Source organism: Rhea pennata, chromosome 1 (assembly GCF_028389875.1).
Source record: "Rhea pennata isolate bPtePen1 chromosome 1, bPtePen1.pri, whole genome shotgun sequence".
Classification (NCBI taxonomy): Eukaryota; Metazoa; Chordata; class Aves; order Rheiformes; family Rheidae; genus Rhea; species Rhea pennata.
Genome location: NC_084663.1, coordinates 115731083 through 116011300, shown reverse-complemented (window position 1 = coordinate 116011300; position 280218 = coordinate 115731083). Strand labels below are relative to the sequence as shown.

Here is a 280218-nt window from a genome sequence, read left to right as displayed (position 1 = left end):
TGGGGCCAGTGTCCTTTTTCCATATGCTCTCAACCGAGAGACACGTACTTGTCATTTGTATCATTACAGAGAAACTATTCAGCCGTGATGCTGCTGGGTGTAGTAACCTTTAAAAAGGGGGGTGGGAAACTTGATTTTTTCTTCAAAAAAGCCATTTATTATTTCCAGCAGATAAATGGTATTTATTTGTTTGTTTATTTATTTATTTAGGTCTCTTAATAGAAACTAGTAAATTGTAAAAAGAGAAGTCTTCACTACTCCATAGCCATCTGTTCCCCCAGGACACCTTTAGGAGTCTCTCTCGCTCTGAGGGCTGTACGTCGCTCTCCTCCACAGCTGCCAGTCACCCACCAAACCTCCCTCCCTGCTCCCTCAATGCCTTGGGCTCCCCCAATTTCTCCAAGAGAGGAAGAGTGCAAAGATACCGCTACTTGACTTCAGGATGAGGAAGGATGGAGAGAGAACATGTGGATGAGGAAGAGGACTTACTAAAAGATTGGATGTGTCTTCTGGAGGATGCTATGAAAAAAAATGCTACCAGATTTTCTTTGAAGTGAACAAAGAGACATTTGCAGAAAAGGTTTTATAATCCTTCTTCATTAATTGAATTTTCCAGTTATTGAAAACAAAACTTTATAGGATGATTTTTACTATTCTGTAGCTTTAAAACATCTGGCAAATAGCAACCCGAGCCCCAGCTAGGGGCATTGGGTGCTAATGTAGTAGAGCCAAAAATGTCATCACCAAGGTTTTACATTCTCACACACATGATAAAAGCACAGCCAATAGACTACTTTAGGTCACAAAGGAAATTTTGTGTCCTTTGAACAAGACAAAAAGCAGAAAATGAGAAAACGGTGACCATTACCCCTTCATCACTGACTTCTCAAAAACTAGTAGTTTCCAGATGTAGTTTATCCCTTCTTTTCCCCTAACTGTCCTTTCACTTCTAAATGCACATTTGCAGGTCTTGTCCTGGCTACCCTTCTTGGGCAGTAGGAAACTACAGGTGTGGCTGCATTTCAGGAATGGGGTGATTTATAACCCATTTAGCCAATACAAACCTTACACACACACTAAAGACCTAATACTTCCAAGAGGAGAACTTATCTTTCATTTTGCCAAGTGCTGAGTGTCATATTTGACAAATATATCTTTTTTGAGGAAGCGATTAACCATTAGGAAAAATCATGTTTCTTCTCAGTGACAAGCTGTTACTTAAAGAAAGCAGAATATAAATCCATATGCAGATTACACAGTGGTTCCGGATCATGTTAGCTTCTGGATTTGCTGACCCAGGCACCCACTTATTTTAAGTACCATCTACTCATTTTGCAAATTTTCCACTTTCTTGTCACCAATTTAGTTTTTTTGTATTAGATGCATCTTTGAAAGCTATTACTAGACACAAGAATAACCACAGGTCAGGAAATAAAAGTGTTCCTGTTGCTTGATGAATTCTATTTTCTTCTTGCATATGCATAGATGTGCTACAGTTCTGCGATCTTGTTTACATGGAAAAGTAAATGTCTGTCTGTTAACAGAAAAATGTTGCTACAGTTAGACTGAAAGCTCCTCGTATTTCTAGATTATCAATATCAAAATAGTTGCCCCTGTTATAAAGAAATCATGAATATTGCCACGGAGAATGGGGCACTGTCATGAACCAAAGGCGTGGATGGTGAGCCACTGGAGCAGGTATTCACTAAGTAATCACAAATGCACACGTAGGTGCACATTCATATGGTGACAAAGTGTTTTGCCTCCCGGGTTGAGCTCTGTGACAAACTCCCTGGGCCTGATAACTAAAAGACCTTTAAGACCCAAGAGTTTTGCCGCTGCCTGCAGGTAAACTCTGCATGTGAATGGATTCGTGCAGCTCAACACTGACATCCCATGGCTGGTCCTATCAACCCCAAGTGCTCCCTCTTTCCCTGGAGAGCGACCTGCAGTGGCAATATTACTAAATAGCACGTAGACGACAAACGTGAGTACAGCTGATTTTTTCTGTATGCATTACAATAGGGTAATTTTTCTGTTTTGGCAGTAATTTGCATAGACCAGACAACACCAGAAGAGCAGTAGGGATTATGAATATGACACTTGAAACTTCAGCCCAGTTTGAACAGAGGAGATTTTTGCTATTGACAGAAAAAGACCAAATGACATCCTCCTTTCCATGTTTCCAGTGTGGACAGCAGGTTCTGCCATATACATGGTGCACAGAGCTTTACTAAACTTGTGACCATGCAAGAATATTATAGCCAGTTTCTTTAAGCATGATCAACGTCTCCCAAATTAGGGATGCCAGGCTTGTAGAATGGGTATATTTGTGAATATTTCGACAGTGATGTAGATTTTCATGAAGATGTTTATTTTAAATATCATCTTCAGCAATCAATACATATGAAATAATAAAGACCAAAATAAAACAATAATTAGCCTCCAGCAGCTTTAAGGAAGAGTAGTACCATACTCTTCTACACTACTAGCAGTACAGTAGTACATACTACTACATAAAGTAGTACTTTTTTTAAAAAAAACCCTCTGATTATACCATATCAAAGATTGAAGCTTATTTTAAATGGACATGCAGTGGTGTCCAACATTTCACTTCTTTTTTATGCAATTGATTGCTCTTTGCTTTGGCTATGGAATACTGTACTAACATATAAGCATAAAGTGATAATGAAAAGATTTTAGGAAGAACTTCACAGATGTGGTCATAAAAGAAAAACTCAAAGGCGAATTAAGAGTTTTGAAGAAAGACTGCATGCTTTTTTTACTGTATGTTAAAAGTATTTAAAACGATTAGGAAAACACAAGAATCTGACAATAGAGTGAGATCATCATCAGCTATGAAGTCAGATTGATTCAATTTTTCCAGTTGTTAATTAAATATCTACAATTTCATGGAATAGGACAAAACTTTGATCCAAGAAATTAGGAGTCAGTCTAAAAAGGAATGAAACAGAGATACAAATTTGAAAGAACCAATTCACATCTTAAAGTTAGGCAACAGCTTCAGAAGTGGTATCTTGGGCTAATTTTAGGAATCAAATTTAGAGAATTTAATCTATGAAAATTATATCTTGAATATACTTGTAGAAGAAGTACTGAGGACTGTTGGGTACTGCAGTGCTTGTGTTTTTGATTTTGATGGATATGGATAAATACATTAATGGTATTGTGGAATTTCAAGCAACAAGGTAGTGTATGCATTTTGGGGATTCAGGTGAGACTCTTCACTTATGTGATGTATAATACTACTCGAATCCACTAATGAAATAATAACAACGAATCTGGATCTGTATATTAACTGTGCTTTGGCAAATTTTCTTTTCTTATCCAAGTAAAACCATAGATGGCATTTGCTATTTAATATTCAGAGATGCAGTTACAAACATAATGTCTTACAAATCAGTGCTTCTCTGTGATTTTAGAAGAGAAGTTGTATGACTGCGAGTGAGTAGGCAGTCCTTTTTGCTGTAATGGAAATTGCTTTACTGATGCAGTGCATACTGAAAGCAATTAAGTACCATTGGCCCCACTGCCGGCAATCTTAGAGAAGAGGTGTTAAAGCTAGTGGGACAAAAACAGAAAACTTGGATTTCCCTGTTTTCTGTGTCTGCCTTTAAGACATGAAAAGGCAGGTTTTCTGAAGCATAGAGCTCTCAAAGTTCCAGTTAATTTTGTACAGGTCAGGGATTTTTTTTTTTTTTTGCCTTTCTGGAAATCACGTACTGTCAAGAGATTGTAAACACAGAACTATGGTACCTTCTTTGGAGGCCATGTTTGATGATATTGGTCTTAATAGACAACAAAAGTTGATTGCACTACCTGCTATATCACTTTTATCTTCAGGAAATTTAAGTATTAAAAACAAACTTCAAAATACATACTAGCAATATATGGTTAGCAAGAATCTGCAACCTCAGATGTTGCTTTTGGGAAGAGAACGCCATAATACAAGTAACATGCATTTATGAGTGCCTTTGTTTCTATTTCTTCTACCCTTCAATGCTGAGTTTGTTAAAAGGAGAGCAAATGACTGAGACAATAAGATATAGGTGCCCACCTCTTTTTATTCCTTTATGAATCTCCATATCTTTATTTTTATGTACTTTATGTATCTACTGTATAACACTGATATGGTAGAAAGGATTAGGAGAATATAAAAGACATATCAGCCAAGATACAGTCTCAGGGCTTTGCTATTTTTTTCTGATAACAGCTGAAAAAAGGAAGATTCTAAAATCCAGAATGCAGAGATTTTTATGCTTTTCCTATTGAAGGGAGAAAAAAAACCCTGGAACAATCCAGAGGAGTTTGGCCGTACTCAGTGTAAACAATATTGGAAAAAGAAATCTGAGATGCCTAAATGGCATTCAGGGCTGCCAAAAAGGAATCAATTGTGTTAACCCACTATGAACAAGTAAATTGATTCTTATGCGGTTTCACCTTGGACTGATCAGGAGCATGCAAGGTTGCCTCCTGCAGCAACCTCTTCCCATGGGACATGGTCATCAACAGGGAATGGTACCAAAATTGTGCATCTTATATTGTCCCACCCCTATTGCCACATTTGCAGTCTGTATATGCGACTTAGTTGTAGCACTCCTGCTCTTCTCTCTTCCCCACCTCTCAGCCTGCCGTAAATACAGAGAGCCCAATGGCAATAACGGCCCATCCTTCGCTGCCCTCAGCTGTTGTTCAGAGCCTCTGTGTTCAGTACACGTCTCCTGGGTATGAACAAATCACAGGGGAAATAGCCGTAGCTCCCTTTGGAGAAGGCTTGGGACCTTTCAGGATCAGGCCGTTCATGCCCTGGGTGCATTGAGAGTTTCAATGAGACCATTGAATCTTACTGCTGGGTATCAGACCAGTGATACAAATCTTCTGGAGTGCTCTCTCTCTCTCTCTCTCTCTCTTTTTTTAAGGTCATATGACTTTTTTAGATCGATTTAACACTGCATGCTTCATGCCAGGGAAGACTATCTATTCTACCTGAGTAAAAAGAAATTGAGATTATTTTTAAAAAAGCTTTAAATCAAAGTAAACATCAAGTCATTAAAATGCTACAATGAATTAAGAAATTGTTTACTTAAATATATTGAATTTTGTGGCTTAGTAAATCAAGAGTTCTTGTAGTCTCCATGGAAAGGCAAACTCCATTTGTCGACCTTTATATTTATGTGCAAAAATATTGGAAAGGGACCAAAACATTCTCTGGCTGTAATTTAAATTTTTCTCATTTTAAACTTTTATAAATGAAATACACTATTTTGACACCTTTTGTATTTATTGTGGTAACTAGTTCTGCAAAGTCTTTACACAGTCATAAATTCAGGATACAACAGCCTTCTGCTGGAAGGCAGATATATTTCAGACAGCTGGTGCTCAGGCACCTCACACCTGAGATAGGCAAATTCAGAAAAGGCCGTGCTTGTGCAGCTGTCAAGGATATTATCACTATCAACCTGCTTCAGGAATTTCTATTGAAGAAAGCCAGCTTTTGTCTTTGGTGGATCTTCGTAACAGACATACCTGACAGAAGACATAATATCACCCAGGAAGCTTAACCATGTTCTCCCTTGGGAATATATGAGTTTTGACAAGCTGCTCATACATGCGTGGAGGGAAAATACCGTTTTGCACTCTATAATCTCTTCACCAGCAAAACTATTGCCACTGGGACCGCAAAGGAATTTGGACTGATGTCTCATTTTAAATCATTCCATAGTATTGAACACTGACTAGGGCTTTTCTTCTTCCTGTGTTTTTTTCTTTTTAATTTATTTTTAGATCTCAGTCCATATATGACTAGATTTGTCACGTTAGCGCTAGTACAGAGGGGTTCTTAGGGCAGGACCTAAGGCTACTCTTTAAAGTTTGAGTCTGCAGCCTGAAATAATGTTGCCTACATGTACGTACCGGTCTGCTCACAGATACAGGCTGCTTGTGTATATCAGAGCTTTATCCTTCATACCCCTAGAATAAGCAGACAGCCCTCCAGAGAAACAGAAAGGCACTTAGTACTCCTTTTCTTCTAATGTACTACACAGGGAAATATCCATTAAACACAAAGAAAAAATGTGATCCAGGCATTATTTCTATTTTGGGTTGCAATGTTCCTTTCTTTTTGCACAGCACTGGTCTCTGATGACTGATTTTATTTTCTATTTGCTGTGGAGGCACATTGCATTCAGCACCAAGCATCGATGGAAGAGTAACTTAAAACTGTCTAATGTGTTTGCTGAGAGATTGAATGATTGCAAAGCCAGCCTATTCCTGCAATTGCCAAAGCGCATTTTCGTCTTACTGCTTTGCCTGTGGGGGCATTTTCCTCATTGAAAGGGGGAGATTTTTCTAATCAGGATCAGCGATTTGTTACACTGTAGGCTTGGTAGTCAAAATAGACTTACAAAGAAAAGGAGGAAAAGAGTGCTATTTCGTGCTTTTAAAAGTATTGGAAGATTTTTTTGCACAGCTGGTGACGGTTCTGTAATACTGAGTAAGTACAGATATTGCTAGCCAGTGGTAATTGGTGAAAATACAGAACTGAAAATGATTACAATGATACCTTCTTTGCCTGTACATGTGTACTCGGCAAGTAGCACGGAGAGCTCTCTCTTCATAAATAACAGCGTATAGTTGTGAATATTTCCTGAAGCAATGTGAGATAGAAAAGAGAAAATACTGAGTTCAAAATTCATTAGTCCAGCTAATTCTTTCAAGCTAACAAGCTAGGAAATCTAAAAGTTCACGTTTTAATTCTGGTTTAATGCAGGAGCCTTGCAGCTTCCTTCTTTGGGGTTCTTTTCAGCACCTGGTTTCTCCGAGTTCCTTCTCCTGATGAAAAAAACAAAGGCTCAGCAAAATTGCAAATCTGCAGACATCCACACACAGAATGTCTGAAAAAAACCACATTAGAAGACTGACGTGCAGGAGACTGAAAGAAATAAAATCAACCGATCGCATTAGACCTGGCTGTGAGGAAAACAAGCCACAGCAAAAGTAGAAGACTTTTTTTCACAAATGTTAGTAAGAAGTAACTAACAGTATTTCATCAATGATCAAAATAAACTTAAAATGTTGAACTTGCTAGGATCAAATTTGCCCACAAGTTCTATTATGAAAATTACTAACAGCGTTAGGCTGTTCAGATTCAGACAGAAAAAGCACAGAGGTGTGCTTGACTTAAACAAACCTGGTAATGGAACAACTTCAGGCAAGACAAGAGTGGCTTTAAAGGAGAGTGGTTTTAGAAGGAAAAATACAATTTTTACAATTTTTATAAATAAGAAATGAAAACAACAAGGTAGATGGCAAGTTGCAGGCAAGTTATGCCTGCATAAGTAGTGCTCTGGGGAAAAGATGTCACTCAGAACTCTGGGACAAAAATAGTAATATTGCTTGTAGCACTAATCGCAGAGAGCTGTAAATGGTAGAAATAGTCAAATCATTAATAAGAAAGCCAGAATCTGCTTTGGGACTTAGGCTTTGCCACCTGTTAACCTTTAGGAACTTGGACACTGTGCATAAGTCAATTCATTTTTACAAATTGTAGCTTTTATATGAGCACTTAGGCAACGCATTAAAATAATTACTTGCAGTGAAGCAGCAGTTAACATACTTTTCACTATTGTTTTTGTACTAGAAGAAGTTACATAGCTCACTGACAGCAGGTAATCAGATCTCTTCATAGCATCATTTCCTTAAAAACATGCAATAGAGGACGAAATTAAGAGAAGGTTGTTAGAAGAGGAAACACTGCCCATCTTTTGTGCATTGAGGTCCACTTCAGCAAACATTTAACTATGCTTAGCTTTAAGTGTATGGTTGTGAGCATTACTGAACAGGCACAGATTGCTTTTAGAGTGTGAAATGGAGTGGTCAGGGGTAAATCTGTGTGTTGCCACTGTCTGCAGTCAAACTGAGAACATGCAACAGGGTAGCTCGGAGCACAAAACTTCAGGAGTAAAACTCTGCCCTCAGTCATTTAACAATACAATTCCCACTGACTTCAAAAAGACAGGAGTTTTGTGTAATGTGTCTAACCTGCAGAAGTCCCTTTTAGTCTTAGGGAGATCTTCTGCTCAGAACAGTAAATAATTCTGCCCAAGTCAGGTCTCATGATAGTTTTTGGTGAGGTTTTCTTGCTAATAAGTGCAACATTAGACTATACACAAGATGCAGACCTAGCTGCACACATGTAAAAAGAATAATTATCTTTGTTGTGAGATGTTCAGCCAAGTCAAGAATGGTAAATTGCCATCCAAATGGAAAAAGTACAAAAAACATGCTCACACAAGGCTGCCAAGAAATTTATCAGCTGCTTCATCAACTGGGAATTTTACATCTTGATTTAAAACTCCAAACCATGCAGAAACAGGCTTTAGGGGGTTTTATTTAATGAAACTCCAAATAGGAAGCAATTCAGTTTATAAAAAATGTCAGCAGAAGCAAAGCTCTGTCTGTTGCCACCTGAGATCTTGCATACAGTTTGTTTCCTCTTCCCAGGATTATTGTTCTTGGGTTGTCTTTTTCCTTTGCTGCACTGAGAACTAACAGTAATTTAAGCTTCAGTGAGAGCAAGTGATTTGCAGCTGTAGTGGCTCCACTACTTTATCGCCAAGAAAGAAATTGTGCTGGCAGTGCAGACTTTGGTTTGCAAATGAACAACTGTGTGTGACGAACACATCAGACCACAGCCTGGCTGTTGAGGGGAGCTAGCACATGGGGCCCCCATGCACTGCCTCCCGACTCCAAGGTGCTGCCATCCTTGCAGACCTTCGCTGCTTGTGATTTATTTGGCTGATGTGCTTTCTTGCTAGGCAGTGGCTTCCCCAGTAGGTTAATGGCTTCCCCTCAAGTGAGCCCAGCCGTAAAGATGTGCTTGGAAATGCAATTGCTTGCTAGCAACTTAGTGTCAAGGACCCATGCGTGCTAGCAGAACACTGCTGAGGTTTTGCCAAACTGTTTGTGACTAGGTCCATTTAACAGTAGGTGATCACCATTTATTGCCCTCGCGCCCACCATCAATCTAGTTTTTATAACTATTTTAATAAGTTCTCCCAGTCCCTTTTTGCTTGTTCCTGACTCCCTAGAGGAGGCTTCTGCCTTTCCAGCTGGGTGAAAGCATTATTTCCTCTGCTTGTTTAGCCCTACCTCCATTGGAGGGATGGGAATCTCTGCTGGAGACCATGAATAGAATACATCTTTTACTGTTATTCATTTTGTTTTCCAGTTTGACTTCAGTTGCACCCTCCCAGACAAAATTAACAGCCTCCACTAGAGACACATTATGGTGGAAAATTAGTTTAAAGAATTTTTTATAGCCCTATTTTCTCATTTCTCATTTACCCGTGATACAGATAACAACTGAGAAAACAAAACTGTATATATATTTTTTAAACACAGTATAAGATTCAAGCTTCTTTATTTTATCCACTATAAAGAATCTAGCAGATGAGATTAATGCTAGCCAGAAGAGCAGCAATTCTGGCAACTCTGGTAACAGTGAATATAAAAAACTTGCAAGCCCTTCTCAGCTCAGAGGTGACTGAAAATACTTTATTAACCAGATTTACTGGAGGCTGTAGCTTTGTTCATCATCCTGGGGCTTGATTCAGGGCAATGTTTGTGTGGCAGGATAGCCACAACATCTCTGTGTTAGTAAAAGGCAGTTTTGTGTATCCATTGAAAACTAATATCTGTAACGTGGGTAAAATCAAGGAACTGCAGGGAATTCAAAGGAAATATCAACTTCTATCAAGGGTATTGCTCAGTATGTTCTTACTAACTTGAGTACAGCTGTTACTTCTCAAAGAATCTGAGTTCAGAGAAGAACAAAATAAAGCTATCTTTAACATTTTCCCTGTTCAGAAGCATTATAAATGCATCTTTTTTATGTTCTCACATTTCTCTAACTATGGCTGTAAAACTAGTTTTCATCTTAAAACTATCCAATTTTCTTGGTGAAGTATTTCCTTTGGATATATATGTTTGTTCCATCTTGTTAACTATTTAAGGTATATTTTTTAACAAGCTAGAGATTAAAAAAAATGATTTGAGTGGTGGCAGGATAGCTCTTCATCCTTGACATATTCAGGCATATTCTAAATGTTCATAAACCATAAAACTTAGAAATTGCCAGTGGGCTCTAAGGCATGCACAGCAGGTACAAAGGAGAGCGTATTGTTTGATGAAGTTTGCATTGCCAGGGAGACTTCGTAGCCTCTAGACTGCTCCAGTTCCAAATAGCTCATCCATACTGGTAATGACTGGAGCTTGTCACTGTCACATTATGGCCTACAGAAAAGCATTGGGAAAGCTGTGGCTGGGGACAATTGCTATACTTCTTCAAGGCTGATGGAGTTGTGCTAGTTTTTCTGCAAAGAATAGAAATTTTTCTGATAGGAACATAAGTTGTCTCCTTTAGCCTATGTCTAGTACTTTGACAGCGTTGATGATCACCTTGCATGCAAACCTAGCAGCCACAGCAGTCATGAGTAACCATTAGCAGAATTATTCCACGATCAAAGTCCCCAAAATAATGAGACGAGTAGCTGCTGTTGTGATTTGAGACTCCCTAAGCAGAGCAGGAAGGGAGATGGAAAGCAAATGTGGTTCCAGCTAGTGCCAGTTTCAGCAGCAACGCCAAAGAGTGAATGGGCACAGACACCAAAGTGCTCCCTTACGTCCTGTAGTAATTGTAGAGGGGAAATACGTATTGAAAGAAGACATGGCAACACCTGATTAAGGGTCTTTCTTATGCCCATTGCTTCCTGCTCAACAATTATTCACAATTGTATTTTTATTCATTGTGTTACATTACTTTCTGCCTTTGTTTCTTAGAGAATAACAACTTGCTTTTGTAATCTTTGCTCTGAAAACCTCAAGAGGTTCTGTTGTGTCCTCTTTTCTGGGAACCCAAGTCCGTCTATTCCAAGCACTTCAACCTTAAGGGTCCCATGAACTTTTCCTGAATTGCTGAACTTCAGTATCACCTTCCTCTTATAGTCATACTTACAGTCAAACATGTCTTAATTCCTCCTTATGAAATATAAGAAACTCTTCTTGCTCTGTTCTTGAAATATTTAGTGTTCTGTAACATATTTTAAGGGTTCAGGATAACTGGTGCATAGCATACAGTTTCTCATAATTCCCTCTGCATTTACATGTAGAGTAGAAACCCATCTATTCTTTGTGTAACTGAAGCAAGAGATTAATCATGAGTACGTCAAACTCAACATCGGGTCAATATCGAACCTTTCCAGGAAGACACTTTTGCTTTAGATATTTCAAACAAGTTCAAAAAAAAAAAAAAAAAAAAAAAAACTGACCAATCTTTTTGGTATTTATGGCTACTGGAGTGAGTAGAACACATCATATTCCTTTTTATCTCAACTACATGTCTGGCAAATACTTTTGGTAGCTAATTGCAAGTATAGTAAAATCTTAAATCACTTGGTCGAATCATATAAAATTATGTCTATAGTAATGACATCTACAAGGGAAAGATTTACATGCAGGATATTTCTTCTACCTAGAATATTAAATAAAACTCATTTCCAGATGGAAAATATTTTTGTCATAAAAGTTACAATCCATACAAACTGTTAGAAGATTGTTTACTGTGTGTGTGTTCATAGAATAATACTGTTGTGCATAGAAAATAATAAAAAGGAAAAGGATAAAACCCAGGTGGGTGCAGCACTTGGCCAGCAGTATAACAAAGAGTTGCCAAGAGCTGACTTCTTATTTTCAATATTCATTATTCTGGATTGTTTCAATTTTAAAGGACCTCAGAAGACTAACTGTACTGCATCAGACCAAAAATCTTCCTACTCCTTCTTCCTGTTTCTGATGTGATCAGCAGTGGATGATTAAGAAAAGAATATTCCAAGAAGTATAGAGTGATATTTCCTGCAGTTTGTTCTCCCCACTTTCAGTAACCTGCATTTTAGGGATTTCTTGAACCAAATGTAATTGGAGCCTCATGTTTAACTTTATTGCTGCTTCCTCTCTGAGATTGCCCGGTCACAACCTGTGAATGAGTTCCACACTTTGTGTGTTTTGTGAAGAAATGCTTCTTTTTGCTTGTCTTAACACGCTACCTGATAACTTTCTTTAGTAAGTGTTAGTTTTTGTGTTTACAGAAGTAGGGAATAATTATCCCCTATTCACCTTCTTTTTGCTGTTCGTGACTTCATACATCATTGTCTGATCCCTTCACTATTGTCTCTCTTCCAAACTAAAAAGTCTCAGCCCATTTAATCTATCCTTCTTCTGAGGCCATTCCCTACTGGGGAACCCATCTGGTTTCCCTTATCTGAGCTTCTCCAGCCCTGTTACACACCTTTCAGGTGGCAGGATGGTAGGAACAACATTCAAGACATTAGATGAACAGCTGATTTTCGCAGTGACACAATGACTTCACGTATTTTCTTCTGTCTGCCTTTTAAAATGGTTCCTGATGACCACTGCTGAGTAGCAAGCTGACTTTTTCAGTAACTTAGGCACAGCATCTCCAGGACAATTCCTTGCCTAGTCTGGGTAGCTCTTTGTATGTTTCTCTGTGTTCATTTGTAGAGTCGTATATGAAAACACATAGAAAGGAAGAGAACATGTCTGATAAAGCTGCTTTTTCCCATGCATTTCTTTGCATTTTTGTCATTTGAACTGTCATATATCTTTTTACCATTTGGTCTGTAGCACGAAGTGACAGACCTTCTGAAGCACATGGCTGGTCTCTGCAGAAAGGATGGGTTTAACTGTCAACTACACTGTGAGGAGCAGAAGATAAGTTACAGAGAGGAAATCTAAGCTGAGGCAGGAAGAAAAGTTCAGGCTCAACAGACATACACAAAGCATCAGGCAGAGAGGCAGAGACTCAATACCTCTGAGAAAATGTTGAAGGCAAAAACAGTTAACATTTACTATCTAGGGAGGACAAGGCCTGTGTAATTCAAAATTGAAAATGATAGCTGGCAATTAAAGCTAAGAAGGTAAGGGACAATTCTTAAGCAAAGACTGAGAGGAAGCTAGAATGTGTAGAAGAGCACATAGTTCAGGATGGTGCATTTCACAGGGATAGTGTACAAACATATTGTATGCTCAAACAAAGGAAAGGACAGAAATAGATAATACTCAAGCAAGCAATGGCAAAGTGCATAGCAAGTAAAATCTCTTTTCAGAAAAAAAAAAGATAGAGGAACTGGAATGTCTGGTGTAAACTTGGCATCTTGAACAACTGAATATCTCAGATATTTGGTAACAGGAACATAATCAGAACAGATTCCAGGGAATAAAACAATAATTTAAGTAGCAGCTGGAGCCAAGCAGGGCAAATATCCTAGCTATATGAACAACTATTACAGAATCCCATCCCTCTAAACTGCAATTATTTGCCAATATAGAAAGAGCACAGTCATAGATCTATAGTGCTGAGCATCCCGCTAAGGTTGGACAATGACCATAACATGCTAAGGGAGACCAAGAAGCTGCATGATCAGAAATCCCAATAATAATAGCAGATTTCATGTGCTCTAAACAGATTAGATATCTTTCATGACAGGGCATGTTGCAGATGATTGCTTTTTCCATTCATTGGTCAGAAAATCCACAAAGGAAAAACATTTCTCAATTTATTTTTGAGCCGAACACATGACTTGTTCCTGTTCAGGATGCAACCATTGAAGTTCCCCTTGGCAAAAAGGACCGTAAGGTGTTCAAATTTAACATTCCTGTAGGACTGAAAAGTCAAAATCAAAATCCACAAAAATAATATTAGCTTTAAGAAGTGGGTCTATAATTAAGTGAAGAATTGTATGGTGAGAAACACCTAAGAGGGTAAATGTTTGCAGGTAACCCATAGCTGCTTTGGGATTCCACCGTATTATAGGCTCAGAATAAATCTTTAAAGAGATTATCAGAAGGCCAAAAAATTCCTAAATCCAGAATGTTTCAGTACAGTGAAAGAGTTAAAAAAAACTATTTTTGAAAGTGAGAGTTGCACCTATATTAGAAATATAGGTAAATTAATCCTTGGCGTCAAAAATTATGCATTCTAGAGAAGCTTTCAGAGATTTCCACACAGTAGCCTTTTTTAGTGGGTCTAGGTATGAGAAGTCTCAAGCCCGCCAGTGGTTCAGCTATGAGAGAAAACTGCTAAAGGGTTTCAGATATGCAGCTGCTAACCTGCTAACTGTGACAGGTAGCCCACTCTCTAAAGTAGCCCTCATGCCAGTGGCCAAGAGAGCAATAAATGTAATGACAAATTTTGGAAACAAAATCCTGGGCAGGAGAAATTCAGGAACTACAAGCAAATAACTCCAATTTCCATATTGGTAAATTAGCCAGAACAACAATAAAATCCAAATTAGTATACTCATAAATACATAGATAACCTAATGGGGATGTATCGATATGACTTCTCCGGAGGAAAGAAATGCATTATGAATATATTACGTTCTTTTCAAAGTAGCAGTGAGATTAATACCTCATTAGTAAAAGATAAATTTCTATCTTTTTTTTTTAAATTGACTTACATAGAAGCTGAATATATATACATCTCATTGCTTTAATTTTGAGTTGTTTCTAAAACAGCTTAGCATTTTAGAACTGCCCCAGAGCACTTCAAGCTGGTAACAAAAACCTGACATATCTCAAGCCAACGTATGTCTTCTCTGAAAAACTGGGTTTGAGTATCTCAGTGCAGCCTACGTTTTCTAAAACGAAGCCCTGAAGTGATGTTAATGTCTATTGGGAAAGCAAATGATAAAAAATACATTTCAATAATTTCAAAATTTGAAGATTTTATAGTGATAAATTCTGAAATCATCACTAACTTTCACATCACAGTTTTTCTTACCAGCTACATTATATAATTGTTCCCTCATAGCATTCTATACTGTTGACGTTGATTATGTTTTCTTTGTATGCTTGGGGATATCATCTGGCTGTTGTTTCGACTAGAGCTTTGAAAACTTCCTATCCTTGGTGAGCATTCCTGAATTTGTTTTCATTTTCCCTAGAAGACTACAGACTGTTATTCATTGTTTTAATTTGCATTTGCTGTAATTCCAAATCAAATCTAACTAGACTGTTTCATCAAGGAAAAACAAGAACACTACTCAAAAAGTAAAAAGAATAATGATAAAAGCAACAAATCATTTCGTAAGGGGTTTTAAATGTTTATTCCAACGTATGCTGATTATGCCTAAGAGCAAGCAAAATGTAAATTAAATTAGTACTTAAGTTTATCATTAGGAAACAACCTTCTTCTTCTTCTTCTTCTTCTTTTTTTTTTTTAAAGGAGAAAACCCCTTCAATTAAGCCCAATATGGGTTAGGCCCACCTGTTACATAAACCACTAATCCACATCAAAAGCCTTTTTGGTAACATATGGGCCATAATAATTTCCGGTGCTCTTTGCTTCTTAAACGTAACAAGCTGTTAACTGATGGGGACTTATATTTGCATTTGTAGTTACTAAAGAGATCAAAACTGGAATTTCCCCATAAGGGTCATTAAAGCCTATTACAAAAAAGCCTGAGAGTCATGGTTGAGGATATTAGCAAAGAGTAGTGTTAATGTGTCTGGAATAAGAAATTCAAATCACAATCCCTGACCGAAATGCAAAGGCAAAGGTATAGGTTGTAAGCAGGATATTTTTAGGGGCTCTTGTAAGATACACATGAGACTACTAGCATTAACATCTGCCTAAGATGAAATGGTGGTTGCACTTTCTTCTTTCTATTTTTAAAATAAGAATGCATTACATGAAAATAATTTTGTAGTATCTAATAACAAGTTTAGATTTATTTTCTTTAAACTACAAACTTTGTATTACAAACAATACTTGACAATGGAGTATCCAATTATTTTCTTGCTTTTCATGCATACAGCATATAATGAATTTACATAAGTGTAGAAAAACAGAGCAATATTCATTCTTATTGCAATCCCACTAATTATGAATGTACGTTTTCATTTCTATCTGTTCTCTTATTCAGACCACCCAGTCTCCTATAATTCTTTTGTACCTCTCAAACCATCCTCTGTGGCCATGCTGTCCCTTAAAATCAGGTCTCATTAAGAAATAGTTAACCTTGGAGGCTAGGTGAATGAAGTAACCGCTATTCCTCACAAATGCCTAGGATTTGTTTTAAATTGCAAGATATTTGCAAGTACGGCTTGAGCAAGTCACTTTTCTCTCAAACTGTTGAGGGCATTGCATGGACGTCACTGAAACGTAAAATATGTCTCTGTAGGAAAGACAGTCCGCGATTGCCTCTTTGCTCTGCATGGTATAACACTGGCCTGAAAATACAGAGCTGGAGCTTTAAACTTAAATGTTAAGCTCTGCAGAGAAGGGGATGGTCTTTTTATTTGCCTACAAAGGGCCATGCACACCTACAGTGCGGCACGAACCAGAATAATAGCCAGGCTTTAAAAAAGTACATATAGGACAAAAACCGGCATTAACTAAACTCTAATAGCTAACACATTGATTACAGTCCAGACAAAAAAAAGATACAAATTATCCACCGAGGTGAAGATGGGGAGAGGAAGCGGATTTTTGCCCCTTCTTGATATTTACCTCATTTAAAGGTAAATCAAATGTTTAAAAGTCAATTTTTGTATTGAAAATATTCCTCATTTTTACAACAGATTCTAATTATGTTTACTTTTATTGAGACTAACTGCAAAACACAAGAAGGAACTCTGTGGCAGTGACTCTCTGCACACAGAGAGATATCGAATAGGATTGGTCTGCATGTGCTTGTGCTGTGGAGAGGTGCTGCATTCACTGCTCTGCCCCATGTGCAGGTGATGTTCACACCCCGCAATGAGCTACCAGCTTCCTCCAGCATCAGCATGAGCCAGGAGCTTCTGCTTCTACTTTCCAAAGTGCGAACAAACCCTGACCCCAGCTGATTTCTAATTCTGGCTTGGAGGTCTTCTTTATTTGCCAGACAGGACACCAAAAGCAAGGGGTTTTTGCTTTTCAGCTCACCTCTAATTTGAAGCACACAATATTCCCCTTGCCTCCTTTCGTCACCTTAAGACTCCCCTATGGTAACCGCAGTGTGGTCTTAATAAATGTTGGTAGCGTATGGTATGGAAGTTCAGAAAGAAAAAAGGTTGTGTGCAGTCAGGAAGCACATCCTCTTCAAAACTCTGCGTGATGCATCCAGGTGGTGTCTGTAACACTTGTGACCTAGGAATTTACCCACTGCTTCTATCCTGCCTTCCAGGGCAGCACTGGTTCCTGAAAAAAGAGAATCAGACATTAAAGGCTCTTCTCTGAGTCATTTCCTGGAGCAGGCAGCATCCTTCTCCCATCAGAAAGCACGAAGATGGATGCCCAGATTGAACTCCTTCCCGCAGAATTCATGGATAGGATTTCCATGGTCCATTCGCAGATTCTGTCATCTGTATGGGCCAAGGCACATTTTATGCAAAAGATTAGTGATTTGAGGGAGGGAGGAAAAGCTGCTTGGCCTGCAGAAACTAAAATCAATAGTGATGAAACCCACAGTTTTAGCATATAGGACTCAAAGTGCAGCAATTAAACTTTACAGTTCCACAAAATGGGCCCTATCCATTAAATGCATGACCTTGATTTCTAAGGGTAAGATTACCTTAATGCAACAGTCCACCAGAACTGAGTGGAACGAATGCACTGCTGATGCAAGAGGAAACAGTGGCTACTCATGAAAGGAAAGATAAAGGGTATGAGGCTCATGTGGAAATATAGAGGGAGAATTTTCTCTCCACATTTTACACAAAAAGAAGAAAAGTCAGCCTTATAGAGGGAAATCGAACAGAAATAATTACTTTATTCTGAAGAAAATTAATCAAAATCAAGTTCTTCAGGAGACTCATTCACTCAGGAGACGGCAATCCCAAACAGCCAGTTCCTACTATTTTAGAAGTATTCTCTATTCCCCACAGACCCGGGCAGGGCAGTTCCTAGGCTCGTGTTGCTCTTGGTCCAGGTCAGGATCTAGCTGTGTGTGAGGCTTTGGAGCACGGACTAATCATTGAAGGATATGGATGGGTTGAGAACCTTATTCTTAATTCATTTATGTAGTAACTACCGACCAGGGCTCATCCAAGCAGATGTGCTAGCACTGTTTAGGGAATATCGCTGCTCCCAAAGGTATGTGTCTTAACAAACTAACACTCGCCGGGGCTTTGAAGAGAGCTCTTCCACAAGTGTGGCATCATCGTTTCTTGGTGCTGGCACATGCCTAATCTCAAGAAAATCTCAAGAAAAGTGAGGAGCAATTTTGCCAGTATCTGCCACATTTTCATCGTGACTTCAGCTCCCAGCTCTGGAGGCTGTGGCTCTTTTTTGTTATATGAAGATGCTGCCAGACATAAAGTTAAATTGCACAGGTTCACCTTGTGAGGGAGCTCACAGAGGCGCTGCTCAAAATTCAACCAGAAACCGGGCTGGATTTTCTAGTGCTTCACCTCACTTCCAGCGGGAGCGATACCATGCTGGCCACAGTTACCCCTCTCTCTGCAATCTACCTTTCCAAATCTGCTTGCCCGCAGCTACTAATGCGTTATCTTGGCGTACATACCCCCTGCTCTAATTGCTTTGGACTGAATGAATAAAATAAGAGGTTGTAAGTGCCTCTGATAAACTAGGAGCTACCCATATGGATCAGGGCCTTTTCTCTCTTACGGGCTTAAACTATTGCATTGGTTTGTGATTCTGCCTTAAAAATATGTATCTATTAAACTGAACTGACTTCATTCGCTATAGATTCCTGCATAATTCAAAGCCTGACTGGCCTATTAAGCAGAAGAATTCTATTTCTTCCAGAAAGCTATTTAAAGATTATATATTGATACCATCTAGGTATATTGATGATATCTTTCCCATTTGAAAGACTGCATCAGCAGATAACTAACAAAACTTAATTACACATCCCCAAATTATTCAGTTCAACTTTATCCATTCATGAAGCCCAGCAGACATAACCGATTTTATGAGACACATAACACATCACCAGACAGACCTGGAAGAAGTCAACAAAACTAATTCTATTCCAAGTCTGTTTGGATTTTGGTCAAAGTCAAAATCCAGGGCACAACTGCCATTTTAATACATCAAAAGGATGTTACTGAAAAGAAAGGAAGTAATTATGACATGCAGATAAAATACATTTTAATGCATGCAAATCTACTGAAGTTCAATTTTAATGTATGACACTAACTGAAACAAATTGTAGTAATATCTAACTGTAACACTACTCTCTTCTGCCCTCTCCTCCTGTCTACTACTCTTTCCTCCTCTCATGCACTTAAAATTAAGATAATCATAATGAGTAAAATACACTAAATCATTACAATAACATGGCTCAGCAGGAATAAGATATTTCATTGATTTTCTGCATGCATTGTAAGAATCATTGTGTTCAAGAATTCAGAAGAGCAGAAAACTGAAGGACATATAATGAGGATTTTCTGTACTTCAGTCACTTACTGCATTTGCATCCTCAGAATAAAATTAAATGACTCCTCTCAACGTGATTTTTCCACTTTTATTTTTCAGCATAGCATTTAACATGTGCCAGTCTGCATAAAGATACCTGGTTTCTTTCTCATTGCTAAAATGTTGAAGTCGTAACAGTGAGCCTACTAACAATTCACACTTTTTTTCAAGAGAAATGTTGTTTGTCCCATTATACTTGAAAAGATTACGTTGTTTTTGAAACTTGTTTTAGGGGTAGGCTTTGAAAAGGCTCTTGTTATAAATCATGTATTTTGAGAATACAAACATATGGTATGACTGTGTGAGTGCTGAGGTCAGAGGTATTCACCTCCCCAAAGTAAAAAAGACCTTACAATATTAAAGAGATGTCACAGCCATGATGACCTCTAGTTTAGCATGAGAGAAGGGAGTTAAATTACTAACTCAAATTCTGGAAATTTAGTTTCAGATTTTGGCTTTGCTATTGGGTTCCTTCCAATTTAATGCTAAGTATATATACTTAAGCCCTATATGCTTTATTTTCTGCTATATAAAACTAAAATAATCATATTTCCTACCATGATATGTCTCTTGTGTTCTGCTATGAAAGCTCTTTTGAATAAGTACTGTCTCTTATTATATATATATTTGTGTTGTGCTTAAGCAAGGGGATCTGAACTTGCATGACGCAGGCTAGTAATAATAAAATAACACTTTCTATCAATGGTTCTCTGTGGAGGGTGCTCCTGGCAATAAGATCTGAGGACTTAGTCAATTCATCCTAATTCATGTCATCCTGCAAGGTTTTAGCATAACAACTTGCAGCGACTGACTTAAAAAAACATGTTCAGAGGTATTGCACTGCGTGTAGAGTATTTTGAACACTGACTCCCACAAGGACAGATGAACATCATGTACATAGACTGGGAAAAATATGTACCTTTAATTTGCAGCTCTGACCCTTTCATGTAAAACAGCCTAAGGCTGGTGAAGGTCTAGAGGACCTGGAGTGCATGGCTATGCACTGCGCAGCTGCTATTTCTTCTGAATGTCATTTTGATGATGGGTTGAAATAAAATCAATGACTTTTAGCTTAAATCAGCAGGCATACTTTGTGGCTGTTTGTGTTGATTAACTTTAGGTGTCTGATTATTAAACTGAACTACTCAGCTCCTTCTGCAGTGGGAAGGGGACATCTCCTAGCACCAAAAACAGGCTCCTGCTCTAACCATCTCTCAGAAAAATACACATTTGTTGACTAAATATAGAAGTCACCTACTTCTTAGCTTAAATGTTTTAAAGTCAATGCCACAAGTCACTCAGTGTGAATGCCACCCTCCTGCTCCAGCTCCATATTACTATCTTTCTTTCTTTTATATCAGTCCAAAAATTATTCTCAGCCAAAAATATTCCTCACAATGGGTAAGTTAACCTTAAATCAATCAATATGATTATTCTAGTAAATATTCACAATATTTACAGGAAGACTCAAATACTGAAAGGCTTAATTAGGACAGCGTTTCTTTTTGTAATGCAAGAGCAAAAACAAATTTTTGGATGCACCACAGCCTTTTTGTGCTGAACACACAGCATTAAATGTCAGGACTTCACTGCACAGCCGAAGTCTGGAAGTTCACCTCCACTATCACCCCAGAATCTAAGATATAGTTTCCTCACCATGTCTTTCTCAGTGGCAACAGTGTACAGAAACAGCAACTTGCCCTTACAGGGGCATCCTCAGCACTTTGGGAGTCCCTGGATGCTGCACTGGCAGTCGCCTAAATCATGAGGTGTCAGGGAAGGGGCTTCCAGAGGAGTACATGGCAATGTAACTCTTCTTCCATGCCTGCTCAGCTAAAGTCAAGATTCATGGATATCTGACTTATCAATTTGCATTGCTACTGCTACCGCAGCTGCTGCTCATCATGACTTGCTTTTTCAGTAGGAACATCCTGACACCGTTATTGCTGTTGAGTATTACCTGGCTGCAGAGATGCTCTTCTGGATTTCAGCAAGGCTGTTTTTGTGAGTAAAATACTTTGTAGTGTAGGCACAGCTGTTGACATTTGGCCCTCTAGTATTCCTACGTTTTACCTTTTTTTAAGATTATTATTAACTTCACTAAATGTCAAGATAGATTCAGTTCCCTTTTGGAAGTGTTTTTCAGAAGGGCCTGACATTATTTAGACATAATTCACTATTGTAAATGGCCATTCACCTTCCAATAAAGAGAAGAGCACAGAATGAATTGCAGAATATAATATTTTTCAGTTTTTATGACTAATGACAAAGTTTCTTCATTGTCTTGATTTCCTGTGATGCCTGATGCCACATCTGTTTGTTTACTTACTCCTAAATCGACATCTTGAACCTTTTCCCCCTGCAATAGGAATTTTACATGTATCACTTCCCATCTCTATTATTTCTATGGTACATAGATAGTGACCATTTTTTGAGGAATAAAATGTTTCTTTTGACATTCTAGATGAAAGTAACACATTCTGTTTTGTTCTACAGGTATTTTGGATAAGGGCAAAGTACTGTTATATTCACAAAGACAGAGTTCACTGGTGGTTTACAAGTACCTTTTATATCTGTGAAGACAGCTACTCTGTTGCAATAACATCCAGATTCAAAGGGGACAATCTTGCTGCCATAAGCAACACTTATTTTATTTTTATCTAGGCAGAAAGCTTCACTTTTTTATGTAGCTTGGGATTAACACAGGCGTATTTATTCAAAAAGTCACAATCTATTTTCATTGACAGATTATTCAGATAAAAAAATTAACTGTCCTGTAGTATTTCCACTGGAAAAGGGAAAGGGCTAGTTTGTGGGACAAGATACCACTTTAAACCACTTTAAACTTCCCTAGTGAATAAATGGATCACAAGAGAGAATAATGGGGTTTATAAGTGCATTGAAGTAGGAGCTTCTAAGTCTTGTGCCAAAAAAAGTAGCTCTCAGGACGCTATGTCTGGTGTGAATATAATGGCTTTACATGAACACTAAAACTCTGGGCATGCTTAGCTTTCTTGCATTAAAAAGTCATGCTGTAAATAATGTTTGACTAGTCATAAGGCCACGTCAAAAACAGTATCAGCCTGGGGGTAAATATGAAAACATTGTGTGGGTGGTGCTTGAAAAAAAATGATAGCAAAGAATACGAATTCTGGGTACACATGCTACTGCTCCGTTCTACATAATTCTTACCAAACTGTGAAACTGGGATTAAATTAGGACATCAGAACATTCAGAATTTAAGAAAGGAGATTAAACAGTAATATTTCTGTTAATAAAATGACATACTCTTAGTAGACCTATTCCGAGCAACCAACTCTAGAATCATAGAATGGTAAGGTTGGAAGGGTCCTCTGGAGGATCATCTAGTCCAGCCCTCAATGTAGACCATACGGGGATTGAACCCACGATTTTGGCATTAGCAGCACCACACCCTAACCAACCGAACTAAACCTTCTCCCTAAATAATTACACACACTGCAGCAGCATGACTAGGAATATGAATCGGGGTAGGTTCCCCATTATGAAGGACAGGGAATGACAAGGTCTATTAACATATTTACTTGAGCTTAGTATTCACCCAGGCTCCCACATAGGTAGGCACTGGTGTCTTTGCACAGCTACATAAGTTTACTACAGCCATTACCTAGCAGCATGATTTTGAATGGCTGCTGCCTGTGAGCGATGAACGGTAGAGAATAGGAATCTAGTGAACTCAGAAAACTGGCTTATTAGCTGAGTGATGGGCAGGTACTTAATGCAATGGCATCCCACGCGCTTCTCTGTCAGAGTCCATGTGCTGAGCAAATGGGATAGAAGAAGAGGGAGTTTCACACTTTCCTCAGGAAGGACTGTGGCTGTACAACACGGAGTGACCTGGGAAAGTGAGGATAAGATTTAAAATGGCATAACATCAAATTTAATTCACCTCTTGGATACACTGTGCTTTGTCTTATATATGATATAGGAAGAGGAAACAACTTCCTGAATAGACTGACAAGATCCCCAATCCTTACACAGTTACATGAGTCAGAGAAACGTGCAAATTGTTCCACTGAAATCTGTTGTCCTCACCACCTACAACAAATGAAGAGATTCTGAGATTTGCTGTAAGTATGCTGCATGTATTTCGGGAAAAAAAATCAAAAGACTGGAGACCCTTGAAACATAGAACTTCTTCTTTGTCACATCCTCAGTGAAGAGAAAGCCTGTTAATTTAGATGAACCTCTGATGTACTTGTAGGGGGAGGGGGATGAAAGAGGTATTTCCCATGTCTTTTTCCAAAACTAAAGTATTAAAAAGACATTTTAAAGTTATGTACAATATTCCAACAGTCTAGTCCTCCAAGGCTCTGAGATGGTCTTCACATCCCAATTTTTTCTAGAAAACATCACAACCCTGCAAACTCTCCTTGACCTGCTTGTGTAGCTGTACTGTGGTATGCAAAACATATATAGGAGTAGCACATATCTACAGAGTACAGCAAACACTAGGCTTCACGGTGGATTAAATCTCTACAACTCCACAGAACCTGGCACAACTACACTGAGAAGTCCCTGGGCCACAGATAGCAAGAGCCAGGATGACATCAGGGGACATGTTCCTCTCTTATGCCACTTTTTGCTTTCCTGCCCTGCAGATCTGCTGCTGGTCTCCGTGAGAGACCGGATCCTGGGCTGCAGTCCCAGCCCTGGCAGCTGTTTTCATAATTTCTTTAGTTTGCACTTCAGAAATACATAAAATTCATCTAAATTCACACTCAAAGTCTCTGAATTTGTGTTCAAACGCCTCTGTGACAGGTAACTGCTCTTCCTTGTATTTCTCAGCTTCAGTTCACAGCTAGAGGAAGATTCCTAAAAGAGATTTCTAGAAGTCAAATTTTATACAGGACACTCGGCCTGTAAAGACAGGAATAGGCATCACTCCAGTTTTGTTATTTTAATAGAAACACTTCCAATGATGGCTTTTTTTCCTGAAGAATCAAGAGTAATAACCAACCAATATCAATCAATGTTAATACCTAAGAAAAGAAAACAAATCATTTATGAGATGAACGCAAAAGTCACACTTTTTATGTTGAAGGAAGTACAAAACTGATCAATTTTATATTCTATTTTGCTGTTGCACAGAGAAAATTTTTAAAATGTCTAAAAGATTTTGGAGCACAAAGCTCTTGTCCCGTTACTAATCTGGCTTCCGACAGGGATGCTGCTCTGTTTTGAACATGAAACTAACATCACTGAATTTATTTCAAACTTTTACTAGTCATGCAATTAAAAATATATGTTTTTGAAGGTCAAGAGGAATATTAATGGAATTAAGGTGATATGTTCTTTATTTTCAGTTGATTATATTGACTAACATTTCTCTGAAGACCAGATCTTCTCTGCTTTACTTATGTCTTGGAAACACTGGAGAACTTGCAAATGCTTTCTTGGGGAGGAAATTACTCCAGGACTGAGAGATTGCCAATAGTCTCAGGCACCAGACATATCCTTTACTTTGGTTCTTAGGATGGCCACAAGCGAAGGGGTTGGCCTTGTTCCAGCAGTCTGACACAACCCACCCAAAGCAGCCTTTACTGGCTTTATTGGCCAAGAAATAAATTCCAAGTGATCTTCACAAATGTGCACCTGGAGACGTGTTAGCTAATATATCTTAACCATGTTATTCCCTTTTTTGGGTGGATGTTTTTAATCAATATTTTTTCATAAAATACGTAAACATGAAATAGTCCAGCAAGGTTATCAGAAAATTAATAAAGCTAATAAAAAGCCCTACTTTGGAGCTAATGCAATCTTAAGTAATATCAGGGGATATGTGAGTGCTAATCAACAAATCTGAAAACGAAATCAGCTCTACCGAAAAAAAATGAAATCAACTTCAGGAAACACCAGCTGAGGATCCTGATCGTAAAAATATCAATAAGGGAATAAGGAAAGATTTTTGGCCTCTGATTGCTTTTTGTATTATATATAATCTGAGGAAGAATGTGATTTTTAAAATCCAGTGTCACTAGCTTAATCCCAAATACAGGAAGGCAAATACTTCATTGATACTGGTGTAAGAGGTATTTATCTCTGGTTGTTTTATTGCTCCATGGATATGTCAGCTAAACTTTAGTGTTATATTATGGAGTCTGAAAATAATGTCTTCAATTTCTTGTTGCAATAATGTCTGCAACAAGGGAATAACAGTAGTTCAGTATTTTTAATGGCACTCCTCCAGCAAGACAGGTAGGATTTTCTGGTGCTGGGATTTTATTGCAGTTTAAGACAAGAAACTGGTTGATTTCAAGTCATTACATCTGGATTTCAGGTTGTTTGGGTTTGTAACACTAATGCCTTAAATCAAATGGGAAAGCTCCATAGGTTTGTAGGGTTTAATATTCACTCGCTGTCATTAACATAGCTCTAGGTACACTCCATTTTAAAAGGTAGTAGGGTTGTAGCTTGAAATGAGCTGTGCCTCATTGGCATGCAGTGGCCTAAGGTCCATGAAGGACGTACAAAATTACACTGCATTAACCTGACAAAAGTTCTATAGACAATTTTTAATACTGTATGGATATGGATAATCAGGGAGACTTGCAAATATATCCACTTACAAACATGGAACAATAAACATTTCTCCGATATTTTCTTCAATATTTTGTTTATAGTGGTGAAATACATTCCCATTCTTCTTTCCTCTGTATTCAAATAGCTAGATCCAGAATTAACTGAAAAAAAAAATCCATTAATCACGGTGAGAAAATCAGCATATTCACAACAGTGTTTAGGTTACATAAATAGGGAAAAATCAGGAATTAGTATGGTGGAGGAAGTCTTAAGTAATCCAAAGGAGTAAAAATAACTGTACTGATTAATTTCTCAGCTTGTGAAGGCATTTTATCCTTTCTTAAAAAACATTGCACTAAGTATCTTGGTATCACAGCTATAAAGGTTGCCCTATATCAATCTGATTATTTCAGTTACCTCTACTTCAAGCTAATTAAGAGCCACAACAAGTCAGAAGAGATCTAGAAATGCTGGCAGTAGATTTCTCAATGACAACAGTGTTGTCTCAGATACGATCATCTTCTCCTGACCTTGGTTTTGATTTACATAGCTAGCTCTCAGTGTCGTGGCTAGAGAGGAAAAAAAATATGCTAAGAGCCAATTTGAGTCTCGTTATACATAGCAGTTTTTCCAAAGAGGCATTTTAGCAACTGGTGATGCCAGCCCTAATTTTCTGACACAACACAGAGAAATGAAGGATTTTGGCTGAGATATCTTATCCTCTTCTGTTTCCTACCGAAGAGGCAGTAAAGTGTTTCTACTGGGTCAAATAATGGGGTAGTCATCAGCTAGTTGCAGAGAGCATTCATGCAGCAACACAATAGAGTGGACAGAATGTGAATTAGTCAGGATAAAATAAAAGTCCAGACGGGGATGGAGAATATGTGGACTGCTTTCAACACACATTATAAAGCCAATACCAAGGTCTTCAGTATCATTAGCCATATGAGAAGTAAAAAACAAAATATGCAAGAAATTGGTTTATAAATGTAATAGAGCTGTTTAATTTGAATATGGCAGAGAAGAGTCACTTAAAAAATGTATTCAAGTTACTTACAGAAATGCAATTTGTGTTACCTTAGGGTTATTAAAGCAACCATAAAAGAATATCATATTAACGCATAGGTTTGAGGATAATAAAATTTCCTTGTACACAGGAACTTCAGGCTAATTCTCAAAGAACATTCGTCCTTAACTTGGCTGCATTTAATGCGAGAATTGTTTTCATGTATAATTCCTTTAGTAATTATAGGAAATGTATTACATTAGAGGCTTGTTTCAAACGTCAGAATATTAAAAGACTTGATCCAGTCCCCAAAATCAATAGAAGGAGCTGGCGTCCCAGGAGCTGAACATGGCTGGATATGAACTGTTCAATCTCCATCCCAGCAAGACCAAAGTGGTGTTAGTTGCAAGGGGTGAAAAGCCAGCTGCAGGCACTGACTGTTCAGCTTATCACTAACATTAGGGTAAATATCTGCACTGTGAAATTTACTGACATTTAAAGACAGTTTATGTACCTCGTTTCCAGACACACGGATACTAGGTTTTAGACGCATTACTCTGCACTAGCTTTTGCATCCTATCAAGAAGTTGGTCAGAGCAGAGCACTGTTAGCGATGATGGACGTTAGACGGGCACAGTGGTGTCTTAGCGTAGCGTAGCCTCAGTGACAGATGCATTCCCATGCACCTTGCCTGGAGATGTGTCCTCCTTGTAGAGATCTGCACCTTCTGGGCATGCTGTGGGTCAAGAGGGGAAAGCTGTGAGCAATGCTGGCTTACATGCACTAATGGCAGTTTGCAATGCAATGGACCAGTCACTGCAGCCATGTGATCTTTGTGTTCCTCACACTTTGCTGGCTTCTGAACCCCTTCTGTTGCCTGTTGAAAGCCACAAGCAGGTCAAGACTTTGTCACAAATGATGCTGTATCTTCACTCACAACCTGCCATGGTAGCCGTGATCCCCGGGCCCTGCCAGCAAGAGTTGGCAAAAGGTAAGGTGCAGCATGGGCCTGGAAGGCATAACACATCCCTTTGGATGTGATACTTGAACAACCTTAGGTTAGGCTTGCTACTCACCTTGTTTCTAATTGTTACGCATATTTTAATCTTGTTGCTTGCTTCCTGATTTATTGCTCTTGCTGCTTTTGTCTCAGGTGGCTGGATGAAGCCAATATTGTACTTCCATGCACATATAAGTGTAAATGTACACAGGTACCTCCTATGCTGAACATGGAAGAGTCAAAAAAACAAAGTTCCTGCAAGCCTACCCACAACCCAGTGATGCTACAGCACTGCTGTCTATAGCCAGTACGTCAGAGTGGATATCTGGCCTTGCTGAAAACCCAGCAAGAGCGGGGGTTATTTGGCAATAACAATACAGCTGTCAGTAGTTATTGCATATGAAGAGCCTGGCTGGGTCCTCGTATTTCACCACAGACTAGTGGCTGTGGAAAGCACAAAGAGGAATCCCTAATGAAAGCCCCATTTTCACTGCCCAAGTAAAGAAACCTTCCTTTCCTTCCCTGCTGCACGCCACCTCTCTGCTCTCAATTCAGAGATTTTTTGGTCCTTGAGTTGCAATCAAAAGAGCATACTGTTTCTGAAATATGTGAATGCTAAATATTTTTGTTTGCTTACTGGTGCCTCCACACCAGCTCCACTTGCCTATTTTCCACATCTTTCCTTCTAGGACTCCCATTTTCCCCTTCCCTCCTTCCTTCTCAACAGACTTCCTTCTGCTTCTTTCCTTCTCTTGACACTTATATCCTAGCTTATTCCCCTAGTATTCTCTTTAGTTTTTATGCCGATAATAAAAATTAAACATAATCAACACGAAGAAAAAAAACCCAGAAAGTTGCTTCTCCATGTTTGTCTTGACCATGGCCTGCTTTGCCACTCCTCTGCCTGCTTTTTCAAAGACAAGATCTCCACAGAAGGAGAAGGATCTCCCTGTGGACAGTGATTGAAATGGGCAAGAAAAAGAAGCAATCCAGTATTCAACCCATTTTTTTCACACATACAGAGAGGAGATGAAAGTCTGCTAATGCCTCGATGTGGAGGTCTGAAAAGTAGGGCTATGGCACAGTGATATATTCCACTTCATTTTCAGCACTGTCTGCATCAGATCGTGCAACTTCTACCAGGGCTGGGAGTGCTGTACATTGCCACAAAAAGAAACAATAAATATAGATAAATAAAACCCAGTAGCTTAGATATTTGCCCAGTTAAAATCCCATACATTGTTTTGACAGATAGCATGTTATATTTTATTATTAGTGGATATATAAATTAGATAACATAGATGCCAAAGACAAAATATACCCAGAATAGACACAGTTTCTGTGATCCTTGGGATGCAGACCTCAAGAAGCAATAGCTACAGTTCTCATGAATTTAATTTTGTCAAGTTCAACATAAATGCTGGTGATAGTTATCAAAACATAAATCCTAAACATTTTAAATGAAACTTTCATTGCTAGAGGCAACTTACAGTATTTTTAAGTAGTGGCAGACCTTTTCCAAAGTCCTGATTCCTGTCTCTGGCCAAGTGGGAAAGTCCTGGCTATTGCACCAGCTGCTCTGTGAGTAGGAGGCATTTCATCCTGGGCCAGGACTGAGCTGAGGTTGCCCAAAGAGGGGATCATCTGTGGGAAGGAGTAGGGCAGTTCTGCACCCCACAAGTCTTCAATAACTCCCAGGAGCCACCAAAGCAGGAAGGTACTGAAAGCCCCACAGCTGCACTAGTGGATATGACCAGGTGAACAACTTGCAGGAGTCCTTCAGAGGGCGAGGAGAAGCTGTCCTTTCTGCCCTTGTGTTGCAATTGCATCAGAGCAGGAAAAAATATATTTCTGGAGAATCCAGGGAACGAATTCCCCTTCTCCTGTCAATCCATAAAGAAAAGGAGAGAAAATAGAGGGGTCATAATATCCTTTCTCCCTCAGGTCCTACTTGATTTCATCAATGCTGGGGTACTACAATAATATATTGAAATATTCTCTTTTGACATTTAAGCAACTCTTCTGAAATAAGTGTGGAAGGAGAAAAGTGAGTCAGGGCACCTTCTAACAGTATTGGGCAGAGATTTGGAATCATCATTAATTTGCCCCATCAGCTCACTCATAATTAATATTAACTCAATGGCAAAAAGGAGAAATATACACTGGGGAAATAGTGTATATGACACTTAATGCAATTTAATAAAAAACAGTATTAACTCTTCTCCCCTCTGCATTAGCTTCTAAAAGTTTTCTCTGTGAGAAGGAACTATGAAAAGATCACTTTCAAATTAGTTGCTATTGAATCACTGCTATTGGTCAAATGCTGGAAACTTGCATTGACTGTACTCACTCCAGTCGAACCTTCTAGATTTCTACTAATGTGACCAAGCAGAATTTGATAAAAGTCCCAACTTCAGTAGAAGATGTGCCAGTATGTTCTATGTATAAAGAGCAGAAGTTTTCTCTCATAGGAAATCTCCAGTGTATCATTTATTGAAGAAAAAAAATGTAATAGGTCTGTGGTGGAAAAAGGTTTTCAGTGGGTTGCATTTGAGATTGCAATTTATTTATGTCTTTTAGCTAAATAGTATAGTGGATGAAAGTATCTACTGCTCAGGAAAAAGCAGTTTTGCAGATTAATGTTAGACCTGTTCAACGGAGTGGATCAATGTTAGTTTGTTACGAGAGTCTGTAACATTTTTAGTGAAACGAGTTTGGAAAGGAGAGAATGGAATTTATGAGTTTGGAAATACAAATGAAGAGAGCACGTGAACTAAATAGAGCTTGCTTTTTAAAATGTGATGGTTAAACTTGCTGTAATCATAGTGCTATTTTCACTGGGGATATAATTTATACTTACTTTTCTCTGTATTATAATACCTTGGTAAAAATACTTGAGTCTTCATACTTTTAGATTCAAAAATTAATTTAACCTAATCGCTTGTGAAATGTGGGGGTAGTTTGGTGGCATGTTGTGAGAGGGAAAGAAAAAAAATGTGAAAATGATTTTTGCCGACTTCAGCAAAAGCAAAATTCAGGGCATGATAGGGTGCTATGGAATAATTCCACTTGAACACCTCCCTCCTCTCCCCTGCCAACAGCAGCACAGTATGCCATCACTTACGTCCACCAGCTGTGCTGTATAGACCAAATTTCTTGCCTCATCGTGTCTCCTTTTCACGTATCTCAGGAATAGCTGTCCGAGGGAAGCTGTTCTTCATTGGCAACAGCAGTCTTAGAGACATAAAGGTGTGAGGCACCAACAGATGGGCATCAGGGATTTTTTCGGATTCTGGGATTAGTTGTGCTGACTAATTCTTTGTCAAGTGTGAGAATTTATTAGAGATAAGAGATTGTAACAAAGTTGAAAGTATAGCAAATCTAGAAATATAACAAAACTGAAAATATATAAAATATATATGCATATCAGAGTTCTACAGTTAAATCAATGGGTGCACGGTACAAGGACCGCTCTCACCCTTTCCTTGAGAGCCACCTCTCTGGTATAGCTTTCCCCAGGTTCCCAAGAAACTGGTGCATGGTACAATGACCGCTCTTGACCTTTATGGGCCACCCTTCCGGTCTAATTTTCTCTGTTTTTTTCTTACCATGCTGTTGACATCAGAGGTGTCCTTGTTGACGCATGAATTCTTGAGTTTTCAGGCCAGCTGACCATGGGTCCAAATTCACAGCAAACATAGTATGTGGGTCTGCAGTGTCTACCCTCCCCTCCTCTCCCCTCCTCTCCTCTCCTCTCCTCTCCTCTCCTCTCCTCTCCTCTCCTCTCCTCTCCTCTCCTCTCCTCTCCTCTCCTCTCCTCTCCTCTCCTCTCCTCTCCTCTCCTCTCCTCTCCTCTCCTCTCCTCTCCTCTTTCTCTTCTCCAACAGGCAGGTCACTTGGAACTGGTGCTGGGAGGTCCCCAATGCTCCCAAAGCGAGGACCAACTGCAGCTGACCAGAACAATTGCAAAAATTGAAACTGAAACAGGGAAGTGCAAATCTCAGTTAAAGAAAGCCTCTTCTCATGCACAGTGGTAATGTGGTGTCAGGACCAGGCTGAGATACATGGGCAGGGAGACCCAGAACTGAATTCTGTGGAAGGGAAAAGGGGGCAGCTTAACAGCAAGAAAGTGAGGGAGTAATAGCAAAAAGTGTTGAAGACATCAGTGGACAGATTACAGAAGTGGTGGGTAGGAGATTCACAGGTGTTTGGTTGGTCTGGAATGGAAAGAGTGAGGAGACTTAGCTGAGCTCCTACACCTTTCTAAAAAGGTTCATCAGATGGATGGAGCAGTCTTTGGAGGTGGCGGAATTTTTCAGACATGAAGGACAATTTCATTGCAATTATAGCCCTGAAAGACCAATGGCTCAGTGCTCACTGAGGCAAGATTAACTGTGAAGTGGAAGCACTAATCCAGGCCTAATGATCAAACAGAAGAATGTGAGAAGAAGCAATATCCCCCCCCAAAAAATAAATCTACATAACTACCAGAGAGATATGCATTTTGCAAGTGATTTTGGAAGAAAAAAATTTGAGGAAATGGGAAGAAATTAGGATAAGAAAGAAGTATTTTTTCTCTCCGTTTTTTTAAAACTTTTTTCTAAGGTACACACATAGTGGAAGATTTTTTGAAGAGCAGGATGCTGATTTGGTATGGTTATTTTTAGATCATCCTATCAATTTCTGTGTTATTAGGTGCTGCATGTGGGTTATGGAAGAACTAGTAAAGTCTGATTTGTTAAATTTCCATTTGGAGATTTTACTGCTGCAATATTCTACAATGTATTGTTGAATTTTGTACTGCATGATATTAGAAGGCTGGTGGGAGAAAAATGTGGAAAATATAACCTTCCCAAATGAATGTTAAGAGAAGTCTGTGTTCTGAACTCACTAACAAGGTAGTTTAGACTGGCTAAGCTCTGGTTAAAGTCCTGAGAATGGATAGGATTTTAACTCTACACAGCTAAAATTTCACAGAACTTGACCAAGAAATTGAGAAAATTTCCACATCTGCCTTTCCTATGAGACTGTTAAAGTGCATACGGTTGTCTTCTTGGCATTTTGGCCAAATATGAACATAAAAACAGCATTCAAAGTTGGACGTGACATGTAGGGGAGGTGATTTAGATCCTCAGATTCCATCATGAGGCCCTGGTATCAGACAAGGTTTTGGCTTTCAACCTAACAGTATTACTTAAACAGCAAAGTACATAACACTCATGCATTATACCTAACTAGATACGAAACAAGTATAACAGCCTCCAAACTCCTGCAAAGAGAACTCTATGCTACTGTTTATAATATTAGTGTGCTGTATGATCAGCACAAATTTTGGTTATACGTAGCATCTTTCATTCTCATGGTATTCTAGCATATTTTACTAATAAATTCGGCTAAATACTGGCAATGCAGTAAATGAGTAAGCAAATGGGGCAGCCAATATGTGCTGAATAACAGCTCACACAGTAAGGCTCTAGACATTCAAAGCTGCTTAACTGGGAGAAGAAAGGTTGGCCAGAGACCTGAGTTTTTTTCCTCACTCCTTCTGAAAGATGTCCAAGAGGACATTAAAGATTTGAGGAGATCAATAACTAGAGGCTGACAAGTAGAACTATATTTGAGATACCTCAGTTTAAAATATCACCCAGAAGTACAGCAGTTCTCCTTGTCAAGCATACTTTGATTTTGTGGGATAGAACTTACTGGGTGATTTATTATGTTGCAAGCAACAAAAGAGCCATATGGATTGCAACTTACTGTAAAATTAGAGACCTGGGAGATGCTTCCAGGGAAATTTCAGTCAGTTTGAAACTTTTTCTGTCCTTTTGTGTTTTAAAATGACCCCTTTTTAATTCTAAAATATATTTTCAGATTTTTTTTGAGAAGAGGATATGTTTTAAAGCTCGCAATGGGAACTCTCCCTCAGTTTTCCTAGTAAGAATTCTGAAAATATAAGCTACTTTGCACAATATATAAGTGATATATATAAGTAAAAACAGAACACTAGAAGAAAAGGTCCTTCTAGTTAGAAAGTAAACTATTTTTCATTTTAAAGTTTGGCCGATCTTTGCAGCATTAGAGCCAACTTGAATTCTTTCATAGTTGTTGGTAGTATCTTAAAGGTAATCCCTCTTTATGCATGAGGCTGTGAAATACAGTCTATGTAACACTTAACTGCTCTTTGAAGGAGAAATTAGCGTCTGTCTGCTTCCAGTTTACCATGAGCGACTCCTGCCACAAGGGGTTAGCAGAGTTTGAGTTGTTCGGGTTTCTACTCCTGGTAGTAAATGTCAGCAGAACTCTGCCTTCCCCCCTTGCAAGTACAATTCTCATTCTGTTCAGTCCATATTTGTAAGAACCGTAAAGAACCAGAGAACCAAAACCAATGGTATTTTCAAAAGCATATAGTTTTGTTCAATTATTATTTCACTGAAATGAGCACTGAGCTTTCTCAGACTTCTGCAGGAGCCCATTTATGTTGAGAACAACTGGTCTGGAAAATAACACTTGGTGTGTTTGCCTTACAAAATCTTTTCTTTCTTCTTTCAAAACAATACCATTTCTCACTGAAGTGGAGTTAATATGACTTCTCTTTGGAACTGGTACTTGCTTTTATATCACTGTCATTTGCCATGTCAGCGTGATTCTGAAAATAAGACTCGCCAGTCCACTTAGTGCTTCTCCTGCTGGATGGTTTTGTGCTGGGAGAGTGGGCACCTAAAGAGTATTGTGGCTGTTGTTAGTAATTTCTCACCGACTGAGATTTTCCCGAGTTGGGCGATGTACTCTCTCTCTCTAGTGTATAGCAATTTGAAGAGGAATGGCAGATTATAACCTCTCGCCAAGGTCGACAAGCCATTCAGCAGAGTCCAGACCAGCTGGGGAGGTTCCTTTCCTGCCTCCCACATAGCAGTGCGCTCCGTAGTTCCTAACAGTCTGATTTAATATCACTGTCACCTTCAGATGACTGTTTGGTAATTCATGTGCCATGTGCCTGACACAGGCTGAAGCCTGTCTTTTGTCCGGTGTCAGGATGAGGGTGGGCAAGGGAACGGGGCGCTGAACACCTGGGGCTGCAGCGTGGCCGTGGCCAGAGAGGAGCCACGAGGCTGAGCCAGGCCAGCGCTGCTGCAGGGCAGTAGGAGATGAGGCATGAAAGCTAGCTGGAAAAGTAGCTACATCACCCTTGGGCCTGGCAGGGAGCTAGTGTATTTAGCTCTAGCAAATGTCCTCTTCAACAAAAACACAAACTAAACATCAGGGGCAAAAATCTCCTAGAGGCATGTAAAATGTGCCATTAAAAACACAAAGCAGGGCACTAACTAGTATTCTAGCTGGGAATCTCTGAGAACAACAACTGAACAGTCATGAAATTATTGGGTAAACATCAGAGGTAGTCTTCTCAAGAAATGTTTGAGACAGATTGGGAGAGATAATGTAAAAACATTGCACTTCAACATGTGCAGCGGCTACTCTGAAGTGTTAATTTCTGGAACACTAATTAGATTGGAGAGGAATCCAAAATAAACAAATTTAAATTATTTTAATTTTGGATCTCTGTTATACAGTTTTAGTTCTGTTGCTAGGTGGGAGTCATTCTCTATTATGTTTCTTTTTCTTTTTTCAAGTCAGCTGACGACCCATATGTTTCTTTATTTTATAGCGAAGTAATGCCAGTCCCACAGAATCTTTAAAACTAGGGATTTAAAAATAATTTGAGAGGACCAGGTCACAGCTGAAAAATGATCTGCTAGCCCAGTCAAGCACTGCGAGCTGATTTCCAACCTTGTCCCTGTGCCTAAATGTTCAAAATCGGCCTTCTGTTTTCAGGATCTGAACTTTGTGTGTTCCTCATTGCAGGTGAGCAGTATGCCAGGCTCCCTGCTGAGGCTCCTGCCATGCCTGAGGAGGTACACTGAGCAAATTGTCACCTCTGTCCTGTGCTTGGGTGCAGAGGTGCTTGAGTAGTAAAAAGGTTGCCAGTGGGGCAAATAGTTGAAGTTGCTCCCTTGTGCTCTAACGTATCCTCCCTGGTTCTCCTCAGGCCTCTAGGTATTTTGGCCATCTCCTTACGCCCCAGAGAAGAGCTATGCACATCCTGGGCCTCCTGCCCTGCCATCTTGTGTTGGGAAGGTCTTCAAACCCCCATAATCCAGAGGCAAAAAACCCAAGAACTGAGAGGCTGACAGGCTTGGGGAAAACCTTCCCTTGCGCCAAGGGGATGGCTCCAGCCACCAGGCAAAGACCAGCGGTGAGCTGGGAAGAGTGTAGAGCCCGCATACAGCAGAGTGGGGCAGTGAGGTCCCTTCCCTGACGGCAGGGCAGGAAGGGGACCGGGGCTGCAGCGCTGTCCCAGCCCCTGCCCCTGCCCTGTCCTCCCTCTACCCCTGTGCTGCCCTGCCCTGCACCTCCCCTGCCCCATCCCTGTCCCTGTCCCCGTCCCTGCACCTGCCCCAGGCGCTGCTCCTTCCCGATGGGCGCAGCCGGGGCCGGCCGTGCTGGGGCAGGGCGCGTCGGGTCGGGTGTACGTGTGCATGTGTGAGTGCATGTGTGCGTGTGCGTGTGCGTGCGTGTGTGTGTGGGGGTGGGTGGGTGTGCATGTGTGTGCATGCGTGTGCGCGGGCAGCGCCGCGCCGCGCCGCCCCGTCCCGGCTAATCCCCGCGGAGCCCGAGCCGGAGCCGGAGCCGCGGCGCTGCCGCCCCGCCCGGGGCCGCCCCGCGGGAGGAGCCGCCGCGCCCCGGCCCCGGCGGCGGCGGGGGGCGCGGGCAGCGGGGCCGGCGGCAGCCGCGGGCGGCGGCGGCGGCGGCAGCGCGGGCGCCGGGCGCGGAGCCCGCGCCATGGGCGGGCGGCGCGGAGCGGCGGCGGCGGAGCGCAGGCGGCCGCGCCGCGGGTAGCGGCCCGCGCCCGGCACCCGCGGAGCCCCGGCATGAACTGAGGATGGCGAGCGCCCTGCGCCCGCGGCGGCCCCGGCGCCCGGCCCCGGGCGGTGGCGGGGGGCTGCTCTTCCTGCTGCTCTGCGCCGCGGCCGGCGTCCCCCGGAGCGGCCAGCAAGTGCTGCGCATCGGTGAGTGCCGCCGCGGGCCCCGCGCAGCGCCGCGCTGCTCCGCGCACCGCGGGCAGGTGCGCGCGGGCGGGCTCCCGCCGCGCCAGCGGCAGCCCCGGGCCCCGCGGGGCCCCGCGCAGCCCCGCGCAGCCCCACGCCGGGCACCGAAGCGGCCCGGGAACAACTTGGGAGCCGCGGAGGGGAGCGCGGGTGCCGCCGCCGAGCGGCTCCGCGGCCGCGGGTTTAGGACGGGCGTGAAACGGCCAAGCAGCCGCAGGGCCGGGAAGGCGGCGAAAGGGGGCTCAGCGGCCTTAAAAAGCGTGCCGAAAAGTAACGGGGTGTCTTCGGGGAGGGGGGGTGAGCGGGAGACAGGGGCTGCGGCACCCGCGGTGAGCCTCCCCCCGGCCTCCTTGTAGCCCTCGGGAAATGTTTGCCCTCCTCCGCACCCCTCGTGCAGCCCCGCTCTGGGGGGACGCTCCACAAGTGCCGTGCATACGCGTAGCCCCCGAAAACAGGACTTATTATTATTATTATTAGAAAATTCCGCACCGTGGAAACCGGGCTGAGTTCACAGGAAGCCTCTCTCCCTACAGTGGGTTTCTTGTGTCAGTCAAGTGAGACAGTGAATGCAAAGTATCAAAAGAGTTAGGGGTTAAGAAAAAGTATGGAAAAGATGTAGGCAGAATCTGCCACACTGCTGCTTCTTCGCCTGTCCGTCTTTCGCTTGAGAAATGCTGAACGTGAAGCAAAAAAGAGAAAATAAGACGTTTGTATGACTTGGGAAAATGTATTTGTAGAGGTGTATTCCTGGGCAAAGTAAAAGATTGATGCCTTTTGACCTGGCAAACATTAACCTCCCCTTCAGCTTTTTCTCACAGGAGTGCTCCCTTAAAAATTGAGAGAAGACTGTTCTTGTGCTTAGAGAGCAAGGGAACTGATCATTGATACATTTTAATAAATTAAATCGATCCCTCGAAGTGCTGAGCAAAGGCAAAAAAAAGCTGAAGGCACACAGCACCTTGCAGCTGAAAGTCTGCATATGCCTGAAACTCCCTGTACTCCGTGTGCATTTTTTTTTCTGATGGGATGCAGGTGAAGTTTGCTGTTAGCTCTGCTCACCACTACAGTGTGACGGTGCCCTGATCCGTGCGGAGGGGAATGCCTGTGCATGCCTACAAAGCCAGGGAAACGGGAAGCTTTGTGCTTTCACAGATCGCTGTGTTCAGGGCCAATGAAACTTGTGGAAGATAGTAAAACATGCTCACATAAGTTAGTCACATACTACAGTAGGATGCTGGGGAAATACGTGAGGCATTACTAGACAGCCTTAATTTGCTCAGTTTTAATGGAAGTAGCCTGCAAATAAAATAGGGCTATTTCAAGGTTTAAAGGGAAACATATTTGATTGACTGTAATGTGAATGCTTAGCTCCTGGGCTTTGCAGCTGGCATCAGCATTGCAGGGACACAGGCAGAGGTTTTGGGAGCACATTCCTCCTTCTGCCAACCTCCCCACCGCGTAACTTGCTTTGCTACTTACTTACCTTTGGTCTAGAGGTGCTCCTAGGCGATTGTCCACATTGTTTTCCCCAAAATGCTTTGCCTGGTTTGCAGACTGCTGCAAGATCTGTGTGTGGATCTCTCTAGTGGAGATTTGCTCCTTCAGTGCCTGTGACAATGGTACCCTAATACTGATTAGAGTCTGTTACTACTAAAGCAATATAAATCAATAGTAAGTATGGCAAACTATTCAGCTTTCAGTCACACTAAAAAACACACATCCAGAGAGATGCTGCTGGAGCGTAAGTGCTCCTTGTGTGTTGTATGGTTGTAAATGCATAAAATATTGAATGTATTCCTATTACTATAGTTATCCTGCCTCTAAAGTAATGATGTCATAAAATATTAATCCTTCACATCCATTAACAGCAGCAAGTTTCTCCGTGCAATCTGTCACTCTTAGAGGTGACAAACAGAAGTAATGGAAATAAATCCTCCAGCTCTCTTTGTGATAACATAATAAAATCATCTCAAAGCATTTCCGGCAGTGAAGAGAAATGCTGTCAAGCCATGAGATTTTCTTCCTCATGTTTTAGTTAATTAAGGAAAGGAAGGCACTGCTATACAATGGTGTGGCAGTTTGCATCTAAATTAATACACTGGTAGTTTGATTGCATTTTCCACTGTTGGGGAACTTTGGGATTTTTTTGGTTTTGTTGGCTTATAATATGAGTGAAAGGATTCTCATGCTGGTATTTAATTAGTTGAGAAAGAGCGATAGAATTTCTCAGCATCTAAGTAATGCTGAAGTCCTGTTTCTAGCCCTTTAAATAGGAAAATGAGTGACTACAGTATGACCAGTAAAACTAACTCATTAGAATGATAATAATGGATTTTGAGATAAGGCATAGTTTTCAGCTTCAGGTGATACAATACTTAAAATTCGATGTCTTACTGAATATTTCTTTCACGTTCACTTTAAGAAGCTTTTTCCTTGATATATGAAGTAGTGGAACTGTCCAAGGAAATATCATCTTTACACATAACCCACTCAACTGTATTATGTAAAGGTATATTTAAAGTTCATGAACCTAATATTTTTGATTTAATAGCAAGGAATTTCTAGTTTTTACACTGAGCCAGTCTAACCTTCTTACCTCTCCTGTACTACTTGTTTAAAATAAATGAACTCAAATAAGAGAAGACAGAAAATAAATTAAGAGAAGGAGGCACTAAGTTGTGGAAACAGCCACTGGAAACACAAAAGTGGCACAGAATTATTTATTTGTTGATAGTGAACTCTGAGCTTTCTCACTTCTTACTCCTTGCAGGGCGTTATAACTAGGGTATAAGTATATACTTCAGTGCTATTACATGATAATTCATAAATGGTGTTCATTTAAGCTATGCTCCAGGTTTGAACAATAGCTGAGAAACTACAGAAGTTTTTAACATATCACAGAAGTTAACTGAAAAGAGCAAGGCAATTTTCGACAAATTGAAAATTTGTCGAAATTGAAAATTTCGACAAATACTTGAAGGAATTTATACTTGGATGAAACTTGGAATTAATTTCTAAAATTAACAATTCCTTAAAATGAATAATTTTTAGATTCATAGAAATTGTGTTAGGCAATAAAACAGATACACTTCAGTTGATATCAGAAGTAATTTTCAGTAATGATTTATGTGTTTCTGTATTTAAATGGATTATTTAAATACAGGTTCATACTCTGCACTGATCTATTCCTTACGTATGTGAAATTCACAATGATTTAGTCAACTGTACTTTCAAAGATGCAGAATTAGCACTGTAATTTTTAACTCCAATTGAGAAATACAGCTTTAAAACAGATACACAAAAGACATTCTAAACTGCGAAACACATTTTCCTAATAAACTGGGATTTTCTATATATAGATTTAAAAACATCTGTGTGTATTTCACTAAATGGGGCTAGAGTTCTGAGGTTTTTCTGATATGATATTAATATTCTCACCCTTTAAAAATGATAAACACAGAAACTAATTTTGCTGCAAATTTATTACTTTTTGTCAACCCTTTTCAATATTTTTTTTGTGAAGACAATATGTTTGAACTTTGTAAGCGTGACATGGCAAAAACTCTTTGTATTTAGAAAGTCTGTAGCACGTGCGCATATTTTAAGAAATGTTATTTTTCCCAGGTATTTCTTACTAGGTGTCTGCAAGTTATTCTCTTCTGTAACGTTGTGGGAAGCAGGATTGTTCACCAGATCCCAAATATTCAGTGGTTCACCATTTCACTGTAATATAATTTGCTTAAAGTTCATCATTCTACATTCAACAGAAAACTATTTTGCTACAAGTATTTCTGAAGGACTGCTTCCACAATGTCCAGACATCAGTTTTCATGCACCTCTCCCTCCTCACTACATTAGACAGTACTGCACAAAGTGCAAGACGGCGCACCGTTTGGCTAACATGCTCTGAAGGGTTAGTCAGGTTACAAATACCTATAAAAGGCAGATGAAAAGTGCATTGCCAGCAGATCAGGAGGGCACTCTGGTAGGTCTATACTTGAGCAAGGGAAGGTCAGTGGCCCTCAGTGGCCTCAATGCGTACAGTGATCTCAGGGAAAACACTTGGCTGCACAATGATTTGTGGTGGTGTGCCCTAAGTTTCTAAAACCAAAACCCCATTGGGATTTCTTTGTGTTCTGCCGTTTAGGTTAGATGATGGAGAGAGGTGAATTACTTTGGCTTCTACGCCATTGTATTTCCAGGCTTTTATACCATGGAGGATATTTACTGTACTAGGTTGCTCCACTGGGGAATGTTAAAAAGCTGTGAAGCCAGTGCTCAGCTGATGTAAATCAGCATCCTTGTATTGAACTCAAGGGAGCTCTGGTGGTTTAAATTACCAAAAGAGCTGGCTGGACATACTTAATATATGACAGATATGAAACTTATGTAATTCCCGTGACTGATCTATCTTCTTACGCCAGGTAGAGTCAGAAAAGATCAGGTCCTACGCATCCTTTTGCCTTTCTTTTGTGCTGGTGAGTTCTCCGGAGCATTTCTGAAACCCATTGCAGAGGCTGAGTGATGATGGTCATTGAGCACGTGCAACTCACCGTTGTTTTGGTGACCCATTACGTCGTTGACTCTGACGTCTCAGTAAGAGCAGTGCTGGGTGACTGTGCTGTTGCAAAAACATCATTATTATCGGGATTGTGGAAAGTGCCACTTGGTATTTGAAAGAAATATAGTGGAGATGTTCACTTTGCAGAAAATTGGCGGCTTGTGTCCCTGTGTCAGAATATACCTGGATTCTAAATATCTGCTTTAGCATCAGATAGATGAACTGTAAATACACAGGATAGTCTTCAAGTACTGTGGTGTGATGATTAAGCAACAGGCAGCTAACTTCTCAGGGTGGTATTAACATAAAAACACTGAACATTAGTTGCTTCTGTGCTGGAACACTTGTCAGAAAACTTGATGGAGAAGAGCAAAGAAAAGATCCTGAGAATAGAAAATGAAAATGACATGAAACGAGGCTGAATTTGCCTAGCTTGGACCAGAGCTAGACAGTCTAGAAAGTACTGAGAGAGACAAAGAGCATTTAAAAAGTACAGTGTGAAGGTAGTATTACCCCTGTGTTTCACATCTGGGGAGGCATGTGGTTACCTGTAGCAAATTTCTTCTAGGTATCTCAGTCTAAGGTCAGGCTGGTTATAGGAAAATGTAATGGAAAACAAGTTAGGGCATTTATATCAGTCTCGTAATATTTTTGATTTGCTCTTAACTTATGCAAGGTGTATCTTAATGTGCTGCTGTGCAAAATATGCCCCCTTTTCTGCCGTGAGCTCAGTGTGGGCAGATAAATAGCATATTCTGCTGTGGTTCACCAAGGCTTCAAGAGTTTATGTAGCACATGTGCATCAAATCACACAGTGAAGATTTTGGTAGAATAAAGGATGAAATATTCAAACCAGTAAAATTGATGACATTTTTCTAAAAGATTAGAATTTTTCATCAAAGTTTTGCTTGTGCAAAATGACTGATACCTAGCCTAGTATTTCTTCAATTACTGGATTCATGCGCAGTATAATAATCACTGCAGGAAGAATAACTCATATAAACAAATGTTAAATTTCTTTGAATTCCCTTTCATGCTTGATAGTCTATATCTGTAGTGTTCAGGTGTGATCAGTTTTTCTAAAATTATCGCGTCTTTCCCATAACACCTAATTTCACATATTCAGGGGGCATTTGCTTCGGCATCCCTCTTGCTGTAACTGTAAGCTGCTCCATATGGCCCTATCTTCAGCTAACATTTTCTATTCAGTCAGCAAGTACAATCTCACTACTGTTTTTTCATTACAGTCTGTTTTGTATGTCCTGATCAGTAATAAAGCTTAAATCTTTTCCCCCTCGCAAGTATTTTAAACAATTGCCTCTAATCTTCTTTTCTCAGAAAGGCTTGATTTGACCAACTAGACCATAGATTGTACTGAAAAAAAAATCCTATCCCAGAACTGATTAGTTTTACTCCACAGCTTTGGATCTGCGACTCAGAAGCCAAGTTTGTCCTAGTTTTTGATCAGTGTTAGGTTTTAGTTTGTAATAATGAGTTTATGATTTTGGGAAAGCTTTACAGTGGGAATGTTATTACCCTTCCCTTTTGCTTTCTTTCTCTTTCCTGAAGGTAATACAGTATTATCTAGAAAATGATTGGCTTGCAAATGAATGATATATCTGAGTTCACTGAGCAAAATCATAATTCAGAATTAAAGCTATTGCATATACCAAATACACATTTTTCTTATTTGAACCAAAGGAATCAATGTTTGCTAGCACTCTTAGAATATCTTAATTTTTTCCCTCTGACAATTCAGAAGGTTCATTATATTGTCTTTAGAGCTTCGGTTGTATTTAAACTCTAAAGGAAAGTGACACAAACATTGGGAAGTGTGAATCAGTAATATGGTAAGACATTATTATAATTATATGTACGACAGTACAGACAAAGAGTTCGAAGTGGTGTCAAAAGCTCAGTTTTGAGCTTCCTTTCTTGGATCCATCAGGCTCCTTACAATTTTACCATCTATTTGTTTGTTCATTTGGGCTTTCAGATTGCAACACCTAAAGTTTAAAGGACAGTAAATTCTGTTGGTGTTGAAAGTGTTCCCACATTCTGCCATCAGATCTACACATGCAGACTTTGGCTATTTCAAGGAAAATCTTGTTTATAGCACATTGATTCTAGCTGGGGTTCAAGACCAGCTATCCTTCCATATTGCTCTGTGGTGTGGAGGTCCCAGTTAAATGCTGAGTAGGTGGAAGTGACAGTCACAGTGCAGAAATACCTCAAGAAATACCGAGCAGAAATTGTTTTGAGTGAGCAAGTGTGTGAAACTTACTGCTCTACCTAAATATAAAGGAGCAGCAAAACTTCCCACACCCGTTATGTCCAAGGAACACTACTGCTATAAATATTATAACAGATGCTGAGCCTTTGCTTTTGCTTTCAAATGGAGAAAGGACAGAACTCTCCCCAAATTTGGTGGTACACCGCTACAACCTTAAAGTCACTTCGATTTTGCGTGCCTTTCCCGTAGAAAAACAAACCTGTTTATTAAAAGAGCAGGAGTACTGAAGTTGAATAAGAACCATTTCCTGCACTATAAGTAATACAGGCTTTCCAGTTCTAAATGTTTTGAACATTAGAAGCAGCAAAAGACACCCATGTATTGTAGATCAAAGTATTTGAAAAAAAAAAACTATTTTAAGAAAACCAGCATTCGTTAGCTAAAAGAACAGAAGAAAAACATGTTTAAAGATATGAGTTTATTCCCCTCTTCCCTTGGGACAAGCAATGGAGTAGAGTCCTGTCAGGATGGGCATATGGCCCTTGCTGCTGCACGTTTCTATTGAAGATCACCTTCTCCCCTTCCCTCCCAGGGAGAGAGGTGACATTAATGTCCTCAGCATGCAAGTCAGATTCCCAGGTGAGTAATTAGGCCTGCCTAATCTGCCACTGCTGTTTCTGCCGTTAGTGGCAGTCTATATGTCAGCCTGTCATATCATAAGTATTACTTTAGCTGCTTATTTTTTTATATTATGTATCTTCTGTCTGAGAGCTTTGGTTTTCATGGTCCATGACAGCACACACTGAAGCCAGTAGATTTCTAACTGTTTTCTGACACCAAGTAGCAAGAGCTACCCATGCATCTGGGATTATAACTGTGTGTGTACACAGATAAATAAAAAATGTTGCCTTTCACTAAAATCTTTGTGTTGCTTCTATCTTTAGACCATTATAGCTACAGGTACAGAGAAGTGAAGTGTTTTACTGGCAAACTTAAGCCAACCTGCGGTGAGTCCAGGTCTCTTGAGTGTCATCGCCCAGACCTCTGTCCACAGTTTCACGCAGCTTTGACACTTTGTTCTATTTTGTATATTAGGTGAAGATTTGCATAGATCCCTGGGAACTGTGGTGCTAAGTACTGTTGCTACAGATGCCCAGGGTGTATCCAGCTAAACAGTTTATAAGTAGGAATGATAGGTAGTGTTTTGTGGCCTGAACTGTTCCCACCTGCTTGGAGCTTGCCCCTGGATATAGCTGTGCAAAGCAGACAAATGTGAAGATTTCTCCTGGTGCTGAAGAATTCTCCGAAGAAGTCCACTATGTGCCATCCTCTCCTGATTTGGGGAGCGGCCAAGTATTTGTTGCTGAGCTCAAGCTTAGCCAGAAAGCCCTCAGAGATCACTAGCATCCAGGGATCTTGGAACTCCCTGCACTGCTCAGACTTCCGTGGAAGGTCATTTCAGTGTGGTTTGCCACGTCCTCTTGGCCAACTTTACATTTGCTGAGCAGAGTGGAGTACTGCTGAAAATTGAGCCTGGAAAACCTTAGCAAGGGACAGATACCGTTAGGATACAGAAGAATTTCCAGGTTTCTTTTCCATTTTGGCACTTCCACAACCTACTCCACTGCAGAATACGTGTCTTCTGTAGTTATATATGTTTTGAATACAGAAACGCTTTTATGCCATTTCGTTATTTATGCCATTTTTGGAAGCATACTGTCTGCTTGGGCAAGATGGTTAAGTGTTTCCCTAAGCTGTAACTCCCAACCAAATATAGCAGCCCCAGTGAATTGGCCTCACTTGCTCCCTCACATAATGTTTGTTCCAACACCTCGTTTTTCCCTTTTTCTCCCTGCCACCAAGAAAAGATCTAAGCAGTAGCCAAAACGCTTTCACAGCATTTGAACCACATGAAGTGATGTACACTGTACTATCAAAAATGTTGAAGTCTTTATCAAATATTCAGGTGTCCTCATAAAATCTACAGCCATTCTAGCTAGGGCTTAAATCTAGATTCAGGAAATGGATGTCTCAGTGGTTACAAGCCTTTGCCTTCACTATCTTGGTCTCCTCCCTAACAAAGAAATGGAGAACTATAAATTAGATGCAGAGAGATGTTAACATCCAGGGGAAAAAAACAAAAACCCAACTTTTGCTTTGACAGAAATAACCCTTTCTCTGCTTACCTTCAAGAAAAATACAAGTGAAACCAAAGCCATTTTAATCCTCCTTCCTGCTATTCAAACTATTCTTTCCTAAATGTCTTCGGGGTGCTGTGCCAAAGCAGTCATTTTTATAAAGGCTATGAATGGGAAGCTCAGACTTGGTGGGACGTGAAAAGTAGTTTATGTGAAATAGCTACTTCATTTTCGAGGAAGAGCAAATTAATCTGCATTTCTCTGGAAGGGTCCCAAGAGATTAATCTCAAGACATCTGAGTCCATATCAAGCTTAGAGACTTCCCATCAGTAGTCAGCGGAGAGGAACCCAGGTTGCTGCAGCAACAGCATGACATATGTAAAACTCTATTTGATTATGTCAGTACCACAGAGAAAGCTGTTTAAAAGTTAGGTCAGGTTTTTTTAGCTGTGCGATACTTCTCCGTAGACTGTCAGTCACTGTCAAGTTGGTCAATGAGTTAAAATGCATGATGAATAACTTTAGCAATCTCATGCGGATAGCAAGTTAGCTGGCCACATAACATATATAGTAATGAGCTGCTGGAGAGCTATTAAAAGAAACTAATAATAAACCACACAAGAATCCTTCCCTGCAATTTGGAGACAAAAAAAAGTGTGCCACCTGACCAAAATATGTTCATGTTTTGTTTTTGAATGCTTTTACTCATCTTGAGGGAGTTCAGAAAAAGCATAGCAAATCCTTTAAAAATCAAGCAGGTGATGCTGATAGTTTATTAAAATACAGGGCGCAAGAAGGATATGCCAACTATATGACATGGAGTTGCTGCTGTACTATTTTCCCTTATGATTGTTCAAAACGTATTTCGATGATAAACAATGTTCATACTAAACAAAATTGCCTTGTTAATAGAATACTATATCTCCATTTTATTCATCTATATTTAAAATTTTTAAACTCAAAAGGCTGTTCTAAAAGAATACAGTAAATGAGTTGGAAATCCTGAAGAATAATGGATGTAGTCAGATAACAAAAAATGGGATTTTGAGGTTGTTTGGTCAAGATTAACTCAACATTTCCTAACCTCTAGAGTCTCACTTTATACTCTTGTATGCTTATATAGAAAGGTTTGGTGATAATTTTCTATTTTTGTGCAAGAAACAAGTAGAAAACCCAGGAATGTTCTTGAGATGCCTTGTTGGCACGTAAGGATCACTAGTGGTATGTCAGCTTTGTGGTGCTTGGCAGAGACCTGTGCTGCCCATCGCCACTGGAAGTTGCTGTTCTTTGCATGGACCAGGTCCTAGAGAAGAACGAGGTTTACTTCTCTTGGTGTCCTTCCACCAACAGGGGTTTGGTGATAGCGAGCTGGGAAACTGTGTATCCCCCTCATCCCTGGCCTGCTGTCCCCAATCCAGCCTTGTCCTCCTTCATTCAGCCTGCCAGTTCTCACTGTTGGCTCTGGCCCCATCAGACTGTGTTTCTGGTCGCTGCCTGAGCCCTGCCACTCCTGTGCTTTACTGCTTGGGCAGAGAAGTTGAGGGGCCAGCCGGCAGCAGAGCATGGACGCAGCGCTCTGCACTGGGTGCAATATCAGAGAAGGGATAAGGGCATTTGGCCAATTCTTTCAGCTCTGGGCAACATATGCTTCGTGCAAACAGATATGGCAGATATGTCCATTGACAGCTAGCCTCCACCGAATGTGTTTGCATTTCGCAACCTCAGGTTATTAAATGTTAAGTCCCTGCTCTAGTATGTGAAGGTGCTCTCAGTGAAAATGTTCTCAGTGAAATGGTTATCGAAATGTTTTTAAGCTGAGCCAGCAAGTGTATTTGTTATTCTCAGAAACAGCTAAAACCTCCTGTATTCAGTTTGGGGTGGATAGAGTAGTCTAAGTTCCAGGCTGTCTGGTTAGTGTCTAGGGAAACTGGAGGGGCAGTGGGGTAGGACAGGGGCCTGCAGCAGTGCTGTCCAGTGTGGCTGCTGCAGTCTGGACAGGGCTCGTAGGACAGAACTGTTCTTTGCCCAGCATTTTTACATAGTGAAATACTGAAATCTTTGTAGCAACATGCTGTTACCTTCGCTGGCGCTCTCTCTGCTTGAAATAAAACCATTAAAGATGGGCATTTGTTCTTTCTTGAAAAAGTTTCCATTTGTTTGTCTGCTAATGGCCAAGCAGTGCAGAATGGAGAAATGCAAGGTTTCCTGCTTCTCCATCTGGAAATGTATCTGCAAATGTCCCTCTAAGGACGCATAACACTTCTGTCTGTAACACACTTTCCGTGAGTCCTGTGGCAGAGATCCAGGCAGGCAGGGAGCTTGCTGCAAAGGAAAGCTTAGTATTCAGTGCGTATAAGCCTGCACGCAGGGGGACTCTGAAAAGAAACTATTTGGTTTGTGCCTGTGCTGGACTTCACTGGGGATGATTTGCTATTCTGTGATCTGCCGTTAGGTTGTCACAGCGGTGGTGTCGGCCCAACTTCGCGGCTCGCCCTCAGCTCGCTGAGCACACAACGCCGCACGGAGCTGAACGGAAGCCATCAAACATGAAGTTCAACGCGCGCGTGACTAAAGGTTTTGTCCACGATGCCAAAGGAGTCCGTGGCTGTAAAGAAGCCAAATTTCACTGCAGTTCAGTGCCGGTTGATTGCTTGTCTGCATAGGAACCTTTAAACTTCGCAGCTTTGCCCTCTCTGTTTTCTACATCCCCTCTCCCTGAGCACAGAGTTGTTCAGCTCACCCCAGCCACGCACTCTGGCATAAGATTCGATCTGCAGCCAAGCCCACTTTCAGGATTTCCATGTAAAATGATGTCTTTCTTCTTGCTATCTCTGATCCAACAACTTGTACACAAAAAGCTTTTTATTCTTCCGAAGCTGCTTGCTTTTAACTCTGCTAAACCACCCCAAAAACTTATCAGTGGGGTATTGCAGCTGAAGTCTAATATGAGTTGATGCTTTTCCAACCGTAGCTATCTTGAAAATTTTCATTTCACGTCCAAATTGTTTACTTATCTGCTAGAAACATATGTTAAGAGAAGTTAAGGTTCTGTTGCCCAAGGTGCATTTTAATACAGAGGGAGAACTGCTTCAGATATTTCACATTACATCTTTTAGCTTTATCTAGTGCTGTAAATTGTAAAGCTGCTCCATTGAACCAAGTGAAGATTATATTTTTGAGCACTGTTTTCTGAAGAATGCAGATTTTTCTCTTTGAAATGAACAATCTGACCTGCATCAGAGTGGCTCGCTGCACACTTTGCTGCCCAAGCCTTTCTGTTTAATATTAGGGTGTCAGACTGTTCCCTAGGGACCAAGTCCTGTCATTGATCCATGTACTGACATTAAAAAGCATCTGCAGATGGAGCAAATGTGGGATGTGCCCTGAACAGCAAGTGTTCCAAGTAACTGTAATCCTTATCCTGTCATCTTGAAATCAGAACTGGCATGAAGGCAAATCAGCAAGAAATATTTATCCTCTCATCTGCATAGACCTTCTCCTGTATATGCTCAATGTATGTATGATACACCAAAGTGTTTTCAAAAACAGATTGCCTGCAGTATCCAAGTGAAATACTTAGGGGCTGCTGCTTTACTTAGATGCCCGCCTCTGTCAGACTGAATTCCTGGCTTCCAGCCCTCTTCTCTCAGCTCTCCCAACGTGGGGAGATCTCATCCTTTCTTGTTTCCTTCTGTGCCGGACACAGACCTCTGGGAGGGAGATGAGTGGGTTCCTCCTCTAAAACAAAACTGTGACAATAGCACCAGGTGCTGCAAACAATTCTGTTGTCTCTGCACAAGAGGATGAATTTAGTCCTGTTCCCTCTTATGAACTGTGTCCCACGTATGCACGCACTTGCACAAAAGCCAGACATTGCAGCTGCCCCAAATGCTGCTTGCTCATAATTGCAAAATGTTTATCTGCGGGGCTGGAGGAATTTAATCCAACATGGGAAGAGCATCAGCCTCGGGGTTCCCTGTGGCCTCTGCTGCGTGCCTTCACTGGGGGAGGCGGAGGGGGAGACACGGTGGCATGGGACCCCTGTTCCCCCCCTATGGCAGCTGCGCTCCCCTTCTGGCAGGAGCAGCGCTTTAGGAGCAATAGCATCTCCTTTACATTAAAGAGAAGGGAGTGGTAGCAAGCACACCTTGCAGATGTGCCCGGGTGGGTGGGCCGAGGCTGCATCAGTCTTGCCAAATCCTCTACCAACAGAGCCACCCACTGACGTTCAGAATATGCCTCAACCTTCTTGGGAGTGTTGAAATTAGCACAATATCAGAGAAAGAAAAAAGAAATGTTTTCTACTAATTAGATCACTATATGCTTTGTGCCCTCTGGGTCTTTGCTTTAAATGGGAATGTTTCTGTGTGTAAGCAGATTACTTCTTCAGTGTTAATCAGGGTGTTTCATAGTTTATTTTACATAAGCAACAGTTAGTCCAGTTTTCTGTAATGCATTGAAATGCTTCTGCAGCACAATAGTGGCAAAGGGTGATGAGAGAAAGGATAATTATTCTTTACAAATGTAAAGCGTTTAATATGACAACTACTGTTTTAAGATCACTTACATACTAATTTATTTCTAGAAGTCAATAAGAAAAAGAGTGGTGAGATGCCACCTTTTTTCTTCCTTTTCCCACAGGTAATTTCAGGAAGCCATTGTATGAGTCTTAATTCTGAATATCGCTGTTAGTGCTAAATGGTTATTATGTGGTGTCAATAAACATGTGAATCTTGTTTCAGGGCAGCACTTTCCCTCTTTTCTTTGAGTAATTTCATCAGCGACAGTCTTGATCTGTTTTCTGGGTCACATGTTGTTTCACAAATGTCACCCCTAAGAAGAGAAAAGCTTTAGGGACAGTACTTTTTGGTTATTGAAACTGCTCCCAGAAGCACCCTCACCAGAAGCTGGCTTCCCTAAGAGGTGGGCTATTTCATAAGCATTTTCTTGCCATGAAATTTACCTCAGAATTGCCCATTTTTAGCATATTCTAAAACGAATAGTGAGGAATCATTTCTCTTCTGTAGTTTTCAGCTGATGCTGTAAAGGCTGCAGTTTTTGTTAGGTGGCAGACTGAGCTCTTCCGCTGTTTTAGTTTAGCTGTGCCTCTGCAGAGCAAGAGTTTTTTTTTTTTTTTTTAAATAATAATTTAAAGAACTAAGTTACTTCAGAATGCAGAACATTCTTGACTAGGAAACTAATTAATACTAGAATTCCTTGTTTTTGTATTTGCAACTCTGATTTTTGCTCTGATTTTTTTTATTACAATCCTTAGGATGATGCAATGAGTTACAGTATTCTGTTATGAAGTAATATGAATGTACAATTAAACTATAAAGCCTCTTCATTGAATGTTTGACCCATCATTCTAAATACATAGAAAAAATCTGAATGGAATATAATCACTACTCATACCAAATTGTCATTTTTGATATTTTGTTATCACTGCTGAATTAATCCATATTGCATAATTAACAAGCATCAAGGAAGCATTTTAAAAGGAATATTCAACATATTCAGTTGCTCATTTTAAAATATTCATACCCACAACTTTATTCCTTCATTACTCCCGTAAGTTAAAACAGACAGGCAGGATAAAAAAGATGACTGTCAGCCACACTTCTGATTTAACCCCTTGAAACTAATTAAGATGTTGATGCATAGTAAGTAGAGTAATGCTGACAAGCTCCTCAGAATATATCATACTTAAAATTGCTTCTTCCTTTTGGCAGGGGCCAGGCTGAAGGAAGCAGTTGCAGCCCTTTTGGAAGGCTCAAAGCTCAATCCTTCTTCCACAGTAGTCAATTTATCATAAACTTCATGGAGAACAAGTAAAGCCCAGTGACTGCACATACAGCTTCTCCAGGAAGTTTGATTTGGCGTTAGCTTTAAACTACCTAGTGTCAGCATATATAACTGCAGAAAGTCGTTGAAAACCAAGGCCTCAGTCATTTCTATGCGTTCTTGCAGAAAATCTTGGAGAAAACAGGGCACAAAACCAGCTCTTCTGATTCTCTGCCTTTTGATTTAAGTGACAGACCACTTGTCCTCAGAAAAAAAATATGACCTAAAAACTATTTAAGTTCTCTGCCTCCCCAAGTCAATGAAGTTATGCCTGTTTATACTGATGAGGTTCTGGCAAGTGTGTTATTCTGGGAGAAGAGAGCAGTTGGACAAGTTGCTATGGTTCATCCAAATTACAAATGAAGGTTCTGGATTTCATTAGTTTAAGGAAATCAATGGTCAAAAGCCTCCCCCTTCTTCTCTTTTCTATTGCTGCTGGCTTTGTCAAGATTTCCTGCTTTCGTGAAGATTTTCCACCTTGCCCTCCTTGTTCTCACCAAAACAGAGGCATAGAAAGAATGCCAAAATACACGGGTTTATACTAAGCCCAGATGTTGTCAGGTGGAGGTTATTGCAGCTGCTGATGGTGCTGTAAACAGGCTTGAATAACAAGAGAGCTGGAATGTCTTCTAGCTGCGGTTTCTAGAAATAGCATTATTATTTACATATGATCCACATGACTAGAGCTAGCACAGCAAACACTAGAAGCACAAACCTCTATTTATGTAGAAGAATGTCTTGTCAGAAAAGAATCTTCCCTTGTTTTGTGCAGCTTAGCACTGAGCCTTTGATTCACTACGTGAATATATCAAATAAGGTCAAGTATGATACAATTTTGGTGTCATACTGAATTCATGGTAGAGCTAATGTTGTTACAGCCCTGTTGTGACTGACATAAACCTGTCACATTTTCAATGGGGTGATTCATGAAAGATACAGCAGGATCAATGGGGATAAAAATAAGTAATGCAATAGCAGCATCCATCTTACCGCAATTTTCCTTGTATTATACTGAATAGTCTGATTAAAAAGGTCATGTTTAAGTGGAATCTGGCAAAAGCATTTATAAAAATGAGTGTCGGAGAGAGGGAACCAAAGCTGATGAGCTGTCTGGGTAATCCATGGGGTGATGTATCAGTCTCCCCAGGAGACCTGGGGCCCTGTGGCCATCAGCGAGTTCTGTATGTAAACAGGGGCAACAGGCAACCCCCACCATTTTTGAAACCTACTTTTGACTGGGAATTGCAGGCAACCTGGCAGATTTGTACTTGCTGAGAGCCAAAGTGAAATAAAAAGACACTGAATGGTATGCTACAAATTCAAAAATCTCTTGTGTATTCACACAGAAGATCTCACAGGGCTCTCTGGGACCCTGTGGCCTGTGACTCTGCCTAAACATTTAAGGTGAAAAGACATCATCCCTTCACTTCTGTAGCTAGGAATAGTGTAATCTGTATTTTATGATGGATTTGCTTCTGCCATTCTTTACGACATATTTCATAGACTCTAGGGTATGTTACTCGAAAAAGGAAAGACAGACATGAAGATAAAAAATGTTCCAACTTAGTTATGATGTATTTATTCTTTAAAATTTTCCACATTATTGATCCATAAATCCAGAGGAATACTTTGAGTGAGATCTGGTATAAATCTGGTATAAATTTGAGCTCCCTGACTTCAGAAGAGCCTCCTTGACTTGTATTATCCAAGAATCTGGTCGGTTTGGTTTGTTTATACTGTATACTAAAATGCAACTCCTAGATCCCTTTTTCTGGATAGTAGTGCTGCATCTATTCTGAGATTCACTGGTGTTGACATTACAAGCTTAAAAAAAAAGAAAAAAGGAAAGGAAGGGGAAGATGGAAGGGTCCAAGAAACAAATAGTTTGCCGAAGGGCCGAATTGATGAAGTTTAATTCCCTATGGACTTGTGGTCTGCTTATGCCCATCTGACAGTTGCCTTAACTTCTTGTAGCTGCTTAAGATCCTCCCTGCAGCAGCACCTTTAGGTCTCCTCTTTCCCCAAAGTCCCCCCAGCTCCTCCTCACATTCCCAAACTAACAGCTGCCAAGAGGCGGAGGTGTTTCCAAGAGACACCACGTATTCACTAGCCAGCTGGCAGACCAAACCCGCAGGCAACTCGAGCTTTACTCTCTGTGAGGCTCCTTACTTCTTTCCTCAAGCCGATTTTCACAAAATTTGTAGCGATCACACAACTCTGAGATTTGTATCCTCTGTCAGCTTGGCTGATGTTGGCCAGTGGTTTAATTATTGGAGTTAACAGGACTAAGACAGATGACAGATGGCATGATTTTGTAAACCTTTTTTCCTTAGAAAATCTGGCTGGAAAAGGGACCTAAATTTTTTGGCGTAAGAAATTAGATGTGTCTGTTATCTCCAGTCTAGATTATATCTGAGATAGCCAAAATACAGGCTTCCCTCATTCTACACTCTATGAAGAAGCATAATCAAAATCAAATTGTAGTTGCACTTGCAATGAAGCTTGTGCTTTTGTGAAAGATTGGATCTGGGGAGATTTGGGTTCCTTGCGAGGCAAGAGAGGATTAAGATGTCACGCGAGTCCCATTCAAGCCATACAGCATTATGCCGACAATATCTTTCCTTCCCCTCTAGCCTGGGAAACGGTGCAATCAGGACATAGGCACACATCAGAGGGAAAAGCTCTGACAGCAGTTTGGGGAATATCAGGCCCATCAGTGTAGCTCAGCTTTTCTTCATTACAGGTAAACATATTTCAAGAAGTCAAGCAGCACAGGAAGTTCAGAAGTATGCTGATGTTTATTATTCAAAAAGTGTGGTCTGCATCCTTCACACATCTTAAAATATACCCACTCTGTTATGTTGTGGATGATAAGTAAAGCACAAAATCAAAGAGAGAATTTTTCATCTCACCATAAAAGCCCTCTACAATGCAGAATATTCACAGGCAGCTTCATAAACAGCTATGTTTGTATCAGAAGAAAGAAAAAAAAAAGCCCTCACGAAGATTGCCGGGAGCAGTTGAGGGTGACGATGTGCTTTTGCAGGTGAGGCAGTGGGAGAGGGGGACTGGCGTGCTTTCTAGCTGGGACTCAGACCGCTGCAGCATGCAGCAGAGACGTGGGGCCCTTAGGAAGGCAGGTGGCCCAGGTGTGACAGCAGGAACAGCAGCCCTCCTGAAGCAACGCCGTGGTTGGGCCGTTGTCTTTTTTTCTGAGGGATTAAGGTAGGTTGCAATTGCCCAGCTGCCTGACTGTCACCGTTTTCCAGTGTGCTCTCCTCTCCCATGCACTCGCAGCCCTAAAAACAGGAGCTGGAGGCTGCTTCCAAAGCTTGCAGGCTTGCCTGGTACAGGTGATCATTTTTAAGAGGTGGATTTTAAGGTGATGATTGGAGTTCTGCTACAGGAGCTCTTTACTGCAGTCCTCCTATCTTCTGTCATCATGTGTTCAAGCACCAGTACACAAGGAAGATAAAGAAAAGGAAATGGAATGAAAAAATCTTAGATAAGGGCGAATTGGCAGGTTGATGGTAATCTTAAGTATGTGGAGCTGTGTTTATGCACGTTTCCTATTTAAACTGAAGTACTTTTCAGTATGCAGCATGCTGAACTGATTACAGAATGGAGGATTTGTTGGGGAAAACGTAATGAAATTCCCAAATACACTTCTCAGCCTGGTATATTGTGCTGTGTCCAAAACTTCAAAGAGCTCAGAAGTCTAGCAAATCGCACAAATGTGTTTACAAAACAATTAAGACAGTATTTCATAGAAAGGTGTTTGCAGCTAACAGGGACTTTTTCTTTCATTAGCATTGCCTCTGTATGAAGTTAGGATTTGAAATATAGTATTTCTGCCAGGATAAGAAAAATCTGACCAAATCGTAAGACAGGTAGCAAGTTGCCTGGCTTTGTAAGTCTTAAAATTTGAAAAAACTGGCAGTGACAAAACAATGACAGCTCTGACTGCTGCTGACAGTCTGTTACTTTTACAGTCACCTTCTAAGCTTTATTGCTTATCATCACATAGCACAGTTGGCCCCAATGGAAAAGACAGGTTGCTACAGATGACAGCATCTTTACAGCAGGCAATCATGATGGCATTAGTGTTTATCCACTGCAGTAAGTGTATAAATCACAGCAAATGGGCTTCCCCTTGGAGTCAGGATCTGTTGTTTTATACTTGCCCGGGCGCAAGTATTTATCCAGCAAATTGTGAAATTGCCGGACGCACTTTATTGCGCAGTCCAGTGAGCAGTTAATGTCCGCAGATCGTGAAACCAATATTAGAATTTCACCTGGAGACCCAGACGTTAAATAAAAGCTAGTTTGTGGGTCTGTCAGGGAGCTCTCCCCACTGCCTGCGAGTTAGAGATGTTTTGCGATTTATCCGCGTAAGTGGATAGAAGGTTTTTAACAGGTGCCTCTGCAAGATCTTTTGGTGGGAGAGTGAGGTAATGAATGCGTTACGGAGAAAAGCCTGTGTGCTGTCCCAAATTCATACATGAAATTCACTGCTGTCAGCAGCGTGGAAACAGAAGGATAATTTTACATAGGTTAAAACAGATACACTACTTTAGCTCAACTGTCAGACTGTTTACTGCTATAGAACAGTAATGCTTTCTTTTTTCCCCAGAAAGTGGTATATAAATCAGAGGAATTATGATATAAGCACGTTCTGGAGTTTTTTCCTTCCAATTTTCAATGTCTGACACTGTCCAATGTTACAGGTTTTAAAGGAGGTAATAAGATACACTGTAATGGAGAATTATGGAAAAATATTCCTCAAGGAAGTTCTTCTGCAGCTTCTTTCTCTCTGGTATTTAACTTATTTCTAACATGCATGAAATCTACATATCTTAGAACACTTTTAATCTTATCTAATGCAATTATAGCTGTTCTTGTTCTTCATATAAATACCTCATCTTTTCTTGAATCCTCCTGAACTTTTAGTTCTCAGTATCACCTTGTAGCAATGTTTTTGCTGGGTTAATCATTCTTTGTTTCTAGTAGCATTTTCTTTTACCCGGTTTCAAAATTGTTGCTTTCCTATTTCACTGAGCATCCACTTGTATCCATACATATGAAAAGGATAAACAGGAGGGGATAATCTACCGTCTGTATCCCTCTTGTTATTTTCTGTCTGCATTACATTTTCTCTGCTCAGTTCCATCTGTTAGCTGTTCCTTCCCCAAAGGCAGAGCCTGAGCTGTGAGACAGTCTTTATTCCCTTTAGTATTAACAATCAAATCCAAATTTTAGTTGCAATTAGACAATGTGCCGTTTTGTTAAGGAAAAAGGAAAGAAACAGGCAAGAGAAAGGAAGGCAATTACTTTTCCCTCTGGGGGCATCCTAATGGGAAACTTTGGTCATGCGATAAAAGTTCCCAAGGTTAAAGAAGAGCAGGAAAAATTTCAGAGCTTAGAGCATGGGTCTGTGCTTTTGCTTTTGCTCTGTCTCTTTGCCCTTAGAAAAGCAGCATCTTTTGATCTCCCCCCAAAGCCATCTAATTCCTTTAACCATGAGAGTGCCCTGCAGAGGTGAGCTTCATCCTCTAAAACCCTGCTGTGGTGGTGTATTTTTTTGACACGGTGCTCTGAGATCACCTAAATGTACATTTTATAGCACTTCTTCCTCTGTCTCTTGGGGGACTTCCTTGTACAGAGCAAGGCTTAACTTTTCTCCTATGAAAAGCCTGTGATGTTAGCCTATAGTGACACAAATATAGATAGGTATCAGCTTGTGTGTGGGTACAGATATAAAGAAAATGGTAATTTCTGTGTGTAAATTGTATCATCAGGTATAACATCAGGATTTCCATCCTACATAAATTCAGCTTTTTGAAAGTGGGCTATGTCCCCTGATAGGCATGAGTTTCCTTGAAAACAACCACTCACCTTTATTCAAAGCCTTATTTTCTGGAATTATCTCCATTGTCCTTTTCTGTTGAAAGGTTTTAGTCACGCTATCAGAAATAAATGCTCGCTATTTCTGTTAGCAGATAATGCTCTAATATGTATTTTACAAAAGGGCAAAATAAGTACCCATATAAACCAGGGATATGCTCTCTGATCTTGTCTGGAAAGCTAGGATGTTTCCCTGTGGCCATGTTCAGGTTTTGAAGTAAAACATGCAATGAGCTAAATCATCCTGTGGGGTTTTAAGTAAAGACATGACTTACTGCACCAAGAATAAAAATGCAAGGTTTCCTTCAGTTCAGGAACTGTGTGTGTGAACAAGTCAGAGGTATGCATGAGCAATCACAGAAGAGCTAAGTCCATTCTTTTATTTGAAAAGATGAAAGCTGCCTAAGGAATTGAGAGAGCAAAAGGTGTGCCCTTGGCATATTAACACTTGTCATCTAATTTTAGTACTACAGAAATAAATGGGTCAGTTATTTGAGTCCACATACAGAGGAGTCACTCTCCTCTGCTCCTTTTTGTGCTATATATCTCATCCCTGTTGAAAGGGGCTTCTGTTTGTGGAAGCAACTGTTCTCAGCTTTTTCTTGTAAAACAGATATTATTTGCTGCATTTCAAACCAGGGAGCTACTGTGCTGGCCGCAGTATAACCAAATGCTTGTATTTTCAGGTGGGATTTACCAAATTACTCTAATTTGGCTTGATTGCACCAAGTGTTCTTGATGGTAAAACCTCAGACTTCAATGGAGTAGTGTTAGACCAATGCCAAGCACTTCTAAAACTGCTGTCTGCTGTTTTCAGTCCTCAGTACTTCAACAGATGTAAAATAAGACTTTGTCCTGGAAAAGAGAGTTTTTTGTAGGTACATGTAACTTGAAGGGAAGGGAAGGGAAGGGAAGGGAGGGGTGAAGGGAAAGAAGTATTTATAATCGTCCATGCCTAACTTGGTGCTTGGAAATGTGTAAGAGGTCTTTCCTGGTTGTCCATCTCCATCTGTGTATACAGCAATATTAATATTTCCTAGTGCCATTGCTTTTCTTTCCCATGCAGGAATTCAGGCAACTACAATATTGTTGAGAATACAGTTTTGTTAAGAAAAGAAGAGTAATTCTTTAAATATATAAATCTACTGAAAGCCGTTTCAGGAAGAGCTAATTAGATTTGGATTTTGGGTTAATAGCAGGAAGGAAAGACTTACACTGTAGGGCTCCTGAGAGCATGATAATAGATTACATGCCTGCTCCCAAAGGAGACCCACCCCTGCAGAGATATAATGTCTTTTAAAAATGCACTGTATAGCTACAATGAACCTGCCAATATTCTTTCTTTCTTTTGTTAAAAGAGAAGAAAGTAGTAGGCATAGTTAGGCACCAGGAGCTGAGTAAGCGCTATTTCCTTTTTCCCCAGAATGAGAATTATATCTTTCACCAAGAAGCAACTGTAAGGAATACAAACATACTGGAAAAATTCGTGTCCATTAAAATAAACCAAGATTATTTGCACTAAAATCACTTTCACTTTTCCAGCTGTTTTCTTTCCGAAAAATCTAGCTTTTCAAAATCATAAATGAACACTGAAGAATATAAAGAATTTAATAATGCTTAGCATTTATAATTTACATTGGCATGTGCCCCAGAGAGCTTGTAAGGACATACTATTTGGATGTGTACAGATGGACACAGCTGGCCCAGTCCAAAGGAACTGTCAATGAATTGTTGCAGAGTGCAGCCCAAGTGCTGCATGAAGGGGACACGACTATGGCTACACAGTCTCTGCACCAGTCCTTGCTTTTTTCACCCATCTTGCAATGCTGATAGAGATGTCTAATATCTGCGTAGACATTCCCTAACAGGATGGCTGTTGGACAAGGTGCTATGCAAACATATCTCCCAAGGAACTAAAAATCAAATGTGAAGTGTAATATAAAAAAGGAGCAGAATCTTACAAAATCAAGTTTATATCCACTTACTACTATAAAAATTGCAAATCAGTACAAATAGAGAGACTCTCTATCCCTAAATGGCTGCCAGAGAGTAAGTAATCTTTTATAGGTGAAACATTGCGAAGTTGCTTAATTTACATCCTGTAAATAGAAGTAGCCTCTTACTACCTGGGTAGTTCAGTCTGCATTCAGAATAGCTACATCCTCATACTGTTTCCTTGATGAGCACTTTTTGAAAACAATACAGACCTAAGAGTATATGTGTTTTAGTGCTAAGATGTCAGTCACTCTTTACTTAACGGCCTCTTCAGAAGTGTCTGGGCGTGAGGCTATCGCTGCATTAGCAGGTGGGGCTGTGGGTTCACAGAGCAAAACAGCGGATGGCCTCACTTCAGAGGTTGCAATGTTTGTGATGGACAAATGCTGCTCTGTTCTGATGAAATGCAGTCTCATCAGTGGTAGGAGAGCATTAGGTCACGTTTCTGGAGTGTATCTTACAAGCACATTACAGCTTATGTACTCCAGGACAGCTCCACGATGCAAGCCAAAGTGTGGGAACTGGGGGTAGTCAGGAGATTCACTTCAAAAACACCCTCATGAGCTGAGCTAAAATACTACATGTACATGCCCCCGTGAAGCTTTTTACCCAACACCTAATGGAACTGCATCACCATCACTACTGAACAAACTATATATATATATATATACACACCCTATAACTCCAAAAGAACGTGCTATAGCTTTTTGTGCTTCAAATTTTCACTTCATACTGAATTTGTCACTCACACACTTGCATGCCAAACATTTTATTTGGCATCTATTCATCCTTGGTAGTCCAACAAACCCCAGTTGTGCCAATAACAAAACAAAACACTGTCAAGTGACATTTCAAAACACAGCTTTTAATGGAAGCATGGACAAATCTTTATAGGACAGCAAACATCTTCAGCATCATCCTAACAGCTGGTCCTGCTGAGGAAGATGTGTGACTGTAGAGTGTGGACACTGACAAAAGTGAGGGAAGGAGCAGTCAAAAGAAGTGTGAAAAACTGAACACTGGCTGTGATAAAGTTTGATAAGGAAACTAGCAAATGAAAAAGCAAATATACTGTCAGGAGGGTCATGTTGTACGTAGTGAGAAAGTGTAGCTAGCATAAAGCAGGGATGGGCTGGAGACACAAGAAAAGGATCCGCAGGAGACTGGAGGCTAATTTAGTAGATAAGATTTAGATTTGGTTCAGGTTTGCTGTTATAATGAGAACTGGTAACAATAAACTGCAATTTCTTAGAAATTTCTGTCCAATCTGGTAGGAAGTATATGAATATCAAAGAGAAAGAAGACATATTTTTCAATTTTTGTTTTAGATCCCTTGAGTTAATTATAATACTACATAGTAGAAGAACAATGAGCCAGAGACAAGACTCTGAATTTGAAATAACTCTTCTTTCTTTAAAATAAATATATGAGATTTATAATGATGACATTTATCATAAATGAGTCTAAAGACATGGATATGTTCAACTTTGCTTCAGAACCAGTCTGGTTCTTAAGGTGGTTACTAAGCCAACAGACTCAAAATTTAAGCTCTATCAGTAGTATTTGTGGCTGTGGATGTAACAGGAAACTAAGATGCTGCAGGCCAAAGCACATATCCCTGAGGATGACACTGAAGATACTGAACTCACACTTTGAGCTTACCAGGATAAGGCAAACATATGGAACTAAATTAAAGCATCTATCTAGGCCATCACACAACTTTAAATTAATTTCCCCCCAGCATGTTTCTATAGGGGGTACTTTGTGGAACAGGGAGTATGAACCATTCTGTCAGCCTTTGTTCGTGCCACCGGCCCGAGGGAGTTTGCATCGGTGTTCGAGTTTATGGCGTTATAAATGAATCCTCCTTTGTCCTTTTTTTTTTCTCATCACAAAGTGAGATGCTGTATTGGTCACTTCATGCCTCCTTCCCTTATATGTTTTCTAAGATATCTTCAGAATCGAGTGGGAACGCTAATGTATTAAAAATGTTGATATCAAGGTAGCTTTTCCCCAGGTGGCATGATCTTTATTGTCCCAGGAAGCCTATTTTAAGTGCCATTTCCTGATGTGCCATTTCCTGCTCTTCATCTGTTTGCTTTAGTTTAGCTGTAGAGAGGCTGAAGAAATGGTCTAGTCAGAAGTTGTATTCATATCTATAAGATTAAATCCCTTATTTATGAATTTCAATCCTGTGAGTTACGAAGACTGTTCGTTTTTTTCCTGTCAGTTTTGTTTTAATTTTATTTTGTGGTAGAAGGCATGTGGATGGAAAAACACAGGTTTGTGCAAGACACAAGGTTAGAAAGATGTGCAGGGGTTGTTTGGTGTACAGGCTAAGCTGTTATAGGGGAAATATGAGGTCAGAAACTTTGGACAGAAACATAATGCCAGTGCTTTGGGGATGTGCAAATACAGTTCCCAAAAGAAATTGTCTACAAAGAGAGCAACAAAATCCTCTTTAATAACAAACAAGTAAATGAATAAACAAACAGACAGACAGAGAAGATATTTAGCAAGGCTATGGAGATTATCCTCCTTGCCTCCTCTAATTAGATAAAATTTCACTGTAGTGCAGAAGAGCCATTTAAATGCTCATTCACCACTGAAATCAGTTTGTTAAGTCGTAAGTTTGTTGACCAGCCTCTATCGGAAGCACACGGAGGAGGGCTCCTAGGTTACGTGGGGGCTCGAGCCAGTCTTACCAAAGAGTAAAGAAGGAAAGTAAATGAAGTTGTTAAGGATTCCTTGAGCAGTGCTGAGCAGAAACAGGTAACACCTAACAGAAATACTAAGTAGTTGATAAATATCTCCCGGCAGTTCTTCCGAGTCTCCCGGCTGGCTGACTTGGGGGAGGAAACATCTCTCTGCATCTCCCAAGCTACATGGACCCTGGGTGTCTCAAAGCACTGCGACCCCTATGAGCATCATACTGGATTGCTCACCGACAGCGGGGCTGTCGTCGTCTCAGGCATTGAAACACTGCATTTTTATAACCTGAGTGTGACGAGTTCAGTCATTTCTCAAAGGAAAGACCCGTGGAGTGGAGAGGAGAGTTAGCTCGCGCAACAGTGTTGTGCACGAATGTGGTGACCTGGTGCCTTTGCCCCGTTAATAGGCCTGCCGTAAGGAAGAAGTGGATCACCAAACAGACTCTGCCAGCATCCTGCTATTAGCTGTCTGTTTTCAAAAAGTTCCCCTGAGAACCATAAATAGCTATTTATGCCTGTTTTATGTGGAGGGAGGGTGGGATACAGTAATTTCCCTGAAAAATGGCAGCAAAGGTGAGTCGATAACTGATGTTGCCAGCTACCTCAGTGCTGGCATCTGAGTGGTTATAGAAATTCACCTCACAAGGTGGATTTTTTTCTTTTATTGTGTGCTTGCAGTTGAACAAAAATCTACTGTCCTTCTCACATTTTAAATAGTTTTTGCAGAATACAAATACTCTGCCCCAGGGGCGTTCATCTGATCTTTATAAAAAAAAAAGTCTGTTACATGTTTTATTTACACAGGAATAAATGGTATCTTTGATAGTTAAATTTTTCATGATTTCCATTTCATCTGATACCTCACCCTTTTGATTCTTGAATCAAAGGAAATGGAAGGATAAACTACAGTTTTATCCAATGGGGATAACTCTTATCTGATGAGGCATTTTCTTAGAGACTGGATCAGCCTCAAGAGCTAACCTGATTGCAAAGGAAGTTTATGGGGAAAAAAGCCAATTTGACAGGATTCATTTGTCAAGATCAATGATGTGGAACCTTGATGAAAAAGCAGTAACTGCACATTGTCCATGAGGACTTGTAGTAAATTTTTTCCCTCCTCTCAAAAGAAATATGAAGAGTGCTACCAGTATCTGCCCAACTCGAAAGTAGCAAATGTGGCTTAATCCTCCAAAGAGAAAGATTTATATATATAATATATATATATATAGATATATATATATATATTTATTTATACACACACACAAATGATTTATTAGCTCGAAATTGGAAAATGACTTCAAATTGTGTTTCATTATTTTCCACTCTCACTTTTTCTGAACAGATGTGATATTCAAGCAGATATTAATCTGTTTACTCTTTATTGCATTTGATTTTTTTTTGTCACGTTTTGGATATATACACTGCTACCTAGAATTGGAGTTTTAAAAATGATTGAAACTCCTCAGACACACAGCAAGTTTGACCACTTGGGCCCATGCAAATCTCACAGGTTTTGCAGCCACTCAGCAGGGAAAAAAACTCCCATGGCACAAAGTTTCTTTCTGCTTCTCTTTTGGGTGAGCTGAACTTCATAGAAAAGGGAGGTAAAATTACTGATACCTGGGTGTGCCCAAGTTTGGGGGAGAGCGAATCTTCGGTGAAGGCAGCTGAGTTGTCTGTAATGGGCCCAGCAGCATCCTCAGTTGCTCAGTGGCTGTCTCCTCTGCCAGCCACATTTACACTCTTTCTGGAGAGGATGTCTCTGACACATAGAGAAGGAGTGATTTCCTTAAAATTGTTATCTAAGGGAAAGCTATAGCATAATCTTACAGATTATTGCAATAACACTGCTGAGATGCGTGGTATTTATAAAGCCTGTTGAATGCTTGTGGCATACTCGCACACATGGTAATGCAGGATGAAGACATTGTGGTTTTTTTTTTCTTTTTGGAACAGGGAATAATACATTTTGTGGCTGTATTTGAAGCTGCCAGCATCTGCTGCTGTGAGAGATGAAGTTTTCTCTCACATTTGGGATTTAATGTCCTTGGCATCATGATGAGATTTCCAAGGGATGCATGAGAGCCAAAGTCTGCTCCAAAGAATGATTTTGCTTGGGGTTATGGGGTTGCATCCTGCTTTTGTCTGTAGATGTCCAGTTAATCCAATCCATAGGTAGATTGTGCCACGTCGTTTGATTTCCTTTGTATAAATGTCATGTTTCAGATTATGAAAGCTTCAGGCTTTCCCTAGTGGGCAGCAAACACAAGTAGAATATTCTGCAAAACTGTATCTATATGTAAATAGGACATAGAAAAAACCCTCTCAGCACTGCACGAAAATATTGGTCAATTGCTGGAAGAGAACTGCTCTGAGGGACCATGCAAGTAGCCCAAATCCTTAGTGAAATACTGTAACACTCTGTTGGGTATCTCCCTAGCTACATCAGAGCCACCTCAGTAGTAGCATACTCCGTGTTTTTCTTGTCTTTTCACTCCTATACACTACTTACTATAATTTATAGGTGAAATGTTATTTAACACACTTTTGTCTTCAATTTATATACTATTTTGATTTTTTCTCAAAGAATTATATACTAAGTTTGGTCATATTTTCCTAATCTTTGCTTTTTCTCAGGCACAGAGTGTCTATAAAACTGGCAGCTTACTTTGCTAGTACTAGCAGTAATGGTATCATTGATATATCTTGTGATGTGTATCCATTCCCCCCCCCCCCAAAGGTGCAATCTATTTTAAGGAATTCATTTTCCTTGGGACAACTAGTAGATTTTTAGTATTACTTAATTATACTCACTTGCCTATTATACAGTGTTCTCTCATCACTGTAGCACTGCCCTTTGTATTAGAATTGGATGTACTGTTTAGAGAAAGAATTTAATATCCTTTTCCCAACTTCACTTCTGTATTTTCCTCCTCTTTGTTTTTTTTTTCCCCCTTGCCTATCATGACAGTTTCATTATACTGGCTCTTCTTTGCTATGGTATCTGTTTGCTCATTTTTCCTTTTTTTTCAGAATTTTACTTCATCTTTCATAATCCTACTGCTCTCCCCTTCTCCACACTGCAGTTCCATTTCTGCCTGTTCAGTCTGTTGGCTTCCAAGTGCCATTTAATAAAGCTGTGATCACTGAGCTAAGTGCTTGAGATAATAAATTTCCCTTACCTGCAAAAGTGGTTCATGCAGAGCAGAGGGGGATAGATGAAAAAAAACACACTAAGCTTTCAGTCTGCAGGGCCTCCTGCCCTGCACAGCTGCTTCTGCAGAACTCATATTTTTACTACCCTTTGTGCAAATGACTCCAAAACTACAAGGCAGAAGAGAATTGAACTGCAAGAGAGAGTACTCCACCACCATCCTTCGCTGAAATGTAAAGGCAAGACTTGGCAGGCTGATGTCTCTCTGATTCTTGAGCAAAGCATCTTGCAAAGATATTTTTTGTGATTCAGCAGTTGTTACTATGGGTTTTGTAAACAATTTGAAAAAAGCTTGGATGCATGGATATCTAACTTAAGAAAAAGTCCTTCTGAGAAGTCAGACATTTCTTTGGTAACAATTTGCATACTTGCAAACATGTGAAAATTAGCATGTTAAAGTTGTTGAAGATATATAAAACACCTCTCAGTTTTGTTCCCTGAGATGTAATATTATTAATTCAGGAGAAATTTGAGTAACAACGTGGCTAAGAAATAATTAAAGAGTCAATCTGCAGTGTAAAATTCCCTGTTTGTTCTATTTTTCTTTCTACATTGTGCAAACTTGTTTCAAAATGGGCTCTTCCACCTGTTCTTGAATTTATTTTGGGTCCCAGGTCAGGAAAGTGTGCTCACTCCCATAAGGGTGCGATTAAGTGCCATTAATAACAATACCACCTAAGCGCTTTCTGGTACTGGGGACTTCAGACAAGATTTTATGCAAGAACCTCACCTAACCAAAGCTTAACTGCACACTCCAGTCTTGACCTGCTGTTACAGAGGAGCTCCTCTTCATCACTTTCCTCACAGTGGGAAGCCAAGCTCCTGGTGCCCAGCAGAGCCCCAGAGGCATCACTGGCCTGGTGAGGTGTGTATCACTGTGTGGCCTGCTCCATACATACTAAGGGAGTGCTTGGCAGTGCAGTCCTATCTTCTCCATGGGAGATACCCTCCAAAATGTGGGGGGACTATGTGCTCCCTGCTCAGCAAAACCAAGATGTGTGCATGTTGACTCCATGGTGTATACACCTGACATGCCTTTTTTGGATCAATCTAACCATCTTTCTGTGGAAAACTGGGTTTTAATTACACTACTGCTCCTCAATGGAAAAATATTCCGAGGAATGGCTTTGACCAGCTCTACCTGCAGGGCTGAATTGAAAATTTAATCCTCTCGGCAGGCTTCATTCATCATTTCATTGTGTCATCTTAACAGCACCACTGCCTTTGTTTTAAGTGATGACTGCTGCGGAGCACATTGACAGAATTAGAAGTGATATTAACTGTTCCTTAACATGTTATCCTGTAGCATTTTGTCATGACTGCTGCCTTACAGAGATGGAATATTCACACCCATTAACTCTAGGCACCGACATTTGGTGCCTAGGCTAGGAACCTAACAAACATATTGCCTACGGAGAGATTTCTCCAGAAGGTCATTCAGTGTGATCCGCTTGGGTATCTACCTCTTTCCATTGACGACATTGGACTACTAATTTAAATACCTTAATAAGATGCCCAAAATTCGATGGTGTGAATTCTCTGCTTGCTTAATGCAATTGTATTTCTGCATCTAACAACTCAGCTGACACTCTGTAGTTCTGTTCTGTTTTTGTGGCATGTACAGGCAGAAATATGAAATCCTCAGGATCCTGTTTGATAAATTTTTGAGGGAAAATGAAAATAGTGACCAAAAGATTGTTTTTCTCACATGCACTTCTTATCTGATTTTATTCCTTTCTCTAAGGAACATGAAAAAGTGAATGAGTCAGAAATTCAATCTCTTCCTTATATTCTTATCACAGGCATCTCAACACGATGCTGTTCTCCTCTCCTGTATTTACTATAAAAAGTGGAGAACTGAAATGAACAAGTATCAGATCTGTCTGTACTCAAAATACAAATTAAACCTAAAATACGCATTATTTTCTGTAGTGTCAAGCTAAGGAATATTTTTATGTTAATAATTTCATGACTTTACCTCAAACTAAAACAAAACAAAAAAAACCCCCAGTTTCCAAATTATCAGAATTAATTAAAATGTAATTATGTGTAAGCTACCCTGAACTGATGTTCCTGATGATCTGACCTAATCCTGAGCTACTTCCAATGTGAATGGAATTGAAATGTATAAGTCAGAACTCTAGAAAGCTGAATACCTGGGGAATTTTGAGTAGATGGAGACAATGAAATGATTAAACATTTCCCAGAGCGTCATAGGCCTAACCAAAAGGCCACTGAAATCTTTGTACTTTATAACTCCAGTATAGTTTTTTGAACACTTAAAAGTGAAAATAACTTTTGTTCTGAAATTAAATGTGGCTTTGTTAGGTGAAAGGTAACTACTTTGACATATTTCAAAATAACTTCGGTATGAATCTGAGCCATTGCTGTGGAATCATTACTATGATTCCATAAAAAAATCTCTGAGGGGTAGGATTTAGCAATTATTCTTTTCCATGTGTTCTTTCCTGGTGACAGTGGAAGTCTCTATGGGCAGAGCATATGCAGAATACTAATTCCGTTTCCAGAAATCTTTTTTTTTTTTTTTTCTTTTTTCCTCCTTACAATCGTGGAATGAATAGGGAGAGGTAAAGATCAGAGTACAGGCCAAACTAATTAATTACATCCTTAAACAATGATGGATTGATTTCCTAATACAGAGGCTCCTTTTTTTCCTGTCAGTTGGAAGTCCTTTCTAAACTTTTATGTTACTTTATCCAGATTTTCAGGCTGATCCATTTTTAGGTGTATCGATCCATTTTTTTTAGGTGATTGATCATTAAATCTGGCTTAAATTTCATTCAGGTGCTTGTGCCAGCATGCTTGATGTGTATTTTGGATCCGCTCTTGAGTGTGAAGGTGAAGAGAAAAAAGACACTTAGAAATGCAACATCCCGAGGCAAAAAAATTGGCAGATTATTTTTCAGTGTCTATTCTTTTCTGAAAAACAAAGCACTATGTTACAGGCACATAATGACAGTGCTGATATGCAACATTTCTGTTCTGATTAATTTACTGCATGGATGAGATGATTCTGTATTGCAAGATGTCTTAAATGATGGTTCTGGATGTTTGGCAGGGCTATTATAAAACATTGTTCTGAAAAGCAGTATATTCAAAATTCACAACGTGTTTTCTCACTCTTGCTAGACCATATGCAGGCAGATAGTTTGCATCAGGCCCCTGGTGCCTACTTCTGAATTACTTCCTAAATAGGGAATATTTTGATAAAAGCCAAAAGCTTTCTGAAGACATTTCATGCCCCATTAGAAACTAGAGGGCCAATCGCTAATAAGGTTATACCAAATGTGTACCTATTCATGTTCTTTTCTCTCACTGTGCAAATGTTTTCAGCCTTTGCCCATTACGAACGTTACAGTGTATGATGTGCGAATCAATCCTATCTGTGCAGACACAGCAGAGTGAGAGGTATAATGATGTGGGAGTGAAGTGTCAATGCATAATTCATATCTGACAGCGCGCTGCACGCGGTGCTATCCGGCAGCCGTCCACGGCAGAGAGGTCCTCACACGCTTCTGAAATTCATCTGCATCAGCTCATTGTGTTTCTGCTTGGGTGGCAAACTGATCGGTTAGGATGAGCGAAGTGCCGTTCAGCTACGCTGCTGTAGTGGAGAAGAAGGGCGATGCGGCTCCGCACTACCTGGTGGGGATCTTTTAGTCCAAAAAACTCTTCTGCTGGCGAGTTTCTCCACTGGCTCAAAAACCTGACCCCAGCCAAAAATCTAGATCCTTCTACACGTTAACTTAGTGTTACTAAATTTTAAGTTAGTGAAACCCCGGCAGCCCCATCTTGTCAATGCTGGTGCCCCGGCCTGCTGTGGTCAAGGGGGGTCCCAGAGCTCTCTAAGTGCTTCTGGTCTAAGTAAGCGGCTCTCTAAGTGCTCGCGGTCGTGGCATCTGCAGAAAGCCAAAAACTCCTGAGCTGAAATCATTTCCTGAGTTCACCTGAGCACGCTGACACCTTATCAGGCTTATGACAATCGCTTTATCAGCATGTTTAAATCAACGTCACACACCAAAAGCTGAAGTTGTGGCAATTAACACCTCGGAGGCAATCGCACGGCTAGTCATTGCGCATTGGCGTAAGATACCCAGAGCTTGGGCTCACACATGGTGGAGACAGATCCCGGTTTGGACCCTAAAGATTCAGTTACAGCTGAGCACATTTTATGAATCTCTTTCTGAGTCTCTTTTGGAGTTTGAATTGTCATTATCTGCTTTTTTATTTTTTTTAAAAAACTTCACTTTTTTTAAATGAATGCTTTTGTGTACCGTACTTAATGATTCCTTGCTATTCCAGTATCATAATAACAAGGTTTATTATGTTCTAACCCACTGTGTTGTGACAATACTGCGAAATTATTGTTTTGTTTCTCCTAAACTCAAGATTTTTTGTAACGGTAATAATAATAAAAGACATACAGGCTGATGAATTATCTACCATATCAGACTGCAGCACAATGGAATCTGAAATAGCTGAGGGAGTAAAACTGAAAAATACCTCAATTTGCAAATGAAACACTAACACATTCTAAACTTTTGACACACTAAACTTTTGGTGCAGTATTCCTCATTTGATTTTTAGTTTTGTCTTGCTTTGCAAGAAGAAAAGACACATGCTGCTCAAGTGATGAATTTTAAACAGAAAAAGGATATTCAATGTAGGCTTTCTCTACCGTTCCTACATTGAATACATAAATTGCATTCTTTGTGCAGGCCTAAGCTCAGAGAAAAGTAGTATTTTTCAGTCTGCCAAGAGATATATATCCAAATGAATAAATAATCACTATTGGTGTTCGGCTAGATAATGGCTAACTTCTCATATAATATATCAGGTGTAATAATTTGCAATGAAATTGCTACTGCTGACTACATGCAGTAAAATTTTTTCAATGTAAAATACTTCCAAGATTCACAATTTCAGCTGCTGAAGTTGGGATGGCCAGAGTTTATTTCAGTTTACACTGCTGGATAGCTGGCTCATGCAATGTTATGGTCAGAAATGTCCACGAGTGTCTGTTCTTCACCCAGGTTAAAGCTTGTTTTGGTCCTGAGACCATAGGAAGGAAGAGCAGATGCAGTAGTATGGGCAGAAGCACAGCGTTCCAAGCCTGAAGGTGCTCTACCTCTTGCAGAGGTGGATGCTGCCATACCAGATCGACTATGGCTGCTGTGGAGGACACTTGTCCACCTGGGACCCTAATACTGGGAATAACTGCAACTTTGCTGTGCTTCCTATAAACAGAAGCTGCCAGCTGTGTGGTGGTTTTGAGGGACAACCAGCTCAAACCACTGACATCTTTCCTCCCAGTGAGAGGATCTAAACTTGAGCCTCCATCCCAACCTCAAGGATATAGTACACCCTCTGTCTTTCCCATGTAAAATAAACTCTCATGTACATTCTCATGGGTGAGTAATAGATACTTGAAAAAATTCCCGGGAAAAAGGCAGTGGTGTTAATTATTTTTCATGGTAGTAGATATCTATGTCTTATAGGGGTTGTATCTATTCTGGGAGATAGAGCATGATATTTAACATGTATTAAGGTAGCTGAACTACTTCGTATTAAACTCTACACACCCTTTAAATTTCGCTAGTTCTAGGACATATTAAAGATACAGTGCTGTATCTACCCTAGATTTGAAGGCAGCGGGCACATTCTGGCATCCTGCGCTATTTGAAATCGCATTCAGAACAAAACATAAAGCCTCAAAACAGGACCCAGACAGGATTTAAGATGTATGTAAGCCTTTTGCTGGCCCTCTGCGTAGAGGTAAACTCAGAGCTCTCGGTTCCTCACCAGCCGATGCACCAACAGAGTGTGCTTTTAATAGTAGACTTCAAATTTGGTTTTCAGCAAGCTGATATACAGACAGTGGGATTAAGTAATTTGTAAATGAAGAAGAAATGGAAGGATCGTGCTGCTTTCTTCAGAGGAAGTGTAACATTTGAAATGACCTGTAAAGGCTGGTCATTCTGCTTTCTTATTCACCTCTGTCTGTTTGACCTCAAATTTTGGGGGCAGAAACCATTTTTCTGCATGCACCTACATAACATAAAGGAAATACTGATTATGCCTGTATCTCTGATAGACCTTCAGAACCACCCAAGCTTGACTGGTTTAAACAATAACAATGTTTTCATGGAAAACTAGTTAAAAAAGTGAGTGAAGGAGGATGAGTGTGCTTCAGATGTTAGACCATGGTGCGGGACCTCTGAGCTTGAAAGGTGATTTTTGAGGAGGCAGCTCTAAATCACCATGAAAGCTCTGTGTAGCCCCCAAACTGTCTCCTAGAGAAAGACACAAATCTCCAGATTGAACTGCCTGTGTACACTGGAAAGCAAAACAGGGGGAAGGTGATTTCTAGGCCTATGGAAAGGAGATGATAGGGGAGAAGACCAGAAAGAGTGACCTCTAGACACCTCGATGGGAGTCAGTGTCCAGGCAGTAAGTAGTGCTCATGAGGTGCCCATAACGTTATTACAGTACTATTTTCAACGGAATTTTGCTGTACACAGTTGTATACCTCTTCAACTAAGTTGAGAGTCCTTACCTCAGAAACGTTGTGATTTCTGATGAATATACATCTGGAGATAGTGAGCAAATCAGCCCTATGAGCCTTTGTGGAAGTGTGACTTTCCCAGGAGGTGGCTACCACTAGTTTCCAGCAGGTAAAGGAAAGGAAGAAACAGGAACTTTAAGCAGGAAAGGAAAATAGGTAGTCATGGGACATTTTAAGAACCTTCCTCTCCTCCCAGAAAAAAATAACTTACACAAATCTATTTATCCTTCCTAATTGTTCATCAGCCATATTCTCAGTGTCTTTATCGTTGGTTTATTTTCATGCTTTCACATGCACAGATTTAACATGAATCCTCATTTTGTACTGTAAAATTGTGAAGACAATTTAGCTTTGATTAAATCTAGTAGCAAGTGAGTGCAAAACATGCATGAAGGACAGTTACCCTTTAATCTGTATTAAATCCCAAACTTCCTAGGATGAAAATATTAATCATTACCTTCCCGACTGCTGATGATGCAGCACTCACTGATTATGGGGGAAATCAGCATCTGCAACTGTGAAGGTAATGATTAATATTCTTACACTTTCTGGAATGCAAAGGTAGTTTTCTTTGGAAACACCCTTGAGGAATTTAAGAGAAAAAGGCCAGGAAAACCTACAGGATTTCTCTCATTCATCTCCTCTCCTTTTCCAGCTTATTTGATCTGGCAGATTTCCCTTTGTCAGACCTTTCTCTGCTAAAAGACATTCTTCTCACCACTGTAGCAGCACCGAGTGCTTATTGCTGCTTCCACCATGCATGAGTATCTGCAAGGAAATCTGCCTTTTATGGGGGTAGGACGGCGTCTTCCCACTGTGAGATGCTGTGGACCCTGACTTCTGCAGCGCACTCAGCGTATCCTTGCACAGGGGGATTATTTGCACCAATTTATCTGGGGCATCTCTTCCATGTGATTTCATAGTGTGAACATCTCTGCTGTGCCTCCACACTCATCCTTTGTGCAAGTTTGAGCATTAAGGCACCCTGCTAATGCACTTCTCTCCTTAAAAAAACTGATTGCAGTTAATATAATTATGAATTAAAATGTCATTAATTCTCTGATAATGGAAGTGTATTCCAAATGAGACTTTGTCCAAAGAAGATGTGACTAAGAGTCACTGCCAGGATCCCTACCTATTGTGCCCCCCAGATTCTGCATCAAATGTACTCAGAGTAAAACAGCATTTTCCTGCCCTAATCTCCAGATTCTTGGTGGATTCTGAGACTTAAGGGGGTTTCTCTGCTCTCACTCATCATCATTATAACCAGCCAAATTATGCCCTTAGGTCACTTTGTGCAACCCTATTACCTTCAAAGTGAATCCAGTGATGTACAGATCTATCTGGGGGGATTTGCATAGGTTTCTCCAAAGGCGCAATCTGAAAGTAATGGAGTTATAGAATATTACATCACCTGCAGAATATCTTTCTGCTGATGCTGGGATGGACTTCGCTACGCTACCAGAGCCCAGACTGAACTTTGAGGTAGAAGAAAATGTTTAGAGGAAAAATACAATATAAAGTGAGTGGGACAAAATAATTATACATTTTGTTCAATGTTTGCAGGCAATTGGGAAAAGACTCACATTTCTATTAAACTAAGATTTCAGGATTTCAGTAAAATAAGTATCAGCATTAGCAAAACTTCTGGTGATTTACTTCTGCACAGTGCGTCTTTTATAAGTCTCTACTAAATAAGCCATTCTGAAATATAACATCTCAAATGATTCAGAAGCTGGATTAAAGAGCTATACAGAAGTGCTAAGCAAAAGTAAACATCAGAAATCACATGTCACAGTCAGAGGAAAATGAAGGGTATATTAAAGGCAGCTCACTTTTTAATAAGAGTTCTCATTACTTTTTCATACGTTGTGTCAACATTGCCATAAGAAATCAAATGTTTTATCGCTGTACGTGTCCTTTATGCTATGTCTTTTCAAATGCTTATTGGAAAGCAAATGTTGAATAACTTCCAGAAGCTGGTAGTGCTGTAATCATATTCCATCACATAACTCTGAGTATCTGTTTTGAGGAGCTGCAGTTACAACTCCGTGACCGTGAGATCCAGTGGAACAGGATACTGGTCAGTGTCTCAGGGGAATAAAATGTGTGCCAAGCTGACTGAAATGACATTTGAATTTGGGAGTATCTTGGGTCTCTGGATCTTTGGTCTCTGTTTTGTGCCATACCTTCTGCTTTTTCTCTGATTAGTCTATGAATGATCTGGTTCCTCTATGCAGTTTGTGCAGCCGCTAGTGCAGTGAAGGAACTCTGAGGTTCCTCAGCTGGAGCAGTAAAGTAATAGTGGTCTCCATTTCAGAGCCAAATACTGGTAAGGTTTGGACTTGACCATAGTTTTGTACATGCAGCTTTAAAGTTTGGTAAACACTCATGTTGTTCAACTTCCATCTATTTTCTAATTAGAATTTAAATAGAAATTTCTATTTATCTTTGTCCATTTTTCTGTGGAGAGATGCAAAATACATTACACCCCTCCTCCCTTAACAGCCTGATTGCTATTTCTCAGATTTAGGCAACATAGAATTTAAAAAGAGCTACGAAGGAGCATTGCTGTTTTCCAGGGGAATAAAACAAATAGATCAAGTTCAGTAAAACATGTTGCAAAGCACGATATTGTCTCTAAGCAGTGCACAATAATTTTTCCCAGTGACTCTGTGAATTAAAATATTTGGTCTTTCTTGAGCGTCAGGGAAAGACAGATTGTAGCACATTCACCGAAAAGGGTCAGCAGGCCCAAATGAAAAAGTGGAAACATCAATTGTTTCCATTCGCTAATCATATATAATTGGTCTGGCTCACCTGAACTAGAACACATTTGTTATTATAATACATAATTAAAGTTCTTTTCATTTTACTGCTTTCCATTTTGCAATTATCTTTCTTTCAACAACTGTATGAAAAGGAAACTTCTTGTAAAAATGAAGATACATTTGACAAATTAGGATAATTAAGAAAATATCCCTGAAAGAGGAAAAACTTTGTAAGCATGAACATTTTCAGTTCCAAATCACCTATTGACTGTCCTCTGTGAGTTCCCTGAGATGGAAGGAATTCTGATTTTGTCTCCTTTGGATTCATTCAAATTTCAGTTTAATTTTAACAAGCAGTGAGCCTGATTGGGGAACTAACATTATGAAGCAAATTATTAAAGAATAGGGCTCATTCTGGTTTTAACTGAAAAGTTTAGTATTAAAGTGACATGTGAAGACCGCAATAAACAGCTACACACTATAAAGACATAATTCCCCTGAGTAACTTGAAGAGAGATCATAAAGCAACCGAGCATTAAATGTTTTTGTGTTCCACAACATTAAAGAGGTCATTACATAATGTACCATAAGTGGGATGTTTTATGTTGTCTGCTGTTGTGTGGTATCTTCTTGAAGCTACACATCCTCTCCTAACAGGAAGACTTCAGAGCTTCTTTGCTGGACCTTGTCCGGTCCTATTTTTTTTCCAGTAGATAATTCTGACAGTAAAAGTTTGGAATTTTCCATGGTCCTACTTGCACAGCAGAGTGAAAAAATTGCAAGTGAGAGATGAAAATGTACAAATCTGAATGATGGAAACATTTACATCTTTGTTTTGATTTTTGCTTTTAAATATTTCAATGCTTTGGTTTGGCTCTGACTTAGAAAAATGGATTTCTCCCCCTCTTCCTCTCATTCCCTCTTGTACTAAAATTTCCCTCACACAAAACATTTCCTTTTGTTCTTTAATTTTCACAGTCCCACCTACTCCTTTCCTATTCCCTCACTGAGCCGTGTGTACAGTGCAAGGGGCTTTCTTCTTATATGTAATGCCTCGACAAAGCAGATTGTAATACAAAGATGAGGAAATTTGCTTTCGAAACCAGAAAAAAAAATAATTGAACCTCTAAGGTGAGATAATATTTTAAGGCAAGGCTAAATCTATTGTTTTCTGGAGGAACGCAGTGCCAGTGAGAGATACCAAAGTTTAGCCTCGGAGACACAACTCTCTCGAGCAGCCCCAGCCCATGGTATCGATGCAGACTCCTCTGGGCTGGCTTAGTCTTTAGGATTAAGAAGATTAAGCCAGTCAGTGCTACAGCTTGGAGTCGGGCTTTCAAGGGTACATGAAGATGGTCACCCATCAGCTGTTGGTAACAGCTTTTAAGCAGGCTCGGCCTGGGCTGGACTTGAACCGCTGAACTGAAGACTCTCGATCTGAATCAAATGCCCCGAGCTATTTAGTTCCTCTGCAGACACAGCCATCTGGACCCATCCACAGGTGCTCCAGCCCATGTGCTCAGATGAGCCAGGCTGAGCCACCAATCGCACATCACAGTAATACTGTGCAAGTGAGATATAATATTTACCAGTATGAAAACTGGAATGGAACTTTGAAAATAAAGTCTTGCTTCCCAAAGGTACTCCTCTATCAGAGGTGGAAATTTGGTTTATTCCTGTGAAAGCAAGTGGTTACAGTGCACTGGAATATGGACACCTCTCTTCAAAACCTGGCAATTAAGTGAGGAGCAAAAATGAAGAGTTCTGATTTACCCAGTCCTTCCTGGACTTGGTCCGTGAGAAGTAATTAATAACTAGTCCTCACATATGTGCCATCTCGTGGTCCTTGTGCTAGCTCAGCCCCAGCCTTTCTGGACATAAATAAAGAAATCCCCCATCAGCATGACAGGCACATGCCAATCACAAGCTTGGCAAGCACCTAGGCAACGTTAGTGGCTGAAGTCTTACTTTACTTCGTTTGTTACCACTGCAAAATTTGAACAAAACATTTTTTTTTCATTTCTTTTTTTTAAGATCAATCCAAAAGGAAAGTGCTGCAACTGGTTCAGTTAACCATTAATGCAAAGCAGGCATTTTATTAGTTCAAAAGTTTAAATGAAATCTTGTATTCTGAACGATATGTATTCTGTCTTTTTCTGGTGTATAGCTGCTTCTTGTATCTTAAGCTAAATCTAGGATTTTAGAAGTCAAAATAATAATGTTAACATTATTAATGGGTTGGAGAATTATTACTATCTTTAGGGATCTAAGATTAAAGATTACAATATTAATAAAAGGTGTGCAGTCATTAATGTAATTTTGAAGCGTCAAGCTTGTCTAATCTAATTTACTACACTGGTATGTAATATATAATTTAGACTAATTAAACGTCTCTAATCTTTTTGCAGGCTGAAACTTTAATTAACCAATATTTACTTTCTGAGAATAAGATTAAATGCCTCAGTTTCCAAGAAAAATCTTTAAAAAATCTGGCATCCCAATTTCAATTCAACTAGTGCAAAGCAGAGCAAAAGCCATTATAGAGGACCAAACTAAATTCAGTGATTGAGTACAACGTTTACATAAAGAGAACTATTAAACTGGTAAAATGAATTTAATAGAGTGAAATTTCAGGGATATTATAGATGCAATAATTTGGCAGTACTGTTTTCCAGAAAGGTAGGGCGTAGAAAAAGAAAATGGCTTTTTCTGTGTCCCTTTGAGAAGCACACAAAGTAAGCTCATTAGCCAGATGCTTTAAGATTCACCTTCCACAGGGTTATATGCAAAATGGAATGCGTGATACCTGCTTCTGTGTATAAAAGAGAAAACTCTGCAGAAAGACAATGGAGCATGACCAGAGGGAAGATTATTAAAATCCACAAGGCTGTAGAATGAAAGTTACATTTACAAACCACTGAATGCATCAGACAAGAGAAGATACAATAACGATAAACAAACTAGAAAGCGGGAAACTTCTTAGGAGAAACAAGCAGTGGCATCACAGCAAAGCGCTGGTTAGAAATGTGTCTGCTATCTGCTATTTCACGCAGTACAGCAGCAATTCCTATTTAAGCCTCGTCAAATATACCTATTCTCTGCGTACAAAATACCCCCCAAACCAACACGAAGAGTTTTTAAACAGTCACCAAAAGGAGAGGGAAGAGCCTGGAAATCGTGGCCTGTCATTTTCAGCTGAGTGATGAGAACGTGTGAACACAGTTTCTCTTCCCCTGAAGAGCGGCTAAGAATTTTGAGCAGTTTGTCTTTTCTGTTCCCCCCCTCTCTCTCCCCTCTTCTTACTAGTATTTTTTTTTTTTTTTTTGGAAATGAGGGAAAAGAGAGGATTTTTTCTCCCGTTCTGTAAGAACTTCTCTTTTAATTTGTGAGCCAGAGAGAGAGACTGTCAGCATGGCAGGCTACTCCAGAACCTCACTCTAATTGCCATCTTTGACTTACTCATTCCCAGTTTATATCTGCTTGACCTTGTGCTGGCTGAATCCCTCAGCTCTTCCCTCCTTGCTTTTTAGACCCTTCCATGCCACCAAAAATCTGTTTTCGAAAGAGAAGCCTTATTCCTTTGCAGCCCTTATTTTGCTGTATAATCAAACCCTACTCATCCATTCTCTGCTCAGAAGATGGATTTTCCATCTCCTGACTATCCTGGCAAGCCATCTCTGCACATATTTTTGAAAAATGGGCGAGCAGGGTTGTATACTCTATTCCTGGTGAAGTCTCCCAAACGCTTACCTCGTACAATGGCACCAATATTTTAATCTTTCTAGGGGACAGAGCTTAACAGATGCATCCAATCATTCCATTTTCCTTGCTCAGGGAAACACAGTCAAAGAAAAAAATAAATTTTTACCTAACCTCTAGTCTACAGCGATTCTGCCACTTTACTGTGAGCCCCAGACACTCCTCTTCATGCAAAAGGAAAAGCTCCCTTTCAGTGGCAGCTGTGGAAGTTTAGTGTCACTCAGGGGTAAATCAGGCTGCTTCTTGACCAGGCACCATCTGGCTACTGATTGCATAAAACAGAATCAGAGGATCATTTTAGAAAAGCTGCAGACAAAAGACAAGATTGTCAGGAGGAAGAAAAGGGAGGATGAATCATCTATGTATTGAAAAACAAGGTTTCAGAAAAATCAGAATTATTGGTATGTTCAGGTCAATTGTTTTGACAGAGAAAAGATTTGAAAATAGTTCACTTTAGTATTCCCCAAATTGGAGTAGGTTCATAAATTATGACACCATTCACAAATGAGGAGGGCAGGTGCTCTCCCCAGGCGCTCCTAAGCTTGTGTCTGGGGCAACATGCTGAGTCAAATCCCCTCTCTGCTCCTGCGGTCAGGGTCTGACCGTGCCTCCTCTGCGTCCTGCTGCAGCACCTCTGCGAGATCCTGGCAGGAGCACCTCTCGGCTGCTCTAGCTCACGCTGGCACACCTCCCATTAAAAGCAAAAGAACAAACACCTCCCTTCCAGCGGCTAGATCTCAGGTTTCCAGAGAGGCTTTTTGCTTTTATTTTGAAAGTGCTCGAAAACGCTCCAGACTAACTTTTTTGTTTGCTTGCTTCAAAGGTATTTGGTTTTAGATCAGTTCTCCCAGGATTTGTTTTGCTTTGTTTTGTCTTTGTCTTTGCAGGCAGTCCTAGCCCCAAAAGATACCTAGCTAGAGGCATTTAAATGCGACCTATTATGGAATAACATTTTGGTTTTTTAACGCTCACTAGTATTATGTATTCCATAGAGTTTTGACTTACAAATCGAAGCACAGAGCAAGCACAAAACAAAAGATCAGATTTTAAATTTGAAAATACTGTAGTGTAAAAGGCTTTCTATAACACTTTGTAGCATAAAATGCACATTTCACGTGTGTTTACAACAATTACTTTTATTTGGGTGCCTGATTTAGCAAGGTGTAATGAATGGTAACATGAAGCAGTAGACTACCTATTTTGATCGCTGTAGTGGAACATAAATGATCACATTAAATGGATATGATTGTGCTAAATATTACTGTGATGGAAATAGAAGTTACAGCAATTATCGTTAAATGAAACGAAACTAGGAATAGAATAATTTCTTTAGTACAATTAAAAAAAAGATTTCCGTGAAGTAACCCGTATCTTACCAAGAACTTCTACATCCTTTGCAGAGTTTTTACCTTACTTTTAAAATATTGTTTTCACTCCAGAGCACTTGCTGAGAAGAAATACCTTTGTTCACTCCTATATTAAAGGAATACTTGTCATAATATACAAGTCCTTGACAGTGGCTTAAGCCAGGGAGAAAGAACAGATGCCATGTCTAATAGAGATGAGATGGGAATATGTGGATGGAGAGAACACATCTCGTATGAGCTGAAGCTGGCCACGGTCTCGGGTGTAGTACTCTTTCACTTGAGACAAGTGGCCTTTATTTACCTTGAATAGTCAGAAGTACTGCTGTTGTATGTTTTATCCAAAAACTAGCATTACAGAGAATTGATTCAATGCTGATTCAGAACACTGTCCGTTCCTGAGTCATCACCACGTTCTGGGTTTCTGTTGGAAATCTGCCAGCAAGCAAGTGGCCAGAACTGACCCCCTTCAACTTGTCTGTAAGTGAAAAACGCATTGGTTATTTAAAGGAATATTTGGACATTGCATAGACCAAAGTTTTCCTGTTGCTGCAAATCTTACACAAAACATACCGTTGTTGGGGGTGGGGGATTATCATTTACAAATAATATTGCCTGAAGAAATATGTCCCTGTATCATAAAGCTAAGTATATTTATAAATACATTTAGAAAGCAGGTGGGGAAACAGCAAGCAATTTTTCTTCTAGAATGTAAGTCAAGTATGTATTATTAAGTCTAAATAGACTGGATTAATCAAATGTCATACTGGCACTTCTAATAATGATTTTACGTTACAAATTCCATTACCTAGCTTTACCAGCCAGGAGAAAAGTTACAGAAGATCAATTAAACAAACAAGAAATTACCTTTTCTCTTTATAGTCCATGACTTCCAGCACTTACAATGGTGCCAAGATCCCTGAAAATTAAATCGGCATTTGCATAAGATTAATAACTCACTTGCTTTCTACCTAACTCACTGTAGCTTGTTTAGAGTTATCTAATGTCTACTAAAGAGGCTGGAGATGATGAGAGCAAATTAAAAATGGCTTAATATGTCAGCAAGGATCACACCATTTTAACACGGAGCTCTTACATTAATAAATGCACCTGCAGCAGTCCAGAGATTAATGAGCGAGATCTCGGCAGAATTAATTTAAATAGGAAGCTGCCCACATGTATTCACTGGTAAACTTGCCTGGGATGAAGCAGACGGTAAGGTGCTATGGATGCGTGGGAACGAACAGCTTAGAGGCGGTCAACCGGGCTGTGGGGCAGGAGTCTGAAGTTCGGTCCCAGGGACCACGTCTCATTTTAGGAGCAACCTGAGACTGGCTGTTTTTAAAGACAACTTATCCTGCCGCAGCAGCGATGAGGTCCTGTTTAAAGTCCACGCAGCCAAACTAAGCAAGCATTTAACATTTTAAAGTATGGCTAATTTTCTTAGTTATACTATGAAAGCATTTTAAAGGATGTGCTTTTAAGTGCATCTTTGCCTTCGCCCTCGCAGTGCTGACGGTTCATGAACGCTTACTAAAAATAATCACTTTTCATCAATCACTTTCCATCAATCACTAGGAAAAAAAAATGGAAAATGAGTACGGGGGCTTGATGATCAGTGGGGAAGGGAATACAAATCCTGCGCAGCTCATTCGGCAGGCGCGAGCGCACGTCCGCGCCCCCGACGGGGACGAGTAATCTTGCCGGACGCAGGATCGCGCAGAACGAATAAATGACGCGGTTGTTACTCCTGGAGCTGCTTAGCAACGGTTTGGGGGAATAGGCTGCTTCCTTCCCCTTTCAGCCGCCGATTCCTAACAGGATGCTTAGCCAGATGGTGTACATAAGATTGCTGGGAAACGATTTCCAGATAAACCGCGAGCCTGAACAAACTAATGTAGTTCCAGGTGCGTTATCTGGTAATCTGCAGCAGAAGATGATTTCAGAGGAGAACACTGTTGAAGCTGTCCCTGAAAAAGTTGCCTAGTTTTACAAACATACATATATACGTATATACATAAAACTCCTGCAGCAACCGTACTTACTTAAAAAGGAGCTGGGAGGAAGCAAAAGTTCCCTTTAAAGGCAGTTCTTTGAAAAGAAGTACAGAATACGGGAAGACAGGATATGTGGGCGTGAAGGGAAGAGGGCAGCAATCCTCTTTATCCAATCTGAATAAAACTTAACTTTCATTTAGGGTGAATAATCATGGGTAGCCTCATCTAAAGAGAAAAAAAAACTATGCTGTCATTCCTGGTTGTGACACATGAAATGAATGCAATTAAAAAAAAAAAAAAAAAAAAGAAAGAAAGAGGGATTTGGCAGTTAATTCCTCCATGATTAAAAGATGCAGAAACATATGAGGCAAAAAACAGCTTTCATGGGTGATTAAATGCTGAAATATATCCAAAGACATTTGATAACTGCAGAAGCAATTTATTGAGAATATTCCTCTCTATTTCTGATATTACTCATACTCTTCACTGAAAGAAAATAGGTTGAAGAAAACAAAAAGCACAGATTATATATACATACATGTATATAGTAGTTATCTCATGTAAGAGTTTAAAACCATGTATCACTGCTGTGTTTATTTTTTGTTTGTATTCTGCATGTTTGCCACGCGGAGATCAGACTCAACTGAGTATTTGTTTGATTGGAGCTCACCAAGTGGGTAACCCTTGCGAATAGGATTAAAAAGACAAATAGCCTTCAGAGAGCAGTGCTGGAAATGCACAAGCAATAGTATTGGCAAGCCACATTTACAAAGGTCACTTGATCCCAGCATGTGCAAAATGAATGTACTAATTGAGAGGCATATCTAAAAGTCTGACAGCCTGTTATTTGTGAAAACATTGCTTGTATTTTCAGGAATAGGGGAGGTTTGGATGAAGGCAGTGAAAATGGCTTGAAGCATGTCAAGAAAGTGTATAAAGCCTGCATGAAAAGATGGTAACACTGAAACAGAGGTCTACTAAATCATCAGTGTGGCGGAGATGGTAAATCAGGAATGACCCTTCACTGCGTTTTTGAATACAAGGACTAAGGGGCATGAAAAGAAACTAGCCAAAGCCAAGTTCGTAACAGCAACGTGAAGTGGTTTCTTGTGCAACTTGTGCTTAAGCTGTGAAACTCCTTGCCACAGGGCACCAAGAAAGAGAATGGTTTTTCATGGGTTCAAAAAAGCATCGGAAAAATCCTGGTAAAATGATCCAGTGAAGCATATTAAATGTCAAGATGCCACCTCTGGCTGTGGAAGTGAGGGAGCTAATGACACCCAGATATTAAGCATTCAGGGAAGAATCTATTAAATGCCTCCCTGATACTCACACTATTTCCTAAATAACCATGGTCTGCCGCTTTTGGAGACAAGATAACCAGAGGATCTGCCCTTGGCTCCCACCCAGCATGGCTGTATCTTTTTAATCTCTCGTTAGCAGTCTGCTAAATGCCATTTGCAATGCAGGAGTCCTAGCAGAGTGGCAACATAACTACCTGCAACAAAATCGAATCTCACCCCCATGCTGGTCAGGTGCCCTCCATGTGTGCTGCTCACCGGAGACAAGCTCTGGAGGTGCCGGAGTGGGCTGCCTTCAGCCCCAGTGGGGACCTCAGAGCCCGCTCCTGTGGGCTCGGAGGAAGGGGAGGCAGGTGATGAACGGGAGAGACCAAACGGGATGAGTCTGTCACAGGAGGGAGTTGTAGCTGGAAATAAAACTGCCCTCCTTTTCCTGAACCTGAGGAGTAAGGTCCCTGGTGGTAGAGGTGCCTACTCCCTCCCAGAGAGACTAACTCCCCTTCCTATGAGGTGCTGTGCATATTTTAACAAGTTTCTAGACATATTTCTAGGATATTTTGTTGAAGGCTAGATCAACTTGGAAAGGTGAATAAACAGGTTCTGGTTGCTCATGTGTGCCTCATGGCTACATGGCTACAAAAGACCGTTTGCAGATTCTGCAAAATGGTGGCGTATATTTAGATAGGAAGCAGACAGGAACTATAGGTCATGACAGTTTCTCACTTTGACAGATGGACAGTAAAAAAGAAATCAGAAAAAAAAGTCCAAACTACTGCACTCAAACCCAACAAACCTGAAATTTTTCATGTAACTTATATGCAATTTAGACATCGGTCTTCTAAGTAAGCTTGTCTCCTCGAGCTCACCCTGTATCAGTCGGTGAAAGTGCATAGATGACATTGCATACACTCAACAATGTTAAACAGATCGGAGATCTATGTCAGATTTCATGTATCAGTATCAGTAACACGTTTGAACACGTATCGTGACATATAAGAAAAACTAATATATGTGTACCAGTAACATTTATATGTATCAGTAACACATAAGAATCACTTTGCAGGCATTAATACTTATATCCGTACTAAGCATTTGAAACCTACTTTATGTGGAATTGAAAGTGTATTCTAAAAGAATCTAAAAATGTTCAGAAATGTTCAATTAAGACATTCTAATTAACATCTAGTCTGTCTTTAAAATACTTATATGTATGCAGAGCTTTTATGCCATCTTAATATGTTTTTGTCCTAGCATTTGCTTGGTTTTATTAAAATTTTAATAATTTTGTAAGCGAAGGACTTATGTCTGATATTAACTAAGTTACAGATAAATTAGAATCTAGCAGTCTACATCAATAGCTGAAAATACGTCCCCTTGACATCCTATGGTTTGTTTAATTCAAGAGGCCAGATTATCATAGATTGTCTTTATTCTCTGTAAAATCTATAAATCCATTTTTAGGTTAGCATATAAATCTATAGATGATTTGGAAAATAGTATTGAATAAGAATGGTGTCTGATTCAAGTTATGGTCATATTTTCAAGACTCAACACAAGCCCATCGACACAAGGTCTGAAACTACCGACATATCTTTAAGTGTAGCACAGGAATAGTGAGTGATACTGCAGTAATTTTCAAGTTATCTTTAATAAATGTTATCCTAAAAAAAGAAATCAGTTTATTGGTGAAAACAAGGACACTAGTATCATGTTGGAAATCTCTCAGTGCTAGCAGTACAGCTAGCTAGCAGCTAGCAGTCTTGGCGCAGTGTTTCTTTTAGAAAATCCTTGAATCTCTCTGTGAAAGTCTGAGGCAGTTAAGCAGGAAAAAAGGTGGTTGAGGACAGCATTGGTACAGGTCACAAGTGTGTTTAACTTCTGATGACCAGCTGATACCAAATCATTTTAGTACAACATCAGAAGGAATAGTGTAATGGGAGCAGATATTTAACCACAGTGCTGTCCAGGCTGCATATTCCCATCTCAGGTGCCTACTAGTTAACATAAGAGATTTCTTTACGGAGCAGCAATCAGTCTTAATGGGAGACCAAATCAATGCATTTGCTTCTTTATCACCTAGCAAAATCAAACATGCTACTGGATAAGTGAGAGCCAATTACTGATGGATGCATGGAACAAAACAGCTTCTCAGTTGATTACTGCCGTTCTGCTTTCTGTGTCGTACTATAGCTTCATGTGGGCTGGTAGGCATTGCTGAAGCTAATTTCGGTCATTTCTGCCCTCTTCACCCACTGGCACCCGCTGCTGCCCTCAAGCCAACCCTCCAGCACTGCTGTCTGCGTGGCTCCACGGTGAACCAGAAGGGGAACTGATTTGTCCAAAAAGGATCTCAGAGCAAAGAAATGGTTATTTTTTCTGTGGGATCTGTTCCCTAATTCAGCATGGGGCTGCACACCCACCTATGCTGAGAATGGGGCGGTATGTACGTGGGAATGAAGAGCAAGGGCCAATGCTTGCTCAAGCACCCAAAATTGCATGGGGACGGGAGGCACAGTGTCTTGAACAAAGTTTCCTGTGGCTCTCTTGCTGGTATTTTCCTACTGCTAGCCCTGTTTTAAATCAGCATTTTCAGAAGAATTTGTTTCTCAGAGAATTCAAAATTTCCAGAAATGCTTGTTTATCTTAGCCAGAAACAGCCAATTTTCAGCTGTCTGCATAGAAGCCAGGTAGTGGGGAGGTCATAAGAGATAGAGGAGCAAAGGTCTGAAAGATGAGATAAACACTGATAGTGATCAAGTCCCACGTTTATATGCCTCAATCAGTAAGTGACAAGATGACAACATCCTACCACTTTTGGGTATTGCAATAAATTTTGCAGAAAGAAAGAACTCATAGAGGAGAACAAATTGCTGAGTTCACCTGACCAGGGTAAGGAGAGAGACTGGATTGAAACAGAGGCTAAGTTAGTTGGAAAATATAAGAACGTTTGCATTGGCTGAGGAACAGAAACGTAAGGGAAAAAAAAGTAGCTAAAGGGGGAAAACGGAGGGGAGGAGATGAGAACAACATCAAAAGCAAAATAGGAGGAGAAAAGGGAGATAGCAGAAGGATGACATGAGTTGGAAACTGGGACAAGAACTAAAGTACTTGAACAAGGACTGGACACGAAAGGTCATGGCGGTTATTACTACCTTTGAGGAAAAGATTTGCACTTTTTAGTAGAGGAAAAAGTGGTTTTATGCAGGAGAGAAAAATGGAAAAAGCGAGATTCAAAGTGCTGGGAAGTATTGGTCAGGATGAACTGAACCAGGAAATAAAGTGATTTAAGAAGGAAAATGTTGGAAAAGAAAGTGAATACTGGCACAGTGTGAGAGAGCAGAAGTGAGACTACTCCTTGTGGAGGATGAATAAAAGTAGAGTTGAGAAACATAAACTGTTGCACAGAGGGAACAAAACAGCTTGTCTTGGAAACATTGACTATAACACTGACGGAAATGAATGAGAGCAGCAAGGGAAACTGTACAAAAGAAACAGCCGCAGAGGCAGGAATTAAATTCCTAGGGGCTCAAAAGGAAGTGGTGGGATGGAAGGAAGACTGACAGAGAGCAAGAATTGCATCAAAGGGTGAGAGATCTGAAAGGAACCACTGGTACAAGTAAAAACTACTTTCACCTTCACTAAGATGACGGCATTAAGAGAAGGGGAGAGGCACCTATAATGTTGCTTAAAGATAGCTATTAAATTCATGAGAGAACTTGGCTTCCTCCTTCCTCTGTCCTCCAGAGCACTTGACTCTGAAGAGCTTAGAGGAGGGAAGAGGAGGGCCATGCAGTGAAACCCGGAGAAGGGAAACAGCTAACTTGATAAATATATAGGATGTTAGAAGAACATTGTCACTGCTCAAACATACCTGAGAGACCGCTCCAGACCGTGAAACTACCTAATGCAAAGTAATACCTCATGATATATCATGTCAAAGCTGCAACTGGGACTCAACTGATTGTAGGTCTACCAAAACCATAAAAATTTTCTAGCTTTCCAAAACTGGAGTTTTCAGCTCTTGCAAGGCTAGGCAGGATCAAACTCATGATTACGCTGGAAAGTTTTAGTAGTTCATTACCTATATGAGTGCTTACCTTTGAGAATGATGTTTCCTTTCTGGAAAGATAAGGCTGTTAAATCAGCTTTTGACCTTCTTGAATCTTACGTAGAGAAGATTATCTGCTATCTGGAAGTACAGACACAGAGAAAACACCCTTATCTGCCACATCGTATGAAAGAGACAGCTCCCCCTAAATGCAACTAACATTATAGCCTTAAACACATTTTGGTCCATGCACATATACAGTGTTTGATGTGATGTGACATTCACTAATTATTCTAAGATTCCAGCATTGAATTTTGAAAGCCTTTTCTTTACAATACTGTAAGTGATAAAATTTAACTCTCAGATTCACCAGGCAAACTTTTTCGCGTTGTATATTACAGGGGTAAACTGAAGAGCTATATGCTTTAGTCATTTATGAACACTTCTCAGCAAAGGCAGATGGAGCATGTTTAATCCAACATTTTCCAGAAGACCCCAGGATAACACTCTTCCTACTTTCTTTTGCTGTCTGTGAAAGCAGAATATGGACTAATAACTACAGAATATGCAGTCAAATTTACTAGCATCCATTTGATCCCTATGTCCATAGAGACATAAGCCACTATGGAGAGAATGAAGAGATATTAGTGGGACCAGTCACACATTTTTCTGTGTGACACAATCTCTGGAGTGACACAGCATTTCATTCTCTTCAGGTGGCTACACAAATGTGATGTTGGTACTTTAAAAGTGGATAGGACTTTACCCTCCTATTTCAACGCTCTTCCCAGCTCTGCCTGAAATGACCTTTCCATGCTTTTAGGACATGTCCATATTTTAGTGCAGAGACTCCCTCACAAAGCTTGGTCCCTGTTGCATGTTGCACTTGTCACTGCTGATAGGTTCCAATAAATATAAGATGTCCTATCATTATTGTATTAGTCAAGGGTAAAATCGATTTAGGGGTGAGATTTTATTTTATTGCCATCATTCATCCTGCTAACCTGCTGATAGTCTAGTGGTGTTTAGTAGATTGCTAACTCCCTGGGGAAGGGACTGTCTCTGTGTGTTTGAAGAGTGCATGGAAAGCGGCCAGAGGTATCAAAATAAAAAAAAAAACTCTTATAAAGTAGGAACCCTTTTCTGATAAAGGGGAATAAGAATAATATTTCTGAGAAAATAACCAGTGGAATCAGTTAAACTGGAAATTGCTCAGCAGAATGTCATTATTGTCATATATTTAGACATTAATGTAAAAAAGCACTACTCAATTTCACTGTAAATATATAATACAGAGTCTGCACTATTACTAGAACAAAAAAAAAGCTTCAATTTCCTTCAATTTTTGTTACTAGAATTTTACTGTTTGTTAGTATTCCACAGTTTTCCTCAATGTGTTCTTCCTGTAACTACAACAGCTGCCCTATCAGGCAGTGAAAAGCAGACACAGATTATGTGACAGCTTTAGGGTATTTGCAAAAATAAAATATTTTATGGATGCTTCATGACCTTTTCGGGGGGAGGCTGGAGTGACAGGAATAAAACCACATTGTTAAAACTCTTACCCTTTCCTTGCCTCACAGCAGAAAGCTAGCACTTCCATGCAACGTGCTAAGACTATGCCCTATGAAAATAGGGCAGCAACCTCATTCCGGATAGGTGTATGCCTGCTGCAAGGATATTATGGCCATAGAGGCTATCTAACAGGGTAAAAACATAGGTCCAGAAGGCTGAAGAACGTCTCCCCACGTATTTTCAGCCAACTATTTTTCCATCAGGGACAGTGTTGAGGAGAGCAAGGGGAAGGAGTTTATTTTTGCTGTTTCTCCCTAATATCAGAAGTAGGCATGACAGAATCACAGAATAAACTGGGCTATTCTAGTGGGTGGACACCTCCAGAATGAGGTCTAGAGAGTCTTGAAGGGTCCTCCAGAGATCTCTAGTTCAACTAGCTCAGAGCAAGCTCAATTAGATCAGGTTGCTCAGATCGAGTCAAGTTTTGAGTATCTCTAAGGATGGAGACTCCACAGTCCCTCTAACTTGTTTCACATTTAACTATCCTCATAGTGAGAAAAGAGGTTTTTTTTGTTTGTTTGTTTTTTTGTTTTGTTTGCATTATATTAAGATGGAATTTCCTGTATTCTAGCTTGTTTCTGCTGCCTCTTGTCTGAGGCACAGTGCAGGTCTGAGAAGAGACCGTCTTCTCTGCACTTTCCTATTAGGTTGCTAAAAACAGTAAGGTGATCCCTCTCCTTAGCCTTCTCTTGAGGCTGAACAAACCCAAGTCACTCAGTCTCTCCTTGTATGCCATGCATTCAAGCCCCCCGACCCTATCGGTGGCCCTCCTCTGGACTTGCTGCAGTATGTCCATGTCTCTCTTGCAGGAAGAGCCCAGGGCTAGGCACAGAACTCCAGATGTGACCTCATCAGGACTAAGTAGAGGGGAAGGATCACCTTCCTCAAACCACTGGCTGTACTCTTACTAATACAGCCCAGGATGTTGTTGTCCTGCTTCACTGCAAGGACACTCTGCTGACTCACGTTCAGTTCCAGGACCTCCGGGTCCATTTCCACAGAGCTGTTCCCCAGACTATTGGCCACCAGCCTGTTGATGTGCAGTGGCCTTGCAATAACATTGCACAGCTCCCTCATCATCTTCAGATGGATCTGTCTGGTCTGATGGGCTTACATATGCTTAGTTGGCTTAAGTGATCCCTAACTGTTCTGTTGCAATGGGCAATGCTGTATGCCCACAGACTCTGCTGCAGGCTCAGGGTACTGGGAGAGCAGAGGGCAGACCTTACCAGTGAAAACTGAGAGAAGAAAAAGCATCAGGTGCTTTAGACTTTTGCATGTCCTTTGTTACCATGTCCACCATGTCCACAGTCGAGGATGCCAGCCCATATCCCAGACTGCAGGCAGCGCCTAGACAAACTGAATGCCTAGGAAGCAAAAGGCCCTGTGTCTTGTTACATCTTTCCTTCCTTCAGCAAGTCTTGCTGTGCCCCTTGAATGAAAGCCTGATATAGAAACCTCCAAGGAGGGAATTTACAGTCAGGAGGAGATGTCATAGAAAGCACACAAGAAGTAGGCAGCTATTATTTTTGTGAGGGAAACCTGCCAGACTATTGCCTCTGCCTCATCTTATCTTCTGTAGCTATAATCTCATCCACTCCTAGGGGAAGGAGCCAGGCTCATGCGGGTTTACTCTCATCACTTGTATGGAATATCTGGCCACTGCATCAGCCAACAGGACATGACTAAGTATAACGGGTCATGAGTTGCCTAGCGAGATTGCCACATGTTGGTTTTTGGTTATTTCAATATTGCTGGTTTTAAGTGCTTTATAGTTTTGTTTGTCAACATGTGTTTCATGACACACTGTCTGTTATGGTGCTTCATCTCCTTGCAGTACCAAGAGGCAGCTCCTATTTACTTTGGGCACTCAGAACTCATTCTGCCTTTGGATGAACATGTGCAAAATGAGATCCAAACTGAATTTGTGAAAAACTGAATTTCAAAGCACAGGGTTCGCATATGCCTAGCAGAACACTTTTTCTCATTTTTTGTCCAGACTAAAATGGTAACAGCTAAAAGAGGAGCATTAATTTCCAGTTAACAAGCTGACTCTGGGACATTCTAGGGTGAGAGCTCTTTTCCCCAGTGACAGTCTTGTATGACAATGTCACTTCTGTGGGTTGTCAGTTCTACCTTCATTAGTGACAGAGGCCCATTCATAGCCATCAAAAAGCCTAAAGACATTATCTGACAATCAGCTCATACTAAAGTCCTATTTATTTCCTTCATCTTCTCCAGAGGTGGCAATTATGCTTCTGGACCACAAAGGAACATTATTATCTTGCTCATGAGAATAGGCAATGTTGCAGTAGTAACTGGAGCACTCACCGTATTTATATATTTCCATACATCTTTCCCATTTATGTTCTCAGTCAGTACCAATCTTCCAGAACTTTAACTCTGCAGAAAGTTTGGCCTGTGCTTGAAAATTATTTTTGTTATGTTTGAATAAAACATTATTCCCTGTTCCTTTCTGGAAGGAATTTCTACTTATTTCACACACTTTTACTTGATTTCAGAATGGTTTCCCAGTAGTTTCTCCTGCCTGGCATTCCATAGAAATACCGAAGGAAAGAAATGGTGGAAAATATTAGCAAAGTCCCACCCAAATATTTCAGGCAGAGATTACAGTTAGAATTCATCTAAATCATGCCATATGATAACTTGTTTTAGAAAACGCTTGTTATATTTATGGTATGTCCATTATGCAAGCTTGTATATATGTGTATTATATCTTCTTTATCATTAGCATGACATTTGCATTACATTTAATGGTAGATGCAAACTTCTCTGGAAAAATAAAAAATAGCTCCAATGGAAAGCAATGACAAGAGCCAAATTTCAGAATGGATGTTTAATAGGAAACAAAATTCATATTTTCAGAAGCTGGTCCATAAAGCTGATTCTCAGACATGATGAGTAGTTTGCAGACCTCAGTGAAGGGGAGCTGTCAGAAAATACAAGATGATTTTGACCAAAGAATGTTTTCCATATCTGAATGAATGCTGTGTTTCTTAGTCATTAGAAGTTATTAGAAGGAATATATTGATCCTTCAGTGTTTCTTAGGAAGCATCCACTTGCTACCTTAGTAACTCACTATCTGCATACTCACTGATCTGAATGATTTAAAATGTAATCTTTTGCATTTTTTTAAATCACCTTTCAGTTTTCTCCTGTAGCTGTGCCAAGTTTTTTCAGTTCATGACTTTGGTGGTTCCATATTGCAGGGAAGGAAAAACGAACTTCATATTTCAGTTTCCTGCTTACCAGTTAAGCCTGGCCATTCTGAAATAGGTGCAGATAGTCTCTCCATGTAAATAGAAAGAGAAAATGGGCCTTTCCATGTGAGCAGCAGAGTCACACCCGCAAGCACCAAACCTGGTCGGCCCAGAGACGAAATGGGAGGCCTTGTCACCTGGCTCCATCTAAAGTTGCAAATTTGGCCTGCCATGAAATATTCTTTCCTTATTACCACCCCACCCCCCACCCCACCCCAAACCAAACACAAAAGACATATCAAAGGAGTGAAAGAACTGGGAACAGTCCTGGTGCAATGAATCATCTCCAAGAAATCTAATCTTGCAATTTCTTAAATCACCTTTTAGTGCTGAACTGGTCATAATTTTGGGGCAATGATAAATGTTCTGTATTAGAAGTTCTTGACAAAATCTTTTTTTTTTTTTTTTTTTTTTTTCCTTTTGTGGTATTTTCACAAAATTAGAACATTTACGAGGAAGGAGGAAGACCCGAGGTGGGGGCCCTGGTCCATCTTGGACAACTGAGCCTCGTCATCGTTTTGAATGACAGCATCTGGGCTGCTGGACGCCCTGAGCGTTTTTTTGTCTCCTGTCTTTGTCCACTTGCTATCTTCCATTAAAGTCTGTGTCAACATGACTTTTTCCCCCCACTGGCACACAGGAACACATTTAGCTAGGATGGCCTTTAGATGGCATTTCAGAGACACGTGCCAGGTTCACCAGCTTTGTGCTGCCTAGGTGTCTGCTGTGACTACTAGATTAGAGATAGCCACTCTTTCTTTCAGCAAATATTTATTTTTCCTGTTCTAAAGGGAATTATTTCCTCACAAAAATCATTTGAAATCTGACTAGAATTTGCAATTAACTCTAATGGGCTTCTGGAACAAAAATCCAGTAACTACAATGTTAATAAGTGGCTGAAGGCAGAGAAAGCACACAAAGATAGCAATAGATAGTAAAAATTAGCTGAAGGTATTTATATATAAAACTATATTGGTTCATAAACTGTTCACAATATACCCAAGTCTGACTGTGACATCTCAGTTCAACTGCTCACACCCACACTCCCACTGCTTCCAGCAGGGACACTGCTTCAACAATGGCTCAGGGTGAACAGAAATGTAAAAGTAATCTAAATAACTTCTTCATCCTAATACTCATATTTAAGTGTAAGCTGCCTCAAGTCCATGGAGAGGTAATTATCCCTGATGCTCCTTTAACATCTCTCTCTTTTTTTTTTTTTTTTTTGGTAATAGTCCTATCTACCTTTGGAATTCTATTATACTTTTAATTTATATAATACGTATATACAGCATGCTTTATAAATCCAATGCTGGAACATGAAAATAGTTTTTATAACAACATTAAGTAAGGTCTATCTTTCTTCAGTTTACCAAAGGCATCACTCTGACATATTTAGGTGATGGACTATAAGTTTGCTGGTGTAGCAGACCCCAGGAATGATGATAACAATAAAGCACATCTTAAAATAAAGATTTTAAGGATTTTTAAGGTTGTGCTCCACAAACATAAATAGTAATCATATAATTACTTTTAATTTTGGGTTTTTCAAGGGAACTTCAACTCAGCCTCCAGTTCTATCGGATCAGTTCACCAGAGACAGTTTACTTGGGAAACATGTTACAGCACACAGACATCTTTTTGTGGGATAACCAGGTAGTTAGAAGTCTACATATCATAAGATGTCCTTGCATCTATTTATTATAAGTTGTACCCATAATTATTTGCAGGCAGAGTTGTAGGCTAAAACTGGGGCCTTAATATCTTGAATAATTTTTAGAAAATGGGTTTGGGTAATCTGCAAGTTGTAAAGCATCATAAAAATCTAAGGCATTTCCTATATCCATCTGGTATATTTGTTAATATGGGCCAACTTTAGTCAGGGTGTAAAAGAGATTTCCGCACTAAAGAGGTGAGGGGACTTTCTCTTATTTGTATCAAAGCTGCACCAAGTCCCCTAAGCCTGCTTTTCTCCAGGACTGGATATACATAACATTTAACCACTGTAATAATGGATGACATGCATAAACATTATTGAAGGTTAGTTTGTGCTTTGTGCCTAAAACGATCCCCTTGAGAGCATAGCACAGCTTCAGTTTCATCATTGCTCTTGTCAGTCAATCATATACAGTGGGATTTTAGATACAGTGGCTTATTATTATTAATTGAGAATATTTCATATATACGCACATAGTACCAAGACAGAGACCTACTCAGTAATTTTAAGGAGTTTAATTAAGATGAGTTTGGGTCATCAATATTTACAAGTAATTGTAGGCCCTTGAATGGAAAACAAAGTCACGTGTATTGGCAGTGCTTTACATGAATAAGCATGAACTGGCCGTAACTGTCTTTATGTAGGATATGAGGACCTTGGAAAGCTTCTGCAACATCTTTTTCTCCAACTCCTTCTTCCAGTCTGAGCCTGGCAGCCTGTCTGCAGCCTACAGATGCTAAAGAGCGCATGAGCTTCTCTGACCTCATGTACTAGTGAGAAAATAGGGCATCAGGATCCTTCTTCTCTTACACATTCATAAAGACAACAGCCAACATTTGCTGCAGCCTGCTCGCAGGGATGGAAGCAATTAGCTCAGATGGAGCATAACGAAGTGGAAAGGGGTCTTCTCTGTCTGTATGCACCATCGGGACTGATCTGGGACAGTTTGTTCCTGTAAAAGCTCAGTTTAGCCACTGCTTGATTTTTATCTCACCATTATGTAACACAGCAAGGAATGCCTACCCTATACACACAGTTGCACACAGTCGATCTATCTCAGCAGCCATGTCCCTCATCCTCATCCAGAAACAAAAAACAGAGGTTGCAATTCCACATACAGAGCTGCTTGCTTTCTTTCGTCCTGAAAGTCATAGTAGTACCTACAACTCACCCCAAATTCTGGTAGCCTTCTCATTTGGTGTCTTCTCTAGCAGGTTACTTTCCCTACTGTCATGGACCTAGTGTCTCCTTGTGCTGCTCCTGCTGCTCACAGGGTGCTCAAGCCAGCACCAAAACCCTGAGGCGCTTCAGCACATTCGGTGCAAGGGCTCATATGGCTCATGGCCGCCCACAAGCTGAAAAGCATTTTACCAAATAGTGAGGGAATCCATGCACAGACCGCTAATTACGTGCAGTTAAGTCCACAGTAGAGGACTTAAATGGCTTGGCACTATAAGGCAGTCCATCCTGTCTTTCTACGTTTTTATTAGCCATCTTGAAGCATAAGCAATTGTTAGTTTTGTATGTTATGTTTTTTTGACACAATTTTCTGTAACTTGTGTGATAGTGTGGAACAAACAGGGGGGTCTGCTGAGAACTAGGGTTAAATTGCAGCCACTCTCTCTGGCAGAGCTATACTGTAGCACCTGCCAGATACTTCTGTCCTCTGTAGTTAACTGTCATGCAAGAGCTAGGAAATCCAAAGGGATTTTTTTCCATATGCACCAACACACACGTTCTTCTATTGTTACTCTTGGTAACATCCACTCAAATGCAAAATGCACAATTTATCTCCAAAAATGCAGTGCAAATGGTTGGAACAAACATATATGGGGGGTGTCAATATTTGAATCCATAAATGGAAATGAATCACTGCCATTCTGCGCAATTTTCTATATTATTTCTGATATTTTAAACAAGAATTTTCATGAAAATCAAAAGCTAGCCAGCAAAAGAAAACAGACGGAATATATAAAATATGTAAAATACATATTCCCTTTTCAGAAACAACCTGTGCATTGAGAAAGTTCCTCAAGGAATATATTTGCAAGTGACTAGTCTGAAAAAACTATTCTACTCTTTCTGCTTACTTCTTATTGCTACCAAATTTAGGGGTGGGGAGGGAAGGTGCTGGCTACTACAGGGAACTGCAGAGTCAGATTCATAACCCAGGTCAACCTAAGTAGGTGCTCTCATACCAAAAGATCAGTCAGAGCAGCACTGTATACCATACCACTAAAACAGTGCTTGTGTTTACACTAGACTCGGAGATGTAGGTCTGCTCCTTGATTTTTCTTTCCTCTTCTGTCCTATTACCTGGAAGAGAGTGCAAAAACAAGCTTCTTGGGAGAATTTCCGAATGCTGATTTTCAAAAAATTTTAACTTCAATATAATCGTCGTAATCATACCTACAGATCTTCATCCTCATGAAATGGTTCTAGTCACCTCTGTAAAAGTCTTTCCATAAAGCTTGTCCTTCTGCATATTTACTGGAGCTCAGGATTAACCACGCAAAAATAATTTTTTAAAAATGAGAATGAAAATGAAATATCAAAACCTCTGGCCACCTCAGCAATGGCCATTGAAGATTTGTCAGATTCTTGAGTGCCGTTCCTTGTGCTGTGTTCAACACTGTACTGCGTAAGGCTTTTTTTCTGCAACTTTCTTAAAAGCCCTTCTCTTATCTCTCATCTATAAACTTGGGAGGATTCTAACACTTTTATGCAATAAATACTCCAAGACAGTTATCTTAGCATATCAGTGACAATCAGCTGCTGCTACCTATTAAAATCTGTTACCACAAAAGACTCCCTGTTGCCCTCTGCCTACGCACAGGATACTCACTGGTGGGATGTGGAACTCAGCATGTGGTGCGCCATGTCTCTAAGCCATTTCAGCATTTAAAAGCTATGATTGCTTTTTTGACAGTCAGCACCCAAGGGAAATATTGTACTAGGTGGACTAGCCTGACTCAGAAATCTTGCAAACAGTTATCACCAGGTCTGAATAACACAAAGAAATCCCTTTAAACACAAAAAGCTCCAAATGATAAAAAATGTGCTTTCTTAAAAAAATCTTTAATCAAGAAACACCAGTTGTTCCTAGCAGATGATCTAGATACAAAAAAAACCCTCCAACACATGTATGATTCAATCATTCTTCTCAAATAAAGTCTTTTGCTGAAATAAGGGAATTAAATATCAAAAACAATGTCTACCAATTGCAAAAGACAGTTCTTGGTGTGACAGCTGGTCAGCTGAGTAACAGAGACAATTCTATTACTCACTTCACTATCCAAATGTTTCAGAATGTGAGGCAGATTTTTAGGTTTTTTAGATTTTTTTATTAAAAGAGTGATCTCAAAGAGTTATTAAGAAAAGCAGTAGAAACGGCTCCTTGAAAAAGAAAAAAAAATTGAATATGGTTAACAGTTTGGATGGAGCCTTCAGATTCAGGCTAGTACTGCAAACAAGCGGCCAGCGGGAACGTACTGCTGCTGGGCACAGCAGAACCCCTCGAGCATTTATAATTGACCGACATGGAAGAACAGGCAAGAGGAAATCAGAAATATTGGAAGACAGAGAGGCAGGACTGTAGTCTTGCAGAGAAATTTCCATATAGCTGCTATCTCAGCTTTGCCGCTAACCAGCAAGAGTGCAAAATATCGCCCAGGCACAGTGGTGCAACCCCGAGGTTATCCTCCTGGAAACCATTCTGGGGGCAGCAGAACTAATGAAGACCATGTCTAAAGACATGCAGCCAATTTCTCTTAAAGTCCTCCTTTTCCTCACTCTTCATTCGAGTCACCTCAGCTTTTGCTCTGGTCCGGCTGGCTCCGAGCAGGCACCCTCTGGCCGGCTGGTGGCTACCTGGCAGAGCCTTGGGGCCCGGTCCGACCCCTGTGCCCTCCACGGGTCTTTGACGTGGGCCTCTGTGCCTCTGCACCCACCAGCTGTTTTTCACAACGTTCATAGGAAGGGAATTGCCTTTGGGAATGTGGTTGCTTAGTCAGATTTGTTTAAGAATTTATTTGTGAGGATGGATGGAAATGACTGACAGATGGACAAGGGGCTTGTCTAAGTCTTGCTTTCCTTGGAGAGATGCTAAAAAGTCATAGTTTCATGTGGAGCACACGGTGAAGGTAATGCCAAGTGGTGTGCTGGCAACCAATATGACTGTGATTTTATACCGGCAGGGTGTTTGGCTCACGGTTATTATCTACAGCTTTTTATAGCTTTCAAGGCCTTACTGTAATTGGTGCTGGACAGTCAAAGGGTTAAACTGGCACCCAGCAGAGCTCTCTCTAGGTGAGAGCAGAGGAAGACCATAATTTCTTTGGTTTTTGTCCTTTGGTAACACTTGCAGTGTTCTGTGTCCTGCACATTTCTGAAAGCTTATATGCTGCACTAGCAACAGCAAAACCAGATGAAGGGGCAGGAAAAATGGATGCAGCCTGATCTATCAGCAAGATGATCACAATTTTGCATGAATTTTTTCTCACTTTTTTACATCTGTGAGCAGTCTGCAGCTACTGAGAGCTACTGAGAGCTTTTTTTTTTCTTTTTTCAATTGATACGAACTGAGCTGTATCTCAGCCTGTAAAAGCTTTTTTGTCCCCATTAAAACCCCGACGATGCTATACACTTCCCTGCCTGCCAGGGTGCGGCTTTTCCCAGCCCGTTTTCGCTGCACTGGCTGAGCGGTTTTTCGGACCCTTCTGCTGTCAACAGATGGGAAATTTCAAAAGTCATTCTAGAAAGCAGAGAGTGGCCAGCCACGGGCTTCCTGCCTCGCAGCCCCATGAGCGCCAGCGGGACTCTGCCCCTGGGAAGGAGGGCGAAGAGGTCCTGGGAGAGGAAAATCAGGCGTTGAATCCTGAAGGAAGGTTTCTGCCAGGAAGGTTTCTGCTTTGCGCCTTTGGGTTGATAATAAAATTTCATGTGCTACGGGGAGAGAACAGTCTCACTAATAATAATATCACACTATTAGTCTCAGTATACTATACAGTCTCACTAATATCAGAGCAAATCCAGACAGCATTGTCTTTTAAATAAAAAGGCAAATCAGCAATTTCTCTGTGTCTTTTTTCCCCTTTTGGCACATCTTGCAACGGCAAGACCCAAAAGGTGGGCAATCCAAAAAACACTATTTTGGCAAGCCGCCATAGTGTTGCTGTTATGGTAAATTATGCACAGGGAGAACATGAGACCCTCAAGCAGACTGAGCCACTGTCTGCCTTCTCAGCAGCATTACCTTGCAGGCACGGCAAGAAACACAGCAAATCCACAGAGAAGTGCCATACCCCTTGAAAGCCTCATACCGTTTACCTTAGTGTAAAACTACCAGTAGATTTTTAGTGCCCTACTCGGGTTTATTTTTTAAAGACCCTCATGTTGATTTTAAGCTTCTGTCAAAGCAGCAGCCTTCTTTAATGAAATAAGTTTTTTATTTTGCAAAGAGGCCTTTGATCAGTGAAGCATCAAGCGAACATGCAGAGTAACAAATAAATTTTTTTGCTTGTAATACTAAAAGCTTCGCTTCAAGCACAGAAAAACAGCCAAACAAATGTCCAGCCTCTACATTTTTATCCAGACAGCTGTCGCTCAAAACTGAGACTCTGGGCAAAGTATAGATAGGCAAAGGGAACTGCACATGCACATCTAAGAGGACTGTCTCTAATAATACCTACCTATCATAAAGTTTTCAGGTGTTTTGCAATTCTTCTTGCCCAGGCATCATCTATCCTTGAGATACCTATGGTACAGAAGTCCAAATCTCTAATTGTCTCTTTCTGGTATTTCTTTTTGGAATGAAGTAACTGTTTTCTTCATCAATCTTCTTCCTAATCTCAACTCTACAGTCAGTGCTCCGCAAAGTAGGATTTCCTTCTGTGAGACTGTGGTTAGTCTAACTTTCTGAATACTCAACTTTTAATGTGAATTATTATTTCCATTGAGCTGGGAGCATCGTCAGGTTCTTGCAACAGGCATTTATTAAGATTTTCGACTCTAGTGAGTAGAACTGAAATGTTAGAAAACTGTCTTTCTTCTGCCTAGAAAGAAGAAACGGATTTTTACCTATGTGTATACTTTTGAGGCTTAGAAACCCATTGTGTGCATCCATTGGTACTGAATCTCTTATACAAGGATTGGAATGTTTTAGCTCTGTAACAACTACCACACAAAGAAATATGCTCTTAACTTCAACTTTAGTCCCACTAAGTGTGATAGGATTAGTCACATGCATAAATTTAGACATACACATCTTAGCATAATCAACAAAAGCAACAAAAACATTTCTCAGAAACCACATACGAAATTTTTATCTTTTTAGTAGTCAATAACAAAAGCTCCATTAATTCTGACTGAGCCAAGATTACAACGATGACATTCTACTGTTCTGTAAAGTGTGATTTGGTCTTATTCTGCAATTAATTTATAAATATGTCATCTGTCTTGTCTTACTGAGAGTTAAACCTGACAACACAAAACGAGTTTTCCACAGTTTTTCAGATAGTTCTCACATCACTCCATTTTAATGAAAAAAAAAGAAAAGAAAAATTGAGTTCACTTGTGTTTGCACAGCTTGTGTGCAAAAACAGACTCTTTTTACTTTTAGTTTGAAGGATGTAATAGAGAAATTTAGGTAAAATTCATGTCATCATTTCCTAAACTCATTTAGTTTTATGCAGGGCATATGGAAAGATTCTCTCCCGGATAAAACACCATGAAATTAATTTTGACATGTTTTTGTAGAAAATGTGCTACCTCCACACTAAAACACTTACAAACATTATGCACGGCTTTCAAAAGAAAAGATTCTTTTTCTTTTTTAATTCCCACAAAACACCTTAAACATGCGAGTCGCTTATTCGGAGGGTATGCGCAGAAGAGTTGAAAAGATCACTGCTGAAAGAAAACACTTGCCACATTAGGCAAGAAGAAATAGGTTTTCTCACATGCTGATGAGATGGACATGATTAAGCTTGTGGACACCGCGCACAGCTTTCAAGGTGAGCTATTTGTAGTGATCAGAGGAACTCGTAGGCGGCAGCAAGTGTGATCCAATTACACTCAAAGACAGAAAAGAGGGATAATGCAGCTTTGTCTTCTTCAGAGCAGGATCCTGAGGGCACCTTGTCCCCTGACGTGCTGTCCCCTCTTGTCCATCCCTCCTGCCTCTCTGCTCCCATGGCCCTTCAGCTGTGGAGATGCTGGGCAGAATAAAAGTGAACTCCCGCAGAGGAAGACCCGGGTTTTCAAACCCCAGTGAGGGCTGGTGTCACTCAGAAATATAAGGCTGCTAAACTCCCTGGAGCACCCCTGTTAAGTGGAATGACTGTCCCCACTAACCAGCAGTCGCTGCCATTAAACGCAGTCGACCTTGTACCAGATCTACTGGAGACAGCTTTAGGGGCGTCCTGGAAAAATATAGCTCGTTATGCCAAACAGTCTTTAGAGCTGACTTCTGTTACCTGAAGCCAAAAAGGAGTTGCTCTTTGGTAACCAAGCACAAAACCGAGCTTTAAATACTATAGCAGTCAGAGGGATTGTTCCTTGCTTTTCCTGATCTAGGAAGATAGGGTTATGCACCGGGTATAAGCATGCTCTGTTCTTAAGCTCTCTTGGTCTTTCTAGCTTCTCTAAAACTCTCAACGTTTTGTCTTTTTTGACCTTTGATGAGTGCTGCGCCAGTATGTTCAGGGAAGTATTCACAATAGCTTTGAGGCATCTTTTCTGAATAGCAAGAGTTAATTGAATTAAATTAATTTTAAAATAATCATTAAATAAATTTGACTCAGGTTATTTTTCATCTGCCATTTTGTAAGTTCCATATTTTAATTTATGCTTTCAGTCAACCTTACAAGTACTGAATTTGTCAGTAACTCTCAAGAGCAGTCCCAAGCACTAGTTTCTAAGAACTAGTACAACAATGTCTGCCGCCTTTGAGTCTTCTGATAATGATTCTTACACTAATGAGAAATTGCATATTTTGTTAGCAGCTCAGCTGCTTTGCTTTTCTGCAGTTTTTTCCTCCAGACTTCTTGAATACATGCCATCTGGGCTCATTTGCTGTCTAAAAAGTGCCTATTTACAAATAGAAAATGATTTTAATGATGTACACACTTTTAAAAAGATCCAAATTATACTCTAAGAAATAAGCTAAGGAGATCATGCTTGTAGAAAATAACTAAATAAAATCAGAAAGTCAGAAAAAAAAACACTTTTTTGTCCTTTTGCTTTTCCTCTATTTGCTTTTCATTTTTGCAAAAGCTTACCCAGTGAATGAAACATAACATGGACTAACAGCACTCTCATATTAGTAGGTTCATTCAGCTTACTGCTAAAGCATTATCGAATAAAAATGAATTTTCAAAGTCTAATAAAACATTTTAGTGCCTTTTCTAGAATTTCAACCTTCAGTCTACCTCTGCTAGCAAACTAATATATATGACAACATTTTTGCCACAATAGAGAGAAACAATCTGTTGGAGCTCAGGAAGGGCAAATTTAAGGAATTATTTCTTAGCAAGCTAAAACTGCATGTTGAAATCCTGTCAAGATCAACTGGTATTATTTCTGGCAGGATTAACCATATGAGGGCAGAGATTAAAAAGTATAATATCCCATGATTATGGACAATGAGAAAGAACAAGAAAGGCAACTGGATTCCTGACATGATGATTTTGAGTGCTGCAACTTGTGTGTGGCAACAATCTGAAGAGGAAGAATGATTAAAAATTTACTTCTCATAAAAGAAGAGTTGTAACTATGGCCTTATATCTTTTCTTCAGTCCACATCTGTGCTCCGATCTGAGCTTGTAGCTGAACTCTACTCTCAGAAAGCACGAGCCCTTCAACTTATCAGAGCTCCAGTATGAATAGGAGCAGTAAGATTCAGATTTTCATATCCGCATCCAAATCCAAACTTGCGTATAGCTGGGGTTTCATATCTTCTAGGTAGCTGCATTTTGGATCCAGTATTACTGATTCACATACATTTTTAATAATATTCTGGAATCTAATATGACTATAGTTTATGCATTCAACAGAGTGATTGGAGAACGAAATCTTTTATTTTTATAGAATAACTTGTGCAGCTGATGCTTCAGAAATACCATTTTGCTGTATTATTTCCTGAGATTTCCATTTTCTTGATACACATTGGAGGTCAGTGGCTAACCCCAGAATGACAAGGTGCTTTTCCAGGAACAAGGCTGAGCAGAGCATCACCCACTAAACAGATGCAATCAGATCTTGCAGCAGGAATGCTTCCACAAACAACTGTCCGGGAGGTGCAGTCTTGGGATCTGACTCAAAGCCCAGCAAGGCCAGCAAGACTCTTTTTGCTCTCAGTGAAATTTGAAATGCAGCAGGTTCACTTCCCTCCTTGTAAATCAAAACAAGCACACTGACCTCCTATGCTGCACTTCTTCCTTCTTCAACACAGACTTATAAAAGAGCCATGCAATTCCAGTGCAGCAGTGTGTCCTTGTAAAGTTCCCACCCCACAAAAATTAGTGTTTACAGTCAACTGATGAGGAAAGCTAATGAATTCACAGGCCACTTGCATTTCTTTTGATTCATAGTTAATACCATAAAACTACAGGCTGTAGTTTAGCTATCTAAAACAATGTAATGTTCCAAAGATTATATTTTCTTCAGTAAAATTTAAAGTCAAAAGTATATCTCAGGAAATACTCCATACTTTGAGAAAAGGAAAGGTAAATGTCATAATCATTATGGAGAGAAGAAAAATCAAAACTAAGGTTTACCAGACATCCCTAGACTGAGAATGATGGAACTGCCCAGGCAACAAATGCAAACTATTTTAATTCTTCCCCTTAAAAATGCTTAGTGTTTACTTTCTTCATGTAATTATTTAGCTAATTTCTATTTAATGTTGTTTTAAATTAGAGGCTTTCTGTAAGGGCTTTACTGAGTACTCAGTCTATATTTTCAATCTACTTCAGCCAGACATACCTGCTCTGCTTTTAAGAAAATGAAATATGCCCAGAAGACGTATAATTAGTTTCAAGTCAGTAGAAGAGACATCTTAGTTCTGTGTCCAGTAATTTCGGTAGCATTTATTGGTATGTGGACACAGACTCCACTGAGGGCTCCAGGGTGAGGAAGTCCTAGGGGAAAATGTAGTTCTCTGAAATGGGCTAGTGCTAGTCCTGCAAACTACCTGTAGATTGTTTATGTGATGTCCAGGGCTTAAGCTAGCCTACTTCCTCCCTTCCAGAGGAAAAATTGTGCTTTGAGTGTGTTTCCAGGCTAAAAAAGGGTGACAGTCTTCTCTTTATGGACTGGGCATTAGAAGAAGCCGACTCGCCGGCACAGTGTTCCAGGCTTTATGCTCATTATTTGGTTGAGGTCACATAGGGCAGCAGCTTGAGCTTCTTTGCCGCACAGGCCTCCAGTGCCATCACCATCCCATAAGCCCTACCAGGTCCTTTGAATACAAGCAGGCAACAACCGGGGTTTTTTAATACGCATTTAAGGAACTGTCAGCACGCGTATGCATCTGCGCTCTGGGGAGCCAGCACTGTGGAGTCCGGGAAGACTAACCCGCACCCTCCTAGTGCTCCTAGAAACCAAACCAGAATAGCCAAATACCTGACAAATCTGAAGAGTCTCAGCTATCCAGCTTTGAAGCAATAATGAAATAACCATTGCTTCACTTGCCCTCAGTCTTTTCGAAGCCAGCTGGCACTGTGCTACAGGAAATTACACGTCCACTTTGATTATTTACTCTCCTCTGCATTCTGCATTCTCCACCCTCTCCCTGGATTTAGCAATCATTACTGTTAGTAAGGGCCAGGGCTCAGCAGACTGGTGAGTGCTGAGGGGCTGATCCGCAGGCCAGAAAAGTCAGTGGAAGGCCTTAGCATTTTGGATCAAAATGACATTTTCCTGCCCAGCCAACTTCAATACAAACTATGCACTCGGCTTCCGTGTCATTCCAGCAAGAAATGTGCATTAACACCCACAGATGCTAATTCACAGTGTTTACCGAGTTGTCAAGATGGGGGAATAATCTCACAATACGCAGGGAAGGCTGATGGCAGATGCATGCCTTGGATTAAGTTTTAATTGCCACCAAGTTGGATGGTGGTACTCTTGGATCCACAGGTTCCTAGAATCAGCAATTCACTGATGATCAATGATATGGACAGAAAAAGGAAGACTTTAAAAGCTTTTTAAAGGGTTGGATGGTGAATTCTTGCTAACTTTAATGGGTAGTAGACAGCTAAAACCTGTTTCCAAGGGAAAGAGATGGGGAGACCTTAAAAATTTCAGCTCTTGTACTTAAAAAAAAATCAAATCAGAGAATGACAAGAATTCGCCAATTTTGTTTTCACATCTGATTTTAAAACGATGGATAACTGTGCTAGAAACTGGTTAAACAATATGTATGGAAAGGGAAAACTGTGGCAGAAGCCCACAGTTTAGATTCTGCAAGAGATAAATGAAATGTACTCTGAGGATGATCCTTAGCTGAACACAAGCTGCAGGGTAAAATGTAAGCTTCAATCAACTCTTGCAAATAATTTGAGCCCAATGCCATAAGTGCCTTAAATTAAATCCCTCTCAACAGGAGCCAATCTAAATCATTAAACATATGTCACGCAGAGAGCTATAATCACTAGAAGTGTCATCTACACAGCATTTAATTTACATAGAAAATGTATTGCAGTTGTTAATTTGACCATTTTTCAATGTTCAATATCTCACAGAAAACATACATAGTTAGGAGAACTCTTGTTTTGTCACCAAATGAAAACCGCTCGCACACATAATTCTGTTACCCAGTTTGTTGTGGCATATATTACTGCAAAAGAAGGTTTCCTTCCACATATGAGTATCCAGCCTCTTGTTCGAGATCTCCAACATGATTTATTACTGCCTTCAACATTTCTGGAAGTCTGATGCCAGAGGGATCATCGGAAAATCTACACCTATTTTCCACCACACACACGCAGCAGAATTTCATCTCCTTACCTCACATCTGAGCCCTTCAACTTATACGTGCCTCTGGCATATCTTTCAGAAAGGCACCCAGCGTTGGTTTGAATAAATGACAACCTGTCAAGGAATAGCGTTCTGGCTTACAGTTTTAAAACTGTCTTCATTTTTTAAAATCATATAGCACCCTGTTAAGCTTCACATCCTCAAAAAAACCCTCCCTGTGCCGATGTGATTCATGTCATGTGGAACTTCCACTAATCTGTGGGCACCCAGGTCTTTGGAGGCTTGCCCCTGGTGGCACTTGCACAGTCAGCATTCCAGCTTTGAATGCTTGGGAAAAGAATACCTAGAAACTTTTCCATGATTGCTACGCTTTCTGCACCAAATGCATCTTTAAAAGCCACAGTCCACAAGCCTGGTTCACTCGTTATCTCTAGTGTATATTGGAAGGGGCTCTTCTGGTATAGTGCGTAGAGCTGGTCAGAGAAGCCTTGGTGATACTGAGATCAGAATTGTGCCCAGTAGGCACTGGTGTCTTATAGGCGTAAAATAACTAACCAAAGCACAAAGGAAAGTGAGGATATGTCAACACGGTAAAACAAAGCAACCTGTTTGCCATATCTGCACCACTCAGCAGACGCTTAAATAGCAGGCTTTTGCCACGTTTTCAAATACATTTCTTGAGTTGTTGAAACTAATTTGATACTAAGCAAATGTGCATGTGGGGTTAAATTGTATTCATTGAACAAAAATGCACCGAATAGAGGGGACAAGGATCACGTACTCTGAGAGAAATAGTCTGTTACTCCCTACAGGTCCTCACACGCATCTGTTTATATGATAATCTGCAAGAGCAAGGGTGCCTCACTGCAGAAGGCATTTTTAGTAGGCCACTATGTTACTTGAGCTCTGCCATGGTTTACAGCTCTCTCAGAATGCCACCTTAAGTGAAATTGGGTACCTGATTACTTTAGTCCAATATTTCATTTACAGCTGCAGCTCATGCTTAACAAAAAAAAAAAAGGTGAAGTCATTCAGGTAGTTCTTCTATTTCCCTAGTTTCAACAGCTGCAAAACACAATAGTGTCAGCAACCTGAAATAATCTGAATTCTATTGTTATGATAATCCACCCTGAAGTTTTTGAATGTGTCTGCATGAGGAGCTCAATTCAAACTTGGTTTGAGTTTGAGGGAAAGACTAGCATTAATGTCAGTTTGAAACAGACTTAATGTATAGCTTCCGCAAAAGGTAAAGCCCCTTTTGAATCTAGAAAACGCGAAGAAAATTCAAAATAATGGAAATGTGTAGGAAGTTTTGCATGCAGAAAGGAAAAATGAGTTACTTCCTGAGGAAAATAAATCTATTCTCTCCTGAGCTTAAGTTTTAATTTTATTTTGAAGCTCAAATTTTGTCCTCTGATTGATGGCGTTACACTGAAATTATAGCTATGCAATGGGTTTCAAGCCGTACTTTATTCACTATACTAATTATAAGTAATTACAATGCCTTCTTTTAGAAGGGTTTTTTTATGGACACTTAATTGAAATTTCTGACAAAAAAGGTATGAGTCAAAAAAACCTACATTACAGGTATACCTACTAGCCTTAGGTTTTATATTTTGATTATTTGAGAAATGATTTAATTTTTCAGATATTCATTTTTCTGAGCATTGCGTGAACATACTCACTGCATGTAAATAACAAGTCTTTTCAAGAATGAAATTTTTGTGCAAACACTATATCTCTGTGCAGGAAACTGATAAATGGTCAATGCACATCTCACATCTTAATGTTATGTCAGCCAAATTACTGCTACTCAAATCTTTTCTAATCAAAGGAGAGAAGACCTAGGCTTTGTGGCAAAAATTTGAGGACTGTCATGTACAGTCATATTACAGTAATTTCATTTGCAACCAAATAAGAATTAGGATACATTTTCAGTTTTCACTTAATACTCACTGGTGAACAGGCATGTGTGCAGATTTGAGGGGCTTTGTTTTTAACAATTTTAGGAGTCTTTCACAGATCCTATTCAAACAAACTACATCTGTTGCATGTAGCCCGTAGAAAATAAAAACAAAAAATCCAATGTGCAAAGCACTCTGGAGAAGAAACAAAGAAAAATAGATAGTCTTTTCATCTCAGACTTGCTCTGGTTTCATCAGCCACTAAATCTCAGCTCTGGAACACCTTAATCTGAGAATGATTGCTAGTAAAATAGACATTTCTTATGCATGCACCAAGTACAAATGTTAAACATTTGATATTTGGGTGTTATCTGGTTATAATGTTCCTGACTCAAGCATCCTGAAATTTGCCTGCACAGCAGGAAGGTGGCTTACCTAACAGACACTACTTTAACATCTTTTGAGAATGACTTCAGAAGAAGCCCATGAAACCACCGAATCATGTAAAAATGAAATGAAAAGTGTGAGGATAACATGGAAAGTTCCCCTAAAGTAAGAATTTTCTGAACTAAGGCTCTCACATCCCCTTTAATTTAGAACCTGTTATGCACAGGAATTTCAGCACCGTATGCTTCTCCATCAGGTGGTTTAATACTGCTGAAATTTCTTGGTTTCCTCTGTGCATTCTAAGTATTTTTAAATCACTCTTGCAAGAATATGGATTTTTGATGAATATATGTTCCTCTGTAAAAAAAAAAAAAAAAAAAAAAAAAGCAATATTCCCAGAAAACAGTGCTCCTATAGTTGTTAGGAGTTCCGGTTTGGGTTTCATTCCAAATTTCTATTAAAGTTATGTAATTTAATAGTTCATGTGAAGTTGTAATTAGATGTAGGTGCACCAAGTTTACACTCGTTATGTTAGCATTCTAAAATGAAGATGTGAATAAAATATTTTTTAGACACAAATGGCTCTCAGTCAATTGAGGAACAGAAATATCTCAGACTGATAATTACCAAGAAAGCTTTAAATTGGAGGCACCTCAAATAAGTGTCTTTTCAAGAGCCAACTGTCATTATTATCAAGAAATATTGCAACTCAAAGCATAGGTGCTACTTAAACATTACTTGTAAGAGTGAATCAGTTGCAAAATCTGCAACCCCCATCCTTAAATGAATAATCTGAGATGCACCTACTTAGACATTATACTTTCCAAGATTCAAAATATATCCTGCTGTTTCTCTTCAGAGCACCTGCTATGCTGATGCTGCAACATAAATAATATCTTATTTAGAAAAATGTTAGCTCAGTTTGTGCATATTCATGTTTGATGCTGGAGTATTTAAGAATGAACCTGCATTAATGTTAATTGGAGGAACACAATAATACACCAGGATGGAAAATAATGTATTTCTATAGGGTTTAAAGAATAATAGATAAGCCCTGAGAAAAACCTGCTGAATTCAACTTGCTTGCCTCTCACAACTGTGGGAGCATTTCACTGAAGCCCCCATCCCAGATGCTGTGCTTGGAAGCTCAGGTAAACCAACTGATTGTGTGGGAAACCTGGTGCCATTTGTTTTTAGGTCCTTCCTCTCTAAGAATAAAAGATGAAGGAAGGGAATTATTTAATAAAAATCAACTCAATCGTTTTCTTTCTTTTTTTAAAAAAATTGTTCTATTTCTAAACCTAAGCTTTATACTTTCTTAATTAAGGACCTGTTTTTTCATTCTTCTGGACTCTAAGGTCTGGTATGTGATATTAGCAATGGCAAGCATCTCGTGACAATTTTTGTAATTCTCTGACGTGGTCTGTGTGGCTTGTGGCTCTCTTACCTGTATTCTGTCACTCTTTCCAGAAGTCTGCATGTCCTCCTGTTGCATTGCAACAGACTCAGTTGTGCAAAAGAGCAGCAGAAGAGGCCTGGGAAAACTCTTCTGCTTGGCTAGCAGCAGCATGAATGTGCTCCGTTGGCAGGGAGGCTGTGCAGGGCAGAGGTTCATTGGGTTTTGTTGTCAGAGGAGCTCAGTGGTTCTTCTGCAGAATAATCTTTTCGTAATAGGCATGTTACATAATTCCCCTGTAAGCCAAGACAAGCTCAGCAAGCAGTATGTCAAGCTGGCTGTGTTTTATTAACGCATGTCTTCTGGGTTCTGAGCATCTACCTTTATCTAATAGCTATAATACATAGCTGATGCTCCCCTTTGCTGCGATGTTACAAGAAATGCCACCGTTTCAGTCTCATCAGAGGGAAGCACACTTGGCTCAACTATCTCTCTAAGTAATGGCCTTATGTAAAAGTTTATTGGGCCAAACCCAGTTTGCAGTTAAACAAAGCTGAGCAGAACTGAGGAAAAAGAGGGTAGCCAGCCTGGGCTGTGCTTTGTGATGGTGCAAGTGAGAGAAAGCACTGGGGAAGGATGAGGAGTGGGGAACAGTGGCTTTGCTATGCTGATCCCTCACCTCTATATTCTGCTATGGATCTTCAAGCAGCAGAGGTCTGGTCAAAGTACGAAGGTGCCAAAAAGTCCCCAAATATTCTCTCTGGTGTACTTTAGAAATGGAATCAGGAAGATTTCTGATTCAGTTGGTAGATGCTAACAATACAGCACATGATTCCTAAGGCAGAAGAAAGTCAGGGGAAGACCATGGAGGTCCTGAGCTCAAGCTGGTCAGGAAAACTTTTGTTACGGTTTTCACAGAAATTGATCCATTCCATTGAAATTACATTGGCAATGGCTTCTGGGGTGTATGCTGGCGTCTCCCAAAAAAGCCAGAGAGAGGAGGCATATATCTCAGTCCTAGCCCTTGCTTTATTGGCTGCCATAGGCTACAGAAGTCTCTTGTATTGTCTTACTGAAGAAAAAAAAGAAAGTATGAGATGTCTCATTTTCCCTGGATAAAGGCACCAGAACCTGAAATGGGTTTCTTGTTTTCTGACTAGTTCTGTTCCACTGACTCTGCACTTACTGTCCTGTGCCAGTGGGCCCAGTGGGCTCCACCTGTGCCCCAGGACTTCTGTACGGTTCATGAAGAAAGCCCTAGATGTGCTCCAGTCACCATGGGAGAAGGAACGGGTGCTGACTATCACAGGTGATGTCCACTCAATTTTAGCTGAATTATTTTAAGTCTTCTTCAGAGCAAGGGGCCAGCTTCAAACTCAAACAAGTCTACTCTAATTGACTATTACATATTAGAAAGAAAGCAAAATAAAAATTCACTATTACTTGATCGAAGTGTGGGACTGCAAAAGCTAATGTAGTCTTTGTCTCTTTAATGCCTAAAGTCTTGATCCACTGCATATTATTTTTCTACATGCTCGAAAACATAAAGTGTCCATAATAATCTCCAAATGGAGATGGATCCTGTAGCCTGCTGCCTGTTGGCTTCTTGGCATCCCCCCAGCCTTGTCAAATATTTCCAGATCAGTAGGTAGCATTGCCACTAAGGGAAATGTTATAGCTGGACTTCAGGTGAAAAAAAGCAATCAGGTAAAGTTAGAGTCTAAAACTTCCATCCCTACCAACTCTAACCTGCCTCCCCTACCACACACACACATTTTTTTCTGGAAAGGGTGTATGTTTGGATAGTCTATGATCTGAGTTTATCCATGCTTTTTTGGGATAAGCTCAGATTTCCTCAGCTTTAATAAAGACCTTATGTTTCTAAGCATCTTACAGATAATAGTGTTTAATGGACATTCATATAAAAAAGTATTTTTAAAGTATTTCATATGTATAAGCACAAAAATGATGTTTACTGAATAATGAACATTTCAAAATACGTCCTAGGATTTTGAAATGTCTTTCTATTTTTGTCTATCAGTATGAGAAAAATGCCAGTCCTGAAGTAGTTTCATTTTATGTGCAAACTTACGGTTTCTTTATAGCCGGTCTACCTCCTCAAAGCTCAGGACTGCTCTCCAGCTAGAGTAACCTCCTCAGGGCTTCAGTCAGATAAAAACATACATCTTTCTATGGGTCATCTGCTGTCAGAGTGCAGAAAAAAGAAATGAAATGGCTGCATATACTGTATTGATTGCTACCTTCAGGAAAGTGCAAGATCTTGTAGCAACTGAAATGGAATGTGGTAAAATACTTTTCGCACACATATACTTCCTATTTTATGAAGGCACCTCCATAAAAGCAGAAGGTAAAAAAACACAAATTCAATTTTCCTTGCTAATTTTTTAGATAGTATCTTTATTGCTCTATTTGGAGCAGTTACTTCAAAGTTTCCTCAAAAGTAAAGTGCAATTACTCTGCTTTGGCAACAATTCCTATCATATTTTTCAAGCGTTCTGCACTTTTTGAGAAGGATCCAACTAAAATCAATATAAAACTTCCAGTACTATCCACAGTTCAAGGCCATTAGTCTTTTAGCATTCATTCAAATGGCTTTTCTACTGTTATTCTCATCTGCTTTTTATTTCCGAGCAATTCTTTTTACCTTTTCTTTATTCTTTAAACATTTCTTCTGTACTTCTCTCTCGTCTATACTTTCATGATGCCTTTTCATCCCTTTTCATACTCATGAGTATCTTGTTGTCTAGCATATGATCAACAATTAATATGACAAGTTATCTGGTTGTTACAAAGTGTCTCAGACAGATATGTAGGAAAAAAATATCTGTGAACTAGTGCTCCGAAAGATTTAAAGAGATGTCAGAAAGTAAGTTTCTCTTCCACCGAAACTATTTTACGTTGTTAAGACCTGATGGGAGAAATGCTCAGCCATGAGAGAATTTAATCAAAACCTATTGAAATCGTGTCTTTCTTTCTGTAAAGTCTTATTTCTTCTGAACAAAATGATGAGGAAAAAGATTAACAGCCTACTACTTTGTTGCAGTGAGCTTTTAAAAAAAGGGAGGACAACACTGCTCATGTTCATGTAGGGTCTTGGAAAGTTTTTGCCTGATGGTGATATTACTAAGCAGGAGAATTCTCCTTGCAGGGACTGAGCATCAAGCAGATCCATTCATATCAGTCATATCAGCTACAGTCAACTGCTACAGTCCGTGGTTCACAAACACAGTGATCAAGATTATCTCATTAATTAACTGAATGAGCTTTATTACTTTATATTTCTAGCCATCATTATGAGCATTTTGCTAGTGCTCATGCTAAGGAAAAATGTTCACCTGAAGCATCGTATAACCGCCACAGGAGACTTTGAACTGCCACAGTCTTGTCCTGTGTTTGCAAAGCAGTTACCCGCTCTTCTGCAATGAGTGCATCTAATGATAAAAACTATTCTATTTCTGTGGGGTTGCTGGGGAGCTTTGGAAAAAAAAGCAACTCAAAACATAGCATTAATCATGATTAAAATGTGGTTCTGTTGCAGGTGGAGGCTTGATTTGCCATACACTTTAACAGCATTCCAGATGTGCTCAACAAAGCAGGCCAGACTATAAATACGTGCTGTGGGAAAGCAGGATGCCATAACTCTGTATATGCTCCTTTAGCCTGGTGCCCTTTCAAGGTGAACTGCTCCTGGTAAAAATGTCCCACATACATAAACTCTGTGAGCACAGTCTCTACAAGTCTCACCTGCCTAACTCTAACCTCCAAGAAGAGGTCAGGATAGAAGAGAAATAATTCTTAGTTCTTTCCACTTGCTGCATGGCCAAAAAAGCATCAGATGACATCTAATATTGCGTATGTAACTGGGTAATTAGAATAAATTTTCTCCATGTCCTATTTTCCTCTCTCTTGGAAATTAATGCTACAATACATAGATAGTGAGTTCCAAGTAATTATGGCTATATACAAGGAAGAATACCAAACAATGTTAAAATAATATTTGTATTTTCCTGCAATTTTAGTGCCTCCTGGCTAGCCACTGCATCAAGCGTAGGACAATCTGTTTTTACTTCCCCCCCAATGCAGAGTTTGCACTTCTAAAATAATCCTTTAATGTCAGGTTAGCACTGACATTGTGTTTCAAGAGATACGTAAATCAGGTCAACCAATCTTTTCCCTGAAAAAAAAAGAAAGAAAAAGAAAAGTTCATTATTTAGAAATTCTATAGCATGAATCATTTCAATAGAGCCTTTGGGAAATACCTCCAAACTCGCAAGCTGAACTCAAATAGATCCCATTGGGAAAGGCAGATCTTTGTGTCTTAATAAGCCTGAGTTTATATATACATACTGACATACACATTTTTATCTCTCTGCTTTCCAAAGGAGAAAAGCGTAGCAGTACCTGGCTAATGCACTGATATTAAAAAAAAAAAAAAGGAAAAAAAACGTCCTTGACTCTAATAGAGGATATTTTGGATGGAGAATTGTTCTATTATTTTTTTCTAAGATTCTTTCCCTCTTTTGTACTCCTCATCTCAATGCTTAATTAGCTCTTGTTTGCTCTGAGTTACATATTCAGACCTAGTGTAAGTGGTTGCAGCTCTTCTGCAGTCAAAGAACTTGCACCTGTCTGCATTAGAGCTGAAACTGAAAGGTGATTTCTATCAAGGTTTCACCATTTTATAATTAAATGCTAACCATGTTGCATGAAAATAACATAAAGACCAAGTCCCTGTGAGAGTTCAGTCTAAACTGAGTAAGCTTTGAATAAGACTGCAAAGCCTGCCAGACCTTAGGCCCCATCTTTTTAAAACCGGTAGCAAGGCCACTACGTAACTAGCAGAGTACTATCAGGTCCTGAACACATACCCAGGGGTGGATTTCAGCTCTAAAGTTTTGAACCTAGGACCTTAAATTTATCAAATATTCACTGACTCCATTAAAAATAAATCTCATTCTCTTAAAAAAAAAAAAAAAAAGAAAAAATCTTTGCTGAATTTGACAGTTGAGTTCTAGCCCCTTCAATATTTCTTTGTCAGCTTTCAGGTCTTGAACATGCCCCAGGTTTGAGTTTTCTAGTTCTGCTGCCCAATCTTGGAAAGGAAAGTTCAACTGTCACCCCTGCCCCCCAAAACCCAGCCCTTCTCCAAACTTGCTCTTTGGTAGCAATTTTTTTTACCCTGGAGAAGTATGTGATCTACAAAGACAGCAGAGCAAATACATGCAATGATGTGGATGAGAGAGGCAGGTAAACCAGATGAGCAATAGAGCATGATATTCACCTTCCTGTGCCCACTGTTTCCTCTTTTTATTTTAGATTGGATTGCTGAAAGAAATGAGGGTGGGGTGGAGAAAGGGTATGGGCTTAGAGTTTTGTTTGAAATGCATCCGCAAAGGAAGAGCCCACAAAAGGATGATGATTTAGAGAGGGAAAATGTTCCAGATTGAGAATCTGGCATAAACCTATGAGTAGGCAATAAGATGGCATTGACATTTGGCAGAATATTGCAATGAGGAAGAAAATTAAAGGCATGCTGGACAGGAACCAAGTGGAGCAAGTCCATGAATGTAAAGATGACAAATGCTGAAGTAAGGACAGGGGCTTGAAAACGGGTGGGAACAGGCTAAAGCAGAGAGCAGTGTATGGAAGACTTCCAAAGCAGCCTTTGAACAGATTGAAGAGGTGCCATCAGAATGATGGCAGAAAAGTCACTCAAGCTCTCAGTTTCACTGTCTGTAAAATGAGAATGATAATAGCTGCCTAACTCAGAGGTCCCTGTTGTAAGCCTAAATTCACTCATGCAAAGAATGCTAATATGTTTAGTTTATATTCTGTGAGCCAAATGCAAAACCCATGCATTTAATTCCATTAAAACCTAAGGGAATAAGCCCACTTCAGTGCAGATTTGTAAATGTAAAATGCAATTATGGTATGTTATAGAATTGTGATTGTAAATGATTCTTCCTGAGAAACTTTTCTTTTTATCCATGCACATAACAAAGGAGGTTTTAAGCCATGTATAAATTAGAGATAATAGCCAATTTCTGGACTAACCTCACACAGTCAGTACGCTAACTTTAAAAAGAAAGATGCGGTTACACTGTCTACTCACTGTAAGTCTCTGAGTAATAATTCATTTGATTATTTTTCCTGCAAGATCAGTGTTCAGACTTAGCTCCATAATGAGCACATTTGCACTGCTCTCTGTCAGACTCCTTGGGGCACAAGAGACTCTGTCCCCTGGTATGAGGCAAGGATGGAAAAATATGCTTGAGGGTAGTGGGGGGTCCACTAACAAGTGCTTTCACTCCCAGCAGCACTCTCTTAAAAGTAACTCTGTAAGTGGACCTTATCTGCAGAAAAATTCTTCGTAGACTGTTTTACCCTGTCCTTGTTTATCTTCTGACAAGCAGCTCTGCTCCTACCACTCTCCCAGCCTGTACAGCCTCAGAGGTTTACCTGGCCATATAGGCAGCAAAGAGGTGTGAGTCCATATCCATACAAGCAGGGAACAAGGGCAAATAGTATGTTAATTTGGCTTTATGGATCTCCTACATTAACTTGGAACGAGCAACAGCTTCTCTTTCAGGAAGCCAAAGGCACATAGCTGCATAGTCATTAGGATTTTAAATCCCATTTCTCTTCAGTGACTGACAGGTGAGTTTTTAATGATGTCTCATGGACCTCATAGCATTCAGATGGTGCAGTGGAAATGGGGGTGGGCTTCTCAAAGCATAAATTCCTACAGGAGACAGACGTTTAGATGTTTCTGGAAATCCTACTAGCAGACTGCCTGCATATCATAGCTCTGGAAGTCTTTTGAAAACCATCAGTGGCTCAAACCTTCAGTATTGGGGTGATAACTTTCAAGAGGTCATGTGCTTTTATGTCCCTAGTGGAGTATTCAGCATATCATTCTGTACAGGAAACATCTCTCCAAGTAGACAGGATGGTGCAAGTCTCATGTTCAGACTACTCAACTAGGATATTACTTGAGCAAGACAAAAAACCCTGAACAACCACTAGGTAGAAATATATCTTTATCTTTCACTGGAAAGAGCTTTAAGCCACAAAAAATCCATTTAGCACTAGTGAAAAGAAAGATATCTGCGCCCTTATAAGGAAAATCTTTGTTGTAAATCTTAACTATATTTTCCCTCTACTATTCTTCTTAAGACATTTTAATATTTCTTACATTTTTAGTGCATATCAGCATTTTTCAAATTTTCAAAAGCATTCTTTTGAACGGCATAACCTAAAAAATATATGTAAGGAATATACAGCATTTTTTTAAGTTCTCCTATTTCTCACTTTAATTTCTGTCATAATGTCAAAATACTTAGTTTTAGTATTAATACTCCTTCTGCTGGAGTAATGTACATATATGAATAGCTGAGCTATTGTCTTTGAGTTGCTGAAACTATTAGCTTCAGGGAAAAGGTGGTACACCAAGGGTCAAAATCATGCAGGCAAATGACTTCCCTACACTGCCAGCATGTTCCACTGGTCAAAAAGTAGAAAGAATTACATTAATGATAAAGAATGATAAAGAATATTAGTAAACATTTTCTGGAGAAATAGCTCAATAGCTGCTATCACTGCAGACTCCTTGATGAGCAATCAGGTGCCAGTTGCTCCAAGGTATAAGGATGGATGTATGCCTGCCACAGAGCTTCCTCACACAGCAACTGAGTGAGCTGGAGAAAAATTTAACAAATTTAATTGGGAAATCTGAAGTTCATCCACCAAGCTGATGAACACAGGAATGTCCCAGAGCAAGGTCTGAATCTGAAAGAAACCTGCTTTTTGGCATGTCTGTGCTTGTTATTGAGGAAGTGAGGAAAATCTGTCTGTAAGTGGGATATGGTTTTTAAAAACATTTTAGGAGATAGTATTTGACTTTGAAAGCATCAGAGCAATACCACTGGCAGAAAACTGACTTCCCTTACCTAGTCACAAGGTGAAGGTAAAAAACATCTTCAGGTGGGAACAGCCAGCAGCTCTGCTCTGTGCTTTTGATGCATGCCTGACACAGGTGCTGGGAGCTGTTCCTTCATATCTACCCAAGCAATTCTACTTATCTCTTCTAGAAGAATATGCTAGATCCCGTGTATCAAGGTTAGTGAGGGATATTTTGCACTGAGAAAACCTGACCAAAAAGCCCAGGGAGACAGGTCGATAATGGCCATCAGAAAGGTCAACAATTTTTGGCTATTGTTGTTGATGACTGGTTTTAAAGTTGGGATGGAGAATTTGTCCAATAACAATCTTTTGAGCTCTGCGTATGTCTTGAAACAAGATGCTAAGACCCATTGAGGGGTATGGAAAATTGATTCAGCCATGACCTTTTCTGAAACTCTCCACATCTTCGATGGCCTCTTTAAATGAAAACGTTTGCGTGCTCGGAAGGACTGGAGCAGCTTTTTCAGGTGTGCCTGCTGAGGTGTGCTTTTATGTTCTTGACATTTTACTTACCGTAGGGCTTTTTTCTTCAAAGAATGAACAGGGCTGGTGCCTTGTCGTATTTTCAGTCTGACCAGTGTTCCTTGCTCCTCTCTGAAGAGCTGTCACTCATGTAGCTCAGATCTCACTTCTGTCAGAGCAGCATTAGCCAAGTAGTTGTTTTCCTCTTACTTTCCACGGCTAAATTAAAAGGAGGGACATATACCAACTTTTTTCCTTAGCCTCCCAGGCATCACTTTACACCGTGAAAGCTGAAGGTGAAAGGTTTCCTCATATATGTGCACTGAAGCAGGATTATCTGTCAAATGAATGTGAACGCTGGATTCCCCCAGTAACGTGGGAGCATGTGGCCGATGAGCTAGGATCATCTAACGTGAGGCTGGTGTTGGCACTTTCTGCAGCCTGAGAATGACAGGGCACACAGAAAAAGAGCGCAGTCAAGGCTCGTGGAGTAGCCTCTGGGATAGGTCAGCCATGGCTACTGTGGAGTATATGCTACCTGGGCTGCAAAACTAGGAAGGGAGAGAGAGAAAAAGGGGAAAAGGATAGCTCAAAAATTTAACTTTGCCCCACGTACATGCTTCTATCAGCCTACCCTGAACACCACCGATTGCTTTCATGTTTAGCAATAATAGCCTTGTTCCAGGAACATTTTTTGTATCTGAAGTTAACATTGATTTTTTTTTTAATCTTCCCTTGTAGAATCCTTTGGATAATTTGTTTTTAAAATGTTGTACAGTAATTACCTTCTTTAAATGAATCATCTGACAAACTAGCTCTTCATCAAACTTGTTGCTTAATTTGCTGTTTCTCTTTTAACCTGGACCTTACAATAAATTCTAAGCTTGACTGTAAGCCATCAGTAGAACGTGGGAAAAGGGAAACTATTTACTAAGTTGCTAGATTTCATTAAGTACATGTAGATGAAAACATAATAGCTCAGAACAGCCTGATTTTTTTTCTGATGCTTTATTTGTGAAGTTAAAGTGATATAGATTTATAAACAAGTTCAAATCATTTTACACACATAAGTTCCAAGGCAAAACCCAAGTTCAAATATGTAGCAAATCAAACTTTTCACAATGCAACTATCCCAGCTTCACTTACAGTAAAGAGCAATTCCTCCATAAACTGTCTTGTGGGCTTTCTTCATGAGCAGCATGTCACCACTCCTTGTGCTTATTCTAGGGTTTAAGTAGGAGCATATACAGTCAAATGAACATTTCTGAGACCTCTGAAGAATGACTTTAGTAGTCTCTTAACTGTTCACCAGCCTTGGGCTGGAGGAGCACTAACTTTTAGAGACACTAAATGATGCTCTCCTTAGCTTCTCCAGCTAGCTGAACTACACTTCACATATAAAATTGAGGACCTCTTGACCACCTGTCCTGTTCTGACACAGACCTATCCAGGGTATCTCACCAGCAAATTAAAGCATGTGGCATGTAATCAAAGTTATTTTTAAGGGCTTCATCACTATGCTAACGTATACAAAAAAAAATCTAGAAAATATATCGAAATGTACCAAAATATCAATTAGACAGCTGAATTTCAGAGAGAGCTATCAGAATACATTTGAAGTGTACAAGATGTAGGGAACCAAACAAAATACAGCAGCTGTATCTTGCTGGCCCAAGACCAAGCTGGTCTTATGGCTCACTGAAAATACTTGTCTTCCTCAGATGAATGGAGGGAAGGCAAATTTTATTTAACCAAAAGAGAGATAAACTCATTGGTATCATTGTCATGAAGAATTGTAGGATCTGAACGAACCATGTAACTAAAATGCAAGTCTAAAGTACATACAGTTAATGAACAAATTGCTTACGTCATGATAAGGTATTGTTATACATGGATTTGAGAGCTAATCTAGTGCAGCATACTCAAGAGCAGCTAGAGAAGTAGATTACACTACCAGCTTGGGTTTGATGGCTTCCAGTGTTTTCACTGCTGAGTTAAAATTCAAAACAGGTTTTAATTCCACTGTGTTTCCATTTCCTGATTGTCAGCTAATGACTGCACTGTTCCTATATTGGTGACATCAAAATTGCAAGAGATTGCAGCACATTAGTTGAATACATTTTGATACTCAGAAAATATAAAGCGATATATAGGGCTTGAATTTCACATGGGGAAATGCAAAAATATGTAACTGAGAAATCCAAAGTATTCTCTAGTGACTTGTACTAAATGAGTAAATTATACTTGCAAAATCAAGTACTGAAGCTGGAGATTGCTGTTTAAAGGAGCTTTTCTTTTTTCTTTTTTTTTTTCCAAATTAGCTGTGTTTGTTATGCATTCATCAAATCCCATTGCTCCTAGACAGTCTGAATGTGTTGTTGGCATAACAAAGTCTCTAGAGGCTAGAGGGAGTAGACATCCCAGTGTAAGTGGGACAGCCTGTTGACTTGAAACACAGCCACCTTCCCCATCTCAAAATATATGCCAAAGCATTTCATAATGATTCAAAAATTAAAATTGGTTCTTTACACATCCTCTTTCAGAAAACTTGCTTCCAGGTTAAAGAAAAGCTCAGAGCTTTCATCATCTGTTTAGAAAGGAGTAAGAAGCATGTGCAATTTTAGTTTAAAAGATAAAAAATAAGCTCTGGCAAGTTCAGCAGAACTCAGAGAAAAGAGCAGTCGCCATTGAAATTGCACATAGCTGTACACATCCAGCCTTCAGCACAAAACGGGTTGGGACACTGTGTTGTTCACACAGATCAAAGCAGACAGTGAAGGAAGAGTTTAGAGACATGGTAGCAAGTTGAGAGCAGTTGCGCCCAGACGCAGCACTATCCTTGCACGGAGACTTTTAAACCAGTGCCATGATGGTACTGGTAGACACTGGAGACACCCCTTGACACAGCACAGAGATGAAATATTCTGTGGAAGCAGTGAATTGGCTCAGCTATGTTCTGTATCACCAAGTCCAGCTGTTTGGGATTCAAATTCATTCAGCAATGAGTTTTGAAAAATGAAAAATGTTCACCTGTCCCTCAACAAACAGAGAAATGGCCAAGAGCATTGTCCAGGTTTTAAATAAAAGACAAAGTTCTCCTAAGATAAAGCCCTTGAATGGAAACTCTCAGCTCCTTTCCACTCTAAAGCTATCAGAAATCAAGCTGCTAAGTCACTTCTGAATGTGGAATGTGTACTGCCAAGATTTGTAGAAACACTTCAGAAAACATCTCCAACACATCCAACTTTCGTCTCCAAATATAAATTGAATTGAGGCGAGGAGAACAAGAGCAATGAATATCACTACTTTTCTTACTTGAAAGCTCAGTAAAAGTTTTCACAAGCATTTAAACTTCTTACTTTAAAAATTTAATGCTGAATAATAAGCATGCATCATCTCACAGATGTTTGTCTAACCAGCATTCATAATATTGAGTTAACCTACAGTGACATTGCAGATAAAAACTAATGATCCAATATGCTTTTGCATTAGTGCTTTTAACAACAATTTTAAGTGTTTTCCTTTATGAACACTCAGTTTATTATTACTCATAATATATTTTTTCTCTTTTTATGTACAGTGATGAAGAGGTGAATAGTATTTCTCATTTATCTTTGTTTCAACAGGAGGGATATTCGAAACTGTGGAAAATGAACCCGTTAATGTTGAAGAATTGGCTTTCAAGTTTGCAGTCACCAACATTAATAGAAACAGAACACTGATGCCTAATACCACATTAACCTATGACATCCAAAGAATTAACCTTTTTGATAGTTTTGAAGCCTCGAGAAGAGGTAATTATCTCAATTACTGTTTCAGTAACATACATGTTCTATACTGCTTCTTCCCAGCCTCGTCTCCTGCTTTTGTTCTGATTGAAACATGTATGTATATAAATGGTAAGCTGAAACTTACCTTTCAAAGTTATTTGAACTAAGAACCAAGTTGGACCTGGACTTGTCATCTAGTTTCTCATAAAACACCTACATCCTGTCTGCATGCTAAGAGCCCCAGATGGAAGGTGGCAAATCCAACTGATTTTTCTTTCCAAAAAATATATTTGCCACCTGGAATTCTGAGGAAAATGATCACTAACTAACAGGGAGCACGGTGGGATGTCACAACCCATAATTAGCACAGATACCCATTATTCATAACAAATGATTTCTCTTGTACTTCAAAGCACAGAGGCCAATAGTGTCTCTGTCCTGAAATATTAACACTTCAGAAGGTTAGAGACAGAACTACAATTAATCTGTTATAAATAAGTGTAAGAATTGGAGTGGACAAGATTGGAATGTTTGCCTGTTCTTTTATATTCCCAGAGGGAAAATTATGGTCCAATTTACTTGCATCTGATTTACTTGCAGATCAAAAAAAGGGGGAGGGAGGGGAAAGAAATTCACAACTATCCTTAAAGTACGGTGTATTTCTTCACCTCTGGAGGTGAACTTGAAGTTTACTAACATTTTATATATAGCAGTCTAGTTCCTGGGATTATGGGGTGTGCACATAATCTGACACAGACAAGTCTGGGAAAAGACTCATAAGTCTCTACAACATTGCACATGTGCTTTGCAGTTCATTATATTATCCATTACTCTAAACGGTGCAAGATATGCTTGCTATAAGGCAAATGAAGGTTGGAAAATAAACATGCTTCACATCATGAATTCTGCTACAACACTGGTGAGCTGCTGCCTTCCAAATATCGAAGTTACTAAATTTTCCTTGTAGCAATTAAGTTTCTTACTAAAGACTGGGGAAAAAAAGGAGGATGGTTTCAAATAGCAACAATAGATTTTAATTATATTTACTGCATTGTTCTTCAAATATCAAATATATGCTGGAATTATATGATATAAAAATTCATATATGCTGGATTTATAATCCATATAATCCAGACTGAGACAAGATTTTAGATTTCTGTGATCCTTTAAGAAGGCTTCTGAATTAAACCTTGAAATCCTGTGCATTTTATGCTATCTGTAAAACACACATTTTAGGCTGACAACAGAAAATAATTGATTTTTGTCACATTTTATTACTTTCACAAAGCTAAATGCTAATTTTAAAAAGTTCAGTTTATTGTAAAGCTTGCATACTTAGTATTTCAGCCAATTACAATAATTTCAAGACTTCCCACAAGGAGCTATGTCACAAAGAGTACAGCATCGCAACTCAGTGCAAGGCTTTATCGCAGCCCATAAAGACCCTATTAGAAACATTTGAAGTAGATTTTACTAATGTGCAAAAGTAATTAATATTACTTTGTCTTAGGTCAGTGAGCCTGAGAAGACATGGGAGAGAAAAACAAATTAAATGTAACCTGAAGGAGGGGTTCTTTTGCTAGAAGTATTAACTACAATGGCTAGAGTATAGGTATAAGGAGAAAGAAACCTTAGGCCAACATGCATAACAGTTTTTTGATAATAGATACTAACATCTGACTGATTTTGAAAGGTATTAAAATACTAGTGTATGTTGGTTCTTCATTTCTCCATGCTTTATTGAGGGCTTTAGGTTTTCCCCCTTTTTTTGTAAACACAGACTATGAAGTACCATGAATCACAGTGCCCTTTACTGTCCGTAATACTCCAATAGCCTGAAATTAAAGCAACTCACATTGGTAACAGTTTGCCAGTCATGAAGGGAACCTTTTTACCATCTATTGCGACTCCTTGAACATATTCCCTGACATTCTGCCATGAAACTTAATTCATGTGACATCTCTTTGGCAAGCCTGTAGTCAGGAAGCTCCTGGTTTCTCCAGAATAATGCCACTCTGAGAAAGGCAATTTAGGAAGAATTAGTGTGATTTGAGGGTAATGAGCAGAGTTTTTTTTTTTTTTTTTTTTTTTTTTTTTTTTTTTTTTTTTTGGCAAGGTAGTTCTTAGATATAATGCTAACCAGTAAAACCATTTTCAGAAACCATTTTTAAGTCTTTCGGTAGGTTTAGGAGCAACTTGGTTACCTGTTTCACTTTGAAATGGTGGGGATGGATGGAGAATACATTTATTTGGTAAACACAGAGAGGTTACCTGCTTGTCCAGACTAACAACGTCTCTCTCTTCCCCAGCCTGTGATCAGCTTGCTCTTGGTGTAGCTGCCCTGTTTGGACCATCCCACAGCTCCTCGGTCAGTGCAGTGCAGTCCATTTGCAATGCACTTGAAGTCCCTCATATACAGACCCGATGGAAGCACCCTACAGTGGATAACAAAGATGCATTTTATATCAACCTCTATCCAGACTATGCAGCCATCAGCAGAGCAGTTTTGGATCTTGTACTATATTACAAGTGGAAAATAGTAACAGTAGTATATGAAGACAGCACAGGTATGTAGTAATGACGTGTTGCAAGTCGTGTACTTTTATTTGTGAATATGTATGTATAAATTCTATGAAAGATAGTGCATGTGATAGCTCAGCTTGGCATACTTTCTGCAGTTTTCCCTAAGATACAGAAGAAGAAGATCTCTTAAGGTGCAGATATCCTTCTAAACCTCTGCCTTTTGAAAAGCTGCTCATTTCATCACAACTTTAGGAGGCACCAGGATGTAGCACCTGAATTCTTGGTATTGAATAACATTATGCTTCCTTTCTGTGGAGCCAATGACATATCTTTGAACTGATAAACATTTTAAGGTGGAACTGATTATGGATTCCTTTTCGTAGCAAGTAGCTGATCTTAAAAAAAACACATTCACAAAATGAAAGTTCAAACCACAGCATTTTCATTGTAGAGACGATCTTGTTCCTTGAAACTGTCAGAGTCAGCCCAGTTGTCAGTCAGATACTTGAAGGCTGAGTCTGAAAGCTGCACTTCCTGTGGATGTTTCCAGCCTGGGACTCTTAAAAGTTATTCATTCTTTGTAACAGAAACCTCCTCATGGAGTACGCTATAATCATAGCTGTCCAGTGACATAGCTGGATGATCAACATCAGTAAGAAACCCTTTCTATTCACAGAACAAAAAATTGTGAAAAAAAACCTCATTCCTGGAAGAAAATGGTTTCAAAGCATACGAGAGACTGGGACTTTTTTTTTTAACACATTGAGATTGAGGAAGACTGATGTTATAAGGCGACCCAAGCTACCATTGCATATTTTCACCTGCCTAGGCTTTACTGCCCTTGTAGTTGATACCATATATTGTACCAACAACCATAGTATTTCAGCCAGTGCCATTTCCCTCACTGAAGTGGAAAAGGATTGTTTCTGAGAAAAATATTAGCCATTCCAGTCTTTCATAGAATGGCATTTCTAAACTGTTCTCAGAAGCAGTCCTGCCTGGTAGGATTAAATACCAAAATTTATTGTAAGCATGATTGCTGAGACCATAATCTCTCCAACAGCGAAGACTCAGCTATGGATTAAGCATCCATAATCTGTCTTTGCAAGAAAAGGTTTGCATACAAACAATCCATTTAAAGCTCAGAGAGATCTGTAGCTCTCCCTTCAAAGCACAGGAAACTCTAAGCAAGGCTGATCATCTAATTTTTTTACAGAGCACAAAGTTAATTTAAGGGTGCACTCTAAGCAGCAGAAAAGATTTTCTTGGAAATCCTGTTGTTCATTAGCAGTCCTTGGTGCAAAGTAAGCACTGTGCCGTCAGCCCAGCTCTGAGACTTGTGTTGCGCTTTGTCTTCCCATTGCCCACAGAAAGAGAGTGCCTGTCACAGCTCTACAGGTGTGCACGTACCATTTGAATCGATCCTTTGATATTGGCACAAAACAATGCCCGATGAGCCATCAAAGCATCCATCTAAGCCTTTAAAGAGGGTATGTAAAACAAAGTATGTTTAATAAAAGTCATGTAAAACCATGTCTGAAAGACATTTGACTAAAAAAGTCAATCTCAGTTCTAAGATGAAAATGTTATTTTTATTTCTGCACTGTTGAGAGCACAAAAGAAGCACAGTTCTCATCTTGGATCCCAGAGGCAGCTCTCGGTGCCAATATTCTGTTCATCTTGGACTAACAGAATATACCAGAGGGCTAGAGGTAGAAGAAAAAGAGCAAGTCAGACTGGGTTAACTGCAGCAATCTTCTTGCGTTTTCATTAAAGTGTCTAGCTCAGCAGGATTTCTGTTGTACTGCTACAGAAAAGTACAACTTTCTGTACAAAAAGTACAGAAAGTAAAACTTTCTGTTGTGTTATACCTCATCCCAAAATACATCTGCGGATTACACAAGTAGAAATCTTTTTCATGTTAGCAATGTATTATCAAATTAGCATTCAGAAACACTAAGTGCTGTGAACTTATTCAGTTACAAAATGATTGATATTAGAGAGACTTCATTTGTAGAGATGTTTAAAATGTAAATTAATAATCAAGCATCTTATTAAATTGGTATATGGAGAGCAAACAGGTCAAGTTTGATCAATATAAGTAGTTTTTGGATTTTGTGTTAGGGTGAGACCATTAATCTCTGAGTCTTCTTTTTATTTCTCGTCTCTCATACTTGAAGTTGTTACATTGCAAGAAGAAAAAAAGACCACGTTTAACTGTTTTTTTCCTTAGTGACTAATTTAGTATTAAGAGCAACTTCATTTTTAAACGAACAATGAACTCTTCGCTGTAACCGACAACTTCCAGTGACCCCTGCCTAGGTTATCCAGGTTGAGGGTTAATCCTGCCCCAGAGGCAGGGACTGCCTTGGAGATTAAATATGAAAATACAGCTTTCATCCTTCATGTGACAGCACTGCTCCAAGCTTGTACACCATCCTTGTCAGCTCCAGCACAGAGGTTGCTTACTGTGCTTGTTTGCCAGGCTGAGACTCCCAGCACCACTGTAGCTATGGTCTTCACTGCTACATGGACACATCTACAAACAGAAATGCGGTTGCAACACTGGACTTGGCAATATTAAAAAATCAGATCTTTCGAGTGAGTTCAAGTTTCCAAATGATCCAAACCACTTGCACCTAGCCTCCTTATCTTGTTCAGTATTTACTATCCTGTCAGTTTTTGTAATCCAAACATTTTTCAGCCACAGCTTTTTTCCAGTCAATGATTTTAGAGTGAATAAAGGGCCAAGAGCACTACAAACGACTGAATGGCCTAGTCAGGATGGACCAGCCTTCATAGCTATTTCATAAGGCTTTCTCACTGACATCTGTTTTCTGAGGTCTGACAAATTATTATTTTACAGTACCACATGAGCAGGTCATATGATACATGAAGATGGACACCTTTTGGGGGAAAGTTTTTTATGCCCAAGGAATTACTTGTGTCAACTGAATTTGTAACACCAAACATACATAATCTTCCCTTGACAGTTCAAAATATCCCTTAACTGTAGTCAGAAGTTTTCATTCTTCAGCATTTTACCACCATGTCAGCTGTGTCACTTCATTCAGCACTGCCCCTGGAGTAAGGTATTCCACATCCTCTCACATACCCTTTTTAATATTGACAAAACATTACCACTTTTTTGCTCTTAGAAAATTTAAATCTGTTTTAAATCTTTTGCAGTTTATTCAAATTTCCAATATGTATCACTTTAATCTTTGAGTGATAGTGATCTACTCAGTGGTCTCTAACAGGACTTTTGATGATAAGCAAATTTTATCTGAGCAAATTGAGAAAACCTGCAAGCTATAGATAGTGCTTAAAACTTTCCCCAATTAAATGTAGAACAAAAAGCACGTACTCTTCCTGCATCAAATACAGAAATGTTAGCAGGTTCCATCTTTTATGCATCACATTAAATAACTTCACTAACTCTTGCCAGTGGACCTATATCACTTCTAGAGGTTGTGTTGTCTTCCTGAAATACATTAGCAAGTTCCTTCATGTTTTCCTGAGCTGTGCCAATCAGATTTTTACCCTCTTGACCCTTAGCCACCTATATAAATAAGAATAATAAAACACACTATAGCCTCTACTTTTGTTTCTAAATGCTTTCTTTACTGTGCCGTGGAAAGATAAACTTTCAGCCAAAGTCATCTTTCTTGACTGTGCATTAATAGCTTTCTGGCTACAGAATAAATCTTTTTTTTAAAGATCTCACAGATTTCTCTCTCTGAATTTCTCATCCCACTCATTATTGCTTATAGCTTCCAAACACTAAGGAAAAATAAAACTCCTAAATATATTCATTTTTGTGCTGGAGACTGTCCTCGTTTTTTCTATATTGAGCATAATCCATGTTCTGCTCAGAGCCCCCATGCCAGGATCAACCTTCATTCTGTGGAATAATTCCTCTATAAATTTCTTCACAGTGTTCAAAAAGAGTGAATTTATAACAAGCATAATACCTCTATTTATGACAAAAAAAAAATCATTTCCTGTAGTTTTAAAGACAAGCTAGTGCAAGGCTTTGCTCTGCCTTGCAATAGTCCATATGACATATCCAGCGAGCATCTCCCAGACTTAGGTATCATAAACTACGCTTTATCTTTCCACATGCTAGAACTGGATACACATCCTGTTCTTTGGTTCAGTTTAGTAACTTGTGATAGATCCCTTCCAATATCTCACTTTTGCACTTCGTCATTTGGCACATTGATCTGTAACAGACACTTTGTCTCAGTTACCAGCGACTCAAAAGCAATGATGTTGCCTTCATGCAGGTTTGGTGCTGCCTCTCATCTACTCCACCCTCCCTGAATTCAGTAACTTTAACTTAGCTGATTCTAAGAAGGGCAGCTACAGCAAATTCCTCATCTTCTGAAAGAAACTTTGACTTCTCTCACTTGGTAGCTAGTTCTCCTAGCATTTGTTTAATGATCAGAGGAACCTAATCTTTTCTTCATATCAATTCAATTTGTTCACATTGTGCAGAATTTGAATTCTTACTGAACTAGCTTTCTTATAAGAGACATCTAACTTTGCTAATGTTAGCCTAGTTTTCTAATAAAAAGGAGCATTTTCCCCAGTAACGATAGAACTATTCTTTTCAATTTTTAAACTTGATTGAATTAACTATGCTTAAAAAAAAAGAAAGTTAAATGGAGGATGAGGGAAAAACCTCCTGCCCACACACACTACCACACTTACCACTAATGTGTATGGTAATATGTTTGTTGGAAGATTGTGTCTATGTTATCTACATATGAATTCCTAAATACAGTATACATAATGTGTAGTCATTCTAGATATTATGAAGTAATATGAAATATTCAAAGACTTTCCCATATTTAAACACTTTACTCGTGTCAAAACAAATCGTTTCTCTTGCTCAAACCACTAAAAGGCAAGCTGGTGATAAAAATGCAACCTCAAATTTTGCTAAATCACTTGAAATTAGAGACAAGAAGAAACTTTCTTGATATCACAGAAAATTCTCAATTCTGTTTCCAAAGGAAAAGTGTTTAGCTGTCTGAATAAATGACAGCAGAATACAAAGAGTAGGGCAAGAAAGTTAGTGTGGTTTCCATCCTTAAAGATTTTGCTTAAGAATCCTAAACCAAGCTTTTCCTATCAGTAGGACAGGCTAAAGCTCTCTCCAGGCCCCCTCAAAAGACCCTGCAGCCTCCACAGTGTCCACCTGCCTGGACTGAAAAGTGGTATTTTTCTCACTCAAGTTTCAGCACGGCCCTGCAAAGCTCCTCTTCCTGCTCCACTCTTCCCACAATGTGAGTCCCTTTGCTAAGAGCGGGCCATGCCTGGGCTCTGCTCTCCCCAGCCCCAACCAAGCTGCCACTTCCCAACATCCTGGGAAGCCTGCGGTGCCTCCTGTCCACCCAGCCCAGCTCGAGGTGGTCCCACGGTACGAGCAAGGCATGACAGCTGCAAGCGCTGTGCTTGCCCAGACTCTTCCCCCCAGGTGGGTGGACCAAACGCTTGGCATTTTTTCAATGAAGATGGGTATCAGATTGAAATTTGGGGGTATCATGTCCAAGGGGTTGTTGAGCAGGATGAAGAGGAAGAGGAGGACACTGATGGTTATTTCCCCATGTTATTGATTCTGCTGGCAGCAAGTTGGCTGAGGGTTTTGCCTAATCTTCAAAAAAAAAAAAAAAACCCAAAAAGAAAAAAAAAACAAAAACAAACAAACAAACAAAAAAAAACAACAACAACAACAAAAAAAAAAAAAACCCAAACAAACAAAAAAAAAACACCTGAAGCTCCTTTCACACCTAAATATTTCTCTGATTTCTTCAGAACATTATAGCCAGACTTTGCCTTCATTGGACATGGCAGTAGGTAGGATGTGATAGGAAAGGTAGGGCCCAAATCTCAAGAGACTGCAGTAGATGTTTTAAAATACACAGTATTTTCCTTCCCCAAGAAGAAGCAGGGGAGGAGGAGACCTTTTTCTCACTAAATCTTGTTTCTGATCCTACAGTCCACCAACACCTGCAGTTAACTATTTGCTGCAGGAAAGAGAAACCACAGTAATCAGTCTGAGGCTGTGGATGAGGTATTCCCTACATGTTGGACTCTTTCCCTCCTCTAATCTCAGTTTTTCCTCTTAGAGTCACTGCTCGGTATAGTGGCAGAAGCATTGCGGTGCACAGCTGAACACCTGGATGTGTGAGACAGCCAAGTCACCCTTTTACAGACAGACTACATAAACTTTCCCACTCGTTAGTCAGCGTTGGGAGCAAGTGCCCCATGCTCATAATAATAACGAGCTGGAATTGTTACGTATTTACACAGGCTGGCTTCCAGCCAGGCTTCTTTCGCAACGTGTGCGCAATTTACATTTGAATACTCGTAATGCTTCATATTCTATATCGACCGTTGAAACTTAAAAACCAGCAAAGAACGGACCTGGCATTGCATGCAGAGAGAAAAATTATTTTTTTCAAAACCTATTGCCAGTGCTTGAGTGAAAGCCAACAGTCTGCAACATAGCAATCACCCGCTATCCTCAAAAGAAATAGCAATGCTTCATGTTGCCTTATAGGTACTATGGGTCATTCAACCAAGGACATTCATGCACAAGACAAATATATGCCCACTCCCAGCAGGAAGGTAAAGAGCTTTTTCATATTAAGCATTTGTTCGATTTTTGTTTAATAAGTGCTTCTTGCTCATGCTCTCTCTCTCTCTCTCTCTCTCCTTATGCACATTTTTAAGGCAGCCTTTTACTTTCACTCAGCAGGAGATCATGAGTTTTTCTGTGAGAAAATTAAGTTTATGGAAAATGAGAGAGAGAGGTGTGTGTAATCACACACCTCAAAGAACTCTCAACTATCTTTGTTTTTACAGACAGCAAAATTACATAAAAGTGCTGAATTAGCTGGTAGAATTGCACAGTATTTGAATACATGGACAGTTCTTCCAGTGTTTGAGCTCCACTGACTTCAAATAAGCCAGGCAAATCCATACCAGCTGAGAACTTAGTCCTAGAAATTATGTTCTTGTGTTTACAGATAGAATGGGGTCTTAAAACATTCCAATTCTTTACAAAATCTCAGACTTGCTGGGTGACCTCATGCAAGTCATTTAATTTCACTGTACCTTTGGGCTTTTTGTTTCTAAAATGATGATGATAAAAAGTTAATGCTCCCCTCCTTGGGAAATTACAATGTATGCTGAGATAAGGACAATGAGAACCATATGGATGCCTATCAAGAATAATTATCGGTAAGCACCACTCAGGCTAAGCATGGGCTTCTAAGTGAGCAACAGTAGACAAGCTGTCCATTAAACATTTTTCTCCATTTGTCTTCCCTCATCTGCTTGCACCTGAAATTTGGCAGAAGAGTTGAGAAAGTTTCCTCAATTCCAGGTTCTTGTTGTTTAATACTGAAGTAATAATTGGCTACCAGAGAGGAAGAATTACGGGAAGAATTTTGTAAAGTACTCTATCAATATCGCGTTGGTACAAACAGCTTCCACAGAAATCAATTCAAAATATATTTCAGAGTATTTAGTTGGTCAAGTAAAATATAACTGTTAAAAGAAAATGGTACAACAATATCGGTTGGTAGGTTGACAAATATGAAGTTAACAGCTTAACCTTTAGATAGGTGAAATATATTGGGAATGATAAGAGATAAGATTATGTGACAATAAATACTCGTTGTACAGAATGGTTAGTTGAATACCTGTGTACCATTTTCAGGTCTAATTCGCCTGCAGGAGCTCATCAAAGCCCCTTCCAGATACAACATTAAAATCAAAATCCGCCAGCTGCCCTCTGGGAATAAAGACGCCAGGCCTTTACTCAAGGAGATGAAGAAGGGCAAGGAGTTCTACGTGATATTTGATTGCTCACATGAAACAGCAGCGGAAATCCTTAAGCAGGTAAAGAGGAGGGAGTGAAAAAACTCAGGACTCATTGCGTATCCTGAAAGCTGTCAGCCTATGTGGTTTTCATTTGCTAGGAAGTGCTGAAATTGAATTCATTGATATTGGCCATAGGCCATAGACTTTATAATATCAGGGACAGAAGTTTGAATTCATTGCATCAGGCTATAGACTTTCAAATAACAGAAACAGTGGTTGTTACAGAACAACATCCAGCTTCTGAGCACTCAGCAAGGTTCCAGGGCTTCCCTGAGCTATAAGGACTGTACTTATACAGCAAAAGGAAATTTGCAACTCTTCTTAATACTTCAGGTTCTGTGTGGCTGGGAAGCTTGTCACTTTTATTTCAGTTTGTCCTGCTTTAATCAATAAAATTTTTATGTCTTCCCCCAGAAAAAGGAACAGGGGACGTTTTGATGCCCTCATGCTGTAGCTCACACCCAGCTATTCCCTCCACAGAGCCTCCACCTCCACTGCAGACAAGAGAGTAACTCTGCATTCACATCACTGCAGCAAAGCAAAATTTGGTCTGCTGGTACTACCTCATCAACTTTTAAACTCTGATACAGCAAGAAGATGGAATGATGATAGTATCAGAGGAAAGAAGTATACTTTAAAACAGGAAAAGAGGCTATTGTTCAAGGGCTGACATAGCCCTGATCTAAATGTGAGACACAAGGCAAGGACAAATGCTCTAAAGCCTGATATTAATGGGCTAGGACATTACCAGCGGCACACAAAGAGTAGTGTAAATTAGAATTTACTCTTGTCATTTACTATATATTTCCAGACAATCAAAGCCTAAAGCAGTGGCTCCCACAGTCCATTGACCTGTAAATAGTAATACTAAGCAAGTAATGCACGGTGAGCAGAGTTTTCATTTTTGCTGCAATTGTGTTGGGGTGGTGTGTTTTTCTGTTTTGTTTTTAACTGTCAGACAGTCTAACAGGAAACACTGACCACAGCCCGTTAGGAGAGGGTCCACTGATCCAAACGTAGAGCATTGAGCCACCCCCAAGAGGTTAAAAGCTGATGTTCCTGTCCCAGAATGTTGTGCTGAAATATTTCAGTTATGCAGACTAGCATATTATACTGTGCTGTAAATGAGACAGCTAACTGGATGCATTAGTCTGCAGAGCCTGAAACCGTCCTCTCCACCGTGAAGAATTGCAGTCCTGTTAATGCAAACTTGCAGGATGATGTCCTAAATCAGAGGCAATACAGCTGAGAGCAGGCACACAAGTTCCCAGGAGCTTGGAGAGTGAGATTTATTGCTGTCAGAAAAGTTGGCTTGTACTAGATTTTAGAGTTTTCTCAGTGCAGACTATACATTTAAGCTACGACAGGGCCAGCTGCAGGCATGGAGTTGGGAATGTGAGGAAAGAGCAGGGGGAGGGTGCACAATCACAGCTGCTCTCTCATGTGATGGGAGCACACCGTAAGGGCCAGCACTGAAGTGTGTGTGTGGAGGGGAAGCAGGAGGGCTGCTGTCCCCTGACTCTGCTCCCGAGTAAGTCTGTCCAAAAGCATTAAAACATGACAGCAGGAACAAGCTGCTCCAAAATGAGGTTTGCAGGGGCAGAGTTAGACTGACAACATGAATTTTCAAGGATTTGCAAGAAGAAAGTGCAGATGTCTGGCACACTGCAGGAGGCACAGGGCTTCCTGTATTCCAGACTGAGTATTAAAAAAAAAATGAAAAAGAAAGATAAAATAACCTTAGAGGTAAGACAGGGCAAAGCGGCAGAACAGTTTGTGTGGGAAATGGATCACAGGAGACAACCGGCAAGCTGCGGATACAGAAAACACTCTCCGATACCTTAAAAGCTTGGAGAAGGATGGTGAATAGCAGTGTGGAAGGAAATTAAGAGAGGTACACCTGTGATTCAGAGCTGTGGGAAAGGAAGCAACATAAATATAGGCTAGATAGAAAGGGAAAATAGCTTTTATATGCGATAGTCCTGTGGCTGAATCTAGATGCTGACAGCAGTAACTCAGGTGTTGAAGTTCCTCATTGCCAAAGGCAGCTGTGAAATTTAGAGGTGTGGAGGGCTCTGAATTTGCAGGTATGACTCATCTGATTGTAGGTTAGGAACCTGAAGTACCATGGTTCATATTCTCATCATCACACACAGAAATCCCTACATAATTCAACCCTAGATGGAAAGAAGACATTAAACAGAATACTACAGAAATTGTTCTAAGAAAACTCTGCAATGCCAATAGAGAATGTTCTTGATCTGGAGACTTTGTAAACTGTCCAATGGATAAATCATTATGAAACTATGTGGGACTTCCAATAGGAACAGGAACCAGAGCCAACAGTCATATAAATCAATCCTAAAAGCAACAATTTCTTATCTGCCTACTGTATTTACAATCATCTAGTAGCAGCTTAGTAGCCCACGTAGGAGAAGATAAATACACCAAATAGAAATTTTTGGCAGGGGGAAGAAGGGGTGGCGTTTTACAGATTAAAGCTACAGAGGGGTCACACAGGGGCTGCATTTCCCCCTCCAAGTCGCAGGACAATCTGAACTTACTTGAACCTAGAGGTTACACCACCTCAGTACTGACGGCTGCTCCTTCTCCTTTGGACACTCCCGGTGGGCAGGTGCACCTCTGGCCTCCTTCAAGCCTCATCTAGGACATGTCTGGCGTGCGCCCCCTGCACTTCCCTGCTGCGGGGTGGCCAGGCATACCCACAACAGTGTTTCTGCTGGCAGCCACCATCCTTCCTCTGAGCTGCTAGTAGAGGCAGGGCAGAAAAGCTGCCTGGCTTCTGCAAATCTTACCTGCTGCTGCGTGCCAAGGTGTTGGCAGCAATGGCTCTTCAAGCAGGTGCAAATCATGCTGGAGCTCAGGGGGCACCGGCTGCATCACAGCTTGGTTCCTGGGGAAGGAGGGGGAAGGGATGCTGCAAAGCTCTATATGGGAGCTAAATACCTCAGAAATGATGTCCTTAAAGAATCAGCGTATGGAGCTCGATTTGGGAGTGCAGATCTACCCTGACCAGCTACATTGCCAGGATGCGGGACTAGGAGAGGTGACCAGCCTGCCTAGCGCTTTTGTTTACAAAACAGCACGAAAGACAGATTTCTTCTCTTAAATGAGACTATCTTTTGTTTATTTATAGCTCCAAACACAATACCACACTTCTGCCTTGTGCACAACAAGAACAGGCAAATCAATAAACTAATTTAAGCAAAATATAAAGCCTGCATGCAGCCGAATAACCTACTCCCTTAACTCATATGTTTTTCCTTCCCTCTGACATGCTGCAGAGAGCCCAGCCTTCCACAGTCCCCGACCAGCCTAAGGAGGCCTGGCTCTCTCATCACCCAGACCTGGAAAGAGTAGGAAGAAATTGTGATTATTCAATAATTCAACTTTTTCAATGATTGCTTTGAGTTTTCTCTCCAATATTCCCTTAAGGGTCTTGGTAACCTCATGGGACTGGAGCACTAAGGGAACTTACCAGCTCTGTGGCCTGTCCCAGGCAGCTACCTAACTACCTGAAACCAGCGGTTCATGCTGATCAAAGTGACCTGTTCCCCAGGCATCAGGATAGTCTGAAATTACTTGAACCTAGAGTTTACACCAGTAGACCTCACAAGCATGATGTGCTGCATCAGCCAAGCTTATGCAAAAAGTTGCAACTGGTCTGTCACACCCATGATCTGCCTGAAAATCCCAGTCCTGTTCTCCCTGAAGGCAAGAGATTTGGCTCCTGGAGTTTCAAAACTCAGAACTGAACAAATCTTCCACCAAGGACCATGATTTACTAGAGACTTAGATGCCAAAAGTAGGAGTTAAGTACAGTTGTGGTTTATCAGTGCAATTGTGTGATCTCCAAAGTCCCTCCTCAGTATCTGCTTAAGCTCTCTAGGAGCCTCCCTGTTGGACTTAGCAGAGGGTGCCTAGCATCTCTCTCCTTTCCAAGCTTTTAAGTAGACATCCCCAGTAGAGGCAAGCTGATCATGCACACTCCAAACATGCCTCAAGGCAGCAGAATAGGATCCCTTGCAAAAAGAGGCTGGAAATACTTTCTTAGGGAAAAGCGTGGTGGCAGAAAGCAATTTAGTGCTCTGTCTGTAGTCAGTTTTGTGTGCAAGTCTCCCAATATATCCTGCACACACCGTATTTGGTCTGATACTGCCTTTTTGTGTGAAAGACTTACTTGAAGAGTTTAAGTTGCAATTTATTCTTTGAACTCACCAATGATTGATATACATTTTACTGGTAGGCAAACTTATCCCTCATAAATTATGCAACTAACCTTAAATTATCCACTTCTCTCCCCACACCTTTAAATATTTTTAATTGAACAAATAGTATTTTAATCAGATTTAGGACACTCATAAAGCATTTTATAAAGGCTTCTATGTTTGCTTTCACTGTGTGACAGAAAGGGCAGCAAAATAACTCATTCTGTTCTTACAGGGGTGCTAAAATTAAGTGTCACTGTAGCATACATTCTAAGTATAATAATAAATGTGTGAAGATAAAACATCAGTTCTTGAGTATGCTCCCTCAAATAGCCTGATGGAGGGGAGGTGAAGATCACTGCTAAAAAAAAAAAAAAAAAAAAAAAAGGCAGGATTTGCTCTGTTCTCACTACTTCTGGGGAAGTTCCTGTGGCAGCTCCTCCCTGCATGCCCAAAGGTGGGAAGCAGAGAGATCCTCCTTTCACTGGTTCTCTTCTCTCTTCTTGAATTTATAAAGAGGTCCCAGTGGAAAGATGTCCTCTTCTGGCTTCCTGGTTCTTGCTGAAAGGCAGCAAGGGGAAATCCCAGCCTTTGGGTGAAGGCATTAGTGAAGAAAATGGGCACAGAAAGTGAATCTTATTGTGGCTCTCATAAGAGCCCTAAGGTCCTGCATCATTTCATTAGGGAAGGTATAAAGCAATGCAGTATGAGATAACTATGTTTTTTGTAGTAGTTACATACTATGTATGCATCATGACAGTCTCACCTCCCCAAGATGAGGTGAGCTAGTTATCGCAAACTGTATTCAGTTCTGAGTGCCTCCTGAGAGGAGGTATGAGGTGAGCAACACACACCAACTGTGTGCTTAGAGGGGCACGCAGGCTGCCAGAGAGTGCAGTGAAACTGCCTGGGTATTGGCTTCCCCGTTATCCTGATGAGGCACTTTCTGAAGTGAGCCAGGACTGCTGTTTGGCCTTTGAAAACAGATTTCCATACCTTAGAAGCAGGTCAATTGGGGCAGCCAGAGTTCAGGCACATGCACATATTAACCCAGAAATCTGGCTATGCATTTGGGCTCCCAAATCTAAATGTAGGTCTCCATAGAAGTAAAGGTGGCCATCGTCTCCAAACTTTATTCTGAGATTGCTAGTCCAGGCAGAGATCTCTGTTTCTCTGCTCTCATTACGTGGGTCATCTAGACGAAAGCTAGACTAGGTACATATGCTCGCAATGCAGTGCCATGCTACTTCTTGCACATATAGCTGTTCTTTGCTTCCTTTAACAGTTCACTTGGTGGTATAAACACAAGCAGACTTGCAATCTGAAAGAGTGTTTTCAGTCTTGGTATTATGAGACTATGTCACTGCTGGATTTTGAAGGGCAATGCTGCTGCCTTAGCTCTGTGGGATCTCTTCAGGAAGCAGAAGGAGTCAGCCACAGCAGACTGCAGCTCTGGGCAGATAGGTTTGTCCTGTCCTATTGCTATGGCCTTGCTTTTCAGATGGAGTCAATACTAGCTAAACATTTACTGAGTATATCCTGCTTTTTACATAGCACATGTCCCTACTGGAGGAACTCTCTACCAGCTAGACCACTGTTCTGATAGAGCAGGGCACAGGCTATACTAAAGGCTTCCAGTAAGCTAAGTTACACTCAGGTAAAGCTGGCTGAATGAAGTCCAGGGAAGCACTGGAAGCACAATATAATCCTCTTCATTATTCTTCATATTGCATGCTTGAGAGGCAGGAAGGTGGAGGGGGGTTTATTCATTATAGCTGATCTTGCTGATCTTAGGAAACATTAGTGGTACTAATTAATTGGATAATGAGATGCATTCCTTTAATGCTGATGAAATTAAATAATAGCATGAGTGAGGAAAGTGCATAGTGAAAGCAAGCAAAGGATTTGATGCAGTTCCCGTTAATGTTTCCCCATCCTTCTACTTGCAGCCTGCCTTGAGGGAAGACTGACACTAGCTCTCAATGTGGAGATAATTTTTGGAAGGTGAACAAATGCAGGGCAGAAGCAAGCCAGGAATGAGGCCCCAAAGAGATTTACAGGCATAAAAGATAGTACTGTTGATCCACTCTCTGTCCACTTGCCATCTATATTTTGTCCGCTGAAACTCATTCAGATTCACACTGACGTTCATGATCCACAAGCTAAAATATAGATCTGCTGAAGGCAAGGCCTGAACATCTGACTTGAGCTTGACTGAAATGGATGATTAGAGGTGGAAGTCTTTTCATCTTATTCCCACGATAACGCATAATCAGCTCACAGTATCTCCTATCCGGGTTTAGCTGAAGAACAGATTTTATACAGGCCTGGATGGGTAGGAGATCAGCAATGAGTATGCTGAGCATTTCATTCTCATTCCACTAGTTTACATTCATCTAAGATCTAGAGTAAGTAAAAGCGGTTATTATTTTAAATAGGACATTTATATCGTATGCATAATTATTTAAATACTTATATGCAAAGTTATTTAAATAGGAATGTGAAATGAAAACTCACTCTAGTTTCTTTTGGGCACTTAAATGAATCTCATTCTCTTCCCTTCTCTTTCTTGGACTATTATGCTTATTTTCACTTGTGGGAGGGTACTTCTTCTTTGAGAAGAGCCAAAGCAGCTGCTTTGCTATATACTTCGGAGATGCCCCAGGCTGAATTGAGTTTTTTTTATTGTTATCTGTCTCACAGTAGTTCCTAGAAGCTGTAGTCCCTCCAGCTGCTGTGTTGCAAATACAGAGTAGAAGACCAGTCCTTGCTACTGAGAGTATGCAAGTGCAATTCCTCTATGTATACTACTAGGAGCATCTGAGTCATTAAGATGATGCTTTGTATTCTTCAGCACAACATGGCAACAACTCGTTTTGCTTTAACTTACCCTCGTCTGCTGTTTTTCTAACAACATTCTTCAAACTGAGTATTTAATACTGTCATCATATCCATCGCTTCATTAGGAATTTTGTTCAGGAAGTATGTAACCATAAAACAGAAATAAAACTTACTATAGTACAGTCTTTTAGAGCCATGAATAAAAAGCACCCAATTTAGGTCAATCTGCAGATCTCATTCACAAGCCACAGCGATGTCTAAAAGCTATATAGCTCTTAACTAATTATCATCCTTAATGACCGTTAGAGGGGAGGATGGCTAGTTAAGGCCTTTCCTGTAACCAGCACTAAGTGAGAGGGTAGAGCTTGGTGGAAGAGGAGGGTCCAGCTTGGGACAGAGCTGGCATCAACTCTTATTCCTTAGCCAGAGGATGACATTATTACTGTATGCTTTGCTACTTAAGAGCTTCCTCCCACCTAGCTGTAGTTTCACATCTTAATTGAGTCATGATTAAAACTGAAAATACAAAAAGCGACATATTGATTGAGCAATCCTGGGCTGCTGAATACTTTCTTTGGAAGAGAGATGTCAGCAGGAAAGCTGATGTCTCACACGCAGCCCTGGCGAACAAGGTCCATGGCAATCCCATAGCAGTCTTCCAACCCACAGCCGTAGTGAACCCTGGGTCTTGGTCATGGCAGATAACATTGCTTGCTGAACCTCATTTTATACACTCAATTGCCCTGGGGTTTCAGGGTTTATGGTTTTATTTTGTTTTCAGATACAACCCTGTAGCATGAGTTTTGAAATCCTTATTAGTCACAGGCATGTCTATCCTGTCTGTTTATAGTGCATTATTTGGGAATCAATATTCTCATAAAAACTGTTAATCAAAAGTGTGTTTAGTAGTCAGACACTCCATTCAGGCTACTACCTTTGGATTTGTGAGGAAAGTAATAACTGGACTAGCTTGGATTAATGAGCCAGACACCCAGTAGCGGCGTAGCTGCAGCAGCACAAGCTATATAATGCTTCCCAAATGCCCAGGTTACGCACTTCATAATCATTCAGATTAATGTATCTTTACACACAGTACAACCTCAGTACAGTTGCAGTGCAGGTGGATTTCAGTGACCATAGCAGCAAACACATTTGGTTTATTAGTAAATTGATGTCTATCCTAATTAGAGAGGGGGTACATTTTTCAGCTTACGGTATATTTGCCCCCCCCCCCCCCCAAAAAAAAAAAAAGGTGGTTCTGGTCATCTTAAAACTATTCAATCATTCAGGCTAAATCTGAACAATAACAGCAGCTAGCATAAATACTACTGTCAGGACTAGATTTACAAAAGAGTTGCCATCTCCCTCTTATTCAGAGGCCAGAGTTCACACCTGAGATGCACAAGGAGCAAGTTCGGTTTCTTCCCCCGACCTGAGAAGATTGGGCAGCCTGTCTCCCACTTTCCAAAATGATGGTTCAGTCACTGAACACAAAGTGTTTGCACTCGTTTGGCTCTAAATCCATTCTGCATATGATCCTCCATTTAATACTAAGAAAACTTTCACTACACCAAGAGCATCTAAGCATTAGTATAATAGCAGAGCTGGTGAGCAGTTCTAATGGTTACCTTTGCCCTTTCCTGAAATTCTCTTTCTTTCTTTCTTTTTATTCCATGAAGCTGAAAGGAAGAAAAGACTGCACACTCAACCCTAGAAACAGTGCTGTGACAAACATAAGGGGGCAAGCTAACAAATACAGGCCACTGTCATATTTTAGAGAGGAAGTTGTATTTTAAGGCATTTTGTAGCCTAACAAAATGTCCTGATTCCCCATTGTCTTGCAATCTGCAGGCACGCACATTGCATTTTATACCTTCTGATATAAGTGCAATGGTATGGTCATCATAAACTTGACATTAGGTTTTCTATCTCAAGGTAGAACTAAAACTGTAATGAATCAATAATTTACCTCTGGATATTTGTAGCCTTCCTTTTTACATTTATTAATACGCTCTTGCTTTCATATTAATGTAGAACAGTGAATCAACTGTGAACTTCCTGTAGAGGACCAAATTAATTTAGGCATGCAGAGTTTTATCTGACTTCCAACCACATTTGTATCATTATCACCTAGTGGCTGACCTGGGCCCCAAAAGAAGCAACTGGGTTATTTCAGTACCTAAAGAAAAAGAAAATCTGTGTCATAATAATCCTTACTGGCACCTCCTACCTGTAGCAGGGACCTTAGGCACAGAGATCCAGCTGCTTCAGGGAGCAGAGCTGAGTCCAATCAAGTCACCTGGGAAAGACAGCAGGCAAAAGTTTGCATTCATGCAAATGATACTATATATCATTTTCTGTGCATTAATAAGGAACATCAGTCCCTAGAATTGCTAGATTGCTCATTTTTACAGGTAATAAAATAACTCTAAGAAATGCAGTAGAAAAGGACTAATAAAATAAGAAATAAAAAAGGCAATTTTGACATGTAAATTCAGTGAAGTGTTTCAATAAAATATTTGCCTTCTGGCTTGATTTTTTGCAGTTGGAAACGGATTGGTTGTTTGTGATTAACACTGAGCTGTTGTTATTATCTACTGCAGCTTAGAAAGTTTAGGCTCCTTCCCTTTTTATGTGCAGAATTGCCCTCTGCTATCAAATAACTGATTTACAGAGGCTTTTGCCACTTGGAAGAATTCTGGCCGGTTAAATATTATTATGTCCCCTTACCTTTCAAATAGCTATTCAGCTGTTGATACAGGTGTTTCATAATACTATCTGTAACACAGGCTTACTTCACTGTGATCAAAACTGAACAGCATTTCATCTTTGTGTTACTGCATTGATAATAAATTTGTCACTAGTTACCTAGCTCACAATTCCTCATGCTGATCACGCCTGTCCAAGGAAGGGCAAAATGTTTGAATCACAGCAATGGTGCACGTAGACATGATGACAAGAGGAGGTGATACTGGTCTGAGGCTAAAGAACACAGCCAGGGGAGGTTTACATGGGCATTTCCAATTGGCACAGCACCAATTTTCAGATATGTCCTGAAGGAAAAACTCTTCTTTCTCCAGAAGGTCCCATAAGGTCCTCACCCAAACTGAGGGATGGAAGAAGAGCTTCTCTCCTTCCTGCTAAAAGTGGCCAAGTCAGTATGTGTTTAAATGTCATCCTCACCCAAGAAATATCACCTTAACTGGCATAGCTTCAAAAAGTATGACTCTGTGGAAGATTCAAGAAATTCTTTCTTTCTGTTTGTTTTGGCAACCTCCTGCAGAACTGAATTCCCCAGGTGGAAGAAAAGGCATTTAAAGAAGCTTTCTTCTAGTTGTTTTTTTCTGGTTTACTTCAGTGAGAAGCATCTTGTTCTCATATGATAATGCAGAATAAAAACAAAAGTCTAAACCCCTTTCACTATAAATTCCATTATCTCCTAGTAAATTCCTTTTTTACACTTCTCAACTGAAGACTAAACAATTTCACTTTTCAAAAAATCAGCTTCTTATTATCTCTAGTCATTTGTCTTGTCCTGGAAGTTTGGCAATCTTTAATCTCTTTCCTGAGCAGAAGTGATAAAAACACCATTTAACTAACATATGATATTTTTCACTCTTGAAAAAAATGTAGATTTTATTGTACTAAGGTTTTTATAACCTGTAACATCATTCCAAATTAGTCCATGCTTTTCAAAAGACTGTACAGTAAACTGAAAGCATCCAGTGTAAAGTACATTCACATTTTAATCTCTTTCAACAGATTCTTTCCATGGGAATGATGACAGAATACTACCACTACTTTTTTACAACACTGGTAAGAAACACTAAAGTTTGGGCGTGAATTTTCTCTGTTGCGGAAAAGATAACTTTTGTTGTAGAAAAGAAAAAAACGTTCACTTTTCCTCTGACATTTGGTTGCCATAATTCAGGAAAACCCTGGAGAACGAGTAAGCATTAGTGTATCAGGAGTTGCTATTTTGTGAAGATGGCTAACCATTGAATACAATGAAAATCACTTGCAGTGCAGTGCTTAGGGAGAAAGTTATCAATATGGGTGGATCAGAATAAAACAAAATAATTAATCAGTCATTTAGAGTTCAAATGCTCTGGGCCATGTTCCTGTGCAGTTCTGCAGATGGTGTGGTAAGGCCTTTGTCCAGAAAACCATATAAACTCACACTCAGGAGTTTATACTCACACCTAACTCCAAAAACATCATCTAATTTTTAGCAAGTTGAAGACCACCATGCTCCATCGCATAGACCTTGCCCCCCCTAAACTGGTCAGGTTGAGCACAACACAAAAACAAGACAGTCAGGGTGCTTTGGCAATAAGTCAGAGGGTGCTGTATCAAAGAGGTGTGCTTGGTAATAGCAGGTGTCTGACAAATAATGTTCATAGCCAAAGTGTTTTATTTACTCATTAAACAAAAATCACATGCATGTAGCGTCACTTGGGAAATTTTAAGGTGTATAGTAAAAGATAAGCCCTAAGTTTTGTTTTATGGCACAAATGTATGAATAACTATTTCACACACATTATTCCTATATTTAAATATATATACACTATGTATATATCTATATCTCTCTCTATATATATATACACACACACACATATATATATAATTTGTTCTTGAGATTCATTTGTATTCTATATCAGAAAGACAGAAGAGAAGAGAAAGCCCATTCTAACGTAAATAAAAAATGTAAAAATTTACATTTACTGTGGGCATTACACTTCTATACAACAGCAGCAAATCAACAATTGTATGCATGAGTTAGCGTGGAGTGTATATTAGAGCAACCAGTGTTGATGGTATCTGCACATTGTGGTACTGTAAATGTTGACATTTTGATGGTAATCATGATATTACACCTTGACCCACACATTTGTCATTTTACTGGCCTGCTGGGATTGGCAGAAAATTATTTTGAAAAGAAAAGCCGTTATCATATTTTCACTGCTTGACAAATACATCTGTGGAATGTGTCATGCAATTACATCATGGAGAACATCCATTATTTTCCTGCCTTGTAAATGCTGAGCAACCAAAGCACATGGAGTCACTGTGCACTGGCCTGAAAGGTCCATTAGACATCCTGGCCACAAGTTACCTGAAGCACTCAAGCCAGGAGAAAAATCAGGATCATAAATAGTAAAAATGCACTACTCTCGACATCTCTGGGAATTTCTCTTCATAGAGTTGAGAAGCAAGCTTAACATTGCCCAACGAATCCTTCACGTTGGGTTGTCAGAGCTGTAACATTATTAGAGGACTGATACAAACTAAAACCAGAGCCTGTTATGCAGGGAACTGGCATTTATATTCCAACAAAGCAGATATTTGGTTTGTCATAAATTTCCCATATCTTTGGTTTGCTCTAATTTGTAGCCAAAGTAGTTATGACTACTCTCTGTGGGCAAGTAGAGGGTTCATGATGGGGGGAAAAAAAATACCACGCACTTAAGCTTTGGTTTGAAAACCAAATGCAATTTTTTGCCCAATTATAACTTCCCAAAGTTTTGCTTTAAAAATGCTACATCTGGTTTTGTTTGCTTTCTTAATGATGATTTAGGATCTATTTGCATTAGACCTGGAACCCTACAGATACAGTGGAGTAAACATGACAGGGTTTCGCCTGCTCAACATCGAAAACCCCCAAGTTTCATCAGTCATTGAGAAATGGTCTATGGAGCGTTTGCAGGCACCACCGAAACCAGAGACCGGCCTCCTGGATGGCATGATGACAGTAAGTGAATAACTGCAGCGACGCAGTGCTAACTGGTGCTTACAGGGCACTCTGCAATGCCATGGCAGCACGTGTGAAATGTTCCCATTAGAGTTTTATTTCATTATGCGAATGCTGAAGCAGCACCCGCAAAGGCGGACTCCCTCTCACCTGCTTCTACATACAAGTATATTTTGCTCCATTAACCAATATCATACTCACCTATGTGACCAAACACACGCAGCTGAAGAGATGAGTAACAAACTTCTCCGACAGGCTGCCGTCCAGCTAACACTATTCATCTTTTTGATGTCAAGTGTATATACTGTTGCCTCGTTTCTCTAATAATGCTCTAGATGGAGTGGAGAACATAACAGGAAATAAAAACTTCCAGAATAGGTATAGGATTTATAACCTGCAGGGAAAGATATTGTACATGTGGACAAATAATAACATTTTTAAATTGGAAAAGTGCCTTTGCTCTTCATTTCCATCATCCAGAGCAAATCTAGCTTTTAAGATATAATTTAAAGATAAATGAAAGATATCTTCAAGCCAGGAAATTAGGATTTCCTCCCCACCACTCCACCAAGAACCAAATGAAAGAATGAAAACAACTACTTGGACTAGGTGACTCCATTCAGTGCTGGAAGGGTGGAAGGTTGCTTTTTTTTTTTTTTTTTTTTTTTTTTTTTTTTTTTTGCAATATAACATAATGTGCCTTATATGAAATAGATTTTATTGCAGATGATTGCAAGGAAAAATTTGAAACATCCTAACATCCTGAGGCAAAACACATTATATCTGTTATCTCTAGCATTTTGGAAAAAGTACCTTATCTAAGCAGTCCCAGTCCCAGTGTGCTCAGTGATAGGCAAAGCAGTGGGGGAAATTCTCTTGGAGAACTTCTGATGTAAACAACCAAGGCGTGCAAGGATAGCTCTTCACCTTCATTCACCTGACTGTAAGACTGGGATTTTTAAAAAGTTATAATTAGACTGTTATCACCTCCTTTGCGTGTCCATAATCTCTTAGCATCCTTGGTGCTCTGAAACAGTGTGAGCATCAAGGAAGACATATTCCAGTCAGTTCTAATCATTTAAATATTCACAGCAAGTTCTACTTATTTAATTTGATGGAGAGCTGCAATACTGCTGTATTTCAGTAAACAATAAGTCTGTGACAAGCTGCACATTATCAGGAAATCCGGATAACACATCCTATTATTAACGCAGGATCTCTCCTTCCTGGTTTGTGTTGTATAATTTGCTGTGGTCTCGACCTGTGGGAGACAGGCAGGGCACGACCTGTTTTGCCCAACCAGAGTTTTGAGTTCACATCCCGCTTTATATCCAAATCACACAGAGAGGTATAGCTTCTAATGAGATCTTTGGATTTCTCTGCAACAATTTAAATAGAATACCAAAGTCAGAAAGAAAGTCCAGAACTAACTCTTGCTATTTTTCTTTTTATGTATAAGCACAATCATAATCCTGTAGGTAGTTCACCTCAGAAAATGAGGTGACCTTTTGTTCCTGCACACAACCCCAGCCCTAAAACAGACCCACACTGAGAGGAGAATCAACAGGCTAAAGGAGGTAATACAGCCTCCCAATTGCTGCACAACAGGATAAGGGAATGCTAAGTTACACTAGCCTGAGATATGACCCTCCAAGTCTGGCTATGCTGCTGACATATAAACAATGTTGGATGCATCATATTATCAGCTAGCAGCACTAGTGGTCCCAAATAGGAATGCAAAACGAGATCTGCACTGGGCATTTTGACTAGGTATCTCCAGAGTCTCTAGGCCAGGGATACCAGTAGACTGGGACCCAATGCAACAACTAAAATTCAGTCCTGAATTCAGTCCAGTCTAACACAGAAACTGATCTGAAGTCTGTAGACATTAATGGGAATCTTTCCACTGACTTGGAGGGATTTTGGATCAGTCACTGTCAATTTTTGGAGCAAGAATCTGTTTAAAGATACTTGACACTCAGAACAGCTGTTATTGTCGTCTTCTGCTTGTCTCTCCATTTATAATATTTTCAATTTGCTCTGATTGCGGGAACATTGTTTTGTGCAGATCCTGACCAGTGTGTCAAGAGCAATTCCTCATCTGCAGTGTATTAAGATCAGCTGATAAATTCAGATCACATTTGATTATCAGCAAAAACCTCCAATGCTGAAGACTGATGCTGTTTTAATTTACTTAGGCAAATGAAACAGACAAAGAATCAAATCTATTAATTTCCCAAAGGGACTGCATGGGAAAGGAATAAAAAATGGATTCATTTTGCAGTTCATATGAATGACTCCATTTTCTCATCTGCTGCATTAATACCTGTTTTATTTTAAGGACCCAGTATACTGCTTAATTATTCAGTAGCTTTACTATAAATGTAAGCACTTCATTTTACAACCTCCTCGTGCATTAAGTGAAACATTGCCATTCCCATCTTACGCATGAGCGCACTGGAGCACAGCACAGGTAAAGGTGACATTTTCCAAAACTTCACAATGATAAAAGGTGTGCGGTCTCTCAATATGAAGCTTATTGGGCCTAGTTTTAAACAAACAAACCCATTAAAAAAAAAGGGGGGGGGGGACACAACCAGCATCCAGCATTTATCTCCCCAGCTGCAGGCTGTTGGAGGTTAAATCTACGAGTCCATCTCAAAATAGCCACCTCAAAAGGACAAGTCACCTCCTACTACAACGGCATGTGAGGTTCAGCTGGGAGCTGCGCCAGCTGAAGTCTGGTGGGGCCACTCCATCCATGTGTGCTGAAAGCCACTGTCCTCAAGGGCAGCAGACACTTAGACATAGGTGCTTGGTGGGGTTGATTTCTCTTGAAAATAGGACCTACCTAGCCACTGGGGAGGAAAGCAATCCTGCAAAGGCCACAGAACAGCCTGGAGATGGCTCTCGGTAGAGAAAAGCAGAGATGGGGCACCAAGATGTGCATTAAAGAAAGCCTATCTGTTTTTTTCATGCAGACTGAAGCAGCTCTGATGTATGATGCTGTTTATATGGTAGCGGTGGCTTCCCAGCGTGCCTCCCAAATGACTGTCAGCTCCCTGCAGTGCCACAGACACAAGCCATGGCGTTTTGGACCCAGATTTATGAATCTGATCAAAGAGGCAAGTGTAGACCATCTGCTTATGGCTAGGATAACCCTTCCTTTGTTCTTTACTGCTTTGGCTCGCGGTAATATTCCTGCTCTTTGTCGTATGCTCTACTCTGACTCTGGCACTTAAATATCCATTTCTTTCCTTACGCTCTTTCTTTGGTAAAGAAACTGGTTTACAGGCACAAGGCTGTGACTTTCCTGTTGGTGGCAACTTTATCTGGTCTTCCAAAAAAAAAAAAAGAAATTGCTAAACCTTAAGCATGATAAAATTTCAGATTAACAAATATTCAGCACTGTAAGACTTCCCAAACTTTTTGCTCATCTAATGTTTATTATGATATATGTATAAGTATACATGTATCATAATATATGTATATAGTTTCTAAAAATATGAAATAACTAGCAACTGACATTCTAGGAAGTGAAAGAAAAGTGAGTCAGTAGCTCTATATTTGTTTGACCACTTTATCCTGATTATTTTCCAAGTTGTTTGATCATTACACACAGCAATATAACATCTAGAAAATACTGCAGCCATTATTTCTAAAGTCTCTGACTCTAAAGTTTCTGACTGCTTCAGAAAGTCCTGCACTATCTCATCAGAATGCATCACTGAGATGGTTTGAGCCATACACATTCTGAAAAGTATACATTTTAGCTGAAATGCTTTCGCTCTTCCAAAAATTCACTCTTTATTATGACTCCCAAAAAGAAACTTTTCTCCTTTAGGCGAGAATGTGGAAATAGAAATCAGAAATTATATAGTTTCCTGTATATATTTCATCTTTTCCCCCAGTTGTGATCTTGTTCATGACAGTGTGATTCCTATCAAAGTCACATTTATTAGCACTTGTGTAAGTAGAACAGAATCCGTACATTGAGGTATAAAATAAACGGAAGTTAGTACAACAGGGCATTCAACTGACTCCAGGAACATCTTAAGAAGCAAGCTGAAAGGCAAGGGGTGCTTGCATAACATGTAGAAGAGATGTGTCATCTTCTCCAAATCTAAGCAAATGTTTTAGAATTGCCATAGGCGAGCTATAATGTGATGTACTGGAAGACATTACAGATTACCAAAACTGCTTTGTTTTTGGTTTTATCAGAATATTATTTTGTCTTTTGGACGTCTGTTCTTCTGTTTCTCTACACAGGGTATTTTATGGATTTTAAGGCTGCCTTATAAGCTTCTCTCTTTGAAACTGTAAAGAGAGACAACAGTGACCCCAGTATTCAGGGACCTGACTCACGAATTAAGGAAATTTTGAAATACCTCTCTTGCTGTAACACTGTCATGTCAACACTCACAGGAAACAGGGAGGCAGCATTTGCAAATATTGCTTCTCTTGCACAAATCTCAGCTATGCTGTATCCAGATGCCCTTCTAGGACGAGGTAGGAATACTGTAGAAGAAACAATAAGAAGACAAGAGGAAACTAAAGAGTGTTTGTAATAGAGATGAACTTCTCCCTCTCTTCTGATTTGAATTAAGTAGGAACTTTTGCTTCTGTACTTCTTAAACTTGAACTAAAATGAGGTACAATGCTACTCATATCACTTCCAGTGCAGATTAAGAAAATTGCAATTAAATTAAAAGTTAGCAAATGACTTTGTAATTGGTAAACATGCTTGAATATTTCTACAGTGGTCTTCTACCTATGTTGGGTGATGTTGAGTATGTAGTAAAGTATGAAGATACTGAATCCTAAGCCAGAAGAAATCTTTGACCAAAAGCACTAGATGCATCTCAGCAGATCTAATTCAAAGCTTAATGTTACAGTGATACAGTTCACATTTATCATGTACAGTTGGCTTCTCTTGCATGGAATGAGATAGGTGAGCTAATTACTGATTATTTCACAGATAATGTCTTTCATGGTCAGTAAAACACTGATTTAAGCACTCCAAGAGTCTTATCTTCTTGTTCCTGTGCTAGCCAAAAAAAAGATGGTTATTAAAATTACATGATAAGCTTTAATAAGACAGTATTACAGTTCCCAGGAAGGCTATAGCAGGTGTTGGAAATTAAATAGCAAATATAATTGGACCCCCCTAATTCATGTTAGAATCTGGTTGGCTCAATGAGGATGGATGAATTTTGTAAATTAGGAATCAAATGAATATGCAGAGAGAAAAAAAAAGTCAAGCGGGCAGGGTGATAGTTTGGGCCCATAAAATTATAATTTAATTTTAGTGTTTGGTCATATGGTACCGGCAATCTGTGAAGCCATTTTATAGGCTTGTCTATAGACAAGTATTCTGTACTGCAATGTGAATCAGTAATTTTCAAGCAAAGAGGTTGCATGCAATGAGTACTGCAAATGGTAGAGCTTAACAGGTACTTCAGTGGCTCCTCATTTGTCTTTGCGCTTCATTTTAATGATGATAAAAATTTTTGTCATCAAATTTGTTTTGTGGGCACATAATATTACCCTGATGGTAGCAGAAAGGACCTCAGAAGTCTCCTGGACATGGGCAGAGAATAAGGTGGAAAGCCTCTGGCTGATATAGCAGCTGCTACGCTGCTTCTTTCTTTGCTCAGCAGATGGCAAATTATTTTTTTTTAGCTTGCCAGTGTCCTTTAGGGAAGTCAAGGTTCAGGCCATATCTGTTCCTCAGGTATACATAAATTAGCTTCTTCTTGAAAACAATGGGCAAGTGGATATTGAGGACAAATTATCACCTTTGGTTTACTTTGGTCTGAATAAATGCCTGTCGGACTTGATTTCTGGATTTTCAGAGTATATAAATACAAAGAATGGCTAGCTTAATCTGAGAATCCCCCTCCACTGGGCCTTAAGACTTCAGGCATATATACCAGGTAATGGTGGTACCAGGTCCTCTGCCCAGTTTTCTTAATGACTGGGACTTAAAGTGCTATTGACTGTACTGTTGGAGAAAAGCTTTAGCAAAAATGTCTGAGGCTACAATAATAATCAATTACAACAACAAAAAGAGTAATCTTCTATGCTCTAAAGAGCTGATGAACTAATACTGATGATAGAAGCAAAGCTGAAAATTGCAGGGAAAAGTGAGCCTGACTGCAGCTCCCTCCAGCCTGGTGAACACTTTTGAGGCCAAAGAGGTCATCAGCTAGTTCCTGCAAAGAAGGATATTACATAAAATACACTCTTTGGGATCAAGACTCTTCTACAATAGCTCATGAAGATCTTCCTAATGAAAAGTAAATCCTTGTCAGAAGCTTGTCGCTCTCAGTGACCTGATGTCATTGATATCTAAATGATATTGTAATCTTTTAGCCTTTATGGAAGAGTTCGCAGGGAGTACATCTTACCCATGCCTAGAAAGAAAAAAGAGGTTCTATTTCTTCAGAGGGGCAATAAAGACAAAAAGTATGATTCCTCTCTTCCTAATAGAAAAAATGGAAATAAACATGAAATAGGTGTTTATAATTGAACAGATTCCGTCATCATGTCCCCTATAAGGCTTAAGAAAAGTCCAAATTAATGATTTCCGCATTATTCATTTATCATCTAAAACATTGTCAGCTTCCCTCACTCAAAACCTAGTAACAATTTAAAAAATGTCTGTACAGAGAAGTATTTCAGAAGATAGAGAGGCACAGTTTTTAGAGTGACTTTATGAAATTCTCTCAGTCAGAATCAGAAACACATAAATATGTACAAGGATCAATGAAATTTGAAGTATTTACATTTAAATTTCAGTTTATATTGTGCTATGACAAGATACATTTCAAGCACACCCAGTCAGCAGAGACCTATGCATGAGAGCAATTAATGACCTTGAGAATCCTCCTGAGCTGAATCAAGTCTTCATGTAGACTAATGACCATAGAAAGCAATAAGAAGAGTAGATTTCATCATTCAGGGACCACCATAACACCATATCTTTCAAGCCTGTGGCTCAACCTGTCTGTACTTCTTTCAGGAGAAGATGTCCCAGTCTTCCCATGGAAAGCCAATCTAGCTCAAATGCCTTCAAGCTCAATAACCTCTTCCCTTAGAATTAAAAGTTTTTTCAACCCTTTGTTAGCTAATTGCAGTTACTGAAAGTAATAAATGGGATGTCTTATAGAATGAGTCTAGCCTGCAATAAAAACAAGGTTTAATAAAATTCGATCCCTAAAGAAGTATGTTTAAATTATTACACAATTTTCATTTTTCAAAGACTTGAAAAGAGTTAATTAATTATTTCAAGTTATTCATATAAAGAAAGACTAGCAAAGATGTTGGACACATCCTACAATTTGTAAAGCGTCTAGCTTTCTGTGATTTTGATCTGTGGACGGGACTCAGCTTCAACAGTACAAATAATAAATAATAGTAATGTATCCTGTCCTTCCCTTTACAAGAGGGCAGCAACGAACGCAGCATCAGGAACTGAAATTTTGCAAAAAAGCCGTCTTTATCATCTCAAGTTGTTATATGGCCTACTTATCGAAACCATGATGACAGTTTGCAGCATGGTGCTCCATATTCTGGTTATATTGGTTATAAACATATTTATTTCCTATTTCTTCTTTGCAAAAGAAAAAAAGGCCTTATATCGTATGTGGAAGATTATCACACCTGGAATCCTTTCTACCAAACTCAAGAAATTTAAGCAAATGACAGTCTTACTCTGTAGAGTGAAATCTATCTATGGTGTAATTAAGACGACTGTGGCTATTGAAAATTCACTCTGTTCCTCAAAAAGAGCTGGGTTCACTTGTGTCACAAGCATGTAAGTTATCAGGACATGTTCTTCTGGGTTAGTTGCTCACTAGCCCATGCTTGCCTCCAAAACCAGTTGCATATCTGCCTCACCCATGCTGAGATTTTCCAAACATTCTCTTTCTGTATTGAGATATCTGCTATATACATATTTGTTCTAGACTTGGCTGCTCCACAATAAGAAAGTAGTAGCAAGCCTGTTTTCTCACATTTTAATGCTGTCTTGCGGCTCTGGGATATTGGATTTTTTCAACACATGAATATTTGAAAGTTTATCTGCTTCAAATCTTTGAACCATTTGATTTTTGCCTGTCACTTTAGAGGGATGGCAATTGTGCATCACAGGGGGAAAAAAATCCTGCTCTCTCATTTTTATCCACCAGTGCAGGTAAAATACTGTCAGTTTGTTTTTCTGTTGGTACTAGAGGAGGAAGAAACCATCCTCAGAATTGCCCAATTTCCTTGGAAGCTGATGTGCAGGACTAGAAGTCAGACGTGGTGAACTGAAGATGACATGGCCAATTCCAGGTTGATTTTGCCCAAGTCTGATGAACTGACTAACCTGTTGAGAGAAGGGCAGGAATGCTAGAAATCGATTAAGTGATATCATATTACAAGATGTAATTTTCAGGAGATTCTTCATGATCACTAACTTAATCTAAAGCAAACAGAATGTCATTGGAAGAAGAAGGAACTGAAGGCTTTCCATTACATAACAGAATGAATTTAAAATAAAAATCACAGAAGGGAAAGCAATGCTTTGGAAAGCAATTTCTTTTGTTTGCCCAACCCTGTGTTACCACCAAAGACAAAATGATGAAATATTTTCATGGGCCTATTTTCATGGAAATATATAGAGCAGGACAAAAGAAGATATAATGAATACAAGACTGGATGTCAGAAGACCCAAGAACTGACCATATCCCCGGTCATCTGAGTAAAGGTCTTTATGGATCAGGTTAGTCACCTGATATTTCTGCTGCCCAGAAATTTGTATACACATGGCTGGGGAAGGATGACTGTATTTCAACTCTAAAACATAAACTAGCATCTGTTATGCTGCATCTTTGTCATTACATTTCAGTATGAGCCAATGTATAGCATCTATATAGGTCCTGACTGCAATTATTTTCTGGGCTCTGGTGCTGCAATATTTAGTTAATTCAAAAACAAGCAGTTATTTACTTTGGTAGGACTTGCTTACCAGATAGTTTGATGTTAGGATTTGATCCACTATCGTTAAAATGAATATTTATCTTATTTTACTTTTTTAAGACTTACTTCCTGCCCATAAAGTAAAACAGATGCAGATGCATTTCTACATAAACCTACTATTGCCTATTGCTTTATACTGGAAACTGTTAATTAAAAAAGCAAATGAAACAACTGCTAGACTTGCATCCCGTGATGATTTATTATAAAATAAAAGTCAGCTTTCCATTAAGATAATGTATGGCCAATCTTAATGCCAACAGGGATTCATACTCTTAAATCAAATATTGGCATGGAAAATCACTTAATTTAAAATTTATGCAATGATGTATGCACAATGAAATTGTAAAATAATGGTCCTAGAACTTGCACAGTACCAATAAACATGTATTGAACTGATAAAAATTATCTGTAAAGTTTTGGTACTGAAATATCTAAAAATCAAAACAAGGAATCTGACAGAAAGATTATTGCAAAGACCTTACAAACTAACTATTAAATGCAGATCATTTAAAGTTTGGAGCCGCATGCTGTTACTGAAACAGTCTATGCCTCAACCACTCAGCCCCCTAACTCAGCTGTTCACAGATTTGCCAGCATTTAGGTCTCATTAGCTTAGCTAGAAATCACCCAATGCTTTGCACTGCCTAAAGCCCCCACAGCCTCCTCGTCATCCCTGTTGTTCACTAAGTCAATGCCATTGTAATAGGACAGTAGCTCAGTCGGGGAGGCAACTTTTTGGCCAAGATGCTGAATGGGAGCACCAAGGTGCTAGGTTTGATTCTTGGCTCTGTCATGGACTTTCTGTGCAACCACGAGCAAACCATTTCAGACCAATACCAAAGACTTTTTCTAGGTTACCTGAGAGGGCAAAACTGGTCTTTGCTTTGTAGACACTTTCATCACACTGACACAATCAAGCTGTTCCCTAACTGCACTTATAGCTACCAGTTCACTCCAAAACAGGTAGTAGGACTTAAATACTGCTGATGAATCTCATATCTGGAAATGCCGTGATTTCACGCTGTAAAAGATGGATGACAACATTTGCCTAGTCAGTACATTTAAGCAGGTAGCTGTGTGAAACAGGATTTGTGTGCAGACCATCTATACTTGGAGTGTATCTACTACAGTGACATCCCAATATTGTTCCGTACACAACAGCATATAGTTATGTTTTCCCAGTTCACAATCAACAGTAATATCACCTAGCCACTTCAGTGACAGTCAGATGTGTGTGTGGTAACATGCACACTGCTCTTACTAGGAAGAATAGCTGGCAAGGTTAACCTTTCCTTCCACTTCTTCACACTCATTCTCTCATCTCTGGTATTGATACAAAGAACCAGAGCAAGTTTTCAAGGAAAATCTTTTCATAGGCATTTCAAACATGTGCTTTGAAATGAATCCACCTAAACAGTCATCCTCAAGTAGTCAGAGACCATTTGTCAGATTTGTAACATTAAAAGCCTTTCATGACTACCCCTGAACATCATTAAGCCCAACCACTGCTCGGGAAATGAGCACTCCTGAGCAGTTCAAAGAACAGCTTGTGATTTTCCTAAGAAATCCCCCTTCCTATTTATGCACCATTTCCCTCACTTGTTTCAAAACAGGAGTGTGAGCTCAGTCTTACAACAACTGCCTAAACCAATACATAGGAGCAAGCCTCACCCCCACCTTCTTTTTATCTGTTTCAGTACTGTTCAGTAAGGTGCCTGGACTGTGGAAGTCCAGGACCTCTTCCTAGCAAAGAGACCATGAAGCATGGTGATTTTTGGTGGGTTAGATAAAACTACTGCTACCCATACTGGTGGCTGCTGAAATTCATTTTATTACATGTTATTTTGGATTTGAACCAGGATAATGGAAAAGTCATGCACTAACTCACTATGCTCCTTGATCCTTGAGGAATCTCTTTTAATAAGAGGATTAATTGTAAAAGTTGATAAGTTGATGTGTGACTCAAAGCACATTTGTTATGATTTCCCCTGTAATTAGAAGCAACAGCACTATCACTTAAATATAGCAACTGTCTCTGCAATTCTAATAAAGCAGGAATTTTTTTTCCCTAAAAGTAAAGGAAACCAAATGAACATTGAAGGATACCTTTTCTTTAACATTAGTATTCTGGATAGTTTATTGTGGAATTGTTTAGCTACTGTGTTGGAAGATTTTGTCATAGAGAAGTGGGCCTGTGGGTACAGCGTGTATGCCTACATTTTACAGATCTTTCAGATATCTGAGTTTTTAGTTGAGAAGGAAAAATTTAGACAGGGCAAGCATGAGGAAAATATGGGAGAAAGAGCTCAGTTTCTTGTCACCTGTTGTCAAGCAACACAACGGAAGTCCTCCTCTGCATATGGGCATTAATCACTGCCATTAATTCTGTACCCTTCAGAACCATGCTCTGTTAATAAGTCTAGATGCAATGGAGAAGAGATCGTTGTCCAGCTCTATATTTGGACAGCAGTTAGTGCCTCAGCACTCATCAGACATTTTGGATTATCAGTTCCAGGCTAAAATAAATGTTTACTTTCTTTCTTTATAAACAGGTAGTGCCGATTAAGTAGCATGGATCACGAATAAATTTCTCACATTCTGTTAATAAGTTGATTCTGCTTGATGAACATGAAGAAGGCATGGGAAGGAAAAGAAAAAAAGATAAGGAAAGTGATACAATGATTACAGAAGAGCATTATTTGACGCTATCTAGGCAGCAGTGATAGCTCAGAGCCCTAGAGAACACTGCTGTCATTCCCGTATACTTCATGTGCTGTTTGGGGTCCTCCCAGGTACTCCTCTGCCACTGTTCTTTAAAAGGTGATCAACTCTGTACCTGGAATGGCCTGGAGATACTCGAGGATTCGCAGCGGTGACATCACTCTCAATCGCTCTAGGCTGCTAATGTTTATCTAGGGTAAAATGTGGTTGAAGGAAATCATAACGCAAAGCCAGTCTTCGAGACAAGACCAATTTGCTTTCAAGCGATTCTTTGCAGAAGACCAGCACAGAAGCAAAACAGATCAGTCCAAACACCCGATGCATTCAGCTGGGAGGATGCACGGATCCAAAAAGCCTAAGAAGCTAGTTTATCCCTGCCACTGTGCCACAGTAAACAAGCAAATATGATTTGGCAAGTTGAATATAACTATATTTATTTCCTGAATTCCAGGGCAGATGATCGCCAATAGCTTTTATTAATTGCATAAAAAGGAAGAGAAACAATGATCTCATGGTAGTTTAAGTTAATACCTTTTCCTTCACAATTGAGGTTAACTAGTAATGTACATGAAATCAATAACTGATGCTCAGTTTTGCATAATAACTTTAATAATAAATACCCAGACTATAACACCAAGACTGAAAAACCCAAATATTTTTGGCCTTTCATCATCAAAAAAGCAAAAAATATTGGACTGCAATTATTTGCCTTTGTAGATTACCTTTAATATGCTTAGAAAATCAACCTAACAAAAGCTAAAATAATCCCATGGACAAAACTAAGTAGATAGGATAATATCCACATCTTTTACCAGAATTCAATCTAGTTCTGAATGTATTTCTCCAATACTGAAAAGTCAAACTAGCCAATTTCTGTTCTAAGTTCCCATAAAGCCTATAGAAAAGCTCTATTTGTTGCATGCTTTTAGGATAAGTTTTTAAAATGCTCGATAGTCCACAAGAGAAGTATAAAAAAAAAAAAAAAAAAAAAAGAGAGAGAGGAAAAAAAAAGGAAAAAAAATCAATTTTGCAAAATACAGAGGCTGTTTAAAAACAAAATAAATATGGTCCATGGTCTATTTTGTGACCATCTCAAGAAAATTACAGTAGTCTTTTCATGTACCTAGGAGGATCTGCAAGGCTTTTGAATGAAGAATACTATCATTTAGCATTCCACTTACAACCAAAAATAGTCTTCACATAAGATGTTGTTTATCGTCTATTTACTATACTTTCGTATTATACAATAACCCACATTTCAGTGGCAGATGCAAAATGTCAGAACATTTTGCACAGAGTCAAGCTTGAACCTGATATTATTCTGGTTTTTTTGAAACTGAATGCCAGAAAAATTCATGTTCTGCAAAAGCACTATGCTAAAATAGCTTTTCTACCTGGCTTTTCACTCAGAAGTTTTATCAAATCTTCCTTTTTCCTGTGTACTTTTAAAATGTGTAAATAGTTATAATAATTTGTCCTTACATGTTTTGAAGTAGATGTATTATGTGCACATATTTAATAAGTGATATAGTTATATTTTATTGAATTTGGGGAGTGCAAATGCATGTCTCAGATGCTTTTCTCTAGCATCACCTCTGGACATATCTTTGAAATGTGGGGCCTTATTTTTTGAACAGTGGAATAGTCAGGGTTAAGACTTGAGCTTGAAACTCCAAAATGAAATTGCTTGATTAATTACAGAGGGAAGCCCAAGGAACAAGCTCAGAAAAACAGTTTTATGGCACAGGTTATTAGAATAAATGGAATATTGTTAGAAGAGCTGAAGTGTCTAGCTATTATGAAACATTATTAAACATAATAGTTTAAATAGTTAAAATTAGAATATACCTTCACATTTTTAGATTGCCATGCCATTCGAACATTTTAAACAGGATCTTGAAAAAATTGAGGTTCTGTAATCTGAAACACAGGTATCCAGTGTCTGTCAATGTAATACTGGATTCAGAGAAAGAGGTAATGATGTACTGTAGGAGAGAAAACATAATATAGTATACATACTATACTATATATTCACTATACAATATAGTAAATAAGTTATATAGTAACAGCTAACTAATACAGTTGGATAAACTTATATTGAGTAGGAAAAGATAAAGACCTAATAAAAAGCAAGCTATTTGTCTGAGAAAGGTTGATATTTTTGTGTGCAGTAGTCCAATACACAGTTTTGTACACTGTGTACAAAATTGGCTCTGATATAGCCCATCAAGGATATATATCATAAAGCTGAATATGTATTCAATCAATGAATTATAAACACTATGCGTTACAATTTCTTGATCTAGCTAATACAAATTTGAAAATAGAAAAGGGGTTTGTTAGAGATAAGAGTATGCAAAATTTACCTATTGCATTACCTTGGTAAGCTTGATTGCAGCTGAAATCATTGATTCTGTGATTAAGCTCTTGATTGGCTTTGGCTGAAATTGAGGTTTATATAGTAACTGATGCAAGATGATAAAGTGGAAATTGATATAAAGACTAGATGACTATCAAGGGAATAAATAGTAATGGTATGTGCTGGTGTGTTTGCTCTTAGGAGTTGAATCGGCTTCATTTTCCAGCTGTTATAATTTTCCATCAATATACTTGTATAGAAACGAATACTATAATTAGAATATTTAGCCTCAGACGTTATTTCATAAGCTACCCACAATTTTAACCTTTAAAATCAGTAGAAAAATACAAAGTTTCACAGTTTTAGTTGTGCCACTTTGAATATTTTTGCCTTATCAGATACCTGACAACATTCAGAGATGACTGAAAGCTTTTTGGTCATCTGTTCTATTTACTGCCTTTTCAATGTTTAGTAAGAGAAGATCTGAACAGCTGATGGTCCTGCATGGTTTAATTCTTAACTATCAGTTGAATCCAACATATTTGGTTAATTCCCCACTTTGTTTAATGAACACAAGGAAGTCGTCAAATATGTAACATTTAGAAATAAAAAAAGGTTAATTATCTGATAAAACACACTAATGTAGACTGTGGCAGCTTATTTTAAAATTTAGCTCACCTCTGCATTGCCTTACTGCTGCAAACCAAACTGGTGGAAGAATAACATCTCATCATAGGTCTGCTGTCAGCCTGCAATCTTGCATAAATGAGGGCTAAGATAAGCAAAGCTTGCAAGCTTACATAAATGAGAGCTAAGACAAGCAAAGGATATTACAGACAGAAACTCCTGAAAGTCTCATTTTCTAATTAAGCTGCAAGCTCTATCCAAAATTTTACAAACAAAATAGAAAACACACATATTTCGTGAGAGTCTGAAATTATGCCCTAAGTTCTTCTAGTATCAAAGCAAGGACAGAGTGCAAAAAAAGCAATTTCTTTTGAGGAATGACATGATTAGGTTCCGATTCAACTTTTATTGTATCCTGTAACATTTAACACAGAGTGTCACTAGAGACATTAAAATTGCTATAAATCTTGCATATAAAAGCATGAAATCTCACTGCTGTGTTAAACAGCCATGTGGTTTCGCGCTCTTTGGGAAGTTCTGCTTCATTTCTGTTTGTTAATTGCGTTTGAGAGCCGTGCAACTGCTGCCTGTTCTGTTTGCCTGCACACGATGCCTAACAGGTACTCGCACCCTTGGTTTACCTGACCGGCAGCTAGAAGCTACGTACGGATAAGATTTCTGAGTAACGATACGTTTCACTTTCTTTGCATGCAGGAGGCAATTGTGCTTTAGGACCCAAGTTGTATTAAAAGCTTGGGAGTCCTATCATAGACTTCCAAAAAGTTGCGATTTGATTGTAAATTCTTAGCTCATTCCTGCTATTTTCTGAGAAAAACTCTCATTTGTGGTCTGGAAAGAATTGTCAGCTGTCTGCCTCGATATCCTATACACATGCACCACAAGTGTCTTGAGGTCAGAAATAAAATTATGATTGCTGGACTTAAACCAGATGTTTATTTTTGTTCAGAATAGCAATGCTATTTGAAGCCTGTACCTCAGAAATTGGCTCTGAAAAAAATCTTCAACATTTAAGGTGAACTCTTCTGCGAAACACTCCATGAGGCCTGGTCATAATTTAAGTCAAATTTGTGTCAATATTTGATGACGTACTTGAGACATAAGTTAGACAAAGCCTATATGAATTTCTCTACTACCTTGAAATTTAAGCCTACAACTATGCTCCTTGTAACACCCTTTGCTTCTATTTTTTTCAGTATAGGAGATAGAAACAACAGGCTTATTTTCAAAAATGAGCTAGTGTTTGAGCGTGTAAATCTTTCTGATACGGACTGAGATTTAGACTCCTGATATCCTTCCCCAAATTAATGTATTAGTTCCTTTATTCAAAATCATATCACGTTAGCAGAGAAGCTGAGCATGTGATATGTAATCAATAAATGCAGGCATTTCACAGAAGTAAATTGTCCTCTGAGGAGGGATTGAACTCTAAAGATCAAGTTTTTTAAACGTTCCATCTTTATGAGTAAGACATGGGGGTCATGTCAGAGTAATCAAAAGACAAACTGAAAAATAGTATATATATAACAAAATGTATTCCTGTCCCCTACTGCTTTCTTAGTTATACAAGCATATAAGAACATAGGTATTTCATTATTTACCGCTGTGATTTTCGTATGTTCTTATACGATTTAGGTAGAAAGTCTCAAAGAAAGCTGGCTGTATTTGCGCTTTTGCGTTCTTATGTTACTTAGACATGCTTAGAAATCCTGCGTTATTTCTATAAATTCTAGATACATCTGCCTGAGACACAGGGTAATAACAACTTAGCATCTGAGGTTAAATCCTGCCTGCAGATTTAGAGCTAGAATTTAGATTTAATAGGAAGGTGAGATGCCACTGTGTAAATCTGTTGATCTTACATGCAGCTTTCCTTAAGTCACTTGTCTATAACAAAATAAATGGAGTGAATAATAATTATGCAGCTGACACACATGAAGAAACTATGCCATCGTTGCTCACCGGCCTTTCTTGCACCTTTGAAGAATTTAATCAAATGTGGGAGTTCCAAAAATAGATTATAAAAATAATCTGCATTTTGAAATCCATCAAATCCTTTCCTTTATAGATGAGTTTCAGCTTTGGGGGACAAGATGGAGGCTATATGAGGGGCAGATGGGTCTCATTTAAAAGAAACTGAGCTCACTGGAAGGACTGCAAGATAAAAAAAATTAAACTGCAGAAGTTGTTAATCCTGGATGTTGATCCTGCCACACCGAGGAAGTATCCCACAACACAGGGCATTGTCATGGCTATGCAGACTGATCTCCAAAATGCACCAGTTCAACTCATTCCTGGTGCCAACGTTTACAGCAAGGAAAATGCATTTTCCTTTAATTACGGTAGAACAGTAATGCCTGGACCAAAACGGATCCTATGCAACTCCTATGCTGTACTTCAAGCACATGTGTAAGACTTGCATGTACCTTCCACTGCAAAGATTTTATTAGTTCTCTGTGGCTGGATGAATTTTTGCTGAAAGCCTGCTTTTCAGAGCCATCCCACCATCTGGGAGTAGAGGCAGTGACAGTGCGCCTATTAGGAACGATGCGCACCATTTGCTTACCTGGGCTCTTGTGTTTTCTTCACTGGTGATACAAACTGAGGAGGGATTAGTGAAACAATTTGGCTGGCATTTGCAGTGAAGCCCAAAGATGTTAGCAGTCCAACACAGGTGAGAGAGATTTAATGATGATCTGTCCAAGTAACCAAGAAAGAATGACAAAAGCTGTTCCTGTATTTATCTCTCCAAGGAAAAATCTGAATTTCTGGACCCTAAGTAGCAGAGGCAGTAGCTATCACATGAGACTAGGAAATGCATAATTGAAGTATTTTAGAAAGTTTTGGTGGTTTGGGATGGTTAGCTGGCTTAGTTCATGGAAGAAGTGCCATTCATCACCAGCTTGCATTCATTCCCCCTTTATCGCAGAAAACCTAAAGGGTCCTAGGCTGGTGTAAAATCAGGGTGGTGGATTTAGGCTGTGCTACTCTGAGACTCAGACTCAAAGCTTGGACTGAACAGCTTGGTTCTTCAAATTACTGCTGAATTGTCATGATGCAAAAGTGCCCTGTCTCTTGGCACATGCGATATGAATTTTATCGTGTCTTTCTCTGTGGTCAGTATAGCTGTTTATATACAGCATAACACACACTAATGAACATTTCACACTATCACAAACTTGTGCCTGACCTTATGTTTATAAAACATATTGAAGAGAAACTGTGTAATAAAGGATAATAAGGTATTTTTCAATCTGAGTAGCAAAGTATACTTTTAAAAGGGTGTTTAGAGGAAGAGTAATTCAATGCTGTGGTTGATTTAAAGTGTAATATTTGTTATGGTTTTAGGCCAGTTCCTACTAATCATTACAGGGGACTGTTTTTCTGTTTACACAGGCACGGTGGGATGGCCTAACAGGGCGCATTACCTTCAACAAAACTGATGGCTTACGGAAGGACTTTGATTTGGACATTATAAGTCTCAAGGAGGAGGGAACAGAAAAGGTAACCAGCTTGTAGGAAAGTCGTCCTGCTGTGAGCAGTCAGGCAGTTTATGCTTATTTAAAATTAGATCTTTTGAAAAACATTGACAGAAAGCTAATTTGGCAGTGGAATAGCAAAGTCCATTCTCCTCAACTTGAATTTCCTGTGGTTGGGATAAAAAACACTCTATTCCCAAGATTATTTAGTTTAAAGTTAAAAGAGAACTACTAAGATTTTTTTTTAATATTATTTTTACAGTGCATGTCTTGCATTTTGAGATATTGGCAGGCAATATTTACCTCAACAGTAATAATTATTTTAAGTGCAAACACGTTGTCTTCTGCTCTTACCACTGTAAGAGCATACACATAGTGTGGTAAGTTTATATATATATATATATATATATATATATATGTATATGTATATATATATGTATAAAATGTAAACATATTACACGTACTACTTTACATGTACTGCTGGATGTGACATAAGGGATAGAGGAAAGCTGGTGGTTAGATAATAGCCTCAGAGAGTTGACACGCTAAAAATCCTTAGTGTTTTGGAGATTAGATTAGTCCTTTTTCACCCAAATCCTAACTGCTTATAATAAGTTTCACGGAAATAGTGACACAGTAGGAGACTAAATTAAACTACTGGCAGCATTTCTGTTTGTGAACAGACAGTTCTGTATGATACAGTTTCAGAAACCAATAGTGCATTCAAACAAAAGACAAAATTCACTTTCCACACGGATATTCTGGAAAGCACATCTCAAGAAAAGAAAAATCAGTGCAAAAAGGTTGTATTTTCCTGATTTTATCATTTATAAAATATCCTGAAGATGCAGAGCTGACTGGTTTTCAGGGCTCCTTTACAGAGCTCTAAGAGACCGCGCAGCTCTGGAAGGAGCAGGGCTCAGGTGCTCCGAGGGCTAAAGGGAGGAGAGTTTCTTGACTCGCAGGGATAACTGAGGCAACACCAAACCTAAGGATGCTTCTGGCCGCGCTTTGCCATGGCACGCTGCCATTGGAAACGTGATGACACCAGCCAGGTCGGGGCCCTGCAGACCGCAGGGATGGGAGGTGGGCAGCAGAGTCTTGCCCTTGGGCTCCATCAGACCCGACGTGTGGCCTGGGCAGGTGGGATGCAGGAACCACGGGTGTCCAAAAACCCCCAGCCTCAGTGACATCCCCCGCTAGTGTCAGCTGAAGACAACTTTGTTCCTTGTTTTGCTTGCCCTGGCTTGACTCTGAATGATAATTGCTGATGGGTTAATTGAGACTTTAAACATAATTGCTCCCGTATAGCTCTCCAGACTGGTTCACTTTTCATTTTTAATGAAGCGCTCTGTTTATTTTTCTCTGTACCAAGGCTGCTGGCGAGGTTTCTAATCATTTATATAAAGTGTGGAAGAAGGTTTGTACACAGACAGGTGATGCAAAAAACCTTTGGGCTGGGTCTTCAGACTCATCCTTTGGGTTTTGATAGTGGTTCTCAAATTGCAGTTTAGAGACAACAGTCTGCCTGAGAGGGTGAATTTCTTTTGTGGTAGAATACAGTTCATCCCTATTTGAGACTTGTAAGTCCAAATAGTAAAAAGACCTTGCAGGATTCAGCATTTTCACCAAAATCTTTTTGTTAATTTATTTCTTAGTAGTTATGCATTTCCCCCTTTTGCTCTTGGCTGTAGCAAAAGCAGACATTTCCTCAGCTCTTATCCTTCCTGATTCACCAAAGATTTAACAACAGGGGTAAATTTTCACCATTTCCAACATGCATTAACATGAGCAGGGAGGACTGTTTGAAGCATGCAGTGTTTTTCCCCTCCCACAAAATGCATACTGTGCAGGCAGTGTTCAGGCATTGTTGACTCAAAATTTTGACTAGGGTATTATTAGCCCCTTACAGAAAATAATATAGACCATTAAGGGAAAGCTCAGTCATTCGCTAACATGTGGAAACTGGAACTAACCTTGTTGATCAATGATCTAAATTACCTCAGGAATGTCAGTCCTCTTTTATCATGAGGTGGCTCTACCTGGTGGATAAGGCACCAGACTGGGAGTCAGAGACCCAGTTAAGAGTCTCACAGCTCTGTGTGTTGATCCCCCTTGGAAATACAACCCACAGTTTTCTGTAATACACCAATTTCCTTTCTGTATGGGGAAGGTAACAACTGCATTTACCACTTTGAGAGTATTTTGTATTCACAAGTTTAAAAATTCTTAGAATTATATTTTCCTATATATTTTGCACAGATCTTGTTATTTAACACACACACATACACTTTAGAAAGGTTTTGTGTTTGTGCTGTTTTGAGAGCAATTTTAAAGCTACACAATAGACTAGCTTAAAGCATTCTATAGGACTGTTTTCCTTTTCTTATGAAGCATTTACTTAATAACCTTGTTTTAATCTTCAGTGAATCAGGCTGAGGCACAAAGGATTCCATTTTCCTCATTACTGGTGAATAGATCATCCTACCTGACGCGCAGAACTTTATTGAACCAATCTGGTTTTTGACTCCAGGCATTTCATGTTATGCTGAATTGATTTAAACCAAATTACAACTGGTTCAGAACACAGGCGTGCTGAGAAGCGCATATGATGATACCTCTCAAACTTGTCACTAAACTGCAATAAATCCCTCGGATTCACCATAGTGATGTACTACCTTGGCCTCATTTTCCCAACGCCCTTCCGACCTTTTCCATCGTCCTAACCAAGGCTGACCTGCAGTGTCATTCCTTTATTCAAGTGTAGAGTGGTCTCCTGGTGTATTTTGTATGCACTGTGGCTGTGTCTTTCCATGTTCTTCATGGTTGTTCTCCTCTTCCCCACGCCAACAGCTAAAAGCATATCAAGTCAATAACAGTGAGCAGCACAGCTTTCGATTAATTCAGCCACCCTGGTACAAATTCAAGGACACTGGTTATTTACTATATTCCCAGCACGGGCTACCGTAATACCAACATTTTTATTCTGTGAATACTTTCCAGATTAGTTTCCCAACTGAATCTGTTTCTGGAAACAAAGGGAATGACTGATAAATGCCTGAAAAAAAAAAAAAAAAAAAGAAAGAAAAAAAAGAAGAAGAATTGGCATTACTATATTCATTACACATACCTCATTTGGAAAATATGTTAGTGAAAGGCAAAAGCAATGACACCCAGGGACATAGACCCAAAGGTTATTTGAAAGGATGCAATTGTTACCCCAAATCCATACTTAGCAGGCACAAAATAATATACTGGGGTCAGTACAAAAGTAAGGGCCTCTCTGCCTCAGTTAACAACTGGAAAAAACAGTCTTGTTTGGACCTGAAATGACTGAGTATCTGATGGCTGACAGAGACCTTCAGGAGATCTCTGCAGGTTTTGTCTCCAGCTCGCTTGGCATCTTTGCTAGCCCTCCCAGCAGGGAGGATCTGAGAGCTGATCCCTCTGGATGAAACTGAAACCTGCCGGCAGAGCAGCACGGAGGCGCGTGCTGCTCTGCAGATGGATGGTGTTGGCCTCCTGAGCCATCTCTTGCCACCCCTGAACCACACACTATGTGAACCCATCTGATGGTGTGTTCTCCTAGTGCGAGGAGTTATTAGGGTCTGCTTTAAAATGCCTGTAGTTTACACATGTTTTGCTTTCCAGATAGCATCAATATGAAAGATATTTTGAGGTGCGGTTCATTACAAAGGTCTTGATTAGATGTGAACAAGCAGTTTCACCTAGAAGGGTTTTATACTTCTTTCTCTGTTAATTTTACACCCCAAATTATAAGATGTTAATTAATTTGTTCAAGGTTAAAAGAAATTATTTCCAGGCAGTTTAAGCAAACCTTGTGATTCGTCTTACAAAATGTATGGTTTCTGAGTAACAAATGAGAGGCAGAAGTAGTCAGGCTTTATTCTTTTTATCTGATACTTAACTTGGCAAGACGTTTTTTTCTAGCCTGTATAAAACCCTAGACTTCAGATGCAGTGAGCTTGCTCTCCCCATGGAGCTGCGCTTTCACTTGATTGTGGGCACTTTGGGCTTCATACATCAGGTTTTCCTAACTTCAGGGAAGCATGATGAATACTCCCCAAACAGCCCTCACATGTGTCCTTTCAACAGAGGGTAGGTAAGAAAAGCTCCAGTTTGAAATTGCCATATTCCAATGTCACTTAAGTCCCAGTCCTTTGAGATACTCAATGCCCTCTGCTGGCAATGAAGTCAGCTCTCACTGAAGTCTCATTTCCAGGCTAATGAGAGATGATGGCATTTAATCTCACGTACAAAACCAGCCCTGCAAAATAGCAGCCCTCAGTGTGAGCCTGATCTTTCCTTGCTAGGGAGCACCTGCCTTTGCCTTCAGCAGGAGGAAAGGCTCTGGGAGTCTCACTCCTCGTGCTGTCACTTAGAGTGGTGTTACCCACCAGGACAAGCTGCGCTCTCCCCCTTCTTCGCAGGAAGCCCACTGTGGGCAGGCATCATGGCACAAGCAGCCGTGCCCCTTTAAAAGGTCACTGCCCCTCTTCCTCCCTCCTTCCCTTGGCTGGCACTTCTCATTGCTCTTCAACTCGAGATGACCAACCTCCCAAATCACCAAGGTGAGGGGATCATCTGCGCACTTCCGAACTTCCACACAATAGCTCACCCAGCAAAAACTGGTGCCTGAACAGGTACTAATGCCCATTTCATTACTGTAGAGCCATGTAAGACCTTCTTTTGAGATGATATAAACACAAATTTTAAAAGACTTTGGAAGTAAAATCTCGATAGCGTTTAGGACTGAATTTATGTAAAGTCAATATTTATCCGAATAAATTACGATTTCTGCCATCAGAAGGTGTAGATCCAAATCCATGGAAATCATGAAGATCTTTCCCTTGAGACTTCGATTGGGCATTAAATATTGTAGTTCTTGAATATCGCTATCTTTGAATTAGAAAGGATTCAAAAACCCCATTTACTTTTGGCTGCTTGTATTTACTGAGCAAATACTGATCAGTGGGTGAGATAGTATCACCTTGCTAGTTCTGTCATGCTGTAGTCAAGAAACGATAGAATAATCTTTGCTAAACCTGCTGAAGGCACAGCAGAAGCAAAAGGCCAGTGCATCCATCAATCTGCTTCAATGTATTTATCCAACCTTTTAATCTGTTGTATTGGTAGAGAGAGGTCTTGCCATATGTTTCAGCTCTACCATTTATAAAAAAAAAAAAAAATATACATTTGACATTTTTAGCAAGAAACAAAGTCAATACATTCCAATTGTGTAAAAAAATTGGTTAATATACCACTATATTGACATGCCTTATACTCTTATAGCTAATTCGTTTCAACTTGCTTTTGAAAGAGTAGTATATTCCCTGTGTTTTATAAATGTTACAATCAACCATTCGATGTTGCCACCTTATTCAGAACTACAGCTGTTTTCACTTCTCTAGCATCTCGTATTGCTGGTGTCCCTTTCTGTGGTGAGCGGAGCTAACGTACACCTTCTAGGCTGTGAGCATTTAAAGCAAAGTTTCATTTCACTCAGCCTGCTTGCTGACACCCGGCAGCTATTCACCCGCTTTATTCTGTGTAGATTGGGGTTTGGAACTCGTACAGTGGCCTTAACATGACGGACAACAATAAGGACAGATCGAACAACATCACCGATTCTTTGGCTAACCGGACCCTTATTGTCACAACCATTTTGGTAAGTCTTACTGCATTGTGTTGACTTCATGAGCCATGCTGTAGATTGCAAATATTGTGCTGGTTCTTTGCAGCTTTCTTTGTTACCCCCACGCCGCGCTCCATTGCTGGTTTTCGCTATATTAATGAATGTTTCGTTAAACTACTCTGCTTCCTAGCAAATTTTTGGATACGCACTCAGAATTAATACACCTAGTCATCCATCCGTAAGATGCAATCAAAATATCCAGCTGCCAAATAAAGACTTGCAGGAAACTCCAAAATACTGATTATTTCTGTATTTCAGAGAGGAACTCTACATACTCTTCTGCCTAGAAGAATTAACACTTACAAACACTGATTGGTAGTTAGTGTGTTTATATCCTTTCTTTTTACTGAAAGTGAAGGGATATTGAAGAAAGTAGCAAACAGTAGACAGACAGAGAGGGGTAAATTCTTAAGATGATGAATACAAAATACAGAACTGAGTATCTACCGGTTGCGTTGCCTCATACTTTCTCCCTGGCTAGTAATGTCATTTTTTTCAACTATTCTGTCTAGCTGATTCCTCAGGAGGAGGGAAAGAACTCAAGGCTCCTTTTACCCTCATTTTCTATTGCTAGGGGTCTTCTGACACATTAAACTGCAGAAACCTCCTTGCCCAGAACTTTGTCTATCCAAAGTGATATAAAAAGAAAAGCAGCAAAGTACTTTGCACACAAGATTAATCTACCTGTGCTGTTCTTAATTCTCTCATGTGTATGCCTGCTCAGCCCACAACTGTATTACCCACTAGCAGATTTTCAACAGAGATCTATTTCTTGCAGAATATCAAATTTTAAGTTCACCTTATGATTCTTTTTTCTGTTATTTATTCTTCTCTTTCAATATCCTTTCTTGTCCCTTAGGGTGGGACAATGTAGACTACAGATTCTTGGAGCTGATTTGGGAGCTGCTAAGCACTACTTTAATTAAAACTCATGGGAACTATGAATGGTCTGTTCCACTGAAAATTAGGCCTTTATGCTTATCACTAATTGATTCAATCAGTTCGTTAACACACCTAAAACAGCTTTTAACAGACACAGTAAATTACTAATATGCATCTAATTGCAACGCATTAATAAACTATTCACATTCAGAAACTGATATAATCTGAAGCAAGCCTCATTTCTATCGCTGTGTCTGCTCCGTTTGTTTCTACAGGAAGATCCCTACGTTATGTACAAGAAGTCTGACAAGCCTTTGTATGGAAATGACAGATTCGAGGGTTATTGCCTGGATTTACTGAAGGAGCTGTCAAATATTTTAGGCTTCATCTACGAGGTCAAACTAGTTTCTGATGGTAAATATGGAGCCCAGAATGACAAAGGAGAGTGGAATGGGATGGTCAAAGAACTCATAGACCATGTAAGATTGAATCATTTTCTCTTTATTCTGCTTTCACCTGTGGTGTTTTATATGAAGCCAGTCCAGCTGAAAAGCTTACATCAGTTTATGGTTTTTTAGAGCCACCAGTCTCTTTTTAGTGGCACTTCTCAGAGTAGGAGATCATGTTGGTACACCTGAAGCGACAGCTCCTGGGTGTTGTGAGGAAACTCCTACCACAGTGGGGAAGCGGGTGCTAAGGTAGCACCAATCCTGCCCACCCTTAGGCTACAGAGTCTGACGATGAAGGCTGGACCTCCAGCTCCTGCTGCCATGCAGCAACCGCCGATTCATGAGCGTAGTCCCTCGCCCAGCACTCTGCCACTCCTCGTGCACAGCCTGCCCCACGGTACAGTACGTGAGCCCCACGCCAGCCAAGCCCTTCACGCTCACAGTCACGAGTGACCCTCTGCCAGAAATAAAGGACACAGAATTTCTCGTACCTACTAATACCTTAGCAATGGTAAATCTTGTCATACATTTCAGATTTATCATAAAGGTTGGTTTAGTTTTTAATACTCGGGGCAGGGGGAAAGGAAAGAATAGTAGTGTGTTTGCTGAACATGAAAAAGCATGAGTATTCTCCCATTTGTGTTTCCAGAAAGCTGATCTGGCTGTTGCTCCTCTCACTATTACCTACGTAAGAGAGAAAGTAATTGATTTTTCCAAACCGTTCATGACTCTGGGAATCAGTATCTTGTACCGGAAGCCCAATGGCACAAACCCTGGTGTTTTTTCTTTTTTAAACCCTCTTTCTCCTGATATTTGGATGTATGTTCTCCTAGCCTGCCTTGGAGTGAGTTGTGTCCTCTTTGTCATTGCAAGGTAAGTCAAAGATGTAGTCTTCCATGCATCCATATTAATTACCTTTCATCCTACAGGTGCTGCATGGGCTCTGTGAAGCAGATAGAGTATAATAATATCCTAAGGGTTTTATCCAGTCCTAAAGCATTACATTCAGGAAAGGCTCTTGGTATTTTCATATGCACATCATTTTCACATATCGCACTGTGAAGGGATTTTACTGTCCTTAAGGGCTGAAGGGAGAAAAATGTCTGATGAAATGTGTCAGCCTCTCTCTGTCAGTACACAATACTTCTCCAGCTGACTACACATTGATATTGCTTGCGTGTAAGCACTTCTTTTTTCCACTAACAGTGCGTACAGCTAAAAGGTAAGTAAGCCAGCGTGAACATATTTTTGCTGAAGGATGGAAATTAGCTCAGTTCATTTCCCTTTGAAAATGCCAGATACCGTGCTCTCTCGGTGCTGTCCTGAGATGCTCACTCCCTGTCACTGGCAGGTTCCAGGCTAAGCCCCTCTTCAAAAAATAGCATGAAGCAAGCACATATTCACTGCTTTCCAAATGATGCCAAAGCTCATAGGGTGCTCAAAGGCAGGCGGGCCACAAAGTTTCTGGACCAATGGACCAGTCGCACCTCCAGGTGGCCTGCAGAGGACTCTACTCCCTTATCATTGAACTTTATCTTAAAACCTCTATGGAGCTGCTATGGTTTCACAGAGCAGCTACACGCCACATACCATGGCCTCAAGGGCCACGGACCACAGTGGGGGAGTCAGTTGCTCTAGGGCTTTGAAGAAGAGTAAATCAAGCAAGAAATAAAGTGAACTTAGAAACCTTAAAGAGGAAATTGGTTATTTGTGGCTTACTTTGCTACATACTCTTTAATAAACCTGGACGCTGCAAGCAAGGCATAGTTATTGTTACTTTCTTCAAGAAGTGCCTTCGGAATTTCACTTCCAACTCTATTTATTGAATCTCACCCTATCTTTCATTTTTCCCTTTTTTCATAATTTAAAGCAAATTTTTTTTAATGTTTCACAGAGATCGATGTTTTGTTTCATTTTATTGAGGAATTGATTGGAATTCTACACATTTACATCATAGTAAAGATAACACAGAAGTGACACAGCTCTTACTGCCAATGATGACATTCAACTTTAAGGAGCTAGCAATTCCAACATACCCCTCATGCAAATGTCATAAAAGAGTAGTAATCTGAATCATTAACTCTGACAACATAATACACTCCGCCTGACTTCCACTGGTGTCTGAGCCAAGTCAAATGGAGTTCCTCCTCTGACTCATTTTTTCTTTTAATCAAGAGAGGCAGCCTTGCAAAACCTGTGTTCATACAGCGGTCCTGCTGAGAGGGATTGGCCTTGGATATACAGTGGTTCACTCAGTGATCCACTGAACAGCCCTTGATCCAGGTGGACAACCTGTGAATGCCTCGTTTGTTTGCTTGTTTCTGCACCGCTGCTGAAGGCAAGCTGCTGTGATGCACAGAAATCTATGGGATTTGCTTTTTCTATTAAATTGCTGAGGATGCGAAGAAGGAGGAGGGTATTAGAGGAGAAGAGGTTACAGGGCAACTTATTAGTGTTGGCCCTAGGTAAAAGAGAGAGTTCATCCGTCCCTGGCAGCTATGGGACAATTAGTCATGACTTCCCTCAAGCTCTTGCAGTAGCTCACTGTACCATAAATAATAACTCGTACTGTACTCAAATCATGATCTCATTCATGACTAATATTAAATCTGCTTGACTGTGATAGATTGACTTTTCTGCAGTTGTGTGCCAAGACTAAAAACATCCCATAGTCCTCTCCCCCTCAGAACAAGCAGCAGGGAAAGTGAAGCCCAAGTTACTCTCAGTCCTTCTCTTCTTCTTTTTTTTTAAAAAAAACAGCATCAAGTCTGGAAAAATAAATAAGCATGTGGGTCCTCTGTCTGCTTGCAGAGCTGCCTACACTCAGACGTGTGGCCAAGAACAAACAAAAGAGAAATGCACAGTGCTCACAAATCATCAGCTCTGCAACCTGTTTGCTTTCCTCTCGTGGCTGTTAAATGCTGCTGCAAATCACAGCATAGCCTTTTGGTAAATCCATTTCGCTGGCCTATGCCACTACATTACGTTCTGTTTCCTAAATCTTTCTAAAAAACAGTAGTTCTGTGAGCAGCGTAACTAATGAAGCCTGATTTCCCTGCAGATTTGTGTCTTGTGGTGGACTACGATCACCAATTGAAGTCTGTTTTTTATTTGTTTTTTTTTTTTCCCTGCAGCTGAAGGATTTATAGGAGATCTTTCCCATGTGGACTATCTGATATGTAACATGCTGTGAGCTCATCCTGCAGCTTTTCTCTTAGTGGGGTCTACTGCTACAATTTTTCACAAAACTTTCAGGAGCATAATAACCCTGGAGGCCTATACCTATTTGTCAAATCTGGCTGAAATCAACTGAAGGGCTTAAATGTTATTAAAGGTATAGACCTCCCCACACTCCTAATAGATAGCACAAAACCCAGCAGGTAACAACTTAAATATATAAACGCCTGTATGTCATTCTCTTAAGCCACAAATTTTAGGAAAAGAGAAGAATGCACTAGTTCAGCAGCACAGTTAATATACTTTCCCATATGTTTAAATTTTCCTGACATAATTTCTTCTTTTGAACTAATGCCTAAAACCAGGGCCTAATCAGATAGTAACAATTGAGGCTGAAGGAGTATGCAAAACTGTGTTCACGTGTCATTTTACTTTACTTTAGACTTTATAAATTTTAATTTAGTCCATGAAGTTAAGACATTCTTAATGCTATATCTAGGCCTGTTCACATCTCCTGAGCTGTCCTGGTTTCTGAAGGATTTGCCAAATGCTTTGACAAATATTGGCTAGGTTGTTTTTTAGAATCTTTTTGTAGTTGGAAGTGAAACTCAGGAAATGTCCACATTTTAACCCTGCCTAGTACATTAAATAGTTAACAGCACTTTGACATCAGTTCACAGAAGACAAATACTTAGGAATAATTTGCATGGACTGGGCTGTTTTCCTGTTATTTCTTCAGATTTTTCAGCAGCTGAATCATTCCTTATTTCTCTTTGAGCCTTGTGGAGTCCTGTCATTGTTACACTAATTTCTAAGCTCAAGCAGAGCATTTTTTTAACCGCTTAGAGTTACAGACCGACTAAGCTCTTCTCCCAAGTATGGCAGTGAACGAACAAGTCGCTTGCTGCCAGAAATTTCCTTTTATTGCTACTGTTGTGTCAACTGCGCAGCTGGTATCGATGCTGCTAGAACTAAGGTAGCAGAGGCAGTCATTAGTGGTATAGGGTGGACAACGTCACATAGTCTATTTAACAAGGTGCTTAGGTGACCTTGAGCATCTCCTCCACGCCTTAACCCTCAGCGCAGCTAATGCTGAAGTTTCTGGTAGAGCGAAATCCAGGGAAAAAATGGCCAGAAGACAGATGACTTGAGCAGTGAAACAGAGCTGAATCGTAATCCCAGCCCCTTCTCGGAGCTCTGCAAGGCAGTAAGGGCACAAGGAGAAAAACTGCTTTCTTTTTAAGGTGAAAAAGAAAAGTATGCCCTAAGACCTCAGTAAAATACACCTCCAATGCTTTAAAAATCTTCCAAGTCTGGCAGAGTTTTGCTGCCTGAATTTCATAGCCATTTTCTAGTAACTACCGTTTTGTTGTTTCAGTGATGGACACATTTGTGTCTACCCTACTGAACGTGGTTGTTGCCTAAAATGACGTGAGATCTCTGTCTTGGGCTTCCCAGTTGGATCACACACAGTTGTCACTTGGTGCATCCTATTACCGTCCCGTATTAACACTCTAACGCTCCGTGGGTGAACGCTCCGTGTAGGGCATCCTCACTTTTACGGCTGTTGGAAGTTCAGGCAGTGCAAATGTCTTAATCTTGTGTCTCTTGCTAGAGGTGATTTTCCCCAAGTGTGCACAAACCTAGTTAGCAACAATCTCATTACTCCACAGCAGTTGCTTTCACGATTCTAGCCCAGTTTGAAGGAGTTTCTGAAATATGTAACTCAGCGATTGTTTTTCTCTAACTGATATATGCAGAACTGTTGTACCTTGAATCTGAAAACTGCTTCTTTTGTTGCAATTTTTTAACCACTATTGTACTAGTAATGATAATATTGTTCAACTAATGGCATCCTAAGCTACATACTGTTTCAATTAGTGGGTTCATTACTAGCAGAGTTCATTACTTCAGCTTAGCAAGGCACTTGGCTTGCAACCGTGCATAAATTCAATGCTTAATTATATTGTTGAAACAGTAATTAAAATGTATTGGCATGACACTGTCAATTAAAGCTATATTCATAAACTTCATGAGAAAGTATGTAGCATGCCATGCAGCAGTAGGAAGCAACAGCAGGCAAGGTACCTTGGGGAAGAACAGTCTTTAAAGTAACGCTGCCAAGTATTTTGCAGATCAGAAGTGGTATATTTTGGATTTGCAGCAAGGCACATAAGGAGTAGAGCAGAATTCTTCCATTAAAGGCAATTCTCTGCACACCAGTGTCGACCACGTGGCCCTACGGCTTTCAGGCCTTGCAACTGCACCAGAGCACCTTCAAACTATCAGCAACCTCCCTCTCTCTTTTTTTTTTAACTACTGTTGTAGCCTCAGCAAGGGGGAATGCATTTGGAGTTGAGGGGCTTGACTACAGGCAGCTTGAAAATCACTGCCTTTCGAGCGGTTTTACTCTGTCATTACTTTCTAATTGCTTTACCAAGAAGCAGCTATGCGGGTTCCAGTTGTCTCCCCATCCTGGCACATGTGCCTTTGCTAGTGGTGCGGGCAGTGAAACTGGGGGGATTTGGGTCTTTCTAGTAATCTTACCATTGAGGATTATAATCGAAGCGCGCTAGGACTAAGCAAGTAGGCCGTGTGCTAGCATCAAGACTGTGAAAACCGCTCCCGACATTGCAGTCCTGCTCCACGGCTTGCGTAAGGCAGCTGCTAGACGTCCTGCGGACAGCCTTTCAGCTGAGGTTTTCTTTTTCGTATTTCCTTCATTAATCTCCTCATTTTGTGCATTGTTCAGCAGGTTTGCTGGTGCTGTGTGTACTCTTAATTCGATGTTTACAGACTGTTTCTGTTAACTGCCACAGGTTTACACCATATGAATGGTATAATCCCCACCCGTGCAACCCAGACTCAGATGTGGTGGAAAACAATTTTACTTTACTAAATAGTTTCTGGTTTGGAGTTGGAGCTCTCATGCAGCAAGGTACACCGGTTACACTTTGTTATTGCACACGTCCCACAGTCTGCTCAAGGGCTTCTGTGCTGGTAAACTCCACCTCTGTAACTACAACATGTACTGTAAAACCTGATCTCAGAAATTAAAGAATATAGGAAAGGAAGAAAACTACATATCACTGAAACTGGGAGAAGGCAGAGGAAGGAAATCTGCTAAAACCCAGAATAAGGTTACAGCAAGAAGAAAGAGGGGAAACATGAGAGAAAGGAAAGTGCGCATGGGAGTTTCTGCAATTGAAATATAAAATAGTAGCATGAAGAATATAAAGTTATTTTTTGCTGAAGTTGATTTTATAAGAGGTTTGGCAAGAGGAAAATGTCTTCCCAATTGGGCTTCATGCCAGTAGAAATAATAACAGCCTTTGCTACCCTTGGAAAATTGTTTTAACAGCCAAACAAAAGGACACTATTTCTTCAGAAATATTGTGAGTTTGTTGGCATTTGTCAAGCACTTTGTTTAAAAGCAAAACCAAACCCTTTTCTTTTCATGGCTTTTCTGCAGGTTTGAGTCCCATCCTCTTATAAATGCATCCAACTTTAGAAGCATTAACTAAACACAGTCACAAGCCCCTGTTGCTGATGATTTTGGAAACTGCTGACATTATACTCACTTGAGAAGGAAGGGCAGTGAAGCTCACTCAGTATGGAAAGTCAAGAAGATATGTGTAGTAAACACACACGGTTATGGCATGTATGTTCTAAGGTTTCCCATTAAATCGCTATTCACCAAGAACAGGGTCCACTGAGAGGGGTGAAAATATTTTCTGACAAACATTTCAAGTTGAATTAAAGTTTAACAGAAACCCACCCCACAACAGCAACAAAAAAGTCAATCTAGAGGAAAGTCCAGCAGTACCTTGGTATTAAATTCCCAATTATTTAAGAAAGTCATGTCTACATTCTTCCAGGCACAGTTTATTCTTCCACTCTTTAACAGACATGAGTAAAAGTAGCAGTAAAAGAAATATTAGGAGTTTTCCTAGATGTGGTAGAGAATAAAGTTCATACTGTAACTAGTAAAACACACGCACTTGGTTTTTTTTGTTGCACTAAGGTATTCATAGGATATAGATCTCCCCGTATAAATGACTTTGAAGGAGGAGGTGGGGAGGAAGAAGTGTTCTGTTTTGGTTTGGGGGGGTTTCTTCTTCCAATATATCAGTAAAAAAAACAGGCTGAGGTTTTACAGTATTAGGCAGGTGTGTGTGTATAACTGTGACTGCCTTGTGTGTGAAAGTCCCTCAAGATTTTTTGTTTTAATCTACTGCCTTTTTTTGGAGTTTACCATCATCCACAGCAAACTGTGGGATGCAGTGTCTGCTCGTTACCACTACCTTGGGTACATGACAGTCAGGCCCAACCAGACTCTGCTTGTCTTTTCAAGTTGCTTAAAAAAAAAAGAAAAAAGAAAGAAAAGAAAAAGAAAAAGAAAAAGAAAGAAAGAAAGAAAGAAAAAACATTTGTAAGGCAACACAAATGTTTCCATGTACTAACTTGTGGTGCGTGTGATTGTAAGTGCATCATCATTAACATGTGGAGTTTGAACATAAGACAAATGGTTGCGAAACCCTGCATCTCCTGTTATATTCTTTCTTGTTGACAGCAGCTCCTTGTTATGCTTGATTGGAAGCCACTTGTTTATTAAATTTTAAAATGTGATGATCAGACTTTCTCTTTTCTACAGAGCGTGAGCAAAGTCTGGATCAGGATTGGCTGTCATGTCTGCCATAAAAAGGCACTAGAGAGACTTCAGCAAGTATTGTCTCTGACCCTGAATCTTGCTAGTAACATTTCCTTTTTTTTTTTTTTATCTGAAATTCGCAGATGTGTTATGCATACTTTTAAAGCATCCAAATAGGGCACACATTTCATCAAATTCATGCAGAGAAACTATTATTTCCAGAAAGGCAAGGAATCTGTCAGAGCCCTCAGTTCCTCCAACAGATGAAGTATCCAGTTTAGGAGAGGGCTTAGGGTGAAGTCATTAGAAAAACAGCATGTATTAATGTTTTTTGCTGGAATCAGGGCCCTCAAAATGGTGAACATCATTGAAATAATCATCGGACTGACCAAAAGTAATGCTGGGCCTGCTTGGGTGAACAGGGAGCCGAGTGCGCTCAGCACCTCCAAAAGCAAAACCATAGCTTATTGCCTACTTAATAGACTATGGTGTCTTGAGCTAAACTGAGCTGAAGGTGTTCTGCCTCTTTTTCACAACAACTTTTTGCTAAAGGAAATCCCAGGAGGTCTGGAACCTAACCCGCAAATTCAGTAAAAGGGGCTTCTCCATCTACTCTCATGTATGGCTGCAAGCCTGCGCTAGCAGATTTCATGGTGGCTTAAAATCTCTGCAGTGTAACTGGCTATTATGCATTAGGCGGCTGTATACATCAGAGTTAGGTATTGCATCAATGTTGGAGTGCAGAATTTATATGCCTATAGCTATCTAAGTTTTCAGAAAATAGCACTTTCAGGAGGGTCTTGAATTAGCAGTTTTAGAAACCAGCTTTCGCAGACCAATACCAGCTTAAAAATAAACAAACACACACTTTCCTTAAAACAACAATAAAAACACCAAAAAGGTGTTGTTGTTTTAAAAATAATCAAATCTGGAAAGCAAGAAAAGCACAACAGGTCATAAGCATAAATCCATCCAGAGCTCAAGCTCTTGAAATGGGTAGATTCAGACTCCAAAAATGTAGGTGAAAGTCTTTGCTTTTAGACTGCTAGCCTAATTTGAAATCAGTACAGCAGTATGACTGCACAGGGCTGCACAGGGAGAGCATCTGCTCTCGCAGTTTGGAAACTCTGTCAGTCTGCTCCAAGCCTTGGGCTATGATTAGCTCTGACCTTTAAGAGACATATCTATATATTTATAAAAAGCTAAGGTAAATCTATTTTCTTGATGCTTGGAAAGTTCTTACCCTTCTATTATTTGCGCCAGAAGTCGCATTCAGAGTTTCTGCAAAATCTTAAAAAATTCTCTATATTCTATTTAAACTTATTACATGTTTAAATTTCTTACAGAAATCATTAAATAGTTGAGGGGAGATAATGTGTCAACACATTTTTCTAGTAATAGAAATACATTTATTAAATTAAAAGTTTTACATGCTGAGATCTCCATTTACAAGCACTTAAGTACTTTATTAAGTCCATCTTTCATCAACAAAATAATTATGCAAGCGATTAACTCTGAAGTCAAAAGCTTTCAAGTGGATGTCTAAGTGTTTTGCAGAACTAGGTCCTTAAATCTCACATAATGAACTAAGTTCACAGTTCATTGGGGTGGCCCCTAGATAAGACAGCATACAACTTGCATCAGGTTAAAAAGCAGAAGTGCCTAAGTTGCTTAAATTCAGTTCTTCTGAGCTATTTACAAGCCATTTTGTAATGTGCTTTATACCTGAGCTTGGGTCATGTTGTTTGTGGGGTTTTATGACAATGGCAGATCACCTTGATATTCGTCGGGCAGATCTGCTGAAAGCCTTTCAGCAAAAATTCAAATGTTGAATGTACTGTTCAAAACGTTACATAGCCCTATAGAGACCAAAAGGATATTTCCATTCACTCTCTGAATTTTAAAATGTAAATCATGTGTTTGTAATAAGACATGTTCTCGGTTTTGTCCTCAGGCTCACTCCGTCCTATTAAATTCACTGGAACCATATTGATTGCCCTGTTTCTGCTTCGGTATGTGGCTAAAACACGGAGGGCAGGTTTCTCGTTAGGCATTTCTTCTAGCTTGCTTGTAGATGGAATAGTATTCTGCTACAGATCTGTTGTTAAAAACTGGTTATAGTACCTGTAGAAAGGAATCAAGGAAACAGATAGTTGGCTAGCACAGCTTGCTAGGGATGTAAGAGGTTAGTGTCCAAAACAGCATTAGCTCAGAGATATCAAGGGGTTGAGACCCAAGGATAATTCCATTTGTCATGTATCATGGCATACATCCCATTCATGGTGTGTTACCATTATAAATGTTTGCTGTGCATCTGTGAGATTATTGTTTAAATCATTTTCTTATACTATGGCTTATAAAAGCATTCTGTGCCTAAAAATAGTCTGTGGTATCAGAACCAAGCATCTTTCAGCATCATTTTAATGAGATTGTTTTGATGCTATTGTAACAGGATCAGAGCTGATGCCCAAAGCTCTTTCCACGAGAATAGTTGGAGGAATATGGTGGTTTTTCACCTTAATCATAATCTCATCCTATACTGCCAACTTGGCCGCCTTCCTGACTGTAGAGAGGATGGAATCCCCCATTGACTCAGCAGATGATTTGGCAAAGCAAACCAAGATAGAGTATGGGGCTGTTAGAGATGGATCAACGATGACCTTCTTCAAGGTAAGACGGTGCCAGCCAGCTTTGTGCTCTCGGATTTGTGTCCTTCCAGCAATCAGTCGTGAGACAGAATAACAACAGTTGAAAGGATTACTGTAGGAGGTAAATAAATCATTGCCCAGATCTGTAGAGGGTCCTTAGGGAATATTACTGCAAAAGATGGGAGATTTCCGCTAAGATGGATCAAAAAACAATCCAGTGTTGTGCTACTGAAGCCAATGGAAGCCATCTTCCCTCAATGTGGAAGACTTCAGAAGCAGCTGCAGTCTAGACTTGGAGAGTGCATCACCTGTACAAGGGGATTTAAGAGCTCCAAATCAGTGCAGACCTGTGTTAATTCAGTCTCTAGTGTCAAGATCCCTTCAGAGTGAGGATTAGCCTGCTATTGCCTTTGTTGAAAGGGGAAAACTCAAGCTTTTGACAGGAGAATCTGAAGATAATCAGGGCATGGACCTGGGGACGTTCTTCTCCGGGTTGTTTCTTGGGGCAGGATCTGAATGTCTTACAAGCAATTGGGTAAGATCACTTCTGAAGGTTGTGTTTGCACTGGAAAAATACTGCAGGCAGTCAAAATACAAGATTGTTTGTCCTTTTATAAAAGTGTTATATGGTTAAAATTATAAAAATTGTTAGTATTAATATACAGGCCACATAAATATATAATGTTAATTACACACAGAATGGGTTACTCTTGTAAAATGTCAGTGCAAAAGCCAACAGGCTACAAATATAGGATATATGTGCAAAAATCCTGTGACAATTAGAATTAATTAGCAGCTTCACTGGTAGAGTCAGCAGGGAATTTAAGCACTGAATGGACTGGTATCACGCTTTCACTGTAGCATCTAAGAATAGTGTTTATAGACGGTCGGATAAGCAGACATTGAAGAGAATGAGGTGCCCTGGTGAAGCAGTATGTGGGGCAAAATAACCTTCCCGTGCTTGTGTACATGAGTGAGCAATTTCACCCCCCAGTGCCGACAGTTTGACACCTCAAACAGGTTCTTAACAAAACATGTGGAAGCCGCAGGAGCTGCTGCTCCCGCCTGAGCCCTCTGCCCTGCACTGGCCACCAGCCCTTGTGTTTTCACGTGACATAAAGTGCGTCTACACGTAGGACAAAGATTTTGACCTAAGTATTGGGGTCGTCTTTCACAGCTACTAATGTTCATCAAGGACATTTCAATAATTTAATAAAGCTGAGAGTGGGCTATCCCTGCTGGAGTTGTCAAGGGTGAACTTCCCATGTAATGGCTCTCCTGTGGCTGAATAGAAATGTTTCTGTGCTGAAAACAAAGTATAAAGTACAGGGTTTTTTGGAGCCTCATTAGAGTCAGTTTTTGAAATGATGAGATGACATTTTCATTACGATACGCTAGGAGACCTGTCTTGAGATATTCCTAGAAGCTGTATGAAACAAGTACAGTATTTTAATAAGGAATACCTAATAGAGTAGGAAGCAGTCTGTGCTGCCTTCTGACGGACCCTACAAAATTCCCTTAGTCTAATATTTCTTCATTGGCCAAAGATTGTCACCATAATTACTATGCCAAAGGCCAATTCTGCAATAAAAAATAATCTTCAAAATCTGTTGTTTCCATGATCTGCCAGAGGAAATAATTTCATGATTTCAGCATGTGGAAGTAAGACAAATTTGAAAAGCTGTTTGCAGCTTTGCACTTATTTATTTGCATCATTAATACTTAGAGGGTAAAATTTGTAAGCTTAAAAGAATGTGAACCTAAGCCTCTTAAAATTATAACAATAATGATTCAGATAAAGCGATTAAATATTTATATGCTATACACACTAGCTTGCTTGTGCCTGAAATACATGTGTACACAAACACAAGAGAAAGGATCCTACATTTTATAGAGGATGGAGATGGATTAGCTGGCAGAGTGAAGGTGACATAGTGAAAGATGCATGAAAAATACAATTTATCATACTTGTAAATCAGTGAGTCACACACAGTGTTATATAAAAAGTGTTATTATTTATATTACAGAAGCCCTTCAAGGTCCTCGGGTTTGGTATTTCTTTATGCTGGTTATCATACCCCCTAAAACTTCAAAGAAATCACAGAGTAGATCTTTGAACAATAAATACAGTAGAAGACTGCAAAATAAAGATTGTATATTCTCTAAGGTCATAAATTTACCTTCTTTGTATCCAAAAAGTACTATCTGTTCTTGTTAAGCAATCACATGCACACACATACACATGCACGTACACACACACACACACACACACACACACAGATAACTGAGAACTGGAGGATGTAAAAGCAAATACTTGACCTTGGGAAATGGCAGGAGGAATACTTGCTGTGTAACCCTAATTCAGTTCCCTTGTTGCATGTGCATTATGATACAGCTTAGGACAAAACAGCCTTTCTGTATTAGGTCTAGAGAAGAGGCTTGAAATGCCTGATACTTTCCAGGGAGGTGTGAAGCATTGGCTTTACATGGCCAATTGACTTTGCACGGCCAGTTTCCATAGGGCTATCCCAAGCCATAAATGACTCCGGGAGCATCTCTCTGCCAAGGCTTTGCCCCTCACCATTATGCCCCTGGGATTAACAGACTGGAGGAGTTAAGCTGGGGAAAAGGTGCTTTTCATGCTGCCACTGCCAGCTGCTCTGGTGGGAGAGCAGGAGCACAGTCCTGCCTCTTGGGAGTGCTGATGTGATGGGGAATGAGAAGGAAATGGAGGAATCAGTGAGTCCAGGTGTAACAGCAGTGAAAATGTCCTGTAGGCATTTAGTGCAGGGTTGGTTGGATTGCACAGAAGAAAGGTCATTTATTAAAGTGCTTTCCATGTTGCAAGATTTGATTTATCTGAGAGCTGCTCCTAGTATTTAAAACAAGAAATGCCAAGAGAAACAACAGACTCTTTCAGACCAATACTTTTTTAAGACATAACCACTATATTCTGGGAGTTCATCACTATGGAGGAGAGAATGACAGAGTGCCTGTCATGCAGTACGTGAGATGCAGAGACCAGATAGCTCTAATTTTCAGGTCTATGAGACACACATGGCAAAAGGATTTATGAAGACATCAAGCGCAGAAAAACATCCTAGCAAGAAGCAAACTCTGAAGAGCTTCAGGCTAGATCTTTGTTCTTAAAATAGCAAAAAAAAAAAAAAAAAAAAAAAAAAAAAAAAAAAAAATCACCTGGAAGATAATATTACAGAGGTTCTTACTAGATGGGATACACATTAGGAACCATGAAAAAAACAAGATACTTACAACACTTTTCACAAAACTTTATTTGCATTTATTCAAGTTCACATCGCTCTTTTTATTTAGTCTTATTTATAATGCATACATTAACTGCTGTATTTTTTCCACTAATTTTGAATGCCTTAATGCTACTAACTATATCATGCATCATGTCCCCAGAAAATAACTATTGCTAGAGGGGTAATATTTTTTAGAAAGGTTTTGCAGTGACTGTGCCTTCTAGCCTGGTAGCAATGGGAGTAAAAACAAAAGCAGCTGAAATTATTTGTGAAAGAAAATAGAGTCCTGACTTCGAGGGAACCTCAGAGTCAGCCTCCTCCCTATATGCAAATCCGAGAGTTGCTGACCTGACAGATCTGGCTATAGCAGATGAAAACACCCTGAAAATAGGATACGGACGCCAAAGGACCCCTACAGTGAGGTGATGGGCTTCCAGGAAGACCAGCTAGCAGGAAGTCATGAAGCTTTTGCCATGTTGTGTGCAAATCTGGGCAAAATCTAGCTGAAGACAAGATCTTTCACATCCACAGTTTCTGACACACACGTATTTTTCCAGACTGCTGGCCAGCAATGTTTCCAGCATTCCTATAAATCTACCATTGATTTCTTGCCCCTCTGTAATAGATCTTGATCTCAGCTCTTGCCACATCCTACCTTCTGATGTACAGACACATTTCCATTGAAATCAATGAGAATCAATCAATCATATGAATCAATGAGAAATCAATAAGAATTCTGCATAACATCTATCCTGAAAAAATGGGAGTTGACAAGTCAAGAAGCTGAGACCTTTCTTTCAGACTCATCTGTATAAGGAATACAGCCTCTCAGTACATCCAATATCAGAGTCAATGTACTTCATGAACTTACCATCAATTTTGAAATAAAATTCCACCTGAGCAGTAAAAATGTCTTATACTAGTAAAAAGGGGCTTAACTAGCCTAAAATTTTAGTGTTACCCTGTGTTTTAACAAACTTAGGTGAAATTCAGGAGAAACTCATTTAGGTATCGAATCACATATCATAATATCACAGATACTGAATTCACAGGTAAAGCATATTAACATTTAAAGCTCAAAGAACCAGAAAATCAGTTTCTCAGAGGAATCCCACAGAGACCAGTGCTTAATAAGCACATATGCTCTCCACATAGTGAGCCTAAAATTGGTTGTGATGTCTATAAGCTAAAGACAGGCTTGTGAAGGAAGTGAGCTTGTACTGTTCCAGACCTGGGACAACGTAAGTGGATGGAGGACCGCGGACTCATGTTCACAGGAGATGTAGTCAGTTTGTGTATGCCCGGCTCCTGCCCGAGCAGTTCAGTAACAGTTGGCTATGCAGTCTTGATGAAATCACTTGTTTTTAGCAATTTCTAATGATCCAGTTTTCTGTGGGTCTAACTTGATATTTAATTCGGAAGTAATACTGTGTGTTTAATGTTTAACAGCATACAAGGAAGAAAGACGTTTAACCATGTTCGTACTGTGGTGCATTTTAAACTGCTTGGTTGGGGTTTCTAACATCCCTCTTCCCTGTGCAGCGCAGGCCACCAGCACACTCCTGCTGAAGTCAGTGCCAAAAATCCCCCCGAACTTCCCTGGGAGAAGGATTAGGTTCTTATGTCTGATTGTAGTGGAAAGCTGAAAGCAGAAGTTAACTCAGAAGCCACTTTGACTTTCTTTCTCAAGCTTTATCCTTGAAGTACATGACTTCTAGGCAAATGATATCAATACAAAAGAGCCAGCACTTTATTAATCATGAGGCTTTTGGAATCGTGCATTTGCCTTGAAAGACAGAAATACTGCTTCTGAGTACAACAGTATCCAGCTGCAGTAATTTAGCTGGGTTATGTGTAGTCATTTACTGTAATCCATGTAACATCATTAGCCCAAAAAACTTCAAAGCACTTCACAGTCATGCCAGTAATGAAGTTCCTGGCACCACAAAGAATGCAGGAAAAGACAGTCCTCAGCACAAAGCACAGTAATAGGAGAGAAATGCTGTGGGAAGGAAAACCCTTCTACCAGTTCCCTTTCATTCAAGAGATGCTGTTGGCACTATTCACAACAAAAGGCTGAGGAATATTTTACTAGTGTAATTTGGGTGCTGGAGTGATTCTATATCCTCATCTTCCCTCCTTAGAAATCCAAAATATCAACATACGAGAAGATGTGGGCGTTCATGAGCAGCCGGCAGCAGACAGCACTAGTGAAGAACAACGACGAGGGAATCCAGCGTGTGCTCACGACGGACTACGCGCTGCTAATGGAGTCAACCAGTATAGAGTATGTGACTCAGAGAAACTGCAATCTCACCCAGATCGGGGGGCTCATCGATTCAAAAGGCTACGGTGTGGGAACCCCTATTGGTAAGATGCTTTGAATCATTCCTTAGTCTTTCAGACCCCTTTCTCATCAAAACAGACCCTAGAAGCCTCATTTTAGGCAAAACATCTCTTCTTGCCTCCGCTCAGGAGGTCCCCCTTCATCTGCAAGCAATCTCTGTAAACAAGAGGGTGTGTTGTGGTGCAGACAACATCTGCAGAAAGAAGTCAAGTGATTTGCTTGCCTTCTGGAGCATCCCAGTCATAAAAAGCTGGGTGCTACTCAAGGTGCAAGGTCTTCTACTGAAACTCATCTGAGTTTGAGAAGTCAAGTAGTGTCTCCGGGAAAATGGAAGTGTGCAGAATGAATGTTATGTCCAACATATGCATCTAGAAAAAAGTTGCATGAAAGGAGACCAATTTCTGTCATATTTAATAACTCCAGAACAACGCCTAAGTGTTGCACATGAAAAGTAATTGCAAAGTTCTGCACCTGCATCAGGGATTTCAGTGTTTTGAGCTAAGTAGACTCTTAAGACTTCCATTCAGTGTGAACTCTTTCCCAACCACCTTTTTTAGCATGGTCAGTGTCCTTTTCAAAATTTTGCTAATCATAGACATCCCCCCTCCTTTTTTTTTCCATTGAAGATGGGTTCTCCTGAATAGGAGTACTGGGCAGCCAGACCTTTTTTGTTTAATATACTTCTCCATACTGCTCACATGTGCACTTACTATGCCATGACCTTCTTTCAATTAATAGCTATGGAATTCTTCTGGCTCCAGGGAAATTAGCTAGTGTTTACACAGATATAACAGATGAAGTATCTGGTCAATCATTTGCTTTGTAGACTAGATCTAAATAAGGGAGGAAGAACAGTGCTGCACTTTGAACTGTAATTCTTTATGTTGCTGAGTACCTTAGACACACTGTCATATAGATAATATTTTAAGTATATTTTTTCACTGCCCATGTGAGAGCAGCCTTCTCTCTCTGAGGAAAATGATACAAAAGCTAAAATCTCCCCATATAAAACAAATGCATGGCAAGAGTTTCAATGCAGTTATAAAGCCGCCACACTTAAACCAAGAACAATGAAGAAATAATTGGAACAGATGGTAATCCTCAGAGAGAGTGCATCCATTGGAAATACAGCTGTGAGATATATTTATAAGATGTTTCTTGTATGATAAATATGCCTTTTTTTTCTTAAGGAAAAACAGCTAAATTCAGGGAAATAGATATCTCCAAGCACTTTGGAATAAATCATTTCAGTGACATCAGGCATCTTAAATTTTTTCAAGGTTGGTTTCATGAGCAAGATATGCTGCTGAGATCCTGCTGCTATACATGGACCCCAAAGGCCCTGTAGCCTGGTAGCAGAAAGACTTTTAAAGTGCAGAATCTTTATGGGGGGGGGGGGAAGACTTGTCTGAGATCCTTAAAACCAAAGTTTCAGCAAGTCTTTAACTGGTCTGCATTTGTTTCTTTGGGAGAATGCACAACCCCCCTAGCTATGATTTGCAGCAGCAAAAAGTACGCATTGAGCTCCAAAATTTCCAGTGAATGAGCTGAATACAGTCACCGCTTAGCTCCCAGAAAAAACGGAAGGAGATTTTTAAAAAGTTCTTCTATGAATACATGAAATTTAATACTTTATTTATCTGAGCAATTTCTGCAAGTTAAAAATTGCAGGCATAGGCTAACACTCTTCCTCTTTCATTGTGCTGAGGTAGGATGAAGGGGGTTTAGGTGTCTCAACAAACATTGTATTTATTATTTATGTTTGTTATTGAGCCCATGGGTCACAGAATGGAGGATTTTGCATTAGATTATTGGCAAAGAATGTTACTATTGTAAAACCAGCAGTGATGCTTGATTGTGTGCTTACTACAGTCTGAAAGTACTGCTGTAAAAGAGGCACCTCTAAGCAAAATCTATGCAAAATACCACTCTGGGAGGAATCCAGTTGAAGAAAGCAACATTATTATAGGTGTCAAGACAGGTATTAATTCTACTATCACTGCCAGTGCTGATGCGAGTAATCGTAACACTAACGCTACTATCATTTACTTGGGAGACTGCTAGGAAAGTGGATAGATGTATTTCTTGGCCTGAGAGGTAGGCTGTTAATAGCTCAGAGGTCATAAATGATATGTGGAATATTCAAAGAGGTGTTGAGATGGATTTGTGTGCAGTTTTAGTGCTTACCAATAAAACATCACCAATCCAATGCTCCAGGCACACTTGACAAACTTTAAAAGTACGCATGGAAATATAGATGTACCTGTTACCCTCAAGATGAATTGTGATAATCCTGCTGGCAACATAAACATCACAAGAAAGAATGAGCATCCCCACAAATCCTGCTCCGTGACTTAGCCTGCTTCATTTTACTTAACAGCTATGTCCTTTCAGACAAGGCAAAATAGATGGGTCCTACAGTCTAGCACGCTCCAACTATCAGGAGGACAAACTTCTACAGAGGAAACAATTCTGCTTTTTCCTTCTGTGAGACATTGCTGTTTTCAGTGGTAATAATTCACTTTTCTAGGTGAAGACAATTTTGAAAGTATTTCTGTTTTGTCTTCTACTGTGTCTGGTTTTGGTTCTTTAATAGCATGCGTAGAAATCATCTATTCTTACAGCAGGCATATTTTCCTTTCAGAGCTGGCTACCTAAAGCAGTGGCTGTGGATTGCTGGCTTCCCAGATGGACTTTTTATAATCTGACACATGTCTCTTGGCATCTGTGGTCACAGCATGTCCTAATGCTGGCAGTAGGATATACTGAAAAATAGCTGCGTGTTGGCGCAACAAATGGAGAACGGGAATGTTTTCCACATTGATTCTCCTCAGACAATGCTGCAGGCTAAGGAAATAGAAAGCAGAGAGGGGCATTTGCATTCATAGTACAATTATTTCAAGTGTCCTGCACAGCCACATAAGAAAGAAAAATGAAGCTGTGAGGCCAAATTTCCAAGCTATTCGGCTGCATAAAGACACAAAAGTGGTTCCTAGTGAGATTTCCCCAAGCGTCCACATCTCTGTGCACCAAGCTACCACCGAAATTCTAGCCCACATTCCGTCTTAAAGCTTGTTTACCTTGATCAGGCTGAGAATTGTATCGGTTTTAATTTGCAGCAAAATGTGGTTTGTGGAATTACAGCTTAAGAAAGTGGTCTCATTAATGTGTTAAATTAGAGGTAGGTGGTTAGCTACGCAGCGAAAGGATTGGCCACAGCGGGAGCCTTGCAGCCTGCGTATTAAAAGCTTCCAACCACAGACAGTCCAGCACGGCAAGGTGTGGGAGCATGTACATGCCCCTAGTGCTACCCAGCCTTTCTTGTAACCCTCTCCTGACTGCTGTCCTAAAATCCTTGCCCCATAAAGAAAAGCCTCTCTCACAATGCCAGAAACAATTTCTGCTTGTCAGTTATAATAAATAGCAGGATTTCTAACTTCGGCTTCCAGCACCCTGGCAAAAGCTGGTTCCTTTAGCCATGTGCTGCTCCAGAAGCAGGCTGAGGGGTAAAGCCTCTGCCCTGCTCCCCTTTAGGGCTTCAGCCTTGCGCTTCTGTGAAACCTGATGGCTGAACTGCATCATAGGCAGCAGAAATTTTGGAAGAGGGACCGCCAGAACAGAGTACATGAGAGGCAAACTTCAACAGATTGAACTGCCCAGCCTTGACCCCACTGTTTGCCAGATACTGTACAGGCCCGGTAATGCTGTTCAGCCTGAAGATGCATCATTCAGCAAGCTATCGGTCTGAAAATAAAGAAATAGGGAGAAATAGTAGCTATTTTTAGCTTGCAGTGCCAATGTTAGTGCAAGGCACACACACACACACACACACACACACACACACACACACACACAGGAAAAAGAAAAAAAAAAAAAAAAGCCAGCTTGCATACTACAAGCTCTAAGGTAGCCAAAGTGGAGTAGTGGGCATATGCCGGTATAAATGACAAGAGCATGTGTTTGACTCATTGTGAGTTTTCTTAGGCAACTACTCATTTTATATGCAGTAAGAAAAATAAACAGATGTTGAAGTAAATAGGGGAGATGCAAAGCTGAAGGTCTCAAAGGATGCTCAAAGCAATATTCAAACATGATATAGAAGAATTATTTAGCAAGAAAATCCACTGCCAAGGCTTAAATAAACCTCAGTAGGAGACCCTTGAAATTATAATGAATCCCCAAACAAATAACCACACCAAAGGAGCCTTCTGCTTTCCAGTCCCCAGGGCAGAGACCAGCAGATCTCTTCCCCCTTTCCAGCTGAATAGAAACCAAGACTTTCTAGCAAGAATAATCAGTCTTGTAACAAGAGTGCACTTCTGTTTCAGATGTCAGCAGCATGTTCCCTCCCCACGTTCAGTTTTCTGCAAGCGACACTGAAAGGTCTCGCTCTCGCCTTGCAGGGTCTCCGTACAGAGATAAAATCACCATTGCCATTCTCCAACTCCAGGAGGAGGGAAAGCTGCACATGATGAAGGAAAAGTGGTGGCGAGGCAACGGCTGCCCTGAGGAGGACAGCAAAGAGGCCAGCGCTCTCGGGGTGGAGAATATTGGGGGCATCTTTATAGTGCTTGCTGCAGGGCTTGTTCTTTCCGTGTTTGTAGCCATTGGTGAATTTATATATAAATCAAGGAAAAACAGCGATATTGAGCAGGTGAGTCATCCATTTCCAGGTCGCTTATGTTTCTGGGAGGCTGAGGCTTGTGGATGTGGAAGTGACTGCATTATAAATCTTTTTGCTGGACTGAAGATTTTGTATTGCTGAACTTTTGCCATGAGTCCCTGGCACTAAAGACAAATAATTTATTAATAAGAATAGGGAAGTATCTCATCCACAATCCAATTAATGCTGTTTAGTATGGCAGTGCAGAACAAGACCAATTAATTTCTCAAACAGTTTCTGCTTGATCTTTATGACTTCAAATATAAATTACCTTGGAAGGGAATAAACACAGAACTGGATTTCTCTATGCAGTTTTAGTGCCAGCCCTTTGAACAACAGCAGGAATATGTTTCTAAATCCCCACGTGTAAATTTTCTCTTGCTCTATAAAGCTTTTCCTTCACAGCCAGGTATTTGAACACTCTATGCTGAAACATGCACTTCAAAGCAAGGAGACCTGCTGAAAGGTGATGGATGCTACGGTAGAATAAGATTATGGACCCAAAGAAATTCTTGATATAACTCCACTGAAGCGTAATGAACAATTTGAAAGGGCATAGGGAAAACAAAGAAAATGCTGTGTGTAAACCATGCCCTGAATATTACAGCACTTTGCAAAACATAGCCAGTCATTAAAATAGAGTGTAAACACTAGTTTATTGAACCACTGAATATGCTGTAAAAGAAACAAGACATGAGCAGTAACTCTGAGTCAGTTCATGAAGTTGTCCTCAGACCCTCTTACTCCGGCTACCTTTCCTGGTACTATTTTGATTCTGGCTATGTCCTGGAGTCTGGTCTGGTCCTGTTTGGCTCAGCTACTATATCTGCTCAGATTCTTCCCACTTTAACAGGATTTCTTGTAGGGACATGCATCCTGTTTGTGCACAGGGCATTGCAGGATCAGTGGCCCCTGAGGCAATCACCAAGACGTGGATTTGTATTACCTGACTTCAGATTTTTAGTTATTAAGTGTCTACTTCTAAGCAAATTGTTTAAGCTCACTTTGCACTTAGATAGAAAAGGCAGGAGCTTTTCTGTGGGCAATTCACTCTAACTATGTAAGGTATAGTCCTACAAGGCTGCTAACATGAATGCCAGAAATGACTGGTGGGGAAAAAAATGACTTCAAAAAGGCAGTGGGGATGAGTGAGAAGAGGAGAGTATTTTGAACTTGGTCTCAGAGGTGTGGTTCAGGCCACATACAGCAGTGGTGCTGGCACCTGGGTGAAACCAGGCAGCCTGGGCTGTAGGTCTTGGGAGGACAACTTCTTGCTTGTGAACTTCTCCTTTTGGATGGGATGAATCTCCCTGCAGTAATCGCCTGGTTGCTGGGAAGGGCTCACAGTGAGTGTAGACTGCACACTTGCTGTTCGAACCACCGAAAGGAAGTGAGGCGACTCCCGCCCAGCATCTCCCTTTTCTGAATGTTACTTACTTTGGGAGCCCCGGGGTGCCAATGAGAGCTAATGTCAGTGGACCTGGCCCTCCCCAGACGCTGCAAAGAGGCCAGCTCTTGACCGTGCAGACTCCTTCACATGGGCAGGCATCGGTGCTGGAGCAAACCGTCATTACAGTCAATAGCACCATGTACAAACAACAGACGCAGCTCATGTGCAGCAGTTCTGCAGGCCTTATTAATCAAGGTGTCCCTGCTATGGAATAAGTCAGAGAGAAATGATGGATGTATTTTGTATGTATTGCTAGCTTTCTGTTTAGTACTTTAACCCTGTAGAACAGTTTTAACACTGAATGCATAAATAACGTCTCAAGATCTTGATTTTATTCATGACTCAGGAGTTTTTTTATTCAGATAGGTTTTGGAGACCTAATGCAGTTAATTAAAGTCTTTAGTATAAAGCTAATAGAACAGAAGGTTTTAGGAGCTCTTCAGGAAACTGGGAAGGGCAATGTATTTCTGAAACTAATATTAAAATAGACTTAAAGCTTTAAGAGGAGATTGTTAATTTACTTAGCAATACATTGGGCGAATAATGTACTATTTGGGGATATATATATACTTATGCTGTTTCTGTGTATGTTGGCACTCTACTACTGTGTCACAGTGATGTGTTGTTGATTATAGGCTGTCTTACCATAACGAAAGTGAGTTAATGTGGCAATGTCATACATCACTATCACCAAATTTTCATGTGGAAATGATTGTACAGAAGGAAGTCATACTGGTGATGCCAGTATGACTTCCTGATTTCTCTCAGTTTGCTTTATTTTTATTCTAGTGATATAAGAAGCTTAGATGGAAAATGCTATACATTGCATATTATCACAAAGCTAATCTGAAGCCTGAGTGGAATACAATCTATGACTTAAATATGTTTCCATAAATAGAATTTCTTTTGATTTAAATAGCTGTTGAATCTCATTCTCATGCTTGTTTTTAATTCTTAATATTTAATTTTAATTTAATTCTTTAATTTTTACTTCTTTCAATTATTTATTTTCTCCATTTTTTTTCTTGCATGCAAGGCCTTTTGTTTCTTTTACGGACTACAGTGTAAGCAAACCCATCCGTCCAACTCCACCTCTGGCACCACCTTATCTACGGAGTTAGACTGTGGCAAGTTAATCCGAGAGGAGCGAGGGATTCGAACACAGCCCTCGATTCACACTGTATAGTCAGGAAAGAAAAAAGGTGTGTCCATTGGGAAGCATTAAACTTAAAGAGTGCACCTAATGAGAAAAGTTGTGCTCACCAACACATAGCTAATGACTTCAAAAGGCCTCTTGCTTCAGCAGCAAATAAGGTTATCTAATACAGATTGCCAAAGTCCTGGAAATCCGGACAGCTTAGATGTGTATCACAGGAAATAATTACATGTACAGCAAAGACTGAGTGTAATAGACTGTAATAGATTTTAAGATTTATGACAGTCTATGTACAATTGTCATCTTATCATATCATGGGGTAATTCAGCATTTTCAGGTAAGAAAAATTATTTACCTCCTTTTCATCTTCAACCAAATCTAAGGAAAACCACAGCAATCTTAGTCCTAAAAGCATAGAAATATTTTCCTTGGTCTTTGCAAAAGCATTCAGCAAGTGGGCCAGGTAGTTCTTTACAAACCTCAGAAAATAACCTGCAGGGCTCCATTAACTTTCTGAACCCTATTATAAACAGCCAGAGATTTTTAGCCAACATATCTTATTCCCAGTGTCAATATTTAATGAATTTTAATTCATCCATTTAAAATTCATTAGACAAAGCCTCTAAGTAACTATCATACTACAAAATCATATCTATCAGTTAAATTTTATGCCATGTAACCATTAACATTTAAGAACCTACACAAGATAAGCGCCCTCAGGCACCCCCCACTATATACTCTGCCTTTCACAACATAACTCCATAGACCTGGCCTAAGCAACTTTTTTTGTTCACTGCTAAAGGGTTTTCTAACATAGAAGACTCCTTTATTAGGTAACTGTCAGTAACAATCAGGATATCAATTTATATTGAACTGTAAAGTCTTGGAATTGTTGTGTATATTAAAACACATGAGGAAGCTCTTGTGTAGGAAGTTGGTATGGGATGTTTCTTATATCCTGGAAGGATATCAGTTTGATTTACTCTAATCCTCAGCTGATGTAGGAACTGCCAGAGCAGGAGACAACAGAAAAATATATGACTGTAATTTGAGATGCACAAAATGTATACAAATGCCAACGTCACGAACCAAGGCAAACAGCCTTGTTTTCAAAATCTGGTTACCTTTACCTGTTGCATTTCATTATATCCCAGCTTTCCTCCAATTTTGCCAGTTCATTTCCTACCCTTCATGCCCACTTTAGGTTTTATCGCACACTACAGTGTCCTCCTTGTGGCACAAGTTAATGATCCGTTTTATTGAGGAGCCATTTCTGGACTCCACTTCAATCAGAAAACCCCTTCTAGTGGATGCCTTCACACACAGTTGCTGAAGCTCTGTCCTTCTCTTGGATTGTTTCGTTTGTACCTGACTCCTGAAAAAAGTCGGTAGGGTCTTTCACGTACAGTGACCTGTGTTTTCCCTCCATTTATTTTACAACTTTTGGTCAACGACAGTTAGGCTAACAGGAATCACTGTAGCTTAGTAGGCTTAAGCATTTTCTGTGACTGAGATGTACTGCTCACAGCTGGACTATACCAGTTCTTCTCTGCCAGTGCTCATCTGTGTACGTGAGTGTTTGTGTCCTGCTCCAGACATTGCGAGAAATTGTCTTGCTCAAAATGGAATTTTAGCTTGTTTGTGTAGGGCCTTGAAAGCGTTGATTCTTCATGAAATGAGCTTCCTGAACAACAAAGACCTGCATTAGATCTTCTTTATCCCTGACTTAAGAAAGCACTTTTGTCTGCAGTTTCCCAGCTGAAAAAATGTAAAGCTAATTAAAGCCAGCTTCTCTGAGCTCTCAGAGGAGAAGAAAAATTACTAATGTGCTTATCTTCATCATTGTTCTGCTCAAGAAATCCTCTGGGTCACAGCTTCTAGCAGTTTCCTTATCACTGTTTAGATGAACGTAGAATCCAGAAAGTTTCTGTCACTTTTTGGACAAACATTTTCATTCCTGTCACTTTTGGGATAGACAGGTCTTGGGTACCTTCAGGTTAATGGTGATGTTAGGGGAAGGCATGGCCCCCAGCATCTCCCATGAAATGCTTGGTACCGGGGGGAAGAAATGTAAAAGCATTCAAAGATTTTCCACTTATCAGCACTCTAAGACAGTTGGACTTTGAAATTTGGCTGTAGAAGTGGCTCTGTCCACAAACACAGATGGCCACCACAGCATCTTCGTAACCTGCAGCCTTGCAACTAAGTCCGAGACCCAACGGACAAACCGAGTCCTTTCTCAGGGGTACGGGACTGAGTCCTGAATTCACACGAAATGACCAATGCTGCTGATGACAAATGAGTCATAAGAGACTCCTCCAGGTCTGATGCTGCAGTACCCATAAAGACTAGCCAGAGCTGTTTGGAAGAAAAATGGCTATTCACATGGAGCTCCCAGAATAATTATTTCAGTGTTTGCAAAAAATGGCATGTGCTTTGACACAGAGAAGTCATCTGTCTTTGAAAAGCAAAGGGACCACGAATAAGTTAGTCCCAAGGCATGGATGGGTTGATTTGGCTAGGGTCAGAGTGCCTGTCCTTACTCAGCAGCAGTTCCTGCCCTTGCAAGCATTTAAGAAGGCAAGGTGCAGGGGGAAGGACAGAGGAAGGATGAGGCAAGAGATGAGTAAGAGGAACAAAAGGAATTTCAGAAAGCCAAGATTGTGGTGGAGTAATGACATGGCTGCACAGTGGAGCTAGACCAAACATGGCAATAGTGCTTTCAGGATCCAGATTAATATTTCCTCAAAGCGCTGGCATGGTATTGCATGCTTGTGTCATTACCCTCTGATCAAAGTCTTGAAGAGCAAGTCCTCATATCCTGAGTTCCTTAGAAACAAAGGAGGAGGAGGAGAAGGGGGAGGAGGTCAGCAGTTCCCTATCTCAGTGAGATTCTTGCAGAAAAAGGATTTTTTTTTGTGTGTGTGAATTTGTCAAGCCTGCAAATTTCCCCTTTTCTCTGAACATCAAATTGAGTCCATCCATCGCGGACCATAACCCCACCTCCAAACATGACTGTGGCCATTTATGCCTTCACTGAGCAGTTTCATCAGTATTTAGATGGTTTGCGAGACTGGCAAGTAAATTTACTGTTTTTTTTTTTCTCACAAACAGGAAACTGAGGAACAGTAAACATGGATTACTGTGATACTATTTTGGCACTCACTGCTCAGTTGTTCAATAGACTCTGACAGTTTAAAACGCTTCAATTAGTGATCTCAGACACAGTTTGATATCCATTGATATCTATTCTGTTTGACAGAATATGCAAACAGATTCTTAATGTGTAGCAACAGCAGTCTGCTTACTCAGAGAAACTATTCTGGACCTTTTTTCTTCAGTGCTCCAGGCACAACAAATGACTTTGCTCTCAGCAGAAGGCATATGTCAGAGTCCCATCAATGGGTCCTATTACAGTAATGAGAGCACTGCAGAGGAAAAAAAAAATCTGATTTCTGCATTTCCTTGTCTGTGTCTGAGCTGGTTGGGTTTTCTTCCAGAATAAAATCTGATTCACTGATTTTCATAGTTCTCAGGTCCAACGCAGCACACTGTTCTTTTTCTTATTGTTTGTTTTTTTGCTAGGTGTTGATAAAATGCGATTGAAATTCTTGTCCTCAAAGGTAGCCTGGTAATACGAGCAACATGATAAAACCTGACCACAGATTCTGTTTTGTCTTGACTCTGTTTTATTTTTTGGCCATTTTTCAAATATTAAATCTATAACTATACTAAAGTTTAACGCAGTCTTCTGTATGGAGCATAAGGAAGGGTTTGAGAGGTTCATGAGCAAGCTTGTAAGGCCTCCTGAAATGATCAAAGGGCAAAGAGAAGAGTCTCCAATCCCAAGCAGACCCAGACCTGTTATATTTTTAAAGAATGATGTTCCCTTTTAGCCTCACAGGACACATACTGCAGCATTTCAGCACTGCTAGAATGAGAAAGTCAAGCTGATTTAAACCACAATGTTAAATATATAAATGTTAAATATGTTAAATATATATATCTTAGGTTTCATTCTCAGTGGTATCTCAAAAGTGGACTTTCAACATACAAAAAAATAGCTTTTTGAAGAAACCTTTTCAGTTTGGTTATCTGAATATGATATTAATAGAACAGTATATTATCCTTTTAAATGAAAATTTAATTTTACAATATCCTTTTTAAAGGATATTGTAATTGTACTCCACATACATTAGTGTTCAGAATTGTGTCTTTGGAGTTCTTTCTCTGTATTTTTTGTCCATCATTTTTCCTGTATGCCCTACGTAAGTAAGTTAGCATTCTGACTGAGTTCATACTTGCTCTGTATCACTGACAGTTTTCTACTTCTTGAAAATTTCAAGGCAGTTCCAATTTTTGACTGGGTGTTAGGTTTCCTGATCCCACTTTGCGCGACACACCCTGGAATGAGAGAGCTTTACTGAAATGTTTTCTGTTGTTACGGGGCCTTGAACCAGTGAAGTGTACGCACAAGCCTGGAAATAAATTGGATTTTGTGCTATGTTTCTTAGGGCTCCTAAGAAAGTTCATGTGTAACTGCCTTTCTGAGTGATTAGCCAACCCCTTGAACGTATCTTCTAAAAGATTGCACTTTTAGACTATCTGAAGTTCTGTGCGAAGGCAGAGACACAGACAAAGTCCTGTATCTCTCAGGATTTTAATGCCCTTTGCCGCCTCCAACTCGTTTTCCCCAAAGTGTCAAATGTAGGGATACGCATAAAACATATCATCAGAGTCGTAGTTACGTCCATAACTTTTGGAATATCTTTGAAGAGTTGGTCCAAGGTCTTAACTCTACATGTAATTCGTTGCTTCAGATTGCCAAATCTCATGCCCGTGGTGGTTTGTTTCCCTCAAAATGCAAATGTAGCATAACCCTCGAAGTAAAACTGCTTTCCTGCTTTTACAAAGCCAGAAACTGGAGCTGTTAAGACTCAGGATGTTAAACGGGAGCTGTAAGACTCGGGATATTACCACTGTGGACGATTCCCTTTCCCCTGTCCCCGGCCGTTGCTTTCGCATGACGGTAGAGCCCGTTCTCACAGGTTCTGAGCGTGTGTGTTTTGACGTCTCTTTTCCATAGATCAGTTGATCTGTGGGGGGCTTTGTGTTGCCGAGTTGGGCTAATAGGAAGCTTCTAAGAGGCAGAGACCTTTTAGATTTTGTATCAGAAATATATATCTCTATATATAGTTTACTGGGTGAATAAACGTGATCAGTTTACAGGAAAGACCGTGAACCAAAGCAGTAATGGTTTTATACTCAGCTGTAGATGTAAATGACATTGATGGCCAATTAGATGAAAGTTTACTTCCGAGAGACAAGATCTAGAGATTAAAGCTATTCCTAAGAATAGCTTGAAGTATTTTTGATGACATTTCTTTAAAAACAGCTTACAACTAGAAACTACTGACAAAAAAAAGTCAGAACAGCCTTGGAAGTGGAACCAATTGGGCACTTCACAAATCAAGTAGTCAGGTGTGAAAAACTACACATAGTTAATGTCAGCAATATATTTCAAATACGATGTAAGAATTATGTAAGATGATCTTCATGGGACTATTTTGTTGATATGAAATTAAGAGGACATAATGATAACTCCGCAGTCTGAATAATATGAATGATTTTGGAAAATTCAGATGCAAGTATATTAAGGCAGCAGAATGTACTGCTGCATCTGCGGAAGTCATCCCTACATGCACACTGATGGCTTTTATAAAACACATACATAGTTTAGTAACATTAGTTAGAATAGGAGAAGAAAATAATAAAAAAAAAAGCTTTACCAAGTCAATAAATGATAAATATGGTACTGACCTTATTTGCCATGGAGTTCTGGAATCACTTTGTAATCTAGATTTTAAAAGCTCAATTAAAACTAGAGAGACGTTATACATGCTAAGTCAGCCAGTTAAAGCAAATACTTTTATTAGTTTGGAAATGTGGTGCTACACTCCAAAAAAGCCTTACTCAAGCAATATAGAAATAACTTCGGATTAGGATGACACAAGCCTCACCTGCTGCTACCAGAGGACATGGTGCTGCAGCAGAGACCATTGATTCTCACTCCATTAATGCTGGAATTCCTACATTATATTGTCAAAGGGTCTATGTAAATGGCAATTGCACCAGCAAAGTCTGGCTATTACTAGACAGTAATTGTTAAAAAAAAGAAAAAAAAAAGGTACACTATTCTGGCCTATATTGACTATCCCTATTGCTTTGGTCTGCCATGAATTAAAAGTAACTTAATTTTTACGTGCTTAAGACTTTCAGAGTTTCACAGGATGAACAAAAATTAAGCCTCTCAGAGAAAGAGCATATTAAACTCTACATTAACTCTGGAATAGCTGGCTACCAGAAAAATTTGGATTTTCTCCTCTTCCAATAACATATCCAATTTTACTTTTTTTTTTTAACCTCTGTATCACTCTCAGATCACAATTGACTGGTTGAGAACTGAGTACAGCTCATCCTGCAATTGGTATCATTCTAGAAAAGAACTTGTATTTGATATAAAGAAACACATCTGTGTACTCTTGCCGTCATTTGAAAACACTGTTGTTTTAACCAGTTGTTTTAAAAACGACAAGTTTTGGAATTCTGGAAAGAGTCTGGTAGGAAGGGCGTATTCAACATGATTAAGGTAAGGTAGTTGAAGCTGTGTTTCACACTGCTACCCTCAGTTCATTTTATATATAAATAATCTATTTTTACATATTGCATGGAACATTTTTTTCCACTGACAGATACTTCCACTTAAAGCCCCTTTGTGTTTTTTTTGTGTTATATATAATTGTTATACCTGTAGATTTTAAAGGATTTCTCCACTTACCTGAAATGTCTTTGTTAATGTTGTGTTCATTGGGAAAAAGAAAGAAAAAAAAAAAAAAGATTTCTTCTTTCTTTCTAACTGAATAGTTCCCTCATTCTTGTGGTAATTTCTCTCCTTTCTTAGGCATACAATGTTTGAAAAAGATTCTTTCTAAAGAAAGACAAGCACTGAGGAATGTGCTATGTTTTAGAAATGCCTGTTAGTTTCATGAAGGGAAAATAAGAAAACCGCAAAGAAATCTCCAAGAATGGCTTTGCTTTCTTTAGTATTAGTACATTTTTGGATAAAGTACATATGGTTTAAAAATGAAGAATTTTTTTTGTTTGTTTGAAGGTCAGGAGGAAACTTACCTACTGAAAAAGGGTAAGTTTTGTGATTCGAAGCCCCCACAAACGTCATGAGTGTGTTTGGGTAGAGTTTCAGAAAGATTTGTAATCAGCTTTAGTTAAGCCAAAGGTAAACTGCTTTCAGTGGAAGGCAAGCTGGGGGAAACTGCATTTGCACTCTCCACCTGCTGTGCATTAGGGGGTTGATTCAAAGCGGGCAGACCTCCGTGGGGAAGCCTCCCCAACATGACATTAGGTGTTCAGGCCCTTGTTTATCACAAAAGCCACCGTTTGTGCAGAGGGCATGGTTGAACTCTCCCAGAAAGGTGTTTAATGCAATTTCCGTGTTCCACCAGTGTCTTTCTTTCAATGCTATAATGGAGGAGCTTGGAATTTCGCTCAAGCATCAGAAGAAGTTAAAGAAAAGGTCAAGAACGAAGGGGAGATCATCGTTCACAAGTATCCTTACTTGTCACCAGAGGAGGACACTGAGGAAAGAAACCATAGCATGAGCAAGAAAGACCCCTTTGAGGAAATATCAGGAATAAAAACAGAACAAAAACATTGCTGCCTACAAGTTGATTGTGGTGGGATTTCTGAAATATAGACATTTACCTTGTTCTTCAGAAATTCTCTGTGTGGTTTCTCTTTTTAACCTAGAGGTACAACAGTTTAAATGCTCACATAGACTGATGTACTACTAATCATCTGGGAAGTGTCTCACTATTTCTTTTGAAATGGATTTGTATGCTCACCTGTTTTGCACCTCTCTTCCCCTCTCCATGCATTGCTGTATGTGCTTTCTAAATAAATAAATAAATAAGAGACAGGGTTCTTTTTTCCAATAATCTGGGAGTAGCACATTTATTTTTTTCTTTTGAAACAAAAAGTACAGCTCTACTGAGCACAGTGGTTTAGAAACAATGATCTGGACTGCCAAAATAAAATTCATACAATTAGCCCATAAATGATGGCTACAAAATGTATTAAATTTGAAGGTATTAAGCAATGAATTGTTTTTACTTACCTTCCTTTTTCTGAGATTGTAAGGAACACTTCAAGCTGTCTGTGAGAAACTTGCTTTTCCTTTTCTTCTCTCTTTTTCACTTTTTTTTAAATGAGATTCTTATGTAATAACATGGTTCCAGGTGCTAAAAAATAAGATCATAAAAGTAATGATCAGTGAATAGGGGAAAGCTGACATTGTCACACTGCTGTATCCTCCATCTCCAGATACCAGTAAAATGATTCTTGACTTCAAAATGAAAATTGCTTCAAAATTAGAGCCAAGAAAGTTCAATTTGTAACAAAGCTTGACCACAAAGACAACATTAGATCATATTTGTCGAAAACAGAGACAGTGCTTTGGTGCTGAAACCTCTGCTTTTAACTGGGAGCAGGAGCAAGGTGTTTTAATAATGAAGGAAGAAGTATGGCTTTTTAATGAAGAACACCCTGTCTGAACAGTGATGCATTAGTAGCAGATTCCCCCGACCCTTCCCTCAAAAAAACAGTTCCTTTAAATTGCAATAATATGAAGCACACTGATTTATTCTGCTCCATTGCCCCTGTGATTAACCTGATAGTTCTTGCTTCGTTCAGAGGTTGCCTGCAAAAGAAGACGGGTGCAATGATGGCATTTCCATGAGTGCACTTCACAGGCAGCGTGTGGGTGGGGGAGCTGCCCCACAGAGCCCCCCAGGGTGCCCAGCACAGGGCGCAGAGGGGAGCAAGCAACCTGCCCCAGGCGGCCCCCAAGCCCAGCAGCCGAGGGGGATGGCACCGCCACCACCTCTGCCGTGGCCTCACAGCTGTTTTCTCCTGCAAAAAGCAGAAAGATATGTGAAAATCTTTGAGTGGAGAAATACCTCTTTCCCCACACCACCACTCTGTACAGCCCCCAGTGAGCTTTTACACCGTGCTGCATGGCAAGGTCAATCTGAAATGAATGGTATTACTTCCAAAAGCTCTGCTTCAGAAGTGATATATTTTGATATTATTACAGGCTAGAAGAGACCTCAATTCATTTAGCCTTTCCACAGGGGTCAAGTTTTCTAAAGCTCTCGCCATTACCGTTGCTTTCTCCAAGGCTCTTTGTAATTGCTCTGTATCTTTCTCAAAGCATGATACCCAAACCTAGATGTGCTGCTTGACCTGAAGTCTTACCCATGTTGAGTTGGGCAGAAAAACTGCTTCGTATGCCTTGAAGGCCATACTGCTGTTCATGCGCCCTGTTACGAAGTCTGCTATATACCGTGACTATAATAGGTGACGTGAATAATTCCGCCGTGATACTGGCAACTGGTAAGTCCAGTCTACATTTAGGGCTATGCCTGTATGGAATTACACCTATTATTTTTTCTGGAGTGTTTCTGCATTTTGTCCTCAGTCGTGCCTGTGGCCTGATACCTGCAAATTTAGCAAATACACTCACTAAAAAACATTCATAAAGGAGACTCGGATCGTGGACAGATCCTTGTGCAACCCTCCCCTCACTCTCCCATTTTGACAGTGATTTACTATCAGAGGACACTATCAAAAGATATTGACAGGAGAGTTTTGCACTTTCAGCTACCTTACAATAAACGCCACCAGCCTTTGCCCCAGCTTGTGTATGCAAATGTCATTCCAGACAAAGCTTATTAAAATCAGTGTGGAGAACTCCTTCCTTCACCAGCAAGGACTAATCCACTATTATAGGAGGAAATGTGTCAGATTAACAAGACCTGTTCCTGACAGACTCATATTAGCTCTTACTCATTTCCTACCATCTACTTCCAAATAGTGAATTTATGCCAGGGTTTGTCAGGCAACAAGAGTTAAACTGGCTGGCTGTAACTCCTTGGATTCTTGTTTTCCTTCCTTTAAAATTGGAAATATTTCTGCTGGTTTCCAGCATTGTTTCTGGACTCTATTGGTCGCCCCACGAGTTTCTCTCCTGACATTCAGAGCATTGAGCCTCTGGGAAAGGAAGAAGAACAGTCTCTTTCAGAGGCACCGCAGCAGAGTGCTTGCTTTTGGAAGCTTGCTCCCTTGCATGCTGCAGGACCGTGCTGCATTGCTAAGCAATGATTAAGAAAAACAACCCTTGGCCCTGAAAGCTCCTAGAGAATCTTATAATAAAGTGCCTTCGTTCTTGCAAAGGTGTTTCATTTATTTATGTCATCATCGGGTTACAAACAGGCCATTCAGACCACCATTAATAGTCTAAGATTATGATTGAAAAGCAGGTTATTATTTTTCAATCTGAATAACTCTATCACTCTGCCATCCACAGCCTTCAGCTAAGACATTTTTAAATGAATAGGTTTAAAGTGATACAAGATTTATGACCAGGCCCGTTTATTTTTTTTTAAAGGAACACTCTTGTGTGGCTTAGACCTTGAGGATAAAGAATTCCACGGGGTTTTTTTTTTTTTTTCAAATCTACTAATGCTTTCCTAAAACCAAAAGACAGTGCTTTATTTAGTTGCTTTTTATGTTTAAACTTTCTTGACAGTATTTACAGCCTGTCACTTATAACAAGGTGCTGGGGGAAAAAATTCTCTCTTCACTGTCTGGGAAAAAATATGGGACAGTGGGAAAACAATAAATAAAGCATATTAGGTCCTTCTTTTAATTTCTTTTTTGTTGTTGTTGTTGTTGCTAGCAGCCTGAAAGTGTTGCAGTGTATCAGGGAGTTTTGGTGACAAGCTTGGCTTGCAGTTTGGCATACTATACTAGATGTAGAGGAGCTAAACTGGTATGGCTTCATGAAGTGAAATGCCATCAAGTCTGGCTTTGCCCTCCCTTCCAGATCCAAGACAGGTTGATAACAGGTTATAAAATCCCCCTTCCTTCCCAATTATACATTTCCCCCAAAGACTGAAGCTGAGGTGTGAACCACCCAATTAAATGTAGGCTCTGCAAAACCTCCAAGCAGTTACAGACCGCTAACCTAAGCCACTGCTCTATTTTCTCCCTTGACGTTTTTAGCGGTCTGGAGAAGAATTAGCCCTATCAGTCCAACCTGACCCTCCAGGCCTTTCTTTTTTTTTTGTCAGTTGTTAGTGTATTAAGCAGCATGGCCCTGTTTGGTGGCCTGTGAATCTGATGCTAATTGGTCTCCTTTTAGGAAAGTACAGAACAGATTAATATGAATCCATGGAGGAATTCAAAGGACACCCGTTCCCTGTGCCGCGGTGACTTTCCTCTCGGTTTTGTTACATAATTACAGGCAATTATACCACGAATCCGGTTAAAACGGTGATTATTTCACACTGAGTCCTCTCACTTCTGCCTCAGGCTAGCAGTGACCCACTGCCCCCGTGGGTGCCTTTTCCCCACATCCTGCAAGGGGTTTAAGGCCGTTGGGTCTTCCACCTTGAAATATTTTGCAATATTTCAGCTAGTTAAAATTGCAGTTAAGGCAAACACTTAGGCATGCATTTAAATCCCACCGGTATTTAAGCATTCAGCTGAGTGCTCTCCTGACTTGGAGCTGTGACCTTGTCCACCCTCCTCACCGCATGGTCGTATCACCCGTTAGGCTGCTGCTCATACGCCACACTAGCAGAATCCAACTCCATGTGTCCGTGCACATACAGGCCAGCGTGCCTGATGTATTCGTAGCCGTGCTACTCTTAATATTCTGTATGCGTAGATGTTTAAAGAAAAAAAAAAAAAAAAAAGAACTGTTTTCTAAAGCACTTTCCCTCCTTCAGACAAACTTGTACCACTAGAAATGTTTTCCTAGGCTTTGGATACTACTTGTAAATTCACTCCACGACCGAGAAAGCTTCATTGTCTAGAGGGAGGAGGGCCAAGCGCAGGGCAATCTTACGTATCGACACAGCAGCAAATATGATTACTGTGACCTTTTCACCATATCCCAACAAATTTTTCTTCCTGCCTTTCTTCCTGCGCAGCAACACGCGGTGCTAGTAAAGCCTGATTAGAGATTATCCATTAAGAAAGCAAATGTCCTCATTAGATCCCTCTCCCGGCAGCAGCAGCCATGCATTCTAATTGTTTATAAAGGGGAAATACAATATTGACTGATGCTCTTCAACGGCTTTAATGCGTCTCGTTCCAGAAGCGGCCTTGTTTTAGTGTCGGGTGATCTTTCCTCTGCAGCTAGCCGCCATCAGTCTGTGGGTTTAGTAAGGGTTATTTACAATCCCTTAACCGGCTTGAGAAAGTGGGAAGACCAGCTCAGTGGAAAATACAGAATATTGGAAATATGTAAGTGCCTGCCTGTTTATGCCACGTGCCCAGGGCCCAGCCCAATATTATGACGATAAGCAACTGCAAAACAAATGAGCTCTTAGGCCCTTTGTCATAGGTCTGCATTTTGGGTCTGCTGTGAACCTGTAATCCCACTGGGCATTTATTGACCACTGAGCTTGTCCTCTAATTGTTCTCTGTCAAGCTTGCAGGAGTCAATATTTCTCAGTGATCAAAATTTCCATTATTTAAAGATATATCACTTACAGTTGTCAAATGACTGCAATTCTTTTAGCCTCATTGATTTATAAAGAAGCATATTTTTTGCGTGCTGATTAATTCTGACTTTAGACATGTTCCCATTTGTTTTTAAGACCTGTGTCTCCTGTAATCTCCACCAGCTCCCCAGTTCTGTGCTATCTTTAGCACGGAAGTTACAGGGCTACCAGTGTTGAAAGTCCTCCCTTGCAGTTCTAGATTCTGATGGGCGTCATCCAGCCAAAGAGGTGAGGCCCAAAGGCTGACAGCAGCTTTGGGGGGAATAATCCATCTGTGATCTCCATTTATGGCCCAGTTCCAGCCCAGGTTCATGTAGCATGAGATCTTCAGAGCCAGCAATGCAGAGCTACCCTCAACAAATGTCAGCCCCTACTCAGACAAACTCAGAGCTGAGACAGGCCAGATTTCTTGTCTGACCTTGAGGCATGAATGCAAAAATTGCAAAGACCCTGAATCCCCCAAGATGTCCCTGGGCACTGCTGAGCTGCATCACCTCTCACCATTACTTGCAGGTTTTTAGCAATTTGGAAAGCTCACCCATGGCATGTGGCACATACACGTAGCCGTCCTATGCGCACCTCAGAGACCATTACCCTGTGGGATCATTTAAGAGTCAAAAAAGCAAGCAGGCAAGGCCCACGTGCTTCTTACTTGGTTTGTGGTCTGAAGGAAGGGAAGGTACAGGAAGATAAAGGAAGATACAGGAGACAAAAGTGAATGCAGCAGGCAAGAACAGCGGGGAGGCCACCTCGCTCCTCCATCCACGCTGGAGGCAGCCTCAGATGTTGCCTGTCCATTACGCATCTTTTACAGCTGGCATCCTGTGGCAAGGCAGCTATTCATAGTTCTCCTTTCACCTCTCAGTCGAGGAGGAATTGCTCCCTGGGTAAGCCAACATCTGCCAACGCAACCTGAGCCCGTGTGACCCACTCTGCCTGCCTTGCGCTGTGTGGAGTGCGTGGGGAACTCTGCCCTGGGAGGGAGGATACGTTTGGCACACTGATCATGCCTCCAGATCTTTTAAAGGTCTACACCTTCAATGCTGCAGAGGCCAAGAAATATCCGGAAAAGAGACCACAAAGCGGTGAAAAATCTTGAACTAGCCAGTGCAGCCATACGTTTCATATTACAGTTGAAAGCACTAACACCAACCCAGTAGGAGCACACAGGTGCTCATCACCCAGCACAGAGAGTTGTCCTAATAAATCACAATTACAGAAAACACCTGAACTAGATAATGCTGTGCTCATCCTCTCTGAAATGCATACAGCATGCAGCAGCCCATATCATTTCTCAGCTCCCTAGTGGTTTAAGATAAAGTGCTGTTGGGATGGGAAGGTTTTTTTTTTTTTTTTTTTTTTTTTTTTTGCTTTGGAAAGACACACATTGCTTTATGCAGTACGCACCTTTAGTCAAGATTTTTAAAAACAAAAAAGGAGTTTCAAAACATTTTACAGCAGCCAGGTTTCCATGAAGTCTGGAGCTCTCCCTTCCTTACTGTGGCTCAGGACAGTGACCCTCTGAAAAGGCAGCACCCAGAAGCTTTACCCACTTTGGGGAAATGCAGGCAGCAAACTGGCTTTATGCAAACTGCAGCTCAAAGAAAATTGCCTGCTGGTCTCTTTTCTGGTTGTCCAACCATGAGCCCCCTGAGGGGGGGGACACGGTGAGCGGTCCTGCGTGAGCACAGCCAGCTGCTGACCCAGGGACTGCGGTATGTCTGCAACTCCCTTCCCCTTCTCTGGAGCAATCCTCCAGGTCCTGCCTCCCCAGGAGTGAGAGCAGGGTCAGCCTTGCCCACAGGGACTCCCATAGAGGGAGACCTTACATGGCTTCATGTGGCTGAGAGGAGCACGGTGTCCCTCACCGGGCGGTCCTGCTGAGCAGGCCATCAAGGAATGAGTGAAACCCTTGGGGAAGGTGGCTCCAGCCGCGGGAGTACTGACTGTCCCACAAACGCCCCAGGGCAGAGTCCATGGGGAGGGGGGGGAGCACAGCAGATGATGCCCGAGGGAATTATCTGTTCCCCTCTCAATCAGACTAGGATGTCCGTGCCTCGCTCCGTGCAGCCTTGTGTCCTTGTGGCACAAACTGGACTAATGGAAGTGGGGTGAAACTCAACAGAGAGGGACAAGACTTGGCTGATTGTGGTGATTTCCCATATTTTAGAGCAATGAACTGCCAGAAGCTGCAGGCACGCAACGCCTGAGCAGATGAAGGTGTGATGGGAGGCTGCCATGACAGTTCTGCATCTGCAACACCTCCGTCCAAACGTACACTGAAGCATCTGTTACAGACGCGGTATCTTGCTATTAATAGCTCCAGAATACTTAAAGCAGGGAGGACTCTTCACCTTGAAAACTGTAAGGAGAGTTGCTAGGGATGGGTAAAATGCTAAAAACTGAGGTGCTACTGAGCTTTGCAAAGGAACATTGTAGGGAACATTTACAAGGTTACTGAGTCTGCCCTCTACTTCCAACCTCAGTTGGCTTGGTGAGTTGTCATTCAGTGTGATAAACAGTTTAAATTGCCCAATTAATCCTCAGTTGATCCATTTTATTTCCTTTTGTGTTTTGCCCAAAATTGACATCAGCTATAAAAGACACAGTAAAGGAGACATTGCAAGAGGTCTAGCTTCTTTCTTCTTCCTCTTCATCTTCTTCTTCCTCTTCTTCTACTTCCTCTTCCTCTTCTTCTTCCTCTCCTCCTTCTTCCTTTTCCTCTTCCTCTTCTTCTCCCTCTTCTTCTCTTTCTCCCTGTTCTCCCTCTTCTCCTTCTTATTCTTCTCCTTCTTCAGTATTGAGTTTTCTACTGAGCAGTAGCATGCAAACCTGCCATGCCCATTTCTTGTGCTTTTTGTGCTTAGTTGTTCTACCAGAAACTGTCGTGCGTGTTCTCTCAGTGAAAGTATTCCATGGTTTCTGCAAATTATGAGAAAAAAAAAACTGTTGCAGCAGTGTTCAGATTCTGTCAAGTAATTTTTCTGCATATCCTAAGAGAAAAAGTAAATTTGCATCCTAGAGCTGCCTACCGTTTCTTACTGGGAACTACAACACTAAAGGAGTGTTCTGATCTGGAGTATCAGAGAGGCAGGATTAGACAACATCACAACACTGTGAATGATACCTTGTGAAGGGGTTTAACCAGAGGGAGAAAAGCCATGTAAAGTCAAAAATCTTCCCGTTTGTTGCAGAATGACAACGAATATAAGAAAGACTTTTAAAAGCTTTGTTCTGGAAAGCTAGTAGTGATCTCAGTCACCTCCTTAGTTCCCAAAGAGCAACTCTGGCAGATTTTTAAGGAACTGTCCAAAGACAGGGTTGAAACTTCCCCTCACAGGCTTTTAGTCATGCACAAAGCATCAGGCAGCTGAAAATACTGGCTAGAGAAACTACTCAGATTGATGTCCACAATGCTTTAGTCACTCAGTACAAACATTAAGTCCATGTAGAGGAAATGTTGTCTTAGTTCTAATGGGCTCAGGTCATGAAAGATAGTCTAGCAAAGGTCTCTTTTTGTTAAATCAAGTACGAAGCACTCTGTTTAACAAATTTAGATGCTGAAGGATACAGTTAGGTCCTCGTAGAATATTCAAAAGCTGCTTAAGTCAGGATTTTTTTAACCCCCAAACAACACCTCTGAGTATGATTTGATTAAACTTCATTCTAATTATATATCTACACTTTTTCTGGAAAGGAAGCAATGTGAGATATCATATTTAGTGCTGCTTGTTAAATGTATCCCTAATACATTTCCTATGAAGTCTTTTCCTGTTCTGCATTCCCTGTTTTCATTTTTAATTGTCTTTATTCTGAGGGGAAAAGGAAATTGGTGTAAACACACATATTCTTGAAAGCTTTCAGTTCAGTTTCTGTAAATCATTAATATTTCCCTTTCATTGATAGTTACTACATTTTCAGACTGTATGTACTTTGTCTTTGAGCAGTAGGCTGCTGAACTCTCAACTGGCACTTGGAAAACAGTGCAGAAATGTTTGCAAAAATATTTATAGTATGTCTTGTAAGGCTTCTGCTTGTCATCTCAAAGCAAAAACTAAATATTGTTTCCATATTGAATTAAACAAACCAGGTAACTAAACAGTGCCTTTTAAAGCGTGTAACATATTTTAACAAATATTTTTAAAGTATAGCTTTTGCAAGAGCCACAAGGGGAGACTATTGTAACCTTTAACAGACACTGTAGATTTGCAGCACTGCAGCTCAGAAAATTGAGGGAAACTCTTTCATTTTTACAGCTACATCCCTGCTTAAGAGCAGCTGTTCATGAAAGAATAACGCCAAGAGAGGGACTTTTGTTGCTTGTTGCAGGCAGCACTGAATTCCCTTCTCTCCAAAGGGAACAGCATCTCTTGAGAAGGCGCAGCCTAAATGTCCAGAGAAAGGTGGAAGAAAGAAAGAGTTGACTAGCAAACAAACAGCAAGAAATACCAGTACCAGTTATCTAAAGCTTCAACCACCCTTCTGCAGGTCAGCACGTTTACAGTTTCTTAATTGCTAGGGCAGTAGTTTTTCACGGACTACTAGCTCTAAATGAAAATAGAGGCTTTACATCTGAAAGAATGATGCCTTTAGCAGTTAATCTCTAACCACAACGTTTCCTAAATGCCAATATAGCATTTCCTTATCCAACAGGGATTTACCCTATTTCATTCAGTCAGATTGCAGGTTAGATTAATGGCCTATTCAGAATACAGAGGCTGGGTTTCGCTCCCTCATTCAGTGGGGGCAGAAAGACAGGGTGAAGATCTGCACCCTAAAAATCCTCCCAGAAGATTTCCTACTCAGAGGTGTTGAGTAAACTGCCATTTATTTTCAACAACACTGTGCACATCCACAAATCTGCATTTCAACAACAGCAGCAAAGAATGAAGTAGTTTTTTTTTTTTTTTTTTTTTTTTTTTTTTGGGGGGGGGAGAGGAAATAAGAAGTACAAGGATCAAGTTTAATGTGTGTTTGGCAGATGTTTCTCTTGTCAAAAAGGTATTGCCACTTAAGTCCCCAGAAGTAACAGCTTTCCTTGTAGACATACTTGTTTTCTGCTTCCAATAACTGTTGAATCACTTCATTAATGACTTCCCTTGGTGGGACCAAATGCACCCTCAGCAAGTCTGCAGATGAGCCAAAACTGGGAGGAGTGGCTGATTACCAGACGGTTGCTCTGCCTTTCAGAGGGACTTTGACAGGCTGGAGAAATGGACAGAGAAGAACCTCATGAAGTTCAGGAAAAAAAAAAAGTGTAAAATTCTGCACCTGGAAGGTTCCCAGTACAGGTTGGGAGCTGACTGGCTGTAGAACAGCTCTGCAGAGAAGGCCCTGGAAGTCCTGGTGGACAAGTTGACCATGATCCAGCAATGCACCCTTGCAGCAAAGGAGGCTGCTGTAGGCAGAGCATGGCCAGCAGATCAAATGAGGGATCCTTCCCCTCTACTCATTCCTGATGAGACACATTTCGGGTGCTAGATCTGTTCTGGGCTCCCCAGAGCAAGAGAGCCAAATACTGAAGCATGTCCAGCAATGGGCCACAGAGGTGATTAAGGGACTGCAGCATCCCTCATATGAAGAAAGGCTGAGAGAGCAAGGCCTGGTCAGCCTGGAGAAGGGTTGTTGGTCTAGGGGCTCATTGGTCTAGGGTATGATTTACCATGTTGGCTCATTGGTCCAGAGGTATGATTTACTGTGGCCCATTGGTCTAGGGAACAAGAGGTCCCAGGTTCAACTCCTGGACAAGCCCTGTTTCAGGCTGGGGGCTGACCTGCTGGAAAGCAGCTCTGCAGAGTAGGACCTGGGAGTGCTGCTGGACAACAAGTTGACCATGAGCCAGCAATATGGCCAGGAAGGCCAATGGTATCCTGGGGTGCATTAGGAAGAGTGTTGCCAGCAGGTGGAGGGAGGTGATCCTGCCCCTCTACTCCGCCCTTGTGAGGCCTCATCTCGAGGACTGCGTCCAGTTCTGGGCTCCCCAGTCCAAGAGAGACATGGAGCTACTGGAAAGAGTCCAGCATAGGGCTACGAAGATGATCAGAGGGCTGGAGCACCTGCCCTATGAGGAACGGCTGCGAGAGCTGGGCCTCTTCAGCCTGGGGAAGAGAAGACTGAGGGGGGATCTTACCAATGTGTACAAGTACCTGAAGGGAGGGTGTCAAGGGGATGAGGACAAACTCTTTTCAGTTGTCCCGTGTGACAGGACAAGAGGCAATGGGCAGAAATTGAAGCACAGGAAGTTCTGCCTGACCGTGAGGGGGAATTTCTTCCCTGTGAGAGTGACGGAGCACTGGCACAGGTTGCCCCGAGAGGCTGTGGAGTCTCCTTCTCTGGAGATCTTCAAGGCCCACCTGGATGCAACCCTGTCTAACATGCTCTAGGTGACCCTGCTGAGCAGGGGGGTTGGACTAGATGATCTCCAGAGGTCCCTTCCAACCTTACCCATTCTGTGATTCTGTGAGAAGGGAGAGCTTGGGAAGATCTGATCTTTGTGTCTACATATCTGGTAGGAGGGTGCAAAGAAGCCAAGGCCAGACTCTTTCCAGCGATACTCGGTGACAGGGCAATGGGCAAAAACTGAAATGCAGGAAATTCCATCTGAAAATGGAATAAGAAAATACTTTTATACTGTGAGGGTGGTTGAACACAGGAACATGTTTCCCAGAGAGGTTGTGGAATCTTCATCCTTGGAGATATTCAAAAGCCATCCAGACATGGTCCTGGAAAACCTACTGAAAGTGACCCTGCTGGAGCAAGGTTGTACCAGATGATCCCCAGAGATGCCTTCCAAATTGAACTGTTCTGTGATTCTGTGATTCACTGAGATTCCCTTCAAAGTAAATGGAAAATCACTTGAATTTTCAAAAATTAAAACCCAGGTTCATGATGGATTAAATAATCTTCCCCTGTTGATTAAATCAGAGTCTGAGCATCTCTAGGGGACTCTCTAGAGCTTCAAAAAAGCTTTTCCAGCATACTATCACTATCCCTTCTCTTCCCAAAATATTATTCACCTTTCTTCACATTAAAAAAAAAAAAAATCCCTGGTCAGAGATGGAACCCTGCAAGGTAATCTGTGCTGTCCACTAGATTACCTACGCTTTTCAGTGTATGTCTGGAGCACAAGAGCTGCAATCCGTTTAGAAGGCACTCAGAGAGTGGGGTGATATAAAGTCAGATATAAAGCTTTATCTAAATGAATTACTGTTTAATTAAAGACAGAAAACTTATCCAATTGTTGGTGGCTAAATTACCTTTTCCAATTTCTGTTCTTAGCATGCAAAATAACTGTATTTCCACAAAACTTAACTGTAAATCCAAGAGCTAGCATAGTGATATTTCAAGAGTTGAGACTTGCACACTTACTAAGGAAAAGTGAATTGGAAGGCAATCCCTGATAGAAATGCTTAGTGACAACTACCATAATCAAAATAAAACCATCTTAAAGCAACACCTAATTAGCATGACCTATTTGACAATTACCTAATGGCTAAATTAGGTAAATAAAACTCCTGTTGTTCTGTATTCCTTCTATTGATTTTAGTGAGACCTAATGCTAAGTAAGAGATGTTCAACAGGAGGAAAATATTAATTATTTACATTGTTTTCAGCTTTTATCTCTGCAGGTAGTTACCAGTTTATCTCCAATATACCCACCTCACATCTGTTTTTTTTTTTAATTTATTTTTTTTTAATTTAAAAGCTAGAAAAACATGCCCACATTGATCTACCACTGCAACAAACACCATAATGAAAGCAGACATTCATACAGAAGTTGGGAGCACTTCCCTGCTGCAGGGTAGAGGGTAATGATGCTGAATAGGCTTTTGTTCTTGGACTTTCCTGTGATGGTGTAGACTTATTAAAGCAACCTTACAGCATTCAGTAAGGAAACAGGACAAAGATGCCCATGCTACCGGAGAAAAAACACGCACCACAATTTCCAATATTTACACTACCGCCAGATCTAATATATCTAAACTGCTTGGCATTATGCAGAGGCACCAGTTTAACCTGCTCACTTCTGTATTTGACTCTATTATGCAGGATAGATGCACGCCTTCCCTGCCCTGTACCGATTTCCATCCAGGCTTAAGCAACTTTAATTATTTGAAAGACATCCATATGATTGAAATTCAATAGACTTCAGGGATGCAGATGATTAAGTCTGAAACGAGAAATATAAAATGTTTCTACATTGTGCAGACTGTCTTGTTGGGACATATTTAGCTGTTATATGAAAAAGGTTGGAGATAAAGTAGCTGATAACAGATCCAAAATTTTTTTAAAAAGACAAGCAATGACTTTAAGAAAGATGGTAAGCTTAAACCAAAAAGTGAATTTTTAAGTTCATCAGCCCTATCCTAGCAAGATGGTATGCATTACTGCACCACTTTTGTATGCCACAGCTGCATAGCAGGCAAAATGCTGATGGGACAAATTATTTTTAGTTATTGAAGAATGAGCTCAGGCATATACCTAATGGCTTCTATATTGTATACAAGATTATTTGCATGTCTTTTTCAGTTCCAGGGAGCTAGTTTGTTGGAAATATGAACTAAATGTCAAAACAAAGATTCAATATTTTCACAATTTTATTGTGAATATCAATTCACAATTTCCATAAATAACTTGAATGCTGGAAGACAATAAACTCATTGTATACCAATTTCAGAATAGCAAGAAACACTTTGGAGTTCAGAATGATTTTATTCAAAATCCCTTCATTCAAAATGAATTTGCCAGGTTGGAAAATCGTTCTGACACAAGTAGGATGCAATGCAGTAAGGACAAATGGTGTAAAGCATCACCCTAATGTATGAACAGTCAGCTGCCTAAGTGCAAGACAGAACAAATGAGTGTGCAGCAGTCCTGCAGAAGAGGATCAAAGGGTTATAACAACCAGCACTCAAACTGCTGTGAAAGAAAGCAAATGCACTAGGCTGGGTGCATGGCTGTGCCAGTGCAAGGAACGCGTTACCCCCTTCCTAGTTAGTGCTCTCTGAACTGGTAAGACTGCAGCTGTAGTACCCAACTTTGGGTACTATTCTTTAAGATTAAAGGGGGCAGAATTTAGAGAAGAGAAGTGAAAACATTTGGGGGTCCAAAAGCATGACCTACGCGGCTAGATGAAAGAAGTGAAGTTACTTAGTCTAGCAATGACTGAGAAGAAAAAAATGATGATTTTCAAATACATAAAAGGTTGCTATGGAGTAGAAATACTAAACTGTTCTTTGTCTGCTGGCACAGGAACAAGAAGAAACAGATTCAAACTACAGCAAGGAGAAAGATATTAATGACACAGGCTGTGAGGCACTGGAAAAGGTTGCCTGGAAAGGATGTAAAATCCCTTAAGCTGCACAGGTCAGACTCCTCTTAGGAATACCTTGGACAAAGTGAACCTGCCTTGGGGAAGATAAATGGTCCCTAAACACGCCTTTCTTAAAATAAATGTTTTCTGAGGTTGCAGCATGCCCTGGTATACAGCTAAGACAAACTTTCCCTTGGTGGCCTGAGATTACATGCAGGCCCCTGGAGAATCGCTGCACCACGTATCCTCCCTGGCTCCCTCTGCTTCTACTTTGTCTAATGTCCACTGCTCTAAAGCATGACTATAGAAGTGAACCGATATACCTAAAACACAGCTGCGTACACAGCACCTCAGCTCTCAGCTGAGAGCCTGGCAGTGGGGCTGCAATGGAGAAGGAGTCAGTGCAGGGCCAGAGGTGCACAACACACGTTGCACCAGCTGTGCTCAAACGTGCTTTGTGCTGCTGTACACAGCGGTACAACGCTTGTCATTCACTGCAAATTCTCTTGGTGAACAGATGAACAGTATCTCAACCTACATTAACAGATACTTTGACCCTAACTTACATCACAGAGTAATAGGTTGAAGTTAAATTGGCTCCTGCTGATGATTGACTAATGATTGTAAATTCGAGGTAAGAAGTGGCATGGCAAAAGCATAGTACAAGTTCAGAGGGCATCTGCGAGGCACATGTATGACAGGAAAAATGGACTGAAAAGATATGATGACTCTCAAACTCAGCAGAGGTTAAGTGGAGAGCCAAAGCACTAAACATGATGGCGCAGTTAAGGAGGGCATTGGGAGAGTCAGCATTACTAAGCAGAAAATCTGTCAGCCAAGAAACAAGCATCACAAGTGTACCAAGATGATGTATATGTCCATCAAATCAGAAAGTAATACATATTTCCAACTATAACTTAGCTCGAGTCTTAAGTCTTTTTTTCTTTTTTTGCTCTCAGAAAAACCTTGTAAGGGGAAAAGTAATGGGACAAGAGGCATTGGATAAAGATGGCTAAATTCTGTATTTTCCAGTCAACCTTCATTCTACTTCCTTGAGGTGTTTGGGTGGCCGGGTTCCTCTTTACGTCTCCCTAGCCCCCAGCTGCCTCATAGGCTGATTTGCAGCTCCGGGACCCCCCCCCCCCCCCCCCAGGGAGAGCTGCTGCCACCAAGATGTTATCATAGACAGGAGCTCCTGGGGCCCCAGTGAGTTCACCCTTGCAGGGGCGGGGGGGGGGGGGGGGGGGAGGGGGAGGTGATGCAAGTGGAAGAGCCACTGCAGAAAAAAACAGCAGAATTGGGATCACCAAGACAGCCAAAGAGCAGAAACTTGGGGAAGGAGGGAAAGAGCCAGAGAAGAAGCCACGGTTCTGACTGAACTTAAAAGAATGGTGAATGGGGGGCAAGGAGTGAAGAGGCAACTTCAACAGGAGAAAGGGGGGAGAAAAGAGAGGAGGGAATGGGTTGTGTGGGAAGGGAAAGTCGTTTGTCTGCATGTAAGGGGAACCGACTACTAAGAAAGCTGATTGAATGAAAACTAAGTGACGGAGACAGAACCGGTGCAGTGAGAAAATAAATAAGAAAGGAGCAGACACACATGCAGGAGACAGGAATGAAGGAAAGGGGGCAGTCTGTAAAACCACTAATCTCAATGCAAATGAGAGGAGAACTGGTCTCGCCAGGAGAACAAGGTATATATTTTGAAAGAACCAGAGAAGCCACGCAACTCCTTTCACGCTATTCTGCATACAAAGAAAAACTGGGAAAATTTCAGTGTTACAGTCATTACCTGAGCATTTCGTTTTTAAAGGTTTCATCCGATATATTTATTAAATTAGTGGCACAGATCTGTAAAGAAACTGACTTTAAATAGCAGTGAACTATTGGGTATAGCTACCAATGGTACAGTTACGCCAATAGTATCAAATATGACTTTTCAGTATAATCTATATTTTGAAATGATTTATAATATAGCTATGCCCAGTCTAAATCAGTCAAGCCAAGAGCATGAAGTGAGTTTCCATAAAAAATATTATCTACGTATGGCTGAGGTTAACAATTTCTGCAAAGTTTACATGAGAGTTTGCATGCCATTTACAATGGATTAACTATTATTTTTCAGACTGTTTATGAAATGAATTGCTGACATTTTGAAAGGAGTTGTCTGGTGATTTAACATAGACTTAAAATGTGACCTTTGATTTATACAAAATGCGTATAAAGTAAGTTAAAACGAGTTCTGAACTTACTGCATAAGTCTTGTCTGATACCTATACATCCTTTCTTTTTTTGCTTTCCTCATCTCTGAGGTTCTCTGCAGAAAGATTGCGGTGGATTTTTCAGGTAGGAATTGGAGCATCATCCATTCTGCAGTGATATTTCAAAATGTTAATAAAAGGTGACACTGCTCCAGAGCCAAAGAAGCAGCAAGACATGTCATTCTTAATATTAATAGATGATCAATGTTTATTCAATTTTGCCAGAGTATTCTTTTAATGAATGACTGGACTTCTTCAGTTATTTAAGAAATCCATCACCTCTGTAGGTAGCAACACACCATAATAGTTAATGTCAAATATTATTTTTCATTTGAAACTAGAAATAGAAATGAGAGGGTTTCTGAGCTTAGGTTTAACCACTGAGTTGAGAAAACAGATGGGAACAATCCATTCTGAAGTGTCTGCCAGACTGACTCCTAGCTATATCATCTGAAGAAGTGTAATAACCCCTGTTATAAGGAGAAAAGGTTTGCTTTGAATCTGTATGCATTTGTCTTCTACACATTTGAGTTTATCTTTATTGACTCAAGGCTGACATCCTTACTTCAGCGGTTTCATATACTTCTAGACGATTCTGAGCATAAATACACATTTCCTATCTATGAAGCATTTTTGTGTGGTCAGGCTCTCCTTCCCTCTCTGCTGTGCAAGAGCTCAAATTTCTGTTATCGGTGAAACATCTGTCCGAGTTTCCTCATGCAACTGTTGTACACCTGCTTTACTTCTTCTATGTTTTCCTTTGTTGTGATCTTTTAGAAAAGGAGAAGATTAATGCGTCAACAGCAACATGGTAGTTAAAGGCTACATGGGGATTTTCCATTCAAATTTGACCTTTCCAGTGTTATTATGAAAAAAAAATAGTAATGTGATATTTATTTGCAGGCTCTTTTCTGTCCTTATTGCAATGTTGTGCGTGAGGGCCAGGCCTATGCCAAAGAAAGTGGAACTAGGAGTAGTCTTGAGAGGTCATTTTGTTCCTCTGCACCAAAGCAGGGTTGCAAATATCCATATATTCCTGACAGATTTTGATCCATAATTCCACCAGCCAAAGAGAATCCTAAATGTCTGAGGGTAGTCCTGTTTTGGGGAGAAGCAAGAATATCACGAGGTTCCTAAGGGATTTGCTTAGGTTATAAAAAGAGGAAATAAATTGTTGCTGTTGATTAGATTAATAGCAGATGAAGGAAAAGGATTAGGGTGATTGGATCAGAAATCTGCTCCTATAAACTAGGGAAGGTCCATGAGAACAGAGGAAGATAACAACAACTTCAGACTGCTCTTATTAAAAGGACTGCCTGGAGACAGCTATCTCCACTTTCCCAAAGAAGAGATTTCATCTGTTATTTTGACTACAGAGCATACTGCAGGCACAAGGATGCATATTGCAAGTTTTTGAACAGCGTAAGCCAAGAATTTTTCACCTTCACTCAAATCTTGCCCATTCCATCTCTAGCTCCATGTACAGAATTGGTCTTTGAGCTCTTTGCTGTTGAACAACTGAGGAAACTAAACAAGTCTGCATCACGCAGAAACAGAAGTGGAGGTTTTGAAGATGTTTTCCCAGTAATATTAACATAGGAGACAAAACTAGTACAAAAGTATGTGATTTTACAACTCAGCAAATGGCCTAAGAAAGATCTTAATTATTTCTAAAATAGCAAATGGGGGATTTCTACAGTTACACATAAGTCTAAGACATGTAAGTCCCAGTCTCTTATAGTCACTAATAGGCACACAGTTTCCCATAACCTCTCAGAGACTGAAAAATTGGTCTACAAATTTCATGAAAGTAAGGGTCCTCCTGAGATTTTCTGTCCAATTTTGGCTAGATCAGAAAGATGGTGATTGATAACAGCCTCTTAGAAATTTGGCACTTTGGACCTGCAGACAGCTCCAGTTTGGACAGGAGCATGAATTTACAACTATTAAAATAGATATGCAAAAAAAAAAAAAAAGAATTAAAATGTGGTTGTTCATATCAGATTTTCAAGCATTGATCTTTTGCTATGTCACTTAAACCAAACTTATCAGTCTCCAGTTGTAGTAGCAATACAAGACTACCAATGGCTTCAGCTGAAGTCAGGTCACATTATGTTAAGTGCTGCTCTTGAGAAAAATATAGAACCAAATAAGCAGATGACACTTTCCATGAAATTTAAATAGAAATAAATGAAAGCAGAGAGAAATCCACTATCATTAATTTATACAGAGTAACCCATTTCAGAGGTGTTAAGCAACTTGATGAAGGTCACATAAGACATCTGTGGCAGAGCCAAGAACCAAAGTTAAGAGCAACAAAGCCTCATAGGAACATCCAAACCATTAAACTCATCTGTCTTCTCATTTAAGTCTGCAAATAGGGACAAAAGCATAACATGCCCAAAGATAATAGTTACACGCTGAAGTCTGTATGAAGGCATAGTTACGCTGTTTCCACCAGTGAAGAGTTGCCTTCTAGTTTAGACTGATGCTTCTGTAAACAATTAGGTGAACATCACAGGTCTGGAAAGTCGTATATTGTCACTCTTACACTAAGCAGCACCTTCTTCTTCAGGACTGATGGAAGACTTGAATCCCTCTTGAAGAACATTGCACCCATTAGCAGATCACCTCACGTAAAATAATAAAGCACCCATTCAGCAAGACACACAAAGCCAGAGAGAGCAGAGCACCGCACCTGGTGAGGGAACAGGCTTCCTCTGCCAGTAGGGAAGACGAACGACTGCAGCGTGCAGGGGGGCCTGCATGCAGGATGAAGACACGTCCTGGTGCCATGGTCCCAATAGCTCGGGGCTTTGCACCGTGGAGGGATGGGCTGAGTCCAGCCTGTCTGCCCAGCAGGGGCAGCTCTGCAGCAGCGAGGACTAGCGGTTCACAAGTGGCGTTTGAACAAACTGTCACATTTGAGGGAGAAATTTCACGTGAGTTTTATGATATTTTCGATTACTGATAAAAGAACAGCCCTGAGAAGAGAGGTGGATGAAGATAATAACCCCAAGTGTGCATGATCTGTGCAGGAATATGGCTTCAACTATGAGATGCATGGACATCATGGGCATACATAATTCAAAATATTTGAGTGGTTTTCTTTGCTCTCAGTACCCTTCCTCCCCTATTTCTACTATCACAGCAGTGTTAGCTTAGCTGTTAGAGACAACTCTCTGATTAAACATTTTTTCAACTGTTCATAAAATAAAGCATTTTCAAAGAAAATTCATTCTAAAACATTCTGTCTTTCTTTCTTCCAAGTTTTTCTCTTGTGCCAACACCTTTTCTGAGGATGGAGAATTTTTAAAGAGATATAGGGAGGGAAGGAGTGGGAGGGGAAGAAAACTTTTTTAAAAACTAGGGAGGATGTGTAAGGCATCACTCATCTTGCTGTACTTCAAGGAGTAAGACAGAGACAAAGGGAAAGATGAGGGAACACAGAGGAAGGCTGAAGAAAAACAAATCCAAAATGTTCGTAAAAAATCAAATTGATAACAATGAAACTGAGTAGTTTCTTGTAAGATAAAAGTATTTCATTCCTTCAGAGACTGCTCTATCCCTGTGATTTCAAGGAATATTATAGTGCAGCACAGTCACTCATCAGCCCCTTCATGGTCCACAAGTCCTTTGCTTTCCTCAGCTGCCTTTCCTGGTACTAAAATCCCCTCTTGTTCTAGAACTACTACTTACCTGTCCTCTCAGACAGCCTAACCATCAACACAGCCAGTTAAAATCAAAGCAACTGTTCCCAGTTTGTATTTTGCTTTGAAATTTACTGTTTTCATTTCAGCAAAATCCAATGCATTCAACAGAAAAAAAAATTTATTTTTCCCCATAATATCAGGTGGTCTATTAGAAGATATTTTCGCTGCTCTCAAACCCTGCCTTACTAATGTGCTTAGCTCATGGTAGCCAGAATACCACCAACCTCCTCCAAGAGCATTAATGAGGAGTTCTTTATGTTAAAATTGAGCAGCACATGAGAGAACCTTTTACCATGTGGTGTGACATGTCTTCTGTTGATGGATACAGAGATGCTGAGAATAGAGGAACTGGTCATGTTATTCAGTGACTGGAAGTCTCTCTTGAAGACCCATCTGTCCCCACTATTTATAGGACACTCCTTAGTCTCCTAGGGCCCTCTAGTACTCCAAACCCCCCCCACACTTGCCTTTGCTTTCCATTAATTCAGGGATCACTGTCAGCAAGTGCTCCGGCCATGACATGCGCCCGGGCACTCGGGATAATGACATCCTCTCACAGGCTGTCTGATCAGTCCTTACCAATTTACATAGCACCACTTAAATTTAGTGGTGCAGAGGGACTGATTTTAAGTTTTTCCTAAGCTGTTGAGTGAAGGCCATGTTAGATGCCTTTGGTATCATTTGCTCCAGCTCTTCCCAGCCTCAGAACCAACCTGCCTCATCTTGAAAACTGAACTTTGCCATCCAGCAATAAGGACAACACTTTTGTGGTAGAAAAACTCCATCCATGTTCCTGGCTCCAGTTTGAGCACAAACTCTTTCTCCTGGAGGCTACAGAACAGCCCAGAGGTTTTGGAGAGAGGTTGCTGCAGGCTGCTTTAACTTACCTAGCAAAGTGCATTCCCAGAAAAGCTCCCGTGAGTGCTCCTTACCTCTCACCTCTGACATGCAAAGGCTTTCATGTTACCCTCTGTGGGTGACAGAGCCCATATTTACAGTACATATATCCAAGCTTGTGCAAGCCCTGACCATATTTTTGAAAACAAAAAAAAATCTCAGTTACAGAATCACAAAATGGGTAAGGTTGGAAGGGACTTCTGGAGATCATCTAGTCCAACCCCCCTGCTCAAGCAGGGTCACCTAGAGCACATTACACAGGATCGCATCCAGGTGGGTTTTGAATATCTCCAGAGAAGGAGACTCCACAACCTCTCTGGGCAACCTGGTCCAGTGCTCTGTCACTCTCACAGGGAAGAAATTCCCCCTCACGGTCAGGCAGAACTGCCTGTGCTTCAATTTCTGCCCATTGCCTCTTGTCCTGTCACACGGGACAACTGAAAAGAGTTTGTTCCTGTCCCCTTGACACCCTCCCTTCAGGTACTTGTACACATTGATAAGATCCCCCCTCAGTCTTCTCTTCCCCAGGCTGAAGAGGCCCAGCTCTCGCAGCTGTTCCTCATAGGGCAGGTGCTCCAGCCCTCGGATCATCTTCCTAGCCCTACACTGGACTCTCTCCAGTAGCTCCATGTCTCTCTTGGACTGGGGAGCCCAGAACTGGACACAGGACTCGAGATGAGGCCTCCCAGGGCTGAGTAGAGGGGCAGGATCACCTCCCTCCACCTGCTGGCAACACTCTTCCTAATGCACCCCAGGATACCATTGGCCTTCCTGGCCACAAGGGCACATTGCTGGCTCACGGTCGACTTGTCATCCACCAGCCCTCCCAGGTCCTTCTCTGCAGAGCTGCTCTCCAGCAGGTCAGCCCCCAGCCTGTACTGGTACCTAGGGTTATTTCTCCCTAGATGCAGGACTCTGCACTTGCCCTTGTTGAACCTCAGGAGGTTCCTCTCCGCCCAGCTCTCCAGCCTGGCCAGGTCTCTCTGAATGGCAGCACAGCCCTCAGGTGTATCAGCCACTCCTCCCAGCTTGGTATCATTAGCAAACATGCTGAGGAGGCACTCTGTCCCCTCATGCAGGTCATTGATGAATAAGCTGAACAAGACTGGCCCCAGTACCGTGCCCTGGGGTACCTCACTGGCCACAGGCCTCCAACTAGACTCCATTGCACTTATGACGACCCTCTGAGCTCTGCCTTTCAGCCATTTCTCAGTCCACCTCACTGTTCACTCGTCTGACCCACTCTTCCTGAGCTTCTCTAGGAGGATATTATGGGAGACAGTGTCAAAAGCCTTGCTGAAGTCAAGGTACACAACGTCCACTGCTCTCCCCTCATCTACCCAGACAGTTATTCCATCAGAGAAGGCTATCAGATTGGTTAAGTGTGATGACAATCTCAATATGGCCAATTTGATGTTTTTAGAGCAGACCTCAGGACTACAGAAAGTTGATTACTTTCTTTGAACTGTTTTTCTTCTGTGTTTTCAGAGTCCTTCTCTTCCCTACCTTTCTTGTGGCCTTATGCCCACAAATAATAGCACCCATGGTAATAGCATTCCATCTCATAAAATGCAAAGAATTCTTTTTGTTAGAAAAATTGCACATATGGTATATGACACAACCTTCAGCTTCATCAGCCTGTTCTGCCTAGAGCTAGCAAAAAAAAAGTCTTCCTGAACCTCAGAATAACAAAACTAGCAGAGAGCTCGAGATCTGACCTTGGAGGAAACCATTCTCTAAAATGACATGCTCAGTAAGTTTCAGTATCTGACCATGAGTCTTAAGAAACTGTGTCCTAGTGGGATAAAACATGACAAAAACCATTATGGAGAATACAGAGGAAGAGACTCTTCTGAAGGCCACATACAGAGCTGCAAAATTAAATGTCATAGCAATGTATGTTACTTGTGGAAATGACTGAGGACGGCACTAACATACTGCCGTAAGACAAACTCGTGGAGTTGATGCTCACAGCAACATTCGCAGCAGAGCCTGCAGTTCCTGAGCCCTGGGAGCAGTGGTTGGCACTGAAGCTCTGCTCAGCATGGCCCAGCAACCCCCAGGGACAAACTCCAGGCGAAATGTCCTGTACTTGCAACACGAAGCACATTTATAAGCTTGCTGTCACCTAGTGGCTGTCTGCAGTGCTTACACACCTCCTATATATCGTAATCACTCAAAGGTGGATGCCGAGATACCTCCTTGCTATTCGGGATTCCTCAGGCCAAAATGTGTGATGTGTGCATGTGTTGACTGCAATAAGCACATTATAGATCCAGTGTGCCCAGGAAAGGTGAGCACAAACTCTTTACAGCTGTCCCGTGTGACAGGACAAGAGGCAATGGGCAGAAATTGAAGCACAGGCAGTTCTGCCTGACCGTGAGGGGGAATTTCTTCCCTGTGAGAGTGACAGAGCACTGGACCAGGTTGCCCAGAGAGGCTGTGGAGTCTCCTTCTCTGGAGATCTTCAAGGCCCACCTGGATGCAACCCTGTCTAACATGCTGTAGGTGACCCTGCTTGAGCAGGGGGGTTGGACTAGATGATCTCCAGAGGTCCTTTCCAACCTTACCGATTCTATGATTCTATGCTATACCTGCCATTTTTATATAAACATGTATATGTGTGTGTGCAAGTTCATATACAAAGAACTTAAATAGCTAGAGATGATGCTTCCTTAGTCTCAAATCAGCTTTTCTCATGCAATGACAAAAATTATGAAGCAGGGCTGAACAGCCCTCACTGGCCTACAATAGTTATTTTCACTAGAAGTAAACAGTAGACAACAGTTCATTTCCCAATGGAAATTCTTGTGTGTTGTATGCTAGCTCTTGCCTGTCTGCCTTTTCATAAAGTTCTAGGCCCATGATCTTTCTCAGCAGCTATTGTAACTATAATGTGGTACATGCCAAATTTTTTCCACAACCAGTAAAAATAAATGTGTGTGCAGCAAATAGCTTGTACTTTACAGGCCCTACACCGTTATGAGATAAATTGGAAATATAATTTTTTTCTCCAGGCTCAAAACACACAGATTCCCACAATGTGAATGGAAGAAGCAAAGAAGGAAGATATTTTGAAAAGCACATAACAGATCTGACTTCAAAAGCCAGCTCAGCCAGAAGCTTTGCATATGACATTGGGCAAGTCATGGTTTCTTCCTGCGTTGTCTGATGGTGCAATAATGCAGTTTTGGTGTTCTGCATTATTTCCCCATTTGCATTTTATGTTTTTAAGAGGAATTTATCCTCCAAAATGTCTGTCTATAGCTTCTAGTGATAAAATGGGGCCTGGGAGCCTTCTACCGAAAATAAGACATAGATATTGAATCTCAATGTAGAGTTCCAAGTAAGACAATTCAGGCAATAAATCTTCCAAATTTAGTCTACAGCTCACAGGGCTGTAGGGAACAGGGCTACATATAAGTAAAATATAAAATATCTATAAAATATAGCAGTCATTTAGAAAGACAAAAGCTGATCTAGACTACTAATTCAGTGCGGGATGGGAGTCCCTGAGCCGGGCTGGTGGCACATAGCGCTGTACAGCACATTACCACTTAAGAGTTTCTGCGCTGAAGCTGCTCTGCAAGGTAGAAAATCGTTCAGGGTGTTCTCATGACAGGGAATGAGTCTGAGTAAACATTACAGCACAAATAGAGATGTCTTGTTCAGACAAATTGATTTTGGTGCCCATATTTCTCAGCTCTTCAATACTGCCAAGGCAGACAGACCAACAGCGAAGCACACTGGAAGGCTGCGAGGAGACGTAGCAACTGCCTTCATCTCTAAATGGGAACAAACCCAAACTTGAAAATTCAGTTCTTTAGGAAGCTAAGATAAAAGGAGTCTTGCAAAGGCCTACACTTAGTATACTAGTGTCTTTTGCATCAAATGTGTTTCCTTCAAAAAGGAGCAAAGAGCTGCCCACCCAACTCTCCATGCTGGGCAAAATACTTGGCACATGCTCCCACCTTAGCTGATTTTCAGGTACTGGCAGAGGTAGACGTGCACTGCCATTGACATAAGCAAGCTGATCCAGCTTTGGAGTTAGGCTGACAAGTCTGCTGTACCTGGAGGTACTTTTCAGGATAGGATGGTACTTTTTAACCCTGCCTTCAACCTGCCCATAAATAGGCTGCAGGGCCCACAGGAGGCAGGCTTAGTGTGTGTGATTGAAAAAGACTGCCAAGAGCACTTTGGACAGCCTGGAAAGGAAAGCCTATTGATTTAGTGCAAGGTAAAACATAGTTCAGTGTCATTGACCATTAAATCCCATTCTGTCTTTGCTGAGGTTTTCAACTCTCCTCTCTCTCCCTCTCGTGCTTTTTTTCTTTTTTCTTTTCTTCTTTTATTTTTTTAAGCAGAAATGTCTCTATTCTAGGCACTAGACTGAGCTGCACCCTCAGGATTTGTGTCCCACGTCTTTACAGATTGTGTGTGTGTGGCCAAACCTAGCCCTTTATACTCTTTTCATCAAGGAAAGGCAGATATTAGAATATCAAAACCATATCCCAAACATCCATAGACTATGCATTTCATTCCACACATGCAATGTGAAATCGGATATTTGTTATAGGAAACAGTATGAAAATAAAAATGATTTTGGAAAAGCAACTACAGAACGTTTAAGGACCAGCTTTTGGATGTGCTCTAATGACATTTTTGGCAAAGGAAACTATTTATTGTTCAAAATACTAAACATACCTTGGAGGAACTAAATATAGACATCAGAAATCAAAGGAATCACTCTCCATCTCTGTTCCTTATCTCTATTGGTCATTATATTATTTTACTTACGTCTTTCTGGAGGCTTAAAATAAAAAGAAAATTGGGGGGGCAAGCTGAGAAATGCAGATGTGATCGTAATTTCCAGGGAAGTAAACCTCTCGATAAAATACTATATGAAACCCACACAATCTTCTTTTCCTGTTACATCTGGTTTCAGTGCGGGATTAGTTTCACATCCAATTTGAACTGTATGTTTCTTTTAAAAGAATAATTAAAATGTTAAGAAAAGTCATTAGAGAAATACATTTTAGGGCAACTTCTCCCATTTACAGATGTAGCAGTTGTTAAAAAAACTGACTATTCCCAGTAAAAAGACTTTACACTACAGCATATTACTGACATTTATCTAGCCATAAACAAACACCCACTGAAGAGCACTACGTTATGGTTAATTAAACAACAACAGTCGGGTGGGGGAGGAAGGAGGAGGAAATAATAGTCATTTAATTTAACTGCAAAAACGTGAAGAGACTTGTAATGCAGATACAAATGCAGTGCATCAAGGATACAAGCCTCTAAAGTTAGTGCTGAAGGTACCACAAACAGCAAATTGCAGACTTCAGCATCCTGCAGCACAGCGTTAGCTTATTGATCAGTTATCTTTCATTAGTGGCACCAGGCAGAGATTTAGTAGCGTTTGCGATATTAAGAAAAGAGAAAATGATTACATTTAAATCAATATTGGTCTCTCCACTGAAGCTCTCCCGTTTCGTGATTTCCACTGCAAGCTAGGCCAGCCTTTTAGTCCCTCCGGCTATTTCCTCTCTAACAGAGTAAGTACCCCCTACTGCAAAGAGGCCAACAACCTGGGCGGCAAGGTGCTCAGCAGAGCCCAGGGATGTCTGCTGGTCTGCGGACGCGCCGCACTGCCAGCCCTCGGCGGCGTACGGACCCCGTGGTCCACATGCAATCAGTCCTGCACCTCTAATGCAGGACTGTTTTCTGGGCAGGATTTAAGACAGCAGCACCACCAGGCTACCTAGCAAACCCTAGGGTTTGGGGATGCTTTGGCTGGGAGCTCTCATTTCTCAGCTTCAGCCGGCTCTGAGGTAGAGGGTAAAAATAAGCAGAAACACAAATATTTGTGGGATGAGAAAAAATTCCTGCTTAGCATTTATTCTGAGTAAATCTCTGCCCCTCTTTTTCAATACCACATTAGTTGCATTATTTAGCAATTCAGTAATGACTTATCACTCCTAAAGTAGATAAGAACAATTTATCAGCCTTTTATAGACCAATAAATGGGGACAGAGAGCAAATGCAGGCCTGTGCTGAAAAAAGTCAGCCCAGGTTGCTCTGCCCTGAGCTTTGCTTATCAGCTATGTCAGCCACACCTGAGGAAAAACTTGCTTCAGGAGTCGCCTTGTCTCTTTTTTTCGTTTTGTCCTCTAAACTGGAAACCGGAGAAAGAGCAGCAGTGCCAGCTGAGAGGCAGCAAACATCCCCTGGTGCTTGCAGCCTGCAGTGCCCAGCTGTCTCTGCCCCACCACAGACATATATGGGGACAACCTCCACAATCACCACCATGGCTCAGCAAAGATCTTGTAGCACCATAGATGGGGAGGAAAGCCAGGAGGTCCCCAGCCCAACCTCCAGCCCAAAGCAGGGTCAGCTCTGGGATCAGACCAGACTGCTCAGGGCTCAGTCCAGGCAGGTCCTGAAAACCGCCACGGATGGAGCCTCCACAAGGACAGAGCCTGTGCTTGGGCTGGGCTGCTGCAGGGAATTGGGCTTAAAAAGATTTTCAGCATAGATGCTCAGCCAGTCAATCCAAACTATTAGAAAGGAAAAATCTGTACTGGGGAACAGGGTAGGTAGCACTTGCTGACAACCCTACCCTTGCCAGAGATGCCCTGAACAATTTACCTGATTAGATGCCTCAGATGTTCCCTCTGTAAAAGAGACTAAATTGTCTTTTCAGGGCAGCTATTAAATTTTGCTGCTTTAGTCATTAATGTTTGTAATGAATGTATTAAATATCACAGTGGAAGGTGCCCTTAGATGAGATGCAAGAAATTTATCCTGTGATAATCAAGGAGAAATTCGCATTCAAGCATTTCTATCTTTAGAGTCTCTCTACTCCACTGTAGCAAGCATATATGTCATGTGCAGATCTATGGAAAACGATAGCTCACAGTTTTCTCCAAAACTCATTAGCTGAATTAATTTTAATTCATTTTCTGTCTTTCCTCAGGGTCAAGAGAGGAGAAAAACACAGACAAAGGAAAGAAATGTAAACAATATCCACAGATGACATCTTCTTGCAGTAGCACTCCTAGCATCTGATAACCTCCCACTGACTGTCTTTCTTGCAGTAAAGGCTATAACAAACTGTAGCTGGGCACAAGGAAAATGTCAAATGCATCATAAAAGTCATAGCAAATGTATACCTCAAAATGCTTGAGGATTTATCGCCAGTGTGTATTTCTCCTTTGTATTGCCACATTTTGAACTCCCTAGCTTTTCCATATATAAAAATTAAATTGAGTCATATTTGAGATGAAATACATGATTTATAACCTCTTCAATTATTCTTTTACTAATGTTGTACTGAAAAGAATAGCTTCATAGTCAATGAATTACCTAAAACAGTCTGTCCAAGTTCAAATTCTCGACACTATGCTGCCAATTAAGAAAAATTTCAGATGCCTCTCAGCTGCCTTGTTCTTTTTTTTTTTTTTTTTTTTTTTTCTTAAAGAAAAATAACATGTTTATATGTTTTGTTCCTGATAGTAAAACTGCACTGCTGCTTGGATAGGAAGGAGCAAGAATAAGACTTTTAATTGGTGTTAATATTTTTTGGTCTGTGGTACATAATGTACTTCGTATTAGAAGTAGCTATATAAGGAGCAAGCAAGTGCAACATGGTGAGTGTTGTATTCAGAATACAAATGAACTGGTGGTCTTTTGAAAAAGAGTAAATAAGAGACCTCTAGTGCCCAATAAGATTGTGGGCTCCAATACAGTTGAAAGAAATGAACACTTTAGTTCAACAACTGGCTGTTATGTATCGTAAATTATTAAAATAATAAAATATAATTAAGAATTTTATTTTTCTACCATCAAAAATATAGTAGTAATAAGAACTGCACTTATGAATTCCTTTTTTAAAATGCAAATTTCATCATTTTTCTTTAATCGCTCAAGCAATACATGGATGGCCCACTGGCCAAGTTTATTCTCCAGAACCATAAGCCATAATTTTTGTGTCTTTGTATTCCATATTGTAGATGAAGTTTTGTGACAACCCCATGTAGCATGTAATGCTCACCCATATGAGTTTCAGAAGCATCAAGATGTATGATTGAAAAGAGCTATATGAACTCTAGCAATTTTTGAATATATAGTCATGAAACATAGTCATTTTTAAATTCAAATGATTTAATTTACTTTAGTCTTTAAATTCAAACTTCTTTTTTTAATGTTTCCTTAAAAAAAAGACTTGTGATTTTAACATTTAGAAAGATTTGTTTATATCAAAGAATTGCATCCTCGTTTACACCTTCTCCGGTTGAACTGTTGGATATTCCTCATTTTGTCACATATTCAGCTTCAATCCAGACCTTTGCAGCTTGGAGGCACACAGGTCAGGTCTTGTGCACCGAGCATGGACACATGCACTTTCCTCCTGTCTCATATTTTTCCACAGTGGTGCCTCACAGATTTGCAGGAGAGCACCGCTGTTGCCCTCCTGCTCTGTGAGCTGATGAGCTGCTCCACAGGATCTGCTAACCAGATGCAAGATGCACAGAAACAAGAAGGTGGAGATGGACTGTATAGTGGAGCTAGTATACCCAAACCTTAATGGGACCCCTTGTTGCACAAAGCCAGAGCAGGAGGCATACTGTGGGACTGCAGCCTCTCCCCACCACGGACACCCATGGGCAGTCGTACCACCTCGCTGCTGCACGATCCACCGCTCACCTACATCTCTCTCATTTAACCCAAAAAAAGGTGTTTCACATGTTGGGATAGCAGGAAGCTGGGTAAAGGGAATGTAATAGATTACACATCTATTAAGAACCTTGCCCTGTTTGAAGTCACTTTTCCACTTTATACGACCAGCCATTTGTATTGCAGCAGTTAGTGGTGATGATAACCTCAAATATTAACGTAAGGGTCTGTAGTCTGATCCAGTAAGGGTCTGGTCCAGTAGTCTGATTTGACTTAAAAAATTGTTTATTTTCAAATTATTTTAAAACTATTAAAACAGTAAGTGAAAGAGTATAATATATACTTCTTCCTTAAAATATTTGCTCACTTACTCAGTGTCCTTCAGAAAGACATGACCAAGAATATGAAAGCTGATGGCTATAACTGGTACAGTTCTGTAGCCTGTTTTGTACTGCAAAATAGGTGCAACTATTCCTCTCCTCCCCTCAAAATGCTAAAAAGGAGCCCAAGTACCACACTGCATTTTCATCTGCCTTGGCAATACTCAGGGTGACACTGAGTCTCCAACTACCTGCTCAATGTTGAGTGTCAACTGGTACAGACTTCACTGAGGTAGTCTTATGGCATCTCTCATGATCATGCCTTAACCTTAATAACATCTCCTCACACGATTTTGAAATATTCAGCAAAATTCCATTGTAAAAAATGAGAAATCAGATTCTAATATCACAATAACATCCCTACACAGATTTGTGCACCAGAAATAACAGCATGAAAACAACCACACAAGATGAAACCAAAAGTCCATCTAACACACTGTCTACAAGAGGGGCCATAAGCTGATGCCAGGATAAGAAGAGCGGACAAACAAGCATGCTACTTCCCCTAATACTCCCTCAATAATCTCCTTCCCATGATTCAGAGCTAGGAAAATTCCTGAGCTCCACATGACTGTATATTAGACTTCCCTTGACAGTTACTTCTCCAAGCACTTGTCCACCTTCTCTTTGAACATATGCAATGTTTTAGCACCTGTCCATACCTTCTGGCAAGAAGTCCGAGCCACTCACTAAGAGAAGAACTGCTTCTTGTTTGCTTTGAACTTGGTTTCTATCAACTACATTTGATGGCCCATGGAAGAGAGATTGAACACGTAGCCACTCTTTATGCTAGCCATGACCCTGTAGGGTCCAGCATACCTCTCATGTCACCTCCAGGCTGCAGCCTACTAGCCCACTCCTTCCACAGGAGCCAATTCAAGCTGTTGATCCTCATGAGTGAGCTTTGGGATAACTGATCAATTTGTTCTATTCTATGTTAATTAGCTTCTAAACACAGTTCTTTTTTCTCTGGGGCCCCTCAACTATTTACCTTAATTTTCAGATCATTAAATTGAATGTTCTTGTTACAATAGTGACATCGATTATTTAAGGACAACTGAAAGGGCTAAGCAGAGACATCAAGTGATTCCCCTCTATTCTGCTCCCAAGAAACTGCAGGAATCCTCAATTTCTTCCCATTGACACAGTAAAGATTTTGTACAATGAGTATAAAGGTGATTTCAGCAACACATTCTGAGTTTTTTCACCTCAGTTGAGTAATAATGAATAACAAGACATAGTCCAATCACTTCTTCCACACATTATTCCTTTTCTTATTTTCAATTTTAATCATTGAATTTTCCACGTCTTCTCAAAAAAAGAAAAAAAGAAAAAAAGAAAAGAAAGGAAAAAAAGATGAATTAGTAAGCAATGCTCCAGGCCTTTTTGTTTATTCATTTTGCTTTTAATAAATGTGAAGCATGCAGAGAGATTGCCACGTCCAAGTGCCAGTGTAGAGGCCAGCTGATGGTGGGAGGCCTCTCAAGCATCCCGAACGGATGTTGCTGAGTCCCCGCCCTGTACAGACGAGAGGAGCCACCTTCTGCCTGGGGGAACAAAGTGCCCACTCAAAATTTGGACAGCCAGGAGTCACTAAATCACTTGTAAAATCTTGATTAATGTTTTCCTTCCACATCTAAGCTGCAGGGTCTTCAGCTTGGGTCCCCTTTCCTATGACAGTATGAGACACTCAGTCTGCTCCCTGACATCAATTTGCATTCAACACATTCATGGTCAAAATATATATCTCATCACACCCACCTATTTTAGGGCTGGAAAAATGCAGGACATCACTGACAGGCTTCCCACTGCACAGACTGCTTCTGTCCTCCCCGGCACCTGCAACCACTTCTCCAGTCCTCTCCTCTCCTCAGTGCCCAGGGTTTGGCTGCACACAAGGGGCTCGGGGCACCCGCTGCCAGGGGGAACCCCAAGCTGGCCATCCTGCGGGAAATGTGCTGCTCAGGGGCCCAAGGAAGAGCAGGGCTAGTCCTACCTTTCATCTTCACCAAAAACTCCTAAAAAACATTTTTATAAGAAAACTTTACCTTCAGTAGGGTAGTGCAGCAGGAACCCAGTTGTTACCCTGTTGGGCAAAGGGGCATCTCCGTGGAGCTCAGCAGGGCAGGGGCAGCAGGGTTTAATAAACACGTGTTTCTGGCAACAGGCAGGACCCAATGCAAAGAACAAGGCGATCTGGGTCTTGCCAAAAGTTTAGAATTTAACCTTCCCAGACTAAATTTCTGATATTTGCTGATCTGTTTGTTTCAGTTGTTATGCAAAATTATCTGTGCACACTGAAACCATGCTGGCCCGGTAGAGTATATGTCATAAAACTAAAAGCAGTATCCAAAGGGTCAAAATGCTTATAGGTGATCTGAGTGTGTATGAAGATGGTATATCAGAGGCTTAGAGAATATAAACATACCACATATCAAAAATGACCCTCAAAAGATTCCCAAAAATGCTGGTGTGCTCAAACAGCAGAATAAAGAAAGCTATTAGCAGTAAAAAGACATCCTTCCAGAGGTGGAAACCATGTCCAAACAGGGAAAGTAGAAAAGAGCTTTAACTCAAGCCAACTAAATATGAAGCCCTAATAAGAAAAACAAAGCAAACATTTTTTTTTCAAGGCAGAAAAACCAACAGCAAGAAATTTTTTCAAACTTATAAATGGAAAATCAACCTGTATGTATGTAGAACTAGAAGATGAAATAGATGCAAGAAAAATATGCAAGAAACTTAAAGCCAGAGCAGAAATGCTGGATCAATTCTTTACACCTGCCTCCAGGATGGGGAAGAGTATAGAGTTGCCTGTTTTGGCATCTAGCCAGACAATTAGCTTGAGAAATTGCTGAACAGAAGCGTCAATGTAAGAGCTGTAAAACAAATAGATAAAACTAACAGTAACAATTGATCAGGACCAGGTGGTTCTCATTCAAGTCCTCAGGAACTCATATACTAATTCTTGAACTAAGAAGCATGGTGCATCTCCTACAGCCTAAGCAGCAGAGAAAAGGAAAGTTCTTTTAAAGAGCTACAGGAAAATGTAGGGAGCTACGGTTTAGTACTTCTGCTGGCTGCAGAGATCAAATTATTTGAAATTATAATAGAAGAATTAAGATACATAACAGCTATGATGGAGAAGAGGCAGTATGACCTTCAAGGGAAGTTACAAATCTACAAGAGCTCAGAGTGAGCCATATTTGAGATTCCAAAAGGGGTTTTTATAATATTACCTAACCAAGGTTCTTCATAAGAGATTGGTCCTGTTATGGATGAGTAATGGGTTAAGAGTCAGGAAAGAGAAGGCAGCAATAAATAATTAGCCTTCACTGTGGAGGAAGTTCCTACATGAGTCCAGTAAGGATTTGTGCATTCAGCATGTTCATAAATTATCTGAAAGAGAAAGTGAACTGTAAAGATTGCCGATGATAATGATTCAGCATAGTAAAAAATAAAATTAAAAAGGACTATGAAGATTTGCAGGAGAAGACTGAGCAGTCTGGGTGGTAAAATAGGCAGATCAAATTTGATGTTAAAAAAGCGATGCACATAGGGAAAAAAAATATCTTAATTAAGCATTCGTGCGTTAAGCATTCGGGGCTCTACACTAGCTGCGTATCACTAAGAAAAGAAAATCAGAGCCCTTGTAGATCATTCCGTAAAATGCTTCTATGCTCAGTGGTGGGTCAAAACAACAAACAGAAGGTTAGAAAAGATTAGGAATAGAGATGAAAGAAATCATTCTTTACAAGTATAAATATATGTCTTAAATGAGGCCTGCAGTTGTTATCACTGCATCTGCAAATGGATACAGCAGAACTTTGAATGTACCGTGAAGAGAGACAAAGGTGAAATGAAAAACAAAAACAGCTTTAGAGAATGACTCAGCACGGACAAAAGGGACAAAGATTGAGTGCTCTACAAAATCATGGATAATATGGAGAAGATGAATAGCAAACCTGTTATTCATCCTTTTTCGTAATACAAAAACTTAAGGGTACCAAAAGAATTCACTAGGCAGGCAGTAGATTAAAAAAAAAAAAAAAAAAAAAAAAAAAAAAAAAAAAAAAAAAAGCTTTTCTTTTTGCATACTTAACTTTGATGCTCACTAGTGTATTTGAGACACCAAATGTACCCTGTGTCTAAAAAACAAGTGGACCACTAAAGCATTAAGGAGAAAAATCCAAATACAATCTTGGGCTCAGGAAGTTCATAATCTGTTGATCATTGGGAAAAAATATCAGGGGAGGAATGATTCTGTATTTCTCCAGAGTGATTTAGCTGCTGTCAGAAACTAAACACAGAGTCAGATGGACCTACATATAGGCAGTAGGGTTATGCTTATATTCATTTTTTTAAAAAAAAAAAAAGTCCACAAAACTCTAGGAGCAAATTCACACAAAATGATACGAATCAATCGCATCTCAACTCTATCAGCTCACAAACGAATTTACCCAAACTCTGCCTAGTCTGTATCTGCTTACTCCAGAGATGTATTTGCCAGTATCATTTTCAGGAGATAGAGTTTGTTGTGAATGCTTTACCGTCATGATTGTTGCGGGCTGGAAATCATACTCTTGTATTTCCTTTTCTCTCTGAAACTTGAATAGCAGAAAATGAAACTCTGAACGAGAGAAATTCAGATAGAAAAATAATTGCGCGTCTGCCAAGAGTAGGACGCCAGGAACTTCATAAACAATAAATGCTTTTCCTCCTTCATGATCGTCTTTGTTCTTCTGCATTCAGTCTCTGCCATCTTTAGTCAAGGCACATATTAAATTTCTTGCAGAAAACCTAGCCAATTCAAACTTTGTTTGCTGACAAAGTATTTCCAGGTTGTATGTAGAATTTCCACTACAAATGAGATAAGTAGGTAGTTTCCAGAGAAGTCATGGAAAGCTATTATAGGAAAAAAATATACATTTTTTTTTTCAAAGGCAAGAAATTTATTCCTTTTCTTCCATGATCTTGAAGAATACTTCTAAAAGATACAAAGTACTGACAATACCATAGTATGTTCACAGCAAATTGTACGGCAGTACTTACTTAATGTCACTTACCTAAATACAACAATCTCGGAAAGGAATGCAGAGTCAGATCAGAAAGCAGAGAGTCCTTATTAATATACAGATACTAATATTTTTCAGTGAAGAACATTAAGAATAATTTGAATTTTTCAAAAAAGATGGAATTTAGCATATAGGTTTGTTATTTTAGATAAGATATTATTCTCTATGGGTACACAGTAACAACAAAATGAGGGTCTTTGTTCAAAAAGTTGTATATCTGTTCTTAAAAAAAAAAAAAAGCTCTGAGTCTTAAGATGAAAATTTTGAAATAGATCATTTAACATACTATTGTGCAAGGGGGAATAACTTCAAATTAAGGCTTTAATTAGTACAACATTCAGTAACATTAGTGAGTTATCTTTTGTGGTTACAATCCTGGAAAGTGTAATGTTAATGCAGCTGAGACATCCCAAATTCCATAAATAAAAAAGGAAAAGACCCACATTATTATACTGAAAAGCAGGGGAACATTTACTTTAATGTATTACAGCATGAGCTTTAAATAAATTTTACAGACTGTCATAAATGTTATTACCAAAGTAGTTACTTGCATTAGCAGATTCCTGAATGTAATGATTTTCCAGACTTCCACTCTCCCCATCCCAAGTTTTCACTAATTTTAGCTGAAATGATTCACGGTTACATAAAGTTCTGAACATCAATTACAGGCTTTTAAAACTAATTTTCAGGTTCCTGACAATGACCATATTAACCTCATGTCATTCTAGTTATTCATTACATTTTTCTTCCTCCTTTATCTTTGGAATCAATAGAATGAAAAGCATAAAGGAAGTGGGAAGTATTTACCCCTTCAGACTCATAGGAGCAGTCTATATAATCATCGGAGTGACTAAGACCTTTTTCTAAAACAGTCAGATTTACTAAGCTTTCCTGCTTTTTGTGACAACACATAACATACTGCTGCTGGAGTATAGGCTGCGGGTCACAAAAAATAGTTGAGTTCCTAGGTGAACAGGGCCACAGGTATTAAATAAGAAAAAAATAGAGAAAGCTCTAGGTGAGACAAGCTCCCAATCCAAGGCAATAGCTGGTTTTATGCTGAGAGCACAAACTCTAGGAAGAATAACATTGTTGACTGAAGGACACGAAATCAGGGTTCAGGGAAGCTTTGCACTAATCCTGTGACAGCTTAAAAATTTGGTACTTTGATGAGTTCTGAGATTGACTTAAACCTCTTTAATTTGGCTTGCTGGTATTTAATCTTTTAACTTTGCATTCTTAATCAAAACTCAAAGCAGATCTTTAATCTTGCATGTATAAAATAGAAGATTAGAGGATGCTGACCTGCCTGTGGTAAACAGCTGCTTGTTTCCTCTTTCCCTTCTCCTTCTCACAGTAGTAGCAAGTGAGAGAGAGTCATTTCAAACCTGTGGAAAGGTCTTAGGAAAAGGGGGAAAGTACATCAATATTCGCTTACAGGGAAAAATCTGACCCCCCTCCCTCCATGGCAGGAAAAAAAAAAATCCATCGGAGGGTGCATATGTGCATGCATTTCTTTTTAAAACATTGTTAACAAGATGGGAAAATCATTCTGTTTCAGCCAGACTCCTCATTAAAGAAAATGCTGTATTCACAATTCCTTTGCTCCCAGAACACCAGAGACATCCATAACCTACAGGGTTCAATGCCTGCTCAGATTTAATAACACGCAGTACATAAGACAGATGTGAGTTAATAAAATACTTTGTGCAAAGCTAAGAATCGTGTTCACTGATAGAAAAATAAATCTCTAGGGATACTACTACCAAGGGTGTCCACTTTTATTCTAAATTCTTTAGGGCAGGGATCTTTTTTAAAAAACTAGAAATGCATACAGCAATTCCTTTAAGACGTTTAAGCGTTCTCATGTACTAAGATGACTGTTTAAACCTATTTAGTCCTTGAATGAGACCATGGAGGCTATTTAGTCCTTGAAAGGGACCAGAGTGTCTTAAAAGGCCCCAGCTGGGTGGACCTCAAGGGTCTGCACAGCCTGACCTGCCCCACAGTGGAGATTTGAGAGAGCTAGTAGAGACACCCAGCACCTTGTGTTGCTCCTTTTCCTCTCCCAGAGGTGTTTCTAGCCCTCTGGAGCTGTCAGAGCACCCGAAGAGAAGCAGCCCATGGCAAAGTAAAGACACGGAGCCCAGGTCCTTGGGGTAGAGGCTAGCACCCGGGTCTCCAGGCTGTTCCTCCTTTCAGCCTACCTAGCAGTTTGTCTCGCCTCGCCACATCAAGACAGCCTCACTCCAGGTTTTTTTCCCTCAGACTTGGCATAAAAATAAGACTCATTACAATACGGATGATTTAATTAGTCCAAAAGCAAGCACATGCTGGGCATTTGCTAATTGCAAAAGCGATCCAGGATTAAAGAGGGGAAAGTCACCCCTCTTCTCTTGTCAGCTTCATTTATTCCACCTATGCCGACTTCCTGCCTCGTAGATAAATCTCCATGGGCTGGAGTTGCCTAATAAAACAGTGGTTGATTTTCACTGTATGTAGCCGAGCCAAAGTCATTTAATGTCACGGAAATCATCATCCACATCAAGACACCTGTCTTTGATTTCATAATTCTTTTTAAATTCCTTGCACTTTACATCACAGTCCTGGAGATACTTTATTGCGCCTCATTGCTAGTGATAGTTATCTCGGTTTATCATCTCCTGAACTATTCAAAATAGTTTGAGAGAGGAAAAGGCTAAGAAAAAGCCGTTTGCATTTCCTGAAGTTCAATGAGAGTTTTGAACTACCTTCAAATTTGTCTGATGCCAGCGAGCTAGAGTTAAACTTTGCTGAATGTGGACTGTTTCCTTAAAGAGCACATACAGAATAACACAAATTGTTACACAAATTATTATAGCAGAAAGGAATTTTCCATCCAGAGCAGCAAAGACACAAAGGAGAAAGTTCCTCAGTGAATACAGCGAGCGTTTCTTGTGCGGCTTCTGACATCTGTTGCTTATGCAGTGCATTTGTAAGCATGAAGGTCGTTCACATCGTCCAAGGACTTCACAGAGATCTTTCTCTCTCCCTTGAGGGAGATAGCTCAGGAGTAAGAAATTTCCTCTTTAGGAATACCCTTGAGCAACATAGGTAAGAGTTTTCTTCACCGGCTTCCCCAATAAAAGCGTATGCAGTTCCACTTAATAATCTCCAAATTTAGCAAGAGGTCTGTTACTGTCACCAAAATTGTGAAAACTTTTTTTCTTGCTGCTGCTACAGACCTACAACATTTAGACTTTCAAAGGAACAAGAAAAACTCGTGTTAATAACAAGGCAGATTTTCAATCTTCAAATTTAATATTGGAATCAAAAAGGAATTCAGCAAAACAGAAGCTGGCTGCTCAGCTTTTTAGAAGTTATAATTGCCCCCCCTCCTTTTTTTTTTTTTTTTTTTTTTTTTTTAAACACAGATTATGTGAGAAAGGAAGTTACATTTACTGGAAACATTCAGTAGTGTTTCTATATCCTTCTCAGGATTTCGGAAAGCATTGTCAGTGAAGTCAGGAAATCATCATGTGATCATTCAGTAACAAAAACACATGCAGTGGGCAGCAGCATGCTCAAGCAAAACGGACCCGTCCAGTTAGAAACTGGAACTTGCAGGAGGAAAAGGTGGCACCTAGAAACTAGTCAGCTGCTGGCCATCGTCATCCTCGCTCTACAGCCAGATTTTGCAGGGCTGTCTCAGCTTGTTTCTGAAGCAGGACATTTTCTTGAATTCAGGTTCTACTATTACAGCCATTTCAATACCCAGCAATGCTTCCTGGCTGTAGTTTCTTTCTCACCTGCACTTTTACGTTACCACTGGCACTCCAGTGCATTCTGGGGGATCTTATTTTATTAAATCATTTCTTTATTAAGAGGAGGGAGGAATGAGTGAGAAAACATTTTGCTCAATTCCCTTTTAACTGCAAACCAAATAGTTCTTTGAATACACGTTTTAGGCTTTCATCGATATTTACAATCACCCTGGAGGACTGTACTCACCCATTTCAAACAACTGCAGGAGCTCTCCTTCTCTCCACTTGTTTCTTACCTGAAAGTCTGCATTAAAATAGATCAAATTATATGTACCTTCTTCTTTGCATCTTTGTCTCTTCCTCCACACAACTCTGTACATAGCCAGAGAGTGAAAGAAAGAACCACGAGCTATGAGATTGCTTCCTTGGGTCTTGGGTTGCTTGGAATCAGCCAAATAAACTGTAGATAGGGAAGGAAAGATAGGCACCTTCTAGGCCCAGGTGGTGAACTCCAAGGTTGATCAGGTAGGTGGGCACTGTCTAAGCAGAGCAAAGCCTTAACTACTGCATCAGGTTCTTTGTAGGCTCAGTTTACCGACAGGTCTAACTGGACTAACAATGGTGTTAAAAAAATCTGTTTGTTCATGTCTAAAATACTTCTGCATTAACTTACTACTCAAAATCTCCTCTCGAAATGAGACTATAAGTATTTAATTCAATGTAGTATTATTTGAAGGATGTCTGAGAAATATACAACTGGGAGACAAAGTAATCTGCTCTGTACATTAGATTTCATCCCACTGTCTAATACGCTCAAGATATTTGACATTCACAGTTGCTTTAACAAATAATACTTTAACTAACTAAAAATATCTCCCTGTGATTTTTAGTAATATTTTGTTTTGCATGATTATGCTTACAAGGCTCTTGAGGAACAGTCTCAGGGTGAGTAGAAGCTCAGCAGACTTCCAGGTTCACTTCCCTCAGCCATCTAACACAAATGGTTGCCTGAACATGCCTAGTCGTTCCACTTGGTCTGACACTAAACCTGCCAGGCCTGTGTATCCACACTTGGACCAAAGCACTCTCAAAGGCACTAGCCAGTAGCAACTGAGACCTGCTTCCAAGCTCAAGAAGTTTGATCTCAAGGCTACCCTTAAAGGAGCCTGTAAAATGCAAGACCAAAATAATCCATACAACATAGCAAGAATTAGTTCCTGTTAGCATTTTGGAAACTTTCCTAACTGCATCATTATTTTCTCTTTCTTTTTTTTTTTTTTTTTTTTGTATTAAGAATTCTCATTTCTCTTCACAAATTTGTTTTGATTTTTCTAATTTATTTACCCACTCCTATTTTTTCACCAGTATTATAATTCTCAGCTCTGCTGGGTTAACTAGTGGCTTTCTCTTACCATACCTAAAGGGATACTTTGTTGTTCAGTTCTCCGAAATCCCTTCTTTTAATTGTGCATCTAAACTCTAGAGTTCCCATTGCCTAGGTTCATCTGATTCCTGAAAACAGAAAAACAAAACAAAGCAAATAAACCAACCACTGCACTACCAAGCCTTAAAACTGTGTTACCTATGTTCACTTCCAAAACTTCTTCCCTGAAAAGGTTGGAGAGCTGTCAAGGCTTTCAGTACTATCAGCTAAAGTTATCCTTCTTTCTCTTACAGTATCTAAAGGGGGCTTTGGTGTCCAATGCTCTAAAAACCCTCTTTCAATCATACCTCTATTTCAGGTACATCAGCAATGCCTTCAAGTATACAAGACATCATGTGAGCTCAACAGATATGACTGCAACGGCAGTCATACCTGCAACGGCACTAAATAACAATATTTGTGCAGCCGAATCTCTTCATCAGCATCACTGATGGTAGCAGCAAAATTAATCACAATCACTAGTATTTTCCCTTGGTGTTTTGTACACTTCAGAAGACAGATGAGGGGTGACAACAACCTTGCACCAGCGCGGAACAGACCTGGCCCAGGGCTGCAGAGAGACTGCAAAGTAGCCCAAGATCTTTGGTCGCAGTGACTACTGCTGCCTCGCACAGTTCAGATTATGCAGAAAAATTGGCACCACCGCAAAGGAGAGGAAGGCTGGGGATGCATTTGGAAACCAACTGTAGCTCTTAAGCTGTATGTGTAATTTCCCCTGCCACAGTTGTTTATACAGTTAGATCCCTAGATATTTTATGAATAGTCTAGTTTACACTTTAGGGGGGTTACAGTAGTAAAAAACTATAATGCCTAAGCTATCATTTTAAAAATTGTAAGGGAAAGAGTCATGGCCATGTTACATCACTTTTTCACTTGTTTTACTTCCTATCTTAATAGCACAAAATAGCTCTTAAAGGGGATAAAAATAGCAGAAGAAAATGGGGAAGAACACAAAACCAAGTCTTGCACAATACTGTCCCCGTTCACTCCAGGTACCCAATTTAAGAAAAAACAAATCAGTCTGAGGAAAGTATCATGTTGGATCCTGCTAATGCATGGACTTGATTTGTGATGATGAGAGAACAGTGCTGCAGCACACTCAGAATTATGGGTTTCTTTTAGTTTTTAGTTTTTTTTTTTTTTAATCATAGGACTAGTTGTAAGTTGGGAGGAAAGACAAAGAGGATATAAAAAGAGGAAACTTGTGCAAAGGGCTTTTTCTTCCTAGCTGGCTAATGACAGTGAAGCAAGGTCTGTGTTCTGTTCATATCCCATCAGTGATTCTGAACAAAGCTTGTTGTGGCACCGAGAGTTATCAAACTTACCTATCAGTATTGCTCACTCTGACTCGGGATTTAAGAATGTAGGTTAAAAAAAAGCACTATTGCTTAAGAACAATTTGATTTTTAAAATATTTCTGCAAGCATTCATAAATTCCTCAGCTGGAGTGACTAGGTCTCCAGCTGCTGCAACTTGCTTTGCTACAGGAGAACGTACTACAAGAACTGTCTTTTTAGAACACAAACTTAGCACATATCGCTGCAATGCAGTTGGCACTTTCTCAACCTGTAGGTTGAAACCGGTAGATGACGACGATGAAAAACCAAGTTCAACAATATGACATCCTTTGCAAGGGTATTCGAGATCATCTTTCTCTACAAGGTGTTTTCGCTGGAAAAGCTGGAAGAACTCATCTAGGAAGAACTCATCTACCAAAAAGCTATAACAAGTGCCTGCAAAAATTCCAATGCCAGACAGCAACTGCTGCATCTCTGAGCCCCAGCCTCAAGTCACAGCAGTTTCAGGAAACATCCAACAATTCACAGCAACTGCGTTTTGGCCAATTATTATTATTTTTTTTTTTTAATTAATTGACTTCCTGTTTTTCAGCCTGCAAATAAACTTTCAGCTACAAGAATATCTCCAAAAGTATTAGAACAATTGCATTCAAAAAGAAATACTGAACACTTGTACGGAGGCACAAGTGCCTCAGGTGTAATACTGAATTTTCCTCCCTTCCAGTTTATTTCTTCCTGTTGGGAGCTCCATAACTGAATCTGATCAGCAAGAATATTTCTAGGATCAGATACTAAATCTACAGATCTATGTAACAGGAAAATAGGATTAATGTGCTGTCTTATTTTATTGCTTAGTTTCAATGTTTCACTGTAAGCTTGTATTTTCAGAGTTTTATAGTCCAATGTTAAATACTCTCTCTGGGATGAAACATAACCAGTTGATTTTAAGATGGGGGCAGAAATAGCTTTTGACAGATCAAATACAGAATTTTTTTTAAAGACGATTTTTGAGAGGAGAAATATATACAGATTGTTTTCCACTCCTAAGAGAACACATTTGAAATACCTTGAAGTTTCTCATAACTCTCTCCAGACAGGAATCTTGCAGCTTTGAAAAGTAGGGATCTTTTCATAACATTTGTACGTTCTTGCTTTTAATATTTGCATTTAAATACATTGAGAACAAAGACATTTCCAGATATTTTTCAAACAAAAAGCTGCTTTCTAGTTTAGCTTGCTATTTTTATGTCATTTAAGATTCCAAAACACTTTTATAACTGTGTTCATGTTGTAAGTTATATGCCAACATAATTATACTTTTGGTAATACTATGGCACACAGTTTTGCCATGTACATGTGATCTAACACGTATTATGATGTTGGCTTTTCTTTTTTATTTTAGCTCATGGGGCAGAAAAGGACATGACAGAAGTTACTGTTGATATCTATGTGCTACTGATTTTAATCATATATGTACATAATATTTAAGTACTACACAAAGATTTTGCCTATGACTGAAGTACTGAAATCTATGTAAATGATATTACCACAGTTTTTCAGCAGAATAAAAACATCCATGTATTTTCTCTCAACTAATTCTTTCCCTTTTTATGGACATGCTACATAGCATCAGCCAAGAAGTGCAGCTGATATTATGTAAAATGTACAGAAGCAAATCTCCCAAAGCTTGCCTTTTTTAAAAATATACCAATTACATGGTGGTATCTGGTACGATATAACTAATTCAAAAATGGTATTTTTCCTTCAAAGCAGCATCCAGGTAGAAGATAGTCCACCAAAAAGGAGGAAGAGAGAACAGAATCGCCCTTCTCAACTTTGCTAGTGGAAATTATCTCCCAGTGCATCACTATGTAGTGCGCACAAACTGGCAAGGTCACAATTTCTCCACTACGATCTTAGATCCAGTCTCATATAGCAACTGGCACCATTTAGAAAATCGCTTCTGTCTCTACTTACATTTGAAAGGACCGAGACTGGCACAGAATTCGAAGATTTCTCTTCTAGAAGATAAACAAGTCATTGATTCAGCGAGTTCAACACTAAAAAGGTGCTAAAATGCTTGCCAGGGCCTACAGCCAACTTTAATGTACTCTTCCACTTAAGGATATTTACAAAGCTGAGAGCCTTGAAATATTTTCCTAATTGTTTTTGTAATTCTTCTCATTTCTATCTTCAAATCCATAAGATACTATACTCTTTAAGAGTGAAAAGTTACGGGCAGAATATATGCGTTTTGGAATTCATTGCCGACTACAATATTAACAACATGAGTAGTCTGTATGCTACCTTTGAATCGCTGATCTGTTGAAATGAAAAATCTAAGTATTAAATATAATCTGCAATATATTGAAATTCATATTTAAGTGATCTCTCAAACTCACTTTTTCACTAGCTTTTTTCTAGTGAAAACAAAGAAAACAGACAATCAGTAACCCGATTTCTTCACTTTGTGCATTTAGCAATGCAGGTAGTATCCAGTATTATGCTGCCATCTGTAGTTTAAAGAAGAAAATGGATTGCACAGTTCAAATTGTAATGCCCATAGCATTTGTAGAATGAAAATAATCCAGACTTTCCTAGGGAGCAAGTGAACAACAGAAATGCAGTCTCAAATTTGTACTCTCGCATTCTAGTTTAAGACCAAGATTCAGGGCCATATTTAAAATATCAGTGAGACTTCCTTAAGAAGTCCTAGTTCAGAGTAGGTCCTAGGTTGCTGCCCTTCCTTCTCAAAAAATCACTAGATACTTGTGAATAAAATCAAGTATCTATTCTCATAGCATGGACAATTATAAGAAAAACCAACATGACATCAGCACTCTAAGAAATCAGCTTTTATTTAACTGTTTGAAGAAGAGATTTATGAGTCTTGATTGCACATGTAAAAAGCTCTTTAGCACTCATTGCCAAGGCAGGTATGAGCAACTTGCAGGAAAAAGTTACGGGAATAAAATCTTCACATCCCAAATGTGAACCATCATCTTTTCTACTCTCAAGGTAACTTACAGTAAAATTGTCATGTTTTTGCTGAAAGTTTTCCATTTTAGAAAAGTGGAAGCAGGACAAATCTGATAAAAACAAAACTAGAAACCCTGCTTCCTGTTAAGAAAGTAATGGAAAAGCCTTTTTTGACATAGAAAATCCTTTGAGCTATGGAATCTTTTTCTTCCGGAACCTGACACTTCCTGATTTTATTTACTTTACTTCTTCATTAAAAGGTTAACAGAACATAGAAAGGCCCCTTCTTTAATTTGATTTTGATTGAAGTTCCAAAAGTGGATGACACTATTCTGCTACCTGCTGTAGATGTTACGAATACATTCATTTTGACCTTCTAATTTTGGAAGGTTATTAAATCACTGATTAGTCAGGTTTTCGTTAACAAAAATGTGTTAGTTACAGGACCTCTTAAATTACTGCCAGAATCTCCACATCCTTTCTGATAATTTTCATTTATATCTACACTCTTTTACACATCTAAAGCTATAAATACAAAGATCTGGAAGCTCTTCAGTATCTGTAGCGCTGAGAGAAAGCTTCCCACGAACTGCAAGGGGGAAGAAACCACTGCAGGCATACAAAGAATGTTATTTTTCTGATAACTATAGTTCAAGATCATCTACAATTAAATATTCTGCCTTCAGTGAACTTTACAAACTCAAGACCTCCCAGTGAATACTGATCATGCAATGTAGTTTTTCTGCTTGACATGGCCAGAATAAAGTACAGCATAGAGATGCCTCACTCCTCAGTTTCCTCTCAGATGCCAAATACAAGGAGGAGGAGAAAATGGATGAGAGGTGTTTAACTCCTATAAGGATGATACGGTCTGAAGAACTCTAATTATATCTAGAAGATGTGCATCAACCCAACTGATTGTCCAGATTTATTTTTTACTATGAGTAGTACCAAAACAACCAGATCACAAAGTCAGAATCCTATTGTTTTTGGAGACTCAGTTGAAACAGGACTTTACAGGAGAAAGCACCTGAAGAAAAGAAGAGCAATATTTAATAAAGGTGTTAATACAGATACAGTTCAGGTGAAGCAATTAAAGCTGTGGATGACACACCTTTTCAAAACAGAGATACTAGTACTTCTGATGGGTTTAGAAAAAATAAGCTTATATAAATACATATATATTTTCCTAGAAAAGTTACCTATTATTGACTACTCAGTACACTTGCTTGTATTAAAAACATCTTCATATGTGAAGCAACATTGGCAGGCTTTTTGGAAAAAGTATTTAGACAATATACTCAGCCCCAAACAGGATTTACATTTAGTCATACTTGCATTTAGTCATGCTATTCTTCCTCGTAGCCCAGAACAACTATCTACTGTTTTGTAGATAACAAGCTGAAACACTGTCCTGAACTATAATCTCATTTTAGTCTTGTCTTGAATCCTGCAAATCCTGTTATTGTGTTATCTCAAATTCCTTGACCAAAATCTCTTTCAAAAAGGCACTACTTGTATTGTGCCTAGAATACCTGGCATGATACCCTGCTATTAATGCAATATAGGCAAGCTACTTTTTTATTATACATTATCTGTTCTTAAATAGTATCCTCAGAAATCTATACTGTATTCAGGATGAGCGTTCCCATAAGCATGCTTTAGTTTTTTCAACTTTTCCTTCAAACTGGAGAAGGGACAGAAAAGTCAAATTGACATTTCTGTAACATTTCTTCCCTAAATTTAAAAAAGTGTTTTCGAGGCACTTCTGACAGGTTCCACCTCCACTCTTTCCTGGCCCAACAAAAAAATAAGCAAAATTTCCCTAGCTATAAATGCTAACATCTAGACCTTCATACAACACCTCTTCCACATAAGTGTTTGTTTAAGCATCCTGTTCATTTCTAAAGCTTCAGTCTCCAAGGCATACACTGCTTTCCCTGCTCCACCCCAGATGGTTAAAGGTGGAAATAAATAAATAAATAAAAATGTTGCTTTGCCAGCAGAACTAGCTTTTCTGTATGTTGACAGATAAATATTTGCAAGTCAAAAGGACACACTTATTTTAGCAATGTGTACATAAATTGTTTCAGAGGCCTGATAAACATAACAGGTGCTTAAAGAGGCTTTCTTAACAGTCTTATTCACTAAGTGCCTACTACTCAAATATCTACTAAAAAAGCTCATTTTCCCTTCTTTCTTCTTTTAGCCCTGTGCACAAAGTTGCATTTGAAAATAAATCTTAATGGACTGAAAAAATTGAAATCCACCTTTATATACACTTGTGAATCCCAATTGCATACCTTCAGGGCTAATTCTCTTGAAGAACAAAACCAAACAAAAAAGAAATCAACATGCAATCAATGGAATATCTAACAGGCATAAAGGTCCAATTTCTATTTCAACGTCAGAAAGGGGAAAAAAATCACATTGGCTTGTACAAGTCAACTGTTTTGTTCACAGTGAAACCTGTCAAAAACTTTGTTCTAAAAGTAGTTTCAGCTCAAGTAGGTGCATTTTTGCCTTTTTTCAGCTTTAGAAGTTTTGCTCCGTCACTTTAAACAATTTTCTGTCTTCACTCAGCTATGCCAATTTTAGATAAAAACCAAGTACCCATGTAAGAGTGCTGGTCACCAGCATTTTCTAACTTCCTTTTTTTTAAAAAAAAAAAAAAAGAAAAAAAAGTCCTGATCTCTGCCATACATACTTTTCTTGCTACTGTTGCGGTTTTTTCTGAATATTCAAGAGGAGCTTTAAACATGCATCACAGAATCCTGTATTGAGATTTTAATTTTCCCCAAAGAGCAAATGTTATTGTGAAATAACATTTCACTTGTGAAAGCCTATAGTCTGATTCTTAAAAGTTCAGACTGAGTAGATACTGAGAAGCATACAAAACAAACAAACTAAATGCAAGTGACTAATAGGATAAAACTATCATTGGGAAAGAGAAATCCAGCTTCCACTGCTCTACCAATTATAGACAGAAAGCTGAGCCCTATCACCTTGCCTTCCAACATTTCTCCTCTAAAAAGATTTTTTCACTTTTAATGAAGGGTCTGCTGTAAATGAGGTAGCTTCAGATTTAAGGTCAAATGCACAGGTTTTTAAGTGAAGTAAGACCTTTGTACCAAAAGACTAGGTCCAGTATGAGAGAGAGACTAGCTTAAATGTAGTTTCTCAAAAGCTAATTCTTCTGCAATCCTTCTGAACAATTAGCAGGACCGAATATGCCTGTAACAGTTTCAAATTTTTTCTAGAATCCTAAAACCACAATATTCCATTGATCAACCGTTCACCTCTTCTCTCCCTCAAAATCAAAAGTTCAAAGTTCACCAGAAAAGAAAACCCACTCAAACAGACCAGACAAAACAAATATTAAACAAACTTATGGGACCTTTATTCCAATTCAGTAATATTTGCTAATGTGTGTATAATTCTGGAATTTAAGCTGTAAGTAACGTTGCTACTGTTTTCAGAAATCTCTTTTAGCAGTACTAGATAAGTGACCAATGCACCAGTAAACATTTTCACTGCAGAAGGATTTGTACAAAAAAGGAAAAGCCTTTATAGAAAGGATAGTGGTTTTTATTGTAGACTTAAAAAATATTGGTTTATGAAAGATACAAAATCAACTGTTGTAATTATCTGTTTATTTTACAATCTGTATGCCATCATACACTTATGGCTTTAAGATATTCTGTCCAAAGTATTTTAAAACATGCTTTAATAATTTACAATTTCAAAATCGAGTATTTCTTTACAAAAAAAAAAAAAAAAAAAAAAAACTCCAAAACATTTACCTGAGAATTCTGTATCATAAAATTGTCATTCATTCTTAACTTTTGCAAGTTTGCACCTATAGAAGTCAACATGCAACTTGTAGGTCTACTGTATTAAATAAATATTTTTAAAATTAGATGCAGCTGGTTAGGCAAACATCTACCAAACTTCATCAAGTTCATCATAGGTTTAAATACACCACATGAATTTCATCATACCCCAGTACAAAATTACAGTCATTAATTCTGCACTGGAAACCCTGTAAGGTTTGATGGATGGAATTGGATGGACTATCACACTGTAGCAATTTTGTTAGATATTCTAGCTTCTAAAGTTGGTAATCACTGACCTGTCTTCCATCATCCATACCCAAGCAAGTCAGTGGTTTAAGCCACCGGGTATGTTTAAGACCCCAGCCAGTCAGTCTCTAAATATATGCTCCATCCTTTTGTAACAAAGGCATTTAACCCAAGGAATTCCATTTCAGAGTATGTGTATGATAGGACAATGATTTACTGTCATTATCCACGTCATTTCAAAATGTCACCAACTTTAAAAGAGATATGGATGGATAATAGGGAGGTTGGGGAGATGATGTTGGGTTTTGTTTGTTTTTTACTGTTTCTTGTTGGTTTGTTTTTAAATAACATAACAGACTTCAAAGCAAAATACTGCCCAGCACGGCAGCATGAGAGGGAAAAAGGATTAAATTAACTGGGAATACACAGATGCTGGAGAACAAACACAAAGAGGTTCATGAGTAACACCTTATAAAGGATCAACATACATAAATGCTAGTTATTTAACAGAATTTCACTTCAATTATTGGAAAATACATCCAAAGCAGTAGAATTCTCATGAAGTCTGTAATACAACATTTACTTCTAAACTTCAATTACTGTAAGCACTGATTTATGCAAGCTATGCTCCATTAATATAAATTTTCCCCTTAAAAAAGTAATGATATATGATGAAAATCCAAGGATATCACTGGACATTTGAATTCACTTTCAGTCCCATAGGTGAGGTAGTGTAGTCCCTTGTATTACATGCTGGTTAAGAAAAGCACTGTCAAAATCTGTCAATCTATTTACTTTTTATAAGTGGCCTAATATTCTTAATATATTTATTAATGCTATGTTATCTATAAAGAAGAAGAAAAAAAAGTTGACAAAAAGTCTCTTCAGTAATTTTTGTCTCGTTGCAAGATAAAACTTCAAAACAGTATTTACAATAGTCCTTTGCTCTAGCTGCTACCTATTGTACATGCACACAAAGACACAAAAAAAGCTAATATACATTCTGAGGTAGGAAATGAAGAATTCCACTGGCTTGTACAAAATTCTTCATGTTTTGTAAACCACCAAAACCAAAAATGTTTTCCATTGTGAGGTTCAATACTTGATTCTGATGCAAGAAAAACATCTAAATAACAAAGCATCATCAGTATACAATACGCATCTACTATAATGTAAAATCTGTAAGAAGGGATTACTTTCCATTGCTCTTATTTTAGTGGCTGAATTTCTTCCTCACAAAGTAAAAGCAGGAAATCCCGACAGCTCATATCCTTATTACACTTTTTAAATATGTTTATACTTAGAGCACAAGCCATTTGAAATATACTACAGGTTTATCCATAATAGCATCCTGAAGATTAAAATTCTGAAATAGATCTTTACTGGTCCCAGTGATCAGAGAACACACACATTTGTAGGTTACTTTAAACACAGCTAAGCACTAAAGTCAGTAAGAATTTGGTGCCTGAAACACTGGGGAGGGGTTGGGGGAGGGGGGAATAGAAAAGAAAATAAAATCTGCCCTTAGCCTTTCACAATACTGACTCCAACACATCACGAACAACGAGCTAGAAGGTGCTAGGATTGTAAGTCACTATACAGTAATGAGCAGCATTTTAACAAGCATATGGGATTTAGATGCTACAGGATCCAATGCACCCTGTATGAGCAAAGAGTTGCATTGGTTTCAAACTTTTGCCTTTCCCAGTCTGTTGTCACCCCTCCCACAAAAAAAAAAAAAAAAAAAGAGAGAGAGAGAGAGAGAGAGAGAGAGAGAGAAAAAGGAACAGACTTCTGCACCTCAGCCATTCCAAACAGCTTAACTACAAACTGGAGAGCTGAGGCAAACTGCATATATTCTATAAAACTGGTGTTGTTACAAAGGTGGGAACAGCAGCAAAGTAACGAAGTGTTCCAGGGCCCATTTGCCAGATTCTCCTTATAATATCCTATTATCCTAACACACTGACAGCAAAAACATTTTCAGAGTTGTATATGCTTCTTAGGGTTTGTCTGCTGTGGGGAGGGGAATCCGAAGAGGTAAGAACTCCACTTATAGAGGTTAGTGTGCATAAACATTTATTAAGAGAATTGTTCTTGAGATGTAGAGTGGCATTAGGTATTATGGCATAAATCAGAGTGAAGTCTACTCTATACCTGAATGAAATGAAAACTTCCTCACAAAAGACACCTGTGTACACAGTTTATACTTTCAATCAACTTACTTGAACTCTCCTTAGCATCCTACACAGAAAAGCTCCAGGACTGACACATACAAATTACCTCCCAGAACCACACAGAGCAAACCCAAAAGCCTGTCAAGTAACATAATGACCATGTACTTGTTAATGTAGTTTCAAAAGATAAAATTGCATCTTTTCTATCACTTTGTAAGTTACTTTACAACAATGTTCAATCCTCACTCTATGTTGCAATGGTGAGCGCCTGACAATAGAAGAACAGATTTACTCATCTGTAGTGCATTTGTCAGTCATTTGCTGACAGAAGTCTGTGATACCACCACTTTGTCCATGTTGTTCCACAAGTGAGGCTTTCTCCAATGTTGTTACAGAAACTGGATGCAGTTCTTGTACTTGACTAAAAGTTGCATCACACACGCTTTTCACACACTGATAGCAAGAACTCTGCTCATTTGTAGATGTAACATCTGAAAGACCATCTGCTAATTCCATACATGATGGTATCACAAGTTCGCTATCAGATGGAGCTGTTCGTTCTCTCTCAGGGAATAAAAATGAAAGTGGACAATCTGAGGAAGAATATTTTGCAAGTATTTGTATTTGCTCATGACTCAAGGCTGCTTCCTTACACACCTGTTGGCAAAGTCCAGTCAGATTCTGTTTTGTCTCACCCAGAGTTGACAAAATGTGGTTTCTCTCCTTCAGTAAGTTCTCCTTCTCATTTTGCTGCAGAAAGAAAAACATTTTTTTAGACTACATTTTACTTAAAAAAAAAAAAAAAAAAAAAAAAAAAAAAAAAAAAAAAAAAGAAAGAAAAAAGAAAAAAGATCAGGTTTCTGTGTTCCTATTAAAACCAAAACAAGACTAACAGTCTTGAAACAGAATTATTTCAGTAATAAAAGTAAACAGCAACACAGTGATATGCCTATTAAAAAAGGGCACTCTTAAAAATGTCATCAACTCAATTTAAAGTGACTTTTCAGACGCACAACTCTTCCAAAACTGATACTGACAGCCTAAAAAATAGTTTTCAGTTATTAAATGAAATCTAGTTCTACTTATTAAAATTTTATTACTCTAAATGTTTCCCAAACATCAATTCTACAGGATAATACATTTGAAACTGCTACCACTGAATCACCAAAACTGGTAATCAGAGCAGTCCCTAGAGATTTACATTTAAAAAAATTAAATGCTTAAGGTCAAGCCTCACATTTTCACTCCTGATACTATTCTAATAGATGAAAATAAACTCAAATCTCAAGAAGCACCAAGTCTGTGGCTGAACAAGTAATATAGCTAAGAATTATTCCTAAAGTAAAACATGGAACAAATTTGAAGAAATAAAACTTGTTAAAATTGTAAACAAATGATCTTCTCTGGAAACACACTAATTTTGTTTGCTTTAAAACACTGACTAGAACACTGGAAGTTAGAGTCCAACATCTAGTCCAACCCCCCTGCTCAAGCAAGGTCACCTACAGCATATGTTAGACAAGGTTGCATCCAGGCAGGCCTTTAGTATCTCCAGAGAAGGAGACTCCACAACCTCTCTCGGCAACCTGGTCCAGTGCTCCATCACTCTCACAGGGAAGAAATTCCCCCTCACGGTCAGGCGGAACTTCCCTGTGGTTCAGTTTGTGCCCATTGCCTCTTGTCCTGTCACACGGGACCACTGGAAAGAGTTTGTCCCTGTCCCCTTGACACCCTCCCTTCAGGTACTTGTACACATTGGTAAGATCCCCCCTCAGTCTTCTCTTCCCCAGGCTGAAGAGGCCCAGCTCTTGCAGCCATTCCTCACAGGGCAGATGCTCCAGTCCTCTGATCTCATATTCCCTCTTGCTGGAGAAACCCCATACTGCAACTTTACAATTTCTTTTTGAGAGAACTGACTAGCTTTACGTGGCATTTTGCAAGAGACGCAGTTGCTGTCCATCCTTTTTGCCTGTAATGATTAGAAAGGCTGCTTTGCTAACTTCCACTAGTCAGCATTCTGGGAGCAGCTGTTGCCTGATCTCTTAATCTGAAATCACTTCATGTACATTTTGGATACACAAAGGCAACCAGCTGTGTATTATGGACTTACAAAATGACACAGACTATTGCTCAACACTGACACTTCTATGTTCAGAAACAGTTTTGCTGTATAATTCTTTTTCCTGTGTGAAGTAGTTAACAGATAAAATCACTTCTTTAACACATTTCAGTATTATTATTTTATTTTACGAACATTATATTAATGTTGTCGAGTACTGTCAATTAGTTCCAAGGTCATAATAGTATGTGATTATCAATTGATTCAATATGGAACAGCATTTTTTTTTCCAAGTATATGCAGAACTTAACGCAAGATTCAATACTCATTAATAAGTATCAAATGGAAAAGAGTTCTATTCATTGAAAATTATATTCTAAATTTTTTACTTAAACTTTACAAAGTCATGAAATTTTGAGACTTCTAATACAGCTGGCTGAAGATGAAAAAATTCACTGGTTCACTGAGATGGGAAGGTGTCCTCAGGAAGTCTGCAGTCCAACCTCCTACCCAAAACAGTCAGCTCTGCAATTAGACCATTTTGCTCAGGGCTTTGTCCAGCTGAGTCTTGAAAACCATGAATGAAGCCTGCACAACCCCTGTAGGCAACCTGCTCCATTGTCTGCCTGTCCTCATGGAAAAGAGTTTTTCCTTATATCCAGTCAACACGTCCCATTTCAGTTTATAATATCTCTTCTCTCATTGTAAAGAGCCCAGCTCCATGAGCTTGATGACCATCCCATAAACATGGGCAGGCAGCTGTTAGGCCCTGCCACAGTGGTGTCTTCTCAGGCTGAACGAGCCCTTGGTCTGCCCATCTCTCCTCACAGAAGTGCTCCAGTCCTGACTGTCCTTGTGGCCCTCCCTTGACCTTGCTCCAATTTAATCAAGGCAGTTCTTGTACTGGGGCCCAAAACTGCACATACTATTCTAGATGGGGTCTAATGAGTGTCAAGTGTAAGGGGAATAATCACTGTCCTCAAACCACTGGCTGTGCTTCTGTTAATACAGTCCAGGACTCTGATGACCTTTTTTCTGCCAGGGCACACTACTGGCTCATGCTCAGCATGCTCTCTGCCCAGACCCTCAGAGTCTTTTTCAAAGAGCTGTTTCCCTGCCAATTAGTCCCCAGTCTGTACTAATCCAGGTGGTTAGCCTGTCCCAGGGGCAGGACTCTCCTAAGAAACACATCTAAAAATACTCTGTTTTTTGATATCTGAGAAAACAAAAGCCTAGTAAGCAACCAGTAATAGAAATTAATACTAGAAAACATACTGTACAAACTGGAAATGAAGATAATGGATCTAGTCAAATAATTTCCTAATAAGCTATATAGTACACCAGGTATTATCTACTTGCAAGGGTTTTCAAACCATCGCTACAATATATACTCTTTCAAAGTCATGCTACAGAGAACATCTTGAAAATATCAAAGAATCTAACAGTTCTAAAACACATTACTGACCCAGCGAAGCAGGAAAAGGCAGAAGGAGTCATACCTGAAATAATCTGGATGTACCACAGCCTTTCACAGATGTCCCCTTTTGTCTCCTAACATGGAAACTATGCCTAGATAGAGCTCAGAGTTTGCTCATGGTTTACCTAAGTCTGATAGTCCTAAATGTTAACTGTTATTATACATACTTAATAGTTCCAAAATGAGGTCTAAATGCTGAAGAAATCTTACCTGCACAGTTGGAAAAAAGAAATAATTAGAACAAGTTTGTGCCTACAGCACGATTCAGAGCTCAGATCTGACCTCACAATTCTCAACTCTCATTTTCTAGAGCTTGCATTGTATTATCTGAAAAACAGCAGACACTCATTCTCTTCCAGTGCTGGTCCAAAGAAGAAAGGATATTACACTATGACTATTAGTCACTTATTCTATTCAGTCAACTTCATGACTAAGGAAGTCAACTTCATGACTTACTGAGGAATTGTATCTTAAAAGAAAAAAAAAAAATCAAAAATCAAAAAAAATTCAACTGTTTCACAATATCAACATTTTTACATAACAAGCAGAAATAAGACTAAGATGACAAAAACACACACTCAAAAAGTTTGGAACTGTCAGAAATACAATTTTTCTTCAGTCAGAGTAGTATAGTAAGACTTGTACTAATGTGACTATTTGGTTTCTCTTGCCCCTGGAACATCATCTTCATTCAACACACTGAATGGACTTGCTCTGTTAACATACCGGGCTTGTATGGCACTGTAGGCCTGCCTTATCTCAGTTGTTTCAGAAGCAGAAGTGTGTGTAGTGAAAGATGACAGAGCACTTCAAGAAAACAGTTTCTAGTCCATAATCCTTTGCTCTAATTTTACTTCCTTTTCACTTAAATGTCAGAAGTAAAAAGGTACTTACATAGTTGCACATGTACCTACTTGATAAATACGTATCAAACTCATCAATGTAAAGCACAAAGTGTAAACTATCACAAAAGTAAGAATTAGGAGAACAGTAACCCGAAGCCACTGAACTATGCACTGAACTATTGCACACAGCGCAATCAACCATAAATTAGAAGAGTGGGTCAGAAATAAAGACTGAAGAAAAAATCCACAATGATTTTCTTGCCAGAAAAACTTCAAATTATACATCCCTGTCTGAAGTTCTGCATTTAACTTTTTATTACTTTTTAAGAAAAGTTTAGGAATCATTCGTCTGTGTAATTAAGCTCAATGCTTATGGGCTTCAGAAACAGTATTCACCAAAAACTATGTTGTGATGCACTTTTACTCGAATGGAAACAAAAATCACACACAGAAGGAAAAATGTGTGCTCCTTAGAGTGGGGCACAAAAAAAGTCTAGAACACTTATCAAGAAGTTATCTGTAAAAGATTGGTAAAGTCTTCCAAGTTTGATTGGATAGAGTAGTAAGCCACTTTACTTTCAGAATACTGGCAGATATCCAGTCAAGATATTTAAAGAAATACTAATTCAATAATAATGAATATTTATACATACCAGTTTTTCAATTTCAGATTCAAGATTTTGTATGCAATCAAGCTTTCTTTTACGACATCGCTGTGCTGCAATTCTATTTTTACTTCGTCTTCGGATATCATGGATACAGTCCAATTGTTCAGGAGTCAATTTATGCATTTTCAGAAACGATTGGAAATCATTTCTGGAAAGCGAAATGATCCTCTGTGCATTAAATGGCAGTTTTACCTGGAATGTGAGATACAGTTCTGAATCAAAGGTGAAACAGATACACATAAACAGTAGCAGTTCAATCAGTTTTAAGTATTCTTTAAAATAATAATAAAATAAAATTGCAGGTTGTAAGTCCAAGAAAAGGGCAATCTGATATAGCCATCAGGTGAGGAGGATAAATCCAGGGGTTCAAGAAGATGAACTGCTGAGGCACAGGAGAAATAACTGAGTTACACTAGAGCTTCATAAGCATATTCAGAGCAATCACTTAAGTGATATGCCCTGAAAAAATAAATTATGGTGAGGTAGTATACTAAAATAGGTGTCAAGAATCACTAACATAGTCTGTTTTCCCTAAACTGTTACTAAGACTGCAGTCTGTATGCATTTTTATACCAATAGTTTTCTGCAAAAGCAGTTCGTAGTTCTGCAGAAAAAGTGCATCTGTTTTTAAGACGCAGAAGTCAGCTCAAGGTTGTATTTGTCTTATACTTTTTAACACTGGAGAAAGAAAGAACCAGGCTCTTCCTAGTGCACGTACCTCTGAGCTACAGAAGCAGTACCTTCAGAAACATAGGCAGGTCATTAAAACTAAAACTGAAAACAACCTTCCCTTTAGAAAATAATCATCATGTTTTATGAAGTACCCAACTAAACCTTACATCTGAGTATATTAAGCAGCATGAATACATCATGTAGCTATAGCCACTTTTTTTTTTTTTTTTTTTTTTTTTGAAAGGGTGCAGGGAGGGAATCAACATTGTGTTTGTTAGGTCTCAATGGTGACATAAATAGGCAAATAAATGGGCGGAGCATTGCTCTCTGCAATGATGTTATTTACTTCTTTCTAATGTAAAGATGGGAAATGTATTTAGCTAGTTCTGGGCCTTAGCTTGGCCTGCTAACTTTCTATACTGGTTATAACTTCTACATCTAAAATTCAGTAAGGCCCTAGATCTTGAAAAGAAAAAGTAGTATTTTAAAGACTATTCAATTTTTGTGACATTAAATGATACGTCATGCACAGAATCACACTGCAGTTCTACAGTTCTAAGAACTGTGACAGAAATCATTCTATTTTCTGCATACAGTAAGCTTCATAGTATTAGATTACTTATGGCATCTGTCCGAAATGCTATCAAAGCAATGGCTTGAAGGGAAGAAGTGCCAATGATTTCTGCAGCTGGAGAAACAAATACAACCTAAGTTACAGAGAAGGCAATACCCTTAAACCAGTCTTAAATACACAGTTAATGAAGCCAGCTTGAAAACAGAAATCCCATTTTGCAGGAAATACAAAGTATTAATTCCCTCCCATCTTCTCCCTTTAAGTCAGAACAAAAACATTTTGAATGATGTTTAAAGCAAAGTTTAGTTCTTTCTCAAAGTTTAATTGAAACAGACAACTGCACAACCCTCCCCCCAAAAACCTCCACCAACCATGGTTCACTTGCAACCTTTTTGATAAAGTTGTTCCAGAAAAGTGTCTGAAAAGATCTATTACTCAAGCATGTACCGCTCCCCAGCTGACAAAAAATAATTGTGTAAGTCTCTGTGAATTAACTATTTGATCTTCCACATAAATCTTTGAATGGTTACCTGAAGACTGAATGACAAATGAGACTCTAAATAAGCAATCACAAGTGGCAAGAGGCTTAGAATTAGGTTTCTGAAGAATGCCTCAAAAGATAGAGAAGCAAAGAACATACAAGAATGTCCCTACCTCACAATCCTGTTCTCTTGCTGAACAGGACTCGCTGTCTCCCTCAGTGTCAGTCTCCGAATCCTCTCCCAAATTTATCACATAATTATAGGGACATTGTTCTTGTTGCTGTCCCTGAACATAGTCTCCACTGTTTATTTCAGAGCTGTTGGAGCATCCTTCGGCACTAAGGTTGCTGATAAAGGGGCAGCTGACAGAATTCAATGTTGTGAAAGTTCGAGGGCAAGGTTCAGGGCTTTCACTGATTCTGATACCTAGCCACGGACACTCCGATTTTTTCCCTGAATATACTGGTTCAAAGCATTCTTTTGCTACTGCAGAGGGCAAGTGTATTTGGCAGGCTTCTGTACTGTAAATATCACTCCAGAACCCTTTTGCTAGATGTTCTGCTACTTCTCTCTCCACACTGCTTCGATCACCAGCTGATGTAATGTTAGTGGCTTCTCTAGTGCATAAATCAACCTTTGAAGATGCAGCATCCTGACTTTCAACTTTGTCATTCCTCAATCCAGTACCAGTTATGTTTTTTTCAGCTAAGACTGTGTTGCTTTGCATACCACTGAAATTCAAGTCACCATATTGCTCACATGTATGTAAAAAAGACACAGAATTAGGTCCATGAGGTGCAGTAGAGTTTTGGGGGAAAGCGGCAACATCCACTTTCTCCATAGGACATGAAACACACTGAGTCACAGAATCCCTCTTTGTTTCTTCCTTTTTCTCACTCTCATCCTCTTCCATTTTTACCTGAGTCTCTTCACATTTTGATACCAGCTGCATAGGCGCACGCTCCTGAGCTTTTTGTATGCTATCATTATCAGATAATTCCTTCTCAAGAAAAACTCCAATTGGTGGCACCTGAGTATCTTTAACACTGGAACTGGAGTCTGAAGTATGAACTTTGTCATTTCCAAAAGCTTTCTGGAACTTCCTATACTTTGGGCATAGGGAAGATGAGCTTGAAACATTACCCCTTTCTAAATGTACAGGATCACACGTTTGATTAGTAGTATCTTGGAGAACAGGAGATGCTTTAACATTTTCTTCATCTTTACAGAGCTTTGTCTGAGGAGTTTGAATACATTCTTTTTCCAGAAGTTCCTCTGCTTCATCCTCTATTTCTATATCTCCATCATCAGCATTACCGATTTTAGGGTTTATTTTCTGACAACGCTGCATACAACATTTCTTCCTGGGACAATCCTGTTGATCCAATTTACAATCCAAAAATTTGAATTTCAGAAACTGAAAGCAAGATTCCTCGATATCACGTATACCCAAAAATTCAGCACACTTGCAAACTTCAGACACATTGTCTTTATTTAAAATAAGTTTAGCTGTGTATGCAAACTGAAGCAAAGGACTAAATCCTTTAACTGTTACCTATTAAAAAAAAAAAAGAGAAAAGAAAAGAAAGGAAAAAACACATTAGTATTGCCAGCTTCCTACTTGGTGAAACCTTGACCAAATCCACATTCGCCCTTCTCTTTAAGAATATGCTATATGGGAAAAAAAAGAAAAAACAAGTCTCAATGTACTTCCTCTTCTAGCATATTGAGCAGTTTTGTTGCCAAGTTTTCAGTTACAGTCCAAGTGTTCAATATGGGTTTGCATAGAGAAATGCGCAGAACCCATGTTCACCTGTGAACAAATTGTGCAATACAGAACAAGGCAAAACAAGCATTCGTTGTATAGAGAAAAATCTGCCCACGCTCATTTTGAGAAAAATTTCCTGATATAACAATTCCATTCTGTATACTTTAGGACAATTGTTTACTTTACTGTGATCAATCTTGTGAACAGTTCTGACAATATAATACTAATTACCAAAAAGACAGCTGTACACTGAAAACCAGTAGCTGGAGTTCAATTTTATAAAGATGTCTTTCAAATCCAAGTTATATGTGAATTATTCTCAAACAAGATCACAGCACTTTTGGTATTTAGAAGAAAACTGTTTTGAAGAGCAATTTTTGTTATTTGCTCAGTTTCAAGCACCACTGATAGTAAAATGTTTAGAAAATGAAATTTGACTACTCGAGCTTTTGTTACCGTAGCCCTTCTTATTCCCATAGGTTAAAAAAATTGAATTCAAGAACTCTACACCAAAATCAGTTACTCTGAGTTTAAAGTCTCCTTGGAGCAGGTAGATTTATTTTGAACAGTTTAGTTGTTATCATCTCAGTCTCTATTGCAGAATAAAGTTACCTCAGAGGAAGTGCAAAGGTAACAATACAGAATTTTTGTTTGTTACAAACTGAGCAAGATCATTTTCTATAAATGAAAAAAACTGTAAGGAAATCGGTTGGAAAGCTGTATACAGACTGTCTCATATTACAGCCTTTAGTAAGGACAAAGCAGTATTATCCACTACTACAACCCATAAACTCAAGCTCATGTAGTTACCTTCTCTTATTGGGGGGGGGGAGGGACACTATACTGAAGAAAGCAGTATGTTAATGTATCAGCTGTATTGAATTCTTCTGCCAGCAAAGTTGCTAACTATACACTAAAATTTAATTTATGAATTAGGTCTCCCCTCTCCTCCAAAACTGTAAGTAACGCATGAAAGGAGGTTGAAATACCTCCCATAGAGACAATTTAGCAAAAGATTTTAAATTCTTTTGACTTATCTGGAGAGTTCTTAAGATAGCATATGAAATATGCTCTTGAGACAGCATACTGACTACATGAACACATTAATTCATACTTAATACTATGGAGTTCACAATATAATACAAAGGCAAGCATAAAATGCAGAGTTTATTTAAGGCTCATACGCTGGCATGACTAAGTAACTTAGTCAATAAACCATTTAGTAAATCTACAAACAGATGATGTTTATACAAGAAACTTAAAATAAATACAATGATATTTCAAAAACTGTACACTTTCCACATAAAGTAGTTCTAGAACCTCTTATTATCAAAAACTGGAAGGATCAAAAGAAGGGCTGCTCTACATTCCTTATACTTTCTCCTGTGCATCCCCACCATCTAGCTGGCTACCTGCAAACAAGATACTGAGCTACATGGACTTCTGGTCTGACTGACCCAGAGGAGTGATTTGTACAGAAGTCTTACTTAATTTGTATTTGGGCTAGAATTCTTAGAATAAAAACAAATAATCAAGAGAACTGACACCAAGTTGTCAGTGTTTAGTTTTGATAATATAATATACATGAGCTACTTTAATTCCAGGAATACTTTGGTATTTCACCCTCACAAGACTGGTGTCTTTCATTTTAAACTTTAAATACTTCAGATGATTTAAAAGGTTAACAAGGTGTCAAACTATGTGATTAATATTTACTTCTCTTAAATATGTAGCTTCACAAACTGACTCATTTCAAAATATTTAGCAGTTCCCAGAAGAGAAACTCAAGCTGCTGAATCTTAAAATGTTTTTACTAAGCGATCAGATCAAATGATTAAAAGATGAGAATCGCTGTTAGTATTTTTGCTTGTTGCTTCAGCAGATTTAGTTCTTAGGCCAGTAATGTTAAACAATACTGTTAAAAGCACAAACTTAACAGGACATAATAAGTACTATGATTATGATTTTCCTCCGTTTTCTTTACAAACTCTAGTCTCTGCTCACTCAGGTTTATCATTCCTGATGCTTCATTTTTCCCCCCACCTGCCCTTCAATTTCAATATGTATTTCTTATTCTTCCAACGCTGTATTTTCTCCATTACTCCAAAACAAAGTTCTCTCTTCATCATGGCAGGGGAGAAGAGATTACACACAGAATGGTAGGGAGGTTGGATAAAAGCGACACAGTGGTGTTACACTGTAACAGACCGTGTTGTAACAAATTCATTGATCAACAGTGAATAGATCACTACAGCTCTTTACAGAGATCATGAGCCAGCCACCCTCCCTTTCCCCCTCCCTTTTTTTTTTTTTTCTTTTTTTTTTTTTTTTCTTAATAAAAAGCAAGAAGATTCTTGCAACAGCACCTGAAATAGGTGCTTCGCTGGCTTTGTAATGCATCTGTGGATATGCCTCCATAGACATATTATAAAGCTAGCAAAGCACCTATTTTAATGAGGTACAGGCTTTTTGAATACATCTTCTCTATGTTATTAACATTCAATGTAGTCATGGGCATGGACAGACCAACAATAATCTCCTAACATCACTAGAAATAGTGAGTGATGCTTACTTTTCCTTCTGCTTTAAAAGATTCTGGCTGAGTTGTAAACAATTTACATGTTGTTTTCCACTCCAAAGCTGACTATAACCAACTGTCTCTCAGGAAAATACTGTTCATAACTTCTCAGCTATAGAATCAAACCTAAAGCAACCTATTCTCCACGTTATTGCTACTTAGGGGCACAACTAGAGCACTTATAGATGAAGAGTGAAGAACCTCTAAGTGCAGTGCTGAACAACTTAATTCTTGATCCCCACAACCAAAAACCCACAGAACTCAAGAAGGTTGAGTGGTATATGAGTTTAAAAAAAAAAAATGTTAAGTCATCACTAACAGCTCAACTACTAGTCTGTAAAGGATGGAAGGAGCTTAAATGCTATATCTGGTGGCTTACTGCAAATACACACAGCATCAAATTGCAGTCAGATTGCAAACTAGGGCCTACTCTCACAGTTTAAGGAAAAAATAACCCATCTTTCAGGTCTAAGCCTGTAGTGTGCAGGTGCATTTCCACCCCCCCCCCCAACCATCAGAAACACATCACAATGTTTACGCAACATGATGTCCAATGTTCGGGGGGGGGGGGGAAGTAGGGTGAAAGCAGGATGACCTACTCACAATAATTTGTCATGTCATGTCTCCTATAACAGGACTATTCACACCTAGTTAAATACCGCCTGGAACCTTTATATGTCTTGGAGACTTCAGGCATCTAAAAATGTATTTTCTTTCCTGTGGATGACAGGTTCTAGCTTGTTCCCACTGAACAGCTCTAAATTCAGTATGACTTAATATGATGAATTTATGGAAAAAAAACCACAAATAATTGCAATATATTTTCTCAGCTTCAAAAATAAAGCAATTCCAGAGATAAACTCAAGACAGAACGGGTGAAACTCAACAGCAGCAAGCCTCAGTAATTTTGCAATCCAGGAATATAAGCATAGTTTTATTTCTCAAACATATGCGTTTTGAAACATATTCATCAAAATAAATCTTGAAAGGATTGATTTAAAAGTTATAGAAGCCATGCCACTTATTTATTATTCCAGAAGTATTTCCTTTTCATATAGGCAGTCTAGTTCTACAATACCTCTCCAGCATTTGAGGACCATGCCAGATACCTGTTTTTTGTCTAACTTGGGTACTTTCAAGCATGTGCACAGTTTTAGAAACAATATCCACTTAAGTAAACGTAACTCCCATATACACTTCCCAAGGCAGCATTCACATATACTGAGTTTGTGAAAAACACAGTCTGTCTAGCCCTTACCTTAATCAATGGCAGCCTTTCAACTTAGAAATTCTCTCCCCGCAGTTCTTAACTCTTACCTTAAGAACTACTAATCTCAGTTAAGCACCAGCCTATTGTAAAATAGAATTGAACATAACAGACTAGAAGCACTGGCAGGTAAAACACAGAAGCAAGTAACACTCACCTCTTCCGGTAAAGTGATGATAAGATCAGAATCCAACTGGCCCACAATTCTTGAAAGGAAGTAACTGCTGCAAGCTGCAAGCACAGCTTTATGAGCCCGAAATCGCTGATCTTCCACTAAAACAGTAACATCACAAAGAATATCTTGCTTTCTCTGATCATTGAGATTGAGAAGTACATTGGTACCATGTACTGAAGACTCGTATGCAAAAACCACGCTATTCTTCTCATTTAGAGACATTCTGTATCACAAGTGTTAGTGTAAGCCTCAGTGGAAAGCATGCTTCTATTCTTCAAATCTGGAAAAAAAAAACATGCATTTAAAATCATATCCCATAGGAACATACTGAAATGTGAGCATAATAAGCAAACAGTGAAAAAATACACTGCCTGTTTTAATTATTTTTAAGAGCTAAACACTACACTTAATATTTCATACTGGTTAACACATGAATACACACTTACATGCATTTAAGATGCCCAAACCTTAACAGGTACATCCTAAAACACACATTTTACTACTAATAAATACTACTAAAGCTGCAGAGCAAAAAAAAAGTCTGACTAAGTCACCGTGTGTGCCTTCAGTGGTAGGATCATAGAATCAATAAGGTTGGAAGGGACCTCTGGAGATCATCTAGTCCAACACCCCCCCTACTCAAGCAGGGTCAAAAGCAGTTTTTCCTCAGCAAGTGTTGAAGAATAATAATTTCACTGTAACTAAAAATTATTTAAGCATTTATTTTTCAGTATATTCTGATGCCAGTATTACAGAAATGTAGACAGAAACAAAACCAAGATGCTTTAAGCCAAATTTCATCAAGATGCAATACAAGCTACTTGTGCTCGCTGATTCAGCCAGTATAGATTAAGGTATTTGTGTTCCATCTTCTTTCAAGAGAGTTCGTCTGCTAAATGAAGTTTGCCTTTACTTACATCAGTTCTCTTTTTTTCCACCTGCCTTTAATTCTCTAATGCAGTCTTTTTCTCTTCTGCTCAACACTGTCATGCTTGCTAAAGTTTGTTTTTATAACAGACCACTGATAAGATCACCTGGCAATGAAATTCCTTTTGCAAGAAAGCAAAGTTCTGAAATAACACTATTTATTGGATAATAAAAGTTATACAATATTTAAAACTTTGAAATAAACTCATATATAAGTGCCCTGAAGCTATTCCTGAACTCTCAGTATTTGAGAAAAGAGCTAGGGAGAAGACAGCCCTTTTATAGAAACCAGAGTCTAGAAACACTTAATTCCACTCTTTACATTTTATTTCTATATTCCTACTTTGGGCGGAGGGGGGATGTCACAATAGATTGAGCATTTCAGTTATTAAAAAAAAAAAAAAGAAAAAAGCAAGCAAGCAAGCAAGCACAGTAAGAAGTGTTCTCAGATCTAATACTTGATCAAGGGACCATATAATTGGATCTGGAACTGTCCTACCAGGAAAATATGATGTTACTGGGAACAGTAGTGTATTAACAAATTGAACATTTAGAGATTGCACTGGACTATTTTACCCAAAAGTTACTATAACAGAGCCTGGTTGTTGAGACTCACTTTAGCTGACACAAGACTACCTAATCATTATATTGCTCAATAGTTTGCTATGATATGTCAGTTCCCAACAACAATAAACTTGTAGCCAATGCAAATCCTCATTTTTTAAACATGGGAAAGCTTTCACAATTGGAAAGAAAGAGGCTATGGGTATTTTTAAATATACTGAGGAGAAGAGAGAAAAAAAATAGAAGAACACACCAAATATCCCGCCAGCTATACTGTCTCTGTCACAGTATAGCTAGACAAGAAAAAGTTCCCTGGTGTGACATTTCCAGTAGTGATAGTAGCATAGACTAGTAATGTATCTGTAGCAGTCTGGTCTCCAGTGAAGTACAGAGTATCAGCATTATTTTCATTTCCCATTTCTAATGGAATACTGAAGAGTAAAAACAAATACTTAGAGTGTAACACACATTAACACGCTTAATCTGACAGAAGGTTGTATTTCCAAATGTAAAGATTTCACGAAGTTATATCAGGACTATTTTTTACAGGATAAAAGGTTTTTTTGAGCTATCTGAAATACAAAATGCAGAAGATAAAAGGAAGCATTTTTTAAAAAGTTTCTAAATTTTGAAATGCTTAATCCTATCTGTTTTCTTTGTAAAAATCTAATTGCTATCACATCTAGTAAGGAGATAAATCAAAAGGAAAAGAACCAGAAGACTGAAAATGCTCACGAAAAATCATCGAACAGTAAAGGGAAAAATTTAACCACTGTAAGAAAATTAAAACAGTTTAGAGAAGTACTGGCAAAGGTCAAATTGGTGAATGTCTTAACTCTGTTTTCTAATTGTGAAATAAAGGCATGCCCCTGCATTTATGCTAGTATTTATCATGGAGACCAACCAGGCTTTTCATGGTGTTTAAGCACAAAATACAGCTATCTGTAATCCTGTTCTATGTACACTCACAGGAAACACAACCATATATTATAATAGATCTTCATTCCACACAGGACAGAACATCTCTTCTGTAAACTATTTATTTTTTTTCTACTCTTTAACTATTACCCTAGAGCACTTAGAAATTATTTAATTGATTCCATTTATAGATGGACAAAAAGGGTAAAGGCATAAAGTGGACAAAATAATTGAGCAGTAATGTTTAAAGCAGCTTGACAATTTGAAAGTTCATACTGCAACTCTTCCCCTGGCAGAGACCTCTGTAGGCTATACTGTTGTCTGTTTTAGATAATTTAAGCTTCTACAAGTTTTGTCTTTTAAGCTTTTTTACTTAGATGATTTATTTGAAAGCAGCAAGAAGCTACAAAAAAGAAAAAAGGACATTCAAAACAAGGATAACAAAACTATTTTCCTGGAAATCAGACTAAAGCTCCTATTCTACTATGCTCTCATTTTAAAATGAATGTTCAAGAAAGAACCACTAAAAATAGGCACAGATAACTTGTAAAAAAAGTACCCCAAGAATCAACAGACTACTGTATATTTAAAGCACTGTTAAAAGTTGACTGTGTCAAGAAAAAAATATATTCAAGAATATTGCTCAAGGTATTTAATATAGCACGATTACCATCAAAACTAAGAAGAGTCCAAAAAGATCTTCCAACGCTTAAAATAGTGCTTAAAAATGCAGGCTGAAAGAAGAAACAATATGAAAGCACGCTAACTACAATTCCACACTTAATGGAAGAGAACTAGTATTGTCAATACTAGGGCATTCTCAAATACCTCTCGTGAAATTCTGGACACATTATAACCTCAGTTTTGAAAAAAGTATATAAACATATTGTGCATATACACTCTGTGTGTGTGTGTATATAAAAATCTCCAAAAGGAGTACTTGCAGCTGCATGAATTAAGTTCTACTTTGTTGTGTATAAAGCATAAAGCTCCCTTTATCAGACAGTGAATTTGAGATCAAAAAATGTTTTGCCTAAGGGCAAAAATACTTTCTCCTAAGTACTGAGTATAAAACTTCACCCTGAATTATCAAAGTGAAGTGGCACTCATTTTTCCCCCTGCTAGCATATGACTCAATGGGAAAAACTACATCTAACAAATATCTGTAAAATTACCACATCTTCAGTAGATTTAAACATCTCTATTTTAAACTTAATATATGTATTTTATTTTTCCCAAGAATACACAAGAATCTTACTAGTTTAATAGAAGTTAGGACAGTAGAACTAAGAACACTAAAAAGGGAATAGCAGTTTCTTTAAATACACAGTGTAAATATCAGAGCAAGATACCTATCCAGGTTCACTGGCAAATACAGACTCATTTTTTTCCTCACACATCTGAAGTTTTTCATTAGTTTACATTACAGACATGGAGGTAATTGCCAAGTGTAAGTTACTTTAAGTAAAATCGGATTTCATATATGTTCATGTGATTGCTTACAATTGGTAGAAGTTGCTCCTTACCTCCTTGTTGACTGCAGAATAGAACAAGTTAGTTAAATGATCCTCTAAAGAAGGGACTGAGAGTGAAGGAAATGGAGGGAAGTCACTAAAATGCAGTTCTTCAGGTAAACCATAAAGTCTCCTCATGTGATGCTAGAAGAATATATATATGTATATATTCCAAAGATAACACAGTCATTATGGTTGAGCTCAGATAAAGATATAAGGAACTGTTGTCACTAAGTTACAGAACGAATAGAATTATAGATAATATTATCTTGGAATAGATAATATAGGAGTAGGAACACATTACTAGAACAAACTCATAACAGTGTGATGTACTTCTCACCCATAAGCATGGCACAAGATAAATTAACTAACTTTCATGCTCAGTAGCACTACTACAACAGAGGAGATCCTTCGATGCAAAAGTCTGCACTCAAATTAATATCTTATGGTAAACAAGGAAGTATTAGGCCAGAGGTGAGGCTCTGAAGCATTAGGTTGTCACTGAAGCCTCACAAAAGCAAGCACAGAAACCACCTTACTTCCACACACTTATGATGGAGCAAAACAACTGCTTGATAAATGAAGTATAGTCTCCTAAGAAAATTCATACTACTAAAGAATCTAGGAAGAGTTTTGTACTGCCTTACCCAATAAGTCTTCCTAGGAAATCACTCCTACAAGTCACAATTTGACAATGACAAGTATCATTTTCTCAAGTTTTTAGTACTGAATAGTATTTTTCTCATTACGCAAAAAAATAGCAAAACACACAGAACACATTCACTCAAACAAATATTTGCTTTTTCTGTTGAGCTCAAACTTCGCAATTAAATTAAAAAAAAATCTGTATTGTGGAATAATACTTGCTAATAATGCCTAATAATTTTACTGGGGAGAAGGGGCGAGAGGGAAGGTTTAAGACTGTGGTTGCAAAAGATGGATGACATGAATGGGTATCCCATTCAAAGTGGCAATTTATATATCTTGCCAGAAGCAAGAGTATGGATGCTAAAACAGTATTTGAAACCTAAAAACAATAAAGTAACTATACCACCTATCAGCTCACTGCAAATTTTAACATCAGTAGCCATTAGGTTCAGCACTTACCCAGATGCCACCAGGTAACTACCAGAAACCTCAGCTTTTCTGTACAAAAAGATGACTTCTAAAACGTCAACGCTCTGTCCACAATATTTTATAATGAATGCTAAACATACAGAATCATAAACTGAACCGACAAATAAACACAATACATTAAATCTTAAAGTCGAAAAAAGTTATTATTCAATGCAGTGAATGAATATTAAACAGATTATTTTGCATCAGTTTAATTAACCCCCTCCAAATGCCATACAGTTTAATACTAAGCTTTTCAATAACTTACAGATAACACACATGCTTACAATCGTTTTACTGTATATTGCATTGCTCTTTTTGAACTGAAAAGACAGAAATAAGTTGGAGAAGTCTTTGCCTATGACAGCTGCCAGGAACTACCACAGAAAAAACTTAGATGAAAAACAGGATGGTTAACACACAGGTAAATTCAGTGCTCTTCAGTTTGTGTTCAAACAAACTGAATTTAAAAGGAAAAAGGTGAGAGATTTCAGTAAACAGAGAAACATGCTTTACAACTAAAGAGAATGTCAGGCTGGTTGAAGCTGGAAAGATCCATTGCTAGACCTAGAAAAAAAATCCTAACTAGAAAGAATGAATGAGTCACAGCAAAGTCTCAGAGCCTATGGAGCTTGCTTAGGGCAAACAGCCAAAAAATATTAAAATGGCACTTAAAACAGACAGAGGATTGAGACAGCAAACTACTGTCATTTCTGCTTTATTTATGATACATTTATGATTCATTTACCAAGTTACTTCTGCACAAGGTAAGTTCAAGTGTTTCAAATGTCCTTAAAAACAATAAAACGAGCACACAAATCTATGGAAATCAATGATGGGTGCACTTCACTATCCGTAAGGCTAGTTCCTTTAGGAAAGATGTAGCTGTTTTGCTAAACTGACAATCTGAGCACTTGGGGGTAAAGCTAAGGACATGGGGGGGAGGGAGGGAGGAAAGGGGGAAAAAATGCAGTGTCTGATTTTCCTCTACCTCAGTGGGAAACCAGAAGCATTCATTCTAGCAAGCATCCAAGCCTAACGAATGTCCATGAAAGGAGAATTCAGACTCACTTTCAAATAAAACACAGGACTGTAGTTATTTTACTATCCACTTCAGTAAGCTTAATAGCAAGGGGATAATAGTAATTTTAAAAAAGCTCAAATTAACTTTTGATTCTTTAAGCTCTGCAAAGATAACCATAGTCTTAGCAAGAATTAAGCAAATATAATGAGCTACAGAAGTTATAGCCTATGAAGCTGAAGTCAGTGTTTTCTTGTAAAGAACAAAAAGAGCTTTTTATTTATTCAAATGGTCAATAAATCCATTTCAGAGATGCCTAAACAGAAGAGTTAATCTTTTCTCCTAGACTCAGGTACCCATTTTGTGGCTCTACTAACAATCAACCCATTCTAAAAGCATTCTTTTTTTCTTTAAAAGATATCACAAACTTTCTGTAAATGATCCAGGACTGAGTTACAGAATTTACTAAAAACACTAAACAAAACTAGTTCCTTATTCTTGGAGGACTTAATGGGCAACCATCTACTAATACATACAGGGTATCAATCCTCTGCAATAATCACAGTAATTTTCACATGCATGTATACAAGTAAAATTCTTGAAAGGAGCAGAGTGAGGTTCCTCTGCGACAGTTCCAGAACACAGGCAGGACACCTTCCAGCTCACCGTTGTCTGAGCTAGTTGAATTTGGATATGCAGACGCAAATTCAGTTTGGATGATTATCACAACAAAATTAACAAGATTAATTCACCATCACATAGTGTTCACTGACAACAGACAATAAAGGTCTGCTCAGTAATCTTATTAACTTACTCTTTAAACTCCTAAACAGTTGAAAAGAACATTATGGAGGAAAAAAATAGCTTAAAAAACCCCAAACAAGAACAACAACAAACCTCTTCTCCCGACACCAAAACACTCGTATATACACACAAACAGAAACTGGATGCTATTCTTAACTTTTGTGCGGATCTCTTGATAAGTGACTTTCAGCAAGTCACTTATTTCCCTCAGTTTCTTAGGTGAATGTTTACATTCACTCTCTTCTATGAAAAGTTCTGTCATCCATAGTTATCCCTTTGTGTATTACGTCTATCATTTACTACTGCTAAAACAAGATGACTAGATATGAAACATTTCATTCAAAATACACGATAAAGGTTTCTTTTTTCCTGAAGTTTTATATCTGTGTCCTTCCCCCAACTACCTCTCCTTTTAAGGAAATAAAGTTATGTTACAGATGAATGCCTAGGGCAGTTAATAGCTGCTGATTCATTATGTTATGCTGACAAGGCATGAACAAGCATTTTAGTGCTTGCTTTCTTCATCTTTAGTTCAGAAAGGTTTTAAAGGAACAAAGTGATTAAAACCAATAAAAAAGTTAGCTCTAATTCATAAAAGCAATACTTTCTCCTCTTAAAAAATAGGACTCATCTTTAGATGATCAGCACATTCATAGTTGAAACTCCAAATTGTATTCTATGTTATTAGTCTAAACACCTGGGTAGTATTGATATCACAGCTAAATTACATAAATAAATTTTTAAAAATTGTGTGCTTCTGCAACACAATTCATACCACAGCACTTTGACTCTTGTCAAGTCACAAGTGAGAATTAAAAAAATAAATATATAAAAGAAAACAACAACAAAAAAAAAACACAACCAGGAATTTGAAGTCTGGGAAGTTACAGATCTGCACTGAGAGTCCTAATTTGTCTTTCAGGCGTTAAGCCTTAAGAGTCACTTTAAAAAAAAAAATAACAATTTACAAGCTATATAAGAACTCAAGGGAAAGAAAAAGTTTGTCAAATTATATCATCACAGAAGTTGTCCACAGAGTAAAAAGTTTCGAACAGCTTATCTGGTGAGATGATATCAAGTAGTCCATACCAAAGCCAGGGGAAAAAAAAAAAAAAAAAAAAGGGAAAAAAGAAAGAAAGAAAATTATTTTTCAGTTTAACATCACCTCAAGGACAACTGCTTTAAATGTCATCAAACATCATTTTTTCAGAGATAAAAATCACTTTGTAGTGTTTGTTTTTTTCAGTGTAAAAAAAATTACTGTGAGTGAACGGATTTCAGAGCCTCATTTGCAACAGAATCCCACCAGTTGCAATCCTTCATTTCCACTAGTACTCAAACAACAATGTACAGAGTTCCCGAAGACATGGTTTACCTCAAAAAATTCAAGAAATATTAGTAAAAATTAATTTTTTTTAATGAGAACTAGGTTAGATCATAAAATGTTTATTTAGGATAAGAGGCAAGTTAGCATAACATAAAGCATGCACAGCTAACGTCTACTGTCTACTCCTGCCTTTGCTTAAAGGACAAACACCTTTGCATTTATATCTACATATTCTACTCCTTGCCACAGTTAAACTAACCACACAAATTATTTTAACATAGATACTTGAGAATGGATTCTGATAGTCAGTAAAAATATTTACAAAGAATAATAAGTTAACTGTCTGCACTTCTAATGGATCTTAACCAGACTTAAAAATAGGCAAGAAGCAACATGAAAGAACTGAGAAAGCAAACATATTGGCAAGTCAATTAAAATACATTTCAAAGAACGAACTCCATAATGTTTGTGGTATTAGCTTTGTATCTCCTCTAATTTGTTTCCACAACTGCTTTTTCCTGCAGCATGTGAAACTGAAACACAGTTCTAAGATATTTCAGAAATAAATCAGAAGAACTTCAGAAACACTTCTATGAAACAGAAAAGCATACATATATTTATTCAGAATTAATAGTATTTATATAATAAGAAAAAAAAAAAAGATGCAGAAGAGCCAAATTCAAAGGGTAACATTTTAGTAAAGACCTCTTTCAAATCACATAATGTTTCAGTTTTCCCATCAGGAAACTATAGACCATTTCCTATCTCACACATGCTGTTAAAAGCCACAGCCTTACAAACTCAAATGTAAGGAAGTATTTTTGGTATGGGACCATACTAAACATCTAGGTTAAAAGGGGTGTAAGCAGGAACAGCAAACGTTATTTACTTATCACTTATCAAAGTACTAGCCAACAGGCCAAAATCAGAATCCAAACTCCTACAAACATTCTCTTTAGAGCTAGAAGAAGCAACTCGCAAAGAAGTTTTCTCAATGTAATTCTAAAGACTACTTGAATAAGATCTGCATTCTCAACTGAATGCATTTTGGCTGCTTCTTCTGTCCAATGTATTTCTCTACTGTTTCCAAAGTCAATCTGCCCTTCTTTTTAAAGCTTCAGTAGCTGACCAGTCAATTGAGCATTACTCTGACCTGCCAGCTTACGTTTAGACCAACTACTGTTCACTAAAGATTTCCCTTGATACTACCTAGCAAGAACAAATTCTTCCTCCACCCACAAAAATATCTTAACTGAAAAATACAGAATACTGCTAGAGATTAATAAACTTTTGTGACATTGCTTACAATTTGTTATAGCCAAGTGAGCCTTTCTGTGACTCCCTACAAAGCATTAATCTCAGAGGTGGATGGAAGCAGGGGAACTGCAAGGGGTCCTAATGTATTATAAGTACTTAGGGCATACCAGGATGAATTTACACAACTTAGTAGTTACCTCAGCAGTTATTTTTTGCTCACCTGAGATTTTGTCTCAATCCACTTCTGCATCAACTAACATGTTAACTATATTTTAACTTAGGGTTGCATGTAAACAGTACTCATGATATAAAGGTAAATACTGCATAGGATTTTTCAGTTCCTAAAACTTCTTCACAAACCTTTCAGTGGCAGAACTCTAATGAACAACTAAAATGCCAGCACTCAGATATAAACAAATCATTTGACCAACCCACCATGCCCTCCTCTTACATCAAAATGCCCAGTGAAATGAGAAAGACAGGTCTACGATTACCACGAAACCTAAGAGGAATTTATTAGAGTACTTCTCATTTTATAAAAACAAGGATAAAATAAATAAATAAACAAACAAACCCACTCTTGAGTTACCTTTTCCTAGGGCTAAGTTATCCGGGACTCACACTACTCATATAAAGCAATCTCTGTTCTTCTCCTAAAGATATCTCTAGTCTATCTCCACAGACAGTGGCACATCTAAATGAATGTATATACTTTTTAATATTAAAAAAATTCTAATAGCAGAAAGCAATGACAGAATAATGTGTTGTTCTTCACAGATATAATCAACCTTATATATATTGTATTTTATTAGTTTAAGATTATTATTGCTCAAAGTATCTTTAGTAAAACGATTTTAGAACCTATTAAGCAAATAAGTATCTATTTCCCCAAGATCTTGCACATTTTTGAGTATAAAATACTCAATTTATACTCAATGTATAATTATATATACAAACACAGAAACACACTCTCAATATAAAATACTCACTAGTAGATGCAACCTGAACTTTTATATTACTGTTCTAGTCAGAATCAGAAGAGTTTGGTTCTAAAGTAAATTTCCCAGACACCTTACTTACTGTAATTTTGTTCAAAGAATGGTCTTGGGCTAGAAAAAAATGGGTTCTTTGGGGATGAAATTCAACTGGAAAACATACTCCAGAAGAACATCTAAAGATCCACCAGAGATGGCTTGAAGCAAAACCTTTCAAAAGGTATATAATGTGGATATTCTGTTTTCAGAAACAACTGTTTCTCCCTGCAAATGTGCCATTTTCAGGTCCTGGTATTTGCTATTACACACACATAGCTTTACTCATATACATAACAGAGCAAGAAATTATGCTGCTTAAATCACCCTTAAACTCATAAGCCACAAAATAAAATTTGGATCATCTTAGGAGCTTTAACTTGGACTCACCATGTTTGGTAGTGTGATTCTCACTTGTTTTCAGTATGGCATATTATTTTGACGTAAGAGACTACATTACTAGAGTATTCATTGTACTGTGTAACCTTAGTTTGCAGTTTTTCTTCCTATATTACAATTACTCCACTACTAAATCATTTTTCATGCACCTTCCTCACACGCCTCAAATTACATTTCAAAAGTTACTACATAATCATATACAGATTATAGAGTTATCTTTGACTGCTACAATGTTTGCTATTCTTTTTATTATATATTCAACACGTGTTTCAGAGGCCCTGGTTGTGTATGAATTTAGGATTACTGTCATATTAACATACTGGAAATGGAGAACGTAAATATAATGTGACAGAAAAGCAAGTGACGATTCTTTTACAACTACTTCATTTTCAACATGCCCCAAAGCATGCCAAGGATTTCACAGCACAGAACAAGACAGACAGGATTTAGATCTCTTTGTTTACAGTCTGAAATAAATCTTCCTCGGCTTCCACGAAGGGTAACAACCACTAAATACACAAGATTCATTTTTCGCCTAACACAGCTATCACTGGATTTCCAGCGCTGCGGAGCTGCCCCTTTCACACAAGGCCGGCGAGTGCAGACGGGGAGAGTCACGCCTGTGTCACCAGAGCGCACGGCCACATGGGCACCCGCTAAAATCGGGAGAGTCACTGAATAACGATCCGGAGCCCGAGCCCACAGCACAGCGGCGTTTGGCGCAGCGCCGAGCCGGACTTCGAGGGGGTGGGAGTGTGTGTGTGTGTGGGGGGGGGGATACCTGAAGGTACGGTACTGTCGGGTCGTGGGGCGGAGGGACAAGGCCGCCGCCCGGTGCCCAACGCTGCCAGGGAGCCGCCGCCCGGCGCCGCCCGCCCTGCGCCGGCCTGACGTCCCGGCGACAGCGGCGGGGCCGCCACCTCCCGCGCCGCCCGCCGCCCTCGCCCTGCCTCCGACAGCGCCCGCCCGCCCCGCCGCGAGACGGGCCCCACTACTCCGGCCGCACAGCGCGGTGGGGTGGGACGGGGGGGACACAGGGACTAATACCGCCGCTGTAAACACGCCTCAGCCTCCTCCGCCTCCCCCCGCCCCGAATGGTGCTGCCTCGACCCCCCCCCCCTTCAGCCCAACGGCCAGTCCCAACGGGCACCGAACGGCCCCGCGCCGCTCACCTCAGCGCCGCCCGCTGCCCCCGCGCGCGGCCACCGCCACCCGTGCGCCGGCGGGTGGCCGGACGGCAGCCGCCTTCGCCGCCTTCCTCCTCCCGCTCCCCCTCACCGCGCTGCTCCTGCCACAGAGGCTGCGGCCCGACTGCGGCGAGAGCAGTCAGGTGACTCCCAAACAACATTACTCGCCTTGCCGCCCCGCTCCCCCTCGCCCCTCCCGCCCCTCTCCGCACCCCGCGCGCTGATTGGACGCGGCGCTCCCCACCGACGCGCAGCCGCCCACAGCGGCGCGCCCCGCGCCTGCGCGCTGCCGCCGGCACCCCGCGGGCGGCCCGCGCCCCGGGGCAGCGCTGGGCCCTGCGGCCGCCGCCCCTCCCCTCTCCTCCCCGCCCCTCCACCCCCCCCCGGCGCACTCCCGAGTGCGGCCGTTGGCGGCCGTTGGGCGCCCGGCGCCCCGCGGGGAGCGGCGGTCGCCTCCTGTGCCGCCTCGCACGGGGGCAGCCGGTGTTTCGCTGGGGGAACAGTCTTGTTGTTCTAGCTGTGTGGCGGGAGGTGTGTGCTGGGAAACGCTGCCGGTTAGGAGCCTTGGTTAGCAATGTGATTTTTAACGTTTTTGCTCCCGGGAATGTCAAAGTGACATTTTTCAAAGCCACTGGCCTAAAGCAAGTTTTTTGCTGGTATGCTTTCTTCACTTGCTGAGCGTGCTAAAACACTTTCTGATAGTGGAAGCTGTGCTGGAAGTGTCCCACTGAGAGAGCTTTCCTAGTTTAGGCCTGATTTGTCAGCCAGCTGTCAAGGTCTGTGCTGTGCTATGCAAGAGGAGATAAGATGTCAAGTAAGGCAAAAAAATACCTTGGAGTAAGTTTGCCATGAAGAGAGAGCCTTCAGGTAGCAGCGGTCAAGCTAATGCTAGAACTGAAACCAGTGTGGTGGTACTGTTGAGCTAGCAGCTCTTCTGAAAGGCAAACTAGGATGCTTGGGGCTGTGTGGATATAGCTTTCCTCCTGAAAAACATACTGCTTTCGGGTCTTGCCTAGTATTTTTGTGCAATGCCATGTGCATGTACAAACTCAGTCTAAGCTGTTCTAAGGATATTTGTAGGGTGTGTGTTACCCTGGTCAGGATTGGAGAATTTTCTAGACTTTGCTAGATATTTGTCCACTTCTCCAGAGCAACCTGGAGCAGATGTAAGGTCTTTCTTGCAGCTACAAATAGCCAGAGGGTAGCTTCCTCTTCCCAGTATCATCTTAAAGGGAAATGCAAAGAAAAAATTACTGCTCATGTTCCTGAGAAACAAAAAAGTGGAAAGACTCAACTCATATATTAAAAGCAAGTAAATTCTCTGTTGGACAGGTGAGAAGTGGGTGAACTCCATGAACCCTGTTTATTCAGAGGTGTAACTGAAGTCAGCCTCCTTCCAGAAGCTGCATATCCTGAATAAAACATTAACGATAGCAGTTGTGAATGATGCTGCCAATAATATGAATAGGAATGAGCACTACCATTTTGATGTTTAGGGTTCAACATTTTAGTTTACGTATGAATTACGGGATTGCATTCATGCCTCATAAATACAGAACAAGACTCTGAGAAATTTCTCCACATTATTTTATCTCTTCTGCAAATGTTGGGGGAAGATACAAACAAGATCTTGCTGGTAATTTTTGACAGTGTTAGGTATGTGTAAAAGGGGAAGGGAGTTCCATTCATGTTTGGGCATAATGGCTGAACTTGCCTAACTCGGATAAAACTATACAGAAAAATATGTTCAAGTGAGTGTCATTTTTAGAAGCATACTTTTATCTATTACTTTTCCCATACCTGTAGCAATACTGCTTTTTAAAAAAATTACTGTTAGAATGGTAAATCTAATTTTCTTTATTTCCAGTGCCCAGGCAACTAGAAATTAATCAGCTCAGCGGTCTGAGAGATCTGCAAATCTGATTGATTTAACCTTGGGCAGTGAACTAACAAACCCTTGTACACAAGAACAGTTTCATTTTCACTGCAAATTAAAAGGAACTTTTCTATAGCCTTTCTTAATAGTCATTATACCAGATTAAAACTGATATCAGGAAATCTCTGTTTATTGTTTCTTTTGTTGGCTTAAGAGAGTTCTGAATGGGATATTTATTTATTTATTATTGGTGAGTGGCTGCATTTCATCAGGTAGGCTTCACTGCATATTGGCTCATTTCTCTGATTCCTTCAATCTAACTTTTGTGAGATGTATTCTGTTAATATTTCTTTGTTTCCACCCAAAATGAAAGTGACAAGCTGATACACTGTAGAAGCAGATCTGCAACCATACCCTGAGTAGCAGTTCCAGATCACTTACTCAAGGGTTTTCATTTTCTCCAGGTCATGGAAAGTCACAGTACTTAGGCTGTAAATTGTACATGCAGATGGAAAAGTCTGCACTGTAAAAGCTGTCTTTTCCTTGATCAGCAACATCCAAAATATCCATTGATTCAAAGTATCAATAGATACTGCATCTTACCTGGATTTGTACCAGGTGAAAATCAGTCTGTTCTTTTTGTTAACACCTGCTGTAGGCCTGGCACATAAACTTGAGCCATCCTCCAAAGTGACACGCCGTTCATTGCTTTTACATATTCTTCAAGAATTAGCCCTTTAATATGGGCTAATATGACTGAGTACCAGTTGTCTTGTAACTGACAATCTTCCAAAAAAAAAAAAAAAAAAAAAAAAAAAAAAAAAAAAAAAGAAAAAAATGTGAATAAAGTAAATAATCTTTACTCTGTTTGCTGTACACAAGATTTAGTGAAGTGATGTTTTGTCTGTTAAGGCCTGCACTAAGCGGGAATATATACCTATATGATCATCCATGCTAAAGGCCATGACAAAAAAACATGTTGCACATAAAGCACACTGGAGCTGATGGGGCAAAGGAGAGTATCAGGTCAAAAGAGGTGTTGAAAGAACCTAACACAGCAGTGTAAAGTATGT

General features: G+C 39.7%; 2 protein-coding genes across 3 annotated transcripts; one reads left to right on the top strand and one right to left on the bottom strand.

Annotated features, from left to right (window-relative positions):
• The first annotated feature begins 37027 nt into the window (after positions 1–37027).
• On the top strand, positions 37028–201716 carry GRIK1 (glutamate ionotropic receptor kainate type subunit 1). Of its 2 annotated transcripts, XM_062573136.1 has the most exons (17): positions 37028–37154; positions 121931–122098; positions 124384–124641; positions 132333–132514; positions 143329–143382; positions 145145–145318; positions 148300–148443; positions 163464–163571; positions 164922–164966; positions 169122–169235; positions 170420–170623; positions 171243–171466; positions 176590–176708; positions 180874–181091; positions 186480–186705; positions 191086–191336; positions 201472–201716. In XM_062573136.1, exons 1-17 carry the CDS (start codon positions 37028–37030, stop codon positions 201625–201627), a joined length of 2772 nt encoding a protein of 923 aa, XP_062429120.1. In that variant the 3' UTR covers positions 201628–201716. The 2 variants fall into 2 exon arrangements, with proteins under 2 accessions (XP_062429120.1, XP_062429127.1); XM_062573143.1 differs by lacking the exons at positions 37028–37154; positions 164922–164966 and having other exon boundaries at positions 121990–122098.
• Positions 201717–252524: 50808 nt separating this feature from the next.
• Positions 252525–277427, bottom strand: BACH1 (BTB domain and CNC homolog 1). The gene is made up of 5 exons (XM_062598268.1): positions 277255–277427; positions 265187–265484; positions 259589–260971; positions 257674–257880; positions 252525–253389 (listed from the first exon to the last, which is right to left on the bottom strand). Exons 2-5 carry the CDS (start codon positions 265424–265426, stop codon positions 252928–252930), a joined length of 2292 nt encoding a protein of 763 aa, XP_062454252.1. The 5' UTR covers positions 265427–265484; positions 277255–277427; the 3' UTR covers positions 252525–252927.
• Positions 277428–280218: the final 2791 nt, after the last annotated feature.

Bases quoted from the DNA above. Each gene is read 5' to 3' on its own strand.
- BACH1 (XM_062598268.1), bottom strand. From the start codon at position 265,426: ATGTCTCTAAATGAGAAGAATAGCGTGGTTTTTGCATACGAGTCTTCA. The intron at 260,972-265,186 runs GTGAGTGTTACT...TTTTTTTAATAG, and splicing joins TCATCACTTTACCGGAAGAG to GTAACAGTTAAAGGATTTAG. The intron at 253,390-257,673 runs GTATGTATAAAT...TTCTTTCTGCAG, and splicing joins AATCTGAAATTGAAAAACTG to CAAAATGAGAAGGAGAACTT.
- GRIK1 (XM_062573136.1), top strand. From the start codon at position 37,028: ATGGCGAGCGCCCTGCGCCCGCGGCGGCCCCGGCGCCCGGCCCCGGGC. The intron at 145,319-148,299 runs GTAAGTGAATAA...TTTTTCATGCAG, and splicing joins TCCTGGATGGCATGATGACA to ACTGAAGCAGCTCTGATGTA. The intron at 186,706-191,085 runs GTAAGATGCTTT...CTCGCCTTGCAG, and splicing joins CGGTGTGGGAACCCCTATTG to GGTCTCCGTACAGAGATAAA.